This window comes from Pinus tabuliformis, chromosome 8 (genome assembly GCF_031772625.1).
Source record: "Pinus tabuliformis cultivar Carrire ecotype Pingquan chromosome 8, CPIR1, whole genome shotgun sequence".
NCBI lineage: Eukaryota > Viridiplantae > Streptophyta > Pinopsida > Pinales > Pinaceae > Pinus > Pinus tabuliformis.
In genome coordinates, this window is record NC_142294.1 from 955,489,081 (window position 1) to 955,777,438 (window position 288,358).

The following is a 288,358-nucleotide window of genomic DNA, read 5'->3' on the forward strand; positions in this document are numbered from 1 at the left end:
GCAGATTGAGCTCATAGCAAAAGCACAGAGGGAAATCCAGAGATCAAGGGCATCTCTAGGCAATATGCCTGAGGTTGCCAATAGAATGATCAATGTGCTTAACAACAGAACAAGTGCTCAGTTAGCTACTATGGGAATCTCCAACAGAACTGAGACCATCCAGCTAATAAAGAGGGTCCTAACACTGAGAAGCCTAGTGCAGACACTAGAGAGAAGGACCCAGGATATGCAGACCGAGGTCAATAGATTCATGGAAAAATTTGTGGCATTGCAAAACAGAGGTCTTCCAAGCTTACTGAATAGCGCAGGAAGACTACTTTCCCATGAAAACTATGCCAAGAGGGTGAACACCTTTGCCACAAATCAGATCACAGAGAAGGCCAGCACCTCAGAGGAAACAGGGCCAGCAACAGGACAAAGTCTCTACAACAGAGTAGAGAACTTATTTTTTATCATGGATGAGATCAAACATCTGTTTGAAGTGCCTCCCAATTTCTATAAATACACAGAGGCAGATGAGACTTTGGATGCAATTCTCAGACATCAATTGCCCACACAGGAATGGTGGACTAAGGCAATACAGATGATATTATAAACCAGAGCCTGTAAATCAAGTTTTGTTATTTATTATTCAAATTTACAAATGATCATGCACAGGAAAACTTGAAAAGATCAGCATGCATGAAAAGGGAAGGGCTGAGCCAACTCAGCAGAACTATTCGGCCAACAAAGCACAATTGACAGCTAACAGGTAGCAGGGCCGAAAGTTACAGCACGACAGGCCATAAAGACGCATTTTTCAGAGTTAAAGCAGAACGGTCAGACCGACTCAGTGGCCTCTAAAGGCCAAAATATCTTCTGACAGACATAAAGAGCATTTATGTTGTATTAAAAGCAGTCATAACTTCTTATCTACTGTTCTGTACAAAGTTGGTGAAAACATTCATTTCTCAGATGACTCAACGCCTTAGATATTTTGTATAAACGTTTGTATATATTTCCCCCTCGCATAAGCTTGCAGGGGTTGTTGTTGATTTCTCTTCAAGAGTTCTTTGCTGTAAATTTTCAGAGTTTAATACAAAGGCCGATGGAATTTCCAAAGTCTGTGTTGTCTGAGGGATTGTAATGCGATTGCTGAGTGCTACAGGATTCCTGCATGTTGTCATGGCTCAATAAGTTTCCTTTAAACTTTCGTTATGTTTCTTTTGTTATTTTCTCATAACTCATCCATGTTCTAGATTTCACAATTAATGGCAGAGAAAAAGACTAATTCCAGGATTTATTCATAGAATACCCTGAATTCAATCTATGCTATTACAAATGTTTTCTTCAGTTATGGTTATCAAGGTGTGATTCTTAATTGCTGCACCTCTACACTGTATCTTTCACAGGAATTATTGTTTAGGAATTCAAGTCTGCTCCTTTACAATACATCTCTTTCTCACAACCCAGCTTAGTGGAAAATTCTTAATTGCTTTTCACTGGTTACACACATTTCATCATTATAACATCAAGTTTGTTTCATGAGATATTCAAAAGGCCCTGCAGTTTCAGCAATCCTAATCTACCTCTCAAACAACCAGTAACCAAAGACTCCATTGCCCAATGGACTAAAATTATCTGAAGGTTTGCACCTTAGGTACAGAAGACATCCCTCAACCAAAACATAAAACCAAAACCTGAACATCACAGCTAGCCTAAAATACTATCAAAACAGAGACAAATCATAAAGAGAGAGCCCTCTCTGATTACAGTTTGGCTAGAAACTGTAATCCAAAGATTGGTTAGTGGTTACCCCGGCCGTATTCCCTTGGGAGTCATAGGGAACAACCTGGGTGTTAACATAATTGGCGACTCCACTGGGGACTCCTTAAAATTTTCTAATTACTGTATATCTCCTAAATCTACAGATGAAGTCTGAATACCAGCCAGGAAGCCTTCAGGACTGTTTCTGTTTCACATTAACAGGTTCAGATAAATGCTGCTTCAGTCAATCTTCATGTTAGCTTTGAGAAATATACAGCCATTCCAAAATCTTGCCTAGTCCTTACAGATATAAAAATATTCCAAAAAACATACTCAAAAAGAAGTTCAGAAGCTGGCTCCTAAAAGGGAAACCAGACACACTAGGTCAAACCCTGACCCAAATCCACCAGCAGTTTTTGAAAATCCTAATACAATCCCCAAAATAATTAGGAAACAGCAAAGGCAGGAAAATCCTAGTGATTTGAGTCCTGAGACAGCTCACCCTGAACCAGTTCCAACTCCTATCAAGGTTCTATTTCGGTCTACTCCTGTTTCCCCCAGTTCCCCATCTACATCTCAAAGCCCTCCTTTCACATCTTCACCCACTGCACATATCCCCTTGACCAACACTCTAGGTGCCGCTGCACCTGTTACCCCTGTGGTACACAGTGTTCCTATTATCCCAGTTGCTCCTGTAAATCCCCCAACCTTGTGAATATGGCTAACAGATATGCACCCTTGCAGTTACCTGCTAATGCTGCAGCTCTACCCCAAGACTACCAAACTAAGATCTCATATTTTGACTCTACTGGCCCTTTCACAGCTATTCAGCATGCCAAAAGGATGCAAGATCATTTTGAGACCTATGAAATAGATGATGACAGTGTGAGAATGAGGATGTTTGTTCAAAGTCTGACTTGGGATGTAAGAACTTGGTTTAGATCCCTGAATGCAAATTCCATAACAACCCCTGATGAGCTTTATCAAGCCTTCACTAACAGATGGGAGAAAAAGAAAGATCCTCTGCACATACTCGTGAATATGACACTATCAAAAGAGGTCCCCAAGAGACTGTTTTGGAGTATTGTGCAAGATTTAACAATGTATATAACGCAATCCCACAAAATTTAAGACCTCCTCCTGATTTGGCCTTGTACAAATTTCCTGATGGTTTTGACCCTGATATGGCCTATCAGTTGAAGGAGAGAGCTCCTGAAACCCTTGCAGATGCCCAAAAGGTTGCTGTCACAGTGGAAGCTAACCTGATTGCCAAAAGAAACAGAGCAAGGTTGGAAAAGAGAACCACCTTCAAAGAAGAACCCTCAGCCTTTGATCAAAAACTGGATGCAATACTCACTGGTATGAAGAGATTGGGAGATAGAGTGGAATCAGTTGAGAGAAAGTCATCATGGGAAGCACCACAAAACAACCCTCCTAGGAATCCAAATTTTAGGAGAACTCAAAATCCAAACGTTGGCAAGGCCAGTTCTGACCCAGACATAAGACCCCCTTTCCAAGAGAATTATGCTGAGACTTCCACATCAAGTGAACCCAATGAAGATCCCCACATTAATTTAATGGGTTTGGATGGTGAAAGTCAAGTCTTTTTAACACAAGAAGATCATGAGAATGATGAAATCAAGTTGTTCCAAACCAAATCAGGTGAGTCATTTGACTTTAAGCAAGGCTATGACACAGCTGTTTATGAAGTCCATAAACAATACAAGCTAAGGAGTAGAACTGTAAATATAACACAGCCTGAAAAGATAAAGGATAGCCAGCAGCCCAAAAGAGCCATAGTCACAGAGCCAAATGACACAATGGAATCACTTGCAAAGGAAGTAACCATTGAAGAAGTCACTGAACCATTTTCTTCAAAACAGCAGCCCATGGCTGCATCATCCTTGCACCCTAACCCAAGTGTCATTCCTCAAGAGATGAGCAAGAAGGGCAAGCCTCAAGATCAAGATAAGAATCAAGAAGAAGAGTTAGTGAACAAGGAAAGAACTGCCATCCACAACCAAAAGACCCAATCTGAAAAACCCTTTGACCTAGAAACTGAAATTGGTAAATTGAAGGTAGCTATTCCTCTTTCAGAACTAGCCAAGCATGACATTTATAAACAACAAATCAAGAAGTCCCTTCAACTTACTAACAACAAAGATGATGTCAATGTGCTGGATGATACCCCAGAATTGCTGTTCGGTCCAGAAGTTGATGGAAAAGCAGTATTCACAGGGATCTTACCTTTTTATGTCAGTTTACATGTTCATGATAAGATATTACACAATGCAATGTTTGACTCAGGTGCCTCTCACAACCTCATGCCAAAAGCAGTCATGGAAAGACTTAATCTAGATATTACAAGACCATATAAGGACCTATTCTCCTTTGACTCCAGCCAAGTCAAGTGCTTAGGTCTAATAAAAGATCTATGTGTGTCCCTTGTTCAGTACCCAAATAAGACAATTCTAATGGATGTTGTAGTTGCTGATATCCCACCCAAGTATGGGATGCTGTTATCAAGGTCATGGGGGGCTAAACTTCAAGGTTCCCTACAACTGGACATGTCATACGCCACCATCTCTGTTTTTGGGCAACCAAAGAGACTATACAGAGAAACACTAATGAAATACATGGTCAGCAGTGAAGAAAAGCCCCAAAACTTTCCCATATATGCTGTCCATTCAGACATAGACTCATACATTCTCTTCAATAATACTACAACTCCCTCAAACAATGATGTTGAAACCAATACACTTATACAAGAGGAGGACACTGATGAAAAAATTGCTACCCAAGAAATAATGGTTAAACCATCACTAAGCAAAGATGTTGTTCTAGAAATCGAGCTAATTCAATCAAGTGATCAGACTGTCATAGAAGACAAACCAGGTGAAAAACCAGAACTTCAACTTATGATCCCAGATCACAGAGAAGTTATTAAATCTCCCCTAGAAAAAGAGAACCTATGGTTTCTTGAATTTGATGGGTCAGTCAACAAATTAGGGGCAGGAGCTGGAGTTTGGATACACAATAAACAAAACAGTCATGCAGAAGGCCGAGCCTACAGACTAAATTTCAGATGCACCAATAACATGGCAGAATATGAAGCTCTTTTACTAGGCCTCAAACTAGTAAAGTCCCTACAAGCCATAAAAGTGTCAATTCTAGGGGACTCAGACCTAGTTATCCAACAAGTAAAGGGAAATTTTGTCACCAATGACAAAAGACTGAGATCTTATAGATCTGCTGCTACTGAACTACTACAGTCCTTCACTGAATTTCAAATTACCAAGATTCCCAGAACCCATAACTTGCATGCCCACAATTTAGCTACATTTGCAAGTACCTGCAAGCTACCTTTTGAACCCCACCACTGTTTTACAGCTGAGGTAAAACACAGACCTTCTGTCCCAAACAATGTCAAGGACTGGCAAGTATTTGAAGATGATTCACAGATAAACAATTTTTTGACTTTACAGCAAGAATTTGCAGGATTAAATATTGACACTGAAAGAGCAAGTCAATCACAAATCCCTGAAAGAGCAAGTCAATCACAAATACAGTTTGAACAGAATAACCACCCAATATCACCCAGAACAGCAAAACAAATGCTACATCCAACCATTTTCAACAAAGAAAACATAAAACAAATTCAACAAAACAGTTATGAAGAAGTGCCTATTACAGAAGCTGAGATCATAGAGCTGAAAGACAATTTTCTCCCAACAGGCCTAACTCCATTAGAGGACATCTTTGACTCAAATGACATCCCTAGAAAACCAAAGATGCATCCCCTTAACGCTGTCGTTGAGGAATGCAACATTGGAACCACTGAGAGACCCAAGATAATAAAATTGTCTGTATCCTTGCCTCCTGATCAAAAGCCCAAATACATTGACCTTTTCAAAGAATTTCAGGACGTGTTTGCGTGGGGCTATGAGGATCTAAAATCCTATGATACCTCTGTTATCCAGCACACTATCCCTCTCAAGCCTAATCAAAAGCCATTCAAACAGAAATTGAGAAGAATTAATCCCATGCTTCTCCCCTCAATTGAAAAGGAGCTACAAAAAATGTTTAAAGCTGGTATTATAGCACCAATCAGGTTTTCTGATTGGATTTCAAATTTGGTGCCCACAAGAAAGAAGACTGGTGAAATAAGGCTAAGTGTCCCTTAAAGATAATTATCCCTTACCCAAGATGGATCACATTCTCCAAAGAGTGGTAGGGGCCTCAAGGATTTCATTACTTGATGGATTCTCAGGCTTTAATCAGATCCTGGTACACCCTGATGATCAAGACAAAACTGCATTCACAACCCCATGGGGAACTTTCAAATATGTAAAAATGCCTTCTGGATTGAAGAATGCAGGGGCAACATTTCAAAGAGCAATGGATATTGCTTTTGCCAAAGAGATTCATGACTTCCTTGTCATTTATTTGGATGATCTCACACCTTTCTCAAAATCAGACCAAGAACATTTGAAACATCTGAGACAGATCTTCCTAACATGTAGGAGATATGGAATCTCCTTGAATCCCAAGAAATCCTTATTTGGTTTGGAAGAAGGTAAGCTATTGGGACATATCATCTCAAAGGATGGAATTAGAATTGACCTAGATAGGATACAAGCTATCTTACAAATGCCCCACCAAAGAAATATCAAAGAATTGCAAGCATTCTTGGGAAAAATCAATTTCTTGAGAAGGTTTATCCCAAACTTAGCAAAACTAATCAGATTACTAAATAACATGCTAAAGAAGGATTCAAAAGTGAAATGGACCGTTGAAACAAATCAAGCCTTTGAAGGTATAAAATTGGCCCTTACCCAAACTCCAGTCCTAACAAATCCTCAATTTGATAAAGAATTCATCATTTTCTCTTTTGCCTCCCAACATACTATTGCTGCTGTCTTATTACAGAAAGATGACCAGGGAAATGAAAAGCCCATTGCTTTCTTTAGGAGAGCTCTTAGAGATGCACCTCTGAAATACCAAATCATGGAAAAACAAGCTTATGCTTTGGTCAAGGCCATTAAGGACTTTAGGATTTACATCCTTTATTCCCATGTTATAGCTTATGTGCCAAGTCCTATTGTAAAAGACATACTCACTCAAGAAAACTTAGAGGGTAGAAGAGGAAAATGGATTGCCAACATCTTAGAATTTGACATTGAAATAAAACCTACAAAGCTGATAAAAGGGCAAGGCTTGGCCAAATTAATGACAGAATCAAACTTCCAAGCCTTAGACATAAACCAACTGGACAATGAACCGGAGCTGGCGACTCCAAAGATCAACGTAGCCTTTGAACAATCCCCTTGGTACTCTGATATATGTTATGTGTTACAAAACCTGTGTGCTCCCCCAGGATTGTCCAGAACTAAATGTAGGTTCTTAAAAATGAAAGCCTCAAGATTTTGTGTTATGGATGGTAATTTTCTTTGGAAAAACCATGAAGGGATATTGTTAAACTGCTTAATTGAGAATGAGACTAACAATATCATGAAAGAATTTCATGCAGGGGACTGTGGTGGACACTTATACTGGAAGTCCACTGTGGACAAAATACTAAGGGCTGGTTACTATTGGCCCACTATTTTCTCTGATGTTAAAAAGTTTACCACATCATGTCATAAATGTCAGGTGTTTGAGGGAAAGAGAAAGTTACTACCACTTCCCTTGAGGCCTATTGCCACAGAGAGACCTTTTCAACAATGGGGCTTGGATTTCATTGGGGAAATTCATCCCTCATCTTCAGGCCAACATAGATGGATTCTAACAGCTACAAACTACTTCACTAAGTGGATTGAAGTTGTTCCATGCAGACAAGCAAATGATTCAACAATCATTCAGTTTTTGGAGAATAACATATTGGCTAGATTTGGTTGTCCTGACAAAATAATAACAGGCAATGCTGCTACTTTCAGATCTAAGAAGATGGTGAATTTCTGCCACAAATTTCACATTACCTTGGGCCATTCTACTGCATACTATCCCCAAGCAAATGGCCTTGCTGAATCATCAAATAAAAGCCTGGTAAACATCATAAAGAAGGTGCTGGAAGAAAATAAAAAGAATTGGCATAAGAAACTTGTGAATGCCTTATGGGCAGATAGACTAACAACCAAGAGATCAATTGGGATCAGCCCATATGAGTTAGTCTATGGATTAGAAGCTAAATTCCCTTCATCACTAGGGATTCCTGTCATGAAACTTCTTCAAGAAAGTCAAGCTGAACCAAATGATATGCAGAGAAGGATAAATCAAATAATATGTCTGCAGCAAACTAGAGATCAAGTTTATAGCAGAGTTCAAGTTTTACAAGAAAAATTAAAGAAAGCTTTTGACAGAAGTACTAAGGCAGAAGATTTCAATATTGGAGACAAAGTCCTCAAGTGGGATTCAAGAAGGGAAGATAAAGGAAAACATGGAAAATTTGATTCCCTTTGGACAGGACCATTTGCTGTTCAAGCAGTGCAAGGAAACAGTACTTATTTCCTCAAAAGTCTTGATGAAGCTGATTTGAATGAAGGTCCTGTGAATGGCAGGATGCTGAAGCACTATTTTTACTACTACCCATGAGTGCAGTCGTGTTTCCATTGTACATATCCAGGTGTATATATTGCTTTCTTTAAAAAATATGTAAAAAGGCAGTTTCTCAAGTTGTATAAGGTATCAGCAAAAGGCAAATAAGGGTAGCATTAGATAGAAAATCAAAAGGGAAAAGCCAAGGAAAAGAAAAAGGCATATAAGGGTCTGCAAGTCTAAGTGCACCCTCCATGAAGAAATAAAAAATGCTAGGCAAATAGATGGGTAGGAAGATGGGGTTGCAGAAGTGTCATTCCTTACAATTGAATGTGGGCTAACCTATTCACAAAGGAAAATCAATGGTTTGAGAAGATCCTCTTCTCCATTATGTTGCAGCAAAGTAAAGGAGCATGTCTAACTTCCCAGTTTCCCCTTTCACTCCCATTCCTAACATCCCCTCATCAGTTGAGATTTATGGAAGAATTGGTGGTTTTATGGTGGTTCTTATTCCTTTGAAAGCCACATTTCTTGTCTAAAATTCTTTTCATTTTGATCTACTCCCTAAGCTAAGTGATTTTCCAATAAACTTAGTGATTTCGCTCCTCATTCACCTTTTCCATCCATATTAACCCCTAACTCCTATTATCTAAAATCCCCTATGTTACCCTTCCCTACTATTATAACACTATGGTGTATAAACCCCAAGCATTGTATAAATATCCCTCCCCTTGGCATTATAGCCATATGTTCACAGTCAGGGATTAAATTGGCACCAGGCCAGTTTGAGAACCCTAAGCCCTACCCTTTCCCCCTTCAAGAAGTCATTTGACCCATTTAACCCCTTTATATGCTAAAACCTTATAAAAACCCCATTACTGTACCCCTAACCCGCTTCGTTTGCACAATAACCACCAAAAACCCACTTTTTCATTTTATCCAAAGTTCTGGCGCTATGCGCATTTTTGCAAAAAACATTGGAAAAACCATAAAAATCCGCCATATTCCAAAGTTTTCCGCCGGGCGCAAATCCCAAAAGAAATATTATTTTATTCGGCCCTCCGCCCGTATTGTTCGGCCATCTCAGCATCCCATCGACTGTCGGATCGGGCCCCTTTGATCCGACGGCCCTCATGCATATTAGACCGGCCCCGATGTACGAGAGTTACCTTCCGATATCTGTCAGAGGGTGACGTCAGGCCTCTGCCACACGCCACCCCCACAGCGTATCGAAGGTACCTCTGACATTTCTGCCTCCGTATCAAAAGCGGTGCGATATGAAACCGCTAACCACTTCCGGTTTCGGTTGATCCGCCCTGCCAGCGTCACCGCCGTGTCAGCGCCCCGTCCCCGATTTGACCAACCTGTCTGCCACTTCACCATCCCCGTGGACCCTTGGTATGCCGCCACGTCACCCTATGACGTCATGCTGACGTCATCCGACCTTGACCCCACCTGATGACATCATGCTGACGTCATCCAAAAAAGGCGCCAAAGTCCTAAAAAACTATATTTTGGCCGAAATGTCGCGTTGTTTGCACTTTTTGCAAAAAACGTTGTTGTATCCTATGCATGAATTTCACGTTCGAGCCTTCGCCAACCTGCTGAATTCAACCTCCAGACTGCTGGCGCGCCATTTCACCTGCATCCTTGACCATTGCCGACTGTATATCAGGTATTTATCCGTGCAAATCCTTTCTGCGCCCGGTTTTGTCTATAAATTGCCAAATTAACTTAAAGCAGTGAAAAAACAGATAATTCACCAGCAAAATCCCCTCTGCCTGGTTCCCAGTTGCACCTAGAACGTCGAAACTCACCAGCTAAGCCTCGTTCACCTGAAATTTGATTAAAACTGCATTCTGTTCGCGCATTCATGAACTAGTAACCCAAACCATACCAATTTGCTGTAAAAGAGGGAGTAAGGCCAGACATTTGCCTTAGTTGTGTTCAAAGCAGTATTTCAATTGCTGCAACTCACCTTTTGTCCTCTGTACCCAAGTAATTCACCTTCCTGTTCAAAGAAAACTCTTTAGTGTTGTTTAGCACAGTAACACTAGTCCATAAACCATAGAAATCCTTAAAGCATCCATGGATCCACCAGTAGCCCCGGTGGCATTGAATGTTGCTCCATTGAATGCCCCTTAGAGACAATTGGAGTGGTAGCCTCTACCAGACTTGGATTATCAGATATCCGAAGAAATGTTGATGCACAACAAGTACCACATTCATCTATTGAATGAGTTGAGGATTAAACATGAAGCTGGAACAGATGTATTAGGTATTTGGGACTCTTTTCTCCCTATCTTCAAGCTCCCACAGGTCAACCAGTTTCCTGAGCTAATTCATCTATGTGCTGAATGCTATGACCCTACTCAGAGGGCAGTGCTTGACCCTTTAGGCTCAGCTGTTTTCTATATCACTCCTGAAGCCATCAGAGAGATGCTGCAATTCAAAACTCAGAAGAAATTGGTTCCTTTGTCACTGAGTGATCTGATTAAGCAAGGAGCCAGGTTGACAGATGCTCAGGTCACCAAATTAAATCAGCTCTACATTGACTCTGACTCTGTGAAGTATCCTCCTATCAACCATGTATACCTCAATCAACTGGGCAGAGATCTAGTAGATATGATCAGTCCCATCCTGGGCTACAATTCAATTGAGTTTGTTGATGAAACTGTGCTGGTAATGATGCTTATGTTTACCCCTGGCAAATCTCCAGTCTGCTATGACTATGCCACTTACATATCAGATAAAATACATGAGCAATTGATGAACCTGGCAAGAGAAAGGGTGTTCAAATACACCTCCTACATCTACCACTTAATGTTGTACCATCAACATGAGAAATTTCATTTTGCTATGAAAAGAGTGGATGCACAAGGAAACCCAAGGTCAGTAGTCTATTGGTCTTCTGCCTTCCACTGCAGATCTGAATCTCCATACACTTACTATGAATTCATAGATCTCTTCATCCACCCAGCCATGTCTATGCTGATGAGCTCACCTCCTCCAAGACTTACTGATGAGATGCAAAGGGTCCTTCAGTTATCCAAAACATACAGCATTGGGGACTGGTACTTTTACCAACACCACACAGTCATCAGAATATATGGGTGTGAATTGCCTCCCTACAGATTGCCCAGGTATGTACCCATGAGATTGTTTGCCCTGGAATACTTTAGGCAATTTGGAAATGCCGATGTGCTGCACTTTTCAGGTAGAGGCAAGAAAGCACAACTAAAGGTCAGGAACCAACTTGGCCACTTTATCTATAACAAGAGGGAGGAAGGTTGGTGAGAAGCAGACAGAATGCTTGAGTCCCTTGGCCTTCAGACCAGCTTTCTTTGGAAACCCTATGACCCCAATCACTTCATAACTCTAAGAAGGGTCAAGTATAGGCTGTCAGGTTATGATCATGTAAGGATTCCTCACATAGAAAAACATGCAAATCAAGTAAAATGGAGGAGAGGAACCTTAGAGGAGGCTGTCACACAAGAAGAGTTAAATGAAAGAGCAATAAGAAATCTGAGGAAGATAGCTGACCTTGAGCTTTGTTCACAGGTGTTTACTCCTCCAAGCACACAAGTGGGAGCAGTTTCCTCCTCCTCAACTGCAAATCTGCAAGCAGCCAAAGCTAGGGAGAAAACCTCTAGCAAAGGCAAGGAAAAAGAGATGGAAACAGAACAGTCGCCTCATGAGGAGGTGTAGCAACAACAGCAGCAGGTAGAGCGGCCACAGCAGCAGGAACAACAGCAAGAAGAGGGGCAGCATGACAAAGAGCACCCATTACAGCAAGAAAGGGCAACTGAGGCCCCAATTGTCACTGAGCAGGAGGCTCAAAATACTGTGCCTCCTAGGCAAGAGACTACAACTGAAGCTTCAGTCCTCCAAACTCCACAAAACGAGGATATAAGTAGGAAAAGGGATAGAGAGACTCCCCTCACATCATCCATAAATCAGGGAGGAAAAAGGCATAGAATGAATCCCTTCTCTGAGGAGGAAATGCCAATTGGGCAGTCTCTGGGCATGGGCCCACCAAGTAGAGAAGCATCTGCTAGCTCCTTCTAGCAGGGACAAGACAGAACAATGGGAGGAGAAGTTAGACCCTCAAGCCACCAAAGAGAAGCCGAAGGAGGAATCAAACAGCAATTTATTGATATTAAAAGGAAAAATGAGCCACTTAAAATACAGCTCTATGATAATCTGCTGAAAATGGCTCCTACCAACCAGCAAAGACTGATGTCTACCTATGATGTTCAGGAGGGCAAGATGATCATGAGTCATTTTATGCCAGCTGTACTACAGCCACAGTCCCCTACAGATTATATAAGGACCAATCTTGAGGTCCTTGCCAAGGACATCCACCCAATGGACAAAATTGAATTGCACAAACAAACGGGTGAGATGGTGTATGCCTCCTTGGCAGACAAAACACTGGATAACTACAGGCTAGAAAATAGCCTAAATAATACAACTGCCCAGCTTGAGTTGGAAAGGGCATCCTCTCAAGCGAAGGATAACAGAATTAAAGCCTTAGAAGATATAATTATAGAACTTGGGCATGATCCCAAGGATATTAAGGCCGTGCAGGCATTGTTGAAATTGAGGGACGCAGACATGACAACCCTTAGAAAGATGGTCAAAGTCCCAGCAACGATTCACCCACAAACTGAAGAAGTTCCTCAGCTGAGACATGATCAAGATGCCACTGCTTTGCTGGTATCCCTATACAAACAGCTAATCCAGACCCAAGAGAAGTTGGGAGAGTCAGAGGCTGCCCAGGCAGCATTACAGGCAGCATTGCAGCAGAAGGAAGGAGGTCAAACCTCTCAGCCTCCTCCGGAAATAATCAACCTTGAGGAAGATCCTCAAACTATTGCTCCCCCTACTCAACAAACAGAACAAGCAGCACCATCCACCTCAGCACCAGCACCAACAACAGACCAGGCTTCAAGCCTGGACATGCAGAAACTAAGGAATGAAATCCAAGCCCTGGAAGCCCAAATGTCAGAGTTAAAAGAGGCCAGGGAAAATTTGGTCAAGTTGAATGAGAGATATGACAAATCTAAGCAGACTGTAGCAGAAAAGGGCAGGGAAATAAAGGCCCTTAAAGACAGGATTAAGGAGCTGGAAAAGGAGCTCACATTGGATAAAGTGACAGCTGAGCTCAAGACAGTGCTATGGGCCAACATTGGCCAATCCATCACTGACCAATGGCAGTATATTGAGACAATCCATGAGCAGATTCAGCTCATAGCAAAAGCACAGAGGGAAATCCAGAGATCAAGGGCATCTCTAGGCAATATGCCTGAGGTTGCCAATAGAATGATCAATGTGCTTAACAACAGAACAAGTGCTCAGTTAGCTACTATGGGAATCTCCAACAGAACTGAGACTATCCAGCTAATAAAGAGGGTCCTAACACTGAGAAGCCTAGTGCAGACACTAGAAAGAAGGACCCAGGATATGCAGATCGAGGTCAATAGATTCATGGAAAAATTTGTGGCTTTGCAAAACAGAGGTCTTCCAAGCTTACTAAATAGCGCAGGAAGACTACTTTCCCATGAAAACTATGCCAAGAGGGTGAACACCTTTGCCACAAATCAGATCACAGAGAAGGCCAGCACCTCAGAGGAAACAGGGCCAGCAACAGGACAAAGTCTCTACAACAGAGTAGAGAACTTATTTTTTATCATGGATGAGATCAAACATCTGTTTGAAGTGCCTCCCAATTTCTATAAATATACAGAGGCAGATGAGACTTTGGATGCAATTCTCAGACATCAATTGCCCACACAGGAATGGTGGACTAAGGCAATACAGATGATATTATAAACCAGAGCCTGTAAATCAAGTTTTGTTATTTATTATTCAAATTTACAAATCATCATGCACAGGAAAACTTGAAAAGATCAGCATGCATGAAAAGGGAAGGGCTGAGCCAACTCAACAGAACTATTCGGCCAACAAAACACAATTGATAGCTAATAGGTAGCAGGGCCGAAAGTTACAGCACGACAGGCCATAAAGACGCATTTTTCAGAGTTAAAGCAGAACGGTTAGACCGACTCAGTGGCCTCTAAAGGCCAAAATATCTTCTGACAGACATAAAGAGCATTTATGTTGTATTAAAAGCAGTCATAACTTCTTATCTACTGTTCTGTACAAAGTTGTTGAAAACATTCATTTCTCAGATGACTCAACGCCTTAGATATTTTGTATAAACGTTTGTATATATTTCCCCCTCGCATAAGCTTGCAGGGGTTGTTGTTGATTTCTCTTCAAGAGTTCTTTGCTGTAAATTTTCAGAGGTTAATACAAAGGCCGATGGAATTTCCAAAGTCTGTGTTGTCTGAGGGATTGTAATGCGATTGCTGAGTGCTACAGGATTCCTGCATGTTGTCATGGCTCAATAAGTTTCCTTTAAACTCTCGTTATGTTTCTTTCTGTTACTTTCTCATAACTCATCCATGTTCTAGATTTTACAATTAATGGCAGAGAAAAAGACTAATTCCAGGATTTATTCATAGAATAATCTGAATTCAATCTATGCTATTACAAATGTTTTCTTCAGTTATGGTTATCAAGGTGTGATTCTTAATTGCTGCACCTCTACACTGCATCTTTCACAGGAATTATTGTTTAGGAATTCAAGTCTGCTCCTTTACAATACATCTCTTTCTCACAACCCAGCTTAGTGGAAAATTCTTAATTGCTTTTCACTAGTTACACACATTTCATCATTATAACATCAAGTTTGTTTCATGAGATATTCAAAAGGCCCTGCAGTTTCAGCAACCCTAATCTACCTCTCAAACAACCAATAACCAAAGACTCCATTGCCCAATGGACTAAAATTATCTGAAGGGTTGCACCTTAGGTACAGAAGACATCCCTCAACCAAAACATAAAACCAAAACCTGAACATCATAGCTAGCATAAAATACTATCAAAACAGAGACAAATCATAAAGAGAGAGCCCTCTCTGATTACCGTTTGGCTAGAAACTGTAATCCAAAGATTGGTTAGTGGTTACCTCGGCCGTATTCCCTTGGGATTCATAGGGAGCAACCTGGGAGTTAACAGCAAGGATGTGATAGGGTGGCATATCTTGGAGAATTTATTGATAAATCTCCTATAATACCATGCCAATCCCATGAATGATCTGGACTCATTCACATTCTTCAGTACTGGCCACTCTATTATGGCCTTGATCTTTTCTAGATTGTTATGAAACCAGCTCACAAAAATATAGAAAAGAAATATCAATGCCTTAGAAATTAGCCTCTTCAAAGGGGAAGACTCCTTTACATTACATAAATGAATAGTTCTTGGATGATACAAATGACCAAACATACTTTCTATATATACAATTCTAAGGGGTCACATTATAATCAAAGCCGACATAACAATAATAATATAAGGGCACAACAATAACAATAGTGGGTTTTTATTGGGCACAATAATAACAATATGGGGAAAATAGGGACACAACAATAATAATAAGGGCTACAATGACAATAGTAATGGGGGAATAGCTAGTATTATAGGAACCTAACATGCCCCTCTCCTTCAAAAAAGTCTTGTCCTCAACGCTTGGGTAGTTCTGGATGCTTCTGTATAAAATTCTCATCCTCCAATGTGGAATCTTTAGCAGGTAAGTTCTTCCACTTGACAAGATACTCTAAAATTTATTGATTTCGTAGCTATCGAGTTCTTTTTTCTGTGACTGCTTCAGGTTCCAATATGATTTTTCCTTCCTCGTCAAGTTATGGCAATATTGTTTGAACTAGGAGCTTGTCACTAATAACCTTCTTTAAGCATGAAACATGGAAAAGTGGGTGCACTCGGGAAGCTGCAGGAAGATCCAATTCGTATGCCATAGTACCAATCTTTTGAAACACCTTGTACGGACCATAATACTTTGGTGATAATTTATTATCCTTCTTAGCTTTCTTGAGGGACATTCGTTTATATAGCCGTAGAAATACCCAGTCACCTATATCAAAACTTCTTTCACTATAATGTTCATCTGCTTGTTATTTCATTCTATTCTATGCCAAAGTTAGGTTATCCCTTAACAGTTGGAGAACTTATTGTTGATGCTAGATGTGATCTTCCACTTCTTGAACCTTAGAATTTTCTCTTAAATATGATGTGATGGATGGTGGGCGATATCCATAAAGTACCATAAATGGGGTCATTTTTGTTGCAGTATGGAAGGAAGTGTTATACCACCGTTCAACCAAAGGCAACCATTTAACCCATTGTGTTTGTTTATCAAATACAAAGCAACGAAGATATCCTTCCAAACATTTGTTTACTATCTCATATTTCCCATCAGATTGAAGATGATAAGATGAGCTATGAGCTAACTGAGTACCAAGACAAGAAAATAATTTTGTCCAAAAATTTCCAGTGAAAATGGGATCTCTGTCGCTTACAAAAATCTTTGGGTTTCCATGTAGCTTTTGAATTGTTTCCATAAATGCATTAGAAAATGTACTAGCTTTAAATGGATGAGATAATGCACAAAAGTGTGCATACTTGGTAATTTTGTCAACTACCACCATGATGACGCTCTTTCCTTCAGACTTGGGTAAACCTGTGATAAAATCCATTGAAACATCCTTCCAACGTTGACTTGGAATGGATAAAGGTTGTAATAGACCTGGGGTCTTAATTTTTTCAACTTTATTTTGTTAGCAAACCAAACATTCTGCCACAAACTTTTGAATATCAGATTTAAGGACATCCCAAAAAATTTCCTTCTTAACCCTATGGTAAGTTTTTAAAAATCTCGAGTGCCCTCCTAATGGATAGGAGTGCAATTCCATAATAATATATTGTTTGAGTTGGGAATTCTAACATAGGTATAAATGATATTTGTACCATAACGAAGCATTTTTCTAGCTAAATGTATCAGATGTACTAGGATCTTGTTGTAAATTTTGAATGAGTGCCCACACTTCTTCGTCATTCTTCCATGCATCCATTGCTTCATTTATCCAATCTGGTTGGATAATATAAATGGCATAAAGCAATGCTTCCACATCCTCATCCTTTCTTGAGAGTGCATCTACCACAACATTTTGCTTCCCTTTTTGGTATATGATTTCAAAGTCATAACCCAACATCTTTGTGATCCATTTTTGCTACTTTTCTAAAGATAATCTTTGTTCTAAAAAGTATCTAAGACAATCATGATCCATTTTTACCTTGAAATTTCTTCCCATTAGGTAGGGTCTCCATTTCTTAAATGCATGTAGTATAGCCAACATTTCCTTCTCATAAATAACTTTGTGTAAATACTTTCCTTTTATTTCACGACTTTCGAAAGAAATGGGTCTTTCTTCTTGAATTAAAACAACACCAATTCCATTTCCTAAGGCATCGCATTCCACAATAAAGGTTTTTGTGAAGTCTGGTGTAGCTAAGACCAGTGCTTGGCACATTGCCTCTTTAAGATGTTCAAAGGCCTTTGTTGCTTTTGAAGTCCATAAAAATGCATTTTTCTTCAATAATTTTGTTAGAGGTGCTGCTATTCTCCCATAATTCTTAACAAACTTGCAATAATACCCTGTCAACCCAATAAATCCTCACAGATGCTTTATGGATGTGGGTATTTTCCATTCCTTAATAGATTTAATTTTTCTAGGGTCTACCTTAACACCTTCATGAGATACAGTATGACCCAGATATTCCACCTCTTGTACTCCAAAGAAACATTTGGATATTTTTTCATATAATTATTTCTCCTCCAATAGTTTGAGCACCCTGTCAACATGTTGAACATGATCATTCCAAGACTTGCTATAGAGTACTATATCATCAAAAAATACTAACACAATTTTTCTAAGGAATGGTTTGAAAATGGAATTCATCAAACCGTGAAATGTAGAAGGTGCATTGGTAAGGCCAAAAGGCATGACCAAAAATTCATAATGACCCTCATGAGTTCTAAATGTTTTTTTTCAGAATGTCTTCAGTCTTCATTCTGTTTTGATGATATCCTGAACGAAGATCCAACTTGGTGAAGTAAATGGATCCACGTAATTCATCCAATAATTCATCAATGACAGGAATGGGAAATTTATCTTTAATAGTGAGCTTGTTGAGTTCCCTATAATCTGGACACATGTGCCATGATCCATCTTTCGTGTGCACCAATACTACTAGATCAGAGAAATAACTTTGACTAGGTTGGATTATACGAGCCTCTAGCATTTCTACAACCATACATTCAATTTCACTCTTTTGGGCATAGGGATATCTGTAAGGCCCGATGTTTGGAGGAACACTTCCTAGAATCAAAAGAAGAGCATGATCATGATCACGAATAGGTGGGAGACCTTTGGGAGTCTCAAATATCTTGGAATGATTGTCCAAGACTTTTTGGATATCTGGAGAAATAGATGATTTCGATGTGGGAACCTCTAGCGAACATAATTGTACAATTACACCTCGTTGTTATTTCTTTAGAATCTTTGTAATTCCATTAGAGTTGATTATCTTTCCTGATTTCCCTGCAATACCCCTTAATTCAACTTCCTTTCCTTCCAAAGAAAATTTCATGAAATGTTCTTGAAAATTAAAAGCTATTGTACCCAAGGGTTGTAGCCATTAGACTCCTAGTACAACATCAGCACCACCCATTGGAATGGAAAGCATTGGGCTATTCAATACATATTATCCCATGGATAACTTGATATTATGGAACTTTCTAGAGCAATTTATGGTTCCTCCACTTGCAACCATCACTTGACACTCTGGTGCTAGATATATGAAGCAATTCAATTCCTTGGCTATCTTACAATGAATAAAATTATGGGTACTGCCCGAATCAATCAACACTATTACCTTTTCTTCTTGATATGTCCTTCTATCTTGATAGTTTGAGGAGTGGTAATTCTGGCCAATGAATTACAAGATATGGTTGGATTCATTTCTTCTTTATCTAGGGTTTGTTCTTGGTGTATATCCTCTTCTTTTGACATTTCTTTTTCCTTTTCTTCCTCCTCTTCACAATCTATGTAAAATAATTTCTTCTCAGCACACTTATGACCTTTAGTGTATTTTCTATCACAACTATAACAAATCCCTTTTGCTCTTTTTTCTTCCAATTGTTGGGGTGTCAACCTTGTAGTTTGTGGAAGGCTAGGGGAAACAAAACTTCCATCCTTATAGTTGTGAGTGGTAGGCTTCCTTGTTGCCATAATTTTGTTTTGCATTTTTCTTAGCAACCTAAATGCCTTCTCCAATGAATCAGGTTCCCAAAGGTGAACCTCATGTTGGATGTTATCCTTTAAAGTCCCTATGAACACATCAATGCTATGCTCCTCTGGAATATCTTTTACCCTTATATTCAATTTTTTTAATTCCTCAATCTGCTCCATCATTGAACCCTTTTGTTTAAGGTTTATCAATTGGCTAAAAAAGGTGTTGCTTTTTGTATCCTCATAATGTGCTATCATTTATTCCGTAAAAATTTCCCAAGTGACAATTTTTTAGGAGAGCAAATCCATCGATACCATACAAACTAATTTGGTTCCAAATATAAATTTGAAATTTGTACCTTTTGTGTGTTTTGCACATTATGGAGATCGAAATTTTGCTCCATCTATAGTATCCATGTTACGGGATCCTTACCATGAAACTTCCTCATATCAATATTTGGAACATGGTGGGTCTTCAATCCAACATTAGAGTCTATGAAATCATGATTAACATTTCTTTTGTTCTCAATGAGTTTCCTTTACTACCCTTTCGCCATTAGTAAGAATTTCTTGTAGAAACGTAGTCAAATCTATCTTCAAATCTTCCATCTTAGCATCCATGCCATTGATCTTAGCTTCCATGACATCCATCTTAGCTTCCATGCCATCCATCTTAACTTGCAAGTTAATGATATTAGCTTCCACTCAATTCATCTTAGCTTTGATGCCTTTCTTTAAACCATAAATCTTAGCTTACATTACCTTTGATGAGAGTGAAATTTGTTGCACTTGGTCTCGTAATTTTGATATATCATGTTGCATTTCTTCCTATTCTTCATGAGTCATGCTAGAGCTTTCAGGTTGCGTACTAAGTGTTTCCATTTTATTTCTTAGGGGCATCAATTAATGATAATTATGCTTCACTATGCCCTTCGAACTACAAACTAATTTTTCAACCCAAACTTATGCAAAATTTTAAAAAGACTACACACCTTTTTTTCACTTTGTAGAATCTTGTTATTGAATCTATTGTATCTCTGTAATTGTGGATCTCCAAGGTTTGAAATTTCTTCCTGTGGTAACCCTCTGAGTCCCCTTTTCAATGCCACCAATCATATCAAACTTGGATTCTCCAAGAAATCGTTTTGACCTTTAGATCTGAAAAATATAAATAGAAAACTATAGTCTATCTTCTTTCTGTAACTTCTTACGACATTTCAATCTGATGCTTAGAGATAAAGTTATGATGATTTTCCCAAGGTCACCTATTTGGAATGTAATTCAGGATTCTGTAAAAACCCTAACATCCTCAGATCATATATCCGAAAATATATCGAGACAAGATCTGAAATTCGGACCCGAGGTTCAGAACGATTTTGGCTCAAATGGGTTTTTTCATCTTCTAAGATGTCACAGAAAACAATTTACAGCGAAAATGCCACGATGACATGTTTGGAGCAGTGAAACCTAGAATCCAAAGCTATGATACCAAATGTTATGAAACTAACTCACAAAAAGATAGAAAAGAAAGATCAATGCCTTATAAATCAGCCTCTTCAAGGGGGAACCTCCTTTACATTACATAAATGATTAATTCTTGGATGATGCAAATGAAAAAACCTCCTTTCTATATATAGGAGTCTAAGGGGTCACAATATAATAAAAGCTGACATAACAATAATAATATAAGGGCACAAAAATAACAATAGTGGGCTTGTATGGGGCACAATAATAACAATATGGGGACAATAGGGACACACCAACAATAACAAGGGCTACAATGAAAATAGTAATGGGGGAATCACTAGTATTATAGGGACATAACATAGATCAACTAATATCCCTTCCTTGCAGACAATGTGCCACAAGTATTGTATCTATGATTGGAAGAATTCACATTTGATAAGCTTCACATAAAGCTTGTGTTTCCTTAGCAATTTTAACACTAGAGCTAGGTGATTTTCACGCTCTTCTTCAGTTCTTGAGTATACCAATATGTCATCAACAAAGACAATGACAAACTTGTCCAAGTAAGGATGCAACACACTATTCATTAAACACAGGAAAGTGGCACGGGAATTGGTAAGCCCAAAGGGTTCCACTACAAACTCATAGTGCCCATATCTTTTCTGAGAAGTTTTTTTATGAATATCTTCTGCTTTTATGCACACTTGATGATACTCGAACCATAAATTGATCTTAGAGAAGAATGTTGCTCCTCTCAATTAACTGAATAAATCATAAATCTATGGAAACAAATACTAAATCTTGATTTATACCTTATTCAATTTTCTCTAGTCAATACAGAGACAGAGTGTCCTATCCTTTTTATTCATGAATAATACTAGAGTGCCCCACGATGACACACTCAAACAAATATAGAATTTATCAAGCATGTCTTTAAGCTGCAATTTTAACTCAACCAACTCAGGCGTACTCACCCAATATGGTGCCTTGGACCTTGGTGCTACTCTAGGCACCAATTATATAGAGAAATTGACTTCCCTATGAGGGGTAGACCCAAGATGTCAGTCAGAAATACATCCTCATATTGCTACAACATTGGATACTTTTTCAACACTTTGATTTATTCTTGCATAACATTGTCACTAGATTCCTTATCACTAGAAATTTGCACAACAAATACTTTACAACCCTTCTGGAAACTAAATTTAGCCTACATTGTTGTGATCAGTGTCATATAGATCAGATTTCACTTGCGCTGTAAGATTTTTCTTTCTCCAAGGACCAACATCATCCATGAACTCAATTGTTTTTTCAAAACAATCAACCTTAGTTCTGTGAGTGTATAACCAGTTCATGCCCAATACCATATTGTACGCACCCAATAGTAAAAAATTTAAATATGTTGTTGAGGGCATGCCTCTGAGCTCAAATTCACACAATTTCACCCAATGAATATTTTTTTCTTTGTTCATATTGTCAATTGAACTAAGAATGGGTCTATGTGAAATTTGTTAGTCAATTTGCATTTTTCCACAAGATTTTGACAAACATAACTATAATTAGAACTGGGATTAATTAAAATATAAATAAATTGATTACACAACTTACCTTCCATCTGAATGATAGGTTCTTGGTGGCATTCCTAGCGATTGTCCATGATTGCATAAATTACGGGCAAGCTTTGTGCTACAACACCCACTATATGAACTTCCTAGGAATTGTAAATCTTTAGCCCTGTGTTTTTCTAGTGCGGGAAATATATTTCTAGTGGTTTTCACCCCAATTCCAACATTTTAATTTCTGTTTCATCTCAGCTTTATGGTAGCCTATTTCTGGCTTATGCACATATATTTTAGCAACTAGGTCAAATTTCTACTGAAATTGACTCACTTTGGCTGGGTGTGTACCTTCCTTCTTTTCCATGATTTTCTTGGGCCATGTCTTCTTATTTCTAACACTACCCTTTTCTTTTCAATAACCTTTAATTTATGGCCTACACTTTCTCTACTCATAACAATGTTTCAATTTCTTAATCATTGGAAAATTAAGAGACTTAGATGTTATATATATATTTTCTTAACTTGATAGTTAATTGTGATGTGTATTGGCCTTTTATTATTTTATTAGATCTTTTTAATCAAGCAATTACCAAAACAATGAAGATGACAACAAGACAAAGTACACAAGATATAGGCTCCAAGCTAGGACAAAATCATTCCAAGGGGAAACCCATAAAAATTCTTCCCTTCTTATAGAATTTGTTCACAAAGAGAATTCCAAGACGCAAAGGCCAAAGCCCCAAATTCTCCCAAGAGCTAAGCCATCCCCTCTACAAATTCTTCTTCAAGGAAGCTTCCAAACTCCGACTTACTGCAAATTCATCCCATAATTTTGGCCCCACAACTGCTCCTTAGAATTTGGCCCTACAATTTTGGCCTCTTGCAACTATAGCTTCAAATAAACCCTAACTTTGCACATGTTGACAAAGATATATATATATATATATCCCAAGAAACTTCAATTCTTCCTTCTTTTCCTCGTCCTTCTATCTCTTCTTATCCTTCGCCATTGCAGATAAAACTTGTCTTGAATGAGTGTCTCAAATGACGTCGAACTCCTTATATTTGTAGCCTCCTTAAGGGGTCGAATAACCCTCCTTTTAGGCCAATTTGTCCTTAACTTGGGGTTGTCTTGGTATTGGAGAAATACATGGATTTTTCTTGACAAAATAAATATTTTTATTTATTACAATGAGTCTAAATGGTACTATGACACATGACCAATATTATTCTTTGTCCTAGAAATACCTAGAAATACCTAGAAAACCTAAAAACACGAAGAACATGCTTTTTGACTCAAACTTGATTATGAAATCCATAATCCAAAATATGAATATAATTTATTTTTATTTCTTTATAAGGAATATAAAATGTCATGATCGCAATTAGGTCATTATGAAGACCGAATCTAGTTGCAATTTTCAACACACCCTCTTAACTAGGTATGTATTCATAATATCATTACATGGTACAAGGAATCTCAATATTGAAGCACTTTCATAATAAGATTCAAATTGATAAGCCATCTTTGTCAAGCATCTTTATCATAACCAACAGTACCCTTGAAGGCCTTAACTAGACAATCACATCCTTATTCAAGAGCATTATGCTGGGAGGCCTTACATGAGCTGCCACACTACCTCTAAGGAACATACCCCATTCATATGTTCACCAGGTATGTCCTTCTAGGACCATGCTTATCTTGGATTTCCAATCTTGAATTCTCAAGGAATATCGGTCCTCTTCGACTACCCTTATCTTGGATGCCCTACCTCAAGCTTAAAGAGTATCAGTCAACAAACTTCTTTTCCTAGATTCTAGAATCCATAAGAAGTTCCAATATTAGATGCTTATCCAATCCTCAAAAGTCCATTCCTTATTTATGGTCTTCACTAAGACTTACTACTGTTAGTCATACTATAGTTACTGACCCATAAAGACAAGAACTATCCACATCACTCCCTCTCAATTAGGGAAGATATATCTACCAAACCAAGATTGTCTCTCAAATACTCAAGCTTCTTGTTTGGTAACACTTTTGTTAGAATATATGATACTTGTTCATCAATATGTATATAGTGAAACTCCACAACCTCATCTCATACCAGGCTTCTAATGTAGTGGTACTTATTATTTATATGTTTCTTCCTAGCATGGAACATGGGGTTCTTTTTCAATCTTATACAACTTTCATTTTCATAATGTATACATGTAGGGCTAAGCAGTCCTTCAAAAAAATTTGATAATAACTTCCTAAGCCAAACATCTTCTTGACATACTTCACTTGCAACAACATACTCAACTTCAACACTACCCAAAGAAACTGTATCTTGCTTTTTACTCATCTAGGAGACCATGGAAGACCCTAGGATGAAGCATCCACTTATTGTGCTTCTACCATCTTTCTCACTACCACCCTAATCTAAATTTGTATATCCCATGATTTGGATTTCATTACCTGTATACCATAGGTAGTGATGTATTGTCCCACACAGATATATTAGGATATGATTGGATGCAATCCAATGATCATGTTTTGGCTCCATCTGAAACTGATTGAGGACATTTACTACAAAACAAATGTTTGGTATTGCATTTACAATATACATCAAGGACCCAATCAACTATCTATAGCAAGTAGGATCCATTGGAATAGACTCTAAAGTCCTCAACTTATTTAAATTAGTAATAATAATAGTCATCATAGGCTTGCTATCCATCATGCCAATTTTTTGAAGAATTATGATTATATAGTTACCTTGAAGAAGATATATATGACCTGGCTTCTACCAAAATTCTAGTCCCAAGTAGTAATGTATAATCCCAAGATCCTTCATATGAAACTTGACTGCTAACTACTTCTTACATTCCTAAATTCGATGTTCTACTCTTGTAATGAGTAGATCATTCACATACAAGAGTATGATGACTAGTTCACCATGTACTATCCCGATGTATAGGTTAGGATCTACATAACCCTTGGTAAAACCAAGTCTCAATAGGTATGCATCCATTCTTGCATACCAAGCTCTAGGTGCTTACTTTAATCCATATAGAACCTTGTTCAACCTGCAAACATGAGTCTCCCTCTGATTTATTTCAAATCCTTGAGGATGATCAATGTAAATGTCTTCATCAATAGTTCCATTCAGAAAATATATCTTAACATCCATTTGATGTATTTTCCAACCCATGGTAGCAACTGACGAAACAAACAATCTTATAGTTGTATATCTAGTTGTAGGAGAAAAGGTTTCTTGATAATAAATACCTTCTTTATGCGGAAATCCTCTTGCTACAAACCTTGCCTTGTAGTTATCAATGCTCCCATCTCCAACATGCTTTATCTTGTATGTCCATTTTGAAGTGACTATATATTTGTCACTTAGCATAGGGACAATTTCCCAGACATTGTTCTTCATGATCGACAGGTATTCCTCTTGCATTTCATTCCTCCACTTTTCAATGTTTAGTCACATCTTCATAGGAGGATGGTTCTTATTCAATGATATTTGTCATTTATGAAACATACCTAGAATAACTCTTTAGTATTTTTCTTTCCCTGAAGGTCCTTGACGTTGTATGCCCTTTTTCTTCTTGTAGATTGGCTCTCAACCAAGCAGGTCTTTTTCGATTTTCTAGAATAATTACTTGAATAGGATCCCTAGGACCTTCAACATCTTATTGAGTATATGTCTGATCTTGAGCATCTTTGTCACTTGAGATATCCTCAAAGATAGGCATCTATTCTTCATCAGATTCGATTGGAACATCCTTCAACTTCTTGCAAGTCATGCTTTCATCAAATATGACATCCCTACTTACTTCAATTCGATGATCCTCCTTAATATAGATTGTGTACACCTTAGATGAAGCTTTACACCCAACAAAATTTCCCTTTAGATTGGTAGGATCCAACCTCTTTCTCTCATCCTTGGGTATATGTATATACACAAGACACCCAAATTTTAGAAGATGATCCAAACTTGACTTCTTTCATGTAAATGCTTCTTTTGGAGTCATGTTGTTGAGAATCTTGTGAGGACTTCAGTTCTACAAGTAAAAAATTGTCACACATGCCTCTCTCGATAGGAATTGAGGGATATCTTGATCATGTAGCATGGCCCTAACACATTCTTTAATAGTTCTATTTTTCCTCTTGGCCACACCATTTTGTTCAGGATTATAAGGAACATTGAGCTCCCTCTTAATCATTACTTCCTTGTAGAAATCTGTTAGTTCTTTGGAGGTGTATTCTCCACCGTTGTCTTACCTCAGAATCTTGATACATTCTATTGGTTAGGTTCTCCACTTCATTCTTGAATTCCTGAAACTTCTCGAATACCTAATCTTTGTTCTTGAGGAGGTATATCCAATTTTTCCTTGACAAGTCATCAATGAAGCTGACATAATATTGATGTCCAATAAGAGATTTAAATTCCAAGGTACACATACATATGAGTGTATGAGATCTAAAACTTCCTTAGATCTAGTATCACTTCTTGCAAATGGCTTCTTCATGATATTTCCTAAAGCACATCCATTACATGTTCCTTCATGTTCTTCCTTCAATTTGGGGATGCCATTGACTATTTCACCTAGAGATGGAAAAATCTTATAATCAAGGTGTCCATACCTTCTATGCCATATTTCAAAAGGACTCACATCCAAGTGGGCTAGGGCATGAAATAGAGGTGTGAAAAGTCTATATCTGTCCCCTCACGAAATCCAATCACCTTAGCATCATCAATACTATATCCCTTACCCCAAACCAAAAACTCACCATCAACAAAATAAACTGTATCACTCTTATCCTCTAGAGAAGAAATAGAAAGTAAGTTTTTCTTCAAACTTGGAACATATAGAATGTTTTTGAGGTGAATACTTCTACCAGAATCAAGCTCCAATTAAGTAGAGCCAATCCCTTTCACTAGATAACTCTTTTTTTCTCCAAGTTGGATTGCATGAGAGGAGTTTCCTTTTAACAAGATCTAAAGTTGACTACATTCACCTGTCATATGTTTGGAGGCACCATTGTCAATAGCCCATACATTCTCGTCTTTGAAAGTGTTGGATAAAGTGGACAACAAGCTTCCATATATTAATTTCTTTGCTATCTTGCAGATGAAATTCAATATGAAACCCTTGATGGATGTAATGAGATCCCCAAGAACCATGAAACCCTTCTTCAAAACCATTTTCATAGTTCCAACTATGATGTCATCTGCAGTCTCTTTCTTGCACCTTAGCTCTGATACCATGTTGGAAAATTAGAAGACTTAGATGTTATATAGATTTTCCTTAACTTGATAATTACTTGTGATGTGTGTTGGCCTTATATTATTTTATTAGATCTTTTTCATCATGAAATTAAAAAAACAATGAACATCACACCAAGACAAAGTACACAAGGTATATGCTCCAGGTTGGGGGAAATCCCCTCTAAGGGGAAAACCCTAAAAAATTCTTCTCTTCTTATAGAATATATTCACAAAGAGGCTTCCAAGATCCAAAGACAAAGGCCCAAAGTCTCCCAAACACCAAGTCATCCGCTCTACAAAGTCTTCTTCAAGGTAACTTCCAAAGTTCAACTTACTACAACTTCATCCCAGAAACTGCTCCTTATAATTTTGGCCCTGCAATTTCGGCCTCTTGCAACTGAAGCTTCATAGAAACCCTAACTTCTCCCATGTAGACAAGGAGAGAGAATTTTAGCCAGGAAATTTTGATTATTCCTTCCTTTCCTCATCCTTCTAACTCTTCTTCTCCTTTGCTACTACAAATCAAATTTTTCTTGGATGAGTGTCTCAAATGAGCTCAAGCTCCTTGTATTTATAACTGCCTTAAGGGGTCGAATAACCCTCCCTTTAGGAAAACTTGTCCTTAACTTGAGGCTGACTTGGTCATGGATAAATACATGTCTTTTTCTTGAAAAAATAGATATTTTTCTTTATTACAATGGGTCCAAATGGAACTATGAGACATGACCAATATTATTCTTTATCCTAGAAAGACCTTAAAAACCTAAAAGAATGAAGAAAATTATTTTTGACTCAAACTTGAGTATGAAACCCATACTCCAAAATACAATATAATTTCTTTTTATTTCTTTATAAAGTATATAAAACGTCATGATTACAATTAGGTCATTACTAAGACTGGACCTAGTTACAATTTTCAACATTAATGGCATCATTCAATGTTTGAGGTTCCAAAAATTCAATTTTATCTTTGAATGTCATAGGCATCCCACTAATAAATCTTTGGATCTTGGCCTTGTCATCCTTAATATATGCACAAATATTAACAATTCTAAGAACTTGGTGACATACTCATCATCCATCATTTTTCCCATCTTAACCTCATAAAATTCTTTTGCTTTTCTATCATAGTATCGATCTAATAAATAATGGTTTCTAAAGAGCCTTTCAAATTCCCACAAAGGCAACTCAGAGGGTTATATCAATTGGTCAAGTTCTAAAGTACCTCCTAATGGGATTTCACATGGTCAACTCTCCTCGACACCCTTTGGGTTTGGCTTTGCTAATAAGCTGGTGGTAAGTTGTGATCCCTTTGGGTAGATCTATATGGATATATTTCCTCTGAAAAAAATTACTATTATTTAAGTCCTGAGGGTGAGCTTAATTGGTAATTTGAGATATGTGAAATCATTGAAACTCAAGAGACCTAGGTTTAAATCCCCATGTTTGTGACCTAGTTTATAGAGACGAGGACAGGTTGTAGATACCCATAAGTTTACTAATAGTTACATGCCAAGTAGGTTGTTGGGATCCTTTGGGTCACAAAAAAAAAAATCACACCAGGTCAACTCCTCTTCAGTGATTCCATTGACATTATTTAAATATTCTGACAATATGTCTTCTTTTCTCTTCAAACTATAGATGGAAATCTTTCCTTTCATGATTTTAGAATAATCCTAGATCCTAAGAATTTCTTCATACCAAGCAACCTGCCTTTTGCATCTTCATATTTTTTCTTGTTTCCATCAAATGTGGGAGGCCTGTCTTTCTTAAATTCCTTGGGAATATAGTCCTTTTCTCTTCTTCTCTAATGATGATGATGATGATGAGAGTGATGGCAGTGCCTCCTAGTAGTAGAGCTGGAATATCTACCAAAATGATGCAAATAAGTGATAGTACTTCCTCTGGGGGTACTCAACAATGCATTTCCCCTCACAATTTCTTCACTCTCCCGCCTATGCCTCTTCCTAGACTTTCTATTATCTTCCCCTTCTCTTCTAACTCCCAAATTCTTCTCTTGTCTCTACGAATAGCTCGAAAAGCATGTTGCCTCTACCTCTGTAAGTCTGAGAGGTTTACAATATGACTGCACTTATTCCATCTTTCATCTCCTGATCTCTTACCAATATTTCATCATCTTCCTTAAAGCTCCAAACCTCAGCCCTTAGGCTTCTCAATGTATCCATTGAATCAGGAGAGTTTTCCCCTACCCCTTGGCCAAATGATCTTTCTTCTTCATTTGTTCTGGCCTCCTCATTTTCAAGTTATGACTGATCAGAGCTATATTGCACTATTCTGATCCTCATTCTTTTGTCTTTTACCGTCCTTTGCTGCTTGTGATGTGTTTTCATTCACACACCTTTTTTAGGGACATTATATCATAAATAAATGATAATAAATCATGACCATGATATTTCTCTCTTACACAGTTGTTATGGCAAGCTACCTAAAAAAACAATCCATATCAACACACTAATGGAAATCAATCAACGATTATTAGCATTAATATGCAGGCCAACGTAGTCAACAATATCAATATATATATATCTATATATATATATATATATATATATATATATATATATATATATATATATATATATATATATATATATATATATATATATATATATATATATATATAGAGAGAGAGAGAGAGAGAGAGAGAGATAGATATGGAAATGAAACATCAAAATCGTTAGCCCATGTTTCATAAGTAAATCATCGAGTGATCACATCAATTATGCATGTAAGCAAACAATTCAAATCAACTCTTAACACCTAAATGTTTGCCCTGTTAATTTTCTAAAAATCAACATGAGAGAGCCCATCTAGTCCATGTGTTGCACCTAAATGCTCTGATACCACCTGTAAACACCCCTCCTTACCTTAGGTGAAGTGTTCACTTGTTAATTAAAGCTCTCTTGTACAAAGAAATGGGATAAAAAAAAATTTGTCTTTCTTTGGATTTATTCAAAACTCAAAGTAGATGTCACCATTACATCTGTCTCACTAAGACATTTCCGATTATATAATTTTTTTCCCTAATCCAACCTTTGGATAGAGTATTATGGCTCTTCAAAGTTTTTCACTGCCTCGTCATCCATCTGCCATGCAACATCCACATGGTAGTCTAGTCAACCTCTCACGGCCACTTGGTATGGGCGTATTAGCTGTCGACCCAATCATGGCTTGGGTCTCACCTTTATATATATATATATATATATATATATATATATATATATATATATATATATATATATATATATATATAGAGAGAGAGAGAGAGAGAGAGAGAGATATCTATATTTGTAATGGGACGAGAACTTCTCCTTCCTAAAAACTGATCATCCTCTGATGTCTTTCAAGTAAAAATGGGCCTGACAAAAACACAAGTTCTTAAGGTCTCTTCAAGGTTAATGAGTTAGTTTTATATGTGAAATTTAAACAAGTACCATATCATCATCTAACTCATAAAGGAATTCAAGAAGAGAGATAAAAAAAAATGTGGTGATGGAGTTCACCCATCCTAGGCTACATCTACCAGCCTGCTAACACAACTATACTGCTCCATATATTTCAATGATGAAGAGTACATAAAGTTTTATGACAATATGAGTGGCTAGTTTCCCCTTCAAGGAAACATTCTCTTACAAAGAAATCTCACTCTAAAAATCATGACAAACTACAACCAGTCATGAAACAATCAACAAGAAAAGGGCTCTCACATCAAGACCCTATACTCCATCTGAAAATGAGCAAACAAGTACAACAATTTCACATTGAAGTACAAAAAGAGAGATTTCCTCAACAAAACATAGTGAAAAAGACAAACATGAGTTGTACCAAATAATTCAAGCTACTGCAATTAACCTCTAAAGGCTAGAAAACCCATACAAGGTCCTCTCCCTGCTCAAAAGCCTTCAATAACTACCAAAAAACACTAAATGATCCTAGCACCCATGGAGTCAAACCTGCAGAAATTATCTTCATATGTGATCCAATCAGTGAACAGAGGCTTCCATTGGATCCAAAATGTCCAAAAACCCCTATTTAGACTCTTCTTGATCTCCAAAAGGCCAAAAAATCATCAAGTTATGACTCTCCCAAGTTTTTTTGTTGTTATCCATCCTACAAACTAGATAAAACTGCAAACGTAGCAGCAATTATGCCCTGAAATCCACTCGAGGGGTGACAATTTCACCCACCAAAGGTGCAAATTGTCGGATATTTAGTTTTTACAATAACTCCCGTGAGCACTAAAATGTGGCCACATGGCCCATATTGCCAATGGATGGGCGAATGACCCGCCCCCGCTAGCTTAGGCCCCTTTCCCATCAGAATGTTGGTCACATGGAAGTTAATGTATCCAGGGGTTGGGGCTAACCGCCTGCCCCCACTGTCGGACCTCCTATTGGTGGTCACATTAAGCATCGAGAACTGAGGGCCAGTGCTACCCGCCCGGACCCTCCAGTGTAACTCCTCCAATTTCGTCGCATGAGTGGTAATGGGACTCGGGGCAAGGGCCTACAGTTTGACCCCTCTACTAAGTGCCTCAATGCCTTCTCGATCGTTTCTATGGGAGGTCTCATGACCAAGGGTTGGGGCTGGTCCCCAAGCCCTCCTCCAACTACGATTGTCGATGGTCCTGCGAGAGTAAACATGACCAAGGGCTGGGGCTTAATGCTTAGCTGTCTTGTCCAAGTGCCCTTTCCACTTGTCAATGGTCCCCACTCTTCCTATCCAATCCCAAGCGCTATGGTCATATGGCCAGTGGAATGACTAAAGGGTCGAGGCTCACTGCCCAACCCCTCCTCCCAACGCAGAAAACCATATTACCTCAAATATAACCCAAGGTGTATAGGGGTTAAGAAAAAAATCATGGGCACAACAGTAAAGCTTGGAGTTTCTATGTGGCAGGTCATGTGATCAATTCCCACTGAGGCCTTTGATCCTTCAAAGAAAATTTCGACCAATGTGGAGGCGCCACGTGGAAACCTCCTATTAGGCCACCAAATCAACCATGAACCAATCAAATTGTTCCAATGCACACCTGTACGGATTCGAAAATTGGTGAGCTACACTTGGTCCAATGTACGCACAGTTGGTATGATGATATCAACAGTACAGATTGTCCAATCAGCAGCCCAGTCATCCAACCCTACAAATCTTTTAGATGTTGAGCCAAAAGATCAAAACATCATAACTTTTTCATACGACATTAGATTTAGGCAAAAAATATGTCATTGGAATCAGAGCGATTCAAATACTACCACTTGACACTAGTTTCGAAAGATTCTGGGAACATTCATTTTTTAGAAAAAAAATGATCTCTGGATCATACCTCCCCACTAGGAACTTTTGACCTCCAAAATCTAGCTTCTCCTAGTAAACAAACTAAAGAAAAAACTCAAAACTTTCCCAAATTCAATCCTTAATGTTCTCTTTTCAATTGGTGCTTTCAAGCTCCAATAAAGGTACTCCACCTATCCTCTACGTGAAAACCTTACTATCCTATCAAGAATCAATCCACAATTATTATCATTGTTGGCTTAGTGGGTCTTGATCCAGGTTCAAAGTTAAGTTTCCCAAACAAATCCCTACACTACTAGCCCTTTCAGCAACAACCCGCGGAGCGCGGGCTGAAGTCTCACTCGAAGCAGTATGGGGGGATGCTGGAACCAAGTTTCCGCACCCAGAGATGATTGTGATGTCGTTTGTGCCCTAAACCTGCCTTCGTGCAAGTCGATAAGCCTTTAAGGCTTATCGATATAACTTCCTTTGATCAACCTCTAGACCTTCACGAAGGTCTACGACTGTCTTTCATGGACCCTAAACATGTGAATCAACCACTTACACACCTTTGTAATTACCCTTAGTTCTGTATTTATCCAAATCAGCTTAATTATTTGATGATATCAACATGCAACCAGATATTCTTCGTGTAAATAGTTATTATTACTTGCGCTCATATGACAATGTAAATCCTATAAAATCATGCATCAGTACAGTATTAATTCATAAACCTATCATTCATCACAACATAATAGTGCATTCATTCATAATAGAAGGAAATAGACAAAACACAGGAAATGTTGTAATAACTTCTTTATTAATGCCTCAATTCTTCTAACAGACTCAAGACCTCCTTGCGCACTCAACTGTAGGGGTCTGCGCACTCAGCTGCGGACTCTACTCTAGGCCTCTGCGCACATAGCTGGAGAGCCTCTCTTCTACTCTAAGACTTCTTCACTCTTACTACTAATGACCCATTACATCTTCATTCTTCGTTAGTTACTTTCTATGCCTTAGACTCTCTAAGACTCTCTGTTTTATAAAATCTCGTGGTCTGCGGACCATGGGTAGGTCTATACAAGCCAACACAACTTACATAAGAGAAGGGTAAAACCCTTTATGACACTTTACCATGTACGCACTCCACAACAACATTTTGCAGAGACTTTACATTCTTTACAATAAAAATTGGTCTTTTTGCCCCAAAACTTGGTCTTTTGCCCCAGAATTGACACTAGGGGACCCTGTCCCAATAGGCCCCCAACAAAAATATCGTGACTCACCCCCGAGTCACTCTGCTAGTGCAGAGATCATACTGCGGAGACCTCCCAACTCGACTTGTGCCACTGCTACCTCAGATGCACTCTACATGGTTGCTTGCTTGATCTGCTCCACCAGCTACTCTATTGTTGGTCCTGCACTATCTTCCTTTATCACCTGTTGTGTCCTCTGTAGGCTCGCCAGCTTCTCTTCAATGGTGGAAGAGATAACATAGGCCTTATCTAGCAAAGGCCCCAATCTGGCCTTGAGGACCGCCTCTTTCCTTTCCGTTGCCTCCACCTGCTCAAGCAGTTGCTTTGCCTCATGCAGCTTGGCCAGTCACTGTGATATAGAGATGGTGTGCGACGTTGCTCTTGCTTCATCATACTATTGATGAAATTCATGAGTTTCCGTATTTAACCTCTGCAAGTTAGGATCTTCCTGGAGCACAGTGACTACCTCCATGGACTGCTCAAAGAGCGCAGTGCCATCCGCCATCGCGACATCTACTGTCGCGACTCCATCCTTTACAACTACCACTCACTGTTCTCTAACCTTTGGTGGAGTTGAAGGTAGTGACTTCAACTTGAGCTCTATAATCTTCAACGTCAGTTCAAACTGAACCTTGGCCACTTCTGTTTTTGCTTCATGCATGCCGGCAACCAATTTTCTGATCTTGGCGTCCATTGCGCTTCCTTCGGGATATGCAGTCCAAAGACTTTCCTACATGCCTTGGCCACCACAGCTACAGTCTGCTCATTCTGCACCTGCCTCCAGCATGGTTGTCTTCTCATGAACATTTGTTCATTTTTAACCTTATATTCGTTGATCATGCTTAGTGCATGATTCTTTCGGGCCTTAAGTTCAGCAATCACACCACTTGCAAGGTGTGAAGGAACTCACTAGGGAGCACGACCAAGTTCAGGTCAACATTATTCAAATGGCTGACACTTGCCTTGCCCACAACTGCCTCTACGTTCAAAGCTCCATCAGGCAGTGCGACTACCCGAAGATCCATTGTCCAAACCAACTCTGCTACTTGAGTGGTCCCCGGTGCCAAACTGGTGGATGTTACATTGCTTTGTCCTACACCGACCTGAAGTCTAGCTATTTGGATCTATATCTCGCTCAAACCCAACTGTATCGTGACCAAAGATTTCTTTGTTTCTGCAGCAATTCTGTTGTTGTGTTCCACACCTTATCGCCAATATTGTCCAAGTCGCCCTCGGTCAGGGTAATGGGATCTAGCGACGACTTGGAGGCCTTCGTCTTCTTGTGCGGTCCTTCCTTCTCCTGTTCCCTATAATGCCTCACCCAGAAGGGAGTACTATCCTGCTGATCTTCTCCACCCTGATTTGACCACTCTTCTTCCTCTATTTGGGGTGAAGGAGATTTCTGGCTTCTGTTGGAGCCGTGCTCTTCTTGCTCTGCGTTTTCTTTTGCAGTGCGCTTCGCTTCTACTCAGGCCTTCTGCTCGACCTCTTTCTTCCTCTTTTCAGCCAACAGTTGTACCTTTTATCTGCTTGCTTCCTTTTTCTTTTTCTCCACAGACTTGCTAGCCCCGACAGCCTCATCAGATGGAACATGCCAATCTGCTGGCCAATGCTTGATGACTTTTGCAATTGCATCATCCATGGCCAGGTAGGGTAAGTCAAGCCATTTCTGGTCGAGGTCCTTATGCGGCCGGATGTAGACATGGTGGAAGTCCACCTTGAACTCTACGTACCCCGACAACTGCTCAAACAAAGTTGGTGACAACCATTGTTTCTGGTTGATGGCCATGCGAATACTCACCTCCATGAGCACCTAGAAGAATTTGCTTTCTATCACCTGTGCAACATCTTTCGTGGACCAAAGAGACACGAAATTTGTTGCTTCTGGTAAATCTTTCTCCATAAGAGGAAATTGGTTATCCTCTAACAAGTCCCACGCGACCAACACTATTGAGAGCAACAACGATGAATAGTGCAAATTTTTACTCTTGTTCTGTGCCTCTCCACAGTTCGTGAGGAACTTGCTACATAGGTAACGTGCCCAGTTGAACTATACGCCTTTCGCACACTAAGCCACCAAAGAAACTATTGGTTTCAGTACCTCGTCTGTGCGGCACTTTCTTATCACCGTTCCAGCCAAAATTTGCATGGCAATCTTGACCGTGGGGGTTAGTAATGCTAGTAATTGAATACCCACGCAGCTTTTTGACAAGCTTAAAGTTGTCCTTCATCTTCTTAGTGAGGTCGCACTCGCTTGTGTTTTTTCAAACGCCTTGGCTGAATTCAGCACAGAGTGTGGTAATAATGTGATCCTGTGGATCAACATGTTAGCTATGGGGATCGACTCATTCAGCCATAGGCACCCATCGTGTACCAGGCACAACAACTGTCTGATGACTATTAGGTTTATGTTTGACCGATGGTAGTGCGGCACCCATAACAAGTTCAGAAGCCCTGATTTGTTGACACAACGAATCCATTCCACTAGCTCCAACGCGGTGACTCCAAACTCCTTGTAGAAAACCCTCTACATGAAGGTGTCAGTAGTAAGGTGGGGGAATCGCTCAACGTCTATCAAATCCCAGTCTTCAAACTTCAAATGTGAGACCCACACCAAGCGCAGACCTTCAAAGGTAATATTCTCTCGCAACAAGGGAGTGTTGAAGGAGAATTGTCCGACATCTGGTTCCTTCAGGACCTTCACCTTGCTCTTTCCCTGAGGGATATACTCTGGAAGTCTTGAATTACGGTCCACCCCCTCAATGTCAATATCCCCTATGCCCTCCTCTAACTCCAGATCAACCACCTTCCCATTCTCCTTCACACTCAGCTTTTCTTTCCACTATGCCTGTGTAGTTGCATTTTTCCTCAGTGACTCACGCACTAGCATCGACTTCTTTTGATTATCCTTCTTCGGCTTAGGGACCTCTCTCGTTGGCATAGGCTTCTGCCTAGGTGACCTCGGCACTGTAGGCACTGCTGCTGTAACCTCCATACTCACAACCTCAGGGGCAGCTCCCTCAGATGCAATAGTCTCTCCAGTGCTTTCAGTTTATGTGGGACCTGGTCCTAACATGATTTCGTGAATACGCTTGCGGTCAGACTCGGGATACATGGGTCTTGCAAGCAAATCCTCAAAGAACTCATGGTTCATGCATAATAGACAACATAACTCAGAAGTTCTCAAAATGCAAAGTGCTTCTCGTTGGATGGCCACCTATAATTTATAGGTGAATTCAAATACAAATTCGACCGCTCCCCCAAAAATCCATCCATAAATACGAGATTGGCGGCAGATTGCCAAATATTTCACACTTGATTTCAGACTTAAATGCCTTAGATGTTGGATGCCCGCACCTCTTAACTGTCTTCTGGCAATCAAATCATGAACAACGACGGTAACAGTCACTTTTTGATGCCTTGCATGATCTCCACCCTATAGCGCAACTCCCTTCGCTCTTCTTCTGGTATTGTGACATCCTCCTATTTCATGCAGAGCCCCTGTCGCGCAACTCTACAACCCAAGTAGTGTGGTTTATAGTCTCGCACATCCTTGCAGCTGCATGGAGTGCTAAGACTGTGCTACCATCATGTAGTCATTGGGTCGGATCCCCGGTGTATGGCTTCAATCAGCTGCCATTTACTATCCCAGAAATGGGTCCCCATTCAATTTCACAAGATGAACTGCTCCACCATCGGTAATCTCCTTGATCACATATGGCCCCAGCCAATGCGTCTGAAATTTTCCTGGAAATTTATCAAACTTGTTGTCATATAGTAAAACTAAATCATTTACCTTGAAGGTGCGTAATTTGATGTGCCGATCGTGCCATGCCTTTTTGCATTCCTTCTATACCTGCTGATGGAATCCAACCAAAAGTCTATCTTCCTCGAGCTCTATCACCTGTGCGAGCCACTCTTCTAAGGCTTTGCGATCTGCCATCCCTGTGAATGCTGTTATGCGTAGACTAGGAACGATATACTCAATAGGCATCACAGCCTCCATGCCATAGACCAACCTAAATGGTGTCTGACCCATAAGCTTATTACAAGTAGTTCTATAGGCCCATAACACAGCAAGTAGGCGCATGTCCCAATCATTCCTTTGCGCATTGCAAAACTTTGTCAACACGTTCTCCAATATCTTATTAAATGCTTCAACTGTCCCATTAGCCTGAGGATGATATGGCATGCTCTTCTGATGATAAACTTGGAACTCCTCTTTCAACGCATTGATCGTTTCATTAACGAAATGCGTACCACGATTTCTCATTAAAATATTTGGGAAAACAAACTTGGTCAACACATATTCAAACTGAAATTTCACTGTGGTTGCCCCTGTACAATCCTTCACAAGCTACGCCTCCACCCATCTGGTCAAATACTCGGTCATGATGATGATGTACTGTGCACATGTCTTCTTTCCTGGTGGCTAAATCGGTCCTACAAAATCAATTGCCCATTTTTTGAATGGTTGCAATGATACCTGCGGATTCAAAGGCAGTTCATCCCTCTGCGATGGCCTGCTAGTTCTTTGACATGCATCGCATGCCCTACAATATGCCTTGTAATCCTTATGCAATGTTGGCCACCACAACCCAGCGCGTAAAATCTTCTATGTTGTTGCTTTTCCTGCATAATGGCCGCCCACAACTCCTCCATGAGCTTCAGCTAGGATACTGTTTTGTTCAAAATAAACCACATAGCGTCGCAATATCTTGTCCAAGCCCATCTTATACAAGTGACCTGCAATAACAAAAAAATCTATCATGCGCACCACCAATTCCTCCCCTATTTCAATGCGCGATAAATGATCTGGTCGTTCATTCAATCTCCATAGCTTCACAATTACTTCAAGGTCATACTCCTAAAACAATAGCATCCATTTGCATATTCCCCCCTCCGACACAGGCTTGTTGACTAGGTACTTTAATGTAGAATGGTCTATATACATCTTAAAGTGTCCGCCTATCAAGTAATTCCTGAACTTCTGGAGCACGTACACCATAGCAAACCCTTCGCGCTCTGTTGTTGAATAATTCTTTTTAGTCTTTGACAGCTTCCTTCTCATGAATGCTATTAGGTGATCCAATTCTCCTTCACCAGCCTTCGTCAGTATTTCTCCCAATGCGATACATGACACATACACATGCACATGAAATTCCTTCTTCCAATTCGGGAAGACTAGGATCGACGTGGTGACCATTTTCTCCATTAACACATCTAGGCTCTGCTGAAATTCTTCATTCCAATAGAATGTAGCATCCTTCTTCAACATTTTCTCCATTGGCGTGGTAATCTGGGCATAGCTCTTGATGAACTTTCAATAGTATCCGGTATGACCCAGTGTTGCATGCAACTGTTTAACACTTCTTGGCGCTTCCAAATTAATTATGACCATGATATTAGTGAGGTCCACCATTAATCCTTGTCTGCACACTACATGGCATAGCAAGATTCTGAAAGGGATACAAAATAAGCACTTCTTCAAGTTTAGCGCAATCTAATACCTTTGGCATGTATCTAGCATCAAGCACAAACTAGCTACATGGCATTTAACCAGTCCAAACATCGCCCAATTTTCAAAATATACCTCCAAAAACTTGTCAATGGACTCTTTGAACGCCACAATTACCACGCGTGAGAATATTGCTAGCGCATTCTTAAGTCCAAAAGGCATTACCGTATACTGGAAGCATCCCCACTCAGTAACGAAGGTAGTCTTACTCGTGTCTTCCGCCGCAAAGGTTATTTGATGGTATCCATAGAACCCATCAGTGAATGAATAGGCCTCCTGCTTGCCAAAATTATCCAACACTTCATTTTTGAACGAAGATGGGAGAGGATCATGAGCGCAAGCATCATTCAACTTCCTGAGATCTATGCAAATCCTTATCTCATCCTTTTGCTTCTTTTCCTGAACTACCATAGGACTTACCCAATCAGACTCCTCCACTGGTTCAATAATACCTACTGCCAACATCTTGTCCAACTCCAAGCGGACCTTTTCCTTGTACTTAGGATTAAGGCGATATGGCCTCTACTTAAAAGGCTCCGCATTTGGTTTCAACGTTATTTTCATCACTCCTAAATCGCCTATTATCCTCTTCAATTCTGAAAACTTTGTAGGGAACAAATCCTATTACTCGTGGAGGACCTTAGCAACCGTATCCACCGTAGCAGCATCCAAATAGTCCCCTATCTTCACAAACTTCAGCTTTGCCTCTATTCCAATGTTCACTTGTCTAGATTTCAGCCTCGCGGTGATATCTGGATTCTCTATCTGCGGCCCCTCAACTTCGCAGTGAACTTTGGCCTCTGGGATATTAATTTTCCTTGGATCCTCCTCTTCTTCTTTAGTAGTCACATTATAGCACTCCAACGCATGGTGCAGTTGGGTGGTCCAATCTGGTTGAATCAAATCCAAGGAATCGTGCGATATTCTGAAGATCATTGCCTTGACCTCCTGTAATGCTTCATCAATGTATTCAAATCCATCTCCAAAGATGAATGTCATGAATAATCCCTATCTCAAAATATCCCATTCATCAGTGCCATGGCAAAGCTCTGTTTCCAGGTACCAATTCATTGGTATTACATCCAAAGTGTGATAGAACAAACGCACCCACTCTGGTTCTGGCTCTGCTCCATAAGCATCAGTCCATTTTTCTGAGTGATCATGCAGATCACTCCTCCCATCATATTTCTATATCAATCACACTTTCGAGTGACCAAACCGCACCCTCATCATCCTGCGGTATTCGCGCCATCCATTGAGATTGTCTTTATGCGTACCCCAGCATCTTGCGGTCATAGTGCGGAATGCTAAAGCCAGTGCTTAGAAGCGATGCTTCTTAGGCACTTCCCTTTCAAATGCATCCAAAAATTTATCTACGTCAGTTAGACCATCATAATAAGGTAGACTCCTTACCTCCGATGATACATAGTGCAACGATTTAGTCATCATGTTACAACGCAGCATAGATACTTCATGCAACCTATTCTACTAGTGTTCCAATTCCTCATCTAAATCTGACGTGCACGAACTTTTGCGGTCCCATGCAATGTGTCCATCTGTTGTTAGATTCATCTAATCTTGTTATCGCAATGTTATTTTGTAGATCTGGTCCAAATCATCGTCACTTTCATAATTGTGGACCGGTTCAGTATAGCGCGGTCCTTCTGCAGGGTCCAAAGGTACTACTAGGCGAAGCAATTTCCTCTCAAATTACATTGTCCGCCTCTTCAAATTGATCACCCCATTCATGTCAATAGACCAGTCAATCCCAAGGAGCGCAGGGTAGGGATTGCTGTCATCAACAATCTCTATTACTTCGAAATCAGCCAACGTGCTTGCGTCTTCAATATCTATTGTCACTCCCTGAAATCTTCCCTTGGGGATAATCTTTTGCTGATTCACCATCCTCAATTGAATTGGAGACCACTACAGCATAGGTCTCCCCATTCTCTCCCATGTTTGTTTAGGCAGAACATTCGCATCTGACCCAAGATCCAAAATAACTTGGTCCATTTCATATTTTCCTATTTACGCGATGAGCCTCATCTCATGCCCTATTCTTGCCTTATGCTTACAAATTTTGCCTGACCACGTGTGGGCCCTTAGGAGCATTTTATTTATCAACACATTTATTTATCAACTCCTGTAATCCTTTTATGGCCTTGCTATTATGTAGCAGCTTCATACAAGTCTCCAAAAAGGTAGTAAGCATGGATGGGTCCATTTCTTCGAACTGCTTATCCTAAATTCCTGAGGTAGGAGCCTTAGCGAAGCATTCCTTTACTTCCATGAATTTTTATTTCGCGCACTGTAAATAGAGCCCCACTTCTTTTTCTAGAGCCTTGTGGACACATTCTCTTACTTCAAGCTGATTTTCCTTATCTTCATCAATCGTCATTCCACTACGTAGCACAATATTCACATTAGGATCCTCTTCGTAGGGTCCAACCCTCATCATCTCCAAGTTCTGGGTAGGCTGTTGAGGCTGCATCCCCTTTTCCCACATCTTAGCTATTAATACAAGGCGGCCTTCTGTCGCATGGTCAAACTGAGTACAGTATCGGCATGATAGGCGCATCGGGTTTGTACATTCTTGTGCATAGTGTCCTATCCCTCCACAATTGTAGCAAATAACTTGCACCCGACCTCTTGCAGGTCCTCCTCTGCCTCAGCCTCGTTTTCACCCTTGATATCCTCCTCACACTCCCCCAGCGCCTTGATCTGGAGGTCAAGTTCCTATCTGCATCCGATACGTGGGCGTTCTCTCCATCATTAGCTCATAGCTATGGCAATTGCGCTCATCGTGACCCAATGAATTACAAAAGTTTCAGAAGAGTTGTTGCGTTGTCTGTACGAATTTCTGCAGCAAGTGACAATTGTCTGTCACATGTTTTCCAACTACCTGATAGATATCACACCACAACGTGGACCCTATACTTGGCCCTGCTTGATCTTCTGGCCTTAGAGTCATCATCCCTCCTCCTGGAACGTAATTCAAAAAGACAGGGCAGTGATATTTATCATGCCGTTGACTCTTACATTTCAAACACCAAACTTCTTCGTGCACCTCTAGCCGAGCCTCTCTATCCTTTTTCAGACTTTGGAACTCTAGGAAAAGATTCTGCAACTCAACATGAATCTACTGAACTCCCAAAGCAAAATCTTGAATCAGTGTGTCATGCAGTCTCATCACAATCTCCAGGGCTTTCGCCTGGGTCCCAATCTTTTGTTGTGATAAAGAAACCCTTAAATGAGGCAAGAGACAAGCCACAAACCATTCATGGTGCTGCCCATCCGTAATATTCATGTTAGCTTCGTAGAACTTTCATTTCAATCTCTGATTCAACTCCCAAGGTCTCTCGCCTGGCTTCATCATGATTTCCTTGAATCCAATGATTGATTGCACTTCAGACTTGCACTTTAGTCTAAATATCTACCAATGCATCCATCGGGTTATCAGTGCAATACTCAATGTACCATGTTAGCGCATGATCATGTAAAGCAGTAACCAATGTTTCTTTCTTCACCTGATCATCTGTAATGTTCTGGGTTGTCCATACGGCCTTCACAATGAAGCAAAAATAGTACGGGTCCTCCTTTCCCAAGCCTTTGAAAACGAGAAACTTCAATACATTCACCCTATTGAACAGTGGTGGAGGTGGTGGCAGTGTGGGCAAAGGTGTATGCTATGGAGGTGAAGATGGAGGTGGTGTGGGTGGATGGGGTATTCGCCGAAACCTTTTCGTTATTATCTACACAACGCTCTATGGAGAAGCTTGCGTTGCTCCTTCATCGTCACTCAGAGGAGGCTCAATCAGCGGGCTATATTTAGGACCTATTCTCCTTCTATCCTTGAATAAATTTCCACTTCGCGTAGCTCCAAACATAAAGGTAATTGCATAAACCACTTTTCACACAAGATCTTTTTAATCCAAGTATTCAAAGATCTTAAATACTTACCTCACGGTCCCTTGAAGAAGTGTCGCTCTACTTTGTTGTAGCTAACCGAGGTACTGACCGCGAACTCTTTCAAAAACCCTCTTATGACACGATCAAGCCAGTGATCGACAACATGTGTGATCTTATCTTCAGAGGCTTCCAATCGCCGCACTAGCTTTGGGTTCCACATTATTGGACCGTTGAGCCTCCAACTTCCTTGGTCGTTTGCCAATTTAGCGATCCACTCATATAGCTTGATCGAGAAGGAACATAAGAAAATTTTGTGTATCTCTATGTACAGGTACCTATCCAACCACAATTCTTTCGTCAATCATGGATTCCTGTTTTCTTGCGCCGCAAATTCGTGGATCTTTCTATCCAACCACTCCTTGATTTCTTTCTTTATTGGATTTGAGTGATGCGACATCACACATCTCTTTATGCAGATCCCGGTCCTGGAAACAGAACCATTTGTTGACTTAGTGGGTCCTGACCCAGGTTCAGAGTTAACTTTTCCAAACAAATCCCTACACTATTGGCCCTTTCGGCAACAACCCATGGAGCGCGGACTGAAGTCTCACCCGAAGCAGTATGGGGGGACGCTGGAAACAAGTTTCCAAACCCAGAGATGATTGTCATGTCGTTTGTGCCGTAAACCTACCTTCGCGTAGGTTGATAAGCCTTTAAGGATTATCGATATAACTTCCATTTATCAACCTGCAAACCTTCGCGAAGGTCTACGACTGTCTTTCGTGGACCCTAAACATGTGAATCAACCACTTAAGTACCTCTGTAATTACCCTTAGTTCTGTATTTACCTAGATCGACTTAATTATTCGATAATATCAACATGCAACCAAATATTCTCCACCTAAACAGTTATTATTACTTGCGTTCATATGATAATGCAAATCATGTAAAATCATGCATTAATACAATATTAATTCATAACCTATCATTCATCACAACATAATAGCGCATTCATTCATAACAGAAGGAAATAAACAAGACACAGGAAATGTTGTAATAACTTATTTATTAATGCTTCATTTCTTCTTACAGACTTAAGACTTCCCTACGCACTTAGCTGCAAGGGTCCACGCACTCAGCTGCAAACTCTACTCCAGGCCTTTGCTTACACAGCTGCAGAGCCTCTCTTCTACTCTAAGACTTCTTCACTCTTACCACTAATGACCCATTACATCTTCATTCTTCATTAGTTACTTTCTATGCCTTAGACTCTTTAAGACTCTCCTTTTTATACAATCCCATAGTCCGCAGACCATGGGTAGGTCTATACAAGTCAACACAACTTACATAAGAGAAGGGTAAAACCCTTTATGACACTTTACCATCTACGCGCTCTGCAACCACATTTTACGAGGACTTTACATTCTTTACACTAAAACTTGGGATTTTTTCCCCAAAACTTGGGCTTTTGCCACAAAATTGACCCTAGGGGACCCTGTCCGACCAATAATCATGCAAGAAAAAAAACATCTATGGATGGAATTTGAACATTATCTCCCAAACCATATTTAAAAGCTCAAACAACTTCATCTTGAAGTTCCCTTGTTGAAGACAAACTTGACTTTCCATCTTGGAAATCAGAAGCGACTCAATGCTTGCCATGCATTGATTCAAATTTTGCTTTACTATCCTAAAACTGAGCTTGTACACAAATGTACTGTGGTTGCAATAATTCAATGACACATTTTGCATTGTCCACAAAAACATAGTCATTTCTTGTACAATATTTATCAAATATTTCATTCACAACAAGTTTCATCTTGGTCAATTATATCATTGAGTACATGACGCAACTGTAGACAAACTGGGCAACAAGCACTGTTCATCCCAAAAGTCCTCAAACATTTGGACTTATAAACAAGACAACAATATAGCATGTCAAAGAAAGACATACTTGTTGCAAATAGTGATTTTTCTTGTTCACTTTACAAAGTACCCAAAACAGGTAGTGACAACAACAAGCATTTACAATTTAGAAAGCAACAAACTATACAAACAGTCTACCCAATATTTTCCCCTCCTAGGCTTATGGGTTTTCTTTATGCATCTATTATGCTTTGAAGTTTTCCTTAGGAACTATGCCAGTCACATATTTTCCACCTATTGTGATCCTTGCATTGTTTTCCATAACCTCTTTATCCTTCTTGGGATGAAGTTTTGGATGTAGTTTCCAGCATATTTCATTCCCATGCCCATGCATGTTGCAATGGGTACAAAAGTGTTGTCACTTTCCCACTGACAAGGAAGTCTTAAAGTGTGAAGGAGGTTCTTCATTCTTGATGCCAAGAATTTGTTCCATTCTTTCGACCATCACCTTGCGTTTCTCACAATCAGTCAAACAATGGTCAAATGCATCACAAAAATTGCAAGGATACATGTCCCACAAATAATCAAAATTACCAACATTTGAAAATTTCCCATGACATTTATACATTTCCCTTGGGCTGTAACTTTGAAAATGTGGACTAGACAATGACAGGAAAAGTTCTTTGAAGTATTCATCTCTCTTGGGGAAAAAATTGACATTATCGCTACCATCTAGGTGTGAAATATCATCCTCTGATGATTGCTTTGCCTCAAATAGTTTAAAACACTCTCCAAACTCTCTATGACCATATCCCAATCCTTGATATCTTGGTCTCTCTTTCACCATGATAGTATTTTTTATCCCTTGGCCATTTTTTCTGAGGCCTCCTCCTTCATAACCCATCCGAGCTAGCATATTCATACCAATGCATTTTGTATGTTGTTCAAATATTGCAAAAGATGTGTTATTAACATAAATTGAAGGATTTGAACATGATATGTTGATTACCTCCTTGGAATTTCCACCCATCTTTTCTACCTCGGATGCTGGTAACAAATTAGAATATGACTCAAGCCACCCACATTTACCAACAGGCATATAATGAGAATATTTGAGATGCTGGCAAAATGAACATGTATCATTCTCCACATTGGGTCCATAACCAGTGTTTGGACCATGCCCACATATTGGCTTCACTTCATAGGTACCCTTTGTTTTCAAGAGTGGAACTATCACCAAATTGTTCCTCAAGGACATGCTACAACTGAAGGCACATATCCTTGTTGGCTTAAGGGGACCTGACCCAGGTTCAAAGTTGTTCGCGCCAACCAACAAAACTTCCCAATGTGCGATCAATCTATTGATCCATGGCCAATGTGATATTTCTTTCTGATGCCTCCATATGTCGCGCCAGTTTAGGATTCCAAACTATAGGACCATCAAGCCTCCCCGTCCCTTGAATATCGACCAATTTAGACAACCAATCATGTAGTTCATCAGGGAAGAAACAAAGAACACGTCAGTCTCATCTGTGTACAAAACGTTCTACAACCACTGCTCCTTGGATAATTTAGGGCTCCCATTCTCTTGAGCCGTGAAAGTGTACACATTTTGATCAATCCACTTGTCAATCTCTTTCTCCGTAGGAAACCATTTATCACACATTTATTAGATAGATCCTGGTCCCGGCAACGAAACCATTCGTTGGCTTAAGGATGCCTAACCTAGGTTCAGAGTTGTTTGCACAACCAACAAAACCCTAACTGTTGGCCCTTTCGGCAAGCGTAGGCTGATGTCTCACCCGAAGTAGTATTGGGGAATGCTAGAACCAGGTTTCTGCATCTAGAGACAGTGTGTTAAGTGGTCTTAAGCCTTTATAGCTTATATCTTCCTTCACGCAGATCTATATCCTTCTATGACCCGCCACTGCAACTCTAAGGAAATGGTTTCTAGACCTTCGCGAAGGTCTGTGATCAGAATTTATAGACCTAAAGGAAGCAATCTATCCACTTTCATGCACCAAACAGTAACCTTAGATCTCCCTTCATGCGAATCTACCCAATTCAACAAAAATCATAATAGATTCAACATTTATCTTTGCAAAAATAGACAGTTACATAGATCATGCATAAACATTAAAGATTTAGTAGGTTCGCGCAACATTCACATATTATTTCAGATAAAAGTTATCATAGAGCGATAAAGCATAACATGAACATAAATATGAATAATACTCATAAGCCAAATAATTGTCCCAGAAACAGTCTTTATTAAGCTCAACGTTCAATTTACAGACTTATTCCACCCTGTGCACTCAGCTGCAGGGGTCAACGCATTAGTCGTGGACTTACCAAGGCCTCCTGCACACTCATTTGCAAGAGCCTTCCCCTTTCACCTAAGTACATGAAATAGAGCTTTATTGATTTAGAACTTGCCCAAAACAATCTCTAACTTGACTTCATTACCACTTAGACTCGCTATGACTCAACTATATATATATATATATATATATATATATATATATATATATATATATATATATATAGATATATATATATATATATATATATTTCCCATAAAATACCCTGGCCCGTGGGCCATGGGTGAGTCTCAAAAACTGACTTATCACTTACCCAAACAAGGGGCTAAAGCCCCTTTGACTCCTAAACAACACGCTCTGCATCCACATTTCGGAGATACTTTACATTCTTTACAAAAATTGGTTAAAATAACCCCAAAACTGACCCTAGGGAGCCTATCCCAATAGGACCCCAACAAAAATGGTGACTCTCCCTCGAGTCACTCGACTGGCACCTTGATCTTGCTACAGAGACCACCTAACTCAACCTGTAATGTTGTGATATCAGCAAATCTCTGCACCACGACCTGATGCACTTCTTCTACTAGCTTCTCTATTGTCAGCCCTTCTACTACTAAGTGCACCATTCTCTACATATTTTGCAGTGTTTTTAACTTTTCCCTGAAGCGATAGAGTAATCTAAAAGGCCTCCTCTATCCATAGCTCTAATCTGGCCTTAAGAAGGGCATCTTTCCTCTATAGCATTTCCGTCTGTGATTGCAACTGCTTGCCTTCCTGCAATAGCATGAGGCATTGAGCTGGTGCCACAGTGCGTGTAGTCGCTCGGACTACATCATACTTGTGTTGTGTCTCCTTGATATCTATGTTAAGCCTCTACAAGTTCGGTTCCTCTTGCAAGTTTGTCCATATCTCCATGGATTGATCAAACATCATCGTGTAGTCTGTGGCTGCTATATCCAGTGTACCCATGTTTTCCCTTATAGCTACTCTACATTGCTCTCGGACCTCTGGCGGAGTGTTTGGATGCAACTTTAACTAAAGCTCTAAGATATTCATTTGAAAATCAAATGTAACTTTACCTATCTCATCCTTTGATGCCCAGACCGAAACAACGAATTTTATGATTTTTTATGTAGTTGCAGCATCCTCCGGGATGTTCAACTCTGGAACTGACCTACATGCCATCTCTATTGTTGTCTCCAGGCTCTCACTTCATGCTTGCAACTCCTTTTATTTCATCACATGAGCTTTCTCCGCGAAAATATTCTCATTGTTGACTTTGAACTCAATGATGAGTGCAAGGGCATGCTTCTTTCTAATTCTCATCTCGTCTGAAACTACCTGATGCAGTGCATGGAGGGTTTGAAGTAGCAATGCGGCCAAGTTCACCCCTATATCTTTAACAGTGCTTAATACAGTGGGTCTTCCACTAATTCTGCGTGAACAGACCCTTCTGGTAAAGGTATGACTCTAATATCCAGAGTTCGTTCCAGCTCTACTACTGTACCACTCCCTTCGCGAGGTTTGCTTGCACCCCTCTCACTTGCCCAACACTTGCCTGAATCCTACCAGTCTGGATCTACAGCTCGTGCAGATCCTTGTGGACGCTTGCTAGCATTTGCATATATTGTTGTTCAAACTACTACCACAACTTTGTTGTGGTATCTCTGACCTTATATTCGATCTCATCGAGATCCCCTTCTATGAGGACCATCGGTTCGATGTGCATCTACTTGTCTAATTTATGTTTCTTTCATGGCCCAATGGTTGTCTCCTTTCTGCACTTCTTCAATGTGAAGGGAGTGCTCTTCTCCTCTCCACTGACTCCGCCCTATCCTGATTGTTCCTTCTCATCTGTATGCTGGGAATCCAATTCTTTGACTTCCTCTGTACCAGTATGTTCTACCTCAACACGCTCCTTAGCAGCGTGCTCTTTTTCCATAGCTGCCTTGTTAGCAATTTATTTCTTCTTTTGCTTAGCCATAACTTGTGTTTCCTTCTATGCTACCTCTTTACGCTTATATGCAGCAATCGACTGTGCAACAGAGATCTTGATACCCTTACTGGTACCAGAACCAAGGTTTTTGGGTTTGGGCCACTCCACTAGTCAACTCCCCATGATCTCCTGCATGTATGTCTCTGATACTAAGTATGGCAGCTTGTTCCATGTAAGCTTACGGTCCTTGCACGCTCGGATTGATACATTGTGGAAATCCACCATGAACTCTGTGAAGGCCCTTAATTTCTCGTACAAGGTTGGGGAAAACCTTGGCCGCTGACTCATAACTATCCTAAGGTCCATCTCCATTAATAACCAAAAAATCTTCGACTCCTTGATCCTCTCTGGATCCTTTGTCGAACACAGTGACGCAAACTTTGCGATCTCTGGTAAATCTTCTAGCTGTGGGGGAAACTGACTATCCTTCGTCAATCTCCATGCTACTAAGACAATTGATAGCAGAAGCGATGCATAATGAAATGGTTCATTGTCCTCCTGGGCTTCACAGTAGTTCATGAGGAGCTCCTTGCACAAATACTTTGCCCAGTTATATTGCACTCCATTCGCGCACTAGGCAGCCAAGGATACTACAGGCGCCAAAACTTCATCCGCACGACATTTCCTTGTGATTTTTCCTACAATTATTTGTGCAGAAAATTGCACCACCTGGTCCTGAATGGAGCGGATAGAGTATTCATGTGACTTCTTTACGAGACCATATTATGCCTTCATCTTGTCTGCCAACTCCTTTTCTCCACTTTTCCCTCCAAAATTCTTGGCAGGGTCAACCCCTTTGTAGGGCAGCTTTCTTGTCCGATGAATGAGCATATCAGTGATCGAGATGGGTTCCCCTAGCCATAGGTGCCCATCATGCACCAGTCCAAGCAGCTGGTGCACGCACACTCTATTGATGATTGATCTATGAAAATGTGGTACACAGAGCATGTGTAGCAACCCAGCCTGCTCAAGACCTCTGACCCACTTCATGGGTTCCAACCGTGTAACCCCGATTTCTTCGTAATAAATTGTTGGCATGTACTTGTGGGTAGCCAAATGAGGGAATCTCTCATGGTCTGCAAGATCCCAATCCTCCATCTTTAGTATTGGAATGTGCACTAAGTTTCTGCCTTCAAATTCCACCTATTCTAGTAATAGGGGTGTCGAGACTGTAAACTTCTCAGAATTAGGATCTTTGGTGACTTAGTCTTTCCCTTCAGTGGAGGGATACACTCCAGGAGACTTGTGATAGGTTTTCCCTCCTCAGCATCCAATTCATCCATGCCTTGTAATTCTTCTTCCTCCAGATCCACAACTTTCTTCGGCTCCTTATCCTTCTTCTCCTTCTGCTGAACCTCCATATTCTTCCTCGGTGAATGTCTCACCAGCATATGTTTCTTCTTCTTCTCCTTTGTAGTGGATTGCTTCGACCTAGGTGATCTTGTCGCCATAGGAACAATGGGCGTAACTTCCATGCTCGATATTTTAGGTGTCGTCGCGTCGGAGATGACAGCTTCAGAAGTCACAAATTTTGCGGGATTTGTGGCATCCATTCATTCTAAGAATAGTTCACAGGCTGCTATAGACAAATTTACGAATGAGGGTCATGACACAACTTCTTCCTAGTCTTCGTGTGTCATCAACTGACAACAACAAGGTTCATAGATAATTCTCATAATGCCAAGTGTTCTTCAACGGACCAACATGCCCAATCTATAGGGAGTTTTGAATTCAAATTCAACCGTTCCCTCCAATTTCAGATCATAAATGCATCTTTGGAAACAGATCTTCAAAGCTTTTTTCCATAAATGGCGCCTCCCCACTCCCGTTAACGGAATTTCTGCCATCAAATAATGAATATTAACTCCAAAGGCTACTTTTGGACCCATTTGCATGACATTGTCCTCCATGGCGTAGCTCATCCAGCGCAGCTTCACCTATCGCAGTCTTATCTTCCATCATGTAGCCTCCCTACTACATTTTTCTCCTCGTCGGGCAGTGTAGTTTATAGTCCCACAATCCCTTGCAACTTCCTAGATTACTAAGACTGTCCTGCTACGATATAGCCATTGTGTAGGGGCAAGATCCCCTGTGTACAAATTTAACCTACTTCCATTCACTTTTCGAGGGAATGCTTCCCCATTCAGTTTCTTGAGCTGAATTGCACCATCATTTATGATATAATTAACAACATAAGGCCCCAACCAGTGCATTTGAAATTTCCCTAGAAATTTTGCAAACTTGCTATCATATAAGAACACTAAATCATCGATCTTAAAAGTGCACAACTTAATATGCCTATCATTCCATGCTTTCTCACGTTCCTTTTGCACTTTCTAGTGAAATTTTGCAAGAAAGAAATCTTATTCTAACTCCATGATCTGCACGAGCCGTTCCTATAAGGTCTCGTGATCTGCCATCTTTGTCAAAGCTACAATACATAAGCTTGGCACAATATACTCCATTGGCATCACTACTTCAATTCCATAGACCAACCTAAACGGTGTTTGGCCTGTCAACTTCTTGCAGGTCATCCTATATGCCCATAGCACTACTGGCATGTGCATATCCCAGTCATTCCTCTATGCATTGTAGACCTTCTTCAACACATTCTCCAATTTTTTCTTAAATGCTTCCACTGTTCCATTCACCTATGGGTGATAGGGCGTGGTCTTTTGATGATATACCTAGAATTATTCAAGCATCCCTCTGATCGTTTCATTCAAGCAATGTGTACACCTATCACTCATTAATATCTTAGGGCATCCAAAACCGTTAAGACATACTCAAATAAAAACTTCATAGCAGTGGTAACTGTACAATCCTTCACTAGTTGCACTTCTGCCCATCTGGTTAAATACTCAGTTGCAGTAATGATATACCGCATGCCCGTCTTCTTACATGGTGGTTTTATTGGACCTATGAAGTCAATGGCCCATTTATCAAATACTTGCAATGAAACGTGAGGATTTAAAGGAAACTCATCCCTTCATGAAGGCTTCTTCATCCTTTGGCAAACATTACATGCCTTGCAATATGCCTTAGAATCCCGGTGTAATGTCGGCCACCATAACCCAACGCGCAAAATATTCTGCACGATTACTTTTCCTGCGTAGTGAGCTCCTACCACTCCTCCATGTGCTTCAATGAGGATACTTGTGCAGTCAATCTCTGGAACATACCGTCACAATATTTCATCAGTTCCCATCTTATATAAGTGATCCGCAATCACCAAAACATCCATAGCGCAGACAACTAACTCCTTCTTTTGCTGAGTATAATAGCCTTCCCGAGCTGTTCCCATTGTTAAAAACTAAATGATATCAATGAAATGGTCATCCGTGACACGCACCACAAAGAGTTTAACATCGATAGTCCTTCCTCCAAACTACTTGGTTATTTGCTTGTTTCAATCCTTGACAGATGGCCTAGTCCTGCATTTAGCCTTCCAGGCTTCACAATTACTTCAAAGTCATATTCTTGGATCAACAGTAACCATCGACATGTCTTCCCCCCCAACACAGGCTTATTGACCAGGTACTTCAGCGCAGAGTGATCTTTACACATTTTAAAGTGTCCATCCAACAAATAATGTATAAACAATTACAGCACATAGACCATCACCATCCCTTCGCGCTCAGTAGTCGAGTAATTCTTCTCAGCCTTGGATAACTTTTTCTTCATGAAGGCTATTGGATGATCAATCTCTCCTTCACCTGCCTGTGTTAATACTTCTCCTAGCACAATGCAATAGGAATCTACATGCACATGTAATTCCTTCTTCTAGTCCAGAAACACCAAAATAGGCACAATCACCATCTTTTCCTTCAACGCATCCAAACTGTGCTAATAGTCTTCATCCAAGAAAAACATCGAATCTTTATTCAATAATTTCTCCATCGGCGTAGTTATCTGAGCATAGTCCTTGATAAACTTCCTGTAATACCCAGTGTGCGCCAATGTCACGCGCAATTGTTTCACATTCCTAGGAGCTTCCAAATTCACAGTTACAGTGATCTTCATAGCGTCCACCATCAATCCCTACTTACATACAACATGGTCACAAAAAATCCCAAAGGGCACATAGAATATGCACTTCTTCAAGTTCAACGCGATCTGATACCTTCGGCATGTATCCAGCATGAGGCACAGACTCGCAGCATGGTGCTTCACCAATCTAAACACAGTCCAATCATCCAAATACACCTCTAGGAATTTATGAATAAATTCCTTGAACGTCACGATTACTACTCAGGACAAAATTGCAGGTGCGTTCTACAATCCGAATGGCATTACTGTATATTGAAAGCAACCCCATTCAGTCATGAAGGTTTTTTTTTCTTCGATCTTCCAACGCGATCTTTATTTGATGATATCCTGCAAAACTATCAGTAAATGAATGCACCTTCTGTATGCCAACATTTTCTAACACTTCATCAGTAAATGGTGTTGGAAAAATATCATGCACGCCTGCATCATTTAGCTTTCTCAGATCCACGCATATACGGATTTCACCTTTATGTTTCTTTTCTTAGACCACCATTGGGCTTACCCAATATGATTCCTCTACTGGTTCAATAATACTGGCATCCAACATCTTATCCATTTCTTGGCACACATTTTCCTTATGCTTTGGATTTAGTTGATAATGCCTCTGCTTAACAGGCTTCGCATATGTCTTCAACGTAATCTTCATAACACCTAAGTCTCTGACGATCCCTTTCAAATATGAAAACTTCGTTGGGAATAAATCCTGGTACTCATGCAGTAGCTCAACTACCTTATCAACTGTATCTTCATCCCAATAGTTACCTATCTTCATGAACTTAGGCTCTACTTCAGATCCAATGTTTACTTGTCGAGTTTTCAAAGGTTCTGATATATCCAGGTTCGCCACCTTCGGTCCTTCGACTTCGCGTTGTCCTTATATCTCTAGAATGGTAATATTCCGTGGGTCTTCTTCTTCTTCTTCAACAGTCACATTGTAACACTCCAGCGCATGGCACAACTATGTACTCCAATCCGACTGAGCCCATTCTATCGGTTCCTTCGGTGTTCTGAATATAGCTACTTTTATCTCTTGGAGCACTTCATCAATGCTCTCAAACCCATCCTCAAAGCTAAAATTTAATAGAAAACTCTCCCTTAAAATGTCCCATTCAGTTGTCCCATGGCGAAGCTCCGTCTCCAGATACCAGTTCATTGGAATTGTATCTAAGGTATGACAGAAAATGTGCACCCATTTTGGTTGTGGTTATGTTCCCCAGGCCTTAGTCCATCATGCCAAATGATCATGCAGATCATCCTTCCCATTGTATTTTTTTGTCATCCGGGTATTAGCATATCCAAACCTTAATTTCATCATCCTTTTGTATTCCTTCCATCCAACAAAGTTCTCCTTGTGTGTACCCCACCAATGGGCAGGCGTAGCACGTAGCGCCAATTCTAATGCCTTGAAGTGATGTTCTTTCGGTACTTCCTTTTCAAATTCATCTAGAAACAGCTCCACATCAGTCAAACCATCATAATGCGGAAGATTCCTTACCTCAGTAGAGACACACAGCAGTGATTTGATCATCATATTTTAATGGAGTGTAGATACTTCATGCAGCCGATTCTACCAGTGTTCAAGCTCTTCATCTGAATCTGAGGTGCAAGAGTTATCCCTGTCCCACACAATTCGTCCATCAGTTGTGGGATTGATCCAATCTTCATCTTGCGTTGTTATCTTGTATATCTGATCCAGATCATTGTCACTTTCTACATAGTCACGAACAGGTTCATTATAACGTGCTCCTTATACAGGGTCTAGTGGTACGACAACCCTGAGCGACTTCTTTTCAAATGTCATCTTCTGCTTATTCAAGCTGATTACCCCATTCATATCAATATCCTAGTCAATTCCTAGTAGCATGGGGTATGGGTTACTATCATCCACTATTTCAATGACCTCAAAGTCAGCCAGCGCGCTCGTACCCTCAATGTCCATGTTACACCATATAAGCACCCCATAGGGATAATCTTCTCTTAATTTTCCATGCGCAACTGAATAAGAGACCACTATAGCGAAAGTCTCCCCATCCTCTCCCATTTTGGCTTAGGTAGGACATTTGCATCAGACCCAAGATCCAATATTACCTGGTCCATTTCATATTTGCCTATCTGTGTATTCAGCCTCATCTCGTGCCCTGTTCACTTCTTATGCTTACCAAGTTTCCTCACAGTGTGTCGTTCAGTAGGAGTCTTTTCTTTATTTGTGCACTTGTTGATTGACTCTTGCAACCCCTATACTTCTTTTTGATCGTCTAGTAACTTCATACATGTCTTCAGAAAAGTAGCTAATACTTAAGGATCTACCCCTTGCATGACACTAGTCTCTGGAATTTTCTCCTGACTTCTTGAGGTAGAGGCCTTAGCGAAGTTATTCTTTGTTGCCATGAAGGCTTCTTTAGCGCGATTAAGATCAAAGTCTACTTCCTTCTCATCAGCCTTGCACATCGACCCTTCATCATCAGGTTGCTTACCTTTAGCTGCGCCAGTCACCATACCACTTCTTGTCATTATATTTATGCTATGATCTTCTTTGCGGGGCTCAATCTTCATCATCTGAATGTTCTACATAGGCTATTGGGGCTATGCCTTCTTTTCGTACATCCTTTCCAAAAGGACTAGAAATTCCTCTATCACATGGTCAAATTGTCAATAATACTAACATGACAGATGAGTGGGATTTGTACAATCTCGCGTGAAGTGCCCTACTTCGCTACAGTTATAGCAGATTACCTACCCATGCCCTCGACCTAGTCCACCACCTCTTCCTCGTCCTTGGCCTTGGAATCCTCCATGCACTACTTCCGTGCCCTAATACTGAGGTCGGTTTTCTTTCTGCATTCGGTAGGTAGGGGTTCTATCCATCATCATCTCATAAATCCTACAATGGCGTTCATCATGTCCCAGAAATTTAAAAAAATTGTAAAACAACTACGGAGGGGTCTGTACAAACTTCTACAGTAGATGGCAGTTATCAGTAGCATGTTGTCTTGTAACTTGATAGATAGCGCACCATAGTGCAGCTCCCATGCTCATCTCAATGTTATTCTTTGGTTTCAATGGAAAAGGCGCTCCCCCAATAATATAGATCTTATAGAGTGGGAAATGGTCATTATCATGTCCATGGCTCTTACACTTCAAACACTAGACCTCAACGCACACCTCCGGCCGGGTCTCCTTTCCTTTCTTCAGGCTCTGTAATAAGAAGTACAAGCTCTCCAGCTGTGAGTGAATCTGTTGCACTCCAAGGTTTGTATCTTGTATGGGACAGAGGTGCTCTCAATTGTGGAAAAAGTGATGCTATATACGAGTCGTCATGCTGGGAATCCGTGATTATCATATTGGCCTGTGTTACACAGTAATTTGTCATTGTCTCCCTGTCAGTCTTTCTACTGTGTCATGAGTCCAATTCATCCATGCTCATGCTCTCTAATGTTGCCAAATGACCCACTTTGCCAAAGTTTTACTATCATCGCGACTGTTGTTAAAATAAACGCGATGATTGGCGCTCCATAACAGACGGAATGCGCTGCCAGCGCGGAAGTACACATGTTTCCCGTGCTGGTCGAATTTCATCAGAAAGCGCGTCTGTTATTCATATCTGATCGTGTTGACATGACCTTCTTTGTTATTCGGCTGCGATGTCAGCACTCCAGTGCAGTTATGGACCCGCGCTGATCCAGTTTGGGCGAGTTTGTTCTAACAACTGGCCTTCCAGATGACTTTAGACCTGGTTGTTGGCCTTGTAAATGTCGCCCTCCTTTCTCTGGCATGTCTGTTTCGTCATTTGAGCCACCTTCCTTGGAGATAAGCTCATCCTCCAACCATTCATGGAGACTCCTTCTCCTATTTAAGCCTCTACCATTGCCATGAGCAGCTAGTTTGGAATTGATAGTGCTTGGAGCGTTGCTGCTAGTGTGTGATCTTGATAGGTAGTTGGTGTGACAAGTGTGGGATTGCTAGAGAGCTTAAGGAAGGTTGTGAAGTGTTTCTTTCTTGTGTAAACTTGTGTGCGAGAGAGTTTTTGTCTTGGGAGATCTACTTCCAAGGGTGAATGCTTAAGAGACTTACTGGCTGGACCCTCTTGAGAAGGATTTGACGTCAGAACTTTGGTTGTATTCTTCTCTGTTATTTATTAATAATAGATGACTATCATTATGGTTCCACTCTCATTTTTTTATGTTTGACGTTGAGTTATATCTTTTCTGACTGATATATAATTGCATCTACTAGATTTTATGTTTGTTTTCGTGTTGTTCTTTGCATGTGCAGGTGTCCAATCACGGAGATTGTGGGGATCGTGACCGGCCAAGGCAAAGGAACGAGGGCGACATCTCTTCGACGAACACTAGCGTTGGAATCCAAGTAGGTTCTCACCATCTACTTTTTATTTGCAATTAGGAACTTGCGTGATAGCATTGTGTGATTGTTGCTAGACCCGGTCTGGGCTAGTAGGGATCATCTCTGTCCGCAGAGAGGATTTACCTCTACAACAGCCTGCCTAATCAGGAATTCCAACCTTTGATTGAAATCCCAAGGTGTTTCATCTACCTTCTGTCGGATTTCCTTAAACTCAATTACTGACTGCGCCTCTGACTTAGGCTTAATTAACTCCTTATTCAAAGTTTGATGGGTCTTTTCCAACATCGCGTTGGGGAAATCAGTGCAATACTTGATATACCATGTTAATGTGCAGTCCTGTAAGCTTGTGACCAGCTGCACTTTCTTGATGTTATCATCCGTAATCTGTTGTGCCTTCCATACAGCACTTGCGACACACCAAAATTATTTGGGATCTTCACTCCCTACTCTTTTAAAAATCAGCATCTCCATCGTGTTCGCCATGTTGAATGGTGGAAGTGGAGGTGGAGGAGGTGAAGATACAGGTGTATGAGGTGGAGGTGGAGGTGGAGGTGGAGTGGATGGATGAGGTATCCTAGGGATACCATGTGTAATTAACAAAACTATACTTCACGTCCTGGTTAGCACCATCCCTTCATCATTGCTTGAAGGGGGTTCAATGAGCAAACTATATTCTGGGCTTGATCCTCCGTTTGTTCTAAAGAATCTCCCACTTCGCGTAACCCTAAACATCAAGGTAACTGCATAACCCTCTTTTCACATAACAACATTTTAATCCCAGTCTTTAATGATTTCAAATACTTACCTTGTGGTACCTTAAAGAGCCTTCATTCCACTCCGCTATAGCTGATATTTTTTGTCGATCGTGAAATAAGTCACAAAACTTCCCAATGTGCGATAAATCTAGTGATCCATAGCCCGCGCAATATTTCTTTTTGATGCCTCCAGACATCACACCAGTTCAGGAGTACACACTATAAGAATGTCAAGCCTCCACGTCCCTTGCCTATCGGCCAATTTAGACAACCACTCGTGTAGTTCATCAAGGAAGAAACAGAAGAACGTGTTGGTCTCATCTGTGTAAAAAAATTCTACAACCACTGCTCCTTGGATAATTTAGGGCTCCTGTTTTCTTGAGCCGTGAACACGTGCATGTTTCGATCAATCCACTTGTCAATCTCTTTCTTCGTAGGAAACCATTTATCACACATCTCTTAGATAAATCCTAGTCCCGACAACAGAACCATTTGGTGGCTTAAAGGGACCTGATCCAGGTTTAGAGTTGTTCGCGCTAACCAACAAAACCCTAACTATTGGCCCTTTCAGCAACAACCTGCATAGTGCATGCTGCAGTATCACCTGAAGCAGTATTGGGAGATACTAGAACTAGGTTTCTGCATCAAGAGACAGTGTGATAAGTAATCTTAAGCTTTTGTATCTCAGATCTACCTTCGCGCAAATCTGTATCCTTCTATGACCCACCACTGCAACTCTAAAGAAATGGCTTCTAGACCTTCGCGAAGGTCTGCGATCAAACTTTATAGACCTAAAGGAAGCAATCTATCCACTTTTGCGCACCAAACAGTAACCCTAGATGTGCCTTTGTAAGAATCTACCCAATTCAACAAAAATCATAATAGATTCAACATTTATCTTCGTGAAAATAGATAGTTACTTAGTTCATGCATAAACATCAAATAACTATTAGGTTCGCACAACATTCACAAATTATTTCAAAGAAAATATACCATAGAGCGATAAAACATAACATGAACAGAAATAAGAATAACACTCATAAGCCAGATAATTGTCCCAAAAACAATCTTTATTAAGCTCAGCATTCAATTTACATACTTCTTCTACCCTGCACACTCAGCTGTAGGGGTTCATGCACTCAGTTGCGTACTTACCTAGGCCTCCTGCGGACTGAGATACGAGATCATTCCCCTTTCACCTAAGTACATGAAATAGAGCTTTTATGGCTTAGCACTTACTTAAAACAATCTCTATCTTGAATTTGTTGCCACTTAGACTCGCTATGACTCAACTATATATAAATTTTTCCCATACAATACCATGTTCCGTGGACCATGGGTGAGTCTCAAAAACTGGCCTATCACTTACCCAAACGAGGGTTAAAGTCCCTTTGTCTCCTACTTAACTACGTGTTCTGCATCCATAGTTCGTGGAGACTTTACATTCTTTACCAAACTTTTACAAAATTTGGTTAAACTAACCCCAAAACTGACCTTGGGGACCCTATCCCAACAATGCCTCTTCTCCTCTTCAACAACTTCGTCAGAACCAACTTTGATACCAACTGATCTGTAATTAGATAACTTCTCCTTCCTAAAAACTGATCGTCCTCTGATGCTTTGCAAGTAAAAATGGTTCTTACTAATGAGTTTGTTTTACATGTGAACTTTAAACAAGTAACATATCATCATCTAACTCATAAATTCATTCAAGAAGAGAGACAACACAAAAATTGGTGACGAAGTTCACCTCTCCTACGCTACATCTCTGAGCCTGCTAACACAACTAGACCGCTCCATATATTTTAGTGATGAAGAGTACATAAAGTTTGCTGACAATATGAGTGGCTAGTTTCCCCTTCAAGGAAACATTCTCATGCAAATAAATCTCACTCTAAAAAGCATGAAAACCTACAGTCAGTCATGAAACAATCAACAAGAAAAGGACTCTCACATCAAGATCCTATACCCCATCTGAAAATGAGAAAAAAAGTACAACAATTCCACATTGAAGTACAAAAAGAGACTTTTCGTCAATAAGACATTAGTGAGAAAAGAAAAACATGAGCTATAAAAAATAATTCATAGTTGCTGCAATTAACATCTCAAGGCTAGAAAACCCCTACAAGGTCCTCTCCATGCTCAAATGCCTTCAATGATTGCTCCAAAACACTGATTGATCCTAGCACCCATGAACTGAAACCTAAAAAAAGTATCTTCAAATGTGATCCAATTAGTGAACAAAGAAAGGCTTCCATTGGATCCAAAATGTCCAAAAAAACCCTATCTAGACTCTTCTTGGGCTCCAAAAGGCGAAAAACACATCAAGTTATGGCTCTCCCAATTTTTTTTGTTATTTGTCCTACAAATTGGATAAACCTACAAACGGAGTGACAGTTCTGCCCCTGAAATCTGCTCAGGAGGTGACAATTTCGCCTACCGAAGGTGAAAATTATTGAATAGTTAGTTTTTCCAATAACTCTCGTGAGTGCTAAAATGTGGCCACATGGACCATATGGGTGAGGGTTGGGCCAATAGACTGCCCCCGCTGGCTTAGGCCCCTTCCCGTCAGGCAGTTGGTTGCATGGAAGTTAATGTGGCCAGGGGTTGGGGCTAACTACCCACCCCCGCCATCGGAGCTCCTGGTGGTGGTCACATTGAGCATAGAGAACCAAGGGTCGATACTACCTGCCCGCACCCTTTGTTGTAACTCCTCCACTTTGGTCGCATGAGTGGAAATGGGACCTAGGGCTAAGGCCTACTATTCGCCCCCTTCGCTAAGTGTCTCAATTCTTTTGCGGGAGGTCCTATGGGAGGTCCCGCGACCAAGGGATGGGGCTTGTCCCCAAGCCCTCCTACAATTGTGCTCGCCAATAGTCCCATGGGAGTAAACATGACCAAGGGTTGGGTCTTAATGCCTACCCCTCTCTGTCGAGTGCCCTTTCCACTTGTTAATGGTCCTATGGACATACATTGTGACCATGGGCTAGTCCCCACTCTTCTTCTATAATGCCACACACTATTTTCATATGGTTGGTGTCATAACAAGGGGTTCGGGTTCACCTCCCTACCCCTCCTCCCAATGTGTAAAACTATATTACTTCAAATATAACCTGAGGTGTATAAGGGTTAAGAAACAAAGCATGGGTGAGACGGTAAAGTTTGGAGTTTATATGTGGCAAGTCATGTGATCGATCCCTGTCGAGGCCTTCGGGCCTTCAAACAAAATTTTGACCAATGTGGAGGCACCACTTAGCAGCCTCCAGTTCGGTGACATGGAAGCCTCCTATTGGGCCACAAAATCAACCACGAACCAATAAAATTGTGCCAACACACAACTGTACAGAGTCAACACTTGGCGAGTTGTGGTTGGTCCACAGTACACCCAGTTGGCATGTTGATGTCATCATGACATCAATAGTACTGACTGCCTAGTTAGCAAGTCAGTCAACCAACCCTATAAATGTTTTAGTTGTTGAGCTAAACGATCAAAACATCATAACTTTTTGATACGACATTGGATTGAGGTGAAACAAGTGTCGTTGGAATCAAAACGACGAACACTACAACTTGACGGTGGATTTGAAAGATTCTTGGTACTTTCATTTTTGAGAAAAATTTTGACCTCGGGATCACTTATATATATGTATATATTTAATTTATATGACGGGCCATCCGTTGTTAGTAAAATTCCCATTCTCCAGGTTATGTTACTCGACCCCTTCCACTTAGGGAATTCACTAATTCTCTAGGGTTTACCTATATTGTGGGCCTTCCCTACACCAATCCAATGATGGGAGGGATCATGTGGAAGGCACTTTATCTCGGGTAGTATCACCACACGATCCTCGGCATATATTCCCCCTCACACTTATAGGAATGAGAACCTAGAGGTTTATAGGTACTATGGGTCCATATCTCATGGTCAATGCTTCAGGTTGGTCCATTGCTCTTGTTCCTACGTAGCAATCCTTGATGGCCTTGTTCCCACCACAACAGCTTAGTGCTGAGTCACTGACAGTCCCATGAGATCTGTGCACATTAGGGGAATTTTGAGGTCTAAAATGGGCCTCCTATGGAAATTATAAAATAATAGTGGAAATAATAAAATAAGATTACATCATCAAATTTTAGAGGGAAAAAAGAAAAAATGTTTTTTCAACTCGTATTTTCAACTTATATCCCAAAGGGTTTATTCAAATTTTGAGCAGCAATGTTTCTTGGATGAAAAAATTGATTCCTCATCTAAAGAGTGCCCATGTTTCATAATTTCGATGGACCCTATTACACGAAAAATGAGAAATACATGAAAAACGTGATTGCAATCACATTTTTTCATGTATTTCTCATTTTTTGTGTAGCAGGGTCCATCGAAAGTTTGCAATATGGGTACTCCTTGGATGAGGAATTAAATTTTTCATCCAACAAGTACTCCCACTCGAAATTTCAGTAAAATCTTAGGGAGATAAGTTGAAAATACGAGTTTAAAAGTAGTTTAATTATTTTATTATTTTTTAATCTTTTTACTTTTTCACTCCAAAAATGGTGAATCATCCCCCATGCTTGACATCATCATCTTGATTCCTATTGGTACTTATAAAGTTTATTTTCGTTGTATATTTTTCTGAGGAGGCCCATTTTAGACCTCAAAATTCCCCTAATAAGTTATTACCTTGTTGGCTTAGTGGGCCCTGACCCAGGTTCAATGTTAATTAGCCAAGCAAATACTTACACTACTGGCCCTTTCAGCATCAATCCACAGAGCGCAGACTGAAGTCTCACCCGAAGCCATATGGGAGGATGCATGAACGAAGTTTCCGCACCCAGAGATGGTAGTGATGTCGTTTTATACCCCAAACCTATATTCACGCAGATCGATAAGACTTTTAGGGCTTATCGATATACTTCTCTTATCTGGCTTCTAGACCTTCGCGAAGGTCTATGATCGTCCTTCACGGACCCTAAATAGGTGATTTATATACTTACACACTCCTGTAAGTTTTCTTACCTTTGTAATTACCCCAATCGGCTTAAGTATTTGATAACTTCAACATGCATTAATATATTCTACGCGTAAACATATATTATTACTTACATTCATATAACAGAGTGAAACATATAGATTCGCACATCAATACAACATTAAATCATAAACCCAATATTCTTCATAACATAATCACATGCATATATAACAGAAGTAAATAGATCAACACATGTAATTCGAGAATAATCCTCTTTATTAATGCTTCAAATATTATTTACAGACTCTAACTATCCTGCACACACAGCTACAGGAGTCTGCGCACTCAGCTGTGGATGTCTACCCTAGGCCTCTGTGCACACAGCTGCAGAGCCTCTTTCCTACGCTAAGACTCTTCGCTCTTAGCTCTTACTGATCCATTACCAAATCTAATTTCCCTTCAAAAACTGCCTTAGACTCTTCTAAGACTTCCCTTTTTATACAATCCCATGGTCCATGGACCATGGGTAGATCTCCTAAAGCCGACATGACTTACATAAATGAAGGGCGGAAACCCTTTATGACACTTTACATCTTCTCACTCCACGACCACAAAATGCAAAGAATTTACACTTTTTTATACAAAATATGCGCTTTTTGCCCCAAAACGTGGGCTTTTAACCCCAAAATTGACTCTAGGGGACCCGTTCCCAACATACCTCTAGGAGATGGACTCTGGGAGAGGAAAGTTCTCATCAGGTATCACAATGTTGCCCATCTAGATAGGTGTCGCCTTAACTTCCTCGCATTGCAATAAGTTTTTCTGTAGGGAAATTTTCTCTTATGTTGGACAATGAACATCCTCCAAGTCATCTAGCCTACTCCATGTTGTTGGCCTTGACACACTAGCCCGGTCCTTGTTAGCTTGGGTGCTCGTCTTGTGTGATATTTCGTCAACTTCTGGGGATATGACCTCCAGGACATGTCATCTCGACCTTCCCCTCAACCATTGATCATGCTAAATTCCGCTCTAGAGCATAAATCACATTTTTATACTTGGTCATAGGGACTAGAGCGAATGTTCTTATTAACGATTAAGCTCCATTTATAGACTACACCCGCACATTTATTTTTGTGGTAATGTAATGTGCTGGGTTATGAATAGGATAAGGGCTACCCTTTTGTGCACATAGATGGGTATGTTTGGTCAAGGTCACGATGGTTCTTCCATCGTAGAAGCCACTTAGAGACAACCGCGAAAAGTTTGACCATGGCTTAGCCATTGTGGTTATACAGTAGCTTAGACCTATGTTAGAGATCGATTATTGCCAATAAAAAAATTTTCAGCATGCACTGGTGTTCTCCCTCCTGAGCTTACAACTAAATGACCTCCTTTGGGTTCTCGATGGTTGTGTTATCCCCTACAATTTCCTAGGCTAACGAGGAGATTGAAAGAGGTAACCTCAAACCACTTTTAGTTCAGTAGCTAGCCCTACTGAATGAGAGAGGAACCTCTCTAAGGATTTTTCAATGAATAACTGGAAAGAAATATGTTTTAGGCTAGATATACAAGTCTTGTTTGAGTATTTGTGAATTTAGGGTTTTTTGTTTGCTAGACTAGGGATTAGAGCAGAGAATTAGGTTAAGGCTTCAAGTATGTTGTGACAAGTATAAAAAGGAGCTATATATCATTGTTTTATGATGAACTTAAAGTGTTTTCAATGTAGTATAGGTCTGAGAGCTTAAGAGAACATAATGAGCATGTAAAAGCACGAATTCATTAGTCTTAGGAGAAAAGAAACACAAGCATGATTTCCATATAAACAGAGTTTAAATCTAATAATTTTGTCTATATAACTGCAAGTAAAATCATATGAAGAATATAAAGCATGAAAAGAGATATGATTTCATCAATTAGAAGTTGATCTGAAAGAAAAAAGACACCATAGACTCACTGAACAAGTATTCCTGAAATATAGCTGCAACTGCTCCTGTATTAGCTGTAAGAGAACATAAGGTACCAAGCCTCTCCACAAAATTCCAACCCCTCTCTCTGAATGATAAATGATACATATAGACTCAATCGAATAGCTACCCGACCTTTAGGAGTCAAATTCCTAGTTGGGGAACTATTTCCAAGATTCTCTCAACCAATAGACGAGAGTGAGAAGGTCAAATACAAACTCTTCTCTTAGACTTTGTTTTGAATTTTGCTTCTTTTATGAGGCCTAATTAACCATAAAAACAACCTATCATGTCTATTTATTTATTATTACATCATATAAACTCGAACTACTGCAATTACATCATGATTTTTGAGTTTTACCAAGTCAAACCAAAAACTAGGAAATTACACACTGAAATTTTTAAATAAAAACTCAGAAATTTCCAAAACCGCAACGCCAACTTTGAGCCCACTTTTAGGTGCCTTCCTGAAGTCCAAATTGAGATATGAGATAACGGTTAACTAGCCTTGCTTGTCTAGCTTCCATAACACATTGAATTTTTGAAAATTCCCAAGGAAAGGCCTTCAAAAACTCATTCTCCGAAGGTGTCTCCACAAGTGCAGCGCCTATCAAAAAGAATGGCAGAATGATGCTTTTTGACCCATTTTTCTCCTTTTCCTCAAAATATGAGCCCTGTCTAAGAAATCTGATGAAATGGCTTTTGAGAGGAGGTAATCATATTTCTAAAAAGGTAATACACTTGTCCTTTGGAGCCCTGAGGAAAAAGCGCATCGCCTTACTAGCCCAATTTTTTAATTTGGCACCAAAATTCTCAAAAAACCAAAAATGCTCAGAAAACCTTCAAAATTGGTCATGAAGTGTAAAATGAGGTATTTTATGCTCTCATGGATGCTTCAAAAAGCATATCCAAGTTATCCCTCTCATTTTTATCCTTTAGGGTTTCCTTTAGCTTGTTTTTCAACTGCTTGAATTTAATGTTGCAAATCATGTTTCTAGTCTGATAATGATGGGCCATGTGACTCAATAGTTGATTATCCCTATTGGATTTGTCAAGAATCTTTTATAAGTGTTCATAGACCTTACTTAGCAATATTCCCTATCTTCATTGATCTCCAAGGCAATTCTTTCTTCCATGTCTAGGTCTTCATCTAGCAGATTATGTTCTTTTTCTTCCTTCAAGGCCCTTTTGAGTCCCTTGGTCCTTGGTTTATTTTTCCCAAATTTATTTTCATGTTCCTCATGTTCACCAGGTTCCAACACTACTTTACCTTTCTCTCCTTGTTGCAACACCTTGGATTGCTCTTTCTCCATGATGACATGTTTAGCCTTAGCTGACTATTTTCCTACTCAAGGAAGGAGATGATGATCTTGCTCTTGTCATATTGTCCATGAGATCTTTGATTTGAGAATCCTTCTCTTTGATAAACTATTGCATGTTTGAAGGTTCATCTACTACTTCCAATTCCACCATTTCAAAATCATGTTCAATTAGGTCTTCATCCTGCACATGTGATCCCTATTTTTCTGATATAGAAGGCTTGACCCTTTTCTCAACTTGAGAAGTAAGAACAAGCCTTTTTCCTGTCTGATACATTTTTTTCACCTCAGGTTTATGTGCCTTGGGAACATCCTCTAATTTTCTTGATGACAAACATTCAGGAATGAGTGAAATGATGAAATGAGGGAGTTAGGGAAGGGAAATTATGGTAGGGGAATTTTGGAAGGTGGATAGGGGTTATAAGAAACTTAGGAAGTTTAAATGGAGTGAAATGAGAGAGAGAGATGAGTAGGAGAATTTGAAAAATAGTTCTCCTAGGAAATTGCCCAAAATGATAGGTATGAGCTAGGGTTTGTGTAAAGGTGAGGTAATATGAGGGTAGATGAGTTGATTAGTGAATGATATGGTGATTTATACATGTGCAGAGGCATGAGATGACAAATGAACAAGTTTTCAATGTCATAACTAACAAAACCATCATTTACACTAGACTTGCAACATGAAATTTCTCATAAAACCTAGATGAATAAAACTCACATTTTCATTTACTTTGCCAAAGGAAAAAGGTGAGCTAGATAATGATACTTACTTGTGAATAAGCTTAGAAGAACAAAAAGTAGGAATGCAAGCTCAAATTTGAAATTTGGGTGAGTTTGGGAAAGTTTTGGGCTACTATATCCCAAGTGCAGCACCATTGGCAGAAGTGCAAAACAGCTCACAAAAGTGCAACGCCACCTCCAGAAGCGCAGCGTACTTCACAGAAGGGCAACATCGTCTTCCAACCAGCTTTTGGAGGCCTTAAACTGCTCCAAATTGCAAACTTGATAGCTCGTTGGAAATCTCTTGAAGTCTTCCACAAGATTGACACATCAATAATGTAATTTGGACACTCCAGTAGGGAAAAAGTTTAACTTTCCCAAGGTCACTCCAAAAACCCAGGTGTCTCTCACAAAAGCGTAGCGCCAACTTGCATAACACTTTTGGATACCTTCCACTAATCCAAATCACTATCTGAACGTACCATTGGAAACATTAGGATGTCTACTACACAATAGAGTCCTTAAGCACTGCCAACACCTACTCCAAATACCTGAAAATCTATCTTGAAGTCAAACTTTCCAGAAGTGTAACAACTCTCCCATTGCAAGTGTAGTTTGGGAATTTCTCTCAAATCATAATACCTATTCATAAAATGAAGGAGGTTGGTGTTTCTTGGACTATCATTGACAAAAACATCTTTCACTTTTGTAAACTTCTTCTCCATTTGGTCATAAACATATTTTAAAGAAAAAATGGCCCTATGAGAAATGATGAGACGAGGTAGTGTACTGCAGCATTGTCTTATTTGAAATAAAACATTACATTTACCTTTATTTTGCTTTCCCTAAGCTGGTAACTCCCTTTACCAAATGAATTACATGATGTACATGTTTTTTTTGACATATGGTATCATGTTGAAACATGGAGTGAAAACCCTAGACTATGACCTAAAATGAGGAATTTAACCATTTCATGACCCAAGACATTTAAATGAAGATATGATACCTCGAAGAATACAATGACCATGATGATTAATGAAGACCATGAGTAAGTGAAGGGAGGAGCAGTGACCTAGACACAATAACTAGTGACCAAATTTTTATTTGAAGACTCATTGAAATGACAAAAGTTTGACTTGACACCCTAACAACACCTTGTAAGAGCATATTTTATCACTGGTGACAGGCTGAACTAACTGACACTAATAAGCTGAAATACAAGATATAGAACATGGAGTTTTCCATCCAAACTAGGGACTTTTCCATTCCGAATTTCAGAGGTCTATGGTCTCCCTTGATGATCAAATCAACATACCAAAACCTATACACGTAACCAGAACCACACAAAGGAGTACATGTCCATAAGGGATAGGTTCGCATCATTCTTATGGCATAGAGATAGTGCCATTCCAAACCAAGAAGCATAAACCAAAGCCATGAAATATATTTTGAAGAAATATCCTCCATAACAAAGAGAATAAGGCCATCTGAGCCCTAAGCATGGAGAAAGTAAAAATATCGACCCAAAAACCTAGCTCTACATTATTATAATACGTAGAGAAACATGCATATAAAATAGATAGTCCAACAGGTAAAATGAGGAGAGAGGAAGCTCTAATATGCCATCCCTAGGCATATCTAGTGCTAAAGGGAGCTTGTAAACACAAAAATTTCATGTTACTTCCATTTATGAAGGAACTTCCATATAGGTTACCATCAGAGAATAGCCTATATATATACTCACACTATAGAAGTACAATTCAAGTTGAGTTTCAATACTGTAACCAACAATTCAAGCAGCGATTTACCACATCATTTACGCACCAAAACAACATATGGAATATGACACCCAACATTAAGGAACTTGACATCACCATGTGCATAACAAAGATGCAACATTTTTTGAAGTACATGAAACATAAAACCAAGTCATTCAAGCTCATGAGGTAGAACCATCCACAACACCGAAATATAAATTTTATTTGGGCTTGAATTCTTGATAAAATGGAAGACCCAAGGCCAAGGTACACATTACTGAAGACTTGTAGAAGGCCACCATATAAAATAACAAGTCAATAATGATAAGATGCGAGGAAAACCTTAATATTACCACATAGCAACATAAATAATGTTAGTGGGAGATGCGACCGAAATAATCACAATGTTGCAATAGAAAGGAATTTCCCATACTAGTACCTATTTCGAAATAACCAATACCCTCATATGTTATCCCAATGTGATTAAAAGAATAAGACAACATATTAGTCCATCCTGTAAATAATAATAACACAACCTTGTCTCTTGCATTAATAACACCATTTCAAACAAAAAATGTAGCACACTATCATCATCATGGAAAGATATATGATGAAAACTTATCTTGTAAGTTTTTGGGCAACGAAGTCTGGGACTATGACTCTCTACCCAAGAATAGACAATTGTAGCCAGTCCTCACTTGCAGCTATTACCCTTGAGCTAGATTCCAAAGATAGAGAAGTATTTTACCTAGGGATATAGAAACAACTACCAGTTGCATCAATGATTCTAGAGATTCTTCCACCTCCACCCACCAAATGAGTTGCAAATAACAATTGCACAAGGAGTCTAGATACATGTTGCCTCCACCCTTTAAAATTCAACATTGTGGTCCCACCTAACTTGGGGACTCCATAACCATAACACAATCAAGCATACAACAAGGAAGCCTCCAGAAATCTTCTAGGATTTTCCTGAGGAATAATTCCTCCACCCCGTCTGTTAGGGATTTCTAAGAATCACCATTTCCACCCTTTGTTAAATGGGGGTTGGAGAGGAAATTACTAGGTTTGGAGGGGCTTGGAGCCTAATTTCTGGTGTCTCTTGTCTCTTGTGCATTATGTTCTATATATTTTTCTAATGTTAAATTGATGAATGACATAATTAACTAAGTAAATAATAAGAAAAAAATTCATATCGGTCACAAGTAATTACCATGATAAGAAATTATATAATCTATCTGAATTTTAACACCTACTCTTTATTGTGGCTCGATTCAAGTCCTTTAATCTACGCAAAATCTTAAGGATCCATATTTCTTCTTAACAAAAATAACTTGCGCACCCCAAGGTGGAACATTGAGTCTAATAAGTTCCAAATATAACAACTATTTTAGCTACATATGCAAATGACAAAGTTTTGGATCTCTCATCCTATAGGGTGCCTTGGATATTTTCTTTTCACTAGGTTTTAGGTATATTTTGAAATAGGTCTCCCTCTCAAGGGATAATCCTAGAAACTCTTAGGGGAAAACATCCTCAAATTTTGACAGAACTAGGTTTTGATCTAGGGAGGGTCCCTTCTTGTCACTTATGGCCTTGATCATAAATAATTTACAACCTTGCTTGAGTTAGTGTTTTACCTTCATTGTTGAGATAAATTGCAAGGATTCTCATCTCTTGATGCCATAAATTTCAATTTATTTACCTTCATAATCTAAACATGTCACTTTCGTTTTGAAACAATCTACCAAATCTCGATGAGATTCTATCCAATCCATTATGATGATTACATATTATGTCCCCAATGAAGTCTCATATACCTTCAACTTATTTGTACACACCTTGAGGTTTACATAGAATTGGTCAACACTAGGTCCTACGACTTGTATTACCCTAGAAGCCATCTCAACATGTATAAATTCATCATGTTCATAGGGTTCCAACCCACATTTTCCTAATGAAAATGGTGAAATGAGACTATTTGTAGCACCTGAATCAAATATAATTTTAACTTTTACATGATTTATCATAAATGACATTTCTACCATGGTGGATTGGTGTTTATCAACTATTTCATAAATATAATGGTTTCTTCCTACTCCTACCACAGGTGCCTTCCCTTCTCTACAGGTGGTTTCAGGTTTTGATCTAGGGAAATCACAATGGTGACAAGGTCCCCCACATCCTCAACAAGTGATCTATGGTAGACTCTGAATACAATGTTGTGGGGACCTTTGGAATGATATCCTTTCCTTAGAACCCCTGCCTCTTCTTGCAACTCCACACATCTATCCTCGACATGCACAAGTCCCCGAAGTTCCTAGTGAAGCTACATTGACATCTATTCAAATCCATGTTGCTGTATTTGGTAAAACCTTGTTTCCATATGGAGGTGGCCTTGAAATTTTTCCCTTAGAGAAGGTTTAAGGGTCCTTCCCCAAAAACCTTGGCTATTGTGGAAAAATGGTTCTATTTCCCCCTTTCAATTCAAACAGTATTCTACATAGAAAGAATTTTAAAAAATTTCCACAGTTGAGGATGGTTTCCACATCAGGAAATTTTCCCAATCTTAGGGTTTAATCCATAGATGAAATGATATAGCTTGGCCTGAATTAAGGTCTATGTAGGAGACATACTTAACCAGTTACATGAATATGCTATCATATTATTTTGTTGTACGATTATCTTACACTAAAGCATGGAAGGATCCCACTCGATATTATTCATAATATGATGGCAAATACTTCTTCTTGAGTCTATCCTTAAATAAATCCCAAGTGATCTGATTTTGAATATTAGATTGTTGTGCTAAGATCCTCCTCATATTAGAAACAAAATGCTTTCATTGTGTTTAAGAATTCATGAATTTTTGCAAGTGAAATGATGGGTTTTTATGTTAATTTTATGAGAAATTTAACATGAATAAGAGACTAAACAACATCATAAACATGTATAGAACATCATCAAAAAAACATTACAGCAGGAACATGATAATGGCGTTCAACCCTCCTAGGCTACGTCTCCCTGGTCCAGCTTCCAATGCCTTCTGCCTCTCTATTATGCTTAAAAGTATAAAAATATGTGTTTACAATGCTCAAATGATTTTGAAACCTACTCCAATGAGTCTATAATGTCCAAAAATGGCTAGCTAGCCTCTTTTTGCATCCAATTTAGTGGAAAACTGAAGAAGTTATGACCTCTCCTAGTTTTACCACTATTAGCTCCACAAATTGCTCCAAATCCAGTATGATCTTACAAATTAGCCTCAAAAAGTGCTAACTGAGCAAAAATTTCACCGTGCAGCTATCCATAATCTGTCAGCACCAACTATCCCATCACAAATCGCAATCGGTGAGAACCAGCGGGCTTCTAGTTTGGAAACGCGGCGGGCAATGTGCGATTGTGATATGGCGGACCCGATGAAACTATTAACCGAAACTCATAGTCTTATCACATCTGGGATCCTTTTGCAATTCACAATCGGCAGAGTACCAATGGTCTTATATATGTGGGACTTTGTTTTTCTACAGTGTGCGATTGTGATTATTGCATCGCAACCCTTCCCTGCTCGGGGCTAATTCTTTAATGCCTTTATGTCTACCCTGTTGCGATGCGCGATTGCAGTTATCGCATTGCACCTTGGCTTGTTCCGGGGCTGATTTTTAATGTCGACCCACCTGCGACATGCGATTTACGAAATGTGGGGGCCAATAGAAGCCTGCCACTTGGTGCTTCCCCATTCACTGAAGATCCTTGCCACATCATATTTTCCTGCCATCTGTCCAAGTCAAACCTAAAATTCGACTTGCTCTAAATTATTCATACGATCTTGGATTCGAGTTTCATTCACACCGTTGGAATTAGGATGACAAGATCTTCGATCTGAATTTGAATTTATAAAGATTCTGACACTTTGTGTTTTGAGCCTAATTTTAAGCACCTAATCACTCCTCCCCATTGGAAGCCGTTTGGACCCCAAAATGATCACTTTCAATTTTCCAGTAGGTGACGGTATAGTTAACTCACCTTTCCAACCTCTATCCATTTGGCTTTTAAAGGATTTGTATCCTTGAGCCCCACTCAAAGATAATTGATACTTCCCCTTTTTTATGTCCTTGTTCTTCTGTCAAGTATAGTGTCTTGTTGAAGCTCATCAAGGAATTATGGAGAAAAGTCTTCAATAGATGGAATTTGAATATTCTCTCCTTGATATTCAATCAAAGGAGGCTCATACAACCTTAAATTCTCAACATTAACAACAACATAAATTTGCATATATGAAGGCAAATCCAACCTGAAGGCATTGTTACCAATCCTTTCCAAAATTTTGAATGGACCATATCTAATTGGTTTTAGATTTTTACCTTCTCCTTGGAGCCTCTCTTTGTTAATGTGAAGCCAAACTTCATCACCAACTTGGAATTTTTGATCTTGATGATGCTTATCATTCCTTGCTTTGTACTTTCCTTGGCTTTTATCAAGTTGTTCTTGAACCTTTTGGTGTACTAATTGGATTTGTTCAATGAAATTTCTTGCTTTGTCTATGTCGCTATGACCTTCAATAGAAACATATTTTCCAAAAATAAAATCCAAAGGAGATTTAGGAAAGTATCCCAAGCATGCCTCAAATGGTTAATTTTGAGTTGAAGAGTGCTTGGTGAGGTTGTAATCATGCTGAATATAGTGCAAAGTTCATCCCACAACTAAGGACTCTTGTTGCAATACCCACGAAGAACATGTATCATTGTTCTGTTCACCACTTCTGTTTGACCATCTGTTTGTGCATGAAAAGTTGTAATCTTTTTCAATTCGGTGTCCATGAATCCCCACAAGCTTGACCAAAAATTTCCAACAAAGTGAGAATATCTATCACTAACAATGGATGTGGGAAATCCAAAATGCACACAAACATTCTGAAAGAATAACTGAGCAGTTTGTTCAGCTGTAACATGCTTTTTACATGGCATAAAAATACACATTTTTTTGAAGCTATCCACAACTACATACAAATAATCATGACCTCTTTTTGAAAATGGAAGACCTCCTACAAAATCCATAGAAACACTCTCCCATGGTAGTGAAGGAACCAGAAGTGGTGTTTACAATCCTAACTTCCTATTGCTAGACTTACTGATTACACATAATGAACATCCTTTAATAAACGAGACACATTTCAAGCATACGAGGGCAATAACAATACCTCTGTAGATGTGCCATCGTCTTACTTACACCAAAATGACCAGCAATAAGTGAAGTATGTGACTCTCTTATGATGTTAACTCTCTCTTCGTGTGGAATACAAAGCTTGCCAAGATGGTACAGAAAGTTATCATGAAAATGACAATCCAATTCCTCTACTTGGTTACCTTGACTCAAGCTTGCATAAACATCTTGAAAGTCATTATCTGATGCATATTGCTCAATATAACTTTCATGTAAAACATAATTATGCTTGAGTAAAGTAGTTGCACTAACAATAGGCCTAGAAAGCATATCAACAACTTTATTGTAGATACCTTTCTTATACCTGATTACTAAGTGGAATTGTTGAAGAAAACCCATCCATCGGAAGTGCCTTGATTGCTACAACTTTGATTGTGATTGCAAGTATTGTAATGGTTGATGATCAATGTGAATGACTATTTCCTAACCCATCAAGTAGTGTTTCCATTTTTTCACACTTTTCACCAATGCATACAATTACTTGTCATATGTAGGATAGTTAATCACTACACCATTAAAAATTTTTGAATGAAAACATATAGGCTTACCATGTTGCATGATGACTGCACCCATAGCGTAGTCACTAGCATCAATCTGAATCTCAAACAACTGTCTCAAGTTTGGAAGTGCAAGTACTAGAGTTGTATTGATCTTTTCCTTTAATTCATCAAAGGCCTTTTGGTCTTTGCCTCCCCACTGAAAAACCTTTTTCACACTTTTCAACGCATGCAAATAAAAAATAGAAATGAATTTCCTCCAATATTGGGTTGCTCCCAGAAAACTTCTTACCTCCGTAACTGTCTTGGGCCTTGGCCAATTCACAATGACATCGAAATTGGAGGGATCTATTTTCAACTAAGATCCACCAACAATATGACCTAAGTAAATTAAAGAAGTTTTTCCAAACTCACACTTTGACATCTTAAGATACAATGTTCTTTTTTCAAGACATCAAGTAATTTTCTTACATGCATGACATATTCATCACGATATTTACTGAAAATTAAGATGTCATCCAAGTAGACTATGAAAAATTCATCAAGCAATGGCCAAAATACATCATTCATCACACGCATGAATGTAGAGGGAGCATTACATAAAGAAAACGACATAACTAGTCGTTTAAACAAACCTTGTTTTGTTTTGAATGTTGTCTTCCAAATGTCTCCTTTGGCTATTCTAATTTAATGGTAGCCACTTCTTAATTCAAACTTAATAAAATACTTTTCATCTTTCAATTGATAAATTAAATCATCTATTCTGGGCAGTGGGTAACGGTTCTTTACCGTAATTTTGTTCAATGCACGAAATTTCACACACATGCACCATGTTCCATCCTTCTTTGGCACCAACACAATAGGCGAACCACACAGTGAGGAAGATGGTCTGATGATTCCTTTTTTCAACAACTCTTGAATTTTCTTCTTAAATTTTGTGCTTTCCATCACTAACATCCTGTACATGCCAATGTTATGAAGAGGACAATCTTGCTGCAACTGTATCTCATGTTGGATTCCTCTCTTGGGAGGTAATCCCTTTGGTTCCTAAAACATCTGGTCACTTTGGTTAACTACGTCAACCAATTTAGATTTCAAATTCAAATCACAACCTTTTAAAGCTTCATTATCAACATCATCATTGGGTTTGATCATTAGAAGCACAAAATTCTTGCTCGAATTCACTAGTCTTTTCATCTGCCCTGCATTTACAAGTGAAAGATTTATTGTCTTTCTATGAGATCTCACAATACATTCTACTCCACCTTTGAATAAATGATATTTGTTTTCATGTCTATGGAAGATATATTTTCTGTCATAAAGGTACAGGCTACCCAAAACTATGCCACAGATATCTAATGACACAACATCAAGCTCCACTTCATCTATGAAATTTGCAGTAATGGAAAATTTTAGTTTACACTTTCTCGTAACCTGCAATTGCACATTTTCACACACCCATCCAAGTGGATATGGTTTATGATGTGGAATGGTTTCCAAATTTAAACTTTTGACAATGTTTTCAGAGATAAGATTGGATTGAGAGCCGCTATCAAACAACATATCAATATTGTTTTTTTTTGATATCACCCTTATGTGAAAAATTTCTATTCTCCTCTTTTTGTTTGGAGTTTCATTTCGTGAGTTTGAAGAACTAGTGCTAGCAATGGATTCTTTTCCTTTTAACACCATGGCTATGATTTTAGTTTGATCACACGAATAAGATCCCAAATCCTGTTGAGTGGTTGCAGTTGTTTTTTGTTTTCCCTTGTTGTCTTTTTTCTTTGGTCTCATTTCAGGATGAAGATTCCAATAATGATCTTCATCATGACCCTCTATGGAACAATGTTTTCATGTAATTTTCTCTCCTTTTTTAATAGATGCATTTTTCTTTGCCTTCCCTTTGGAAACGTTTTCCTTTCCTTTACTCTTAAATGGATTTTTACTACCTTATTTTCAGGTGTTTTTCCCTCTTGCCTCAAGATTAGTGACTTGCACACACACACCATCTAGATTATTGGGATTAAACATTAAGATAGTATGCCTAAGGTAACTGTGTAAACCCCCTATGTACTTCAGCAATGTGTCTTGTGATTGCACATGTACACCTAACATCAAAGTCCTTTTTCTGAATTCTTGGGTGTAATATTGCACATTTTTACCTTTAAGTTGTCTAAAGTTCTGCCAATTCATGATGGCTTTTTGCATATAAGCTAGAGAGAAGAATTGTATTTTAATTGCAGCAATGAAATGATTCCAAGAAATTGAGATATTACCATGTTTTTTAATCTCCTCTTAGGTCTTTTATTCCCACCATACTAGTGTTGCACCCTCCATTCTCAAGGAAACTCAATGAATCTTTATGTTATCCTCTTGAAGTTTTTGAATCCTGCAATAGACATCTAACCGATGAATCCAATTATCAAGCTTCTCTACATTCACTTCACCATTATACATGGGAAGCTCAAATTTAACATCAAGTTTTAAAAAAGGTGATTTTCCAGTTCCTTTTGAAGTATGATGATGAGTATAAGGGTTGTGTTAGTGGAAGAGGGTGATGATGCTTGTGAAGAATAAGATGAAGAATATCGTGGAGAGGGTGGAGGTTTGTCTCCATTTCCATTACCTCCTCCTGAAGAGCCTTCTCCTCTGGGAGGTTTGGAACTTTCCCCTGGCAACCTGGTATTCCTCTCTTCATAGAGGACCTTCACCATCTCTGTCATATCAAAGAAAGCCTTTCTAAAGGTCTTCTCATATTCTGCCATGTTTCTGGTTTCTCCTTCATGAGTCATGATCTCTGGAGTCCCAACTGTAACTGGAGGCTAAACTGGTGTTGGAGATTGTGGCAACCTTGCTCTCCTTCCCCTTGACCCAACTTCAGGGATTCCAACTAGCTTCCCTTCTCCTCTTTTGAGTTTTAACCTTGTAAGCATGACATAAAATTGCAAACAGTTAAATCCTTCTTTCACAAAGAAAACCTAGTGCTCTAATACCAAACTGATCTGATTTTGGATATTACACTAGTAGAAAATGATGAAATTAGTGACCAAGTGACTAAAAAAGTTAGTCACTAGAACTTTTCCAAGTGAAATACTACCAAAAATGAGAAATATTAAGTGAACCAACTAAAAACGAATAACATAAACGACTAATTTAGTCTCGAGTTAAAATATATGACTAAATAATAAGTAATTCACTAAAAATGACTAACGTGAATGACTAATTTAGTTTAGGACCAAAAATACGACTATTTAAAAAGTACTACAATAATAAAAATTAGTCATTTATGTTAGTAATTTTAATTGTGTCACTTCAACAATCTGACTTACAAGTGATAAGGGATTCAAAGACTATAATTTTGTCTTCGTGGGTTTTGTCCCACTTCAAGAATAAGTCATCCACACCGAACCTAATCTTCCCTGCAGAGTTTCTATCGAACCATCTCTTGATATGGTTCTGATGGAGTGAAAATTTTTCTTTTGCTTTCAGCCTTTCTTCCTTTAACTTGTGTAAAGTGTCCATCCTACACTAAACTAAGAGACATGGCTTGCCCTAAGATTCTTAGGACAACTGGAGAGAAGGAAAGTAGACATTCGGTCAGAGGATGGATTCCTTTCCATACACCAGGTGTTAGAGTCAGTATTTGCATACTACCATCAGTGATCAAAACTCCTCTTTTATATCATATTAGGGTCCCATTCTGAAACTTTTGTCATTCCACCTAGGTCCTCATGCAAAAATTTACTCATTGATGGTAGCCCTAGTCAAAAACCTCACTCTCCCTTAGAAATAAATAGTTTTTGGCCCACCTTCTTGTGTCTTAACTGAGCATACATTGATCATAAAAGCTCGTTTCATCATGTTTTGTGTCAGTGAAGTCCACATGGATTTTGGTCATTCAAGGTCCCATTAGGTCACTAGGTTTCATTCATTCAAGGTCCAATAATACTCCATTTCACTGCGTAAAGCCAGCAAAAAGTATGAGAGTGAGAAAAACAATATCCTTTTTTCATTCAAAGAGGATTGGAAAACATGTAACTATGCTTGCCCAAGTTCTAATTTTCATTCCAAGTATCAGTTCTATTTCAGATTGTAATTTTATTCTAAAAAATAGAGATGTAATATTTTTTCTAATTTATGTAATTTTATGTTCATTATATGTAATAAGTTACTATTCCTAAGCTGTCAACTCAAAGAACTATGTGCCAACTTCATCCAAGCAAATTCAAATGTGAAGAGTGCCAAAACTCCATGCATCATCAACCTGCAAAGAAGAAAATCAGAGTGTAAAGGGAAACTAGAAAGCATTTCAAAAAGGAGAAGTGAAACATTAGAAAGTGGGTTTTAAAGCTAAAGATCAAATTCACTCAAGTATAAAGGCCATCCTAGCATCTAACTCACCTCCATTTTCCTCTTATCATTTCTTGAGAAAACCCCAAGAGACCATTTTTCACAATTCTAGGCAAAATCACCAAAATAGAGCAAGCACTGCATGTTCTCTTCAGGCGCTTCACATTTACCAGGCGCTGCTCACTTGCCACGGGCGTTGCACGTTCCCTTCAGGCACTGCGTGCTTGCCAGAGGCGCTACACACTTACCATAGGCGTTGCGCGTTTGTCTAGGAAATCTAGAATCACCTCCTCAGCTCCACCAAAGTTGTATTCAACCTCCCAAAAGTAAGTAATAATTGAATATTACATGTTTCTTCCTCCTAAAATCATTCTCATGGTGTTTTGAAAGTTTGTTGAAGATTTGGTGTTATTTTCACATCTAAACCCTAGTATCTCCCTAAAAACTACCCTTGCACTCTCAATTCCTAAATTTTAACTCCCCTACACTTTCATACACCCCCTACAACTTTATTACCTTTCCCTAAACCCTTTTATCCCAATACTCTCTAAACCTTTGTCCCAAAACCCTAATTCCTAGGTGCTACAACTACCTAGGCTCCCGAACTCCCTTCATTGCAAACAATTTCCCCATCCCAAAAAAATCTATCATATTAATACCCCATATCCTCCTCCATTACATACATCCCTTCACCCATCTCCTTCATATTTCCCTTCCCCATTCCCTACTCCCATAAAACCACATTCCAACAACGTTATACCTCCTTAGGGTTTGATATTAAAACACCATGGCAGAAGAGAAATATAAACCATACAGTGAGGAAGAAGAAACAAAGGGAGAAGAAATAGGGGTCAAGAAAACACACAAAGGAGGTAGAATACTCATATTTGAGCCAACGGATCTCAGGGAAGTCTTGGCATCTCCTATGGCTGTGACATCCTTCAAATATCTAGGTTGTTATGATTTCTGTGAGCAAATTCAGGCAGTCCAACACCATCCTATCTTGACTGGACTCTTCATATCCAAACTCCCAGACAACCAAGTCACTTTAGCAGGTGTCACTTTTACTTTATCTACTGCCATTATATCAGCTGCCACTGGAATCCCATATGTTGGGGAGAAATGGTTAAACAAGGTGAGTTGGAAAGGCAATATTATGAGCCTTTCATAAAGCCAAGGTACCGAAATGAAATAAAGGGCTATTTTCCTTTTTCTCACCTACTAGATAGATATGCTCCAATGATGAAAAGTATCATGAAATACTTTTCACGTGAAGGTAGATTTTCTAGGATTTTCTATGCTTTATTCCTATCACATATGGCTTTTAATGTATTTCACTAGGGTAAAAATTCTCAATATACCCTACTATCTTTTCCAAAGAATTAATAAGATGGCCTATATTGTCCAGAAAAGAGAGTATGAATATCAAACGAAGAGTCTCTTTCATCATTCCCTCATTAAAATCATAGTCCTTTATCATCTCAAATAGCTAAACATTGCATGAAGTACCTTCATAGCCAATCCCATATTCACTGATTCATCTATTCAAAATGTTCAAAGTATCCCTTCACCATCTCATCCTTCCACCTCCATACTTCCACCTCAGCCCATAGATGATTCATCACCATCTAATTAGTGACCCTCACGATCACCTCCATCATCACCATTTCATGAGCATATTCATTCACCTAACAGAGATGAAATCAGAGAGCAGGAGCAGATTGAACAGGTTGAGGTCATCAAGCCTAAAGGGGTTGATTTGGGCACTTTGACACACACTTATCAGAGAGGCCATAGGTAGGTGTTTTCCCCACAGATTGTGGGAGGGGCCTTGCCTTCTTCATCAGCAAACCAGGTACAGAAGGGCAAGGAAAAGATGACAGAGACAGATATTTAGCATGAGGAGGACGACCTCCGTGAGACAGAGTAGGATTTTGACTTGGTTGACCTAGGTGAGCATGATGACAGTGAGAGCACAAGCATTGTCATCAAAGAAAAAGATGCACTCATCAGGGAGCTCCAGATCAACCTAGAGAGGTCAAAATACATCAACTCATATTATGAGAAGGAGAATAAGTAGCTTTAAGCCAAACATGATGTCATGGAGATTCAACTCATCAAGGCAAAGAGGGAAGAAATGAAAGATAAGGCATTTCCTGATGAGGCCTATGACAGGTATGGTGAACCTAAAAAAGATCAAGAACCTAGAAAAAGACCTAGAACTAGAGGGATGAAAAGAGCTCTAGAACTAGAGAAACAAAAGGAGGTTGAGCTTGCTAATGAGCTCACATGGAATGAGAAATTTTCCATCTTGATCAATGAGAACTAGGAGCATTTGCTTGATAAGGTCAATCAACATTTAGAGAATCTCCTAGACAAATCTAATCATCCAAATGAAATTCAAAAAAGGATGGCAAAACACTATGCCAACAGAGAAAGGAATGCAAGGGAAAAACTCAAGGCTGCAAAGGCAAAAATTGAAGCCCCAACTCACCAAAAAGAGAAGGAGAAGCTTGACATACTTGCAGAGGCTTCACTGCAAGCCTAGCTATGCCAAGCATCAGCTCCTTGACCAATTTCGAAGGTTCTTGGCACATTTTAGCAAATATATATTTTATGTGTTTTTTAGGCAATTTAAATATCTGCTGCATGGTCAAAAGTGCAACGCCCTAGGTGCTACGTAATTTTTTGGGACACGTTTTGGAGAAATGGAGACCACCAATGGATTCATAATGACACATAATCTATTAAAACCATGTTTCCAACCCTAGTTTGCAAAACTGGTAGGTGAAAAGGGAAAAAAAAACTAGCAAAAAATCATGTTTCTGCCCTCTTTTTCAGCTAGGCACTGCGCACTTGAGTAGTCTTGGGAGAATGAAGCTTTGGAGAGTCAAATTAGGTCCATTTTGAAAACTAAATTTCGATTTGGAAACTAGATAGGATAATATTTCTAATGAGATATCCTGGGTTCAATTTTGGCACCGGGAAGGCAGTCAAACGTTGGTCTGAAGATGGCACTGCGCAATTGACACTGTGAGGGAGCACTTGACAAAAAGATGGTGCACTTGACAGTTTGCCTGATTTTTCACTGTTCTTCTCCAGATTTGATTTTCACCTATGGGAATAAACGTTTTATTGATGTAGTTGATATGGTAAATTTAATTATGGTCTTTTACTATTACCTAGGGGTAAATACACTTCATCAAGTTAGATGAATCAGTTTCAATGTAATTAGGGATGAGTCACTTTGACTACCCTACACTCTAGCTATCAGTTCATATTTTGGTGGAATTACTCCTCCTCTCATGGATTCGACCCCTGAGGTTGGGAGGAGTTTTTTTTTATGGCTATATCTTCCCTTTCTTCACTCTTTTCAAAGGTTGGACTCAGTTGGATGTTGTACTAGTGATCAGAGACACTATTGTATCAGATTTTGGCCAGTATTAATAGATGAGTTGCAGCTATTTCTTTGGGATACATGTGGTATGGATGTTTAGCATTGTTTCTTGTTTTTGATCATTTGTATGAATGTTTTGTATGCTCATAAACCATTTCATGTCTGTTATATGGTAATTTTCAAGTTGATAAGCAGAATACATGTTTGCTCATGCTCTGTTTTGGGAAATTTATCATAATTTGTCCATATTTCTTCAGTTTAGGAAAAATACATCTCCTATGCTCTTCCTAAATCCTCATCAATCTTAAACCATCTCACCAAATCACCTTTTAATTCTTAAGCCTACTGCCTACCTTGCCCCTTTGAATGTCTGCAATCATATCTAATTTTCCCTAACCTAGCCTCTTTGACCTAATACCCTCATCCAGCAATAACCCCACCAAATCAAATAAAAAAACCTTTGCACATCATACCTAGCCTAAAACCCTAATCCATCCAGCCCTCTTCGCTGTGATTCTTTGGAGAGAACCCTCTCCAGCTTGGTAGGGCTAGCTACCAAGTCAAAAGGTTGGTTTGTGGTTACCTTAGCTGGACTCTTCCTCAACCTTGAAGATTTGGAGGAGTGATAACACCAAGAAGGGGAAGTATTTATGGAAGTTTTAGGTGTGACTCAGTAAACCCATAAAGCATTCACCAAAGAAGAGTGCTTATTTTTCTACTCATAGAAAATGGTATTTTTGATGATACAAATGAGGTTCTTATTTGTGGATTTGGCAAGACCATTCCCTTATGGATAATAGTTAGAAGAATGATTCATGACAATTCCATTTGCTAATGCAAAATCATAAATATTTAACGAAGAAAAGTAAGTTGCATTGTCAAAACAAGTGACGTAGGAACACCAAACCTGAAAATGATATTCTGTTGTAGAAAGCTGACGATTTCCTGATCATTCATGTTTTTCAGTGGAACTTCCTCCATCCACTGCATAAAATAATATGTAGAAGTCAAAATGTAGCGGTGCTACTTCGATGAATGAGGGAAAATTTCCCCAATGATATCCAAGCCCCACTGTTGGAATGGTTCTTCCACTGCAATAGGTTATAGAAGGGTTGTTGACTTCTGATTTCTACTGGTGCACCTTTGACAGACCAAACACTTGCGTGCATAGGCATGAGCATCCTTGAATAATGTAGGCCAGTAGAAACTGGCCCGCATGACCTTGTGTGTTGTAGTGTTACCCAAGAAGTGTCCCCCATCTAGTCCGTCAAGGAGATCACATAAAACCTTATATGAATCTTGTGCCTCCAGACACCTGAGCAATATCCCATTATGGTGCTTTCTATATAGCACCCCATGCACTAGCTGGTATGATAATTCTTTGAATCGAGGTGCCCTCTTCTACCACATAGAAAAATACGAGCGCACCGTGCCATACTCAAGGTACCGATGCACATTTGTGTACCAAGAGTTTCCATCTAAAGTGGGAGAGGCTTGCTTAACATTGTACATTTGTATTTCTTTCTCCTAGTCTGTGAGCTCTTCTTCTTCCTTTTGTGGATTGACCGCTTTCGCTGCTAACTTACAAAGACCATGACCCTTGATGGTGTGAACCGGTTTGATGTTAAGATCATATTCTTGTAATCCAATCATCTAGTTCACCCTTCTTTCACCCAACGCTTGCTAAACAAGTAGTGATATGACTGTTCAGTGTGGAACAAAGATAATACAGTGGTTTTTCAACAAGTAGGGTCTGAAATGTTTCACCACCTTGTATACTGCATAAGCTTGTTTTTCCACGGTGGGATAGTCGAGCTCTGGTCTTTTGCAACTATCAATTTTCACTTCTATCCCATCGGGGAAGTAGCTTCCGTTGATGAATGGCTACACAACAGGGACCCTAGGAGCCAATCGTTCATGTTGTTGACGTATTTCCCACATGACACAAACATTTGATGGTTTATTGTAGCCAGATACTCTATGATGGTTTTCATAGATGTCCAACCTATAACAATGAGTTACATTCTATTGCCAAACCCTTTAAGAAATGAAAGGATTATATTCAAGCCCACTGTGGCATGCTGCACTAACATGCTTTTCTCAGTGTTGAGAATCATACTTTCTTCACACTTTGTTTGATCCTCTCCTTATATTATCACCTCAAAGGAATGCTTCAATTATAGCTGTGAGGTGTGAGATTGATATCCTTCTATCAATTACCAAATACATCTTTTATATCCTAGTTAGATTTATATTTTCCCTCATTTTTTTCATTTCCTTTTGTTATATGCATGTGTGGACATGTGAATACCTATGTTATATTTTATACGAGGATCACGAAATTGTAGGTGAGTAAAGAGGCCTAACCTTTTGATTTGTTTGTATATTATTTGATCTCTTTTGGCATATTCTAAGAACATTGTTCATCATTGATGTCACATAATCATGGTCTCTCGCGCTCCTAGGAGGTTAATCATTCTTCATTATATTACATTAACTTGAACACTAAACACAATTGGCAATATCCTTCAAATGCATGAACATTAAACAATATTTGCGATATACTCCATCCAAGGGCCACTTTGATTTTCTTCATAAATATTAAAAATACTTTTAATTTGAAAACATAAACTAATTATAATATCATATTTCGGTAAAAATCACATAAGAGATAATCTCGTCGACGCGTTTCAAACCAGCCAATGTGGTTCATCTTCAGGATAAGATGAGGAACCAGATCCGGGCAATGGAATAAATAGATGTAGAGAGCAACTAACTAGCCGTTTGAGAGTAACAACTAGTTTGACTAAAGGCAGAAATTAGTAGTTAAGATTTGCCGTTTGAGAGTAACAACTAGTTTGACTAAAGGCAGAAATTAGTAGTTAAGATTTGACCAAGAAGGGGAAGGGAATCTAACTAAAGAATTTTAATTTATAAAAATATTATTAAATTAAATTCTTATTAATATTATAAATAAATTCAAAATTTTTATAATTACTATTTTAATAAAATAATATTATAAACCATGTAGTTATAATATGTTAACATTTTTCTTATTAATAAAATAATTATTTTTATTTTAAAAAAATAGCCCCTTATAACCCTATTATTATATATGATTATATATAATATTCTAATAACCATAATTATTAATAAGTTTAAACCTATTCTTAACCCCACTTATTAACTAATAATATATAACTATTCCGGAAAATAAAAAGCTAATAATATATAACTAATTTTAGAATATTATAAACAATATAGTTAGGTAGTTAACAAATATTATTCTACAAATACTAAGTAATACTATTAAATAGTAATAAAATTAAAAATATTATAAACAATATTGTTAAATTAAATAAAATTAAATAAAAAAAAATGAAAGTTAAATTAAACTCCGGCCAAGCAAGGCTTAACTAAATCCAACCCAAAACAAATAAAAAATAAATATTTTTAATTTTATAATATAAAAAATGTATTAATTATTTAAAATCCAAATATTTTAAAAGGGAAAAAAAAAAAAAAAAAATTAGTGTTTGCCCTAAAATGTTAACTATATTTTGGCGCACTTAACAGAGGTTAAAACCTGCAAGAGGGGTTTATAAAAACCCTGTTTCTATGTTTATCTCTTTTGATGTTTAGCTTTTTTGGGACAGGTTGGAGGAGGACCAACTTTGCCTCAGGCACCACAGTGGACACAATCTGCTCGGTATCGGCAAGAATTTGAAGGTCACCCCGAAGATCTTGAGAAATTTGTTTGAGAAAGTGTTCTGGTTTTTAGTTTACTCTGAAGTCCAACGTCAAAGAAAATACCATCGGACCCAGATATATTAAGAAGCAAGGCTATTCAGACCAAGCTTGGAGGCGGAGTTTACAGATATATAAATTTCCGAAATGCCATAACTGAGGAGTTTTCTTGGCAGAGGTAAAAAAGACTGCGAAAGAATATTCCATATTTTGCTGGAATGCCGAAAATGATAATGAATGTATGGCCTAGCACCCCAGAAAAAGAAGCTTCCGAGACATATATTTCTCTCTTTAAGTTTTGGGACTTGAAACTTGCATTGGAGCTCCGCTGAAACATAAAGGTATTTTGTGTTTTCTATGTCTTTAAATCTCTCTGCATTTTCCGAAGATTAAATAGCAAAAATATAATTCAACTCATAATTCTTCAATGCGACTCTCAAAAATGATATAGGCAAACTCGTGGCCCACATATTTCTTCACGAAAATGGCATCTAGAATGTCACAATAATTGAAATTGTAAATGCCAAAGCCTCCATTCAAAGTTGGATTACCTAAAATAAGTGCAGATGAAGTAACTTTCTGAATGCTCTGAAAATCTTATACAGATGCTTCCATTCATTCAAATTTTTTTCCGTCCTGCAAAAGTGCATCAATCTACTGCGCACTGCCGGCTAAGTCATGTATGATTCTCTTCACAAAATTGATTTTTTTAAAGAATGATCGAACTCCATTTTTGTTCACTGGTGACCAGAACTCCTTAACCACCCTTTCTCACTTTGGATCAATGCACATACCATCCTTGAAGAGATACATCTGAGCAACCTGCATTCCATGACCCAAAGTTGATTTTCCTTAGCTTCAACGAAATACCAAACTATCCACATCTATTAAATATCTATCTGAAATGCTTAAAGTGATTACCTCTATTATTTAAAAAAAAATCCAATCATCAGGTTAATGTATAATTTGCTAGGGTAATTCTGTAATAGGGTTTTCTGTAGCGATTAACTTTTTTTCTCCAGTACAACAGCTAAATTTAATACAATCATTAATCTGTCTTTTCCTCTTTCAATGACACAGAAAATAAGGTGTCATTCAGAAGTTCTACTCCCTTGCAAAAATAACAATACTATAATCTTGATAGAACAATATATTGTTCAACATACAAACCCAACAATGTAGTGTTATCAAGATGTAATCCAATTCAACAACTATAGTTCCACAACAAATAAAAACCACGAACCCACTAATAGCTACAAGTCTGAATTCCACAAAATCAACTGTCCTAACAAGAGATCACAAACTTTAAGTGAGTTTTGTTCACTACAAGTTTTTGGACCTTATTCTACTTATGGTATCAGTTTTGAGCCTGCTATAGTCTCGACCTCCTTTCTAATGTCGGACCTGAGCCACCACTTTACCTTCTCCTTGTATCAAACTTTGAATCTTCTGTTGTACAGTTTGAATAGTAGGACAAACACTAAGCCACAAAAGGGTACCCTCGCTAGCATGTTCAAGTGCATTTTCTCCGCAGACTGAGTTTGGATAGCCTCATGGGTTTTCATTCAGCCACATATATGTGTTTCAAGCTTCAAAACTCGAGCCCTCAAGCCACAAAATTCAGACTTCAAGCTCTAGCTCCATGCGATTAATCCACACAATTCCAATTTCAAGACACAGATCAATGAGTCTAAGAGACAAAACCCAATTTCAAGAAACAGATCACGAGTTTAAGCCACGGAACTTGACTTCAGGCACGAGTTTAAGCCGTAGCCTTTTTCATTCTCCAGCCGAGGAATGCAAGCACGAGTTTAGGCACAAGTTTAAGCACGATTTGAACCATGAAATCAGAACCATGAAGCACAAGTTGTTTTTTCAAGAACGAGTTTGAGAACGAGTTTTAGTGTTCTTGAAGTCTTGCCCAGAATATTCGTGAGAATGTCACAGATGGTTCTCATCTCCTTCCTTGCTGATTTAACAGATTTAGAATTCAATTCCAAACTTGCCTTCTTCTTAGCCATCTATACCAGAACGCTCATTTTAAAAGAATCCTTAAGGCTTATTATGCTTAATCTGTGTGATCAAAGTCGTCTGACTAGATGATGTTTTCAGAATGTAGCTAGGAAGCTGTCACATTGGCCACTCTGAGACCTAAAAGTAGAGATAGTATGCTTAATTTATGCGCTCAAAGTCGGATGCAGGTTTCAGAATGTAACTAGCCAAGGGCCACAACGACCACTTTGAGGACTAAATGTAGAGATAGTATACGTAATTTATGCGATCGAAGTCGTCTGACTACATAAAGTTTTGAGAATATAACTAGCGAAGGGTCACACTGGCCACTATGAGGATTGAAAGTTTATATAGTCCACTTTATAAACTGATTAAAATTCAAATGTCATATAATAAAAAGAATATATTGTTGCAACATATATCCATTTTACTTAATAGATTGACTAAACGTTATATAATAAAAGAATAGATAGTTGATGCCAATTGAATTTAGGTGAATGGTTGTTACCGTGCCCATTGAGGTTTAAGTATTTTAAGTTGACATGTTTACCCTCATGCCTACCTAAGTTTAAGTCTTCTAAGTTGACATGTTGACCCGTGGAATAGAGTAACTTTGTTGAGCTCTTAAGTGAGTCTATATAAAGGGTTGACCTAGTACCAGCAACTAGCCTCGAAGGTCAACCAATTGGTCAATTTCTCATCCTTAAAAGTACATGATCAATTCTCCTCGACAGTATATGGTTTAGGCTCGTGCTAATCCGAGGTCACAGTATCAATTCTCCTAAACGCTATATGGGTTAGGCTCTACCAGAAATGAGGGATAGAAAATTAGTAGATGTTAGATATCTTCACCTTCCTCTTAGTTTTCCTCCTTGATCTTAGGATTTTATTGAGTCCCTTGATTTCTCCTTGATTTTGGTTTTGGTTTCCCTTGGGTGTTCTCATTCCTCTTTGTTTCCCTTTTCTTTTTCTATTTCTTTTTTATTTTTATTTTTTGTGGATCTTAATTTAAGTTTTTCTATTTATTTTTTATTTTTTGTGGACCTTAATTTAATTTTTATTCTTCCTTTGTCTTTAGTATTTATATTTGATTTGGTTCTCTTATCTATTAAGTTTTTAATAAGTTTCCCTTTATTTTAATAATAATAATAATAATCCCTAGCCTTATTTCATGGAATTTGTTATGATTTTTCTTCTCACACATACACACACACACACATATATATATATATATTTAATTATTTAAATTATAAGTTGGTTTGTAATCTAGGTTTTTTTATTTATTTTTAATATGTATACATTTTTAATGGTTTAAAAGATTAAATTTCTCAGTTTAGTCAAAAATATTTTATAATTTATGTTAAAATAATATAATATATATTTATATTCCTTTGACTTAATTATTTAAATATTGATTTGATTTTTTTTCCTTATTTTTTGATCGAATCCATAGTAGTCATTTCTTTATAGTCGTAGGAAGGATCTATCCATCTATTTAACCTGTTGCCTTGCTCCGATTCTTCATCTTGTCCTGATGATGAACCACACTAGTTGTTTCGAAACATGTTGACAAATTTTACTTGATGTGGTTATTACAAAAAAAAAAAATTCTTATAATGCAATATGGATCACAGAAGCCTAAACTCGATAATGATGCTCTTTGTTGTGCCACAACAAAAATAAAGAGAGATAGGATTTATGAACTAGGGTGGAATCTTTCATCACTAAAATTGATAAGAGGAAAGGGGTCTTAAATCCCTCAAAGTTAAGTTCAAGAAAACAAATGAAATAATCAATAATTGATGATGTCTCAAACACATTTCTAAATAGTTACAAGATTTATCTACCTAGTAATTTCTTGTGATATAATTTTACTTCTTAGCTTACTTGTCTTTTCTTCGTTAGGTTATTATTATGTTCCTTATCATCAAGAAAATTACCAATATGCACAATAAAAGACAAGTGACACAATATGTAGGCTACTAAGACAGGGCCAAAACCTCTCACCTCTTAAGCGGAAAACCCGATCAAAATTATTCTTCTAGATCTTCAATTGATGAGTACCGAGACAAAGACCCTTGACTCTAGTATCCTCCCAAGAACCTTGTCACCAACCCTTGATGCTCTCCCTCTTCCCTTTCTCGACTCTCTTCTTGATCTGGAACTTCTCTTCTCGGCTTCTTCTAGAGAAACTTGGTCTCTATCATTCACACTACTTCTTCTCAACTTTCCTAGAGGAACTCGGCCTCTATGATCGCACTGGCTTCCTCTAGAGAATCTCATTCTTTATCTCATTTCCCCATAATAAGTATCTAGAAGAATCCTTCCTTCGTTGATTCTACAATAAATCTTCTTCGTTGCCTCAAAATAAACCTTCTTCACTGCCCCATAAGAGTCCTTCTTCGCTACTCCAGAAGAAACCTCTCCTTCACTATCTTACAGATCATGTATGTATCAAAGGAGATTAGAAAGTAAATATAAAGTTACACATGATTTGTTGACGTTAAAAACCCAACATTCTGATCAATCTCTCATTAAATTCATTTTTTATTCTGATTCAAAGAGGGTATTTCCTATAGGCCTGCTAGTTCTTAAAGGATATTAAAAACTAAATGTAAACATAGCTTTCTTATAGAATTGTTTCTTTCTTTGAAATCGACGTGAGATCCCGTGTTTTTATATTTTTTTCAATAATTAACATCGCAAGATATAGTTCTGTGATATGGAAATCTTGATATTTTTTGTTACATGGCATGGTCATGTTGTGAATTGAAGCAATATTGTATTTGTAGTACTTAATACTGGCTTTGGCAATATGAACGTCACCGTTACATCTACGCAATAGTTCCAGACGTTTTAGAATGTAGAGTATGGGAAGAGAGTTGAATTTATATACTGGAAAGCGGGTTTCAGATGCCAGAGTTATACAAAAAATATTTCTTCTTAAAGGTTTTGTAATTGTAGAGTCGAGTCTACCAACTTGCCTCTACAATCATATATAGGTAAAACCCAAAATGAATTAAAAGGTGATTAAAAGACAAGTCATTTTCACCGTTTTTTGAATAGGTTTTTGCTTTAACCTTTTAGCAGATGAAGTTCATTTGACAAATATAAGCAGAGAACACCAACACCATGCCAACATCAGTTATCACTAGGGGACTTTTCACCATTTTTCTATTAACTTTGACTGATAGAAAGACATTAGAGTCAAGATATAGTGTTGCAAAACTTGGCATTGGCACAAAATTAGCATAGGCCATCAACTTGGAAAACCATCTAAATTGAGAAAAAATAGGGAAAGTCCATCAAGCATCAGTTCATTCCTAAAAAACTTGGAAATCTTAGAAAAGTAAACATGTACCTAAAAACCATGTAAAACTTGGAAGAAATCAGAAAAAATGAGAGAATCAGAGAACATCACTACAAGGATGCCATATTTCCATAATGTTTCAAATGCATTTTCTTGTATAGTTGTTCTCGAATCAAATGCCAAGTCCAGTCTAAATCAACCCTTGACTTTTGAACCACATGCAGTCAGATGCCAAGGCGAATCTTAAAATTTGACTTTATTGTCTTACAATTAAAAAACATGAGATCAATGAATTTTTTCTTCTCCAAGTTAAGAAAGCTTTGGATGGTGTAAGGCCCTATCCTAGGGTCTTCTAACAAATCTACATTCTCTGGGAATTTAATTTCAATAAGGGGAAAAAATTTACTTTCTTACAAGACATTTAAACAATGATAATTTCACCATTTATTACAAGACATTTAAACAATGATAATTTACCATTTACACTCTAATCCCTACAACTTTATAGTGAACATTTCATTTCTATAACTTACATGAGTAATCGATGCATATAGGAATACCTGTACGGGTGGCCGGTGGAGATTCCCTTGAGCTGCTGCTCCTGCTGAAACGCTCCTCTCGACTACTGACTAGAATTACATCCCAGCCAACTAAGAAATAATTCCTAGCCCAGGAAACCTCCACAGGTTCCTTAGCCCTCCAAGCCCAAGTCCAACCAGATGTAGTATGTCCAACATGAATAATACAGACCAAGATAAACAATACTTCCCTCCTCTCAACTAACCCAAGAAACCTCCATAGGTTCCCTAGGTCTCCAAAATCACAGCCAACCTAAAATCACAGCCAACCCAAAATCAAAAGCAAGACCCAACCTCCCCCTTTCTCTCTTCCTCCTCCCCCGTTCAATTGTCCACCATGGAAAATAGCATTTGAACCCGAATATGCTATAAGGTGGTACCAAAACCAAAATATTGGCAAGCAACAGATTAGTGCACTGTCAATTCCACTAGAAGGTGCTAATATAAGTTTTATGCATATCATTTCTTTAATACCTTAGTGAATATAAAAGTCCCACTCTTCCAATTTGTTGGCTTTTCATCTTCCAAACCAATTAGTTAACTTGAAAATAAAAGACTCAAAACTTTAGAAACTGCTTCCAGCATGATTTTCATACTTTATTTTTTTTGTGAATTGGGAGAAATGTCAAAGGTTCAAATTTATTATATATTTAATCATTGTTTGCTAGTACTAAAACAATTTCATGATATATATTGTAGCTCACAATATGACTAGACAAATGAGAAATGATTAAACGGATGGAATAATTGCCTTTGCCCTGCTGCTATTAGTATTTCCCTTCTAAATGGCACCGCATCTCTAATGATGCCTACTCCTTTCACAAGTGGCCAGTGACTGCAAAATTTGCGAAGAAAGTTGAGGGACCTTTTATCCAAAACTAGAGACATATTATTTTTCACAGCATTTTTATTCAACATTAGAATAAGGGTAAAAGTGTATTCTAATATTTTCACTGGTCTTTTATTGACTAAATAAGCTTCCATTCTAAAATCCCAAACTCTCTACGATTTGATCTTCTCATTTAATTTAAGATAATTAAAACAACTATCACAGTAAGCCTTGCACAAGTCCATGGTATTCAATCTATGTTGTCACTAGAAAATTCCACCACCCATAGAATAATCATTAACGTGACATATAGGATATTTCATCACATCCTAATCTGAATTCCTATGCTTCATAGTCATTTACTTCTCAAACTTGAGATTTGTTATTATGACTTCCTCCATGAAGAATGACAAATATACTATCTGAAAGATAATCCTACTATCCGAATGGAAAATCTACTATATCTTAAATAAGAATAATGATAATCTACTATCAACAGAATTAAAAGCCACCTTCGTATGTAAAATAGAACTGACTACATTCTTTAGATTGGGACACATTTTGGGTATAAATTACTGGCTCAAAAACTGCAATTTTCAGTGCAAATATTGTTCACACCATCCATATATTTAATAGACACTGAGGTTGGCATCAAAACAAAGACCTCAGGTACAGATTAGTGGGAACAAAACTGCAATTTTCAATGTAAAATATAGTTCACATCATTCTTAAATCAGAATTCTGAGACCATTACAAAGTTTGTTCAAAACGTTCAAGTGACACATCCTTCAGCCAAATTTAATCATTGTGATGTGGCAGACTTAACTATACAATTAATGAACTTGGGCTGCAGGTTGAAATAGAATAGCTACATCTTCACAAACCAATCATTATAGCTTGACCATAGATCCCTCTGAATGTCGGGAAAGTGACCTTGCCCATAACCTGCTAACTTTCCTATCATTAGTTCTTTGGTTCATGTGCCAAAGTCATCCAATCATAATCATATAGTTTCCATGCATCTTCTCAAAGATATAATGAATCATCAGAGTCATTGGATCAACATCCTTCATCATGGGCTTCCTTCATGTAATAATTATTAGACAAGACGAGTCATCAAGTGTTATGCCAGTGATTCTGTAGCCCCCTCTGAATTATTACTTCAATTATTCATCTAGCCTTCATCAATCTGCTCATTTTAAGATGAGAAAATATTACGCTACAGTTGTATCAACAAACTTCCAATTACCAAATTCCAACAATACACATGCATGAGAAATCTCTCTCACATGCTCTTTAACTGACAAACATTAATAACAGTATCATACCTACATCAATAACACATTTATATTATTGATATCACAAGTACTTCTGAGTGTTTGAAGATACTAAGAGACTTGATCTGAATTTTTCCTTGGAATGATCTACTCTGTTCCTTTTGAATTATTTGCTTCGAGTCTGATTATGCTGTGTCTTATGCAACACTGGTTCAAAGTCCTAGCCCTTATTAGCACTACTCCTAACATTTTCTACCACACTCTAGATAGTCCCAAGAGAACCCAAGCAATAGGTCAATTCAAGTTATTCCAAGTTACTTCTTAGCCACAAATTTAACTTTAGAACATGTTATCATAGGCTAGATCACTGGTTAAAAACACTGTTGGTGCTCTGTTTAAGTGTTCTGTGCATTTTACCTACCTACCAACACCTCATTTCTGTTTTTTGGGTTAGTGTTTGCCATGTAAACTACTACAACTAAATTTCTCCCTGAACGCACAGCTGGTCAACCTACAACAGTAATTATTCATTTATGGCTTTGCAAGTCCACTATATGGGTTTGAATGCAGTGCAATAGCATGGTACAGGCTACAGCCATATATTCTCAAGCCAGTGCACTTTGGCATTCATCATAGCCACCACATGCTGATGTAAATATTTTATAACGGTCTTGTAATTGGGAAACATTGACTGGAAGGAAAGCGACTTCATACAACCATTTAAAATTCTGTTTATAAATGCATACAAGTTGTTCTTTTGTGCTTTGTTGATTAACTACAACATGTGTACATTGATCAATTAACTACAACCCTCACTCTCCAAACACGTGGAGACAATTAGCTAACATGATAGATTTATAATTAACTAATTGCACCCTGATTACAGTGATATCAATGAGAAGCGGTATCAGTAATTGTTATTTTTCTTAAAAATATGCATATATGATTTTGATGAGAAAATAAATGGTTGAATGAAGTACTATGATTGCACATTCAAACACAAAGAGGGCATTGTTTACTTTTAACACAACAGAATTTGACTTACATCTTTGGTTGAGCATTTGCCTTAGCACCATAAGCAGGTAAAACAGACAGTCAAGCTATTGAAACCAGATTTGCAGAGAGCCATTCACCCCATGTCATGAATTCACAATGTAAAGTTTCATCTCAGATTGTGATTGTGATATGCAGAGACAAAAAATTTTATTTCTGCAAAAGGCCTGTGTTGGCAAGATGGAATAGTCATATTAAAATGCACATGACCAGGATTAAAATATTGGAAGGAATCAATAGTCATATTAAAATGCACATGACCAGGATCAAATATTGGGAGGAACAAATGCTTGAGACTTAGGGGCAAAAGGAAACTAAAATGTAAGTACCTCTAACTCTTTCATTCTCCTTTTTTTTTCAAGGGAGAATTTCTTCCATGACCATGACAATTCCAACCTGCTTGGCAATGGTGCTTGCAGTATGTCAATTGTCTCTTATGACTGTAATACTTTTAACTCATCGATTTTGAAAATGGACATCACATCTTGTGAGTTTGGCTTAACTGAATTTGACTTTGCAAATATTCCTGCAATCTCTCTGGTGATAGACACCAAAAATCTAGTTTGAGCCATCCCTTTAATCTCCTTCAAAATGTCATAAGCATCTTCAGAAATAGTGATTTCAGAACCTAACATCAGCTTGACATTGCCTATGAGAATATTTTTATTTACTCTAGCCCTTAGACCGTGGCCAGTTATTGACACAAAATCTTGTGCTTCGGTCATCTTACTTGCCTTGAACTTTCTTCTCTCAAACTTTTGGTATACTTAGCCACAACTTCAAATGATGGCAGTCAGAAGTTAGAACTCAATACACTTGAAACTGGAGACACCCTACACGTGTGTGAAAATCTGGAGGATGCCCGCAAAGTGTTTGACGAAATTCCCGAATGAAATGTTGTCTCGTGGACTGCCATGATTTCAGTTTATGCGAGCCATGGATTTGTTAAGGAAGCATTGAAATTGTTTTTCCGAATGAGACAACCAGGTGTTCAACCCAATCAGTTTAGTTATTCAAGCATTCTCCCCGCTTGTGCGAACTTGGCAACTCTGGAACAAGGGGAAGGAGGAATGAGTCGTTTACATTTGCACGACTTAATGTTGGATTAAATGGATAAAGTATGGATCTCCACTATTCATTGTAACAGATCTGAATTTCCATGATGAGCAACTCAAAGGAAAGAAAAGGAAAAAAAGAGGGAAAAGACTAGAGTCGAGAATTGGAATGATAGGGCTAAATTATTCCCAATTTATAGAATTCTTAACCTAAACAAGGATTTATAGAAGTCGAGTTTCTACTGGATTTCTGGGCTTAGTATTCATGAAATCATAGAGCAAAATCTTGGTTAGTGTTTTCAACATTGGCTGGACTAGTAAAACATCCAACAAATGATTGAGGAAATTGATAGCATTTTAATGGTGGAGGCTCAACACTAGAGTTGCGGGCTTTCTGCCTTCCAATGACTTCAATGGCCTTTTTAATTTGTTGGATCGATTTGGTATTTTCCATGCTATATTGCTACTAATTTTTATAAAAAATCTTTCTCGAGAAGTATAAATTTTTGAGGCCCTTAATTTTTACCATAGTTATATGCCTATTTCTTCCATTAAGCATATTTACATAGTCTTCCCTCTTTCAGATTCAGTATAGGTAGCATCCATCATAATCAGCAGGTAGGTGAAAGGATTCAACCCGAAGAGAGGGTTTCCATTAAAACACCTTGGATGCACAAAACTGAGAAATATGCAATCCATATCAAAATTCCTCAACTTTGTTGCTATGAAAAATATGAATGAGAAGAATTAATTTATGTACGCAATTAGTATTCATGGAAATGAGATGATTCCATATGGTAGCAGGTCTGCTTTAGTGGGAGAAGCATAGAGTGAGAGTAGATAAAATTACTCTATTTCATTCAAATATTATGTACAACAATTGGATTCATCAAATTGGGATCTGCTACTGTAAGATGTATTTTGTAAAAGAGTATCCATGTGTAAAGACCATCACCAAGTGTAAGTATGAAAGACTCTAATGAGGGATGCTTTTTGCCAAGTGTTATAAGATGAGAAGGTCCACTGAATGACATATATCAAGGTGCCTTGGAAACTTGGAAGGATATTTGGAATGCTCCATACCATAAATAATAAAAACAAACAAACAGGTGACTCAATAGAAAAGCAATGAAAGAACAAAGGCAAGAGGAGATATGTATGAAAACCAAAATATCATTTTGGGTGGAAGCTTCTAGTTATGTTGGGTTTCCCGCAATTTCTGTGAAGATTTGAGATGCAGCATAACTGAACAATTATGACCATTACAATTTGGAAGATGCTCTCTCTCCATTTAGTTCCAATAGGGAATGGATTTGGATACCCTTGAATGTTTGAGAAATTCAATGGTGCAAATAGGCTTACAGGCCTATTTCCCAAAGAGAACACCATGGTTGAAATTAAGCTTTGAATTCTTCTATAAAACATCTCTGCTATATACAGTGTCCATCAATCTTCTCCTCTCAAAAGAAAAGGGCTTTTAACATAGTTGCATTGACATGTGGGACACCTAAATGCATTGACACTTGAATGCATTGAACTGTAAATATGGAAAAATAATGGCATTTTATAGAAGAAAAGTAACCAAATAATACTACAACAGACAGTTATGCGAAAAAAGCAAAAAAAAATGAAACAACCAAAATGAACAAGTAACTAAAATAGGAAGGGAAATGTTGAGGTTAGGGATTTGTATGATCATAAAAGCCTTGGACGTACTTGAAATTAGGCAATAATCTTTTACTTGTCTCTACACAAGCAATCGTTTGTAAGATCCCAACTAGGAGATGCCCCACTATGGCCACTCATTTTTCTAAATCTTAAATGCTTTTTCAGTGCAAGATCAAACACTTCGTTAATGTACTGCTATAGGTGTATTTTGGTTTATTTGTTTATGTATCAATGCTCAATCGCACATTTACATTACCATACCTCAAGCCCACCAATTTCATAACAAGTAACGTTCAGAAAATAGTTTGTTTTGTTGATATAAATTATATTTCAACAAACTGAAAGGTACATTTTCATATTACTAAACTCCTATAATAAAAATACGTCATAATGGGCACATTAGAGTACCCAGTTGGAACAGTGTTATCTCCTCCATATGTTGCCCAACCTTTAATACACTGTTGTAATAAAGACCCCAAGGGAATCGACCTCTTATCTCTCTATCTTTTTGCCTTTGTTACAGGTACATTAAAGTCACATGGATCCACTAAACTGAGAAAACACATGTACAACCAACCAAATAACTGTGTCCTCTGAAATTTGAATCTTTGCTACGAGAAAAGCTCACATGATCATCAAGGAAGAAGAGCTCTCAGTTTTGTGCAAACTATGGTCTAGTCTCTCCTCAAAACGTACCCAAAAAACATAATGGAGGCTAGTGGCCTCAACCAACAAGGGAATACAGCTCCCACCAGTCCAATCCATCCTTCAAACAATGGCATTCGCATAACCCACCGCAATAAATACAGACTCGTGGGATTATCTTTGCCATATGGCCTATCCCTCAATTTAGTGTTATTCTAGGTAGTCTGGATCTCTTGCCTAGTGGAGAAGTTTGGCTTAATGGTGGCGTGCTATGTTGGGTGGACGGAGGTTACAAGGTCGAATCCCCTGCCCTTCCGTTGCAGAGGTTTTATCCTTCGAAAAATTTCTGGAGCTTAGTTTCTCCAACCATGCTGTAGCAAGTAGAGTGGCCAGTTGTGGCCATTCCTTACATAGAGACTGCCTTCGCTTTTATGGGCTTGGAAAAATGGTATCATGCTTCCGTTATGCTTCTATACACGTCCATTCTGTGCATTTGCCACCTCCAAAATTAGAGTTTAATGATCCAAACCAACAAGTTTGGCTCAGAAACTAGGCAGCAGTGGTTGGGAGAAAAAAAGAAAAAGAAAAAAAAAAGAGTAAACAAGATTGGCTCAGAAACAGGGAATGGAACACTCATGCGGCCTTTGATAGGCCTTAGACTCAATCTGTGGGAGAAATATATATATGGCAAGGCATTCTTATGTCGAAGAGGAAGAGTTCCCATTTTCACAGGATATTAGTTTTTCAAAGGTAGGATCAAGCATCTAGCATTTGCTATCCATATGTAAATCAACTTATTCAGCCTGTTTTAATGCCTTGGAAACTGATCTCTCATCTTCCTGAGAGAAGCTGGTTCAGTGACTTTTTTTTTTTTTTTTTTTCTATCTGTTCGGACTTGTAAGCTGAGTATTTTCCAACTATTCTCAGTTCCATACTTTTTGAGATTACATAGTTTCCCTTTCAGTGATACAGCCATTTTCAGAGATTTTGTTTTAGACGCTGTATTTCTGTCTTTGACTATTGGAAGAGTACCTGGTCTTTTGCCATGTGCAGACCCTATTTTGAAGCTTTGCTTGCCCATAAATGATGTTGTATGTAATACCTTTTTTTTTTGATAGAAAAGGTATGATATTTCTCATTGAACCAAAAAACAATATATGTTCATTCGTGAGCTCTGCCCTTTTCTACCAAGATTATCTATACTCCTAAAACAAAGGGAGAGGAAGGGGACAAAGCACACATACATCTAGAGAGCATCACATTCTTCGCGGGGTATTGGTTGAGCAAGCACATTTGCAAATCTTCCCATCTTATTGCCTTCGAAGGTGAGATATAAGAAGACATATTTCAACACAAGTGACAGATTAAAACAGAGAGATGATGAAATGGCCAAGACTAGAATGTCTTTAATTGGACAAGAACGACAACCTATTTTGAATGTCGAAATTGTACTGCTCCGGCTCCGTTGGCTGGGTGGGTATATATATATATATATATATATATATATATATATATATATATATATATATATATATATATATATATATATATATATATATATCAGGATTACACGTCCTTATGAGGGTTACAAGTCCTTATAGCGAAATTTGGGTTTAGTGGGTTTTGGGTCCAGATTTTGAACTTGGCTCTGATACCATGTGTAAGGCCCTATCCTAGGGTCTTCTAACAGATCTACATTCTCTGGTAATTTAACTTCAATAAGAGGCAAAAATTTACTTTCTTACAAGACATTTAAACAATGATAATTTCACCATTTATTGCAAGACATTTAAACAATGATAATTTACCATTTACACTCTAAGCCCTACAACTTTATAGTGAACATTTCATTTCTATAACTTACATGAGTAATCGATGCATATAGGAATACCTATACTAGTGGCCGGTGGAGATGTCCTCGAGCTACTACTCCTGCTAAAACGCTCCTCTCGACTACCAATTGGAATTACCTACCAGCCAACTAGGAAATAATTCCTAGCCCAGGAAACCTGCACAGCTTCCCTAGCCCTCTGAGCCCAAGTCCAACCAGATGTAGTGTGTCCAAGATGAATAATCCAGACCAAGATAAACAATACTTCTCTCCTCTCACTAACCCAAGAAACCTCCACAGATTCCCTAGGTCTCCAAAATCACAGCCAACATAAAATCACAGCCAACCCAAAATCAAAAGCAAGACCTAACCTCCCCCTTTCTCTCTTCCTCCTCCCCCTTTTATGCCTCTCCTCTCTTTTCCCCCTCAACCACCTCTCATTAATGTCATTAACTTCTCCTTCATCCTTACAGTTGACTTCTGTTCTCCCAAGTAAATCTGAGAGTACATTTGGAAAAGTGATATGAATATAAAAGTGGGAAATTAATGGGAGAGGACCATGTCTTCTCCCAAGTAAATGTGAGAGTACATTTGGGAGTGTGAGATGAATATTTAAATTGGAATAATGGTAGGACACTATATCCTATCCAAGATTAATTTTGATAAGACAAGTTGGAAATTTGATTAACAACAATAATAAATTTTACCTCTGTAAATAAAATTTACAGTTTTCTCAAATGAAGGTATTCTCCAATATTTCTCAATATTTTCAGGTAATGTAAACATTAATAAAATTTGCATGATAAGGTTAAGTGGGGCATTACAGATGGCTAAATAGGAGGTTGAGACTTCTCTTTCCTTTGGGATGAAACAAGTTAGGATGAATATCTTTTAAAATTTGAGGACTGTTATCATTTTGAGTTTTGAGGTTTTAGCAATGGATAAAAAATATACCTTGAAAATCCATGAAATGTAGATGCTTTGTAGCTAATGTATCTTCAATTAAAATGTTGAATTTTTTACAGTTTGGTAAAAGTAACTATTCATCATGTTGTGAGCCATATTTTTTCATGACATCGAGCATTTTCTTAGAAACATATATTCTATTAGGTTTCTAAAATATGTTTGACTTATTTCGAAAGCCTTTGAGCACTGCAATTTTGGTTGTTGAGTTTAAGGCCCATCTACAGCAATAATATATTTTATATCTAATGGAAACACATCATTGTTTTGATTGGATCAGGCTTGAGTTACTCTTTAGTTTATTTTTTCTCTTCTCAAAAGCAATGGGATGCTCTTCTTGCATGACAATAGTCTTAATACTAGTTAGCATGCTTGACAAATTTCCATTTTTTTCTACAAAAATATAAATCTTTCGTTTGAATGTTTGCAGACTTTGGTGTGGGTAGATTACAAGAAATGGTACTGGAAAAAGGATGGGAAGACAATGCAGAGAATCTCTTGGATATGATTCATTTCTTGTTGGAGATCCTTCAGGTACCTGATCCATCGTCTTTGGAAATGTTTCTAGGAAGGATTCATATGTTTTTTAATTTTGTGATTATTTCACCTTGTGGTTATTTTGTGAAAGAAATTTTAGGAATTCCAGGCACTAGTAGATAGGTAAGAAAACTTTTTATAGTTGCAACGCCCATTCCATGATATCTTCTATTTATTGTTTGATTGTATTTTCAACTTTTACTTTGATTTTTTTTTCTCTTTTAACTATAAAATTGAACATACTTGGTATCATATCCCTTTAAACAACATCCAAAACTTGAAGATAATGTTAGTATTATAGTTGTTTTGTGTTAAAATATTTTTAGATTCAAACGTTATATATATATATATATGTCAATGCCTTCGTTTGATTGTTTTTTGACTCTGGTGTGGGCAGGTTATAGGAAATGTGATTGGAAAAAAGATGGGGAGATAATGCAAAGCATGACTTGGATATGATTAATTTTTTGTTGGAGATCTTTCAAGAACTTGAGCCATTGACGTTGGAAATTTTTCTAGTAGGGATTCCTATGGTTTTTAATGTTGTGATTTTTTCACCTCATTGGTTATTTTGGGCATGCAAATGTTTGAGGAATGCCAGAAAATACATCAGTGGACAGATAAACACTTTTTTTATAATTGCAATATCCATTCCATGGTATCTTATTTTTATTGTTTGATTATATTTTGAACATTTCTTTTGATTTTTTTGTATTTTAACTATAAAATTGAAAATACTTGGTATCATGTACATTTAAACAACAACTAAAGCTTGAATATGAAATTAATATTACATGTTATTGATTGAAATCCTTTTAGTTGTTTTGTGTTAAAATATTTTCATGACTAAAAGTTTACTTTTATGTTGTTATTTGAGCACATGTTGTTTATATACTTGACCAAGTTCATGTGTTAGAGAATGAAATGTTGTTGCGAATAAAATGACAAGGATTAACCATCATGTCTCAGATTATTCATTCTCACAAGTTATCTACAAATTGACCTTTTTAGCATGTAACTTGGTTGGCATGATTATGCCTAAGATTTCCATAAGGGTTGAATACTAAGTTACTAAGGTGTTCGTTTCTATGGTGACAATTTATTTACTTTGTTTATACAGGTCATCTAGCCACATAGTGGCCACTATCGCCAAACTGAAGAAAACGTGTTCAAGTTTCTTGCTTTCATGGGGAAGATGGCTTTGACATTGTTGATGTTGAGGTATATTTCATATAAATTCTTTATATTCTATTTTAGTTTATATTCTAGTGTTCATCGCCTTGCATGGCTTACACTCTGCACTTCATCTTTTTTTGTTTTCAGGAAAGGAACTCAAAATTGATGGTAAGAAGAAATAATTGAAGAAAGAGGAGAACAATAACACTAGAGCGACAAACAAAAAAAGAGAGAAGAGAAGAGAATCGGTCTAGTGATACCCTTAGAGCCAATATCCCGCATAAAACACACACATAGAGATTGATGGTAAAATCTCCAGAGTTGGTGAATTCACCTGCAATGCCTTGGAAACACAATGATAATGTTTTGAAGTAATGAAACAACATTTCATGTGTAAATTTTAGTCCAACCAATATTAAGTTGGAAACTCATATTGTAATACTTGACATTTCATATAATATAATTTATGTGGTTGAAATTATTTATAGTTTCACTTGATATTGTTTAATATTGTAATTAACATATGTAACTTTGTGTTTTTATATTAAATAAACATGCACATTGTATGAATCTTTTTTAATTTAGTCGTGAAATCATACTAATTAACTTGTGTTGATTAATAATGAACACATAAACTCAATCTAAAACTACTAAATAAGTAGTTTATATTGATTAATGATGAACACAAATAAAATGAATACGACTAAATTAGTTGTTTATAATGATTATCATTGAAAGTAAATGAAATAAATATAAAGTACTAAATTAGTCATTTATATAATAAATATGAAACCACCAAAAAAAACATAAATGACTACTGCAAATGATAAATTTGTCATTACAAATGATGACTAAATTTTGCATATATATGACTATTAGTAGCTAATTTATAGTATCTTATAACACGACCAAAATTTAGTCATATTTTTTTAGTCATTAATTGGTTTCAAACGATGACTAAAATTTGCATATATATGACTATTGGTAGCTAATTTACAGTATCTTATAACGCAACCAATTTTTCTGTCATATTTCTTTGGTCTTTAATTAGTTTTCTCGGGTGATCATGTAGTAATACATTTTGTTGTATATCTGGTCATTAATTGTGGCAATTAATGACTAAATCGATGACTAAATTAATGGCCAAATTAATGACTAAATATACTACTAGATAATGAAATTGAGACAACAAATTAATGACTAAGATAAAAATGACTAAGAGTTAGTCGTGTTATAAGATACTGTAAATTAGCTACTATTGGTCACTAACTGAAAATTAGTTGTTTATATGCAAATTTTAGTCACTTTTTTAGTAATTAATTAGTGATTTTGTACTAGTGTTAAATTTTTGTCTTAAGATCCTCCTCAGATTAGAAACAAAATGCTTTCATTGCGCTTAAGGATTCATGAATTTTTGTCATTGAAATGATGTGTTTTTATGTTAATTTTATGAGAAATTTAACATAAATAAGAGATTGAACAGCAGCATAAACATGTACATAGCATCATCAAAAACACATTACAACAGGAACATGATAAATGAGTTCACCCCTGCTAGGCTACATCTCCTTGGTCCAGCTTCCAATGGCTTGGGCCTCTCTATTATTCTCAAAAGTGTAAAAAGATGTGTTTACAATGCCCAAATTCTTCTAAAACCTACTCCAACGAATCCAGAATGTCAAAAAATGGTTATCTAGCCTCTTTTTACATCAAATTTGGTGGAAAACTAAAGAAATTATGACCTCTCCTAGTTTTCCCACTATTCGCTCTACAAATTGCTCCAAATCCGACATGATCCTACAAATTAGCTCCAAAACGTGCTAACTGAGCAAAAATTTCACAATGCGATGGTCTGTAATTTTTCGACACCGACTGTCCCATCACAAATCACAATCGGGGAGAACCGGCGGGCTTATGGTTTGTGAACATGGCGGGCAATGTGCAATTGCGATATGCCGGACTCGACAAAAATATTAACCGGAACTCATAGTTTTATAGCATTTAGTATCCTTTCGCAATTCGCATTCGGTGGAGTACCGACAATCTTATATATGCAAGACTCAGTTTTTATGCGGTGTGTGATTTCGATCTGCGATTTTGATTATCGCATCGCAATCCTTCCTTGCTCAGGGCCGATTCTTTAATGCTTTCCTCCTGCCCTATTGCGATGTGCGATTACGATTATCACATCGCACCCTCGCTTGTTCCGGGGATGATTTTTAACGCTGACCCACCTATGACATGTGATTTATGAAATGTTGGGGCCAATGGTGGCATGCCACTTGGCACTTCATCATTTGCTAAAGAGCCCTATCACATCATCTTTTCTTGCCATTTGTGCAAGTCAAACCTGAACTTTGACTTGCTCTAACTTCTTCATACAAGCTCGGATTCAAGTTTTGTTCTTACCATTGGAATCAGGATGATGAGTTCTTTAATCTGAAGCTAAGTTTATAAAGATTCTGACACTTTCAGTTTTGAGACTAATTTTGAGCACATCACATTTTCAGGAGGTGAGGTGTAGTTGTTGATCCGGGTTACCCCAACAATTCAAGGTATTGTATCTGAGATAAATTATCACTCTCTTAATGTTTGAATTGGAAGTATACCCTCTTGGTGCAAAACACCTTGTCATTCCTTCTAGCTAAGCCTCTACACATTCGCTTGCATGGCCTCCAACAAACTCTTAGAGCCTTAATATTTTGGAGCACCCTATTAATTTCCTTGGTTGGAGGTCCTCTATCATAATCCCTTGATGCTTCAAGGTTTCCTGCCATTGACAGAGGGTACTCTACATCCACCTTAGCAGTTCGGTACTCTCTTCAAGTTTCATTAACTTCCTCTAGGGAGCACAATATGAGAACCAATTATGGAAATTGAAGTGGTGGTTCTGGTGGAGGTGTTCCTTGTGATGACCCTCCTTAGCCTCAATTCCCTTGCATCCTCACCATTATGATCTAGTCAAATATTTTCATGACACACAAGTTTCACTAGTGCAACTTAGGACATTATCAACTACTACTTGGCTCACACACATATATAAATGATAACCATAAGTTTCCGTTTTACTATGCTCATTAATGAGCATTACCGATACTAGGCATATACTCATGGATCCACTAAGCCTCTCCCATCACTAAGTAATAAAGCGCTATGACTCCCTACCAATCACTTTCAAATGTCTGTCTAGCATCAAATATATTATATTTTGTTTTCAATGGCCCTAATTAATATCATAAGTGGTATGTCAATGTTAATTAGGTTAAATGTTAACTTGTAATAAACCAGCCTAGGTCCATCTTAACTCCAGATCTACAGAGCGCTGAGAGGGATCAAATCTATTTTCACTTTAAAAGAGGTTTGCATCTCAATAAATTTGATCCCTCTCAATGCTTAGTAGATCCGGAGTTAAGATGGATCTAGGCTTGTTTATATAGTTATTCATTCATTTGATATATATTTATTCATTCACTTGTAATTGGTTCATTCTCTTCAATTATAATTGGTTTCTTAATTAACAATAATATTTTTTTGCAATCTTTTGTATATATTCCTTTCTTACACTCTTTTCAAATATTAAAATTTCATTTTACCATTTCAAAATTTTTACATAATTGACTCCAATAAATTCAAACAACATTTTATTTTATTTTTACGTCATAAGGCGTTCCCTTTGAGAAAAACTTCCCTCCAACCCACTTGTCATCACTCTATGCCTTTGGATTATATGTTAGACGATTGGAGGGTATTCAACCATTTGATCATCTCGGACTAAGGTAGTTGGAGGGAACGGTCTCGAGATGTAGGCATACAGTTTGTTAAAACATTCCTTTTCATTTTGGTTATTTGTTGGACAAATGGAGAGTCAAGGTTCTTGAATTGAAAGTAGAGATTCTTGAAGCATAATTTTTCTTGGAATTTTGCTTGTAAATTTAATGTATTGTTGGTTGTTTTCATTGAACAATAAACCCATCAGAGGCACCAACAAAGTTTTTCTCTTCTCTCTCTGCTGGAAATTTCTTTCTTAAAATTCAAATTCAAATTGGATTTGAGAGAGTTCAGACTCCACATCCGATGAAAATGTTGGTCCCTTCCATGTAGCTTCACATAGTCATTCGGGTTCAAGCTATTGTCCCATATGGTTCCACAAAAAAGAAATCTCTTTGAAGCCAACGAAAATGCCCGTTTTGCATGTTGTTTTTCTGCGTATTTACACAAAATTTCCAACACTATAACCCATCTCAAATTATTTTGGTTTTTGGTTTTGATGTGGTGTGTTGAAAAAATAAAAGAAAGGCATCTTACGCAGAATTATAATTTCAATGTCACGTTGAGAATTTATCGTTGGTTTAGAATGAAGTTAAGAAAATGAGGTAGCTGGTTACTTTTTGTCACTGGTGGTCATATTGGTTAGTTAAGTGCATTATCCAGTGCATAATGTGAAGTTACTTTGATAATTTATAATGTGTTATATTAAGTGAATTTATTTTGATAATGTATTGTGTTATAATTTATAGTGTGTTATCACATGTGAATTTCTACAGAAGATTAACCTAGTTTTTTATAATTATTTATTATTTTATCTATTTTATATTTTAATATTTAAAATCTAAAGTTAACTTGATTATTGCGATTATTTTATAATTTATTTTATATTATGAAGAAAATTATATGATACGTTACTCTCATTTTGATTAGTTTATTATTTAAAAGAAACATGTTATTTTTTTTGTTAATAATATTGAACAAACACTAATTCAACAGGAAAAAAAATATTAATCGCATACACTTTTATTATGGCAATCTTTATAGTTTTGAATGCTTGGAGAGGAATCAATCATGGGTATATGAATTAGGGTTTTCTATATTATTCATCATCAACTTTGATGGCTCCTCCATGTGGGGGGGGCCCTCTTTCAAAAATATTGTGGCAAGTGGACCGTAGAGGTAAACCTAAAACTTTTTGTACATCAAGAAATTTTGATTAACATAGAAGTTTTACTCCTTCCACAACAAAGCAATTTGATCTGAATAAGAAATATCAATAGGAGAAGGAAGTCACAAAATTAAGTTGATGCCTCTTGCAAAATACAATATTTCCAATATTTGAAATTATCTCACATAAAATAGGAGAGAAGATTGAGTACATGAAGTATTATGTGTTAAATTACAAATTAATTGGCACTTCACCATAAGAAATATTGTGTCATCTTCAGTCTCTTTCTTGCACCTTAGCTCTGATACCATGTTGGAAAATTAGGAGACTTAGATGTTATAGAGATTTTCCTTAACTTGATAATTACTTGTGATGTGTGTTGTCCTTATATTATTTTATTAAATATTTTTCATCATGAAATTACAAAAATAATGAAGATCACACCAAGACAAAGTACACAAGATATAGGCTCCAGGCTAGGGAAAAACCCCTCTAAGGGGAAAACCCCAAAAAATGCTTCTCTTCTTATAGAATCTATTCACAAAGAGGCTTCCAAGACCCAAAGACCAAATTTCCAAATTGTTCCAAACACCAAGTCAATCGCTCTACAAATTCTTCTTCAAGGAAACTTCCAAACTTCGACTTACTACAACTTCATCCCAGTAACAGCTCCTTAGAATTTTGGCCTTGCAATTTCAGCCTCTTGCAACTGTAGCTTCAAAGAAACCCTAACTTCGGCCATGTGGATAGGGAGAGAGAAATTTAGCCTAGGAAATTTCGATTATTCCTTCCTTTCCTCATCCTTCTAACTCTTTTTCTACTTTGCTACTACAAATCGAATTTTTCTTGGATGAGTGTCTCAAATGAGGTCGAGCTCCTTGTATTTATAACTGCCTGAAGGGGTCGAATAACCCTCCCTTTAGGAAAACGTGTCCTTAACTTGAGGCTGACTTTGTCTTATATAAATACATATCTTTTTCTTGACAAAATAAATATTTTTCTTTATTACAATGAGTCCAAATGGAACTATGAGACATGAGCAATATTATTCTTTATCATAGAAAGACCCAAAAAACGTAAAAGAATGAAGAACATGATTTTTGACTCAAACTTGAGTATGAAACCCATACTCCAAAAAAAATATAATTTATTTTTCTTTCTTTATAAAGAATTTACAATGTCATGATTACAATTAGGTCATTATGAAGACTGAACCTAGTTACGATTTTCAACATTAATGGCATGATTCAATGTTTGAGGTTCTAGAAATTCAATTCGATCTTTGAATGTCATAGGCACCCCACTGATAAATATTTGGATCTTGGCCTTATCATCCTTAATATATGCAAAAATCTTAACAATTCTAGGAACTTGGTGACATACTCGTCATCCATCATTTTTCCCATCTTGAGCTCATAAAATTCTCTTGCTTTGCTATCATAGTATCGATTTGATAAATAATGATTTCTAAAGAGCCTTTCAAATTCACACCAAGTCATATCAGAGGGTTAGATCAATTGGTTGAGTTCTAAAGTACCTCCTAATGGGAGGTCACATGGCCAATTCTCCTCGACACCCTTTGGGTTAGGATTTGCTAATAAGCTGGTGGTAAGTTCTGATACCTTTAGGTGGAGCTGTATGGATATATTTCCTCTGAAAAAAATTACTATTATTTAAATCTTGGGGGGTAGCTTAATTGGTAATTTGAAATATGTGAAATCATTGAAAATCAAGAGACCTGGGTTTAAATCCCCTTGTTTCCGACCTGATTTATAGAGAGGACGATATGTGGTAAATCCCCAAAAGTTTACTAGTAGTTACATGTCAACTCCTCTTCAGTGATGCCATTCACTACCTCATCATCCATCTGCCTTGCAACATCCATCATGGATGATATGTGTGTGTGTGTGCGTGCACGTGTGTGTATATATCAAACATGTAAATAATTAGTCCATGTTTCATAAGTAAATCATAGAGTGATCACATCAATTATGCATGGAAGCAAACAATTCAGATCGACATTTAACACCTAAATGTTTGTCTTGTTAATATTCTAAAAATCAACATGAGACCCCTTTGTATGAGTTTATTGCTATTTTCCCATTATAGAGCCCATCTAGTCCAAGTGTTGCACCTATATTCTCTGATACCACCTGTAAACACCCTCCTTACCTTAGGTGAAGTGTTCACTTGTTAATTCAAACTCTCTTGTACAAAGAAATGGGATAATTTTTTTTGTCTTTCTTTCGAGTTATTCAAAACTCAAAGTAGATGCCACCATTGCATTTTTCTCACTAAGACATTTCCAATTATATAATTTTTTTCCCTAATCTGACCTTTGGATCGAGAGTTATGGCTCTTCAAATTTTTTCACTACCTTGTCATCCATCTGCCTTGCAACATCTACATGGTAGTCCAGTCAACCTCTCACTGCCACTTAACACAGGCATATTAGGTGCCAACCCATTTATGGCTTGGGTATCACCTTTAAATGTTTATATATATCTATGTTTTTTTTTCCCGTAGAAAAAAGTCGTAATTTATATTCATGTTGAAATAAATTACATTTTGTAGATGCTTAGAGCATATGCATATGGCTGTCCATGGTTAGGACAAAACTGTAAAAAAATAAAAAATTTGCAAATACATCAAGCCTATATTTTCCTGCCCTTCTTCTTTTCCACCCTACGCCAACCTTGTGAGTCAGGAGGGGGAACAATGATGGCCTGCGAGTGCTCTTGTGTGTTCACTGGAGATTCTTTGTCGGATTCTGATCCTTCAGATCCGTGAGTTCTTTTGTTGCCACTAAATTCCAGCTGTGGATTTGTCTGTTGCTGTAAATGGTCCTCCATTTGAGGGTCTGGTGCTTTTTCTTCCTGTGTGTCGTTCTGTTCCATATTTGTATCCTGTTCCTCTTGGTTCACTGTATGCTCTGCCCTCTGCATGTCCTCTTTTTCCCTCCAGTCGGTGTGCTGCCATCCATTGGGCTTTTTTGGTTGTTTCTTGTTCACTTTGGGGTCCTTCTTGCCCAGAGGGCAGGTGTTTTGAAGATGCCCTGTTTGCATTCATCTAAGGCATATGAATGCTGTATTTTCATAATCAAGCAGTTGTATCCTCTGCGTATTATTATAGTTCAATGTGATGTGATCAGGTAGCCCCAGACTTAGATCCACTTCTACACATATTCTAGCATAGGTGAATATTCCTTGGTTTATTCTTTCTTCATCTGTTTTAAGGAATTTCCCCAAAGAATTCCCTATGGCTGTTAAAACTGTGTTGTGCCAGAAGTGTAGAGGGAGGTTATGCAGTCTCACCCAAACAGGAACGGTTGTTACTTTCATAGTATTTTCATCAAATTCAGGGAACCAGGGGATGGTGAAGAGGCCAGCCTTTCCCCAAAACCATGGCCCCTGATCGATAATGTTGTCACGTTCCTGTTCTGTTGTGAAGCGAACTATGAAGAAACCCTTTGAGCATAGATGAACTTCACAGTCAGGTGACCATGTTGAGAGGATCCAGTGATGCAGGGCATCTGATTTTGGCCAGAAACCATTAAATCTACATATAACAGCATGAGTGGCTAGATCAGTGTGTAGACTAATTACCCCTGGTGAAGTTACTTGGATCGTTGGAGATTCCAGTGTTTGTTCCACAATGTAGGGACCTGGTAGCTCTGGTGTTGGTGCTGGTTTGGGTTGAATGTTTTCCCCTTTACCGTTCACCGCGTCCTTGAAGGAGCCTGTATTCTTTGAGCTGGATCCATTGACTGCATCACGAAAAGAGCCTGGAATCTGTGATCCGCTGGCTGCTGCGCCTCCCCGAAGCCTCATGTTGACTATAATGTTAGATCCTGGCTTAATGTTGTAGTGGCCTATTGTCCAGTGATCTTGTATCGATCTGCCTTCTGAGAGCAGATGTTGGTATCGTTCCGGAAGGCCACTGTGATTGGCAATGATTTTCTTCAGTTTTGAGACCTTGTCTGAAGCTTGAACCCAGATTGGGGTTGATTTCCCCGAGGGGGGCTTTATAAAGATTTGGAACCATAGATCTGTTGAGGATGCCTTCAGATCCACTGAGTCTGCCTTTTCCAGGTCCGATTTTATGGGTTTGGTTTTTAGATCTGGCTGGTTCCCACCTATCTTCTGCCTGGATCTATACAGATCAGATAGATCCCTCCCAGATCTGCCATATTTGGCCCGATCTAATATGGGAGAGGATAGATCTGCTGCATGCAGGTCCCTTTCTTTGTTTGCCGCTTCCGGGTCGATGTAATCCCTACCGGATTTTTCCTGTTCTGTTGTGTATGAGGGCAGATCTGCTGCTTTCGGGCTCTTTTCCTGTGAAATGAATTCCTGGGGATGACCAAAATCCTTGATGGCGGAGCCGTTGCTGACTACGTCTGAGTTGTCCTCGTATCTGAGTACCTGTCCAGAGTACTCCTCTTTGCTGGGGTTCCATTTTGACGGGATTTGTAGGGTGAAACCCTCGCTTCTGTAGGTGATGAAATCGGTGTTCTTCTTCGCAGCTCCGAACACGTTCGCAGCTTCGCCGTAGGCTGCCTCTGCGGGAGAGATCTTGTTGGTGAGGGCTGCTGCTCCAGCGAGCAGCGAGAGAGCGGGCTGCCTGCGCGTTGCGAGAGTCCTTGAGATTTCTGCGTCGGCCGGCTTGTGAGCACGGCAAGAGACTGTATTCTTGGATGGAATGAAGGACGAAGACTTGAGGTATGCGGCGGGTAGCGCTGTCCCGTTGAAAGAACTCCCGCGGGAGGAGAAAGAGGGAGTGCGGATCACGATCGCTGGTGTTGCAGAAGCCATTTCCTCTCTCCGGATCTGCTGTTTGCTATCCTGTAAGCAAGTACTATAGATCTATATATATATATATATATATATATATATATATATATATATATGTATATATATATATATATATATATATATATATATATATATATATATGTATGTATATATATGTATATATATATGTATATATATATATATATATATATATATATATATATATATATATATATATATATATGTATATATATATATATATATATATATATATATATATATATATATATATATATATATATATATATGACCCATGAACCTTTCATGCCAATCACTTATTGATCTGTAATTGGAGGAGAACTTATCCTTCCTAAGAATTGATCGTCCTCAGACACCTTGCAAGTAAAAGTGAGCCTTACACAAACACAAGTTTTTAAGGTCTCTTCAAGGTTAATGAGTTAGTTTTATATGTGAACTTTAAACAAGTAACATATCATTATATAACTCATAAAGGCATTCAAGAAGAGAGACAACACAAAATTTGGTGATGGATTTCACCCATCCTAGGCTACATCTATGGGCCTACTAACACAGCTAGATCCCTCCATATATTACAATGATGAATAGTACATAAAGTTTGCTGACAATATGAGTGGCTAGTTTCCCCTTCAAGGAAACATTCTCCTGCAAAGAACTCTCACTCTAAAAATCATGACAAACTATAGCTAGTCATGAAACAATAAACAAGAAAAGGGCTCTCACATCAAGACCATGTACTCCATTTGAAAATGAGAAAACAAGTACAACAATTCCACATTGAAGTACAAAAAGAGAGCTTTCCTCAGCAAGACATATTGAGAAAATACAAACATGAGCTATACCAAATAATTCAAGCTACTGTAATTAACATATGAAGGCTAGAAAACCCCTACAAGGTCCCCTCCATGCTCAAAGGCCTTCAATAACTGCTAAAAAACACTAATTGGTCCTAGAACCCATGGACTCAAACCTGAAAAAAGTATCTTTATATGTGATCCAATCAATGAACAGAGGCTTCCATTGGATCTAGAATATCCAAAAACCCCTATTTAGACTCTTCTTGAGCTCCAAAAGGCCAAAAACTCATCAATTTATGACTCTCCCAAGTTTTTTGTTGTTACCCATCCTACAAACTAGATAAGCCATCAAACATAGCGACAATTATGCCCTGATATCTGCTTGGGAGGCAACAATTTTGCCCACCAAAGGTGCAAATTGTCGAATAGTTAGTTTTTCCAATAAATCCCATGAGCACTAAAATGTGGCCACATGGCCCATATGGCCGAGGAATGGGCCAATGACATGCCCCCTCTAGCTTAGGCCCCTTTCCTGACAAGTTGTTGGTTGCATGGAAGTTAATGTGGCCAGGGGTTGGGGCTAATCCCCAACTCCCACCGCTGGACCTCCTAGTGGTGGTCGAATTGAGCACCGAGAACTAAGGGCCAGTGCTACCCACTTGGACCCTCCAACATAACTCCTCCGCTTTGGTCGCATGAGTGGTAATGGGACCCGGAGCAAGGGCCTATAGTCTACCCCTTCCACTAAGCGCCTCAACTCCTTCGCGATCGTTTCTGTGGGAGGTATCCTAACCAAGGGTTGGGGTTGTTCCCCAAGCCCTCCCCCAACTGCGCTCGTTGATGGTCCCGTGGGAGTAAATATGACCAAGGGCTGGGGCTTAATGATTAGCCCTCTCTGCCAAGTGCCCTTTCTACCTACCGATGGTCATATGGACATACCCTATGACCAGGGGCTAGTCCCCACTTTTTTGCTCTGACACCAGGCCCTGTGGTCATATGGTCGGTGGCATGACTGGGGGTCGAGGCTCACCGCCCGACCCCTCCTCCCAACGCATAAAACCATTTTACTTTAAATATAAACCAAGTTGTATAGGAGTTAAGAAAAAAAGCGTGGGCACCACAATAAAGCTTGGAGTTTCTATGTGGTAGGTCATGCGATAAATTCTCACTGAGGTCTTCGAGCCTTCAAACAAAATTTTGACCAATGTGGAGGTGCCATGTGGAAGCCTCCTATTGGTCCACCGAATCAACCATGAACCAATCAAATTTTGCTAACACACACCTGTACGGAGTCGACACTTAGTGAGCTACAATTGGTCCACCGTATGCCCAGTTGGAATGCTGACATCATCATGACATTAGCAGTATGGACTACCCAATCAGCCGCCCAGTCAGCCAACCCTACAAATATTTTAGATGTTGAGACAAAATATCAGAACATCATAACTTTGTCATATGACATCAGATTTAGGCGAAAAAAATGTCATTGGAATCAAAGTGATTCAAATACTACGACTTGACACCAGTTTTGAAAGATTCTAGGAACTTTCATTTTTGAGAAAAAATTGATCTCCAGATCATACCTCCACACTAGGAAATTTTGGCCTCCAAAAGTTAGCTTCTTCTAGTAAACAAACTGAGGCAAAAAACTCAAAAATTTCCCAAATTCAATCGTTAATGTTCTATTTTCAATTGGTTCTTTCAAGTTCCAACAAAGGTACTCCACCTATCTGGTGTGTGAAGACCTTACCATCCTGTCAGGAATCGAGCCACAATTATTATCCTCATGCAGGAAAAAAAACGTCGACGGATGGAATCTGAACATTCTCTCCCAAACCATCTTTCAAGGCTCAAACAACTTCATATTAAGTTCCCTTCTTAAAGGAAAACTTAACTCTCCATCTTGGAAATCAGAAGCAACTCAATGATTTCCATGCACTGATTCAAACTTTGCTTTACTGTCCTCAAACTGAGCTTGTACACAAATATACTATGGTTTCAATAATTCAATGACACATTTGGCTTTGTCCACAAAAACATAGGCATTTCATGTACAATATTTATCAAAGATTTCATTCACAACAAGTTTCATCTTGAACACTTGTGTCGATGAGTATATCACACAAATGTAGACAAACTAGATGACAAACATTGTTCATCCCAAAAGTCCTCAAACATTTGGACTTATAAACAAGACAACAACATAACATGTCAAAGAAAAACATACTTGTTGCAAATAGTGATTATTATTTTTCACTTTACAAAGTACCCAAAACAGGCAATGACAATAACAAGCATTTACAATTTACAAAGCAACAAACTATAAAAATTGTCTACCCAATCTTTGCCCCTCCTAGGCTTATGGGTTCTCTTCTTGAATCTATTATGCTTTTAAGGTTGCCTTAGGAACTATGTCAGTCTCATCTTTTTCACCCGTTTTTATCCTTGCATTGGTTTGCATAACTTCTTTATCCTTCTTTGGATGAAGTTATGGATGTATTTTCCAAAACCTTTCATTCCCATGCCCATTCATGTTGCAATGGGTACAAAAGTATTGTTGCTTGCCCATCGACAAGGAATTCTTCAAATGTGAAGGAGGTTATTCATGCTTAATGCCAAGAATTTGTTCCATTATTTTGACCATCACCTTGCATTTCTCACAATCACCCACACAATGGTCAACTGCATCATAAAAAGTGCAAGGACACATGTCCCACAAAAAAACAAAATTACCAACATTTGAAAAATTTCCATGACATTTATGCATGTCCCTTGGGTTGTAACTTTGACGATGTGGACTAGACGGTGACAGGAAAAGTTCTTTGAAGCATTCATCTCTCTTGGGGGACAAATTGACATTATCACTACCATCTAGGTGTGACATATCACCCCTTGATGATTTATTTGCCTCAAATATTTAAAACACTCTCCAAACTCTCTATGACCATATCCCAATCCTTGATATCTTTGTCTCTCTTTCACCATGATAGGATTAGTGATCCCTTGGCCATTGATTATAAGGCCTCCTCCTTCATAACCCATCCAAGCTAGCAACTTCATATGAATGCCTTTAGTATGTTGTTCAAATGCTGCAAAAGATGTGTTATTAACATAAATTGAAGGATTTGAACTTGAGATGTTGATTACCTCCTTGGACTTTCCACCCATATTTTCTACTTCAGATGTTGATGACGAATTTGAAGATGACTCAAGCCACCCACTTTTACCAACAGGAATATAATGAGAATCTTTGAGATGCTGACAAAATGCACATGCATCATTCTCCACATAGGGTCCATAACCAGTGTTTGGACCATGCCCACATATTGGCTTCACTTCAAAGGTATCCTTTGTTGTCACTGGAGTGGAACTCTCACCAACTTGTTCCTCAAGCACATGCTACAATTGAAGGTGCATATGCCTCTTCTCCTCTTCAACAACTTTGTCATAACCAAATTTGATACCAATTGATCTATAATTGGAGGAGAACTTCTCCTTCCTAAAAATTGATCGTCCTTTGATCTTTTGCAAGTAAAAATGGGTCTTACACAAACATAATTTTTTAAGGTCTCTTCAAGGTTAATGAGTTAGTTTTACATGTGAATATTAAACAAGTAACATATCATCATCTGACTCATAAAGTCATTCAAGAAGAGATACAACACAAAATTTTGTGATCTAGTTCACCCCTCCCGGGCTACATCTCTGGGTTTGCTAACACAACTACACCACTCCATATATTTTGTTGATGAAGAGTACATAAAGTTGTTGACAATATGAGTGGCTAGTTTCCCCTTCATCGAAACATTCTCCTGCAAATAAATCTTACTATAAAAAGCATGACAACTTACAGCCCGTCATGAAACAGTCAGCAAGAAAAGGGCTCTCACATCAAGACCATTTACTCCATCTCAAAATGAGAAAAAGTACAACAATTCCACATTGAAGTACAGAAAGAGAGTTTTCCTCAATAAGACATAGTGAGAAAAGACAAACATGAGTTGTACCAAATAATTCATGGTTGCTACAGTTAACATCTCAAGGCTATAAAACCCCTACAAGGTCCTCTCCATGCTCAAAAGCCTTCAATAACTACTCTAAAACATTGATTGATCCTGGCACCCATGCACTCAAACCTAAAAAAAGTCTCTTCATATATGCTCCAATCAATGAACAGAGGCTTCCATTGGATACATAATGTCCAAAAACCCCTATCTAGACTCTTATTGAGCTCCAAAAGGCCAAAAAATCATCAAGTTATGGCTCTCCCAAAATTTTATATTATTTGTCCTACAAATTGGATAAACCTACAAACCAAGTGACAGTTCTGCCCCTGAAATCCACTCGGGAGGTGACAATTTCTCCTACCAAAGGTGTAATTTTTTGGATATTTAGTTTTGCAAATAAATCCTGTGAGCACTAAAATGTGGCCACATGGCCCATATGGCGAAGGGTTGGGCCAATAGACCACCCCCGTTGGCTTAGGCCCCTTCTCGTCAAGTTGTTGGTCGCATGGAAGTTAATGTGGCCTAGGGTGGGACTAACTGCCCACCCCCACTATCATATCTCCTGGTGGTGGTCACATTGAGCATCGAGAACCAAGGGCAGATGCTACCGCCCGCACCCTTCGGTGTAACTCCTCTGCTTTTCTCGCATGAGTGGAAATGGGACCTGGGGCTAGGGTCTACAGTTCGCCCCCTCCTCTAAGCATCTCAACTCTTTTGCGCTCAGTCCTATGGGACTTTTCCCAAGCCCTCCTGCAATTGCACTCACCGACGGTCCCATGGGAGTAAACATGACCAAGGGCAAGGGATCAATGCCTAACCCTCTTTTTTGAGTGCCCTTTCCACTTGTCGATGGTCCTATAGACATAACTTCTGAGTAGGGGCTAGTCCCCACTCTTCTGCTCTGATGTCATGCACTATTGTCATATGGCCAATGGCATGACGAGGGGTCGGGGCTCACCGCCATGCCCCTCCTCCCAATGTGTAAAACCATATTACTTCAAATATAACCTAAGGTGTATAGGTGTTAAGAAACAAAGCGTGGGTGTGATGGTAAAGCTTGGAGTTTGTATGTGGCAGGTCATGAGATTGATCCCTGCTGAGCCCTTTGGGCCTTCAAACAAAATTTTGACCAATGTGGAGCTGCCACATGGCAGCCTCCAGTTCGGCCACATGGAAGCCTCCTATTGGGCCACCAAATAGACCACGAACCAATAAAATTATGCCAAGACACAACCATACGAAGTCGACACTTGGTGAACTACAGTTGGTCCATCGTATGCCTAGTTGGCATGCTGACATCATCATGACATCAACAGTACTAACTACCTAATCAGCAAGCTAGTCAGCGAACCCTGCAAATTTTTTAGTTGTTGAGTCAAACAATCAGAACATCATAAGTTTTTCATACGACATCGGATTGAGGAAAAAAAAGTGTTGTTAGAATCAAAATGATGAACACTACGACTTGACATTGGATTCGAAAGATTTTTTTCACTTTCATTTTTTATCAAAATTTTGATCTTCGAATCACTTGTATATATGTATATATTTAATTTATCTGATGACCCATCCATTGTCGTAAAATTCCCATTCTCTAGGTTATGTTACTCGGCCCCTTCCACTTAGGGCATTCACAAATTTTCTAGGATTGACCTATATTGTGGCCATCCCTATGCCAATCCAATGATGGGAGGGATCATGTGGAAGGCACTGTGTCTCGGGTAGTATCACCCCATGCTCCTCAGCATATATGCCCCCTCACACTTCTAGGAATGAGAACCTCAAGATTTACAGGTACTATGGGTCCATAACTCTGCATGGTCAATGCTTTAGGTTGGTTCACTGCTCTTGCTCGTACATAACAATCCTTGATGGCCTTGTTCCTGCCACAACTACCTAGTGCTTAGTCATCTGACTCTCCCATGAGATCTATGCACATTAGGGGAATTTTGAGGTCTAAAATGGGCATCCTAAGGAAATTATAAAATAATAGTGGAAATAATAAAATAAGATTAGATTACATCATCAAATCTTAGAGGGAAAAAAGAAAAAGTTATTTTTCAAATGGTATTTTCAACTTATATCCCTATGGGTTTACTCAAATTTGGAGAAAAAACACTTTTTGGATGCAAAATTTGATTCCTCATCCAAGGAGTACCCATGTTGCGTACTTTCGATGGACCCTACTACACGAAAAATGAGAAATACATGAAAAACGTGTTTTCAATCACGTTTTTTCATGTATTTCTCATTTTTCATGTAGTAGGGTCCATCTAAATTGTGAAACATGGGTACTCCTTGGATGAGGAATTAAATTTTGCATCCAATGAGTACTCCTGCTCAAAATTTGAGTAAAATCTTAGGGAGATAAGTTGAAAATACGAGTTGAAAAAATAGTTTTATTATTATATTATTTGTTAATCCTTTTACTTTTATACTGCAAAAATAGTGAATCATCCCCCATGGTTGACATGATCATCTTGAATCCTATTGGTTCTTATAAAGTTTATTTTGGTTGTACATTTTTCTTAGGAGGCCCATTTTAGACCTCAAAATTCCCCTAATAAGTTACTACCTCTAAGAGACAGATTCCGGGACAGGAAATCTCTCATCAGGTACCGCAATGTTGCCCATCTAGATAGGTGTCGCCTTAACTTCCTTGCATTGTAATAAGTTTTTTCCATAGGGGATGTTTCTCTTATGTTGAACAATGCACATCCTCCAAGTCATCTGGCCTACTCCATGTTGGCCTTGACACACTAGCCCGGTCCTTGTTATCTTGGGTGCTCCTCTTGTGTGATATTTCGTCAGCTTCTGGGGACGTGACCTCTAGGACATGTCATCCCAAGCCTTCTCTCAACCATTGATCACGCTAACTTCCACTCTAGATCATAAATCACGGTTTTATACTTGGTCATAGGGACTAGAGCGAAGGATCTTATTAACGATTAAGCTCCATTTATAGACTACAACAACACATTTATTTTCGTGGTAATATGTTGTGTTGGGCTACAAATAGGATAAGGTCTACCCTTTTATGCACATGTATGTTTGGTCAAGGTCATGGTGGTTCTTCCCAAAGATTGGGTCATACAAGCCACTTAGAGACATCTACGAAACGTTTGACCATGGCTTAGCCATTGTGGTTATACAATAGCTTAGACCTATGTTAGAGCTCGATTATTGCCAATAAGGATTTTTAAGCATGCACTGGTGCTATCCCTCATAAGCTTACAACTAAATGACCTCCTTTGGGTTCTCGATGGCTGAAATACAATACATAGAACATGGAGTTGTCCATCCAAATGAGGAACATTTCCATTCGGACTTTCAGAGGTTTATGGTCTCCCTTGATGATCAAATCAACATATCAGAGCCTATACACATAACCAGAATCACACAAAGGAGTACATGTCGATAAGGGATAGAGTCCCATCATGCTTATGGCTTAGAGATAGTACCATTCTAAACCAAGAAGCATCAACCCAAGTCATGAAATATATTTTGAAGAAATCTCCAACATAACAAGGAGAATAAGGCCTTCTCAACCCTAAGCATGGAGAAAGTAAAAATACTGACCCAAAATCCTAGGTATGTGTTAGTGGAAGACGCAGAGAAACATGCATATAAAATAGATAGGTCAACAGGGCAAATGAGGAGAGAGGAAGCTCCAATATGCCATCCCTGGGCATATGTATTGCTAAAGTGGGCTTGTAAACACCACAAGTTCATGTTACTTCCATTTATGAAGGAACTTCCATATAGGTTACCATCAGAGAATATCCCATATATATATATATATATATCTATATATATATATATCTACTCACACTAAAGGAGTGCAATTTAAGTTGAGTTTCAAGACTGTAACTAGCCATTCAAGAACGGAATTACCACATCATATGCGCACCAAAACAACATATGGAATGTGATGCCCAACATTAAGGCATTTTACATCACCGTGTGCATAATGAAGATGCAACATTGTTTGAAGTACATGAAACATAAAACCAAGTCATTCAAGCTCATGAGGCAGAGCCTTCCACAACATTGAAATATAAAGTTTATTTGGGCTTGAATTCTTGATAAAATGGAAGACCCAAGTCCAAGGTACACATTACTGAAGACTTGGAGAAGGCCACCATATAAAATAACAAGTCGATAAGGATAAGAGGCAAGGAAAACCTCAATATTACCACATAGGAACATAAACAATGTTAGTGGGAGCTTGCGACCGACATAATCACCACATTGCAATAGAAAGGAAGTTCCCATACTAGTTACTATTTTGAAATAACAAATACCCTCATATGTTGTCCTAATGTGGTTAAAACAATAAGACAACATATTAGTCCATCTTGTAAATAATAATAACACAACCTTGTCTCTTACATTAATAACACCATTTCAAACCAAAAATGTAACACACTATCATCAGAATGGAAAGATACATGATGAAAACTTATCTTATAAGTTTTTGGGCAAAAGAAGTCTGGGACTATGACTCTCCACCCAAGAATAGACAATTGTAGCTAGTCCTCACTTGCAGCTATTACCCCTGAGCTAGATTCCAAAGACTAAGAAGTATTTTACCTTGGGATTTAGACACAACTACTAGTTGCATCAACGATTCTAGAGATTCTTCGACCTCCACCCACCAACTGAGTTGCAAATAACAATTGCACAAGGAGTCTAAATAATTGTTACCTCCACCCTTTAAAATTCAACATTGTGGTCCCACCTAAATTGGGGACTCCATAACCATAACAAAATCAAGCATACAATAAGGAAGCCTTCAGAAATCTTCCAGGATTTTTCGGAGCAATAATTCCTCCACCCCATCCGTTAGGGATTTTTAAGAATCATCATCTCCACCCTCTGGTCAATGGGGGTTGGAGAGGCAATTAATAGGATTGGAGGGTCTTGGAGCCTAATTTATCATGTCTCTTGTCTCTTGTGCATTATGTTCTATATACTTTTCTATTCTTAAATTGATGGATGACATAATTAAACAAGTAAATACTAATAAAATAATGCATATCGGTCACAAGTAATTACCATGATGAGAATTCTATAATCTATCTAAATTTCAACACCTACTATTTATTGTGGCTCGATTCAAGTCCCTATAATATATGCAAAATATTAAGGATCCATCTTTCTTCTTAACAAAAATAACTGGCACACCCCAAGGTGAAACACTGAGTCTAATAAGTTCCAAATCTAAAAACTATTTTAGCTACCTCTGCAAATGAAAAAGTTTTGGAGTTGTCATCCTATAGGGTGCCTTGGATATTTTCTTGGCACTAGGTTTTAGGTATATTTTGAAATAGGTCTCCCTCTCAAGGGATAATCCTAGAAAATCTTAGGGGAAAACATCCTCAAATTTTGACAAAACGAGGTTTTGATCTTGGGAGGGTCCCTTCTTGTCACTTATGGCCTTGACCATATATAATTTACAACCTTGCTTGAGTTAGTGTTTTACCTTCTTTGTTGAGATAAATTGCAAGGATGATCATCTCTTGATGCCATAAATTTCAATTGGTTTACCTTCATCATCTAAACATATCACTTTATTTTTTAAACAGTCTACCAAAGCTCGATGAGCTTCTATCCAATCCATTCTGATGATTACATCATATGTCCCCAATGCAGTCTCATATGCCTTCAAATTATTTGTACACACCTTGAGGTTTACATAACATTAGTCAACCCTTGGTCCTACGACTTGTATTACCCCAGAAGCCATCTCGACATGTTTAAATTCATCATGTTCATAGGGTTCCAACCCATATTTGTCTAATGGAAATGGTGAAATGAAACTATTTGTAGCACCCGAATAAAACATAATTTTAACTTTTACATGATTTATCATAGATGACATTTCTACCATGGTGGATTGGTGTTCATTTTGGTTGCTATCAACTGTTGCATAAATATAATGGCTTCTTCCAACTCCTCCCATGGGTGCCTTCCCTTCTCTACTAGTGGTTTCAGGTTTTGATTCAAGGAAATCACAATGGTAATAAGGTCCACCACATCCCCAACAAGTAATGTGTGGTAGACTGTGAATATAATGTTGAGGGGACCTTTGGAATGATATGCTTCCCTTATAACCCCTACCTCTTCTTGCAACTCCACACAACTATACTCGACTTGCACAAGTCCTCGGAGTTCCTGGTGAAGCTACACCGACATCTATTGAAATCCCTGCTGCCACTATATTGGGTAAAACTTTGTTTCCACATGGAGGTGACCTTGAAACTTCTCCCTTGGAGAATTTTTAAGGGTCCTTCCCCAAAAACCTTGTCTATTGTGGAAAAATGGCTCTATTTCCCCCTTTCAATTCAAAAAGTCTTCTACATGGAAAGAATTTAAAAAAAAATCCACAGTTAAGGATGATTTCCACATCTGGAACATTTTCCTAATCTTAGTGTTTGATCCATATATGAAATGATATAACTTGGCCTGAATCGATGATGCAGAAGCATCCAGCACCCTTAGTCAAAGGGAGGAATCCAAAGCGAAAAAGGAGGAAGACGTGGACCAAGGAGCAAAACAGGGACTTTTCTGTTTTAAAACAGAGAAAAATATGGAAGTGATAAGTCTCTAGAAGACTTTATCTACCACATATGCATGCATGTAGAGAGCTTTCGAGCTTTTGGTTAGAGGATTGATCGGATCCTTCCGTGATCCGATCCAGCAATGCTTCCATATATATGTGTGTGTGTGTGTGTGTCATGAACCTGTGTGTTCAAGAAGAGGAGAGACAGAGTGATATAGATAGAGTTTGTGAATTAGAGTGTTTACAATGTAGTCAGAGGAGAACCCGTTCTAAGGCTCTGATGCCTTAGTTCTATAACCTTATGCATATAATGAATAGATTGTTTATTCTGTGGGTTTTCGCATATCTGTGTAATATGTCTCTTTTTAACTTTGGTTCATGTATGTGTGCCGAGGATTTAATCCCAAATTGTGAGTGCATTGATCGACCATCGATCACAGTAGGATCGATGGCAATCCAATAGAATATTATTATATGTGAAATCATGGTGTGAACTGGTGTATGGTAGAGGATCTGGCTTTAAAGTGTAGATTCCATCAAACTGGCGAGATCGAGTCTAAGAGGAAATGAAGAATTGATGCTTAGGGACCGTTGGATCTGGAAGATCAATGGTCCAGATCCTTTATCGCATCAGCGACAGATCCTTTATCGCATCGGTGGAACCTTTATAAGTTATTGGAACCGACCAACGAGAAATGGCGATTGCGATATTGCGATTAAGCAACAACCGTCGGATCTGGCATCAGATCGACAGTCGCGATCTGATCGCTAATTGCGTATCGGATAGGTCAAAGGGCTAGTGGCGATGGAACGCCGATGGGCGATGAGCGATGTGGCGATGTTACCGATAGACCAATCAGCGATCGGGTGGATCGGAGGTCTGAAGGAATAGCGCTTAAGGAGAGCGAACCTGCCGATTTATAGACACGGATTTATAACTTTTGAAATCCACCTATATGTTCAAAGCGGGTTTTCTCGTGTTTCCTTTGTATTGGGTTAAATGGTGGAGACCTCGATTATAAAGGAAAATCCGATATATGTGTTGCTCGGGGCCTTTAAGGCTTAAAAGCATATATGTATGTTTCTGATGCATTTGAAGACGATAGTGGAATGGTTGGAAGGGTCTAATGTAAGTCCACGGTTAAAGGCTGAAGGCCTAAGGAAACGCTTCCGATAAGGCTAGTGGGCCATAAACAATAGGCCTTAGGACCAATGATTTTAAGGGAAAGGGATTTTGGTTAACCCCCAATTTCTCATTCCCATCAATCAATGTCTATGTAGGAGACATACTTAACCAATTACATGAATATGATATCATATTATTTTGTTGTGTGATTATCTTACACTAAAGCATGGAAGGATCCTACTTGATATTATTCATAATATGATGGCAAATACTTCTTCTTGAGTCTGTCCATAAATAAATCCCAAGTGACATTCTCGGGAGTGAGGTGCAGTTCTTGATCTGGGTTACCCCACCAGTTCAAGGCATTGTCTCTGAGCTAAATTATCACTCTCTTAATGTTTGAATTGGAAATATACTCTCATGGTGCAAAACAACTTGTCATTCCTTCTAGCTAAGCGTCTACACATTCACTTGCATGACCTCCAATGAACTCTTGGAGCCTTAATATTTTGGAGCACCCTATTAATGTCCTTGGTTGTATTTCCTCTATCATAATCCCTTGATGACCCTCCTTAGCCTCAATTCCCTTGCATCCTGACCATTATGATCTAGTCAAATATTTGCATGACACACAAGGTTCACTAGTGCAACTTAGGAAATTATCAACTACTACTTGGCTCGCACACATATATAAATTGATAGTCATAAGTTTTCATTTTACTATGCTCATAAATAATCATTACCGATACTAGGCATATCCTCATGAATCTACCAAGCCTCTCCGATCACTAAGTAATAAAGCATTATGATTCCCTTCCAATCACTTTTAGATGTCTTTCTAGCATCAAATATATTATATTTTGTTTTCAATGGCCCTAATTAATATCATAAGTTGTATTTAATATTGTTGTGCCCATATCATCCCCATATTGTTATTACAGTGCCCCATAGAATTCCTCTATTGTTATTTTTGTGGCTTTATATTATTATTGTTAGGTCAACTGGGTTATATTATGACTCCTTAGAATCCTATATATAGAAAGGAGGTTTTGTCATTTGAATCATCCAAGAATTGTTCATCTATGTAATGTAAAGGAGGTTGCCCCCCCGAAGAGGCTGAATTCTAAGGCGTTGATCTATCTTTTCTATCTTTTCTTGAGTTGGTTTCATAACATTGTATGTCAATGTTTATTAGGTTAAATGTTAACTTGTAATAAACGAGGCGAGGTCCATCTTAACTCCAGATCTACAAAGAACTGAGAGGGATCAAATCTATTTTAATTATAAAATAGGTTTGCATATCAAGAAATTTGATCCCTCTTGATGCTTAGCAAATCTAGAGTTAAAATGGATCTAGGTTTGTTTAGATAGTCATTCATTCATTTGATATATATTTATTCATTCACTTGTCATTGGTTCATTCTCTTCAATTATAATTGGTTTCTTAATTAATAATAATATTTTTTTCCAATCTTTTGTATATATTCCTTTCTTACACTCTCTTCAAATATTAAAATTCCATTTTACCATTTCAAAAGTTTTACATAATTGACTCCAATAAATTCAAACAAAATTTTATTTTATTTTTACATCGTAAGGCATTCCCTTTGAGAAAAACTTCAAACTTCCCTCCAACCCATCTATCATCACTCTATGACTTTGGATTATATGCTAGACGATTGGAGGATATTCAGTCATTTGATCATCTTAGACTAAGGTAGTTGAAAGGAATGGTCTCGAGATGTAGGCATATGGTTTACTAAAACATTCCTTTTCGTTCATGTTATTTTTTAGACGAATGGAGAGTCAATGTTCTTGAATTGAGAATCGAGATTTTGGAAGCATAAGTTTTCTTAGCATTTTGCTTGTAGTTTTAATGTATTGTTGGTTGTTTTCATTGAACAATAAACTTGTCAAAAGAAAAAACAAAGTTTCTTTCTTGAAATTCAAATTCAGAAGGGATTTCAAGGAGTTCGGACTCCATATCCGGCAAAAATGTTGGTCCCTACCATGTAGCTTCACATAGTCATTCGGATTCAAGCTATTGTCCCATATGTTGCCACAAAAAAGAAAGCTCTTTGAAGCCATCAAAAATGCGCGTTTTGTAAGTTGTTTTTCCGCGTATTTACCCAAAATTCCCAACACTATAACCTATCTCAAATGATTTTGGTTTTTGTTTTTGATGTGGTGTGTTGAAAAAATAAAAGAAATGCATCTTATGCAGAATTATAATTTCAATGTCAGGTTGAGATTTTATTGTTGGTTTAGAATGAAGTTTAGAAAATGAGGTAGTTGGTTACATTGGGTTGTTGGTGGTCATATTGGTTAGTTAAGTGCATTATCAAGTGCATAATGTGAAGTTACTTTGATAATTTATAATGTGTTATCACATGTGAAGTTTAAAAAAAAAATTAATCTAGTTGTTTATAAGTATTTATCATTTTATCTATTTTATCTATTTTATATTTTAATAGTTAGAATCTAAAAATTAACTTGATTATTGTGATTTGTGGGAATAAAATTTTTTCCAATATGTATTTAGGTTTATTTGAAAGTATTATAGCAATTTTCATATCATCATTTCAACATTATTACATATATTTGGATCAACTATATTGTTCATAAAAATTAGTAAATTAATTATGTTTTTTAATTTTTTAATTTTTTGTAATTTCAAAAAAAAATTTCTCAATGAGCAATTATTTCACATATGTCACAAATAAAACAACAACAATATATCTTTAAAAACTTAAACCCACATAATTGAGAAAACCAAACCACTAAAATAAATATTCCTTAACAAAAAAAATATTTGAATTAACTAATTTGAATATATATATATATATATATATATATATATATATATATATATATATATATATATATTGTTAACATATTAATAACTAAACTAATTTATTATATTTAGGTCACACCAAATCTAACTTTGAATATGGTTAAAATTAGTTTTCCTTATTTTTGAAATTTGATTCTTATATAAGAGATAATTATATTAATATGTTTTATTTTTAAACTATAATTTGGATTATAACTTTTTAAAATTTATATTTTAGATTATCATTTACTTTAAATTACGAAGAAAATTATATTGTACGTTATTTTAATTTTGGTTTTGATTATTTATTATTTAAAAAAACAATGTTATTTTTGTTGTTAATAATATTGAGAATGCATGGTATTGAGAATACATGGTATTGAGCCATGGTATTCATGTGGAATACAACCTATTTAAAAGGGGAGATTAAACCAGCATAGATCCATGTTAACTCCGGAAATTTGCATAAATAATTATAAGTTGCATTGGTCAAATCTAAATCCTATAGTCTTGCTTTGGTAGTAACTAATAAATTGAAATGTGAAGTGGATAAGTAAATTTCTTGCTAAGCACAATAATTTGCATAAATTTTGGTGGGTAGTAACCACTAGTAAGTCTACACATTTACAATTTTACTCATACATAAGTTTTAAGTATAGCATAGATCCATGTTAACTCCGGAAATTTGCATAAACAATTATAAGTTGCATTGATCAAATCTAAATCCTATAGTCTTGCTTTGGTAGTAACTAATAAATTGAAATGTGAAGTGGATAAGTAAATTTCTTGCTAAGCACAATAATTTGCATAAATTTTGGTGGGTAGTAACCACTAGTAAGTCTACACATTTACAGTTTTACTCATACATAAGTTTTATATACTTAAGTATAATTTATTTTCGAGTATTTTATTTTTGGATGGTTTTTTTGCAAAGCTTAACATAAAAAACTACACACATATCTAAAAATCATCAATGAATATTGCAACTATATACATAAATCATGACATAAAATATGTAAGGAAGTTGTCCACATGGCATTATATTGTGTAACGACGACCTTCAAGTTATATTCCTATCAAATGTTTGATTTTTTTTCTAATAATATTTAAAAATAAGTATTTAGTTTTCAAAGTTAAGCATTATAATTTGCGTTGGTCAATGTTAAAGTAATAGTGATCAACTAATAATGATTATATAACCATATTTAAATCAAACTAATAAGAAGATAAAAACTTAATACTTACAATAAACTTATAATATAGCAAATTTCTTAACCAAGGATATTCACACCCACTTTACCATGGATATTATTAAATTGTAATTAGGTTCTGTTACAATAACCTGGTCCAATACAATGGCTTATCAATACCACATGTCGAAAAACCTTAACTCATTTCATAATAAAAAAATAAAATGTAAAATATTTTAGACATTGCATATAACATTGACTACATAGAGTAACGGGGAGGAGAGAGAGAGGAAGGTGTAAGAGAGAGGGAGAGAGGAATGAAGAGAGAGAGGATGGGAGAGAGAGGGAGAGACAAGGGAGACATGGAGAGAGAGGGAAAGAGGATAGGAGGGAAGACAAAGAGGGGAGAGAGAGGGAGAGAAAGGGAAGAGAGAGAGGGAGGCATAGAGATGGAAGGGGAGAGAGAGAAGGAGAGAGGGAGAGAGATGGTAACAAAGTTGGAGGGTGGAGAGAGAAATGGGCGGAGACAAAGGGAGAAAGAGGAAGAGAGAAAGGACTTGAGAGAGAAAGGAGAGAGGGAGGGAGGGAGAGATGGAGTTGGAGGGGGGGGGAGCGAATAACAAAAACAAAGAGAGATAAAGGTGGAGAGAGGGAGGGAGTGGCAAAGGATATATGGAGAGAGTGAGTGAGAGAAGAGAGAAGGGAAGAGAGAGAGAGAGAGAGAGAGAGAGAGAGAGAGAGAGAGAGAGGAGATAGGGAGGGAGATAGTGACATACTTAGATGACAAAGAGAGATAGAGAGGGAGGTGGGAGAGAAAGGGAGAGAGAAGAAGGAAAATGGAGATCACTTGAGAGAGAGAAGTAGAGATGGAGCGAGAGAGATGAAATTGGAGGGCAAGAGAGAGGGAGGGAAGAAGAAATACATAAAGAGAGAAAGGTGGAGAGAGAGTGTGAGGGAGAGAGCAGAGCATGAGGGAAGAGAGAGAGGGAAAGATAGATCCAGCCTAGATATGGTATGTGTGTACATTAAAACCAACCTAGATTCATCTTAACCCCAGATCTATCATGCACTGAGAATGATCAAATCTCATTTTAGTTTAAAAGAAGTTTGTGTATCAAGATATTTGATCCCTCTCGACGCTTGATAGATTTGGGGTTAAGATGTATTGAGGTTTTTTGTAATTTATATGGTAAAATGGATATCAATTTAAAACTATTGTTTATATATTATATATTTTAAAAAGTTTTTAGCCAAATTCCTGCAAGAAATCCGTAGGAAACTCTAAAGTCACACTTAAATACTACTCCGTAGATATATCTCAAAAGTAATCACCCTTAGCTTTCATCACTTTGTGCCTTTGGATTATATGTTAGACAATTGGAGGATGTTCAGTCGTTGATCATCCCAAGCGAATGTACTTGGAAGGAATGGTCTCGAGATGTAGGCATATGGTTTATTAAAACTTTCCTTTTCATTTTCGTTATTTGTTAGATGAATGGAGAGTCGAGGTTCTTGAAGTAGAGGTTTTCTTGACATTTTTATCATAGTTTTAATGTATTATTGGTTGTCGTAATTGAACAATAAACATGACGAAGGCACAAGTAGAGTTTTTCTCTTCTTTTCTGCAAATTTCTTCCTTGAAATTCAAATGTGTTATCTTTTCGTTGCTGAAAATGACATACTTATACTATTTTTTAAAAACAAGGCAAAATGTGTAGTCAATTTTGTTGAATGTAGCATATTGTGGTCCATCTTGGACAAATGGAAAGCCGAGGTTCTTGAAACAAAAATTTTCTTTCAAAAATTTAGGCCTGTATAGGCATTTTGCTCATAGTTTTAATGAATTCTTGGTTGTCTTCATTGAACAATAAACCTGTCGGAGGAACAAGAAGAGTTTTTCTCTTCTCTGCTGCAAATTTGTTTCTTGAAATTCAAATGTGGTGTTATTTTTCCACTAAAAATGACATACTAATACTATTTTTTAAAAAGAAGGTAAAATGTGCAGTAAATTTTTTTGAATTTGGCATATTGTGGTCCATTTGCAACAAAAATAACATATAATTTTATTTATAATCGTTTGTTGATTCTTCTAGTGCCTCAAAATTTTGGAGCAAAAATTACAATAGATTTTCATGGAAAATGACCTCAATTCTGCCATTTTTTATACGAATGGAAAGTCGAGGTTCTTGAAGAAGAATTTTTATTTCAGAAAATTAGGCATAGGCATTTTTCTCGTAGTTTTAATGTATTGTTGGATGTATTTATGCAACAATAAATTTGTTAGAGGCACAAGAAAATTTTTTCTTTTCTCTTTTGCGATTTTGTTTCTTGAAATTCAAATGTGTTGTCTTTTTATCGTTGAAAATGACATACTCATACTATTCTTTAAAAATATATGGACAACCCTGCAGCTAAGATATGTATGGATTTTCAACATATTTTGGCATTGAACTTCCAAATTCAAGATTTTCCATTACATTTTTGAGTTGAACAACTTTCCTCAAGGATTTTCTTGAACAAGTTGATCTTCTCAATAGAAATTGGTTTAAGATTTGGGCTAAAATGGCTTATGTGTGCGCTTCTTTCAAATAATTAGACAATTTAGCAAAAATTTCCCTTTAACTAAACTTCAACACAATAGCTTCTCACACACTCTAAAATCAAATTTAATTGTGGTATTGATTGAAATAAAATAAGAAGTACATATTGAAATTTTGTTGATAAATGAAGTAGATATTTGAGTTATCATACTAGGATTGGAGTAATATTGTCAAAATCGGAGTTTATGTTTATTGATAAATATCTGATTCAATCACAACTTCTATTTCCAAAACTCTTGAGGACTGTATCGTGTAACCATGTCTTTATGCACATTGCCAGTGGATCAACCTTTTAATTCTCTTCATGATTGTGGACATGTCTTGGTATATTTTGGCTTTAGGAGGAAGTCTTTTCGACTAGCTATGGGCCCGTGTCAGTCTTTGTATGCAGAGTGTTAGGATATTCCGACACACAGGAAACGGTTAAGTATAACTTGGTCTAGTGTAGAGTTAAGTAAAGTGTGTTTCTTTACTATGTACATTTGTAGCTTACCATCCAATGGTCATGATATGTTTTAGACATGAAGTGATCTGACGGTTCATTCTCTCCTTGGTATTACCGACACTTGATCTGTGGCTTAACACCCAATTAGTCCATGATCTCTATTTAAAGAGCATGGAGGGTCATTTGTAGTGTGACCGTTCATGAGAGAAGCTTATGTAAATTTTCTTTCTTTTATTAATAAATTGTCTAGAGTGGTCGCGTTGACTCGGGTTGTGGATTGTTTCCCTCTTTGAGGATTTTAACCACGTCAAGAATACTGGTGTATTGATCTGTGATCTATTTATGAGCGGTGTCCTTTGGTGTTCTATCTGAGGAACTTACCCTGTAAATTCCTACATGGTATCGGGGCTATTTGAAGGCCACATCTGTTGGTGATCCAAATCGGAAGCCGGTATAGTTGCATTGGACTCTTGTTTCCTAGATCTATTGTTTCTAACTGCTTTCGGGCTAAGAGGACTCCTCTATTGTATTAGGAGCATCTATTCCAGTGAGGAACCCCTTTTGTTTGATGCAAAAAGGTTTCTGGTAGCCCTAGCTATGTCATTTTTAAGATCTGGAGGTATACAATCTTTATTTGCAGTTTTTAGTTATTTATCTCTTTGTTTATTTCGTTTTATTTATCTCTCAGTTTTTTATTACCAGATCTATACCTTTCATTTCTGCGTATGCTCTTTGCCCCACGACTCTGTGTGATCTGGGAAAATTGGAAACAGAGAGGAAAGATTTTTCTCATGCGTATTCTCTTTTCCATTGCACCTTAGTGTGATCTCGGAAAATAAGAAACATTGAGGAAAATATTTAGTTTCCAGCAAAAGCTAACTTCAAGCCACAAGGTTTGGTTTTTTTTTTGTATGTCCGTGTTGGGTTGTGTAGTTTTTTTATTTGTACGCAAAAATAGATTTTTCAAGTAAGCACACACTCGAAAGCTTTAGTGACTATAAAAAATAAAATAAAAAACCCTTTCCTCTTTTCCAAAAATTACTAACCTTTTAAACTAGCTCACTTTGTCCAAAGTTACTTAATGAGAATAGAGGTCTTAAGTTTTTCTTTTTGTTGAGTTATTTTTTCGAAAAACACATGTAACTTATGTTTTAAAGTTAATTTATGTAAAAGTGTTCTCACCCATTATAAAAAGTGAGTCGCTTATAATTCTAAAGTCTCTTTATCTTTTATTTAAGTTACAATTTAGTGGGTAGCTCATAAAGTACCATTGTAAAAGTGACTTTCACTTATTTATAAAAGTGGATCACATAATTTTTTTAAAAGTGAGCTAATTAGATTATCTTTGGAAAGGGGATGATTTTTTTAAAAATATAACATTATCATTCACTTCCGCACATTCACGCACTTCGTCAGCATTTTCAACACCTTTTCTTCAAAAAGCCATAACTTCTTCATCCAAAAGTCATTTTCAGAGCCATTTTTTTTAATATGCCTAATTTTTCGAGATCTTTCCATTGGAACACTTAGTTTCAGCATCTACAGCTTCAATTTCTGTTAAAACGGAAAGTCCATGCCAAGTTATTCTTGACAGCACCAACTACTTCCAATGGTGGTCCTACATTGTGAATTTACTTAGAAGTAAAGGTCTTTACAGAATAGCCTTACGTCGAGAAACTAAACCTAAAGATGAAGATAAGGTAGCCAAATGGGAAAATAGGCAAGATCAAGCACGTGGGTTGATAGGGATGTCTATTTCTCTAGACCTTAGATTCCATATCGCTGAGCTTGATACCCCTAATGAAGCAATGAAATGGCTCACGAAAGTTTTTGGAATTAAAAATGAAATTAGAGCCCATGAACTCGAAAATGAGTTGCTTACGTTGGATCCCAATAATTTTTCTTCCATTGAAGATTTTTTGTCCAAGTTCAAGACCCTTAGACTTCTCTTGGAAGGTGTTAAGGTTAAGAAAGAAGATGATAGCCTTATCTATTCCATTCTTACTATGTTGGGACCAACCTACTCTGTGTTTGTTTCCACCTTCCATTCTACTAGAGAAGCATTTATTTCTCAAGGACAAGACTACAAGTCCCCCTCTTTTGATTCCTTTTGTGATTCTTTAATAAGAGAACAAGAAAAACTCTTACATCTTGGTCTTCTTAATCTTGGAAACTCTTCTAAGAAAGCCTTAGCCACCCAGGAGTAACGAAATTCAAAGAATCCTAAGAAGCAGTATCCTAAAAAGAATGGTCCTAAACCAAACAAAGTTCCTAAGCAGTTTCAGTCTCAAAATGAAAAATCATTTCAACAAAATTATAAGGCAAATAAAAACAAAGGGAAGAAGACTGATAGACATTGCCACTTGTGTAATCGAGATGGCCACTTAGAATCCAAATGCTTTAAGAAGATGGAAGCCTTGGAAGCAGAAATGAAGAAGCATAACATCCATTTGGAGCACTCTTCAACTTCAACTTCATCTTCAGGAATAAAACTTTTTGCATGTGGTTGTCAAGCATCTCAGTCTAGTTATGCACTAAATGTGTCTTGTTCTTCTCATTCTCATGAGTGGCTCATTGATTCTGGAGCTTTTGATCACATGGCCAAAAACAAAGTCGTGTTTTATTCTTTAAATGATTGTAACAACAAAAATATATATGCTGGTGATGATAGATCTCTTAGTGTTGTAGGGACTGGAATTGTTCATCTAGACAATGGTCAATTTAATGATGTATTATGTGTTTCAACCTTATCCTACAACCTTCTATTTGTATATCAGATAACTCATTTAGGTGAAGGTAAAACCATTGAATTTTCACCTCACGATGTTGTAATTAATGACCTAAGAGATTGCTGATGATTCTACAAGGTTGTATAAGTTTAACAACATTGGGTCATCAACTCTTCCCTCGGTATTTGTTGCTCATAATGATGAAGTGAGCAAACTTTGGCATGAGCGATTTGGTCACTTAAACTATCGCTCCCTTCAAAATCTATGTAAAGAAAATATGGTGACAGATCTTCTTATGGTATCTTGCAGAGATGGTATTTGTTCCGGATGTGTACTTGGAAAACATCATCGGGATAGTTTTGAAAAACGTGCCTCTTGGCATGCCTCAGGCCCTTTATAGCTTGTGCATAGTGATTTATGTGGTCAACTTCCAGTTGTTTCATTCTCTGGCTACAAGTATTTTTTAACTTTCATTGATGATTTCTCCACACACACTTGGGTATACTTCTTAAAACTCAAGAGTGAAGTATTTAACATGTTCTTGGCCTTTAAGGCTTTTGTTGAAAAACAATCTGGATATCAAATTCTTAAGCTAAGATTTGATAATGGCAGTGAATATGTTGACAACAAATTCATCAACTTTTGCACTGAGAATGGAATTCAAATGCAACATATTGTTCCATATACTCCACAAAAAAATGGTGTATCTTAAAGGAAGAATCGCACCTTAAAGGAAACGGCTAATTGTATGCTTCAATCTAAAAGACTTGGTCTTAATTTTTGGGCAGAAGCAATTAACTGTGCAAATTACATAGTAAATCACACTCCTACTAAGTTTTTAAAGAATATCACTCCAAAAGAAGCATGGAGCTCAATTAAACCAGATGTAAGTCACTTTCGTGTTTTTGGAAGTGAAGCATGGGCCCATATTCCAGATGAGAAACATAAAGCTTTAGAACCTAAGAGTGAAAAATGTATTTTTGTTGGATATTCTAAAGATGTCAAAGGATATAGACTTATTCCACTTAAGTCCAAAAATTTTATCATTAGAAGAGATGTAAAGTTTGCTGAAAATATATCGGCCTACGAGCCTAGTTCGACAGATGTGCCACCTCTCTTTGTCCCTTCTACTTCTGAAAATATTTCTTCTTCAGATGATGACAGCAAGGATGAAAATCCTCCTCCACCTTCTCAGGATCCTCCTTCAGCTCCTCAGCTTCCAAAATGGGTTCGTGCTACTCGAGATGTAGCACGTGCTCTTGCAGGTGATCCTACGGATCAGTGACGTACACATTCTCATTTCGATAGAACCTCTTCTTTATTGGCTCAAGCTTCAGGGAATTATGATCCTGACACCTTGCAGAAGCTTCAGGCCATCCAGATTGGGATGCAGCTATGAATGAAGAATATCATTCATTATTGGCAAATGATACATGGGATCTTGTTCCTCTTCCAAAGGGACGAAAACTAGTAAGATTGAAATGGGTTTATAGAACCAAGTATGGACCAGATGGAAAAGTTGATAAACATAAAGCTTGTCTTGTTGCTAAGGGTTTTTCACAAGTTCAAGGCATTGACTATACTGAAACCTTCTCCCCTGTTGCCAAAATAAACACTATCCGCCTTGTTCTTTCCCTTATTGCCTCTTTCAAATGGGAAGTCCATCAGATGGATGTTAAATCTGCCTTCTTGCATGGGGACTTGCATGAAGAAATCTATATGGAACAACCTATTGGCTTTATACAAACAAACTCCCGCCTTGTATGCTAGCTTAATAAATCCCTTTATGGTCTCAAGCAAGCCCCTCTAGCTTGGTATGCCAAAATGGATAGCTTTCTTTTAGATATTGGCTTTTCTAGGTGTCATTCTGACAATAATGTCTACACCAAGAAATTGGGTAAATCTCTTATCATTCTTGTTATTTATGTTGATGATCTTATCCTTACTGGTAGTGATCCCAACCTTATAAACCATGTGAAGTCCAGCCTTAAAAAGAAGTTTGAAATGATAGACTTAGGACACTTGCATTATTTTCTTGGTCTTCAAGTCTTGCAATCCAACGAAGGTATTTCTCTTTCCTATTCCAAGTATGCCTGTGATCTTCTACACCACTTTCACATGGAAGACTGTAAGCCAACCCCTTCTCCTTTTCAGTCTAGAGCCAAACTTTCAGTCACTTTTACTGCCCCTGTAGTTGATGATACCTTATGCTGTCAGCTTTTAGGAAAACTTTTGTATCTGACCAATACCTGTCCTAACTTTTCCTTTGTTGTTGGCCTTATTGCTTGGTTTATGCAAAACCCATGTGAAAGTCATTATAAAGAAGCTAAAAGAATACTTCGTTATGTTCAAGGTATATTCAACTTGGGATTCATTACAGTGCATAAGCATCTCCTCTATTGGTTGGTTTCACTGATTCCGATTGGGCTGGTGACCCTGATGATTGGAAGTCTACTGCAAGTTATGTCTTCACTCTTGGTTCTGGACCTATTACATGGGCTTGCAAGAAACAAAGTGCCATTTCTCTTTCTTCAGTAGAAGCAGAGTATCATGGCACCGTAGAAGCTAGTAAGGAAGCCTTGTGGCTTCGTCAGTTCTTGTCAGAGTTTGGTTTTTAGTAGCAACATCCGACTACACTTTGGTGTGATAGTCAAAGTTCCATTCAACTATGCAAAGATCCAGTCCAACATCAGCGTAGCAAACACATTGAACTACACATGCACTTCATCAGAAATCTCATTCATGACCATGTTCTTGAAGTGCAATATTGTTCAACCAATGAACAAGTTGCAAACATCTTTACAAAGGCTCTCACAGAGGCGAAGTTTACTAAACTTCGATTTATGGTTGGAGTTCAAGAACTTGTCATTAAGGGGGGATAAGCTCTAATTCCTCCTTCCTTCTCCTATTGTATCATATTTGTACATCCTTCAATCCTATCCCAAGTTGTTCTTAAGGGGGGATGTTAGGATATTCCGACACATAGGAAATAGTTAAGTATAACTTGGTCTAGTGTAGAGTTAGGTAAAGTGTGTTTCTTTACTATGTACATTTATAACTTACAATCTGATGGTCACGATATATTCTAGACATGAAGTGATCTGACGGTTCATTCTCTTCTCGGTATTACCGATACTTGATCCATGGCTTAACACCTGATTGGTCCATGATCTCTATTTAAAGAGCATGGAGGGTCATTTTTAGTGTGACCGTTCATGAGAGAAGCTTATGTAAATTTTCTTTATTTTGTTAATAAATTTCCTAAAGTGGTCGTGTTGGCTTAGGCTGTGGACTGTTTCCCTCTTTGAGTTTTTTAACCATGTCAAGAATACTGGTTTATTGATTTGTGATCTGTTTGTGAGCAGTGTCCTTTGGTGTTCTGTCTAAGGAACTTACCCTATAAATTCCTACACAGAGATCAAGGGAAACCAACTATCATCACTTATCCATACATGGCCTTGAATTGTAAGTGATATTTTCTTAGTTTTTGATGTCTGTCAATTGAACATATTTGTTTTCCTCTTTTCACTAACTAATATATTCATTTACTGATAATCTTGTGACATTGGAACATATATGTCATGCTTTCTAGGGTTATTCTTTTTCCCGGAAGACTCTTCATTACTATTCCATAACTTTTGTGTCTATCACATAGATGCACCTCAACATGAGGTTTGTATTGGCCCTTTCTTGTGATTAGAATTCATAGTTATTTATATATGCACTCCAATTCATATTTTTTGTATATATCTTAGGTAAGTTGATGATTTAGATTTCTTGGTTGCTCATTAACAAAATGGAGTTCCACCTATTGTACTTTTTCATTAGGCCTTGAAACACATGTTATCATCGAGATCCTGGTTGCAACTTTCTACTTGAGTAGTGTATTTTGTGAGTGATATATTTGAATTCAAATAATCTATGTTGAAGCAACCCTTCTTGTCAAAAAGTTATGAGACTGCAGTTACCAGTTGAAGATATGTAATTATAGGCTTGCCATTTTTTCAATGTTTTCATTAGTTGTTGTCACTTGATTTACATGTTGTTTATGCTTGGATTTTATATGGAACTACTATATTTAGGGTTACATTTAATCTAGATTATTTTACTTATAGGCATTTGGTTGGGCAGATGTCAATAATCGACACATTACATGGGAGAAATTGTATGTCTATTGGATTACTCCCTTCATTGGATCCATTTTAGCAGCTTGGACTTTAAGACTCATTTCTCCACCCAGTTCATCAAAAAAGGAGAAGAATCATAAGCATGTCTACCCACAAATTATCTCATTTTTCTCTCTTTAGAACTAAAATAGAATTAGAATATATCTGCGGAGAATTCAACTAAATTGTCACATTTGGTTTTTGATAGACTAAATTGGAATTTCCATAACACCATCATTGTGAAGGTGAGCAGCAGTTATTTGTAATCAAAATTTTAATTTTTTCCTTCTATTATTTATTTCATCTTAACTCCCAAAAATATTTGTCTAAATGGAAAAGGGAAAAGTGAATCTACATATCTTACGAGATTGAAATTTTGAAAACAAGGTCATTCTCTGAGTCCACCATGCTTGCTTAAAATGACACTCTATTTGACATTGCAACAAAAGACTATCGTTGTATATTTTGAAAATTCTCTTTATCATTGTTAGAAAGCATTTTCATGGGTACTTATATTTCCTAGGGAATCCTTGTATCCACCAGATTGGGCATCCTAATGGTCTTCTATACCAAGGTAAATTGATGTACCCTTATGCCCATGTTTCAAACAGTTTCATCCTTTTTGCACTGACACCTGCACCCACACCTACCTATGCACACATACGTGAAAGATAGTGACTTCATCTTCTTTTATCACCTTGACTAGGTCATCTCTTAGATTATATGAGCATCGATTTATCTGTATTACGTTTATAAGTGCATCTCTTTATAAATTTAATATCATAGCCAACCTTGCATTGTATGGGGCCTGAGAGTAGGAAGGACACAATTTCATTTATTGATCAATTTAAACATAGTAAAAACCACACTGGAAAAAGATATGAAATAAATATATAATTCTAGTAATGTACAAAGCATTCATATTTGGTATATCAAAATTTACTGGAATAATATTAGTGATGCCAAAGCTGAAAAATCCTGAGCAAATCTCTTCAAAAATCTCAAGAAGAGGCCTTCAACACTTTGTTCATGAAGAAGTAGAGCAACAGAGAGCTAACAACGATTTGTTGCACCATTCAAGTTGGGTCCAAGTAATCAATCTACAAGGTAACTAATTATCTATACCTAATATCATAGTTTATAGTTTAATACCAATCACACATCTTAAGTAGATCGATGGAATTAGTACTATTAGCTTCCACTAAATATGTGATTACTGATACCAAGTTAAAGATATAGGTCCCTGAAGCCAAGTTAATGTTGTAGTTACAATGTTGCTGAATATAACCCAACCATGGCGACCGAACCAATATTGTCCAAAGCGTGCGAATCACTTGGGCATCCACTCGGTTTGTGGACTACAATTGTTTATCTCTCAAAAACCTTGCCTAGGGAAAAAGGCTTCCTCGTCCAACAAAAGCAAGAGGGCTAACATTTATGTTGAATCTGCCTAAAATGATTTTCGTTTTCACATTGATGTTCTTATTTTTTTCAAAATTCATATTGTAGGTTCTTAATGGCTGCGTATCATGAATGGGCTATTCGTTGCAATCCTTTTTCCTGATGGGTTTTTGTGGCCAATTTTTTTGGCTTGCTTTCATGGGGATGCTTTCTTATTTGATGTTATTCATTGTGCCTCTTGAATATATTACAGGTTAGAAAATGCACCGATGTTTTTACTCAATAATCCTTATTCAAATGAAAGTTGTCTTTTATGATATGAAGAGATTTGTCATGATTCACCAAGGCCATCAAGCTATTTATCTCCCTCTCTCACACACGCACGTGCATATGCATTTAAGCACTATTTGTTGTTTAAACCTAATTAAATCAACATTTTCAGTGTGATGAGACGGGTAATTGATACATTCTAGTGAAGTTTTAGAATATACATCATATGTATGATTTCAGATTTAGTGCATTTTTCCATGTCATTTGCATTAGCTTAATAATGTTTCAAAATATTTTGTATTTATTTGGATAAAAAATGGACTTTATGTTTGAATTTATCTATTTATTACTCATGAATGACATAAAATATGGAGTAGTTTGCTTCAATAGATTCCTTCACCTAGTAAATATTGGTCCATTACATCATTCCTAGTGGTCATTATAACATAACTTTAATGTGGTTGTTTTCGTATTAGGAACTCGTAAGTTTGTATCGGAACGAGAGTTGTCTAGACTCTTTGAGGATGATGAAATGCAGTTTTTAGTCACCAGGTGGTGCTTCTTCTTCTCATAGGATATACAAGTTACAAGTAACCCCTTACAGGAGCACATGTGGACCATAAGCTCATAAGCTCAAGTTCTAGTTGTTATTGTGTTGCTTAAAGAAACCCACTTGCATTACTTCTTGTTTTCTAGACTTTTTTCAAGAGAGACATGATCAATGAAAAGTGCAACAACCTAGTCTTTTGTCTACTGTAGAAAACCTTTGAAATGTTCCTTACTTAGGAAAAACAAATCTTGAAAATGAAACCCCATACATAGTGTTGGGCCTCACATGTATTTTAGTGCCACCCTAAAAATTTTATACTCTTAATCACAAAAACAAAATTGTGACAACACGAACAGTGACATAAAAAATACTCAAAATGCACATACATTATTTTGAATGGCTTCTAACAAAAACTATTATCAATTGCATTGTTAATCAAAGGTAATATGAGATTATTTGTGCTACGGAATGTTTGATTTAAATCATTTACTTATGATGTGCATGACCTTCATTTCGAACATATTCTCGAATATTTGATTGGTTAGAATCTCCCTAAAACATGCATATGATAAAAAAGAAATGCCATTGAAGAAACAAAATTGCATAATATTTTTACTTCTTTCTTCTATGCTATTGTTTCCATGTGGTGCAATTGCTAGTATATTTTAATTTGATTTTAAATATTTCTTTAAATTTTTAATAGACACAAATAATATTACATGATTATTTCTCTTGAACGGCTCATTTTTATTTAATTATTCGCAAAATAATATAATATATTAACTTAATTAATCCTTTTAATTTATATTCTTTAATAATAAATATGTAACAATAAATAATTCAGTTTATTTTAGATAATGGTAAGGAATAATTGTTTATCCTCCTCAAGTTTGATTGATAAAAATTATCGAGTAAGCTTTATTTTAATGACTCCTAGACTAATTAATTAATATGTCTGTATGAATAACACTGAAGTCTTTGTATCAAATATAAAAAATATTTGTTATAAAAATAAAAAACCAATCACTATATAACATGGTGTTAATTTTACAAAATTGTATGACACCCTTTTAATTTATTTTTCCTCAACAATAAACACAATACACAACATGGTGTTCATTGTGCAAACACTGATCACCCCATAATTTTTAGTTTTGAACTTTTGTAGTTAAAAATCCGATTATTGAACAAACCCATGGATAATATGGATCTCTCTTCTTCTAAATGTATGTGATCTAAAGTGTTCTTATACATTATGTTGGATAGTTGCATCTAATTATATCAACTTTCATATCATTAACATGTTTAAAGAAATACACAATTCCTTATATAAAATATAAAAAATAACTTATTAAAAAAATAAAAACCAATCACTACACAACATAGTGTTCATTCTGCAAAATTAGTATGACACCCTTTTATTTTATTTTCCCTCAACCAGAAATTAGTTATATGTGGGATGTCTCTTTACCTAGTAATTTCTGGTTTTTGACTCATGTTGTTGTTTTAACTATTTCTTATAGGAATAGAACTATATGTACATTTCTTCAGTGATTTTCCCAAAGTAAACATTCCCTACAAATAGTTACCAAATAAATAAATTAATTAATTATATATATACATATATATATATATATATATAAAAGGGTAAAACTAAGGGTTGTTAAAATGAGAGTCCAACCCAAAGTAAACATTCCCTACAAATAGTTACCAAATAAATAAATTAATTAATTATATATATACATATATATATAAGGGTAAAACTAAGGGTTGTTAAAATCAGAGTCCAAAAAGTCAATGGTAACTTGAATATTTTACCTCAGTTTTATTTTAATTACTAATTTTATTTTATTTTCATTATTTGACCAAGCCAAAATGTTAAATTAATTAATATGATAATCTATTTAATTAATTTTCAAAATTAATTAGTTTATCCTTAATCTAAAATTAATATAAAACTAAATTTATTGAATTAAATTATTTAACTTTTAATAAAATAAACCAAATAAAATATACGATTAAAAATGATATATAATAAACAAACTGAAAAAAAATGGAAAAGGAACTAAAACCCAACGAGCGCTCGTCAATATTGCAATTGTCTGCTTCAAAGCTTGGGTTGGCAATACCTTTAATGTGATATCAATATTTCTCCTTTTAATAATCGACGTTATTGTTTTTGTTTTATGCCTTCATGGGAACTGCTTTAGTTTAAGTTTAACGGGAGAAGTTTGGGGTTGGCTAGTCTTGGCATGTGTGGGACCTTTTACAAATGACAATGGCATTGATTTCAATTATGGTGATCTTCATCATCAAAAATATTGATCAGTGCACTGGAACTTCTTTCTTTCCTATTCTAACATTCGGTATTGCCAACATTGCTTACTAGAGGTTTTTTTTAATGATCTTCGCCCATATGCAGTTATAAAATTTATTACTTTTGTAGCAATTCCAACCATTGCCATTCTATTGCCCCCAAAATACACTCATTTTGTATACTAGGTATGGTCACTAGGCATTTTTCATTGGGATATATCCTCAAAATGATTTCTCTTGATAAATTTTGGTTTTGGGTTGTAAAATCTTGATATCGATTGGAGGATGCCATTGTGAAAGGGGTGTATTACCATATTGTTGGTTTGTTTTAGATGTGATTAATTTTAGCAAGCCCAATAAATACAAATGGGTTGTTAAAATAAGGAGCAGCAACAGTTCCACTGCCGTAACTCAGCCTTGTGAGCTTGTCATTTGCTCCACTGCCGTAACTCAGCCTTGTGAGCTTGCCATTCCATGTTTGACGCATGTAAGGAGAATCCTTTGTGCCATCATTTCATTACTCAGTGCTTTGATTTCTTCCCATTATCATAATCAGCATTTTTTTTAAGCCAACGTACAACAAGCCCAATGATTTCAAGCTTCAATTGCATTGTCTTCTTGCTACTGCCTTTGAATTGACATTCTTCAATATTAGCAATATTCAATCAAGTATGATCATCATTGGTTAATTGACACTCTTCAATATTAACAACATTCGATACATTCGATAAGATATGATCATCATTGGTTATTATGAAAAAAAATGGAGTGCTTGTTGGCCACAATTCTCTTTAATTCTCTTCAGAATGCACAAATATGAGTAGGATATTCTCTTCAATTCTCTTCACAATGCACAAATATGAGTGGGATGTTCTCTTCAATTCTCTTCACAATGCACAAATATGAGTGGGATGTTCTCCTCAATTCTCTTCATAATGCACAAATATGAGTAGAATTTTTGTAGTGGCTTATAGATCAATGTTTCTTTCACATTTATGAATACTATATAGAAGCCTCATTGGGATTTTTCCAAGTAAAAGCCGAGTTTTTCATAGTAAGATCGTGTATAGACAACATCCAGGGAGAAAGCGGGTAAATTGACAAGAATTTCTAAATGCACTCATAATTGTATTCACATGAAAATAATAATACAATATAAATACATCAGGTTATGTTTCGAGATAGCTAATCTATCTTGGACATACCATCTCTTGGTTGAGTGAATATATCAACCACACACCAATCTAGGAGGCTAATGAGTTGGAGATAATCTCTCATCCAACTAGACCTCAACAAATGCCTAACTAGTAGGAACAAACTCATTCTAGAATTGATGAGCACACTAAAGACGAGTATGAATTATATTTTCAAAGTCGCCCCCTTAATGACTACTTGTCTCGATCTCAATCAACAAGATCTACATCTGGTCAAATCTAGCAATTACACCTTGTACCTTGTTCATGCAGACACCATCAAATTGTCAATCTCCATATAAAGGAACAAAAATCAACCAAAATGCATGGGTACCTAACCGTTGCAACTGCTGGTCTAATAGGAAGTCCTTCACATGGTCCTTCACACTATGAGTTTATTCAATCTCACAATTCCACTCCTTAATCGAAGACTCAATTCTCCAATTGCATATCAAGTTTAGATACGAGTACACCTGCCACCCTCGTACATACCGAGTGGTTAATTCCACAACTTGATGTCACTAGGGAACACATAACAAAGGGGTATGCATGCCTCTCTGAGTATTACAACCATATGCCCTTTTAATATACTCCAAACTTAAGAAGATACTAGGTACATAAAACATTTCGAGGACCACAACATACCACTACGAAATAATATATGACATGTAGATTTTCTATAATTACAATGTGTGACCCATACTTTGTCATGGTCATGAGTCTATTCTTCAAACTCAAACAAACTTGGTTGTTCGTCATCCTTTAATATTTGATGGTGCTACAACCTCTATTCTCTAATGCCATCTTTGTTTTTCTGCCCTTCTCATGCAAATAAACATGTCTATTATTGAAATGACCAATTCCAACACAGACTCATGACAATAGTTGGTCAGACTAATGTCACTTCAATGAAAAAGACTTACCCTAATATGACATCCTTATACACACACCAATGCACAACTTACAAATACAAACTGATGGATGAAACTTTGTCTTTGCACAGTTCATTAAATTTGGTGGCTCGAATTGGTGGCTCCATCAAATTGCCATGGTATCTCATGTTGTCTTATCTAGTGCCACAATAACGTGAAACCCCATGACGTGGTTAAAACTCCTCTCCATCCACGACTGGAAATGGCTCTCAGAATAAGAGCTCCTTTGCGAAGAGTAAAAATAAAAAAAAAAAATTCCTTCTCTGGTTATAGTAGATGTTCTATTGGAGGACACATCCGGGATCGATCCTTGCAGCGTTCATCAAATGCTAGCCTAACTGGATACAGTCACGTCGGGGAAGCCCACAATTTAGGTTCACTAGTCCCTTGGCTGCACTTCACGGGTTGGATAGGTCCACAACGCTAGACTCATTCAACAATCCACACACTAGGAAAGCACTCACCAGTTCACGGTCACAAGGTCTCTCCATGCAACGACTTTCTCTCGGCTTCTCACTTTCTCCATGCAAGGTCTCTCCATGTGGTACATGTATGTGCAAGATCTTTAACTGAATGCACCTCAAACAATTCTTCATCACTCCTTTTCACGCAGAACCCGTCGACTTCGACCACAACTTCAATGGGCAACAGACTTCTCTGTAGCCTGTTCTTTCATGATAAATTCACTCTCGTTTTACACACCACTCAACGAATTAGGGCTCGCTATCACATAATCTAGCAAATGACTCCATACTCATAGGCACTCACAGGTTTCACTCGCTGCACTAGGCTCGCTCTTGGCCTCGTCTAACACCAGAGGTCCAACCTTTCTCTCGGCCTCATCTAGCACTAGGCCCTGTCTGCACCATGCTCGTTCAGTTTCTACAATATGGGCAATTTGATCCCCATTTTTCTTGTTTCATTGTGCACTTCCAAACACCCCAATCGGTATTCATTAATCTCAATTCATTAATGGGAAATGGTTGGGGACTCAAACTCCTCGGCCCAATACAAATCTCGCAGCCGACATATGATAACCACTTGTCCTTGTCAACAATCAATCTCTTTTGCTGGGGTGCTCAATTGGTCTGAAAAATGTAACACTCTCCATGATTTTCTCTTCACAACAGTAAATACTACCAATGTATCCATATTTCACAGTGCTTTTTCCTCTTCAGTGAGATTTAGAACAACAACACCACTCACTCACGAACTCTCTACAATTGTTGCTAGAATCCCTACAGCCACACCACAATACCCTACAATCCACCGTGCATCACTTAAAACTTCTTCAAGTCTTGTCAAGTTCACGTTCACACAATGATCGTAATGATGATGGACAAGCAAAAATTAGCACATTGTATTCTCTCTCTTAAAACAAATGCTTATACTGCCTATTTTCCTTGGCCCATGCCCATATGGGCTTTGATACCAACAAAGACTTTCTAAATGCACTCAAAATTGTATTCAATGAAAATACTAATAAAATATAAATACACCAGGTTATGTCTCGAGATAACTAATCTATATTGGACATAAAATCTCTTGGCTGAGTGAATATCTCAACCACACACCAATCTAGGCTGAGTCAATATCTCAAGCACACACCAATCTAGGAGGCTAACTAGTTGGAGAGAACCTCTCAACCAAATAGACCTCAATAAACTCCTAACTAATAGGAACAAACTCATTATAGAATTGATGAGCACACCAAAGACAAGTAGAAATTATATTTTCCAAGTAATTGAGGAGATAGTGAATGGGAGGAATGAAATTTCACTTGGATTTAACGCTCCAACTACATTCATGAGAGTTATGAATGATGTTTTAATATCCTTTCTTGATGATTTTGTAATTGTCTATTTAGATGATATTTTGATATTCAACAAATCACGAGAAGAGCATGTCAAGCATGTGAGGAAAGTGTTGGGTGTCTTGAAAAGAGAACATTTATTTCTGAAGATGTCTAAATTTTGAATTCGGGAAAACTTCCTTAGTGTATTTGGGCCACATAGTTGGAGGAGGTGAGTCGAATATTGACCCCTCTGAAGTTTCGATCATTGTGAATTTACCAATACCCAAATCAATCACAGAAGTAAGGAGTTTTCTGGGAGAAATGCAATATTGGAGTAAGTTCATTGCCAATTTCTTTTCCATAGCAGCTCCACTACATGCTTTGACCAACGCGAAGGTTGTATTCTAGTGGGGAGGCAAACAACAAAAAGCATTTGATGTTTTAAAACAAAATATCAGTTCAGCCCCAGTTTTAGCATTTCCAGACTTGAAACAACCCTTTGAAATACAAACAGATGGAAGTGACTACGCCACGGGTGCAGTTCGTTTATAGCACGGTAAGCCCATTTCATTTCATTCAGAAATTTTTAATGGTGCCGTTATTAATTATCCTACGTATGATTAAGAGATCTACGCATTGGTGCAAAGTGTGAAGAAATGGAAACATTACTTTATGGAAAAAGAAACCATTATTCACACCAATCATCAACCTTTTCAATATCTACAATCTCAAACAAAATTGCAGCAATCAAGGCACTTTCATTGGATGGGATTCTTACAGTAATTCCACTTGGTAATCAGGTACAAGAAAGGTAACAAAGTTGTTGATATGCTTTCTAGACTGATTGTTAATGCAACCATTTTACTCAATAATCATTTTTTTTTGCATGAAAGTTATGTTGAGCAATATGCACATGATGCAGACTTTCAAGGGGTATATTTAAACTTGAGTCAACGCCACCAAGTTGATGAATTAGACTACTATGTTCAAGATAATCTATTGTATCATTTGGGAAAACTTTGTGTTCCACAGGGAGAGAGAGTAAATGTCACAAGGGAAGAACACACTTCTCTTATTGCTGGACATTTCGGTATAGGTAAAACAATGGCAAATCTTCAGAGGTATTTTTACTGGCCTCGTATGCTTGAAAGTGTGTCACATTTTTCAGAGGTTGTTCATTGTGTGCAGTCATTAAACCTAGTAGTATGAAGCTAGGATTGTACATACCACTTCCAGTACATTCACGTCCACGGGAGAGTGTTCCTATGGATTTTGTAGAAGGTATTCCTTTATCAAGGAAAGGTCATTATTATTTGTATGTAGTTGTGGATATGTTCAAAAAGATGTGCATACTAATGCCTTGTAAAAAGAAAATTACAGTTGAACAAACAACTCAACTTTTCTTTCAAAATGTATGGGTTCATTTTGGATTACCTACTTCTATTGTAAGTGATCATGATTCCTGATTTGTTTGGAATTTTTGGTCAAGTTTATGGAACTTGATCGACACCAAGTTGAAGAAAAGTACAACCTTCCATCCACAGATAAATGGTGAAACTAAAGTGGTTAACATGACAATTATTCATTTGCTAAGAGGATATTGCAGCAAACATCCTAAGTTGTGGGATGAACAATTGCATTATATTCAACATGCTTACAATCAAGCAAAACACTCTGCTACTCTAACTTCGCCTTTTGAGGCATGTCTTGGTTATTTTCCTAAATCGCCTTTGGATTTAATCTTTCAGAAATATGTATTTGTATATGGAAATAGAGACATAGACAGAGCAAAGAAATTCTTTAAGCAAATTTAGTTGATTCACCAAACATTTCAAGAACAACAAGAAAAGAGTCAAGGCAAGTATAAGGCAAGGCATGATAAGCATTGTGTGGATCATCAGTTTCAAGTAGGTGATGAAGTTTGGCTATACATTAGCAAGGAAAGTATTCAAGGTGAAGGTAAAAAACCGAAACCAATCTGTTATGTTCAATTTAAAATTCTGGAAATGATTGGTTATAATGCTTCCAAGCTAGATTTTCCTTCATATATCCAAATTTATTCCATTGTTAATGTTGAAAATTTTAGATTGTATGAGCCTCCTTTGATTGAATATCAAGGAGAAAGTGTATAGATTCCACCAATTGAAGTTTTTTCTCCAGAATTTATTGATGAGCTTCAACAAGACACCATACTTGACAGAAGAATGAGGTCATCAAAGAGGGGAATGTTTTATTATCTTCGAGTGGTTCTAAAAAGTACAAATCCATCAAAGGCCAAATGGATTGAAGAGGGGAAGGTGAGGGAACAATACCCTCATATGTTCAATCACTGAATATAATCTTTTGGGGTCCAAAAGGCTTCCAGTGGGTAGGAGTGATCAGGTGCTCAAGTTTATGCCCAAAAATCAAAGTGTTATAATTTTGTTAAACTCAGCTTCATATCAACGATCTCGTCATTCTAAATTCAACGGTGTGAACGACACTCAAATCTGAGCTCATATGCAGAAGTTAGAGCAAGTCAAAGTTCAGGTTTGACTTGGACACGTGGAAGGATTGCATGACATGTCAAAGGTCCCAATGAATGGGGAAGCACCAAGTGGCAAGTTGCCACTAGGTCCCACATATCGCATATCGGGGAAAAACAGAGCACACAGGTTAGGAATCGGCCCCCGGCAGGTTGGGTTGCGATTTGCGATATCCACAATCGCATATTGCACCAAAACCCCGCTGATATTTTTGTTACATCGATAAAGTTCTGATTGTGATAAACTGCCCGGACGCGATACTTTTACATGTTGCAACTTAATGTCCTAATGGGTCAGATCTATCGTCGATTATGTTCCCGTGCCGATTTTCGATTGCGATGACCAATAAGACCATGGACGTGATATTTATATGTTGCAGTTTAATGTCCTGGCGGGTCCATGATATTGCTATTGCAACATTCCGCTTTGTTTACAAGGCCATCCACCGGGATTTTACTCTGATTGCGAAATGCGATAGTCCCTGGATGCGATGCCACTATAGGTTGTGATTTCATATCTTGTCGGGTCCACAATATCGCAATCGTAAATTGCTTGTTTTATATTCACATACCATAAGAGCCCACAACACTTGACAATTGCGATTTGCAATATGGCCGACATCTTATGGCCCATGATGCAGCCAAATTATCGCTTAGTTAGCGGATTTTGGAGCGAATTTGTGGGATTATGTCGATTTTGGAGCAATTTTTGGAACAAATAGTAGGAGAACTAGAAGAAGTCATAACTTCTTCAGTTCTTATCCAAATGGCATGCAAAAAGAAGCTAAATAGCCATTTTTGAGTATTATTAACTCATTGAGATAGGTTTCAGAGGCATTTCAGCATTGTAAACACACTTTTTTTGTAATTTGAGCATAATAGAGAGGCTCAAACATTGGAAGCTATACCAAGGAGACGTAACCCAAGAGGGGTGAACTCCTCATCAAATCTTTGTGTTGTGTGTTGCATTTTGATGTTCTTTGCGGAGATTTTGCTCTTGTTCGACATATTTTTTTAAGTTAAATTGTTTCCAACATTTACATAAGAAACTCTCAAGGGAATCAGTTAATTAAGAAAAAAAATATTGAATCCTTAAGCACTTGATAAGCAAATGATAAGTATCTTGGGTTTTATTATGAATGGGGAATTAGCACATCATTACTAATCTACTCCATTTTAGATTAAGATGTCACGCCTTTTTATGTCATCTTGAATCAGCATGATTTGATTCTACACAATGCAATGTTAGACTCAGGTGCATCACATAATTTAATGCCAAAGGTTATGATGGACAAGATTTCTTTGGAGAGCACAAGGACATATAAAGATCTCTTTTCCTTTGATTCAAGTAAGGTGAAATATTTTAGTTTAATCAAGGATTTGGTTATCTCTCTCACTCAAATTCCATTAAAAATTATACTGATGGATATAGTTGTTGTTGATATTCCTCCAAAGTTTGGTATACTTTTATCAAGATCATGGCCTACAAAATTGAAAGTTACTTTACAGATGGACATGTCATAAGCACAATTCCTATTTTGGACAACCAAGGAGGTTGCATAGAGAAAACTGGATGAAGTACATGGTAAGTGGCAAGGAAATGCCTAGTAACCATCTTATTTATTCAGTTGATATGGACTCTTTCAGATTATATAATGATTTGTGTTTTGAGGAAGACAGTTAAAGCAGGGGCAACATATCAGAGGGGAAAGATGGAGAATTACAGTGAACAAAATCAAAACATAAAGAAGATGATGATGGCCTTTGGAATATAGATTTTGATGGAGCAGTCAGTAAAGAAGAGGTTGGATCTGGTGTGTGGATAATGAGCCCAAATGTGAACAAGTCAAGGTTATGTTCTTATAATCTAGCCTTTGACTATAAAAACAATGTGGTCGAGTATGAAGGCTAATTTTGGGATTGCACACTTTGAAATACTTGGGGGAAAATATGATTGTAGTTCATGGAGATTCAGAGCTGATTATCAATCAAATTAAAGGTGTGTATCAAGCTAAACACCCTGGGAAGAGGGTTTATAGGAATGTTGTCCTAGAAACACTACAATTATTTTCATAATATGATTTATCTATGATTCTTAGAGAGCGTAATATGATAGTTGATGCATTGGCCACCTCAGCTAGTGTTTTTAAGATTCTTATCCATTCCAATAGCAAGTATGAAATAGAAGTCAAACATAGGCTACCAGTCCCAGAAAATGTAAAATATTGGCAAGTCTTCAAAAATGACAAAGAACTTGATTTTTGTTTGGAAATGACTGAGGAATTTTCATGTTTGCGTATAGATGAGGAAAATTGTTTTGATGAGGATGAACAACAGGTCTTGGGTTCACATTTAGATGATTTTGAAAATCAAATGACAGATATGGAGGTTATACAATGGAAGAATAATACAATTCCGAAAAGGGTTGGTTCCTCTTGAGAAGTTATTTGACCAGAATGATGTAGCAAAGAATCTTAAAGTAGTCCCCATTGAAACTGAAGTAGAAGTCTGCAATATAGGGACAGAACAACAACCTAATATTTTCAAGCTTTCAAGATATTTAACTAATGAAGAAAGAAAGTAATTCCTTGATCTCATGAAGGAATATTCATATATTTTTTGTTGGCGATATGAGGACCTCAAAGTGTATGATAAGAGCATCATTCAAGATACTGTTCCAATCAAACAATATCAAAAACATTTTAAACAAAAATTGAGAAGAACCAATCCCTTGTTGTTGCCTCTTATTGAAAAAGAAGTGAGAAAATTGTTTGAAGCAAAAATCAATGTTCCTTTAAGGTTTTCCAAATGGATTTCTAATTTGGTGCTCATGCGAAAGAAGATTGTTGAGATAAGGCTTTGTGTTGATTTTAGAAACCTCAAAAAGGTATCTCTAACGATTAATTATCCTTTACTGAAGATGGACCATTTACTACAAAATGTATTTGGCTCAAAGAGGATGTTTATGCTTGATGGTTTCTCAGGATACAATCAGATCTTGGTGCATCTTGATGACCAGGAAAAGACAACTTGCATCACTCCATGGGGTACCTTTATGTATGCCAAAATTCCCTTTGGGCAGATGAATGTAGGGGCCAACTTTCAGAGGGCCATGGATATTGCATTTGTCAATGAGAAGGATAAGCTCATTATGGTTTATCTTGATGATATCGCTGTATTTTCAAAATCTGATTTTGATCATTTGTAGCATTTATGATAGGTTTCTAAGAGGTGAAAAAGGTTTGGCATATCCCTAAATCCAAAGAAGTCACATTTTGCAATGGACAAGGGAAAATTGTTGGGGCACATAATCTCGAAGGATGGCATAAAAATTGATCCAAACAGGGTGGTTGCAATTCAAACAATTGACATCCTAAGGAATAAGAAGGATGTTCAGTCATGTTTGGGCAGAGTCAATTTTTGAGAAGATTCATTCCTAACATAGCAGAAATTATAAGGCTTTTGACTAACATGCTTAGGAAGGAAATTGAAATCACATGGACTATTGAAACAAAGAAGTCATTTGATGAGGTAAAACAGGCCTTGGGTAGTGCTCCTATTTTAGCTAGTCCAGATTATACTAAAGATTTTATTATTCTCTCTTTCGCATCTGAACACATAATTGCAACAGTCCTTATGCAAAAAAATTAGCAAAGTAATGAACAACCAATAACCTTATTTAGGAGAGGTTTGATAGATTCTTCCCTTAAATACAATATTATGGAGAAGTAGGCATATGCATTGGTTAAATTTTGAAATGTTTTAGAGTTTATGTGCTTCATTCACATGTGATTACCTATGTCCAAAATGTTGTTGCGAAAGGCATTCTTACCCAACTTGATGCTGAAGGTAGAAGAGGCAGAGGGATAGCATCTATTCTCAAGTATGATGTAGATATAAAGCCTACTAAGCTAATAAAGGGTCAAGGATTGGCAAAATTAATGGTAGATTAAATCTACATGTATTAGACATAAATTTCATAGTTGGTTTATCTGATGATAACATTTCAGAACCTTCTCAATAGGTATCTAAAAGGTTCATTTCCTCTCCATGGTATGATGACATAGTTTATGTTTTACAACATTTACAGGCTCCTTCGGAGATGACAAAAACAAAGGAAAGGTTTTTGAAATTGAAGGCTATAAAATTATGCATTAGGAATCAATTTTTGTATTGGAAAGATTGAGGAGGTGTCTTGTTGAATTGTTTATTGGAGGATGAGACTCAGAAGGTTATGGAATAATTTCATAAAGGAGACTATGGAGGCCACCATTTTTGGAAAGCCACAACTAACAAGATTTTGAGGGTTGGTTTTTACTAGCCAACATTGTTTTTTAATGTCTATAAAAGGGTCTCAAGATGCCATGAATGCCAAATTTTTGAAGGAAGGAGGAATATTTTTCCCTTACCCCTGAAACCAATTGCATTTGAAGCACCTTTCCAAAAATGGGGTCTGGACTTCATTGGGGAAATCAATCCATCATCTTCAGGACAAAACAAATGGATTCTAACAACAACAAATTATTTTACAAAGTGGATAGAAGCAATACCAACTAGGCAGGCTACACACACAGTCATCATTTAGTTTCTAGAAGGTAATAAATATCCTCTCAAGATTCGGTTGTCCTTGTAGAATAATCACTCACAATGTTGTTTCTTTCAAGTCCAAGAAAATGATTGAATTCTATCACAAATATCATATTGTACTCAGTCACACTACTACATATTACCTACAAGGTAATGGTTTAGCTAAATCTTCTAACAAAAGCCTGGTAAATATTATAAAGAAATTGCTGCAAGAAAATAAGAAAACATGGTACAAGAAGTTGATCTATGCACAGTGGTTTGATAGAGTGAACACTAAGAAGCTAATTGGTATGTCACTTTTTCAACTGGTGTATGGAACAAATGTTTTTTTCCTTCTTCCCTGGGAATTCCAGTAATGAATTTGTTGTAGGAAGTAGATGTAGAACCAAATGACTTGAAAAGGAGAATAAATTAGATGATTCAATTACAATAAACAAGAGAGGAAGTGTATAACCATACTCAAGCAATCTTGGATAAGATTAAGAATATTTTTTATCAGAGGACAAAGGATTAAGGCTTTGAGGAATGTGATTTGGTTCTAAAGTGGTATGCTAGGAATGAAGACAGAGGTAAACATGGAAATTTTGAAAATCTTTGAAAAATAACATTCAAGGTTGCAACATTCCATGGGAGTAATGCATATTTGTTGTAGGATTTGATAGGAGAGTTTCTTGCTGAAGGGTTTGTAAATGGAAGGTTTCTCTAGCATTATTTTACTTAAAATTAATTGGTCTTCATCACTTCATTGTATATAGCCTTCCAATTTTTAGTATTGCAGGTGTGGGCAGTTGTCACTAGAATTTGGAGCTCGAAGAGAAGGCCCTAATATTTTGATGTATTGCTGCCAGTTTTCAAAATGTAATAAGTCATGAGTAGGTTTTTTGCCAATTTAAGAGTCAATATATCCCAATGGTTAGCCACATGTTCTATGGTGTTCTTGGCACCTCACAGGGAGGATTCCATCCCCATTGGAGCCAATGTTAGTGTCTTATATTATACTAGTAAAAAAACAAGTTTTGACTTTTCAAATTATTTTGAAAATGTGTAAAGGTTTTGCTATGATCTTGTAAAGATCAAGCTATTGGTCTTAGTGTAGAATAAAGATTTCATTATTGATGTAATTATGTCAAATTGTGTGAAAGATAATGTAAATTGTCATTAATTCCTTAAGAAGTTGAGTTAGGTGAGTCTAGGGTCATGTCTCATAAAAAAATCATGAGTGAGGACATAATGTCTTATCTTATTATCATTGGCACATATTTTGAGGGTCAGTATGGTCAGTTAGGGTGTCAAATCACATTGTACCATGACATATCACTGGTACAACGATTATGAGATCTGCACTGCGCTTCTAATAGTTGTTGCGCTTTCATGATTAAGGTTCAAAATTACAATTATTGCCTTTGAAATGTGGATTTAGTAACCTTGGGACTTCAAAGGCTTGTTTAACATCCAAAAATACCATAGAGTCATTTATTCTTCCATCTAGAGCTTGTTGGGCATCGCTATGCAAAATCTGCAGGGGAGGTGATGCGCTCATAGACAATTCTTGTGCTCTTTCAAACCAGTGGTTAATCACTATCTCCCTGTGCCAATTCCTTATTTCCTTGAATCATTTGTCTTGCATGTTATTAAAATTACCCTGATTTACTGAGAAAAATTCATTAAATAACTTTCAAACCTAGAATATATAAGCTCATTGTGTTTCTTGTCTGAACATGGAGAATATGGTAGCACTTTACCTCAATCGTAGTGCTTTACCTCAATCGTTGTGCTTGTGTTTTTAATTTTCTCACTATGAGCAAAGAAAAATTCAGTTGTTTTTTTGGGTTTGAGAAGTGATTTTCTTGTCCAAGTCTGCTATATAGGGTTTTCCATCCTAAATTTTCATAAAACCCTAATCTAAAGCTCAATTTCACTACTGCTACCCCACTACTATGCTTAATTGGAAAACACTGAAAATTGCATTAAGAAACCCTAGAGTTCATTTTTGCTATGAAAATCATGACAACTCCATATAGAAAGAAACACAAGGGAGGAGACATAGTTAGGTTTGAGCCCCAATACCTCACCTTAATCAACTCAGAACCAACAATTAGAGTTACATTTGAACAAGCTGGTTGCATTAGATTTTGTGAGAAGATCCATGGATAAAGTGTACAACTCACCAAGGAGTTTGATTTGAATTTCACTGGGTTGGATGTTAAGATTGGAGAGCCCACTTTCCCGGTGTCAGATGTCACCATTTTAGCTGCAAAAAAGATTCCTCTATAAGAAGAACAATGGTTCAAGGGCATGCCTCTTAACATAGACAACTACAAAGATTTCTTGAAACCAAAGTATAAAAACAAGGGGTATGGAGCTATTGTACCAAGAGAATACCTTCTTGAAGTTGTTATGGGCCACAACCCCCCATAGATTTTTTGAAAATATATGGGAACCCTTTTATTGATTTTGATTGATGTTGCTTACATTAGGTTTTTTATTGATCACTTTCGATTACCCCACATTTTTCTTTATTAGTGTTTGGATTCTATGGTCTTTATTGCTTGACTTTGGGAATTTTTAAGGGGACGAGCATATATTGGTTGTTGTGATTATCGCCTTGGTCACTGAATTATTGACATCTCCTTGTTATATTTTGTGTCAAGACGACACTCTCTTAGCAGCTTAAGGCCTTTCATGGTTGATTGTCACTTGATCATCCTCTACCATTTGTGCTTGACACCTACATTGATAATTGGGAAAATCATTAATTAACCATAGTGTAAATACATTTTAACATTATATATATATATATATATATATATATATATATATATATATATATATAGTCCTTTGCATCGGACCTGACTCGGGAATGAATTAGGATACTCGGAACGATGAATATCGCTCCACTACTCCGTCACGACCTGTACCACCGATGACATGGGTAAAGTAAATCAAATAGGTCAAGACAGAAAATTTTAGTAGTATTAAAGATCATTCGGGATGATCTAGATACAATGGAGTGACTGGCTGGAATGTGTACGAAATACCATAAGGGCCCAATGTCTCAATATCACCTTTGTCTGAAGCTTTGAATGAGACTTCATATCCGAAACGAACGATCTGATATGCTATAAATTCATTAAAAAACTGGTTCCACAATCTATTTGAAGTAATGTCATTAACTAGAGAGAGAATTGTGTTTCCTAGAAAGCAATAATGGGAATCGAATCAATCTCCCTCACGCAGACCTTAGAGTTGGGGCCCTAGTTTGAGCATGCATTATTTAGCTCCTTTTCTGTGATAAGCTTTAATGGAGTTAAGAATCCACAGAGTCGAGGTTAGTCCTTAATGGAATTTCCAAAGGGCCTGGTGGAATGGGTCCTATAGCTCTTACCATACCCTATGAAATGGGTTGGGCATGAACAACCTGGTGGGAGACCTTGCTATCATACTTAGTACAACAATCGAATATATAAGACCAAGGTTGGTTATTGAAGCAAGCAAGCTAGCGAGATCCATATTAAGTTCCAATTGAAGTTCGTGCAGATTTTGGCTTTCTACAAGGCACTTTGCCAGCCAATACATTCTCGTTAGGCCCCTATACAGAGAGAGCAAGTAAAGCGACCTCAAATATTGTACTAGCTCACCATTCAACTCCTAACTAACCACATTCACTCACTTGTTATTATGGAGTAACCTTGTAGCTTACAGAATATTCGAGCTTATACGGTGATTACAATGGTGATAGTACATATTACACTAGTATTGAACATGCCAAGTCTGTATAAAGGATCCTGTGTGAGATCCCCTCCAAGGCTAGGGGGAGAGCAAGCACGTATCATTCATTCTTTTGTGCAAGATTCCTCTCCCCGTGGAGTGAACATTGTCTTAAGCTGTACATAACTACTATTATACAAGTATCGGAGAGGAAGATCCTCCCCTATCGCAGTTTTTGTCTCATCCCCTACCTATTCATTTTGTTTGCCCTTAAATGCAATAGAGAACCTCACCCATATGATGAATGAGCAAGAAATCCCTCTCCTTTTAGTCGAGTGTGCATTAGCAACTTGCATTTCATGTAGCGGAAAGAGGGATTGCAAACTGGCACAGGACCTCTAATAGCAAGCCAAGCCATCGAACTATCTCACCTGCCAAGAAGGCAGTCGGTCGTTGATTTCCAGCCATTGAAGTGGGCTCCGATCAATACCCCCAATTCACCCTAATCTCCCACTTCCCACCCCCAAACCTTCTATCTTCCCAGCCCTCACAGATACGCCAGAGTGGGAACACAAGTCATAAGGATGGGAACTAAAGGAGCATATATATATATATATATATATATAACCAACATAGATACATCTTATATACGGATCTAACATGAGCCTAGAGGGATCCATTCTCTTCACTTGCAAAGTTTCACTTGCAAATTTTTTTATATGAGCAGATATTACTTAAATGTTTTATATAGTCTTTTATTTTTTTTAGATTTAAAAAAATATATATTTTGGGCGACATGAGCCTCTCGCCTCAATAATCATTTTATCTTTAGATAATATAGTATGTATATATTAAAACTAATTGAACACAATGATTAACATTCTAATATATAAAATTATAAATATAACATGAAACAAATAAAACATTTTACATATTTATATAATTTGAATATAACCAACATAGATACATCTTTACTCTGGATATACCAACCCAATATTTTCTCACTCTGTGCTAGTTTACATATCGGGATATTTGATCCCTCTCGAGGCTTAGTAGATCCAGAGTAAAGATGGATCTATGTTGGTTTAATTCCCCCTTTAAATAGGCTACATTCCACGTGAATACCATGGGTCAATACCATTGATTCTCAATACCATGTGCCATCTTTATTTTTATTAATATTAATATTAGGGTTAATAATGTTTTTTTGCATGGTATTAATAATAATTTGGCCCATGGTATTTGGCCCATAGGCTTCACCTAAATAAAACCTCTTTTTGAGTCTTCGTAAATAGAAAGAAGTTTATGGATTAAATATAAAAAAAGGTTTTATTTATTTACCATACCTCCACATTATTTGTATTTATTTACCATACTTATTTTTTGAGTGTTCATAAACCTCTTTATATTTTAAATTTATATTTTGTTTATATATAATAATAATTATATTGATTTCCAAGTACCTTCACTTTATTTATATTTTTATTTATTTATCATACTTATGTTTTGAGTGTTCATAAACCTCTTTATATTTTAAATTTATATTATATTTATATATAATAATAATTAGATTAAATAAAACTAACATTAAATTAAAAATGTTAAATATTAAACATTACATGTTAAATACTTACATTTACATTTACGTTTATCTTTACATATTTATGTGAGATCTACCGCATACTAAAACGCCTCTCCCCAGAATTAAAATTAACTTCATTGTAAGTACTATATTAAAATTTTAAAATTTATGTCCATTTAGCTCAAGCACAAACTATATCACGTACTATTTACCCAAACGACTATGTTCTACTTTTGTTCGTTGACACATGCTCCACCACCTGCAAACATACATCGAATTTGTTCTATTTTCTTGGCAGCGCCATAATTCAAGCAAATACAAAATGAAATTTGATTGCGCATTTCAAGTCTCACTTCATTAAAATTCCAGGTTGTTTAACTCTCTAATCAATGCAAAACTTGATCTTCGCCTTTGACTTAACGAATGTAATTCAAGCAAATACAAAATGAAATTTTAGTGCGCATTTCAAGTCTCACTTCATTAAAATTCCAGGGTGTTTAACTCTCTAATCAATGCAAAACTCGATCTTCGCCTTTGACTTAACGAACTCAATCGGGACCCTACTTGTAAGGACCTGCGGTCCGAATTCCTACCACCATGCGAAGTACGAGCGAGCAGCTTGTGAAAAATGCGAAGTGAACGAGCCGAGGTCGAGTTTATACGGTGTTGGGCGAACTGAGGGGGCAGTGCCACGAGTTGCGCGAGCCGACCCACCTCTTGGACAAAGGCAACACGGTTGAACGAGTCGGCTTGGGTGTTTTGTGTGGGTCGACCGGGGGACACAACCCACCACCCGCACGTATATATTGGAGGGCGTTTGAAGGCAAACGATCATTAATCGATCAACCATCATTCGAGCTACACGAAGTGCGAAGGGAGGCACAGAAAGCCGTAGCAAGTGCGAAGGTGGATGTGCCCGGGCCGCAGGCAAGTCGTGCAGGAATTCAGGTGGATGAACTCGGGTGAGTTGTGCGAAGGCAACTTGGGTGAGTCGTGCAAAAGCAACTCGGGTGAATCGTGTGAAGACGCGGGTGAACAAACTCGGGTGAGTCATGTGAAAGGCGAGTCGTGTGAGGTCGTGCGAAGGCGCACCCATCGACGAGCTGGGTGAACGAAACGAACCAACCGTAGGGCGGCGAGTGACCCGGGTGAGGGCGCCCATGCACGCCGAGTTGGGGAGTTTGGTGAACGGTGAACGGTGGATCGTGCGGAGGGCGACCTAGGTAGGGCGCGCTGTGCATGGTGAAACAAAGAAGTGTCGGTTGGAAAAAACGAAGGTGTGACTCGTGCGAAGGGCGCCTGGTGCGACGACTTGGTTATGACAAGGCGCGCCCAAGTTGGGCCAAGGACACGACGAAGTTGAAAATTGGCTAAGTGTAAATTTGGGGTTTCCCAAGATATAACTGATGTTTTGAAAAAGTTGAAAATTATATATATTGATATTGGGTAGACTCATATTGCAGGGAGTTGCCCCTCCCTTTATACTATTGTGAAATTGTGTATTTATGTGTAATTGCTGATGATGATGAATGTGTATGGGTGTTCATCAGTATAAAGGCTAATTATAATACTTGGTAATGAAAAAATAAACTTAAGTATGGAATGTTAAGGCGTAGTCCATGAACATAAGTATTGGTGAAAAGAAAGTGTTCGGTGGTGCCACACCTCGCTATAAGTGGTTGGAAGATGACCGTTAGTGTAGGAACGTGACAGGTGGTATCAAAGAAGATAATCGGGAAACTGGTATCATGCAGGTGGTATCAGGTGCTCTCGGTTGAGTTGGGTCAAGTTTTGCAAAAACTTGGTGAATTGACAGTGGTGTCAGGTGAAGTGCAAGTGAAGGAAGCTGATCTCACTAACAGGTGAAATCAAGAGCTGGTTCAATTGTGCAGGAACCTAGTGGATGATTGAAGAAGGCTAAATGGCAAGAATGGTAGAAGAACCTATGGCAGGTGAATCTAGCCATAATGCGGTTGAAGCTTTCTAGTACAAAGTGTTGGAACAAGTGAGTAGATGGAGTTCTAAATGGGTTTCCATGAAGGCCGATAATATGAAGATTCGGGAACGCTGTTCAAAGATCAAAGAAGAACTTGAAGAACTCAAGAACCAATGTGGGAGTACGATGGATGGTGAAATCAGGGAACTTGATGAGGAGATCTAGCGGAATGGTCTTAGTCTTTAAGAACTCTTGGATGAGAGAGTTCGACTAAGGAAGAAAAGTACCATGGCAGAGGTCAAAGTCAAGCAGCTTGAGGAAAAGATGAAGAAGGGCTTTCTTGATAAGAAGGTCGTGGTTATTGAGCAAGATGAGCTCGACTACATTGACAGGTTAAGGGACTACTACCGTAACAATCTAAGGGATGCTTAGAAGCTTAGTTCCATGGAAGCAGTCAATGGGCACTTAATTGGTGCACTTGAGCAGAATGCGATGGAGGACAAGCTTGAGCCAAGATCGATTTGCTTAGAAGAGCCAAGCAAGGAAGTAAAGTACCTTAGGAGAAATATCAAATTGGAACATAAGCCAATGGACACTTTTGAGGCCGAATTCTTGAAGAAGGTTGCTGATGTGAGACGCAAGATAAAGCTGACAGAAGGAGGTGGTGCCTTGAAGCTGAGTTTTGTGCAGGTGACCGTGAAAGGCAAGAGATTTTCAGTTTTGGTAGATACGGGAGCTACTCATAGCTTCTTAAGCAGGAAAGTAGCAAAGTCTTTTGGGAAGAAAGCTGAGATGGAGAGGGAGTGGAGTGCTTTCAAAGTAGTCAACTCTACCATGAAAGTTGTTACTGGTGTAATGGGGAACACTCAGGTGAGAGTGGGCTCTTGGTTTGGAAAGTTGGACTTGAGGATCGTAGACATGGATGATCATTCTATGGTGCTGGGTCAAGATTTCTTGAAGCTTGAACAAGCCATACCCATGGTGGACCGGGACATTCTCTTGATCACAGCTGAAGGAAGAACTATGTTGGTTCCGATGAATAGAAGGAGTTGCTTGGGATGTAGACCGAGGATGAATTCTATGACTTTATATCCCAAAGATCTGAATGTAAAGCATGAGGATGTGGAGCAAAGAGGACTTGGAAGTATGAATCAAACAATGAAGGAAGGGAAGTTGATTGACTTCATTGCAAGATCGAGAAAGAAGGAAGTAAGTGGGAGATCAATCTCATGAATCTTGAAGCACTTGGCAAAGACATCCTCTACTAAAGGTCTTCCCAATGGAGTTGCGAATGAAGGGAGTCCGAGCACTACCTCAGAGGTAGTGGTTGGAGAGTATTATGCAAGTAGAGATCCAGCTGGCATAGTGGATTTTTGTAGGTATGCTATGGGCATATATGACTTTCAGTTGACGAAAGACAACCTTGGTGAGCTTGGGTGTACATGTGAGGAGGTTGAGGCTGTGCACAGATATTTGAGGACACGGTGCCAATTTGATACATGGGTGGATGAGAATCAGGGAGGAAACTTCCTAGCCCTCCTTTCTCGATAGACAACCTTGGAGATAAGTTGGTGCAGGGACCTTGGATGGAAGGGGTTGCACCACCTTGACAAAGGCATCTTTATGACAGATTTGCAGACTTGGATGCAGATGACCAAATGTTGGGATGAGGTCTACTTGGTTGGATATCATGGACAACTAGAGTCATGGACATCAGGCTGGAGACATGGAGCATGGCAGTGTTATGCAGGGACATGATGTGAGAGCACCTGTAGAGGTGACATATGGGTATCTTATGAGGAGTGTCGATGTAGTGATGTTGTGCAGATGGATTTTCTGGTGACATGGAGATGTTTCATGAGCCGATGGAGAGGTTGTGCACTCTTGTACAACAAAGCCATGGACTGTATGGACATGTTGCAGATGGGATGGAGTTTCCATGGACTTGAGCATGGGATAGATTCTTGATGAGTCCGAGATGTTGCAGAAGTCAGAGAAAGACTAATGATGGCATAAGGATGTGCATTCTTATGATGAGAACGCAATAGTTGGATTAGCTACCCGGCTAGTTCGAGTCATGGGGGTTGACCGTGTGCAGAGAGACGTTGGCATTATGTTGGAGTATCTTGACAACAGTTCACAGGATGGGACAACACATGGTGGAGACGGTCATTTTGAATATGTTGCAGGGATGTTTGCAGTATATGGACTGGTTGATATTATGGATGAAGGATGTGATGATTATCTTGGTGGCAGACAGTTACCAAGGTGAGATATTGTCGAGGACGACAATGACTCAAGGTGGAGAAGGATGTAAGGACCTGTGGTCCAAGTTCCTACCACCATGCAAAGGACGAGTGAGCAGCTTGTGAAAATTGCAAAGTGAACGAGCCAAGGTCAATTTTATAAGGTGTTGGGCGAGCCGAGGGGGCGGTCCCACGAGTTGGGCAAGCCGACCCACCTCTTGGGCGAAGGCAACACGGTTGAACGAGTCGGCTTGGGTGTTTTGTGTGGGTCGGCTAGGTGACACAACCCGCCACCCACACGTATAAATCGGAGGGCGTTTGAAGGCAAACAATCATCAATCGATCAACCATCATTCGAGCTACATGAAGTGTGAAGGGAGGCGTAGAAAGTCGTAGCAAGTGCGAAGGTGGATGCGCTCGGGCCGCGGGCAAGTCATGCAGGAATTCGGGTGGACGAACTTGGGTGAGTCGTGAGAAGGCAACTCGGGTAAGTCATGCGAAGGCGCAGGAGAACGAACTCGGGTGAGTCGTGCAAACTCGGGTGAGTTGTGCGGAAGTTGAGTCATGTGAGGTCGTGCGGAGGCGTGCCCATCGACGAGCTGGGTGAATGAAACGAACCAACCGTAGGGCGGTGGGTGACCCGGGTGAGGGCACCCGTGCACGCCCAGTTGGGGAGTTTGGTGAACGGTGAATGGTGGATCGTGCGGAGGGCGACCTTGGTAGGGCGCGTCGTGCACGGTGAAATGGAGAAGTGCCGGTTGGACAAAACAAAGGTGTGACTTGTGCGGAGGGCGCCCGGTGCGACGACTTGGTTACAACAAGGCGCACCCAAGTTGGGCCAACAACACAATGAAGGTGAAAATTGGCTAAGTGTAAATTTGGGGTTTCCCAAGATTTAACTAATGTTTTGAAAAAGTTGAAAATTATATATATTGATATTGGGTAGACTCATATTGTAGGGAGTTTCCCCTCCCTTTATACTGTTGTGCAATTGTGTATTTATGTGTAATTGTTGTTGATGATGAATGTGTATGGGTGGTCATCTGTATAAAAGCTAATTATAATACTTGGTAACAAAAAAATAAACTAAGTATGGAATGTTAAGGCATAGTCCCTGAACATAAGTGTTGGTGAAAAGAAAGTGTTCGGTGGTGCCGCACCTCACTATAAGTGGTTGGAATATTACCACTAGTGTAGGGGCATGACACTACTATTCGTGTGACTCGACAGTCGTTAAAATTCACCACAACTGCTCCATTCACATTGTACGTGTGGAATAACACACATAAAAATCTTACCACAACTATAAATAGGTCAATCAAAACATAACATAGCCACACATTACGAAGGCAAAGTTAAAATTCACCACAACCGCTCCATTCACATTGTATGTGTGGAATAACACACATACAAATCTTACCACAACTATAAATAGGTCAATCAAAACATAACATAGCCACACATTATGAAGGAAAATTATCAACTCCCTGCATTATTGTATTCATCCAGCCACTCAAAAACCAAGCCGAGTCATATGAATGGAAGATTCCCAAACAGGTTCGATGGACAATGGATTTCTCCTCGCATAGATTCCAAATTTAACTTAGTCTCCAGAAAGCGCACAAGGAAAATTCAAATTTGCTCAGATCACAACAGCAAAATAATGAGTAACTTGTGAAACCCTTTGCTATGTGCCCGACTAATGTGGGATATATGCTCAGCGATATGGGAAAAATGTTTCTCTACCCATAGTCCTGGATTTAAAATGATTATTCTCCATGTCATATTCACTCATTTTATCCCTTATATTTATAACCTCCGACTTTACTAATCTTATTTATTTCACAGGTTGATGACGTTCAAATGGATTATCCTCTTTTAGCTTAACAGGCTTCAAATTGGATAGAGATATCATTACTCGAAAGGCAATGATGACATATTCAATGAGAAGATCTTACTAGAGAAAATAAAACGCAATTGCATACTGTTAGACTAAACAATGCGCAGCGGAAATAAACTAAACAAACATACACAACACATGAACAAATCACAAAACCATGACACAAAGATTTAACGTGGTTCACCCAACCAATCTGGGCTACGTCCACCAGAACAAAGGTATCGACAATCTTATTATTCAAAGGAGATTACAACAATTCTAATTCTTCACACATACTCTCAGCTCACCCTATTTTCGCTACATTCTCTACACACACTCTTACAATCCTCTACGGGATTACATTTCTATATAGCTGGAGCATAAAACTGAATCATAAATTCCCTCACAACAAATATAGGATGCATTAACTCCTCCTCAAAAAATACTGGAGCTAATATAGCAACTAATCCTATTGTTGTCACATACATGAGATTTTTCCCAAATTTAATAAAACAGAAAATCTCAACAATCTCCACCTTGACAACAATTAGCCTGATGCCCTGTTCATTTATTATTTTTATCTTTTCTGCAAGCCAAGAGAAGCCAGACATCAACGCAGCTTCTCTAACAAAACTAGTTTTGTGAACATGTCTGCATAGTTTTCCTTCGTATGCACCTTTTCAAGAGAAACACCCCTTTCAGTGATAATCTGTCTTACAAAATGGTACTTGATTGGTATATGCTTTTATTTACTATGATAGGCTGGATTCTTAGCCAAATGAATTGCACTTTGACTATCACAAAATAACTTGATGTTGTCCTGTAACCTATCAAACTCACCAATCAAACCTTTCAACCAAACTGCTTCTTTGCAAGCATGCAAAGAAGCGATGTATTCTGCTTTAGTAGTGGATAAAGCAACAATATTCTGTAGCTTTGACATCCAGCTAATAGCTCCACCTACAAGAGTAAAGACATACCCTGAAGTTGAACTTCTCTTATCCAAATAACCTGCAAAATCGGAATCAACATATCCGCAAACAAATTCACTACGTTTGTTATAAGTGATACAATAATCACTTGTGCCTCTCAAATACCGAAGCACCCATTTCACTGCTAACCAGTGTTCTTTTCCTGGATTTTCCATATACATGCTGAAAACCCCAACTGCATGTGAAATATCTGGTCGAGTACAAACCATCGCATACATTAAACAACCTACTACATTGGCATATGGAATTCGAGACATATATTCCTTTCCTTCATTTGTACTAGGACATAAACTTGAAGAAAGCTTAAAATGGGAAGCTAAAGGGACTGAAACTGGCTTCACATTGTTAATACCAAACTTAAAGAGTATTTTCTCAATATACTTCTGTTGTGATAGCCACAGCTTACCATTGCTTCTGTCTCTGAAAATCTCCATGCCCAAAATTTGTCTTGCTGCTCCTAGATCTTTCATATCAAATGTCCTAGCCATCTGAGCCTTTAACCTGTTGATCTCAGTTATGCTTTTTCTTGCTAAAAGCATATCGTCAACATACAACACTAAGATAATGAACATGCCATTACTTAATTTCTTAAGGTAAACACAATGATCATATTCACTTCTTATATAATTTTGACTCAGAATGAAAGAATCAAACTTCTTGTACCATTGTCGAGGCAACTGCTTTAGACCATACAATGATTTCTTGAGCCTGCAGACAAATTTCTTGTTGCGATCTTGAACAAACCCTTCCAGTTGTTCCATGTAAATTTCCTCATCTAAATCTCCATGTAAAAATGCAGTTTTAACATCTAGTTGTTGTAATTCTAAATCAAGTAAGGAAACTAATGCTAATACAATTCGAATTGAAACAATTTTTACAACTGGTGAAAATATCTCATGAAAATCTATGCCTGCTTTCTAAGAAAAAACTTTCGCGACCAGCCTTGCTTTGTACCTGTCCTTTGAACCATCAACACCCCTTTTCAATTTGTACACCCATTTACATCCCACAGTTTTTCTATATTTAGGAAGTTCTACCAGATCCCATGTGTCATTCTTGTGTAATGCCATCATCTCGTCCTTCATAGCTTCTTTCCACTTCTCACTTTTAGAACCTCCTACAGCTTGCTGATAACACAAAGGTTCATCATCATTAGCGATTAAAGCAACTGAAGTAACATAATCATCATACCTTCTAGGAGGACGTTTAATTCTTGTTGACCTCCTTAAATATGTTTCTGGTACTTCCACAATTTGCTGATTATCATGTGTAGGAACTTCTTCATGATCAGCATCTGAATCATGTTCATGATCTACATCTGAAACTTGTTCATGACCTGCATCTGAAACTTGTTCATGACTTACATCTGAACCATGTTCATCTTGATCATCATCAATATTTGGACTAGTTTCAAATTGAATGTGTTGAAGCTTAGATACATTATCATGTTTCACTTTACCATCTACATCTGAACTTTCAAGTGAGGATTCATTAAATTTAACATCTCTGTTAATGATGATCTTGTGAGTAGTAGGATCCCACAATCTGTATCCCTTAGTCCCATCACCATATCCAACAAAGATATATCGTTTTGATTTAGGATCTAATTTAGAACGCTGATGTTTTGGAACTAGAGCATATGCATCACAACCAAAAACTTTCAGTGTAGAATAATCACAAGGATGACCTTTCCATACCTCTTGAGGAATTTTGCATCCTATTGCAATTGATGGTGATCGATTTACCAGATAGAAAGCTGTAGCAACCACTTCTGTCCACAATTCCTTCTGCAAATTGGCGTTACTCAGCATACTTCTTGCTCTCTCTAAAAGAGTCCTATTCATGCGTTCAGCAACTCCATTTTGCTGAGGAGTATACACAGTGGTTTTATTTCTTTCGATCCTTGCTTCCTTGCAATAATTATCAAATTCCTTTGAAGTAAACTCACCACCATTGTCAGTTCTTAAACATTTAATAGTTCTTCCAGTGATGTTTTCAACCAATGCTCTAAACTGTTTGAAAACTGTAAACACATCAGACTTCTTCTTTAACATGTAGACCCACACTTTTCTAGAGAAATCATCAATAAAAGATACAAAATATGACGAACCTCCATATGAGGTTGTAGGAGATGGACCCCAAACATCAGAATGGATATAATCAAGGATTCCCTTACTAGTATGTTTTCCAGTTTCAAACTTCTGCTTGCTTTGTTTCCCAAACAGACAATGTTTGCAGAAATCTAACTTAACAGACTTTAGACTAGGAAGTAACTTGCGATCAAATAAAATCTTTAAACCTCTTTCGCTCATATGGCCCAACCTTTGATGCCATAAACGAATAGAATTATTGTCATTTTCAGACACTATAGAAACATAATTAGACTTTGTTCTTCCCTCTAACTGAAAAAGATTTCCAACCTTCTTTGCTTTCATTACTAGTAAAATTCCTTTATAAATTTTCATTACTCCACTTGAATAAAGGTTTTATATCCATTTGTGTCCAGTACTCCTAATGAAATGAGATTTTTCCTTAGTTCAGGTACATGTCGCACATCAGTTAAAATTTTATTTGTCCCATCAAACATTTTAAGCTAAACAGTTCCAATTCCCACAATGTTGCATGTGACATCATTTCCCATGTAAACTACTCCATCATTGATTGGTTTATAAGTTTTAAACCATTCCCTATGAATACACATGTGATTTGATGCACCAGAATCTAACAGCCAATGTTCATCATGACTAGACAAATCAACTGATAACACTTCATCACTCATGCCTGTCTTGGATGCCGAACTTGTATTTGTCGTGTTTGCTTCTTGCTTCACTGTTGAAGAGTCTTCTTTGGATGCTTGTTGTCTCTTCCAATAGTCCTTCTTCAAATGTCCCGATTCGCCACAAAACCAGCACTTTACCTTACTCTTCTTCCCTTTCGATTTTGAACATGAGTCGCTGTGCTTACTGGAGCATCTTTCTCTAGAAAGACCTCTAGCCATCATTGCTTCTGATGTAGAGGTTTCTGAATTTGACCTCTTCCTTGTCTCTTCGGACAACAAAGCTCCAACAACATCATCAAATTCAAGGGTTTCTAATATACTTAGACTTATAGAAGTAACAAAATGATCCCATGACTTGGGCAACGAGCACAATAATGTTATAGCTTTATCTTCTGATTCAAATTTTACTTCTATACTTTATAATTGCACCATGAGAGTATTAAAGACATTCAAATGATCAGTAATAGTTGTACCTTCCTTCATGCACAGATTGTACAATTGTCGCTTCATAAGAATCCTATTGGTCAAGGATTTTGTCATGTACATCTTCTCAAGCTTTGTCCACAAATCAGCAACCGTTTTCTCTGATACGGTGTTAAACAAAACATCATCCGCCAACACAGTCGAATAACGCTCAGATCTCTTCCATCCAATTCATTCCATTCATCATCTGTCATGGGGTAAGGCTGTTTGGATCTTCCCAACAGTGCCTTCGCCACGCCTTGTTGCACAAGCAGATCATGCATCTTCACTTTCCAGATCTCGAAGTTATTTTTTTCATTGAACTTCTCGATCTCAAAACGAACACTTTGAGTTTTTTCCATGATGTATCAAACAAAATCTCCAATTCCAAATTAAAAATGCCTCTGTCGTACCATGTAAACGCAATTTGAAAAGAAAAAACAAAAAATTGCAGCTTTACCAAAGAGAAAAATTGTCAGGTGCTCCTTGACAGTGGAAAACCCACGCCTAAAACACAATCCACTGCCTGGCGCTCCTTTGACAGCAAATCATCCACGCCAGAGCAAAATCCATGTAAGTGACAAAATATTAGCGCGCTTAAACCCGTCGATTCTGCGCCAATCGGGATACTGGCTCTCTAGTACGATTATTAAACTCGGATCCGTGCCAATTGACGCGTCTATTCCAAAATAAAACGCGCCAACCAGTTCACTGCCAGAAATTGGCGCGACTGTCTCTGCCGAAACCGCGCCAATCACCAAAACTCCACCTTCAGCAGCTCTGTCACACGCACCAGCTCCACAACCAGAGACCTGTAAGTTATGGGCCCTCCATGCTTCCGCTACGCCGCTCTGATACCACTTGTTAGACTAAACAATGCGCAACGGAAATAAACTAAACAAACATACACAGCACATGAACAAATCACAAAACCATAACACAAAGATTTAACGTGGTTCACCCAACCAATCTGGGCTACGTCCACCAGAACAGAGGCATCGACAATCTTATTATTCAAAGGAGATTGCAACAATTCTAATTCTTCACACATACTCTCAGCTCACCCTATTTTTGCTACATTCTCTACACACACTCTTACAATCCTCTATGGGATTACATTTCTATATAGCTGGAGCATAAAACTGAATCATAAATTCCCTCACAACAAGTATAGGATGCATTAACTCCTCCTCAAAAAATACTGGAGCTAATATAGCAACTAATCCTATTGTTGTCACATACATGAGATTTTCCCCAAATTTAATAAAACAGAAAATCTCAACACATACAAGAAGTTTCGTTGATCTATTGCATGGGATTGCACCGCGGGAAGGAGATCAACCCAGTCACAGAAACAAAGAACAATTGCTTCTGAAATGAATGGAATCGTACAATTCATGATAATTCGAGATTGATTCCCATGGGTAGAAACCAAGTCTTCACCAAAGAAAACGGACTGTTGGGGATTACACCAACCTAATTTTACTGTAGAAGATAAAGATAAGGCTGCAATCTCCATTTGGTCAGCGACAATTAAATCGCTCCTTATCTCTGAATTATAATGACAATTTCTGGAGCATTTGTTGGTACTCAGTCCAACAGATCTCGCCTTTGAGATATCATTTTTTCCAAGAAAATCGAGATCGTGGTATGCCCTTCAAAGTATAAAAGGAGAGTTCCATTTATCCACCAGGGGAAAGGAGGAGGTTGTGATCACACACAGGGGGACCTCGATAATATTTTAATGTGTTATTGCACTACCATATGGCGCAGAGGGGTCGATTATAGAGAGAACAGAGGTGTTTTTTGGCTCGGCACAATTGTAGGTAGTGAGATTATGAGTCTGAGCTACTCCGGGACTAAGTATTTTGCGTATTTTGTAATAAGTTCTGGCATTGTCTAATAAATTTCCATTTTTGTGTACTATAATTGGAAATTCTTGTGTACTATTACTAGAAGGATGAATTTTTATATTTTTGTTAAAGTTTATAATTGAAAGTTTTGGCCGTGTCTGATAAATTTCCATTCTTGTGTACTATTATTAAAAGGATGAATTTTTATATTTTTGTCAAAGTTTTAGAATTGATTTTGATTTTTATTCTAAATTTCCATTCTTTTTGACACCTAACATTAAATTTCCATTCTTGTGTACTATTACTGGAAGGATGAATTTTTATCTTTTTGTCAAAAATTTATAATTGATTTTGATCCTTATTCTAAATAGTATTTCTTTTCAACACCTAACTCTACTGTCTGTTCATTTTTCATATGTTGTTGAAGCCTTATCAGAGCTATCTCCAAGACGTAGAATGAAATCGAATCTATAGTTAATCCATTGAAGTATATATGAGATAAATGATAACTATTTATCAATTTTTTCCCCTTGGAAAAATTGTAATTTTATTCATAAGACAATTGCATTTTGTAGATGCTGAAAAGCATATGCATATGGTCTGTCTCTGTTTTCACATGATGCAAGATAGACAAAAATTAAAAAAAAATAAAAATTGACTACTGTTCTTTTCTCCCTTTCTTTTTTTCCACCTTTCACCAACCTCCAGCATTGGGAGTGGTAGTTACAATGGAAAGATGATTTTCAATGAGAGTGTCTTTGTCAGAATCAGATCCTTATGATCCATGAGTTCACTTGATGCCCGTTATTTCCATTCCTATTAGTTGAGATGCTTTTTCTGCATTTGGTTGCTGGGGTCTTCCTCGTCCTTTAATGTTCTTTTCTGGTCTTTTTGATCTACTTTTTCTGCTTTGTATGTTGTTGTTTTTGCTTTTTTTATTTCTTCCTCCAAGGGGCCTGTACATTGCCATCCTTTTGGCTATTTCTGTTGCTTCTTGTTCCATTTGGGAGTTTGTTTTTCTTTAGGACAGGCACTATGGAGGTGTCATGTTTGTAGACATCCACGGCATTGGAAAGCTATGTTTTCATAGTCTAGTGGTTGTGTCCACTATGTATTATTGAAATTCAAGTTTATGCTTTCTGGTAGTCCCTCACTGAGGTCTACTTCAACGCATATCCTGGCAAATGTGAGTATCCCCCTTGAGATTCTGTCCTCATCAGTCTTTAGGAATTTTCCCAATACATTCCCTATGGCGATTAATACATTGTGATGCCAGAAATGTAACGGGAGGTTGTGCAACCTGACCCACATTGGCATCTTTGATACCACCATTGTGTTGGTGTCGAATTCCAGAAACCAAGGGGTTATAAATAGTCCTGCATTGCCCCAGAACCATGGCCCCTTGTTGAGGATATATTCTCTTTCTTGTACTGTTCTGAATCTGACTATAAAAAAGCCTTTGGGGCATAAGTATATCTCACAGTCTGGAGACCAGGCCTCATAAATCCATTGGTGCAAAACATCAGATTTAGGCCAAAACCCATTGAATCTGCATATAACTGATTTGGAATATAGATCTGTGTGCAGGTCTTTTACCTTAGGGATAACAATGGTAAGTGTAGGATTCTCAGATTTTTGTTCTACAATGTAGGGTCTTGGAAGCTCAAATGGTGTTGCGGTTTGGTCTTGCGCTTTTTCCTTGCCTTTGACCGCTTCCTTAAAGGATCCTATGATTTTTGAGCTGGTTCTAGCACTTCCACCCTTGAGACGCAGGTTAATGATTATGGTTGATTCTGCGGTGATGCCATAATCCTGGAGTGTGATATTGTCCTGTAAATTGTGGCCTGAGCAGATCAAATTTTGCCGGCATGCTAGTACACCTAGTTGGTTTTGGATTTTGTTTTTTAGCTCCTGTATCTTCCTCCCTTCTCAAATCCTCTAGCAAAAATTCTTGCCTTCGAGTGCTTTAATGAAAATTTATATCAGATCCTCCCCTTCTGGGTGTGTGTCCACCTGCAATGTTGCTGGATCTGTTACCCATGTGCCCGAATTTGTCAGATCTAAGTGTCCCGTTGCTTCCACGCGGAGCTTCATCATGATCCAGCCTACAAGATCACCACCGATTTGCTTGCCTAACAAGTCCTTTTGGTATCTAAGTTCAATTTTTTTTAGTTCTGGGGCATATTCCAGTATTTCTATGATGATATACCGATCCAACTCTGCAGGGTCCAGTAAGACCTGGAGCGAGGTTGTTTGTGTTTCATCTGGTAGGGTCAGAAAATGGATTAGGGATTTCCAGGCTCCTGTCAGCGCTGCCCATGTATTACCCTTCTCTGTGATTTGGGACTGTGATCCGGAGTAGAACGATGTTGTGGTGTGTACAGACCTCCAGATCTGGTCGTGGTGTGGGCCGCTCGGTCTTCTAGATGCTTGATCTGCTAGAGGGAAGGATCAACCCAGATCCAAACAATGACCATGCAAGTGCAGTGTTGTCGTACTCTGGTTCATGGAAAAGATGTGCGTAGGGCAATCTGTTCGGGACCTCAAAGCCGATGGCGTGCAGGGAGACAGATCCAGCGCTGTGATCGTTAATGTTTCCTTGGTCGTGGGATTGGACAATCGCATAAGAGGTACCTGCAAAAACCCTCTCTGTTGCCATCGTATTCGCTCCTTCTTTGCAAATCTCCACTCCCTTCTCGAATCGTACTTAAGTCGTATTATCCACAAGGGTTGATTACTATTTATAATTTATTACCAAAAGTATTTTGTTTTTATTTCATTAATTAATATGAACTATTTCTTTTAGTTAATGGAAATGATATTGTGGATTCATTCATTAACTAGTTCTTACCCATGTTTTACTTAATTTGCTCTCAGATTAGGAGTTCTAGTTCAAGATATGATTTTCATTTTAAATTAATTTTGCATTTGTAGATTAATTATGCATTAAGTTCTCTTTTAAAGAGGCAAACTCATTAAGGTGTCAAATTGATCAAACATTTATATTGATCTAGTTCTTTAATTTTTATCATTAATAGATCAATAAAAAGGAACTATAATCTATTGTATATGTTTTATATATCACTTAGGTCCTTTTTAAGATTGTTTAACTTTTTTTTATTTACAAAATTTAACTATAGAATTAACTTTGATAAGTTAGTGAGAATTAGCAATTTCTTTTGTCAAATAATGTTAATAGAGATATAAAAGCTATATTTAACTAGATATGGACAAATAGATGATATAATCTTTAACTAGATTCAATTTTAATTAAAATATTAATGTTTCCTAGGATCAATCTTATAACATTTAAATAATGACATTGTTAGATTTAATTAATAGTTAGTTTACATTTTAGTTAAATATATACATATTAGTTAATTTTGAGATAAGTTTGATAAAGTAACATAGGCATATTGTAGTTTTACAATATATTAGATTAAATATTAGTATATAGTAGTATTAAAATTAAAATCAATTGTAATATTAAATACATTTATGGTAAATCATTTAGAATGGAGGGTAGTTATATTTAATTTATAGAATTAAAGTAGATATTGTGTCATTAAATTATATCTTAGATAATAAAGTAGTTTAGTGATAGAATAATTTAGTATTACATTTTATTCTTTCTTAAATTTAATATAGAATTTATATAGCATAATAACATAGACCTAATATAGCTAATATGATATTATAGATTACGTTAGATTTATAAATTAACATAACTTTATTTAGGTAATATTAACATAATGGCATAGATATAATTTATGTTGACTTAGATTAATGACTAATATAACTTTAGTATTAGGATAACATTAACATAGTTTCACTTTAGGATAACAACTAATATTAACCTAACATTATATAGGGCTTATATTAACATTAGTGTTAGAAGAAGTATTAACACCTAATTATCATAGTAATATATAGAATTAATGATCAATATTAACTTAATATCATATAGTTAGTTAGGTTAGTTTAAGCTAGGTTAAGTTTAGGGCATAACTTAGTGGTGGTTTGGCTGAGCCCTAAATCAGCTTAAGGATCACTCACTTGCAAGAGCTCTGTAGGAAAGGTAGATATGATATTTTGCTTCATGTTGGTAAGAAATAGAAACATTACAACTTGGCAGGAAGGGAAAGGGGCTAACTGGACCCAATTGAACTAGTTTGAACTACCATGCTAAACATAAAGGGATTTGATTTAACGACCTTACCGGGTGGTCTCCCTTATAATGTTGAGGTAGACATTTCGAGCCTACAACAGAACCCTACAACAAAATACTAAAGGTAATCCAGAGATACTTTACTTTTGAAGGCAGATTTGAGAGAATCTATCATTATCATTTCAAGCTTTTGATGAGCTTCAGAGGAAAAATCCCTTTTAATTTTCCTTTCTATTTTTTAAGAAGGCTTAGTAAGATGGAAGACAAGGTGCAAGTTAAGCAAAGCCAAGTGGAACACAATCTTTTCTATTTCTCTCTGACTAAGTTTTTGGTGGTAGAAGAATTGAACAAGAGAAATGAGACATGGCAAACATTCATAGATTCATCAAAGTTGGTAGCAGAGTTACTAGAGATCCTTTGGAGTAATAAGAACACATCATCATTTGTTGCAAGAGATATATAGTCACTAGTTGAAATTTGAAAAACCCATCAGTTTCAGTTGATCCATCAAAAAACAAGAAAGATAGAAAGTTGCAATTTTCTCCTAAGGTAGTGGAGGTTCCAAAGAAGCCACTCACTAGATCCACTGCAAAGAAATTTCCTGTGGAACAAACATTTGAGAAGCCAATGAAGCATTAGATACCATACCAGGGGATAATGTTCTTGATGATAAAGAGAAGAAGACTTCATAACTATAAGGGAAGTTGAAGAAGGCACACTTGGTTATTTCTCAACTACAACATGACAACAGGGAATTGAAGAAGATTGTTTTAGAAAGGGTACCTAAGATTGGTGACACAAAACAAGTAATAAAAGAAACTCCATATGTCACCAAGTCTAAAGGTAAAGAGAAGGTAGTAACAAAACATATTCAAGAATTAAAAGCTCGATCATACAGAGTCACCAAGTCTTCAAAAAGAAAGTTACAGTTGCAGGAGGAAAATGCAACGCAAGAAGGGAAGAAAGTTGAGGTAGATGAAGGGAAACATACTTTCAATAGGTTTTGGATGCAGTTGAAGAAATACCAAAAATGAGATTGTTAGAATTAAAAAAAAAAAGATTAAAGGGCTAAGAAAAAGATATATGACCATTGGAATATGTGTGATGCAATGATGTCAAATGCTAACTATATGCTGAAAAGGACTCTTCCTTTACATAGTCAGCTCAAAAACATCTGCAGACAAAACCTCACCTTGGGGAAGGAGCTAAGGGTTGCGAAGCAACAGTTGCAGGGAATACAAGAGGACAAACGTAACCTTGATTTGTTGGTTTAAGCAACCAAAGTTTGAGTTTTGGAACAAGTAAATTAAAGCAGTTTTGGTTTTTGTTTTTTGCCAAAGTATGCTAGTTGAATGGGGTTCAACGAGGAGGTTGAGAGTTTCATGATTTGCTTGAAGTTTTTTAAGATAAAAAACAATCAGTTTTTGGAAGCTTATGAAACTTTTTCAAAAAAAAGTAACTCACACAACAATTTCTCACTTTTTGACAATGCATTAGGGTTTGATGGAAATGAGAAATTTTGTCATATTTTTTTTGAGTGGGGACTTGAAAAGGGATTTCAAGATTGTGAGAATCATTATCAAGTTGTTTATCTTGTTCCTATACCTCAGCACTGATCAAAACCATGAAGAACATGTTTCATTGCGCTTTTGTTGTAGGTGGAGTTTTCAGAAATGGAAGCTCTGCAGAATGAAAGGATGTTTCTCAAGGTGAAGTTGATGATGTCGAAGCTATTTCACACGTGCATTATTCATTAAGAAGTTCATAAAGTGATTAAAGCTATATGAACCATCAATTCGTTGCGTTTATGTGCTATGTTTTCACTGGACTAGGAGGTTGTGCAGCGTCGGCGTTGCATTTCCGAACAATTAGCCTTTTGACTGTGGAGTCCATTTCTAAAATTTATGTAATTAGTTTTTATGGTCATGATTAATTTTTTGAGGCATCTAAGAACTTTGAAACTCAATTTAGACTTTCTATTTAATGTAAATTTTCATGAAAAATCCTTGGTCAAGTAGTTCCTAGTTTTTAGAAAAGCAATTTTATATTCATTGCATTAGGTAGAAACATAAATCATTTTAGGAAATTTTGTTCCTATAGGTGGGAACTGATTTTATTTGATCTATTTATGATTTTTCGTTGATGAAGCAAAGGGTTTTTCAGGGTTTAGAAGAAGAAACATTGTGTGCATTGTGTTTTTCTGATATTTCCAGTGAATGAAAAAGATAAAGGTGTGACTTTACAAAGATTCTTGTGTCAGCTCCTGATGGTGATGTGATTTTGTATGTTGTAAGTTTGTCTCTTATCATTTCCATGCTTTGAAAGCATGTATTCATGTTTGGTTAAACAAGTATTTATCTCAGAACTCACTGTCAAAGGGCTCTGAAATAGTTTGCTAAACAATTTATATTTTCTTTTTAAGTGGCATTTAGAATTCATATTTTAGTTAGATGATCTATATGTCATTTCCACCTTTCCTCTCATCACCCTTATACATCAAATTAAATTGAAAACACTAGCAAGACTTCATACCTTTCCCTTATCAAAATATCCCTCCTCCCTTATTCTCACTAGAAAATAAATCAACTTTATATGATCATATGTCCAATGGATCTTTCTTCTCCCCTTCCAACAAAATGTTAAAATCTATATCCCTCTAAGAACCATACCTAACCTAATATTTAAGTGACTGAAGGTTTGGACAAAGAGAGCCCTATCTAAAGCTGGAAGGGCTAGATTCCTACCTCAAAGTGGTTTTTGGTTACCTTTGGGTTCCTCTCCTCATCCTAGAGGAATTATAAAGTGCTAACAGGTGGGATTGTGGTAAAGCCAGATTTTGTGTGCCTCGGGGTGGCCAGGAATCCTTGACCGGTGAAATATAGGATATACTGTAAAGCTTATACGTGTGTGCCCTCGATGAGACCTAAGACTCCTTGACCGGTGAATGACGAGATATACGGTAAATCCTAGAGGGTGTAGTCTTAATTAGGCCTAGGAATCCTCGACCGTTGTATGGCAGGATATACGGTAAAGCCAAGAGACTAGGAGACAGGAAAATTCCTCATGGTGCAGGTGGAGAAATTTGGTGGCATCCATGCTTGTTTAGGGCCTAGTGATCCTGTGGGGATTGTTGTAAAGCCTAAGGAACCTAGTTTGTTTTGGTTTTGAGTCTGACATTCATGCTTGGAATATGGCACGGGGGTGATTGCGTGAAAGAAAGATTTGGTGGAGCCAATCTAAAGTTGGGTGGTTCGTGGAAGTCTCAAACTTGGTTGGATTTTTCATTCATTAATAAGATCTCTTTCTCCTTGGTATTTCATTTGTAAATATAATGGTTCATATGTGATTATTATGGTTGTTATATCCTTGGTATTTCTATTGGTTATATGCTGGTTATGAGTATGATTTATGAAAGACTTGATGTATGGCTCTCATCATGTTTTGATTTGCAAATTAATGTACAATGAATATATGACCTAATAGATGATAATGTAGCTATTTTGATAAGACAACACTTCTTCTTTACGAATATGAGATAAGTATGAGACCCCTACTTTCAGATGTGTTGTTATGACTTGTAGATTACATATTTGTGACATGTTTTACGAAATGTCTATCATGGCTAGCAGGGGTAAGATCAAGTACTTGTACCAACGATTGCATTATTAGCCTTATTCCATTTTTATTTATCATTTCCGAAAGTTTCATGAATTTCTGGGCAGTGACCTAAGTCCTAGCCCTTAAAAAGTGGCACAGAATATGGGGTCACTAGCTCAAAACTGGCTGAAAAAGTCTACAATCACTAGCAAGCCTTTTTGTGGCAGTGACTGGAAGGCATTAGTTGCATGCATGGCTTGTCATGGGAGCGGTTGAGGGTCCATATTAGTGAAATTTCAAGTTGTCTCTGGGTTTGGTCACCTGGAAAGGTTGGTTGGATACGGAAGGTTGTGTAGCATGTGTGGAAGGTCAGAATGGTTTGTTTTGTCAGTTTCACTTCCTTAACTATACATGGGGAGTTGAATCACATCATAGTAGCCTCTCATCACATGTTTACCTCGACAGGGAGGTTAACTTGGGTAAATGTGGGAGGAGGGTGTTACACCAGATCTGATCACTACTACAGGTATATTATTTAGCTTCATTATATAGAGTGGCTAAATTAATTTCCAACCATGGAAGGATATATTTATACTAATTTTTCCATCATCAAATTGTACCAAATCAACATATTAATTGTACTCCATTATTCATTATGATCATATCAAATCAAACTTGATCAAAATATCACCATTCACACCAAATACCATGGGAAAATTCCCTATGAATGCCCGTGATTTTTCCTTTCCAAACCTACCAGCAGTGTCATGGGCACATAACAACAAGACATGGAAAATTGCTACAAACACATAATAATAAGACAGGGCACATTGCAATGGGTAAGATGAAGCATGCTTATGTAGTTATGTTAGTGCCCTAAGCATGAAGAAGAAAGCCCATGTAGTTTTTGTCAATATTGAGTTTGTCAAGCTTTCTACACCCAAATATGCAACATGACTTTAGTACAACATGATCACACTAGGAATCATCCTTCTAACCTTCTACAACATCAGTTAACTACCTGTAACCATGATTCTCCATAAATCAAGCCAAACGCATTTGCTACACACCTCCATCGTGTAACTTTCAACAAAGCACATTAATCCTTCAAAACCTACAATAAACAATCCAAAGCATGATATTTGAATGTTTACATCAATGCCAACCAAAAATACTATTGCCAACAAATGAGATGAAGAAATAGTTGTGTCCATTGTTGGAGCAAGGTGTCATTCGACCAAGTATCTCACCATGTGGGTCACCCATCATAATTGTTCCAATGAAGGATGGGAATTGGCATATGTGTATTGATTATAGGGTGTTAAACAATATTACATGTAAGAATTGGTACCCCTTGCCGAGGATAAATAAGTTTTTGGACTAGTTGTAGAAATAAAAGTACTTCACCAAGATGGAATTCAAGTTAGGGTATCACCATGTTCATGTTAGAGAAGAAGATACATGGAAGAACACCTTCAAAACTTGATAATGTTTATATGAGTGGTAAGTTATGTCATTTTTCCTATGTAGTGCACCAAGTATGTTCATGATACTAATGTATGATATACTACACCCTTTTATAGATTCATCTATTATTGTTTATTTGGATTATGTACTAGTATATATTATACTTGGGAGGAGCACAACTCACATTTAATGCATCATCTATATATATATATATATATATATATATATATATATATATCTATGTGTGTGTGTGTATTAAAGAAGCACTAGTTGCTAGAAAACCTCAATAAATGTGAGTCTACGCCATACTCTTTCATGTATTTTGGATATGTGATAGGTGGAGAAGAGTCAAAGATAGATTTTTCCCAGGTGGAGGTGATCATGAAGTGTCAAGTTCCTACTAATGTTTCTAAGGTCAAGAGTTTCACTAGGGAAACACAATACCTATGGAAATTCATAGCTTCATTTTCAACAATAGTAGCACAACTCCACACCATAAAATTGAACAACAAAAGTTACTAGTGAGGAAAGAGTTAACAAAGGGAATTTGAGGAGTTAAAGTAGAAAATCAGTCATGCACTAATTCTTGCATTATCAAACTTGTAACAACCCTTTGAAGTGGAGATAGATGTAAATGGGTATGTTATGGAAGTGGTGTTGATGTAGGGAGGAAGGCCTATATGTTACCATGCTAAATCATTTCATGGGGAAGCTCTTAACTACCCGACCTATGCCATGAAGCTCTATGATCTAGTACAAGCTGTGAAAAGGTGGAAACACTAGCTAATGGGAAAGGAGACAATAATCTAGACAGATCACCAACCATTATAGCACCTATAAGCCTAGAGTAAATTCCAACAAATAAAGCATTACAAATATATCAGGTTTTCATAGAGGTTTCATTTAGTGATCAAGTACAAGAAGGGAAGCATAAACAAGTTGGTCAACATGCTTTCAAAACCACCAACATAAAATATCACTACTTTGGGATCATTGATGCACATGGAACATTTCACCCATGATGCATAGAGAGAGGCATACATAGAGGATGAGGCTTCAAGTAGGTGTTTCAATAGTTGTAGAGCTAAATACATGTGCATAATGGTGACATTACAATTAACTATAATCTCCATAATTTATTACTCCATAGGCTACCCAAGTTATGTGTTCCTATAGTTGAGTGACTACAACTAATAAGATAGGATCACACCTCTAAGGTTGCAAGACATTTTGGTGTATGAAATACAGTAGCCACCTTAAAAACTTATGTGTACTGCCCTAGGATGCAAGAATATGTGCCTAGGTTCATAAAGGGATGTATGTTTTGTTGCATTTTCAAACCTAGTAACATGAAACAAGGTTTATACCATCCAATATCTATACCCATTCCTTCTTGGGAAAGCATTTCCATAGCCTTTGTGGGAGGTTTACTAACAACTAGGAAGGGAAATGACCACCTATTCATGGTAGTTGATAGGTTTAGTAAGATGTGCATTCTCATGCCCCATAAAAAGACCATCAACAAGCAACAATCATAAAACTTATTCTTTGGACAGGTTCGGGTGGACTTTGGAGTCTAAAGGAGCATATTCTTAGATAGGGACACAATATTTCTTAGTGCATTTTGGACTACAATGTGGGAGAAGATGGGGATGAAGTTGAAGAGATCTACAACATTCCATCGATAGACAGAAGGGAAAATAGAAGTAGTCAACATGACTTTGGTGCAACTTTTGAGATGTTACAATCAGAAGCATTCAAAGACACGGAATGAAGATATGGTATATATATAAAACTTTTATAATAGATAAATCCACACTTCTACTGGTAAGTCCCAATTTGAAACTTTTTTTGGGTATTTTCCACCTTCACTTTTAGATATTTCATATAGATAACATAGGAAAATGAGGGAGGATCTTATAGGTAATTCCTTAAGGGAAGAAAATTTTGTTGAGAAGATCAGATAGATTAATCTACAGGTATAGGAAACAATATAAAGGTCAGAAGAGAAATATGAGGCCAAGCATAATGAACAAAAAATAGAGAATTCATTTGGAGTCATAGACATAATATGCTTATAGTTGAACAAGGAGACACTACAGGGTCAGGGTAAGAAAATCAAGGTTGTGAGATATGGTCCCTTTAAGATACTAGAAAATGTGGGAGATAATCCCTATAGACTTAGTATACCCCCTTACATGCGCATTTACTCAGTAATGGATGTTTAAAATCTAAAACTCTATGAGCCTTCCATGTTGGATGGGGAAGAGGAGTAGGTACTAACTTCTATAGAGGGTTTAACACCAAATTTCTCAAGCACGATTAACATAGGATACAATTTTGCAGAAGATTTCTAGAACTACAAGAAATAGGTAGCATGACTTGTGGTAAATTGGGTTGAAATGAAAATTTCCATGCAAGGCTAAATGGTACTCCAAGGAGAAGATAAAGGAAAATTTTCCTCGCCTAATTTAGTAAAATGTTTTTGGGACTAAAATCATCCTAAAATGAGGATGTATGATCTAGATTGGATCGATATATTATTTCTCATCTATCTTGATTCTTTTAGAGCAAACTTTTTGGAGGAATCAACTTGCAGGGTCATTTTCATCGGTGTTCCTAGTTTTGAAAATCTTGGATGAAAAACTTTACGAAAAATTCTGAGTCTCTAAATGATCACGTTTTGCGGTCCCAACCTTATTATCATCCTATATTCTATAATCTACACATCAATACCTTTCCAATGATGCAATAATTGCCTTAGTTGGAGCTCGTATCAGAAACTTATGTCTCCCAAAAGTTGACCTATTAGAATTGGCCACCATAATTCGAGAGGATGCCACATCAACCCTCATTACTCATGGAAAAGAAGTTATCCATGTTGGAACTATGAAAAATACTTTAGAAGGGTTGAGTTGTAACTCATAGTGAGGGTTGAGTGGATTAAATTTAACCCCTAGTTGGTGATCAGGCTATGTTATAGCGGAGCCACTAAGAGGAAAAGGGGTTCAATTTTATTCAAGCGCATTTTGTTTAATAGATGGGCAAAACAAGTGAGAGTAGATATAGACAAAGAGCAAACAAAGAGGGCTTGTGGTCTTTGGAAACCCACAAACAATAGGTTTTGCTCCATTTCACTTTCATCCATTTCCATTTAGAGAAAGAGAGAGTATAACAACCTCACTTTCCACCTGAAATTTCTCCTGAAAAAGTTTCTCATGTCACATCTTTTATTATTGTAATTTTATGAGTAATTATTTTGTTTGTTCTCTATTTACTGTATATTTGTATTTTGCATTCAAAAGACTTAACCATTCCAAAAATTTAAGAAAAAATTAACTCTCATATTATCGATTTCGAAATTCAATAATTTTTCTTTATCATAATTGTCCTAACGAATTGTTAGATAAAATATCCTAAAAAATTTCAAATGACTACAAAACCAATATAGATATTAACTATTGATTATGTTTCCTTGATAATTTAACTTACAAAACAAATATAGACATTAACTATTGATTATGTTTCCTTGATAATTTAACTTTTATTATGATGTTTTCGTTATGAAAATGGACTTTACAGGTTATTCATCCACAATTATTTATTGTAGGTCTAACTACCAGTGAAAAAGTAATGTGAACAATGACATCTGGGTATGAAAAGGACCCTATCAATATTTTTTCCGAGTATTTTTCAAGAATTAAAATATGATAAGTTTTAAGTTTAATGATTATTTGGAACATCTAATCTCACAAAATATAGAACTTGGAATCATAGACTAATGCTTGAAATCTTGTTAGTCATAACTCATGCTAAAAATATGATGTTTCGAGTATCATAATGCTCGTTGTTGTTGTCCTCTTTTAAATTTCAAGCAGATTGTGGATAACTACCATAGCATTATGATTCAAGGTTATAATAATCACGTTGTAAATGGGATATGTCGATGGTTTGAATAATAAATCTTCTATATATAGCTTGTCATGCTAAACAGTAATAAACCCTTTAAAACAAAATTTAGTTAGGTTCAAAATTAGTTACGTTCAAATAAAGGGTTTGATAGCATACAGTTTGTCATACTAAACCGTGATAAAAAAAATTAAAATTTTGTTATTTTAAAATTAGTTACGTTAAAATATATAGTTTGATATCACTAATGATTCAAGTTATACATATGATCATTGATGTAAATGTTGATTATTAAAATCATTTATATAATATAGGTTTGCACTATGGAAACTTATGAATTACTTTTTGTGATTTTTATATATAGATATTTTATAATGTCTTAATATAAGTTTTAGATTCAACGTTTTCTTAGGATTTGGATTAAAATTAATTTATTTTAGTAAAAAAAATTAGTGTTATTTTGAGATATTTTATATTTATTTTTTATAATCTCTAATGGGGTGGTATTGAGGTTCTTAAGCGAGACAGGTAATATGATTGACATGCTCGCAAATAGAATGGTGAAGGGGATGGCGGGCCTGGGTATGAGAGCCATGCTCTCCTCCTATCCCAATCCCATCTAAGAGTGGTGTCCTCTCCGCCTTCAACCTCACACTCACCTACCCTCATCATATCGCTTTAAATGTAGGGAATTTGTAGTAGCAGGGTTTCAATATGTCATTCCATTTGTTTACAACTTTCGCCCATCACAAACTGTTATGGCTTCTTTCTCTCAGGGAGGATTGGTTACAGAACACAATGACCATGACATATACAAGGCACATTTTATCTATGCACAAATAACTTGGGATTTTAATGACTTTGTTAAAATTTGTGCCATGATATACACTTTCCCTTTTGTGGTTTTTTCACAATTTGCTTTTCTCTCCCATTTGTTCGATCCTCTCACATATTTGCCCCTTTATAAATATATGGGCTTAGTCTCAGGGTGGTGGATTCTAAGTCTTTCTCATTTGAATGTGGAAGGGCTCCAATTGTCGCACTGCTCCGGGATGTCTAGGTGGGAGTCTATAGCCTAGAAAGAAGGTTTGTCTTTGTATTGCCTTGTACCACAATTTGGTCCTTATCTATCATCCACTAGTTTATCTGCCTCATATCTCCTTTATATTCCTTATAGTTGTTGTAGGTGTCAATGTTCTTTGTGTTGTTTCTCCACAACACAATGACGAATCCCTCTTTTGAGTTGGTCATTGTGCTGCCCACCTTGTCATCCCAAATCTCTGATTCTATGGGTATTTCTTTCAACTTTCCTATATTAGTCTATGGTGTCTGGTACCCTGGTACATTTTCTATTTGGTTCTCATATAGTCAAGGGTCGAGTTCTTGTTAAAACTACCCCAGGTTATTGGGGCTTAATTTGTTTCTATCCTCCGTAAAATCTATTCCTTTGGGAGGTAGGGTGTGTAAGTCAATTTGAGCCATTTTTTGTCATACCCTCTACTGGAAAATAATTCTTTGGTCCTTTTCATGGTTGATGACACCTTTATTATCCTCAGTTTCGTCGCTCTAGTACCACTATCTGTCCATCACTGTCTCTTCTTTGTCTCTCCTTTGTTCGTCCATAGTCCTAGTTTATGTTTATACATGCCCCCCATGTAGTGTCTCCCCAACTATCGTAGTGGCACTTTAGTCTCATCCTCATCTCGTTGTTAGTGTCTATTTGGTTGGGATTTAGTGGCTTACCACATTTATTTGGTTCCCTCTGAAGCGAGGAGTGAAATTCTTCACTTATAGGTAAAGGAGTTTGGGGACCAGTTATATTTTTATGACTCTAAGATTAGTGTTAGCTACCTCAGATGGATTCCTGACCCAGACAATTTCAAAAAGAGGAGGCTCCACTTCCTTCAATAATTGTCTATGCACCATTACTTAGAAACCTTGCTTCATATGGTAATTTGAGACAAACAAGTCGACAATTATCAATTATTTGCAGGTCAAGAGGAAATCAAGAGAATTCTCTAGGACATTCGATACAATTTGGATGATATTGTGGCCAGGTTAACAAGGATAAAGTGTTTTGTGGTGTCTGACTTGGATATTGAGTTTGATACACAACATGAAGCACCAATAGTCATCAATGCTCTAACTTCTCATGGTTTTTGCACTTATTTTTTTCAAATTGGTTGCTACTAGTTTTTATGGTCTAGTTCATCATCACGGGTTGGCATGTCATTCTCAAACACTGGTTTTTTGTATATTTTACTCATAGTACAATGCATGCAATGTAACTGTACATGGGTAATAGACACAGCAATGCTTAGTATGCCTTTAAACAAGCCCTTCCTTTCTAGTATTGTCCTCTTTAAGTTTTTGAACAAGCCTTTGGGAAGCAAATTTCTGGTACCTAAGGTCTTTATAGATAATAATGGTTGTCTTCAATATTGGAAATACGGGATCTCAGGGTCCTTTTTGATGAAAAGGAGCTATCAATGTAATATCATTATCAGTAATGGAATTATATCTACGAAGATTATTTTTTTTATTGATTCTATCTATTGGTAATAACATTGGAAAATGGTGTAATATTCACATTTTCTTTTGGGGATTAATCTAACAACTCATTACACTTATTTTATTGTAAGTCTTACATATTTAAATAGTGAATCAATATAGTTGGGTTAAACGTAAGAGTAATCCATTTAAACTAACACCTACCATCTCTTCCACAATGAATATTTCTTGTTGAATTTTTAGGGATAACCCCCTAAGCCAAGAATCTCCCTTTCCTTAAGTCAAAGTGTGGGACAAGACTATCCAAGTGATAGTGAGTTCTTTTTTTGATAGTGCCTCTAGGCTCTCATAATGTGTGGTTACAAATTTCTTCACCTAGTAAGAGTTTGAGTGGGGACACTTCCCAAGACAATTTTGTAGTGTGGAAGTTTGAAAATTTCTTTCTTGAGGTTAATAATAATGTTATTATTTGTGATGATGTATTATGTATTCCAAATGAGCATTGTATCTCTATCTAATTATGGATAAAGGAAGGTTGTATGGATGAATGCCATTTTGAGAATGAGAATGATATGTTTTGGCTCTCTGTAATGGTTCTTAATTTTCCAACTTCATGCTCATGAAGATTCCACCCTCTTCTATGCAATAATGGATGTATATTTTTTTATTCATAACCAAACACAAAATAAGAATCTTCAGTGTAAACAAACAACTAAGTTGACTTCATTGGTTGTACAGTAGGAGTATGAAGAATAAGCTCCTAAAAAGAATTAAGATGAATGAATTCTACCTAATTGGAAGTTGGAACCTCAAATAAACAAGGTAACATTGCTTCTAGTGATAAGGTATAATATTTTTTCTATTCTAGTTCTTCAATTATCTATTGTGGTTGCAATTTGTTCTATCTAAAATAAATTTAGGTAATGCCTGTTATTGTTCCTCCATATCCTTACATTTTCTAATAAAGAACATCATAAGTCATATCAAAGCACTTTCCTAAGAACATTTTAATTAATAAAATTAGTCTAGACATGTTTTAGTGTTTATAAGTAACACAATGACCTATCATTTAGTGGGTAAAATATGTTATGGGAAGAATACATTAGGTTATACAACTAGTTTCTTATCATCAGTTCTTTATCAAAATATCTAAATGATCCTTTGGCGTGTTTGAGGTAGATTATATAGGTCATATTGTGAATAAGTATTTTTTATGGGTGGACATAAGGAAAATTGAAGAACTATAGGATTGGCCATATCATAAGATTCTTAAAAGTTTATGAGGTTTTCTTGGTCTAATAGGGTACTACAAAAAGTTTGTCAAGAACTATGGAAAGATTATTGCTCCGCTCACTACCCTAATATGAAAACTACTTTCATTTTGAACAAATCCATATGTCAAGACTTCTAGGATTTGAAGAATGTTATGTGTAAAACCCCAATACTTACTATACCATACTTCATCAAGAATTTATTTTGGAAAGTGAAACCTTGGGAAAAAGGCGTTGAAGTAGTTCTCATGTAAGAAGGAAGACCATTGACCTTTACTGGAAAACAAATTTATGAGTGGCACTTGGGAAAACTCACCTATATAAATGAAATCATGGTTATCTTGTATGTTATGGATATTTGACATCCCTACTTGCTTGAGCAATATTTTGAGAATAGAATTGATTGTTGTAGCCTCAAATATTTTCTAGAGAAAAGGGTTTTTTTCCTAAGGCAACAGAAATGGATATTGAAAATGTTAGTTCTTGATTATAAGAAAATTTATAATAAGGGGACTGATAATGTGGTAGCTTATGATATCTCTAGAAAATATGAATAGGAATGGTTTTCACTCTCCTTCATCATAACAGATTGATTGAATGAGGTCCACAAGGAATGGTTCATATATGCCAATAATTTCAATCACGATCCAACAAATTCAATAAGAAAACCATGCATATCAAGGCTTACATATGGCACAATGAAGAGATTCACTATAAATAGTATTTGTATTTGTTAAAATAATTGGAGAGAAGATTAAATTGACTAAGAGAACAATTAAAAAGACTAGCAACAAGTCATAAAACATAAACACATTTTTTATTCTATTAGTGTCCTTGGCCAAGACCTGGCCAAGTTGACCAGTGAGCCTTCATTTTTTACCTCCCTTGGCCCATTACAATGATTTTTTTCCAAATCCTTCTGAACGCTTCATTACATGCATTCCACTGGCACAAAACCATGGGTAAGCAAAACCATGTGCCCAAAACCACCACTATAGATCGAGAGTAACTTTGATTCTTTCATTAAGTCAATGTTTACCTAATAATCCCCCATTAAAAGTTGACTTGGGGTTTCCCTTGAACAAATCCAATCAAACCAGCCAAGTGAACCAACTTGCTCACCTCGAGGCCTTACCCCCTCAAAGTTTATATCCAAGGCATATTTCGACATGCACCTTATCAGGTATGTCTAACTCCAGAATTTTAGATAATTTCCTATGGGTACACATTCTTTACCATGTCTTATAGTAGTATGCCCATTTACATGTAATAAAATTTTTAACTTCATTGGAAAATAATAATAATATTTTGTCATTGTTTCCATCCCCATCCTCTCACCTAGTTCTTTCCTCTTCAAATCTAACTTTCCTACTTATTCAACATGTGAACTTGTGCACACCAATCTTTGGATTTATCGTCCAATTTCATGTTTTTGTGCTTCATGATCATCACCCTAGCCTCCTCTACATGCAACCTAGATGACATGTCCTTCAATATGGCACACATAAATGCAAACCACACCATAAACCTGATTTATACTCCACACACTCTATGTTTCCATTTCTTAGGAATTTGTTCTCCTTTGATTCTTCCATTGAATTTTCTTTCTTCTTATTTTCATACTCACGCCTCTATTACACTCACCAAGCCAAATAAACCATTGGAAACCAAGGTGTCCCTTTGAAGTTAACACTTGGATCTGAATATTCCATCAAATTCAAGGAGAAAAGCCATAAATAAACCTTTGTCTTTAATACCGTGTTAAAATTAAGGGAGAGAAAATGAAATTTACTAAGAGAAACATTAAAACAACTAGCAACAAATCACAAAACATAAAGACAATGTTTATTCTATTAGTGTCCTTGGCCAAAACCCAGCCAAGTGAGCCTTCATTGCTCATCTCCCTTGGCCCATTGCAATGAAGCTTTCCCAATCCTTTTAAAGGCTTCATTACATTCATTCCATGGGAAAAGAATGACGGGAAACTAAAACCATGTGCCCAAAACCACCACTATAGACCGAGTAACTTCTATTATTTCACTGAGTCAAGCTTCACCTAACAATATTTGAGAAAATAGTCGACCTTTAAATGAACTTTGTTATCTAATATTCATGCATCTCCAACAATAGGTTATTCTAACTTTTATATAACATATTAATGCATAAAATGTTTATGTTTTTGGGAAGGCATGAAAAAGGAAATTTTCACTTTTGTGGCCAAATGTGACCTTGTCTAATGACACAAAGGAGAAACAATAAACCCTTAAGGTGAACTAAAATATTTACTTACGTCACTTACTATATGGATTAACCTTTCTAATAACTTCATTATGGAAATACATTTTTCATCATAGTTGTGGTTGATCACCTTTCCAATATGCTCATTTTTTTCCCTACAACACCCCTTTAAAGATTCCATGGTTAGTCAAGTATCGACGAATAACATCTTTAAACTACATGGTGTGGCCTAATATATTCTAATAGATCATGATCCCAGTGTTAGTAGCAAATTTTGGTAAACACTTTTTAGGCTCTAAGACCCTAAATTGTTATCACCCTTAGATTAATGATCAAAATAAATATGCAACAAGTGTTTGGAAATATATTTGACGTGATTTACTTATGAATGATGATCAAAATGGGTTTAGTAGTTACCCCTTATAGGATGGTTATATAATACAATTATCATGGAAACACTCAAATGACACCTTTGAGCTTGTCTATAGCCAAAAACCCCATCATTTCTATCTTATTTACTAGGTGATCCAATGTGCAGAAGGTCGATAGAACCCATATAGCTTGGGTTGATATTCTTCATACTCTCAAAGATAATTTGGTGATGGCTTGGAATTGAATGAAGAAATAAGTTGAAAAAAATCACTTTAAATGCCATTTTGAAGAAAGTGATGATACATAAACTATTGTGGATATTCCACTAGACAATTTGTCACAACAAATATGATAAAATTATGCTTAAAATATAAAATATACATTATGACGGTCTATTTATAATTACATTTCTATACCTGTAAATTACTATTTATTGTGTATTCATGCCAATTGTAATTATGCAGAGAATAGAGAATAATAAAATAAAACTCACACACCAAAATGCCACAAGATATAACCTAGGAAACCCTTTCATGGGATAACCAAACTAGAAGGTGAGGCTTTTTTGCTCTCTTTCTCTGAATGTAAAAATGGGTGCAAGTACAAAGACGTGAGGCTTGTGGCCCATGGGATATTACAGTGCACAAATTACCTTTCTTTGCTATCTCCCTATCCACTCTTGTCTACTCTGCTAATCTATGGAATAAAATGCACTAGAATAGAATGGAACTCCTTATCCTCTTAGTGGCCTCGTTATAGCACAACCTGATAACCTACTAGTAGTTAAGTTTGACTCCAGCTCTTAACTAGAGTTACAATATAGACTCTTCTAGAGTCTTCTTCATCATGATCACGAGGATATCCCTCTTTCCATGAATAATGGGTTGACTTGGCATTCTCTCCAATTTTGGTGATCAAAACAAGAAGGTCAACTTCTAAGTGGCATAAATTCTACATACATTCTTTGATTGAGATGATTAATGTGTCATTGGAAGAGCCTATATGTGTCCAATAGTATAAAAATGTGCTACACTTAATTGGTAACATTTACCCCATAAAAAATGTCATTTGATGCCTCCAACTACTCACAGAAGGTTTCAAACCCCAATTTACCAAATTGGGTCCTGCTAGTAAAAATGGTCTTCTGAGTTGATTCATCCACTTTTTCCACTTCGAAAGCATTAAGATGGATGAAAAAAATATAATGATCCAATATGGATCACACTTCCTCATTTTACGAGGGTTTGGTCCCCAGTATCATCTATTAAATAAGGTGAGGAAAATTTTCCTCCACCTTCTCTTGGGTGTACCTTCTAGCCTTTCTTGGAAGTTATCCTTTCAACTGATTTTTCCAATGGTCATGTTTCCCCTATTATGTAGTTCTATAACTTTTTTGCAAAACTATACCCTCTGTGAACTCTACCTGAGCATCTAATGCCAAATCCTCTCTAGAAGGAAAAACATATTCCTCTTCCCAATCAACCATGGAAGGATCATAGAGTTTTATATTATATACATTCACCACTGAGTAAATGTGCATGCATATGTGTAGATTGAGTCGATATGTTTTATTTCTCACCTTTTCTAGTATCTCAATGGGACCATATCAGTGATCCTTGATTTTCATATTAGGACCCTGTAGGATCTCCTATTCAATTGCAACCATACTTTATCTCCCTTCTTGTATGACCTCTCTATTTTGTGTTGATCATGCCTCACCTTATATTTTTCTTGTGAATTCTACATTATCTCTTATACTTGCATATGGATTTTCCTGATATTCTAAACAAAATTTTCTACCCTTAAGGCATCCCTTGTAAGATCCTCCTTGTACTCCTCCTTACTGCCCATATGTGATATCCAAAGGTGAAGGTGAAAAATATCCAAAACAAGTATCAAATGGGTACTTACTTTGAGTAGTGTGGACTTCTCTATTATAAGAGTGTTGTATATATACCATTTTTGCATCCCAATTATTTAGATGCTTTTTATTATAACCCTGAAAAGATACACCAGATTCCTATTGACTACTTTTGTCTACTCATCTATTTGTGGATGGAATGTTGTATACATATTCAACTTTGTATCCTTCTTCTCCCACAATGTAGTCTAAAATGCATTGGAAAATCTTGTATCCTTTTATGAAATGATGCCCCTCATTCTCCCAAAGTGTGCCTAGACCTGTACAAAGAAAAAGTTTTTTGCTTCTTTCCCATTGATGGTATTTGCATAGGGAATCATAATGCACATTTTTCTAAGCCTGTCAACTACTATAAATTGGTATTCATGTCCCTTCCTGGTATTTTGTAAACCTCCCACAAAGTCCATGGAAATGTTTTCCCACAGATGAGTGGGTACAAGTAAGGGATGATATATATCCTATTTCCTATTACTAGGTTCGTTGGTACAACAAAGCATGCATCCTCTTATGAACCTAGCTACCTATTCATGCATATTGGGAAAATACACATACCTATGCAAGTTGGATACTTTCTTCCGTACACCACTTATCAGGTCCTCAAAATTAGGCTCAAAACTCAAAGTGGCAGAATCTCAATAAACTTAGATTCAAATCGAAGTACTCGTTATCCTAATTCTAATGGTGTGAACAACACTCGAATTCATGCTCATATGAAGAAGCTAGAGAAATTCAAAGTTTAGGATTGACTTGGAAAGATGGAAGGAGAAGATGACGTGCAAGACTCTTCAGTGAATGGGGAAGCACCAAGTAGCAGGCCACCATTGGCCCCACATTTCACAAATTTCATATTACAGGTGGATCGACATTAAGGAATCGGCCCTAGAACAATCTAGGGTGTGATGCGATAATCACAATTGCACATTGTAGAAGGGAAGTACTACAAAAATAGGCCCCTAGTGTACCGGGTTGCGATGGGATAATCACAATCACAGATCACACAGTGCATAGTCCCGTATATATGTTACCTCTTGACTCCACCGATTATGATTTACGATAGATCCTAGATGCGATAATATTATGGGTTTCAGTTGATAGTTCTGTCGGGTCTGCCGTTTATCACAATTGCATATCAGCCATGCCACATTCACAAACCATAAGACCCACCAATTCTCACCGATTGAAATTTGTGATGGCTCCTAGATGCGATAAGATTATGCATTTCAGTTGATAGTTCTGTCGGGTCCATCATTTATTGCAATCACATATCACCCACGCCGCATTCACAAATCATAAGACCCGCCTGTTCTCGCTGATTACGATTTGCGATGGAGCTGTCGATGTCGATAACTTATTGGCACCACGCGGCGAAATTTTCATCTAGTTAGCACTTTTTGGAGTGAAATTGTAGGATCATGCCCGAATGGTGCAATTTGTGGAGCGAATATTGGGAAAACTATGAGAGGTCATAACTTCTTCAGTTTTCCACCAAATTGGAGGCAAAAAGAGGCTAGATAGACATTTTTGGATATTCTAGACCCATGGGAGTAGGTTTCAGAAGCATTTGGTCATTGTAAACACATATTTTTACACTTTTGAGCATAATAGGGAGGCCCAAGTCATTAGAAGTTAGACCAAGGAGATGTAGCCTAGCAAGGGTGAACTCCTTTATCATGTTCCTATTCTAATTTGTTTTTGATGATGTTCTGTACATGTTTATGTTGCTGTTCAGACTCTTATTTATGTTAAATTGCTCATAAAATTAACATAAAAAATCATTATTTCACTTGCAAAAATTCATGAATCCTTAAGCATAATGAAATCATTTTGTTTCTAATCTGAGGAGGATGTTAGCACAACAATCTAATATTCTAAATCAGATAAACCAGAATGCCCTACAACCTTAAAAGGGTGGGCCTCTCTAATTATTTGTAGTCACTCACCTTTAGGAGCACGTAACTTATCTAGCCTATATTGTAACTCATCCTAGAGATGGTGGTCAACTATGTTGTCACCATTGTGCTCATGAATATATCTTTACAACTATTGAAATACCTCCTTTAATTCCTCATCCTATGAATATGCCACTCTATATGCATCAAGGGTGAATGGCTCCATGTGCATTAGAGTTCTTAAAGTTATGATATTTGATGTGGGTAGCCTTGAAAGCATGTGTTTTTTTCCCTTCTTATACTTGATCACTAAATGAAACTACTATAAAACCCCATCTACTTCTAATGTCTAGCCTTTTGTAGGTTGCTCTAGACTTGCAAGTACTGTAGTCGCTGGTGATATGTGTGGATTACTATCTCCTTTCCCATAAGATAGTGTTTCCACTTCTTCACAACTTTCACATGTCATAGAGCTCTTTGTCGTAGGTAGGGTAGCTAAGAAATACCTCATGAAATACTTTAGAATAGTAGCATACAAGCCTTCCTCCCTACATTAAGAACTCTTCCATATCATACCACTCACATCTGTCTCCATATAGAAGGGACGCTAAAAGTTCAGTAATGCCAAAATATGTGCTTGAATAATATTCTTCTTTAACTCCTGAAAGTCCCTCTATTGACCCTTTTCCCAATGGAAACTCTTTCCACTCATTTTTATGGAATGGAGTGGTGCTGCTACTATTAAAAATAAGGCTATGAATTTCCTCAGGTGTTGTGTTTCCCTAATGAAACTCCTGACCTTAGAAACATTAGTAGGCACCAACAACTACATGATGGCCTACATATTGACAGGATCTATATTAAGCTATTCTCAACCTATCACATACCCCAAATACATCACATACTATTGTGCAAACTCACACTTCTTGAGATTTTCTAGTATTTGGTGCTACTTTAATGTCTCTAGGACTTGCATAAAATGTGATATGTTCTCCTCCTAAGTAGAACTATATAACTACTATATCATCCAAATATACAATAACAAATGAATCTATAAAAGGGTGCGGTATATTATTCATTAACATCATAAACATAACTAGTGCATTGCATAAGCCAAAGACATTACTAACCATTCATACAATCCTTGCCTAGTTTTGAAAGCAGTCTTCCAAGTATCTTCTTCTTTGAATTGAACATGGTGATATTCAAAATTTAATTCTAGCTTGGTGAAGTATTTGGCTTACTGCAATTGATCCGGTAAATCATCTATTCTAGTTACGGGGTACCTATTCTTGAGTGTAATTTTTTTTAAAGCCCTATAATCATTACACATTTGCCAAGTCCCATCCTTTTTCGACACAACTATGATGGGTGACCCACATGGTGAGCTACTTGGTCAAGTGAAACATTGTTCGAGTAGTTTATGCAATTACTTCTTCACTTCACTTACTTATACAATAAATTTCCTATATAGCACAACCTTTGGTAATGGGGAGTATGGCAATAGCTAGATCTCATGCTTCACTTCCCTCTTTGGTGGTAGTTGTTTAGGCTTCTCGAAGACATCCATGTCTTCATGTAGAAACTCTTCTAATGGTTGTTTATTTTTCTTAGTACACCCTTGTAGGGATGAATTTTCTCTCACAAAATCTTCTATAGAATTATTCTATTAAAAATAGTAACACATACTTCTTGGTAGAACTCATTAGTTTCTTGGATTGGTTGGCACTTACCAACAATTTTTTTGACTTTCTCTTGTACGTGTTAATGGTGAAGTATTTTCCATCCTTTATGAGGTGGTACATGTTGGGTCTTTGCACAAAGATTGCATCTTTCATGTACATATAGGGACTTCCAAACACCACTCCACATACATGAAGGAGAACTAAATCTAGTTCTACTTCATCAATAAAATTAGCACTTATAACAAATCTAATTTTTCACTGATTTGGTTACCTTTATTTCCATTTACTTATTTGCCCATCCCAATGGATATGGGCTTGGACATTCACGAACTTCCAATCCCAAATTTTCGACTAGTTTTTCTACAAAGAGATTTTCCTGTAATCCCGAGTTAAACATAGAATCAATATTTGTGTTCTTGAACTACCTCTTTATATGGAAGAGTCTGGTATTTCATTTTCTTATTTTTGTTGAAGGATACTCATATTTACCTCTTTCTGCATTGATTTACATATTATCTTCTCATCCACATCCAAGCTTGTTTCAACATGGTTTCTTGAATCAATGACCATGGGTTTCTTCTTCTTAGCATATTTCTTTCTATGATTTGGGTAATATTTGAATGGAACTTCCAACACTTATCTTTTGTATGATTTTCAATGTTACAGTGGTTGTAGTGGTTGTTGGGATATTTGAACTGGTATGTTGTGGCAGCCATCTCTTTATCTTTCCCCCTTTCCACTGCCTCTTCCCATCCTTAGAATCATCCCAATTCTCTTTCTTCTTGTACCCACTAGATTTTTGTTTCTTTTGGCCAATGTTCTCTAGGTTTTATGCTTGTTCACAAGCCTCATCCACCAGTTTTGGCTTGAAAAACATCACTCTCTTCCAAATATGGTTGTGTAGACCCCCTAGATACTTGAGGGGTACATCCAGGTTCTTTGGCGAGATACCTAGCCTTATGGCCATCTTTCTAAACTATGTGGTGTACTCATGTACACTTTACCCCTTTTTCTTCCTAAATTAATGCCACTATATCATCTAGTTATTTACATAATTGATACAGTAAAATTGTGACTTTATGGGGGTTCTGAAATCCTCCCACTTAGTAATTGGAGGATATCCCTCTAGCCTCAAGGTCTTCGTATGGATTTTCCTCTAGGTTAGGGCATGACCCTGTAATTTCGACTGAGGAAACATATTTTTTTTTTTCTTCCTCTATATGATGAACACTAAAATAAATGTCTAATTTCTACAACCAATGATTTATCTTCAAAACATCAATCTCACCTTGATATGGCTTGATTCCAACCTTTGATTCCATTTTGAGCAAGGACTATGAATGGTTCATGACACTCGAACTGGGTTGATCCTTTTTGGGTTCTTTATTAGGTTCCTTCTTTGTTTCTTCTCGATCTCCTAATATCCCCTCTGATTGGACCTCTACATTAGAACCACCATTTTCTCTGAATAGCCAAACCTTATTAGTTAGGGACGCCACAAGGAGACTCACATTATAGTTTATATTTATAACTTATGCTTCTAGTTGCACAAACCTCTCCTTTGTGAGATCAATAGGGTTATTCAAAAATTCAAGGGCCATGACTGGGTTTTCTTTCTTTTCTTTTGGCTTAACCAATCTAGATCCCATGCAACTCTCCACAATATGTCCAAATAAACCTACTATGGTACCAACATAATTTGTAAACTAACATGGATATTCCACTAGATAGTTCAACACAATAGATTTGATAAAATTATGCTTAAAATTTGAAATCTACATTATGAGTGTTTATTTCTCCTTAGATTTCTAGACCTGTAACTTATTGTTTATTGTGTATGCATGCAAATTATAATTATGTAGAAAATAGAATAGAAAAATAAAACTAAAAAACCACAAATCAACACAAGATATAACCTAAGAAACCTATTTGAGAGAAAACCTAACTGGAATGTGAGAATTGTATGCTCTCTTTCTCTGAATGGAAAAATGGATGCAAGTACAAATAAGTGAGGCATGACCCATTGGTTTCTAAAATTCACAAATCTTGATTTTCTCTCTCCCTCTTCACTCTCAACTACTATACTCATCTATGGAAAAAATTTCACTTGAATAGAATGGAACCCCTTTTCCTCCTAGTAACCTAGTCATAACACATCTTGATAGCCCACTAGTGGTTAAATTTGACTCCTTCAACTCTTAAATGGAGTTACAATATGGAATAATATAGAGTCTTCTTCACCATGACCATGTGGCTAGCCCCTTTTACATTAATAACGGAGTTGATGTGGCATCCTTTGGAATTATGGTGGTCAAAATAGGAAGGTGAAATTCCAAGTGGCCTAACCTTTGCATATAGACTTTGATTGAGGTAATTGATGTGTTGTTGGAAGGGTATATACATGTAGAATAAAAAAAATGAGTGGCATTTAAGCAACAATGTTTTAACCCCCAAAAAATGTTGTTGATGCCTTAAATGACTCCCAAAAGGTTTCAGACCCCAATTTTGCAAATTGTTTCTTACTTGTAAAAAGGGTCGTATGAGTTGATTCCTCCACATTTTCCACTCTGAAGGCATCAAGATGGAAGAAAAAAAATATCATGATCCAATTTAGATCAGGGGATAATGTATTCCTTTGTCTACAACCTCATAATAATACCTCCTTTAAAGAAAAACACCATTAAAATCTTTCTCCAATTTTTTATCCCTCCACAAGACATTCAAACATATTAGGACAATGGTTTACAAATAAGAACTTGCAAGCCTATCTAAAATCCATCCAATCTTTCATGTCTCTTACTCAAGGAAAGTGGTTGGATCTAATTTCCACATTCAAACTAGCCTTCTAGCTTTGGATGAATAGGTCCCATTTGGTTATAGCCCGAGATTATCCTTGACAAAAGAAAGTGTCGACATCATCAGTTCACTATGTAGAATGTTTTGATACAATGGAATGACACCTATGTAGAGGATGTTGCATGGGAACTAATAATGATTCTTCAAAAATTCCCTCATCCCCAATGTTGGGGACAATGTTAATTCTTAAGGGGGAGGGGATATTAGGGTCCTGTTGAAGCCTCGAAAATCGTTGCAACAACATGGGGGAAAACCACTAGGTCTGGACCTTGGTTAGCAACTCCTTTTCTGTTTGGTGTAGTGGCTCCGACTGGGGATAATGGGACCAGTTTCCTAGAAACGATTTTGATAGTGTTGGTGGGTTGATATATGATGTAACGAGGGAATGGTTGAGCTAAGTTTAATCTAATCTAACTAATTAAAACATGCATATATCCTAGTTTAACACTATTTAGCTATAAATATACCCAGGAATTAAATAAAATATGCAAATCTACAATGATGTCCTACAACAATTGATAATACAAATCATTCAAATGTAATAAGAAATGAAATTGTCTAACAGTAAACATTTTGGATAAATAGTTAGACAAAACGATTGTGAAAGATATATCGCATATAAAATCGTTCATGTATTCAGAATAATTAAAGTCAAAGACAACATCATACAAAAGTGCAATAATGCTAAACTGTAATTCAGACTTTCACACATAAAACAATTTAAAGAAGAAGTATTGCCTGATACATAAATAAAACAAGATCATAAGATAAAAGTACCATATATGACGAGTCATGCTCATGTGTTTTAGCAATATTAATCCAATCTCAATCAATCCTACACATTGTAAAAGTACAAAAGTGCATTTCAGTAGAGCATGCTAGATATTTGAAAGAAAATAGACCATGTTCCATTCATTCCATCAGAACCTCCTCAAAAGTAAAAAAGTGCAATGTTTCGAAGAATGTTTCTGATAAATTTCTGGACCCTTCTCTAAATGCATGAGATGGGTTTAAATAATAAACTATAGGTCCTAAAATAGATTATTACAAAAAATAGCTGAGGAGGTTTAAACGACCTTCCTCAGATTATGCGAAGATAAAACTAAAATTAAAAAAAACTAAATGAATAACTCCATTTCAGTTGGTCTCTAAGATCGCAAATATCTGTCATAGGCTTGAGCTAAATCGGTTGGCCGATTGCAGATTTTAGCTGCGCATCAAATATTGCGTCTGTTAGTGCTGGAACCATATTTTGTGTTGAGATTGTTAAGCACCTCAAAGTCATCCATTGACTATCTGGTTTCACTAAAAACAACCAGTAGGCTTCCCAATTCAGCGTACTTAGCTGTCTGATCACCTCCTCCTTTCCCTGTGCTACCTATCGCCACTGTTGCTCTAACTATTTGACATTTGGAAGAAATCCTGGTACACATTCTTTAACCAAGTTGGTGCCATGCAGATTTTTGTTGATGGCTTCAATTATGTTGTTTGTTGCTGCCATTGTTATCGTTGTTTCCCTATCTGCTTGCTTCAACCGAGAATCCCAATCTGTGAAAATGATGTCTTTGTGAGATTCCTCCAACTTCGGCAGATTAACCTTTCTCCCATCCTCTAATTCTTTTGAGGTGATAAAGTCAGAAATCGTTTTATTCATTTCATCATACTCAAGTCTCATGTCAACAACTTGGTTTGTTAGGTTATCACTCATTTTGCAGTAAGGAATTATCTGTGAAATCTTCTGGAAAAGTACTTCCTTCTGCTGCATTAGTTGGGAGTTAAGACTGAGTGCTTCCTTTATGAACTCATCGATTTGTGAATTATCCTTAAACTTATCTGTTATAGCTTGTATCTATGCATTTCTTTCTACTAGGCTAGCCTGATGTTGTATTCTCATTTGTTCAAATTCCTGTTGGCGTTGGGCTACTTGTAATTTTGCTTGTTGATTGGATTTTTCCTAAGCTAATTGTTGTTCTAATAGCAGAATTCTTTGTTCTTTTTCCTTAAGAAGCATTTGGATCTCTGTCACTTTGTCAATAGTTGTTGTGGCATAGGCTCCTGTGTATTGCGATAATTTTGTGAGATTTTCATATGGGTCCATGGGCGAGTCCTTCCAAACAATGTCCATTGGCTCATTTTCGGAAGTTGTAACAGTTACAACGTCTAGCTTTCCTTTCGTCCTTTGTCTCTTGACTACAACTTTGTGGGTGGGACTATAAAATACATCTACTGGAGGTATTTCTTCAACTCTCAAAACAAATTCTGAAGTGTGCATATTGTTAGGATATTCCGACACATAGGATATAGTTAAGTTCAACTTGGTCTAGTGTAGAGTTAGGTATAGAGTTAGGTAAAGTGTGTTTCTTTACCGTTGTACATTTTGTAACTTACAATCCGACGGTCACGATATGTAGTGATCCGACGGTTCATTCTCTCCTCGGTATTACCGACACTTGATCCGTGGCTTGACACCCGATTGGTCCATGAATTCTATTTAAAGCGCATGGAGGGTCATTTGTAGGGTAATCCGTGCATGAGAGAAGCTTATGTAAATTTTCATTCTTTGATTAATAAATTGCCTAAAGTGGCCGCGTTGGCTCAGGCCGTGGACTGTTTCCCTCTTTGAGGGTTTTAACCACGTCAAAAATATTGGTGTATTGATCTGTGATCTGGTTGTGAGCGGTGTCCTTTTGGTGTTCTTTCTGAGGAACTTACCCTGTAAATTCCTACACATATCAGGAATGATTTCAACATTCTGAGTGTCCTTAACTCCTTCCTCTGTCATTTCCAAATTTGACTTGTGTTGGGTTTGATTAGGAGTCTATATCTCAGATGTTTGATCAAGGTTTGAATCTATGTGAAGCTTCTTGTTGAACTATTCCCATTCCTATTCCAAGTCAATAATTGGTCTCTTTCCTGACAAAGCTAATGCAGAGACAATTTATGTTTGTTTCTTTCCTGAGGTTTGCTCAGTTGTTTCCTCTGTAGTTCTAACTGTGTCCTTTTCGGACCCATTATTTCTATGTCCTCCTCCATTTTGAGATTGTTGCTCTGAGTGCTCTGACTCATGTGTATATCTCTCTTGGGTTTCTTCTTCAGAGTGTTCTTTGGAGCTATCATCCAAGCTTACACTGGGAGTTGGCTCCCTTATTGGTTCTATCTGTAATAGGTCTAATGGGACCTTCAATAATCTTTTCTCCCTATACACATGGAAAGCTCTAAGATCATTTGGTGTAAAAAGTGTCGATGCCAAATGCAACACTTGTGAGTATGTTTTTGCCTGTAGGAAGAGGTCATCAAAGGGGTCCCCTTCATGGGTGAATGGTTTTACTTTCACCATAGTAGTAAAATTCTTAACAGTGTCGTCCGAGTCATACTGCCTTCCCGAAAATGTAGCTAATTTCATAGATTTAATAATCTCTACTTATTTTCATGCATGTCCAAAATCATGTAGTGCAAATGCACCACATTGTAATGGAAATGTAGGCCAAATGGCCTTCTTCTGCTCTTTTATTCCTCTGCTTAATCCACCTTCCCCTGCTATTTGGTAGGCTATTTCTCTGGCCAATAATTTGTTGGGAACATAATATGGGAGAACATGCGGTGAAGCAATGCTCCCAAATACTCTGATATAGGTAAATGTTTCCTCCCCAAACCATCTAACTACTGACAAGATATCCACTTCAGCCTCTTTAGAAAACCTAGGGGTAGTTCTATTGTATATTTCTTTATGGATGGGTAGCATGACTCCTTGACAAATTTTGTAAAAATGGGGGTGAAACTGAGATTCCCACAAAGTCTTATGGTACACATGGATAGGAAGCGGGTCTTGAAAAATCCACTTCCATCCCATAATGGGAAATTTAGAACTAAAATAGATTGAATCCATTACAAAAGTAGTCATAAAAAATGGGGGATAAAGCATTAAAGAGGGACTTCTTTTTCTCCTATATTCCATAATGGCATTTACTAAATTATCTGAAAAAAATTTAGCCCATTTTATTATCGTTTCATTCATTGCTGCATCTTTAATGGGAACCATTCTAGGGAAAACTTGGTGATATCAGATTTACCTAACAATCTACATAGCATTGTTGCTGTGAAACTAGAAGGGGGGAGAAATGGATGTCGTAGAGTACATACCCATTTTATCCTGTTTGAGCTTGCCTTCTTTTACTGTCCAGGTTTGGGTGATGTTTGCTGAGTCTTCATCCTCCTTGGCAAATTGCTCAAGGAACTATTTATTGTAGAGCTTTTGCAGCTCTAGTAACTAGTACATGATTCATAGGCTGTCTACTGAAAAATAACCCATGACCTCTTGCCTGTGATTCCTGAAAGTTCAGTTTGCAATGTCTGCCTCGTCAATTACCCACTTGCCCATGTTAGTATATGGGATTATATTTCGTCGTGCAACTATGCAATGCAGGAAAGAGCATGCCATCTCAAAATAGGAGGCATCAAATGACTCCTCGGAATCTGTCGTGGCCTTTGTTTCCAGTCACCTTGGGTGCTCTCCTTCTAACAAGTTGTACATAGCCTCCTAGGTTGTAGTTCCTCTGTCTCTGCTACAAGTAGTATCGGAGAAAAGAGGAACCATTTCTTAGATCTCTGATGCAACTGCCTTTCCCTTCTTTCCCATTATTTCCAACAATTCTCCCTGTAGATTTTTCCTGTAATCGAGCAAAGTAGAAGTTATTAGATAAACAAAAGCAAGAATGAAAATGAGAATGAATGATACAAATAAGCTGAAAAGGTGACAAGAAAAGAGTTTTAATCAAAAGCAAATGAAAAGATATTGTATCACGTCGAGCCGCTTTTTTTTCATAAATGCCATTAACCTATATTAAATAGCCACTAATAGTTCGTTATCGATGCTTTTATTTCTCGTTAATGTATCGCATCGTAAAACGGGAAGGATGGCTTTGAAGGTGGCAAACTTAAGTTGTGAGAATTTTGATTTTGTGATTGCGATGCAATGTCGCAAATCACATTTTGCATGTTTGATTGTGCACTTTCTTAAAGTTCCTGTGGGATGCGAGATGCGGGATAAGTAGTGTGTTCTTTATTATTTAAAGCTATTTACCTTATAAAGCGCATTTCATCACGTGGCGGACTTAATCATCATTTTATGATATTGGGTTCTATCGGGTCCGGGCTTTTCTCACATTTCGGAACATCGCGCAGTCCGTAAGATTTCAGACCTTTCTTAAGTTTTCTGACATGATTCGATAAGATTGACCATCTCATCGCAATATCGCATTTCACACATTTCAGCATGCTTCGAGAGAGTTCACCCTTTGTGAATGTGATATGCGACACGAGATTTATTTTAATGGGAAATACCTTAGGTCTTATTTTTGAATGGAAAGCCTAATGATATCTAAGTTAAGCATGGTGATTATTTTGATCGCTTTTCACGAGTTTTGCTTGTTAATAAGGCTTTTAACACACTTGGTCCAGCAGTATGTGAAAAGGTGAGGATTGCTAGCTTTCAAAGGGTTTTGACTTGATATCTTGCTTTATTTCCAAAAAGCTTAAAAGCAAGTGTCTAAGTGCTAAATTTCTTTTCTAAAGGATTTTATCATTTGTCCCCATTTATTAATAGAATATTTTTTATTATACCAATAAATGGGGGGGTTGTTGAATAACACAAAAATTGGCGATTCGCTGGAAGAGCCAGTTATTTCTAACAGTTTTTTAAAATTTCTAAAAACTTCCAAAATAAAGGTAGTTCAGAAAAAATAAAAATGCATGAAACACAAGATAAGTAACATTTCTCTGAATATATAAAAAAATAAAAAATCTACTTAATTACCATCCATTTGATTATCCTCTTCAATATGAAAATTTCTGTCTACATCAATCATTACTTGGTTTTAAAGATAAAAACAGGGGACTCTCGCAAATTAGCTTTTAGATGTACTCAGTTGTCATAGGTATAGCCTCTGCTACCAGCAGGCGTCCATAGCCTCGACAAGGTTACCTTTTAACCAACAATGATTCAGTGTCCCATCTAGGTAAGAGTGAATTTTTTAAAGATAAATTTAGATTCGTATACTTACTTTCTTTCTCATTCTTTTCTTAAAATTTTCATTTTCTTCTTAAAGGTCATTGTCTTGGTTTGGTGGCCAAAATTGACAATTTCATTCACTCGTTGTAACTTTAACTCAACAAGTTGGCTCGTGATGAGACCCCTTGTCTTTTGATTAACATAATCTAAAGGAATTACCCTGTTTTGGTATGCAGTATTGGTAATGTCAGCTTGTTACTTCCTTATGATCATGGTAAGTCGTCTCTTGATGATACCTCTTATCCTTTAAGTTTAAGCATATTTTAGAATTACACTCTAAAAAGTGAAAGCTCACTAGATGGGGAGAATCATTGACTCAAGAGTTTTCTCAATGACAATTATAGAGTTAAAGATGCTTCTCTGTAGAGAGTCCTTGCTTTGTTATATATACTTTTCTTAACTGATGGTAGAACAAAGGTTCTTTTACAAAGTTGAGTTTTACCAAAGGACAACTAATTTTGGTAGAGGACAAGCAATTTTAGAGAGATAGAACTTAGCTTATGTTTCAAATGTAAAAATCATCTTCTTAACAATCTCTACTTATACAAGCGAAAAGTCAAAATATAAAAGAGACTATTTACAAAGGCCAAAAGTAAATGCTACTTCAACTTTTATTTTCCTAAAAAGTAAAGGAAATAATATACAATGAATAGAAGAGATTATCTTCTATGAAAAATATTTTTTTAGAATCTGCCCATTAATAGGTAGAGAATCTCTCTTGCCTGATAAATATTCCAATAAAAAGGTTGATGGACCTATTTGTTCAACAATCTGAAATAGGCCAAGCTACATTCTTTGGAATTTGGTATGCTTACCTTTTTCCTCGTTTGCTTTATCCCATTTCAATACCAGGTCTCCGAGTTGAAAGTATTTTGAGCTTACAGAATTTGCATCAAATGAAGATTTGACTAACTGTTGATGATGTGCATGTGTAATTTTGGCCTTTTCACTTTCTTCTTCGAGCTTAAGGATTAGTGATTGTCTTACTTTCATAGAAGAGGAAGGGGTTTCTTCAATAAATTGGACCAGGGCTAGTGAGGGAATAGCTACATTTGTAGGGAGGACAATTTCTTTACCATAGACCAAATTAAAAGGAAAAGTTCCTATTGAGGTCTTCTATGTTATTCGATTTGCCCATAGAGGAAATATTAAATATTTGTGACAGTTTTTCTGAACTTGATAAATGGTTCATTTGATGATTCTTATGAGATTTTTGTTTATAGATTCGGCCAAGCCATTTCCTTGAGGATAATAGTTAGTAGAGTATTTAATTTTAAAACCTCTTTTAAGAGAAAATTTTGTCATAGCATTTCCTATAAAATAAGATGCAATATCAAACATGAGGGAAGATGGTAGACCAAATCTGGTAATAATAAACTGATCAATAAATTCAATGATGCTTTCAGAATTGGCTACCTTAAGTGGAATTGCTTCCACCCACTTTGTGAAGTAATCAGTTGTTGTAAGGATATATTTATGCTAATTTGAAGAGTGAGGAATGATCTCACCTATTATGTCCAGTCCCCATTGTTCAAATGGTTGTTTAATGTTTACTGGCTGCAATGGTAATGCGAATTTCCTCTATCTCCCAACAACTGTTTGACAAACTTTACATTTCCTTACATAATCGTGTGCATATTTAAATAAGGTTGGCCAATAATAGCTAGCATGCAGGATTTTATGTGCGGTTGTGTCCCCTCCAAAATGTCCACCAGCTGGTCCATCATGGAGTTCCGGCAAAACCTTTTCTGCCTCAGATTTTTCAAGACATCTAAGCAGAACATAATCATAATTTATTCTAAACAACACATTATTGATGATTTGATAGTGTCTATATTTTATCCTCAAAAACCTTTTTATTTTGTAATTAGTTGCGTAGGGGCATATCCATTTTTCAAACAAAATATTATATCAAAATATTTGGATTCAGTGTCATTGAGGCTTACCTCATATACTTGTATATCATCACCTGAATCTTGTAGTGCTGGTAAGTTGGATGCTCCTGATAACATTCTACAAAAACCCTAAACTTTTACAATTTTGGTTGGTCTGATATCAATGTCATATTCTTGCAGTGTTGTTACCCAATTTTCCCTTTTCTCACCTACATCTCTTTGTATTAATGAATTTTTCACTGTTGAGAACGAGACTACTACCTTGGCGTGAGTTTTGAGGAGAAAGGGTCTGAAATGATTTATTTATTTGAAAACAACAATAGCTTATTTTTCAACATCTGAATAGTTTAATTTAGCCCCCTACAAATTTGAGCTAAAGAAAGAAATGGGTGCTTCGGCTTTGTCATCATTGACCTGTGTTAATATAGATGCATATGATTTCTCGGAAGCAAAGGTATATAAAATGAAATGATTAGAAAAATTCAAGGTTGCTAGTGAGGGAGCATTTATGATTGCTTGTTTAATCAGATCAAAGGCTTCATGCTCAATATGTCCCCATTTAAAAAGAGATTTTTTCTTAATCATAGATTAGAGAGGTAAAACAATTCATGAAAAGTCAGGGATAAATCTTTTGACAAAATTAATCTGACCTAGGAAAGATTGCGTGGATTTATTGTATGATGTAAAGGGATTCTAGAAATTTCTCTTATCCTATCAGGATCAATGTGAATTCCTTCTTTAGATACAATAAATCCAAGGAGCTTTCCTTCACTTAAAGCAAAGAAAGACCTCCTGGGATTGAGGGAAATTCCATACCTCTAACAATGCTCAAAGATTTGTTTTAAACCCTTTAAATGATTACTGTGCTTTTTTTAGTACACAATTATATCATATAAATAGATTACCACTGATTTATTAACCAAGCCTTTGAAAGCTATGTCCATGGCTCTCTGAAATGTCGCACCAGCATTGATTAACCCAAATGGCATCTTTTGATAGGCATAGGTGACCCATTTGGTTTGAAAAGTAGTCTTTAGCCAGTCCTCTGGATCTACTAGAATCTAATTATAACCTGAGAATCCATCCAAAAAAGACATTAGTTCTGAGACTGCAACTGATTACAGTATCTGTTCCATAGGAGGTAATGGGAAATTGTCCTTCTGACAAGCTTTGTTGAGACTGTGAAAGTCTATACATATTCTAATATCACCATTCTTTTTTCTGACAGGAACAAGGTTGGAAACCCATCTTGAGTGCCTGACAGGAAAGATATTTTTTTCTTTGAGGAACTTATTCAATTCGGATTTGATCTATTTTTCTAAATTCAGATGGATCTTTATTAGCTTTTGCTGCACGGGTTTTTCATTAGATATCATGGGGATGGTACGTTGAATTATGGAAGTGTCATATGTCTTAAGGTCTTCATAGTTCCATGCAAAGACATTCTTGTATTTCTTCAACAAATGAATGAAGGTTGATTTTTTATTTGGTGTAAGACCAAGTCCTGGATTGATATTCTGCGGCTTAAGGTCAGTTCCAAGATTAACTAATTCAAACCTCAAAGTTGGACTTTGGAGTTTTGAGTTAGTGGGTTTTTTGAATTTGTCCTTGGGATCATATAAGTCCTCCAGATAACCACAAATTTAGGTATGGAATTCATAGTTGTTTCTTGCTTAAGATGGGATTCATGTCAATATTCATATATTATCTAGTCATCATAAGAGCCTTCAGATGTTATAAAAATTATGATATACAGATCACTATCAAAGACTCACCAATTGGTGATATTGTCAGGAATAGAAGGCCTAAAAATCAATACAATAGAAAAGCGATCGGGGCTATAATCTCCTCGTGGAATGAGCTTGGATGCAACATTAGCCAAAAGATCGGCACTTTCATTTTGGAGTCTCGGGATAGGGGAAATATTAAACGTTGTAAAGTGAGAAGTGAGGTTCTAGACTAATGATTGATAATGTTTCAAATGTCCAGACAAACAATGTATAGTATTTCTTACCTGTTTTATCACAATTTCTGAATCTCCAAACACTTGAAGATGTTTGATATTAAGGCAATGTTTCATATTCGACAATGTTGTTTGTGCATTCGAATTCAAGCCTGCATGCTAACATAGTTTTTCCCCTTCTGGGCTAACTAATATGCATCCTGATCCGGCTCCATCGCTAGATTTAGATCCATTAAAAAATAATTTCCAAAATAAAGAGCTAACTACAGGTTTATCTACAAAATTTATACACTTAGAAGCATCTATTTGAGAATAATTTTCAACTTGTGATATATCAAAATTTTCCAAGAAGGGTGAAGTATTTGCATGAAAATTTCTTATAAATTTTTCAACTGAGTAGTTTCTAATGATATTGATGCTATATGTGACTCGCTCATTCTCTCCCTCTCATTCTGTAACGATATACTTTTTATGTTTTTCGTGATCAACCCTTATTTGATTTGGCTTGCCATTATAGGGAAGCCACATGTGGGACCAGTTAGTTGCAAAATAGCCATAAATCTTTTCTAACCAGTCTTTGCTAAGGATTAAGTCATAGAAATCGGGGATATTAGCCACAAGAATGTCAATGACTTGACATACTTTTGGGTTTGATGAGAGTCTAATAGTGACTTGATTGAGTTCTCTTATAACTTCAACTTGGGATCGATCTAACTACACAATGCGAACAACAGATTTTTTGGGCTCCACATTTAATTTTGCAAAGACTGTTCTTGATAGGATGTTAGATGAAGCTCCAGAATCGACTAAAAAATTGTGTAGATTCTTGTGAAAACTTCAAAAGTCAAAAGAAATGGAGTATGGGATTTGGATATTCCTCCTATTAGAGCAATATCGGTAGGATGAATTATGTCTAATGAGGTATTAGGAGGCCTTCCCATTTCTTGGGTAGCTTGCGAGATTACAGCAGTGGGAAGGGGAGAAGTAGAGACTGCTTTTAGATCTTTGAGCAATAGATTTTGTTGATGTTTTAACTTGCTAAGCTCATGGAATGTGATGTTCGCCCTAGTCTTTTTCAAATATTCTACTATGTTGTATTCCATTTCATCAAAGACTAGTAGGGTTTTAGCTGAAGGTGAAGAATTTATTTGAGGAGGAGCACTTTGAGTGGATTTAGATGAAGATTTATTACCTATTGCTTTTTCTTTGAGATCTGAATTTGATACCTTCTACTTTGGATTTATTTGTGGCAAATCAATAGGGCTTCTACTCTGGGTTGCAACAGGTAGTGCTTCTTGTGCTTCTTCATTGGGAAGGATAAAATCCCACATTCCTTGTAACTCGACTACTTCTTCATCATCTGTTTGTTCTTTAGCTATTGAGACTTCTTCTTCCTCCACATCTGATTCAACATTTGATATGGTGCTTGGAGGCTTAGTATCAGAGGAGGGATTTCTTTTGTATGGTCTAAAAGATTTATTTGAGGAAGCCTCTACTACCTGTTTCTTGATATCAACCATTTCCTTGGACATTGTTTTAAGGACTTTTTTTAGACCTTCATGATCAAAAGGATCTTTAGGTGGTTTTTTCTTGGATTCATCCCTAAAAGTTACTTTCTTGGATTTTCGTTCTTTTAATGCATTCTTCTTATCGAAGGCTAAAATATGTTTCTCTACAATGATGGCTTCTTTCATGTTTTTTGCCAAAGTTGGTTTGGCAACTCTATCGACAAAAATAGTTGTGCTTAAGGGAAGGGTAGAAGTGTACCATTCATTTTGGACTTCATTGTTGGGATTAGGTGTCACTGGGATTTTATTCAATAACTTGTTAAAACATGAATTGAAGTCCTTAATCAGTTCTCTGGGTTCAGCTTTCAAGTTGGAGAGATCATTGATAAGAGTAGTTGTTGATTTGTCATCTCCAAACTTGGTTAGGAACTGCTCTTGAAAGGCATCCCAACTATTAATGGAACCCGATGGTAATGAAAAGTACCATGATCTTGCTGATCCTTGTAAGGTATAAGGGAATAATCTTACAACTGCATCTTCTTCCACTACTTCGTTGAGGTTTATGGACAACATAAAATTGTTTATGTGTTCTTCGGCTGGTAAGCCATCATCAAGATTGAACTTTGGTAACCACTTTTCTGGATGGGTGGGAAATAGATGTAAGGGTCCCGCCATCCAAACAACTCCTGGATTTGTCCATGGCCTTTGTGGGTTTTGAGCCATCATAGGTATCTGTGTAGAGGAAGATGGTCTTGTATTTGAAGGTGATTGGGTAGAGGAGGCCTGTGCTCTAGCACTAGCGTAAACCACGATCTGGAGCTGTGAAGTGGATGGTTGGTTTTGTGATGAAGTGGATGGAATGAATGAGGATGTTTGAGGTGATGATGCGAGAACCTCACTATGGGATTCAGATTGTGTCTTCTTAGCTCTCTTACAGTTTGGTAGAGGGAATTCAAATGGGGGGATCCAAAATTTTTCACTTTGTGCTCTAGTTGACCTTTGAGATGAGGGAAACTGAGAAGAAACACTAGCATGGGATAACTTAGATTCTTCTTGAGATATTGAAATCCCTTGTAGCTTATGGATCAAAGATTGGACTTCAGGGGTTTCTATAGAATAATATTGATCTGACTTCTTTGAGATCACAGTAGTGGATTCTAAAGGTTTCTTTACAATTTCTCACTTAGAATTTGGAGATTTGGAATGCGATCATGAAGTTGGAGGAGATGGTGAGGGAGTTTTAATCTTAGAATGGTTTATTGATTTGAATTTACTTGCCATTCATAGTTAGGCCCTCCTTCTAGTGCCAAAATTTTGAAGCCTCGAAAATCGTTGCAACAACATGGGGTAAAACCACCCAGTCTGGACCTTGGTTAGCAACTCCTTTTCCATTTGGTGTATTGGCTTCGACTGGGGATTATGGGACCAGATTCCCAGAAAATATTTTGATATTGTTGGTGGGGTGATATATGATGTAATGGGGGAATGGATGAGCTAAGTGTAATCTAATCTAACTAATAAACACATGCATATATCCTAGTTTAACACTATTTAGTTATAAATATACTCAGGAATTAAATACAATATGTGATCTACAATGATGTCCTACAACAATTGGTAATACAGATCATTCAACTGTAATAAGAATTGAAATCGTTTAACAGTAATTGTTTTGGATAAATACTTACACAAAACGATTGTGAAAGATATATCGCATATAAAATCGTTCATGTATTCAGAATAAAGTCAAAGGCAACATCATACAAAAGTGCAATAATGCTAAATTGTAATTCAGAATTTCACACATAAATTTTTTTAAAGAAGTATTGCATGATACATAAATAAAACAAGATCATAAGATAAAAGTACCATATATCACGAGTCCTGCTCATGTGTTTTAGCAATATTAATCTAGTCTCAATCAATCCACCACATTGTAAGAGTATAAAAGTGCATTTCAGTAGAGCATGCTAGATATTTGAAAGAAAATAGATCATGTTCCATTCATTCGATCAGAACCTCCTCAAAATTACAGAAGTGGAATGTTTCAAAGAATGTTTCTGATAAAATTTCTGGACCCCTCTCTAAATGCATGAGATGGGTTTAAATACTAAACTATAGGTCCTAAAATAGATTATTACAAAAAATAGCTAAGGAGGTTTAAACGACCTTCCTTAGATTATGTGAAAATAAAACTAAAATAAAAATAAACTAAATGACTAACTCCTTTGCACTTGATTTCTGAGATCACAAATATCTGTCATAGGCTTGAGCTGAGTCGGTTGGCCGATCGTAGATTTTAACTACACATCAAATATAACGTATGTTAGTGTTGGAACCATATTTTGTGTTGAGGTTGTTAAGAACCTCAAAGTCATCCACTAACTGTATGGTTTCACTAAAAACTGCCAGTATGCTTCCCAATTCAGCCTGCTTAGTTGTCTGATCACCTCCTCCTTTTCCTGCACTGCCTGCCTCCACTGCTGCTCTAACTGTTTGACATTTGGAAGAAATCCTAGTACACATTCTGTAACCAGGTTGGCGCCATGCATATTTTCGTTGATGGATTCAATTATGTTGTTTCTTGCTACCGTTGCTATCATTGTTGCCCTTTCTGCTTGCTTCAACCGAGAATCCCAATGTGTGAAAAGGATGTCTTTGTGAGATTCCTCCAACTTCGGCAGATCAACCTTTCTCCCATCCTCTGATTCTTTCCAGGTGATAAAGTCAGAAATCCTTTTATGGATTTCATCATACTCAAGTCTCATGTCAGCAAATTGGTTTTTTAGCTTATCACTGGTTTCACAGTAAGGACTTATTTGCAAAATCTTCTGCCAAAATACTTCCTTCTGCTGCATTAGTTGGGAGTTAAGACTAAGCGCTTCCTTTATGAACTCATCGATTTGTGAATTATCCTTAAACTTATCTGTTATAGCTTGTATCCATGTATCTCTTTCTACTAGGCTGGCCTCATGTTATATTCTCATTTGTTCAAATTCCTGCTAGAGCTAGGCTACTTGTAATTCTACTTGTTGATTGGATTTTTCCTGAGCTAATTGTTGTTCTAACAGCATAATTCTTTGTTCTTTTTCCTTAAGCAGCATTTGGACCTCTTTCACTTTGTCAATAGTTGTTGTGGCATAGGCTCTTGCGTATTGCGACAATTTTGTGAGATTTTCATATGGGTCCATGGGCGAGTCCTTCCAAATGATGTCCATTCGTTCATTTTTAGAAGTTGTAATAGTCACAACGTCCAAATTTCTTTTCTTCCTCTGTCTCTTGACTACAGCTTTGTGGGTGGGACTATAAAATACATCTAGTGGAGGTATTTTTTCAACTCTCAAAACAATTACTGAAGTGGGCATAATAGGAATGATTTCAACATTCTGAGTGTCCTTAACTCCTTCCTCTGTCGTTTCCAGATTTGACTTGTGCTGGGTTTTCTTAGGAGTCTGTATCTCAGATGTTTGCTTAGGGTTTGAATCTATGTGAAGCTTCTTATTGAACTATTCCCATTCCTATTCCAAGTCAATAATTGGGCTATTTCATGACTGAGTTGATGCAGAGACAATTTCTGTTTGTTTCTTTCCTGAAATTTTCTCGGTTGTTTCCTCTGTAGTTCCAGTTGTATCCTTTTCAAACCCATTATTTTTGTGTCCTCCTCCATTTCGAGATTGTTGCTCTGAGTGCTCCAACTCATGCATAGATCTCTCTTGGGTTTCTTCTTCAGAGTGTTCTTTGGAGCTGTCATCTAAGCTTACGCTGGAGTTGGCTCCCTTATTGGTTCTATCTGCAATAGGTCCAATGGGACCTTCAGTAATCTTTTCTCTCTATACACATGGAAAGCTCTAAGATCATCTGGTGTAAAATGTGTCGATGCGAAATGCAACACTTGTGAGTATGTTTCTGCCTGTAGGAAGAGGTCATCAAAGGGGTCCCCTTCGTGGGTGAATGTTTTTACTTTCACCATAGCAGTAAAATTCTTAACAATGTCGTCCGGGTCATACTGCCTTCCCGGGAATGTAACTAATTTCAGAGATTTAATAATCTTTTCTTATTTTCATGCATGTCCAAAATCATGTAGCAAAAAGGCACCACATTGTAATGGAAATGTAGGCCAAATGGTCTTCTTATGCTCTTTTAGTCCTCTGCTTAATCCACCTTCCCCTGCTATTTGGTAGGCTATTTCTTTGGCCAATAATTTGTCGGGAACATAATATGGGAGAACATGCGGTGAAGCAATGCTCCCAAATACTCTGATATAGGTAAATGTCTCCTCCCCAAACCATCTGGATATTGGCAAGATATCCACTTCGCCCTCTTTAGAAAACATAGGGGTTGTTCTATTGTATATTTCTTTATGGATGGGTAGCATGACTCCTTGAAATTTTTTGTAAAAATGGGGGTGAAACTGAGATTCCCACAAAATATTATGGTACACATGGATAGGAAGATGGTCTTGAACAATCCACTTCCATCCCATAATGGGAAGTTTAGAACTAAAACAAACTAAATCCATTACAAAAGCACTCATAAAAAATGGGGGATAAACCCTTAAAGAGAGAATTATTTTTCTCCTATATTCCATAAGGGACTTTGCTAAATTATCTGACAAAATTTGAGCCTAGTTCACTATTGTTGCATTCACTGATACATCTATTAATGGGAACCATTCCAGGGAAAACTTGGTTGTTTCGGGTTTACCGAACAATCTACATAACATTGTTGTTGTGAAACTAGAAGGGGGGAAATGGATGTCATAGCATACATACCCATTTTATCCCATTTGAGCTTGCCTTCGTTTGTTGTCTAGTTTTGGGTGACATCTGCTCGGTCTTCATTCTCCTTGAAAATTTCTCAAGGAACGGTTTATTGTAGAGCTTTTGTGGCTTTGGTAACTGGTACATGATTTGTAGGTTGTCTGCTGAAAAAGATCCCATGACCTCTTGCCTGTGATTCTTGAATGTTTGGTCTGCTATGTTTGCCTTGTCAATTACCCACTTGACCATGATAGTATATGGGATTATCTTTGGTTGTACAACTATGCAGTGCAGGAAAGAGCATGTCATCTCGAAATAGGAGGCATCGGATGACTCCTGGGAATCTGTCATGGCCTTTGTTTCTAGTGGCCTTGGGATCTCTCCTTTTAACAAGATGTACATAGCCTCCCAAGTTGTAGTTCCTCTGCCTCTGCTACATGTAGTATTGGAGAAAAGAGGAATCATTTCTGATTTCTCGGACGCCGCTGCCTTTCCCTTCTTTCCTATTGTTCCAACAATGCTCTCTGTAGATTTTTCCTGAAAAGGAGCAAAGTGGAATTTATTGGATAAACACAAGTAAGAATGATAATGAGAATGAATGATACAGATAAGTTGAAAAGGTGACAAGAAAGGAGTTATAATTAAACGCAAATGAAAATATATCGTATTATGTCGAGCCACTTTTTTTTCATAAATGCCATTAACCTATATTAAATAACCACTAATAGTTCCTTATCATTGCTTTTATTGCTCATTAATGTATCGCATCGAAAAGCAGGAAGGATGGATTTGAAGGTGGTAGACTTAAGTTGCGAGAATGTCGATTTTGTGATTGCAATGCAATGTCGCAAATCACATTTCGCATGTTTGATTGTGCGCTTTCTTAAATTTCCTTAAGTTCCTGCAGGATGTGAGATGCGGTATAAGCGGTGTGTTCTTTATTATTTAAAGCTACTTAACTTATAAAGCGCTTTTCATCACACGACGAATTTAATCATCATTTTATGATATTGGGTTCTATCAGGTTCGGGCTTTTATCGCATTTCGCAACATCACACAGTCCATAAGATTTCAGACCTTTCTTAAGTGTTTTGACGCAATGCGATAAGATTGACCATCTCATCGCAATATCACATTTCGCACATTTCAACATGCTTCGTGAGAGTGCACCCTTTGTGAATGATGATATGCGATACGGGCTTTATTTTAATAGGAAATGCCTTAGGTCTTATTTTTAAATGAAAAGCCTAATGATATCTAAGTTAAGCGCAGTGATTCTTTTGATCACTTTTCGCAAGTTTTGCTTGTTAATAAGGCTTTTGACACACTTGGTCCAGCGGTATGCGAAAAGGCAAGGATTGCTAGCTTTCAAAGGGTTTCACTTGATATCTTTCTTTATTCCAAAAATCTTAAAATAAAGTGTCTAAGTGCTAAATTTCTTTTTTGAAGGATTTTATCATGGGTCCCATTTATTAATAGAATATTATCTATTATACCAATAAACGGTGGGTTTGTTGAATAACACAACAAGTCCTAACCTCCCTAACCCCCTACGGAGATAGATATGTTACTATATATTGCTACGAATGGAAGCTATGTCTAGTGAATAAAGCCCACGTTGGGGTATGAAAGAAATGAATGTAAGAAAGCTTACTAGAAGGTTCTTCTTACTAAATAGTTCATCATGTAGAATGTTTCTAAGAGATAGAAATTACTATATAATGATGCAAGAACAATGTAAAATGTATCTTCTAAAGTTATTTATAATTGAAACTTTACTCAATTGGAGGTTTCCCCCTTGAAGCTTGGCAAGTGAACATTACTTCTAGTAATAATAATATTAATAATCTAATTTGAAGATTATAGCTACTACTTTAATGTATTAGACCCGTTATTTGAAGTATAACATTTTAGTGTTATTTTAGTTCTTCATTTCTCTATTGTTATTGTAATTTGTTGGGTCCCTATAATACTAGTGATTACCCCATTACTATTGTAGTTATACCCCTTATTTATATTGTTGTGCCCCCATTACCCCCATATTGTTATTAATGTGCCCATAGAATCCCTCTATTGTTATTTTTGTGGCTTTATATTATTATTGTTAGGTCGGCTAGATTATATTGTGACTCCATAGACTCCTATATATAGAAAGGAGGTTTTGTCATTTGTATCATCCAAGAATTGTTCATTTATGTAATGTAAAGGAGGTTGCCCCCTCGAAGAGGCTGAATTCTAAGGCGTGGATCTCTCTTTTCTATCTTTTTGTGAGCTGGTTTCATAACATTTGGTATCAGAGCTTTGGATTCTACGGTTTCGCTGCTCCAAACAGGTCATCGTTGAATTTTCGCTATAACTTTTTTTCTGTGACGTTTCAGAAGTCGCAAAAAAAACCCATTTGAGAAGAAATCGTGCTGAACCTTGGGTCCAAATTTCAGAGCTTTTCGCGCGATATGTTCGGAGTTATGATCTCAGGAAGTTGGTCTTTTTGTAGACTCCTGAATTACACTCAAAACAGGTGACCTGGGGAAAATCGTCATAACTTTCTTTCTGAGCATCGGATTGAAATTTCGTAAGAAGATACAGAAAGAGGACGGGCTGTAGTTTTCTTTTATATATTTTGCAGAGTCAAAGGTTGAAACAGTGACACGTGGCACTTCATACAAGTTCGCTCTACTGAACTAGTCTATAATCAGGTCACTGCGGGAGATTGGGCATAACTCTTTCTTGGAGAATCCAATTTGGTTCAGACTAGTGGCATTGGAAAGAGGACATAGAAGGCTACTACAGGTCACAATTTCAGAACTGGATGATTTGAAATTACAGAGATACATCAGATTCAATATCACGCTTCTACAAAATAAAAAAAGGTGTGTAGTTTTTATTTTTTATTTTTGCATAAGCTTGGTTTGAAGGAATTCAAAGGGCATAGTAAAGCATTATTATCGGTAACTGATGCCCCGAGGAAAGAAAATGCAAACACCTAGTAAGGAACCTGAAAGCTCTAGCATGACTCATGAAGAAGAGGAAGAAATGCAACATGATATATCAAAATTACAAGACCAAGTGCAACAACTGTCCCTTGCACAAAAGGGAACAGAATCTAAGATGGATGGTTTAAAGAAAGATGTAGAAGCTAAGATGGATGGTTTAAAGAAAGGTGTAGAAGCTAAGATGGACTGTTTAAAGAAAGGCGTAGAAGCTAAGATGATTGACGTGGAAGCTAAGATGGATGATTTGAAGATAGATTTGAAGACAGACATGGACGAATTGAAGATAAATATGAATAAGTTGCTACAAGAAATCGTCCCTAAGGGTGAAAGGGTACTAAAGGAAACTCATGATGAGAACAAAAGAAATGTTAATCATGATTCCATAGACGCTAATGTTGGATTGAAGAATCACCATATTCCAAAAATCGATATGAGGAAGTTTGATGGCAAGGATCCCGCCACATGGATATTACAGATGGAGCAGTTCTTCGATCTCAATAATGTGCAAAACACACAAAAGGTACGTATGGCAACTTTATATTTGGAACCAAATCAATTTGTATGGTATCAATGGCTTTGCTCTCGTAAACAATTTATCACTTGGGCAATTTTTACGGAAGAATTGATAGCACATTATGAGGATACAAAAAGCAACACTTTTTTTAGCCAATTGATAAGTCTGAAACAAAAGGGTTCAAATAATGGAGCACATTGAGGAGTTCCAAAAACTAAACATAAGGGTAAAAGATATTCCAGAGCAGCATAGGATTGATGTGTTCATAGGGTCTTTAAAGGATAATATCCAACATGATGTTCGACTTTGGGAACCTGATTCATTAGAGAAGGCATTCAGGTTAGCAAGAAAAATGGAAAGCAAAATTATGGCAACAAGGAAGCATACCACTCAAAACTATAAAGACGGAAGTGCAGTTGCCCCTAGTCTTCCACAACCTATAAAGTTGACACCACAACAATTGGAAGAAAAAAGAGCAAAAGGGCTTTGTTATAGTTGTGATAGCAAATACACTAAAGGTCATAAGTGTGCTGAGAAGAAATTATTCTACATAGATTGTGAAGAGGAAGAAGAAAAGGAGCAAGAAAGGTCAAAAGAACATGATATGTTCCAGGAACAAAGCCTAGATGAAGAACAAATAAATCCGACCATATCTTGTAATGAATTGGCAGGAATTACCACTCCTCAAACCATCAAGATAGAAGGACAAATCAAGAAGAAAAAGGTGATAGTATTGATTGATTCAGGAAGCACCCACAATTTTATTCATTGTAGGGTAGCAAAAGAATTGAATTGCTTCCTATATCCAGCACCAGAGTGTCAAGTGATGATTGCAAATGGAGGAACAATAAATTGCTCTGGAAAGTGCCATAATATCAAGCTATCCATGGGAGAATATGTATTGACTAGCCCAATACTTTCCATTCCAATGTGAGGTGCTGATGTTGTATTAGGAGTCCAATGGCTACAATCCTTGGGTACAATAGCTTTTAATTTTCAAGAACTTTTCATCAAATTTTCTGTGGAAGGAAAGGAAGTTGAATTAAGGGGTATTGCAGGGAAACCAGGAAAGATAATCAGCTCTAATGGTATGACAAAGCTTCTAAAAAAGGAGCAAAGGGGTGTAATTGCACAATTATGTTCGCTAGATGTTTCCACATTAGAATCATCTATTTCTCCAGATCTCCAAAAAGTCCTGGACAATCATTCCAAGGTATTTGAGACTCCCAAAGGTCTCCCACCTATGTGTGATCATGATCATGCTATTCATCTGATTCCAGGAAGTGTTCCTCCAAACATCAGGCCGTACAGATATCCCTATGTCCAAAAAAGTGAAATTGAACGTATGGTTGCAGAAATGCTAGAGGCTGGTATAATTCAACCGAGTCAAAGTTCTTTCTCTGCTCCAGTAGTATTGGTGCACAAGAAGGATGGATCATGGCGCATGTGTCCGGATTATAGGGAGCTCAACAAGCTCACTATTAAAGATAAGTTCCCCATTCCTGTCATTGATGAATTACTGGATGAATTGCATGGATCAATTTACTTCACCAAGTTGGATCTTCGTTCAGGATATCATCAAATCAGAATGAAGATTGAAGACATTCCGAAAACGGCATTTAGAACTCATGAGGGTCATTATGAATTTTTGGTCATGCCTTTTGGCCTTACCAATGCACCTTCAACATTTCAAGGTTTGATGAATTCAATTTTCAAACCATTCCTTAGAAAATTTGTGTTAGTATTTTTTGATGATATACTTATCTACAGCAAGTCTTGGAAGGATCATGTTGAACATGTTGACAGGGTGCTACAACTATTGGAAGAGAAACAATTATATGCCAAAAGATCCAAATGTTTCTTTGGAGTCCAGGAGGTGGAATATTTGGGTCATATTGTATCTCATGAAGGAGTTAAGGTAGACCCTACCAAAATTAAAGCCATTAAGGAATGGAAAATCCCCACATCCATAAAGCATTTGCGTGGATTTCTTGGGTTGACAGGGTATTATAGCAAGTTTGTTAAGAATTATGGGAGAATAGCAACACCTCTAATGACATTATTGAAGAAAGATGCATTTTCATGGACTCCGGAAGCAACAAAGGCCTTTGAACATCTTAAAGAGGCAATGTGCCAAGCACCGGTCTTAGCTACACCGGACTTCACAAAAACCTTTATTGTGGAATGTGATGCTTCAGGAAATGGAATTGGTGCTGTTCTAATGCAAGATGAAAGACCCATTGCTTTTGAAAGTCGTCCAATCAAGGGAAAGTTTCTAAGCAAAGCTATTTATGAGAAGGAAATGTTGGCAATACTCCATGCACTTAAGAAATGGCGACCCTACCTAATGGGAAGACACTTCAAGGTAAAAACGGATCATGATAGCCTTAAATACTTTTTAGAACAAAGATTATCCTCTGAAGAGCAACAAAAGTGGGTCACAAAGATGTTGGGTTATGACTTTGAAATCATCTACAAAAAAGGGAAGCAAAATGTGGTGGCAGATGCACTCTCAAGGAAGGATGAGGATGTGGAAGCATTTTTGTGCGCTATTTCTATCATCCAACCAGATTGGATAAATGAAGCAAGGGAGGAATGGAAGAATGACGAAGAAGTGTGGGCACTTATTCGAAAGCTACAACAAGATTCCAGTACGTCTGATACATTTAGCTGGAAAAATGTTTCGTTATGGTACAAAGATCGCTTATACCTCTGTAAGAATTCCCAGCTAAAACAAAAGATTCTTATGGAATTGCACACTTCTCCCTTAGGAGGGCACTCAGGATTTTTAAAAACTTACCACAGGGTTAAGAAGGAAATTTTTTGGGATGGCCTTAAATCAGATATTCAAAAGTTTGTGGCAGAATGTTTGGTTTGCCAACAAAATAAAGTTGAAACAATTAAGACACCGGGTCTATTACAACCTTTATCCATTCCAAGCCAACGTTGGGAGGAGGTATCAATGGATTTTATCACAGGTTTACCCAAGTCTGAGGGAAAGAGTGTCATCATGGTGGTAGTTGACAGACTTACCAAGTATGCACACTTTTGTGCATTATCACATCCATTTAAAGCTAGTACAGTTTCTACTGCATTTATGGAAACAATTCAAAAGCTACATGGAAACCCAAAGATTATTGTAAGTGACAGAGATCCCATTTTCACTGGAAATTTTTGGACAGAATTATTTTCTTGTCTTGGTGCTCAGTTAGCTCATAGCTCATCTTATCATCCTCAATCTGATGGGCAAACTGAGATAGTAAACAAATGTTTGGAAGGATATCTTCGTTGCTTTGTATCTGATAAACAGACACAATGGGTCAAATGGTTGCCTCTGGCTAAATGGTGGTATAACACTTCCTTTCATACAACAACAAAAATTACCCCATTTATGGCACTTTATGGGTATCAACCACCATCCATCACATCATATTTAAGAGAAAATTCTAAGGTTCAGGCAGTGGAACATCACATCGAACATCAACAACAAGTCCTCCAACTCTTAAAGGATAACCTCGTGTTGGCACAGAATAGAATGAAACAACAGGCAGATCAACATCGCAGTGAAAGAAGTTTTGATGTAGGTGATTGGGTATTCCTACGGCTACAACCATATAAGCAAATGTCCCTCAAGCAAGCTAAGAAGGATAATAAATTATCACCAAAGTATTATGGTCCGTACAAGGTGTTGCAAACGATTGGTACTATGGCATACAAATTGGAGCTTCCTGCAGCTTCTCGATTGCACCCAGTTTTCCATGTTTCATGCTTAAAGAAGGTTATAGGCGACAAGCTCCCAGTTCAAACAATATTGCCAGAACTTGACGAGGAAGGAAAAATTATATTGGAACCGGAAGCAGTTATAGAAACAAGAACTCGACAACTACGAAATCGATCAATTTCAGAGTACCTTATCAAGTGGAAGAACTTATCCGCTGAAGATTCCACATGGGAGGATGAGAATTTTATGCAGAAGTATCCAGAACTACTCAAGCGTTGAGGACAACACTTTTTTGAAGGAGAGGGGCATGTTGGGTCCCTATAATACTAGTGATTACCCCATTACTATTGTAGTTATACCCCTTATTTATATTTTTGTGCCCCCATTACCCCCATATTGTTATTAATGTGCCCATAGAATCCCTCTATTGTTATTTTTGTGGCTTTATATTATTATTGTTAGGTCGGCTAGATTATATTGTGACTCCATAGACTCCTATATATAGAAAGGAGGTTTTGTCATTTGTATCATCCAAGAATTGTTCATTTATGTAATGTAAAGGAGGTTGCCCCCTCGAAGAGGCTGAATTCTAAGGCGTGGATCTCTCTTTTCTATCTTTTTGTGAGCTGGTTTCATAACATAATTTGTCTATTTTATCTTATTATTTATGCTCTATATCTTTACATTTGCAATAAAAAACTACAAAAACTAACTCTTAGATAATTAAATAAATAATAAAAAAAAAATCAAACCAAATTTCTCATATAGGAAAAAAAAGTGAAATTTAATTAAAAATCTCAAATAATTAAGTAACTTTCCCTTAATAGTATTTCTATCTCTCACAGCTATATCTTTAATAGTATTTCTATCTCACACCTATTTCTTCATATATCAATAATGCTTTTATATCAAATCACCTTGTTGGAGAAAAAATACAATGGAAATAAATAAATAGAGGAACATAAATAGTTAATAACAATAAGTATAACCAATATTACTTTTTCTTTAAAAGTAATCCATAGTAGCATGTCTAATTCATGTAAGAAAATTTTTAATATAAAATTTTATTAATATCAATTACATAAAAATATGTAATAATTTTTTAACCAATTACGAATTTAAATTCATAAAAAGTTAAAATAGGTATATCTCCCTATAATTATTATGTAGATAAATATTTTATTTTAAATAAAAATGTGTATGAGAAAATTTAATTTTTAATTTAAATATTTTTAAAACATTATAAATTAAAATTTATAAAAGTAAATCAGATATATTTTTATATTTTTAGAAGTAAATATATTTTTATATAATTATATAAATATTTTTTGTTTTTAATTAGTGCTATATAGTAGTTAGTATTTGTCACTTAATTTAAATGTAGTTATTTATCGCTTAGTTTAAATATTGTTGACAGGGTGTGGGCTTATTAATTAAAAACTATGAAAAAATAGATATGAAAGTGAAAATGTTGTGTTAAATGGTGCTTTTTGGTGAGCACCCAATCTCATTGGTTGTAATGAAGATCTACACCTTTATTTCTTTGGTAGCCTTTTGTTCAAATTGATATGGAAAAACTTAGTTTCAACTAAATAAAACTAACATTATAAATTAAATTTTAGTAATAGTTTAGCATTACATATTAATTTTATTAATTTTAATATTATTTTAATTTATTTATAGCTAATATTTATTATATTAGCTAACTTCCTATTATTATAATTTTTATTTTCTAAAAGATATAAGTAATAGCAATTTTAAGAGTGGTGTTGTTTCAATATTATGTGTCAAAAAACCTATTATCCATTTATGTTGAGGATCATGTGTAAACATTTGCTTCTAAATGTAAAAAATAATATTTTACAATTTTAAAAAATAAAAATAAAATCTAAAATTTAATATATATTTAAATTTTAAATATTAATATTTATATGAAATAAAAATAAATAATATTTTAAAATTATTTTAAAAGTAATATTTTTATTATTTTATATAAAATACGAAATTTTTTATAATCAGAAACCAAATTTAGAAAATTTATTGTGAAATATTTCACAATTAATGCAAAAGCGAAAACAATTTTATTAATCAATAATACTATTAATTAATATAAAACTTAAAAATCTGTTATAATGTGTTATAAATAATATAAAAGTAAAAATAATAATTTATTTAATATAAAAGTAAAAATAATAATAAATAAATAAACTAGACAATAATGCTAAATTCTTAAAATATATAATATATAAATAATTTTCTAACATGTTTAAAAGTGCGTATGCAGTTAGATTTAAAATATAAAATGTGTCATTTTTTGACATTTTGTAAAAAATATTTTTAAAAAATCACTATAAGATTTAAAATACAAAACTCAATACTTCACTCATTTGTCAAAAATATTAAAACAATACTTTCTAAGAAATCATAAATCTCACTATTTTGAGAAAATGTAGCAAACCAAAAACAAGTTAAACAATAATACTAATGAAAAACAAATTTATAAAATATATATTTTTCCATTATTATAACATTTATCTTTTTAAAATTTTATTTAAAAAATTAAAGTAATACGATTTTTGAAGCTTGTATTGTTTCAATATTATTATGATAAAACGCTAATCAATAGTTGTGAACAAAAACTGATGATCCATTTATGTTGAGGAAATTACACAAACATGCATTTCTAAATATGTAAAAAATAAATATTTTACAACTCTAAAAAATTATAAAAACATGTTTAACCAAATGTGTCTATTCACTCTTTGGCATTTTGTAAAAAATATTTTAAAAACACTTTCCCATTGTAAGATTTAAAATACAAGGAGAACTTTCTCTAATATGCTCTGGCTGAAATTTTCTACAATCACAATACTCACAGGTTCCACAACACACATAATTACCACCATCAAGCATAACCATACATTAGGCAGAACCATACAATAGGGAGTTTCCTAGGAGAAATTGTTGTTGTTAGAGCTGCCACTGAGGATTTTGTCACAACTGTAAAAGGTTTTAGCCTATGTTCTAGTCTCAAAATCTGCAAATAATAGAAAAACAATGATTAATTGAAATATAAAAATAAGCAACTATTGAAATTAAAAAGAAGAGTTTCCTAAAGGCAATTGTTGTTGTTAGAGCTGCAAGTGTGGATTTTGTCACAAGTGTAAAAGGTTTTAGCTTATATTATGGTCCCAAAATCTGCAAATAATAGGAAAACAGTGATTAATTGAAATATAAAAATAAGCGATTTTTGAAATTAAAATGAAGATTACAAAGCACTCAAAGAAATGGTTGTACCATATGATAGCAAGATCAAAAAAACATAATATAACAATTATGTTGAATAAAATTAACACAACAATCACATTTTCCAAATCTCTGATATTTGAGTGTAGACAATAATGACAAGAGGTCTTTAAGATCAAGTAGAATGAAGAATGAGATGTGTATAAATAAGAGGAAAAGAGAAAATTACACTCAAATTTTGTTTTAATTTTATTAATTTCTTATTTTTAAAATTGTTTTTTACTAATTAATTATATTCATTGAAATAACAATTTTATTGAAATGTTGTTGCTTCCACAAAAAGAAAAATAAAGTCAAATTAAAAATTAATAAGAAAAAAAATTATGATTAATGGAATTGGAATTGAAAAAAAAAAATTATATATATATAAAGAGACAAAAAGAAAAAAGTATAAGTCAACTTAAAAAGTAATTAAGCTAAAAAAAACAAATTATTGAAAATAGTTTTTTTAATTATATTTTCCTCTTTAAAATTTGTCACTTCAAATTGAAAACATGGATAAAAAACTATAATTCATCAAAATGAAAATAATAATAAAATAAATAAATAAAAATTAAATAAAAAAGAAATAAAACAAAAAACAAAAAATTAGCAACTAATAAAAATAGGCCGCATTTTTTTTTTATAAAAAAAAATAATATACAATAAAAAAATATATATCAACTAATACAATAAAAACTAAATGCATAATATCATACCTAATCAAATATAATAAAAAATTATATATATCAATTTAATATCTTACTTAAATATAATCTTAATATCTTACTTAAATATAATCTTAAAATTATACTAAATTTACCGCCTTTTACAAAGGTTATCGTCGTTCCAGGGATTAATAAATGCTCTGGCATAAACTGTGAATATTTTCTCTCTCATGTTGGCATTCACATATACATATATGTACGGAGACCTAACAAGGTAAGGCTTTATTTTTAATGGTGAGTTGTATACATAAAACATCAAACTTACTTCCGTTGACATTAGTTGCACCGAGACCTTTAAGATATTTATGACTATCCCCGTGGCCATAAACAATTCCAGGCCCTGTCTCTATTTAACAAGGCTTATGCTTCAACTAATTTGTATTAAAATGCTTTTTAAATCCATAACACACGGTACTTACAATGATAAACCATTCTCTAGGTCTAATGATAAACCATTTAACTTCCTATATCAAACAAAGCAATTTCAATTAAAAAAATAAACTAATGAAAAACATTATCCTCACTCACATCCTTTTTCATTTTATCCCAACCCTCCATGGACAGGTTCCTCCCATCGACCCACGTCATCTTCGCCATTTCTTCTCATTCCCGCGGACTGTAACATCTCTAACACTTGTTTCATGGAAGGCCGACGATTTGGCACCCTGTTGGTGCAGCGCAAACCAACTGCTAACATACCCAACACTTGCTCTCTATAATCACTGGTTCTGTCGTCTTCACCTTCTATAATTCGCCGGTCCACTACTCCCAACAGCACCTGCTCCTCTCTCTGACGACTTAATTTGCCGAGGATCCACCCGACGATGTCAAGGCTTTCTCCATATTCTGTCTCTCCCGTGGCTCTCTTTCCACTTACAAGCTCCAGCAGCACCACCCCAAAGCTGTATACGTCGCTCTTCTCACTCACCTTCATCCTCCCATATACATACTCTGCACATATATTGAAAAAGAAAATCTATGAGCTAATCAATCCATATATATAAGGTACAAATTAGTTTGACATATATAATACCTGGGGCAATGTAGCCATGAGACCCGGTGAATCCAGATATTGTTAGACCGTACTCTTCTCCCGACCCCGGCTGATGACGAGATAATAGTTTCTTGGATACACCAAAATCGGCAATCTTGGCTTCAAACTCTGAGTCCACCAAGATATTGCTCGATTTCACGTCTCTATGCAATATTGGAGGCCTACAATCATGATGCAAATAGCAGAGCCCACGAGCTACACCAACTGCAATGTTGTGCCGGACTGGCCACCCCAGCGCCTGCATTGATTCTGATCCTCCATGAAGGCACTCAAACAGGCTTCCATTTTCTATGTATTCAAATACCAGTAACTTGAAATCCGATTCTGCACTCGAGATGCAGCACAAAAGCTTTAGGATGTTGGAATGCCTAATCACGCCCAGGGTCTCCACTTCTGCTTCAAATTCATTTCCCCTGTTCGAAATCTTCTTAACAGCCACCTCCTGCCCATTCCGGAGACAGGCCTTGTACACTTTTCCAGCGCCTCCTGATCCAATCACATTGCCCTCTGTCAACTGCTTGAGGATGTATGACTCGTCCACTTCCAAGCCTGAGTGAAAGGGTGTTACTTCCCATGACGTTGAGCTGCTTGGTTTTCCCACAAACAAATTTCTCACTATGCCGTTATTGATATTGAAGCAACCAACACAAATCAAACACCAAAATAACAAAATTGCCATTGCTAGCCCCAGAATTGGGACTAGAATTATGGGCAAATAATGATGTGAGAATGAGTCTCTTTTCTTTGAAGAACATAATCTAACCCTAAACCCGAAATCTCTATCCTCGCATAGGTTGGGATTGCCAAGAAAACTATCTTTATAAGCCAAAACCTTGAAAATGACCGGAATCGATCCAGACAACTGATTCCCAGAAACGTTGAAAATGTCTAACCTGAGATACCCTAATTCAGGAGGAATTTCCCCTGTAAGCATATTGTTTGACAGGTCCAGAAAGTTTAAAGTTAACATGAAGCCTAACCTTGGAGAGATTTTACCGGTTAACTGGTTGCTGCCAAGATTGAGATGAGAGAGATGTGCTAATGACATTATTCCATTTGGAATTCCCCCAGACAATGAATTGTGATCAAGCTGCAGGTAATTGATTGAACTCAAGCCTGCAAGCTCCTCAGGAAGAGGCCCGAACAGCCGGTTATTGCTTGCACTCAATTTCACGAGATTCCTCAGCTGTCCGATCTGTGGAGGAATGATTCCGCTAAACAGATTGTTGTCTAACTGTAACCATTTCAACTTTTTTGCTCCGCCAATCTCTACGGGAACATGGCCTTCAAACAGATTATTATAGAGCTTCAATTCTACAAGTGTTTGACAACTCCATAAAGTCGAAGGAACCTCATCACTTAACTGGTTATTATAGAGTTGTGCGTATTGCAGACTACCGCAAGAGTCGATGGGCGGCAAACTCCCACTAAAATTGTTCGAAAATATAACCAAGGCATAAAGAATTCCTCCTTTGCATAGATTTCGAGGCAGAGGGCCCTCGAAATGGTTCTCTGAAACATCGATCAGCCAAATATTAGAATGTGTACCCAAATTCTGTGGCAACCACCCACTCAGCTTGTTACTGTAAAGACTCACGCTTGTGAGATTAACAAGTGTTCCTAGCTGTGCAGGGACAGATCCGGTAAGGTTGTTCTCTGACAATGACAAGTTTTCCAGGTGGACCAGATTAACAATTGTTTCAGGAATCGTTCCATTCAGCTGATTCGTTGAAAAATCGAGAGCACGGATGCTCCTCAGCTCGTCAATATTGGGCGGGATTTGTCCAGAGAGCCGGTTTTTCCAGAGAAAGAGTTCTATCATCCTGGACAACGTCATCAAACGGGTAGGAATGTTACCCGAGAGACGATTGACAGAGAGATCCAAGCTCTTCAGCTCAGTCAAACTACCCAAGAGAGAAGGGATTTCTCCTTCCAGACTGCAGTTCATCAGCCATAGCTGCTGCAGGTGAGTCAAATTGCCGAGAAAAGCAGGAATCGATCCGCTCAACTTATTATAATTGAGAGACAGGGTCTCCAATTTGGGTAACGTGCCAAAGCCTAGAGGAATATCTCCAGAGAAACTGTTATGCTCCAAGTTCAGATGGCGCAACTCAGCCAATTCATGGATGCGATGTGGCAAACTTCGGACGAACAGGTTCTTTGACAAATCCAGCGTCTGCAACCGCTTGCATGCCAACAATCCGTAGGGGAACGGGCCTCCGAATTGGTTGCCAAGCAGTATCAATTCCTTGAGATATTGAAGGCGGCATATAGTAGAACTCAGGCTTCCTGAAATGTTAGCGTTGGAGAGATTAAGTTTAGTAACTACCTTCAATTGTGTATCACAAAACACTCCATTCCAATTACACGGACTCTCATCGGATGCGTTCCAGTTGGTCAAAGCATAATTGGTGTCTATCCACTCCATCTTTTTTATCCGCGCAAGAAGTCTTCCTTCCTCTGAGATACTCATGGCAGTGCACTGAACTACAACTTGCAACAAACTCGCGACGAAGAAGCAGGATAATTTGGATTGGGATAATCGAAGCTGTAAGCACAAGTGACCCATGGTCAATTGGTTGCTTGATATTTTGGTTTGCTTTGTTGGATATAAATATAACGTTTTTTGCTACTGCGTTTTTGGAAGGCCCAACTTTGAGATTTTGCGGTGACCCCAGAGCTGCGTTTCCAACTCCAATCTGTGGAAAATAGAAATAATAATGCATAGACAGACTCCGTAACTTTTGGAAGTCTGTAAAATATCAAAGAAAGTTCCGGTGCGTGAAGGTTGCCGTGGGAATGCGGGTCTCCAGTTTCTACAAAATAAAATAGATTTTCGACGAAGCATCACACACCTTGACTAAACATGAATACTTATTGGCGTATCTGAGCTTTCATTGTAATGTTTACAAAGAATAAAACAATAATTCGGATGGAATGCTTGACTGAATGAAGCTCTTCTTGATAAAGATACCCATTTATGAGGAAACTTCAAATATTTTTCTTTTCTTTTTAAATTAACTTTCGAATTTACTTATCTAATTTAATTTTTTTCCTGAATTCTCACATACATTTTAACGGAGTAAATATACCTATCTTAAGTCACAAATGTTTCCTCAAATATTTTTCTTTTCTTTTTAAATTAACTTTCGAATTTACTTATCTAATTTAATTTTTCTCCTGAATTCTCACATACAATTTAACGGAGTAAATATACCCATCTTAAGTCACAATTACATTTGTGGAAAATCAAATGGCATTATGCAGACTTCCACTAGTCTCCTAGTATGACTCCCCTCGTGGTGGAAAACCTTCATCACCGTCCTTTGGGCCAAGTACAATGTTCACAACAGTTGTGCAAAACTTTTGAAACATTCATTCAATAGACCACAGAAGTCTTGGAAAATTAATCCCAACCACCGTGCTAAATAGACTCGCAGCAAATTCATTCAATAAACCATTGAAAATTAATCCCAACCACGTTGTGCGTTAAAGAGACTGATAGCAACAATATTTTCCAAGTAGATTTTGTTTGCAACCATAATTTCCAAAGTAGATTTTGTTTTGGGGTTGCTTATTTTGTTTGCAGGGTTAAGGACAAATTAAATAAAGATTTGAGCCTAGTACAAATTCCTCATTCCTTAACATATGGACATTTAATGAAGGGTTGGTGAAATAAGTATGGTCAAACATTTAGCAGAATATGTACTCTGCAAAATCGTGTGATTTGATCTCCCCAACTCATTTGTTGATGGAGACTCCTTTGCACTAATTCCTTCCATGTGGTATGAGAGGTAAAATTTTGGAGGGCAACATCGAGCACAATCTTGACTAATCCTCAAATACCTCAGTCTAATGGAAAAAATTATGATTACCGGGCAATAAGAATGAAGGCTTTGTTTTCTTCTCAAGACATTTGGGATTTGGTGGAGAATGGTTTTCAAGGACCAGTAGACGTAGCAACATATAATACTTTGACACAAGCATAAAAGGATTTGTTGAGGGACAACATGAAGAAGGATTCAAAAGCCCTGTTCTGCATTTTTCAAGCAGTTCATGAAATTATTTCCGAGGGATTGTAGCAGCAACAAAGTCCAAGAAAGCATGGGACACCCTCGAGACAACCTACCAAGGCATGTCAAAAGTGAAGACAACAAAACTACAAATGCTGAGGAGAAATATTGAGACTGAATATGTATGAAAGAGTCTGAGAATGTAGACTCATTTTTTACACATGTAATTGGACTTGCTACTCAAATCAGGTATCATGGTGAGACACTTGAGGAAAGGAGAATAGTTGAGAAAATTTGAGAAGTCTGCGAGCAAGGTTTGATGCCATTGTTGTGGCCATAGAAGAGACAAAATATCTCTCACAATTTTCAGTGGATGAGCTTCATGCATCATTGATATATCATGAACATAGATTGAACAAAGAAACAAACTCATCATTGGAGCATGTCTTCAAGACACAAGTTTCATTTGGTCAAGGTAGAGACAGAGGAAGGTCAAATGCTAGACGAAGAGGAAGAAGCCCACACAGAGGTGGAAGAGGCAGCCCTTCAAACTCAGGTGGAAGGACAACAATCAAAATTCAAGTCTAGGTCCAAGCTAGAATCAAGCACAAAGTTAGAGGTATGATAAATCTCAAGTTCAATGTCATTATTGTAAGAAGTATGGTCATTATGCAAATGAATGTAGAAAGAAGCAACATGACATAAGTAACAAACTATTAAAAATTTCACAAGAGAAAATTAGAACCAAGACAACATGTTTTTTGCTTATAATGTAGCACAAGAAAAATAAAGTGATGTATGGTTTCTAGATTCAAGGTGCAACAACCACATGATAAGGAATATAGAAAAGTTTTCCAATCTAGATGAAAGTGTGAAATCTGAAGTGACATTAGGGACTAATAGAAAATTCTTTGTCATGGGCAAAGGAAGAGTCAATAGTCTAATAAAGAAGGGGAAGAAGAAGCACATTTTAAATGTTTATTTTGTCCCTGGTTTGAAAAATAATCTCATAAGCATTGGACAACTCATGCAAAAGGGCTATGATATCTTTTTCAAAAAAGATGAGTGCATAATTTTGGATAAGTCTCCTAATAGACCACTGATTGCAAAAATTTAGATGACAAGCAATAGGATCTTTCACCTAAAGATAAAATCAGATTTGAAGGAAGAAGGTGCACAAGCACAATTATCAATGAATTCACAAGAGGATGAAAGAAAAGTTGTAGCTGTCACACAAGTAAACTTTCATGCAGATGTCAAAGATGGAAATTGGTTATGGCATTCAAGATTTGGTCACCTCAATTTTGGAGGTTTGAATTTACTGCATAGGAAAGGCATGGTGAAGGGATTGTCAGTCATAGAAAAACTAGACAACCTATGTGAAGGCTGCATCTTGGGAAGACAACATAGAGAGACATTTCCAGCAGGAAATTCAGTAAGGGAAAAGGCACCCTTGAAGATTGTCCATTCAAATTTATGTGGACCACTGCAGACACCATCAATTGAAGACAACTACTATTTTTGACTTTTATAGATGATTATACAAGGAAGACATGGGTCTACTTCCTAAAACAGAAAAGTGAAGTGTTTGTACGCTTTTGCTAATACAAATCTCTTGTTGAAAAGCAAAGTGGACACTATATCAAAGTCTTGAAGACTAATAGAGGTGGTGAATACATCTCAAGTGACTTCCTTCATTTTTGCAATGAGCATTGGGTTCACGAGCAATTTACAACAAGGTATACACCTCAGCAAAATTGTGGCGTGGAAAGAAAAGATAGGACCATTATGGAAATGGCCAGGAGTATGTTGAAGGAAAAGAATTTGCCAAAGAATATTGGGTTTAAGTTGTCACTTGTCCAACGTATATCATTAATAGGTGTCTAACCAAAAGTGTCAAGAATGTGGTTCTTGAAGAGGCATGGAGTGGAAGAAAGCATACTATCACTCACATGAGATTGTTTGGATGTATGACATATGCACTTCCCAGATGAGTTAAGGAAGAAGTTGGTCAACGAGGGGGAGAAATGCATATTTGTTGGATATAGTGATGAATCCAAGGCATAAAAGATCTACAATCCATCAACCAAGAAGGTCATAATCAACAAAGATGTGCAGTTCATAGAAGAGGAAGCATCGGATGGAATTTTAGAGAAGACAATCAATGTGAAAACATGTATACCACATGAAGACAAAGAGGAATTGACCGCATCAAGTAATTCCTCAATAGTGACTCCTTCTACTCCTATTCAAGCTGAAAAAAGAAGTCAACAAGCGACACTGTCAACAAATAATAGGGCAACATCACACAGTCAAGCAAGTACTACTCCATGTAGAAATTTTGAATAATATGACACATATTCACAGAGATTATCCTGATTATACACTTATAAGCGGAACATGCATAATACATAACCTCCTCTACGTTGATCATCAATTTACAGAAGCAGAAACATTCACAGGCGCACATAGAAGCATCAATCAAACATATCAACACAGTATGTATCCCGAGGAAAGAATCTTGCTAAAAACCCCAACTATCTGTATATTATATTGATTGAATCATGTAACAATACATAGTACAATACTCATCCCAAGTACTCAGTACCATCTCCTCATGCTACACACAATACAGCTCAGATTTGATCTCCAAATCTCCCCCGCTGCTTGCCTGCATCTCCAGCTCAATACCTGCTCAAGAACTGATGAGAATGGATTACCAAACTCGTATTTGACCTGCAAATAATCACTCACACTCTGTTGGACGTGAGCACAGGCTACAATTCTTGATATTGGCCAATTCATTGGCATACTCAATCCCTCTGATTGTGCAAATCATCATGCACAACTATAGTCACAACTGATAGCAATCTGATCCTCTAACACCTGTCCCTGCTGAACTGAACATGCACTGACATGCAACTGAGTTAAATGATGTATTCTATAGTTGCATTATGAGTTAATAACTTGTGAATTAATTAATAACTAATTCACCCAACTCATCTCTAGTCTATTGATCAGTTAGACTAAATACAACTAGTTTAACAAGGCTAAACTGAATACAACTCCATCAACTGCACCTCTAGTCCACTAAACTCAACTCACTTGAGTTCTAACTGAAGTCCTGTATGCAAATATTAGTCATCCCATAGGTAACCACGTATTTCCATCTGGGATCTGCATGTACCACATCCATAGCTCATCCTGAAGTGCTCCAAGAGAATAAGATCAAGTTTATAGTCCAAATATTATTATGAGACAATAATATTTGACTTTTCTATTTTTGACGACCAGTCTAAAAATAGACTTTGATCACTCACACTGTGATCACTCACGCTGTGGTCACCCACACTGTGGTCACCCACACTGTGGTCACCCACACTGTGATCACTGATACTGTGATCACCCACACTGTGATCATCCACACTGTGATCACTCATACTGTGGTCACCCACACTGTGATCACTCATACCATGATCACCCACACTCTGATCATCCATACTGTGATCAAAAATAGAACTTGCGCCATAATTTTCTTGCGGGCCCACTTAGTGAAGGCGACTCTTTTCACTAAGCTCCATCATCTTGTTGCATTCTCAACAAGCATTTCTTGTTGCACACTTTTCAACACTCCAAGCACACCGCGAAGAGCCGTAACCTCATCTACTTAAAGCGCAACATCAAGTGACATGTCAAGCACATTTTTGCAAGCATAAGAAGACAAAGATTTAGAAATTTAAGTGAAATTTATGAGCAAGATGAAGTTGATAGAAGCATTGGTCTAAATTCCTTATTTGCATTGTTTTTTCATGTAGATGACCCAATCCATTTTGAAGATGCAGTTAAAGAAGAAAAATGGGTTGAGGCAATGGCTGAAAAAATAGAAGCAATAGAAAAGAATGACACATGGGAGTTAGTGGACCTTCCACATGAAAAATAAGTCATTAGAGTGAAGTGGGTCTATAAGACCAAAAGAAACGTTGAAGGAAAGATAAAAATGTAGAAATTCTCACTGTAGATTAATCTAATTATGCAATGTACTAAAGAAAAATACTTTATCTACTTCTACAATCAAACTTGCAGAAGCTTTATCGATTTTGAGCAGGATCAAACAGAACACATATCACAGAGAAGAAGAATCAAACACACATGAAACACATATGAATACTCTGGGGAAAGCCTCAGCTAAAAACCCCGTTATCTGTATTATCATACAAGTGGAAATATCTCAAGGTTACACAAAGCTTTAGCTCTCAAGCTATCTAGCCCTCAGTATAATCCCTAACTACTGCTCATAGACAGAATAGAAAACACATATGCCTTCTCCTCTATCCTTCAAGCCTCCTATTTCCTTGCACAGTTTTTCCTGGTGCTCCAGCTATTGCCTAGTGTGGTAATGATCACACACACTACTCTTGCCTCTGTAGAAATTGCACAATTCTCAAGGAATGAATTCCTTCTGCATGCAAGAGATTTTCTCATAGGAATATTCTTGCAACTGATAGTACACTGTCCCTGCCTTTAATCTCAATTGGGTCTTTGTTTGAACTGACATGCATGAGTTATTTGTGAGAGAATATTCAGTTATTTGGAGTACACTAGTTGCATGCATGCATGCATTAACTAACTTAACTTACAATCATTTCCACAAACTGTTTAGAACTAATTTAACTTGACTTAACGCAGTTAACTGAGCTAACTAATTACAGCTCAAATACAACTCATCCTTATCTCCTTAGTTAAGGGATAACTTCCTCAATCAAAGGGATAATTGTTGCATGACTTCACAAAGACTTCATGTTTGAATTTCTCCAACTAATTAACTCAAGATGAATTAATTGATTATTTTTCAAATAGCTAGTGAGACTAAATTCAAATTTTAATTCAAGGAAAAATTAAAATTGGAATATATCCTGAAATGCTATCTATAGCAATGCTATTTATAGCATTTCTACTTTTAGCATTTCTTGTTGATATTTTCAACACTCCCTCTCAACAAGAAAGGGATTATCTGCCACCCCGATCCTGTCTCTATGGAACTCAAATTTATACTTTGACAATGCCTTAGTTAAAATGTCAGCATCTTGCTCCTTGGTTGAAATATACTGCAACAACATGATCCTCCTCGCCACATAGTCTCTGAGATGATGATACCAAATGTCGATATGCTTGGACCTGTCATGAAATACTAGATTCTCAGAGAGTTTGATACAACTCTGATTATCATAATTGATCATAGTTGGATCCATCCTCTGATTAAACAAACCAACTAGAATTTTCCGCATCCAAATGGCCTCACATGCTGCCTGACTTGCAGCCATGTATTCAACCTCTGCTGAGTTGAGTGCAACTGACCTCTATTTCCTACTGTACTAAGAAACTACAACTGAACCAAGGTTTAAAATTCCTCCTGATGTGCTCTTCCGATTTGATGGACTCCTTGCCCAATCTGCATCTGTGAAGCCCTATAGCTTCACTCCCTCTGATCGTTTGTACCATAATCCATACTGAGATGTTCCTCTGAGGTATCTCAAAACATGCTTAGCCGCCTTCCAAAATAGCTTGGTAGGCTGAACCATAGGTTGACTCAACTGGTTCACCGCATAACACAAATCTGGTCGTGTGTTCACTAAGTACATCAGTGAACCCACAAGCTGTCGATACACAGTAGCTTCTACTACTTCTTCTGAAGTAACATCCTCCTTCTGCCAGTTACCTACTAGAGGAGTCTGCATGGGCTTGCACTTCTCCATGTGGAATCTCCTGAGTATCTCATTGGCATACTTGCCTTGAGACACAAACACTTCCCCATCCTTCTGCCACACTTCCATGCCTAGAAAGTAGTGCATGAGACCCATGTATTTCATCTCGAACTCTCTTGCAAGGTCCTCCTTGCAAGACATGATCAACTGATCATCACCTGTCAATATCAGATCATCAACATAAAGAACAATGATCAACTTCTTACCTTCCACCATGATGTGGTACAAGTTCGCATCCGCTTCACTCTTTGTGAAGCCCAACCTAGTGAAGTAGTTGTTGATCCTGGTGTACCAAGCACGAGGTGCTTGCTTCAGCCTGTACAAAGCTCTTTTGAGTCGGCACACATGCGACTCATGATCGAAGGTCTCAAAACCTTCTGGCTGCTCTATGTACACCTCTTCCTCAATCTTGCCATTGAGGAATCCAGTCTTCACATCCATTTGATGGATCTTCCAACCCATCTGTGCTGATAGTGCCAACATTGATCTGATAGACGAGTACCTTGTTACAGGAGCAAAAGTCTCATCATAGTCGATCCCCTCGATTTGTGAGAAACCACGGGCAACAAACCTTGCCTTATGTTTCTCCACACTACCATCATCAGCTTGCTTTGCCTTGTAAAGCCAACGGGAACTCACAACTGACTTGTTCTCTGGTCTTGGAACCACATCCCAAACACTGTTCCAAACTATGGAGTCATACTCCTCCACCATAGCATCAACCCAAATCGGCTGCTGCACTGCTTCCTCAAAGGAAGATGGCTCAATCTCAACACATTCCCCAACAAGGGCCATGTATCCAGTGTACCTATTAGGTGACCTCCTCTGTTTGCGCTGAGAAGATGGTTCTCCCACATTCTCTCTCACATCCGACAACAATCTGTCAGCTTCTCTCGTGTGCTTCCGCCCATCTCTGGAAGACTCTGCTTGAGTAGATGTCTCCACTCTTGGAACCTCTACATGCAGCTGCTCAACATCAGTTTGAGGATCATCCTCCTTAGGAACCAAGAGTTCCTCTATAGTTGGAGCTCCCTCTCAAGGGAAACTCACATGACCTTCTGCTCATCAAACTTAAGATCTCTGCAAACCATTGTCCTCCGACTGATAGGAAAATACACTCGATAGTTATGGGGTGTATCAGTGTACCCCACAAGTATCCCCAACTCTAATGTTGGCTCAAGTTTCTTTTGGGCATCCTTGGTCACATGGCAATATACCGATGAGCCAAAGATCCTGAAGTGACCCACATCTGGTCTCTTCCTGGAGAAAGCTTCCTCTGGTGTCTTCATCCCAAGTATGTAATGCGGGCTTCTATTCTGCTAATAGACTGCTATGTTACATGCCTCAGCCCACAAATGAAGTGGTAGGCCTTGGTCATGCAGCATCACCCGAGCTACCCCCACAATTGTTCTGTTCTTCCTCTCAGCCACCCCATTCTACTGTGGGTTATGAGGTTCCGTCAACTCTCGTTTAATTCCTTCCGTTGCACAAAAGTCCTTAAACTCTTGAGAGACATACTCTCCACCATTGTAGCTTCTCAAGGCCCTGATCTTCTTCCCTGATTCTTTCTCAATCAAAGCTTTGAAGTCACAAAACTTTGAGAAGGTTTGATACTTCTTCAGCATGAAATAGATCCAAAATTTATGAGAAAAATCATCAATGAAAATCACATAATACCTTTGTTTCGCAGTGGAAGCTATCGAGAGTGGTCCACACACATCTGTACGAACTCGCTCCAATATTGCTTCAGCTCGACTATCTCGATCATGAAAGGAATATTTTGCATACTTACCCAAGGTACAACCTTTTCATGTGTCCACTTGCTCAAGTTTACCTTTGGGAAGTCCAGTAGAAATATGTTGCATTATCTTCAAGGCCCCATGATGCAAGTGGCCCAACCTTCTATGTCATAACTCGCCAATATCTTGGCTTTGCACCAATTCTGCTTTGGAACTCAATGCAGCACAGTCATCTACCTCCAGCATGTAGAGATTCTTCACTCGAATCCCAATCCTCTTGGTCTAACCCGTGGCTATGTGTCTCAGGAACACCTTTCCTTTACTGAATACTACATCATAGCCTTTGTCTTCCAACATCGCGACTGATACCAAGTTCTTCTCCAGTTCAGGCACATACTTTACATCAGTTAGGGTGAGAGGAGATCCATGCTCCCTCTGAAAAACAACCGTCCCTTCACATGAAACATGGTACTTTACATCATCGCCCATCTCTATGCGCATCTTGAGGTATATCTACTCCAAGGTACTGAATAAACTCTTATCATCGGTCATGTGGAATGAGGCTCCACTGTCCAAGTACCAAACACAACCCACCATCGATGAAACCATGCATGTGATGAGGGTAAAATCCAATTCGAACTGAGAGGCTAGTGCCTCACCTTCTGATCCTTTCGAGGATCCCTTCTTGGATTTCTTCAATGGACAATTAGTTGCATAATGGCCCACATCATGACAATTAAAGCATCTCACTTTAGATTTGTCAATCTTCTTCCCACCATGGGAAGAACTCGATTTGGAATGGGAAGCCTTCCCTTTCCTTTTCCTTGCCTTACTTGCTAAGGCTATATTTTCTTTATCATCATGCTTAGATGAAGAACCATCTCTGGTGCTCCTCCTGCATTAGATCTAACCACAGTCGTTCCCAATCCAGTAGTTTCTCTCTTCCATTCACTGAGTTTGGTAGATATGCGAGCTCTTAGGAAGACTGAGGAGAGAAAGAATCATCATATCATCATCGATTGTCGTTATTCCTACACTTCCAATCTCATCTCTACAAGTGGTGAGCTTGTTTAGATATGTAGAAATCGTGTCGCCCTTTTCACACTTAATTTTCCAAAGCTTGTCCTTGAGCGCTAGCTACCACTGGTCACTATTGTTCTAATTTAGGTCCTTCAATGTCTTCCACATTGAAAAAGAAGTCTCCTTCCCATGGAGACTCGAGACAATATGGTCTTGAACTCCCTCCAGAAGAATCCTCCTCGCTCTCACCACATACTTCTTCCATTCCACCAATTCTTGGGCATTAGCTACTGCTAGCTTGGGGAATTATTGATCAATGAAATCCTTCAACCCATTGTCTTCTAATACTGCTTCCATGTTGTCCTTCCAATGTAATTCGAGTTGCCATCTAGGGCATACTTGAGTCTCAATCCATTGAATTCCATTGGTGAACTTTGAGATGTGATAAGAAATCGATTTTGTACCTGCAATCAAGAACTTCAAACTTTGAACTTTTTCACTTCTCAGTTATGTTGTTCATAGCTCTGATCACCTTTGCTCTGATACCATGTAGAAATTCTCACTGTAGATTAAACTTATTATGCAATGTACTAAAGCAAAATACTTAATCTACTTCTACAATCAAACTTGCGGAAGCTTAATCGATTTTGAGAAATATCAAACATAACACATATAATAGAGAAGAAGATTCAATCACACATGAAACGCAGAAGAATACTCTGGGGAAAGCCTCAACTAAAAACCCCGCTATCTGTATTATCATACAAGTGGAAATATCTCAGGATTACACAAAGCTTTATCTCTCAAGCTATCCAGCACTTAGTACAATCCCTCATTGCTGCTCATAGATAGAATAGACAACACATATGCCTTCTCCTCTGTCCTCCAATCCTCCTATTTCCTTGCGTAGTTTTTCCTGGTGCTCCAGCTGTTACATAGTGTGATAATGGTCACACAGACTGCTCTTGCCTCTATAGAAACTGCACAATCCTCAAGGAATGAATCCTTCTACATTCAAGAGATTTTCTCATAGGAATATTCTTGTAACTAATAGTACACTATCCCTACCTTTAATCTCAATTGGGTCTTTGTATGAACTAACATGCATGAGTTATTTATGAGAGAATATATAGTTATCTGGAGTTCACTAGTTGCACGCATGCATGCATTAACTGACTGAACTCACAATCATTTCCACAAACTGTTTGGAACTAATTTAACTGGACTTAACTCAGTTAATTGAGCTAACTAATTACAACTCAAATACAACTCATCCTTATCTCCTTAGTTAAGGGATAACTTCCTCAATCAAAGGGATAATTGTTGCATGAATTCACAAAGACTTCATGTTTGAATTTCTCCAACTAATTAACTCAAGATGAATTAATTAATTATTTTTCAAACAACTGGTGAGACTAAATTCAAATTTTAATTCAAGGACAAATTAAAATTGGAATATATCCTGAAATGCTATCTATAGCAATGCTATTTATAGCATTTCTATTTTTAGAATTTCTTGTCGCTGTTTTCAACATAAAAGGCATAAAGTAAGGCTAGTTGTCAAAGGATACAAGCAGTAGCATGGAAGAGATTATGCGGAGACATTTGTGCGAGTCATGAGGATGGAGACAATGCATACAGTGTTGTCGATTTCCACACAACATAAATTGAAAGTGTATCAAATGGACTTAAAATCAACATTCTTGAATGGAGTGATGAAAGAGGAAGTATGCGTTGCACAACCACCTGGTTATGAGGTAGAAGGCCATGAAGACAAGGTGTATAGGTTGAGGAAAGATCTTTATGGGCTGAAGCAAGCACCAGGTGCATGGTATAGTAGGATAGATGCTTACTTGATAGAAAGTGGCTTCGACAAATGTGACCATGAGCATACTCTCTACATCAAAGAGAATGATAGTAAGCTTCTTATTGTTGTTTTATACGTAGATGATTTGATTTTTACAGACAGTGATGATTTCCTCATCACTGATTTCAAATAAGTCATGAAAAGTGAGTTTAAAATGACTGACTTGGGGTTTTTGAGGTATTTTTTGGGCATAGAAGTGAAGCAAACACAAAATGGTACTTTTATTTCCCAAGCAAAGTATGTAGCGTACATTTTGGAAAGGTTTAATATGAATAACAACAAGCCTGCACCAACTCCAACTATCATGGGGTTGAAGTTGAGCAAAGAACATTGTAGTAGTGATATCAATCTGACATTATACAAAAGTAAGGGAATTTTGATGTATTTGACAACAACTAGGCTTGATATAATGTATAGAGTAAACCTGTTGTCGAGGTTCATGGAGACACATTGGAAAGCATCCAAAAGTATTTTAAATTATGTCAATGGGACAAAATCGTATGGTATTTTGTACACCGAAACAAATGATTTTAGGTTGGTTGGTTACACTAACAATGACTGGGCAGGAAGTGTCGATGATAGAAAGAGCACGTCAGGATAAGTTTTTTGTTTGGGTTCGGGAGTCATTTCATGGGCCTCTAAGAAGCAAGAAATAGTGTCATTGTCAACAACATAAGCTGAATATGTTGTCGCAATAGTAGCAACGTGTCAAACAGTTTGGATGAGAAGAATGTTCAGGGATTTATGCCACGGCGAAGAGGGAACAACTACTATTTTATGCAACAACAATTCCACAATTGCATTATCAAATAATTATGTTTTTCACAAGAGAACCAGTCACATTGATGCTAAATACCATTTTATTAGAGAATTGATTAACAATGGTGAAATTGTGTGCAGCACTACAGGTCATACGAACAATTTGCTCACATTTTCACAAAGCCATTGGCACATGAAAATTTTGTTTACCTCAGAGACTATTTGGGAATTGTCAATGGTGAAAATTATGATTAAGGGGGGTTGTTGGAAAATTAATCCCAACCACCACATTAAATAGACTAACAACAACCATACTTTCCAAGTTACAGATTTTGTTTGCAGGTTGCGTATTTTGTTTGTAGGCTGAAGGAAAAATTAAATGAAGTCTTGAGCAGGAGTACAAATTCCCCATTCCACAACACACATCAAGCATTTAAGAACAAATGGACATTTAATGAAGGGTTGGTGAAATAATTATCGTCAAACATTTATTCTGCCAGTGAAATATGTACTCTGCAAAATAGAAAAATCCATCATGTACATTAATGTTTTGTTCTATCATGAATTAATGTGTTGATATGTATGTTTTAATATACATGTCAAGAAGTTTTTAATATAGTTGAGAGGAGAAAATCGTGGAGCAAATATTGGTGGGTGCGTGGAAACAATTTGTTACAGGTTTTACAGTGAGTTACTCTGCTAGTGAATGTAAATCTCAGTAAGAATGTTTGTTTTACTTGGTGAAGGAGCAATCTCCTTATGAATGTATTTCAAGCATTAGAATTATAATCCAAAGTTTTATTTCTGTGTTTTGAAGCTCTGTCTAGTTGCGATTTGATCTCTGCAACTGAAGATTTGATCTCTGCTCATCTATGTTCATTCCAAGATGACTATGTAGAAAAGCGCATCATATATTAAAATTCAATTTAAAAAAAATATTTGATGAGAATAAACCATTATATAAAACATTAATTTATTATCATTGTTAAATTTAAATGTTTTTTTATTTGATTCAAGCTCTATTTTGCAGTAAGAAAATTATTTAATTCACACACTTTATAAACTTAGAGATAATTACACCAAAAGCGTTCTCTCTATGAACTTCAGTGTGCAAACATTGTTCATTGCAACCAATTGGAATCCTTTATTTTCATCGTTGCAACCAATCAGAATCCTTCATTTTCTTCGTCCTTTGTCTAGTAAGAAACTTACCCGTGGAAAGAGTTTTGAGTCATGTCTCTTGACCACAGATGGCTGACGCAACACCGTTGCTTGATCGTCGATGGCTGGCACAACGCCTTGACACATATCAGTGTACAAGAAATTGGTTGTAGCCTTGATTCCTCACATTGATTCCTTCCTTCAACCGTTCCACACTCTTTTTGTTCGATTCCTCCCGTCTAATTCGACAACAAATCTTTGCTTGTTAGAAAGAAGTGGGATCAAGAACTACTAGAATATCCATGCAAAGAAGCACTTGTTGCAGATGGGAATTGACCCTGTGATGCACAAGCCCAAGTCCAAATCAATTATTGCACCTGGTGCTCCATTGTCGAGTGGGTTGCCAAATCTAAGCCATATGGTGTAATGGGAGAGCATGTGTCTGGAAGTTGAATCGAGGTTAGCACGTAAGTCAAAGCTTAGGGCCAGGGGCCTCTAGTCTTCCCACTTGAGAAATTTTAATGCGAGCTCAGATTTATTCAGTTGATTATGGAGAACCAGTCCATGGTTTGAATATGATAGGGAAGAATCAAAGATTCCTAGGTTGATCTCTGATGGGGGCTTTGATTGTATGAAAATAACACAGAAATGGGACAAGTTTCAGGATTTGAGGTTGGGAACTAAGTTAGACCAGTGAAATTTGTCTGCTTTGGGGGGTTCATTGGGTTGTTTTAATGCATTGGAGAATGAGAACTGAGCTAGTAAGACAAGTTATCTTGGCCTTCTGCAACAAGCTATGTTCCCTTCTACTCAGGGAAACAAAATTCTATTTAATGAGGCTAAGAAGTTGGTGGAGAGCCAGAAGAATAGGCAGGCCACCCTTCATTGGAATATTTATCACATAGAGCAGTCTGAGAATTGTGATGAAACGAAACCCACTATAGTTTCTGAGAAAGCTCACAGTGATGTCTAGAGTTGCAACCATGAAGAAAATGTTGAGCAAAATGATAGCCATCACGAGATTCTGTTGTCCTTTGTTATGTTAAATGACGGGGATTTCTCCAATGCGAGGTTGGATGTTTTTGAGCTTACCAAAACTGAACAGGGCACTAGTGCCAGTTATGATAAAGTGGGGAATTCTAACAATATTCTTATCAAGTTTCAACACATTCATTCTGATGAAATTAGTAGCAGTGGTGTGTTCAAGTCTGGTTCGAGCTATGATGGTTTTAACGATGATATGCTCTTAGATTTCGTAGTGACTCCCATGTAATGGCTATGCTAACTCTGGCTATGGCGAGAATCGAGCCCTAAGTGAGCTATCTGTTGATGATAATAAATAATACTAGAGCCATATGTTCAGTGTGTTTAATTCTCTTCCTAATGGAAACAATAATAGAGTTCAGAGTATCTTCTAGGGTAATTTTATTGTCTAAAATTAGGCTGAGATCGAATGAAGGTGTGCTCAGTTTTGTACACGAGGATTTATATATTTTGTAATGCACTTGTGTGGTGAACTATGAATGGTATATCCATATCTTCATTCTCAGAATTGTGCATTGCACGCTATGTGTTGTGTGTGTTTTTGGCACACTGTTTGTAATTGCAAACTGTGTTCAACATAGGAGCAAACATGAAGTGTTTCTAACGGAAAGGGTGGAATTTAATCCCTTATAAGTTAAATCTTGAATCCATATATTTGTTGGGAATAATTAAATTATATTCGCATATTATGGGATGTATTTAGAGTTGAATGTATGTTAGTTCTCAAATCTTTAAATTGTTGGATTTCATAAAAACCATATAAATGGTTTTGTAATTATATGGAATAGTTTGAAATTTACTGATTAATTTGGTTTTGTAATTATATGAAATAGCTTGAAATTTACTAATTGGTGAATGATTGTCCAAAGAAAACCTATTATTTTCCCTGTTAAAAAAATGTCTTCGTGGTCATGCAGAAGCTTCTTTACTTTCTCTCTTGGCACAAAGACACATTATTATGGCTAGCCATTACTTCATAGTGGAGAAAAATATGGAGTTGGGCATAGTTTTGTTTCCGTTGATGCCAAGTTTGTGGATAATTACCACTTTTACTCACTCAGTCACTTTGTCAAAGGACTTGAGTTGATGTTTCTATTGATTGTGTACAATTTCTATGGCCAATCGTGTCATAATACTCTCACCTACTCTCGCTTATCTCTTTATCACTTTTTCCATGTGGTTTATGGTCGAGACATGGCTATTTGCAAGTTTCCTATTTAATCCTTCTGGATTTGAGTGGCAAAAAATTGTAGATGACTAGACAGATTGGAACAAGGGGATCAACAGTCGTGGAGGTACTGGTGTGCCACATGAAAAGAGTTGGGAATCCTGGTGGGATGACAAACATGAGAATTTCAAGTATTCAGGCTTGCGGGGACAAATTTGGGAAATCTTGTTATCACTTAGATTTTTCCTTTACCAATATGGAATTGTTTATCACTTAAACATTGCACATTGTAACAAAAGTGTTCTAGTATATGGACTATCCTGGTTTGTCATTGCAATTGTTTTAGGGGTATTGAAGACTGTAGCGAGGGGAGGCAAAGGTTCAGTGTAGATTATTAACTCATTTTCCGGCTTCTGAAGGGGCTCTATTTATTGGTTTCGTTTATGTTTTCATTATTTTCATATTTGTGGCTTACTTGTAGCTGACTTGTTTGCATGTTTCCTGGCGTTCATTCTTATTGGACAGACTTTGTTGTGGATTGCACAAGCCTTTAGGCCTCTTTTACTTGATTATTACTTTCCACATTCTGCACTCCTCCTTTCATCGTTCCTTTGCACTTCTTGGTGCAATTGCTAGTTTATCCATTATTAGTTCTTGCCTCTGCCACTACCATATCTTTCATGGTCAACAAGGGCCGACGTCCTGTTATTTTTTACCTTTTTCATAGTTTTTCCATAAAAAAATATTTATTCTTTTCTTTAAATTATTAAAATAATTTTATACATTTTGAAAAAATAATTTATCTTTTTCTTAATGGCCTACAATAATTTGATTGGAATTAATAGCCTTAGTAGTGTGCAATTTTATTTTCCTATTTATAAGTGCTTGACAAATGATTTTAAAATGAAAAAAGGTTAATTTTATAAATGACCATTTCCTTAGTGAGTACTTTGACACTGATAATGACAATGTTATGCTTCAAGTTGCTATTTATATGCTCAAGGACCTCCTCGTCACTAGTGCTAATCACACCATTTGGCTTGCCTTCTCCTTGCCACTCACTGCCTTCTTAGCTCAACACTTGTCTATAACAAGATTAGGCATTCCTCTACCTGATTATATACTCCTTCCCTTTTACATTCCACCATCAACATGAAGAACTGAGCTTGAGTTCAATGAATGGTTCTATTGTAGTCAAATAGGGCTCATTAACATGAAGAATTGAGCTTGAATTCAATGCATGGTTATGTTCTAGTCAAATAGGGTTTGCTACATAAGTTTCACACCTTGGATCTTTCTTCTAATGTTTTCACTAAAATCATTATGCCAGAGTTTGGCCTGCTGAATAAGCCGATTAGAAGAATTAGAATAATTCCTGTTGAGTTTGGCCAGCGTAAAGAAATAGAAACCTTGACTTCAATAAGATGTGTGGTAGGCCTCAGCTAGAATAAGCTCCATGGTCCTATTCCAGTGGTGTTGGGCATGCTATAGAAACTATAGTTCCTAAATCTAGAATGCAACAACTTGTCAGGCATAATACCATGTGAATTGGGTAATTTGACACAACTTGGGGAGAACAAGCAGCTAAAGAGGGTATTTCGATGGACGAGTCCAAATGGAGGAATACTTGATGTTGGAATTATGATACAGGTGTTTTCCTTGATGGCAACTCACTCAGATGAAAGATCACATTATAACAGGTTAACAACAAATAATTACAGATTAGACTACACAGAATGAAGAAAGAGAGGTATACGCAGGTTCACCTTGACCAAGCTGCGTATACACACAGGTTCACTGACCACAAGTAGCATATACGTACACACACACTTTCACAGAAGGAAAAGAACGTATACCTTGGAAAAATAAGTTTTGGTCCGAGGTATTTGGTCCATGGTATTTTGATCCATGGTATTGGTCCAAGGTATCTGGTTCGAGGTATTGACCCTAGGTATTTGGTCCAAGGTATTGGTCCTAAGTGGTTTTGGTCCATGGTATTGAGAAAGGCCTAAAACTATAAAAGGAGGAGAAGATCATTAGGCCAGGTGGGCAAGTATCAAATATCTGATGAAGTGTGAGATCTAGTATGCAGGTTATTGGCTTATGGTGTTGTGCTTGATCTGAACTAAGGATGAACCTTAGCGGTTGATGAAGGATAAGATCTAATGATGGATCAGGATCTTAAGGCTTGAAATGAATTATCATTATGTGGTTTGATCATGTATAGTCTAGATCTGAATACTGACACATGTGTTATTCTGTAAATATTATGATCTGGGTATAACTGAAGTCTGGAATAGCTGTAGAATTATGAATTAATATTTGCAGATGTATACGTTGGTTGGTTTTGAGAAAAGCATGTATACACGCAGGTTCGACACATGGAAGTAGCGTATACCTTATAAAGTATGTTTCAGTTATTTCTGTTTGTTGTTGCAGAGTTCTGGGTTCTAGTTATTGTATTCTGGTGACAGTATTCTGAATGATCAGATTGATTGTGATTTAACAATGGGTTATCAAAGTGATTGATTGATTCACTTGGGGTTGATTCAAAAAGTGATTATTTAGTCTCAGTGATTGGTTGATGCAGATCTATCTGATGATTGAATTGCAACTATGATGTTGTTGATGGATCCAATCTAAAAATTTATGAAACGTGGTCCTTAGAGGAAGAAAGAAGGTCGTAGCCTTATGTAGGTTGTCGCCTACATACTAGTAAACATATCGGCTAGTACAAGAGTTAGGGGGTTGTAGCTCCCTTCTAGTAGAAGCTAGAGAACTAGAGAAGGTTGTAACCTTCTGTAGGTAGAAGCTTGCGTACTGGTATAAGTCTGCACTAGTGCAAGATTGCAAACATATTGTCTTATTATTAAAAGAAGACATAGACGACATCAACAGGTAGTTTTCACCCACATTGGGTTTCCACCTTATATCTTGGTGTTCATGTGTGTTGCTTATGTGTGATGCTTTATTTTTCTTTTACTGCACTGTCTAATAAATCTCTGATATAATGGTTAAAGTTCAATGCATGATAAATTGGGTAAATAAAAAGTTCTCTGCATATACGCTGGTTGCTTTAAGTACAGGCGCGTATACGCGCTAGTTTACTTAGTTGAAGTAGCATATACAATTCTATTTGGGAAATTAAATTATTGATCTGATAATACTGATTCACCCCCCCTCTCAGTATTATTTCCATAATTGGTATCATAGTAGGTCCTTTAGAAGAAGCTTGATCACTTGAAGGGAGATCCATCATCTTGAGTAATCAAGAAAGCATGGGATCCATCAGATCGCCAATCTTTGATGGGAGCAAATTTATTTATTGGAAGATAAGAACCACAACCTATCTACAATCACTTGGAACGGATGTCTGGGAAATTGTGGAAGGAGGATATACATTTCCATCAGTAATTCCTACAGATATGGTAGGTAAACAACAATATGAAACCAATGCCAGGGCTGTCAATACATTATTGGGAAGTCTGTCACAATGAGAGTCTGTCAAAGTTATGCAGCTCAAATTAGCCAAAGAAATATGGGACAAAATCGTTCTAAGCTACGAAGGAGACTCTCAGGTAAAACGTGCTAAACTGCAAACTCTGAAAATTCAATATGAAACTCTTAAGGTGCACAATGATGAAAGTATAGCTAGTTACTTCTTACATATAGATGAGGTTACTAATTGTATGAAGAATTTGGGTGAAGAGATAAAGGAAGCTACCTTAGTTGAGAAAGTTTTAAGATCCTTGTCTGCTAAATTTGAATCAAAAGTATCTGTGATAGAAGAAAAACAGGATCTAAAGACTACCACTATGACACAACTTCACGGAATCTTAACTCCCTTTGAAATGAGAAAAGGAGGCCCATTAGATATGAGAGAAACCACATTTAAAGCTTCAACAAAAGGAAAGGAAGAACTCAATGATTCAAGACATATTTTAGAAGAAGAAGATGAAGTAAACTTTGTCAAGAAGCTTCAACGGGGTTCTGGAAGATTGAGAGGTAAACTACCCTTCAAATGTTTTTCCTGTGGTAGAGTCGGTCATTATGCTACCAAATGTCCTCATAAAGATAAATATGATAAAGTGAAGGAATCTGCAAAATGGAATAGAAAACAAAGTGTAAGTAAAACGAGTTAATATACTCATGAATATAGTGATCGTTTATCAAATTGTGATGAAGATGAAAATAGTAATGACTACAGACTTCTAATGGCTTATGACGATGATAATTTTTGGGATGCTTTAGAAGAAGATGACCTTCATGGAGAAATCTCTAAACTCAAAATCTGTTTAGAAGAAAAGAATATGATTATAGATACCTTGACATATTAACTTGTTGAAAGAGAAAAACACAATGAAAAACTAGAATGTGAAATTGTGGGTCTAAGAAAGTATCTTGAGAAAACAAAATCTCTCAATCTTAGATTTTATAAAGGATTAGAAACCTTAAATGAAATTATCAAAGTGAGTGTTCTCCTCTGATAAAGACAGGTCTTAGATATATTGAAGAAGCATCTTAATCACAGAAGCCGTCAACCTCCACTAAAAGCTATCTTGATGCAGTAAATAACAATGAACAATATGACAATCATCAACAAAGGCATAAAGTAGATCACCAGGTAAATCAGGCTCAATTTGCTTCAAGGATGAACAAAAGCCACAAGAAACCTCAGGTAAATCATACTTAATTTTCTTCAAATATGAATATCAATAGAAACTACAATCACCAGGTCAATAGATTCGATAATCACTGGAACTTCTTTAATGGTCAATGTTTCTCATGTCATAATTTTGGACACAAAGCTGTTCAATGTGTTGCTTACAAAACCATCATGACTAGAGAAGCACGAAATCAAAGGAATGTGACAGGGATCAAGAAAAGTTCCTATAATAACTTTTCTCTTCTTGAAAATGAAATAGAATGCTCAATCTGTAACAACTTTGGCTATGAAGAATCTGAATGCAAGAGAAAACTTTGACAAACATCTCAAAAGGAGAAAACTCCATTAAATCCCAAGATATGGAGAAGGAAAGAACAACAAATAGAAAGATGTGGTATAGCCTTGTATGCAGAAGGACAAGAAAATCAGTGGTACATCGACAGTGGATGCTCAAAACACATGACAGGTGAAAAAGAAAAACTTCACTCATATAATGCCTTAGAAAAAGAAAATAATGTCTCATTTGGAACGACAATCCTGCTGTCATAAAAGGTAAAGGCACTGTTTTCTTGAAAGAAAAGGTTAAAGCTGGGAATGTTATGTATGTAGGCGGTCTAAAGCATAACCTGTTGAGTGTCATTCAAATGTGTGATCAAGGTGTTAGCGCTCAAATCTGCCTCAGGCTGAGGAAGGAAAAACTTGAGGCAACATCATACCACGCTCAACTTCGTAGCTAGCCCTACGAGGACAGGAGAGGGCTCTCTCCGGGTCTATCTCGGCAAAAGGTTTTCAAAGGGGCTGAGATGACCAATAAGGAATAATGATCTTAGGCTAGGTATTAAGTACAGAGGTTTAAGGGTGATTTTTTGGGGTTTTTGTCAAATCAAAGGAAAAGGTAATTTTGGGTGCGGGGATGAGACACAGTTTCTGCAGAGGTCTGATTGGAGCAAGGTAGGCAGTTGTTTTGATGCTTTTAAAGTGATGAGGTGAATAGATCAGATAGGTGAGGAGCTAAGGAGAGCAAGGAAGTCTCAAGGATTCTCCTTAAACTGAAGAAAACATGGAAAATTAAACAAATTTAAAGGCAGAGCATAGCAAATTTATGGATTCTACCTTAACACTTCATTTGTTCAATTGTAGAAGATGAGAGAGGGAAAATGATACACATAACAAACTTACAAGTACTGAAAGAAGCACACCATCAAGACATAAAGCCACAAGAATTCCAAATAGTGCTGCAAATCCCTGGTCTTCCCTTTGCCAAAATGTTGAAGTAAAATGTACAATAAAGTCTCAAAGCCTCTTCCCAAAGAGTCCAACCATTCCAACCCCTGAAAATGATTAAGAAAATACATAATATAGGCAATCTAACACATTCCCTTGCCTCTAGGGGTCAAGCTCATCATCCTAGGAGTTTTTTTAACCAATTCTAAACAAAGCACTACAATCTAGGCAGTCAAAACAACTTGCCTCTATAAGCTAGGAAACCAATTCATTCATTAAATTTTTGCTATTTTATGAATGAATCATCTAGAATAGGTAAATAAGTATCAATTCAACATAAAGTTCCATTAACTACATCAAGAAGGGTGAAAAATCCCATCACAAGTCAAAACTGGTCAAAACTGGCCGAATTCCTGAGCTGGAAGGTGAAAACTATACAAAAAATCCTGATGCGTAGCGCGCCTTTCAACCTACTTTTGGGGCACTTCCTGGCATCCAAATTGAGCTCAGGTTGGCTTTTTGGAAAGTTCTTTGAGTCTACTTTCCAACCCAAGTGGAATTTTCCAATGTGGTGTCCATTTTCCCCTCTAAAAGTTCATTCTCCCAAGACTGCTTCCTGTGTGTCCAAAAAGGGGCAGTGAGGTCATTTTTTGCATGTTTTTTGACCTTTTGGGCACCCAAACCTTGATGAAATGCCTTGGCAGTGGCTGAGCAGGTGTATTTCATCATGAAAAATCCAAAAATGCAAACCTTTTGTGATTTGGACCTCCCAATTTTAAGGGTAGCGCGCGGCGCGCTACGTGTTGAGCCAAAAAACAAATTGTGCCAGAAAACCCTGATGCGTAGCGTGCTTGAGCCCTATGCGTAGTGCACCTTGCCACCTTTGTGATACCTCCTTGCCACACTTACCTCTGGTGTAGAATCACTATCATAATCCTGCTCATAAGCTGACTCAGTCTCTGACATGTTCTCTAAAAACAAGGTGGCTCGAATATATATATGCTGATATACAACTGTGTACAAAATTGACTGTAGACTTTTTCTTTTTCTCAAAATGCTGTGACCAAGGGGACACAAATATACAAGGGAACTGTTAGGAAAGGGGAAACCTTAGGGAAATGGGGACAATGGAAATAAAACAAGGAATTTAGGGAAGGGAAGGGATATGAAAATCTTTAAGTTTTAGGGTTTGGGATGAGGGAGGGTAGGAAAAATATGTTTGTAGTAGAAGGGGGGGTTAGGATTGGAGGGAGAATAATATAGGGTTTTATGAGGAATTATTGGGGAAAATATTGGTGAATATAGGGGGTGGGAAACACAAGAAATGGGAAAACCTTGGCAACATTTATGTTTGAAAACCCTACAACAATTTTGGAATTTGAATCCTCACAGCAAACTAATGGAAAATGAGGGTTTATACACTTGGTTTTTCATGGCAAATATAGCATAATTTCTCTACATAAATCTTTAAAAACCAAGAACGAGCCGTGGATAAAAGCCTACCTGTGATTTGATGCATGAGAAGAGGTGTTTGAGTGTGTTTCAGGCAAAGTTCTGGGCATAAACTCCAATGCGTAGCGCACCTCACCCAATGCGCCACGCACTCTTGACGCACCTCACTCGTGTAAAATTGCACTAGAAATTTTCGCCTGATGCGTAGCACGCCACTGGTGCGTCGCGCACCCAACCTGATGCGTAGCGCGCACCCAACTACATAGTGCATTTTGCAGGAGGCTTTTGGAGGCCTTCCTAGTGTCGAAATTGGGCACAGGCTAGCGCGTTGGAAAGGTATTTGAGTATACCTTCTAGCCCAACCAGATTTTTTCAATTTTGAGTTCATTTTCCTTGTCAAAAATCAAATCTCCCAAGACTGGTCAAAATGTGCCAAATGAGGCTGCCTCAAGGCAGAGTGCTGTTGCGGTCAACTTTTGAATGCCTTCCTCAACTCCAAATTGAACTCATGATAGCTCATTGGAAATATATTTTTGTCTAGTTATCCTTTGACTCACCAAGAAATTTATTTGGCCAACCAAGCTAGGAGAAAACCTGATTTTCCCAAGGTCACTTCAGAGGTGCACCAATTCTCCCGAGGCGATTGTATTTTTGACATTTCTCTAAAACCATGACACCTGTGTAAAAATTGACGGAGGTTTTTCTTCCTTGGCATGTTGTGGACAAAAACCTCTCTTAGTTTTCCCAAATTCATTTTTTATTGTTCAGAAACAACATTTTAGTGAAACCTATCCCGATGTGTAGAACAGGGGATTTTGTCGAAATAAAGCAAAATGAAGGGGATATGGGGCTTCTAAATTCTTGAGGAAATTTTGGGCAGTAGGGAGGGATTTTAGGAAGTAGGGGAAAGTTGAATCAAGGAGATTGAGTGAGGGGAAGGGGTCCAAAAGGGCGAAACACAGGCTCAACCTAGAAAATTGCCAGGTTGTAGCAAGAAACTAGGGTTTGTGCGAAAATGAGGAATTTGGAGGATATAAGGGATGGGAAGTGTTTAATAAGGTACATGAAGGATAGGGGAAGGTGTATGAACATCTGGATACAAGTTTTGCTAATGATTTGACCATCCAAGAGAAATTACCTCCAAAACCCTAAGAGAGGGAAATAGACCTTACCAAGGCACAACTGAAGCATGAATAAGTTGTAAAATGACCCAATGGAACTTGAAATGATGATAAAAACCATATGAATGATGATAGAATCAGCTGAATGATGACATGGACCGACATTTGGACAACTTTAGAAGGAGTGAAAGCAAACCCTAGACCTAATGCCTAGTGACCAAATGTTGCTTGAAGACTCACTGAAATGAAAAAATTTGACCTTAACACTCTGAGACCACTTTGTAAGAGCATATTTGATCACTGGAGGAAGGCTGGAAAGACTGAAACTAACATTGGCTCCAATGGGGATGGTAGCTCCTTGGAGGTGCCAAGAACGACAGATCTTTGGGAGAGCAGACCAGCGCCTTCGTCCATTGGGCAATGGAGTCAAAAACTCAAACTAAAATGCATGACTGAGAACTGATGACTCGGATGACACAAATTGACTCTCACTCAACTAAAAACTGACTCAATACTTAAACACAACTGACAAACTGGAAACAAGGATAATTTTAGGGGCGAATGTTCGCCCTTTGGCGAAATTAAGGGGTTTTAAATTTTTAGTGGGCGAATATTTTGTATCATAGTACATTTTTACAAATCACCTCAAATAGCCCACCTTATTTTAAGGGAGAGGGTAAAAAAGGTAAATTTAGCCCTTGAAATTAGGACTTACAACCTTCCATTCGCCCATTTTGAAGAATAGGTTTTATTTAAGTGAATCCATTAGCCCATTTTCAAGAATAGGTTTTATTTAAGTGAATCCTATGGGCCAAATACCATATTTATAAAAGAGGTATGGTAAATTAATAAAAATATAAATAAATGAGAGGTATGGTAAATAAATAAAACATTTTTTATATTTACTCCATAAGTCACCTTATATACATGTAAGGGTGTAAACAAATAAAAATATAAGTAAAGTGGAGGTATGGTAAATAAATAAAACGTCTTTTTATACTTACTCAAAAGGTATGGTAAATAAATAAAAATATAAATAAACTAGACGTAACGTAAATAAATAAAACCTCTTTTTATATTTAGTCCATAACCCTCGTTCTATTTATGAAGGCTCAAGAAAGAGGTTTTATTTAAGTGAATCCTATGGGCCAAATACCATATTTGTAAAAGAGGTATGGTAAATTAATAAAAATATAAATAAACGAGAGGTATGGTAAACAAATAAAACATTTTTTTATATTTACTCCATAAGTCACCTTATATTTACGAACACTCAAAAAATGGGTTATATTTAGGTGAAACCTATGGCCAAAATACTATGGGACAAATACCATGGACTAGATTGTTATTAATACCATGCAAAAAACCATTATTAACCCTAATATTAGAATTAATAAAAATAAAAATGGCACATGGTATTGACCCATGGTATTCACCAAAATGGCACATGGTATTGACCCATGGTATTCACCTGGAATGTAGCCTATTTAAATGGGGGAATTAAACCAGCATGTAGCCTATGCTAAGATTCACTAGGATTTTACAAAGTTTTATTATTTAGTGAAAGACTCGCCAAGATATTACAAGATTTTATAATTGAGTAAAATATTCGCCTTGCCTGGTGAGAGATTCGCCAAAAAATTATATATACATATTATATTATTGATAAAATCGCCTTCCATTTTTCCTATATACCATGGAGATTCGCCCATTTATTATATTTATAAATTTGGGGGGGTTCTTAAAATTTTCCCTGACTGGAAATGATGCTCAAAGTGGAGCTTATTCATCAAAACCTACTCTAACAGTTTCATTCGTCACCTGATCAAGTGAAATGAAACAACCAATGCAACCAAGTAAGTATCCCATCTGCTGGTTGAATTCTCCACAAGTTCTCGCTTATGAATAACAATAGAGAACTACTGAAAGGAAACTCCCATGACAACTTGGAAACAGATCCGTAGAATGATATGAATTCTCTATCCGCCTCCAAAAACACTGCATAAGGATCTTGAAGTTCATGCACACTGGGACTTAGCTCATCCAATGGATTACTTCTCTTCTCTTCATACCATGAATGCAAACTTTGATCTGAGCCTTGTGACGAGACCTCTGCTGAAAATGACAAAGAAACCGGCTGCCAGATCAAGTTCATGTCAGCACATGTTTCAAGCTCACATGTAGTCAATGGAGAAAGACTTTGACTGCAAACCTCATCCAAAACATCAGCTATTGGATCATGAAAAACTTGAAAAGACTACTGTAATGTATCCATTGAAAATGTATGACATCCTTCTAGCTGTTCATATTTTTCTTGAGAGATTTTACGAAGATTCTGCCTTATAAACTCAAATGCTTCGAAACAAAAGGGTATAGAATCTTCCTGCATCATCAAATCATGTATTTCATCTTCCACAACTTCATCTGTAATCTGCCCTTCAATTTCATTTGGTGGCTGCAAATCTGATGCTACAGGCTGCTCAAGAATTTTGTTATCTGTCTCATCCTCAACATTAACACTGAGAGATTGCTGATTTGTTATAGGCTATTCATTTGAAGATTTACTATGCAATCTACCCTTCAAAAACTAAAATGATTCAAAACAGAATGGTACGGAGTCACCTTGAATCATTAAATCATGTGTGTCCACTTCCAAGTCTTCACCTGCAACTTGACAATCAATGGCTTTCGGGGGTTGCAAATCTGAATATGAGAAGTCTTGAACAAAATTTTCATTGCTCTCAAGATGATTCAAATCAAGACTTGTTGGCATTTGATTTCTAATTGCATGGAAGTTGTCTATGATGAACTGACATGAATAAAAACAAAAAGGCAAAGATCCTTCACTTACTTCAAAATTTGCTGCACTTTCCTCATCAATGTCATAGCTGATATGCATCATTTGATCATTGTACTCGAGTTGCTGTAAGTGAACCTCCTCCGCCCACAAACTAGCTGCTGATTTGTCTGCAAGATTAGCTTCTGTTTGGAGAACATAATCATCATCATACTGATCAAACTGAGGCAAATCATCAGTATAAAAGACATCATCAAGCATCCAGGTCATATCAACAGTTCTTTCTTCGCCAAGGTGATCTACAAAACAATCATTATCAGATCTATGACAACTAGGATAAGAAACAAAATGTTTTGGATCAGCAACTTGTTCTTCTTCAATCAACGAGCCATGAGCTTGAACATCATAATCATTCCTTGTGGTGATCCTGTCCATCATCTTTTCCACTGCACTTACCAAAATGTCAAGCTTCACCTCTAGAGATGTTGATTCGGCCGGATCTATGTTTTTCATCTCTTCTTCTTTCAACCTTGCCCGTCGGATCAGCAGATGCGACTCTACATTTATTGCACTGTTTTGCATCTCGTGAAGTGTTGCAATATCCCTTTCTCTCAGCTGAAACTCCATCTCCGGATCAAAGGCACCCAGATAGTGTAAGAGAGCAGATCTAGGAGAAGGTCTTATATCAACTGGCATCAAATAATAAACTTGGTTAAATCTGGCAGAAAATTGTTGTACTGTCTCCCCTGGTAGTCTTTTCAGCTGATTATACTCTTCTATAATAAGGAAAAGGTTCTGCCCGATCATCCACCTGTCGAGAAAAACTTTGACGAACTGCTGGAAATCTGAGATGCTCGTATGAGGCAGGGCTTTGAACCAACTCTTCACTTTAGCTTGAAAAGAAAGAGCAAAAAGCCTAATACTGACATCTTCTTCATCAATTTCAAAAAGGTCAAGAAAGGACTCAAAATTCTGCACATGTTGCTCAACGTTGACATTCTTACTTTCACCATCGAACCTCGGCAAGTATAGATCATAGGCTTTTGGGAAAGCATGGAGAACAGAAGGTAAAACAAGAGGTTTATACCGATCTGGAATTTTACAAGGTGTATGGGTATGTACAATAGGTATATAATCGGTCTTGGTCTTTTGAGGTTCATCAATCTGAAGATGGTCATCACAAAATTTAGAAGAAAGGTCTTGATCAAGCTCAAAGGTATGCAAATCTTTGGTATTCACAATCTTCAAAGGGAAATAATCAACTGCAGGCCGAGGATCTCTTCTCAAATACAATATACTTTGCAAAGCCTTCTTGACATTCTTGGGAAAAGAGAAGAAATAATTTATGACAAAGAACAAAATGTCTTGGATGAAATTCCAACTTGAGTACCTGATATGTCCATGTTGTCCTTTCATGTTTTTGCCGGTCGGGATCATCCTCCAGTGGAGTCTTTGGATCTGATCTCGAAACTGATTTAGAGTCTCCAGGTGAATGATTTCAGCCTTGCCAGTGTTTGATCGTTGTTCACCATCAACCATCAGATCTGAACTTAATACATGTACTGGGGTAATTAAGAAGTTAGATGTCACGTTTACAAGCTAGACCGAAGAAGCAGCGTTTATCTACTTCCGCTAATGCAAAGCAAAAGCATTTCAAAGGCTACCTAGCATAACTTCAGGCTCCGTCTGTAGCTATAAAACAAATGACATCAACAAGCAAACCATGTTTTTCCCCAGTATGGTCGCCACTATGTTAGCGCTCAAATCTGCCTCAGGCTGAGGAAGGCAAAACTTGAGGCAACATCATACCACGCTCAGCCTCGTAGCTAGCCCTACGAGGACAGGAGAGGGCTCTCTCCGGGTCTATCTCGGCAAAAGGTTTTCAAAGGGGCTGAGATGACCAATAAGGAATACTGATCTTAGGCTAGGTATTAAGTACAGAGGTTTAAGGGTGATTTTTTGGAGTTTTTGTCGAATCAAAGGAAAAGGCAATTTTGGGTGCGGGGATGAGACACAGTTTCTGCAGAGGTCTGATTGGAGCAAGGTAGGCAGTTGTTTTGACTGCCTAGATTGTAGTGCTTTGTTTAGAATTTGTTGAAAAAACTCCTAGGATGATGAGCTCGACCCCTAGAGGCAAGGGAATGTGTTATCTTTCCTATATTATGTATTTTCTTAATCATTTTCAGGGGTTGGAATGGTTGGACTCTTTGGGAAGAGGCTTTGAGACTTTATTGTACATTTTACTTCAGCATTTTGGCAAAGGGAAGACCAGGGATTTGCAGCACTATTTGGAATTCTTGTGGCTTTATGTCTTGATGGTGTGCTTCTTTCAGTACTTGTAAGTTTGTTATGCGTATCATTTTCCCTCTCTCATCTTCTGCAATTGAACAACTGAAGTGTTAAGGTAGAATCCATAAATTTGCTATGCTCTGCCTTTAAATTTGTTTAATTTTCCATGTTTTCTTCAGTTTAAGGAGAATCCTTGAGACTTCCTTGCTCTCCTTAGCTCCTCACCTGTCTGATCTATTCACCTCATCACTTTAAAAGCATTAAAACAACTGCCTACCTTGCTCCAATCAGACCTCTGCAGAAACTGTGTCTCATCCCCGCACCCAAAATTGCCTTTTCCTTTAATTCGACAAAAACCCCAAAAAATCACCCTTAAACCTCTGTACTTAATACCTAGCCTAAGATCAGTATTCCTTATTGGTCATCTCAGCCCCTTTGAAAACCTTTTGCCGAGATAGACCCGGAGAGAGCCCTCTCCTGTCCTCGTAGGGCTAGCTACGAGGCTGAGCGTGGTATGATGTTGCCTCGAGTTTTTCCTTCCTCAGCCTGAGGCAGATTTGAGAGCTAACACAAGGAAATGAAGTGGTGTTTCGATCAAATAGATGTGTTGCTCGTGAGCTTGATACATGAGAAACTGTGATCAAAGGTACAAGAACTCCAAACAACTTATATATACTCAAGGGAGGACAACAACAGTGCTATCTAAGCAAAAATGATGAAAACTGGCTGTGGCATAGAATATTGGGACATCTAAGATTTTCTTAAGTAAGAAAAGCATGCGATTCCAAGCTGTTCATGATCTTCCAGATATCAACATCCCTAAAAATACAATATGCAAACCATGTCAATTCGGTAAGCGAACCGGAGCTCACTTCATTGAAAAGGAAGGGTCAGCTAGTAAGCCTCTTGAACTTGTCCATACTGATTTATGTGGACCATCAAGAAAAAAGTCACCCCGTGGAGAAGAATACTTTATTTTGTTCATTGATGATTTTTCTAGAATGTGTTGGATAGGTCTTCTGAAGCATAAAGATGAAGCATTTGAAAAGTTCAAAGCCTTCAAAGCTTTGGTTGAAAATGAATCAGATTGTCAAATCAAATGCCTCAGATCTGATTGAGGAGGGGAATTTACCTCAGATGAATTCTTTGACTTTTGTGAACAACATGGAATAAAAAGGCAGTTCTCCACCGCAAGGACTCCTAAGCAAAATGGAGTGGTAGAAATAATGAACAAAATTGTTCAACAAATGGCTCAAGCTATGCTATAGGAATTTGGAACTCCTGCAACCTTCTGGGGTGAAGCTGCATTCGCCACCATAACTATTCTCAACCAAGCAAATGTTCGAGTAAACAACACTCAAACTCCACATGAAATTTGGTATGGTAAGACTCCTACTATAAAATACTTTAAAGTTTTTAGAAGAAAATGTTATATCAAAAAGACTGATGAAAAACTTGGTAATTTTGAGCCCAGAGCAGATGAAGGTATTCTTCTTGGTTACTCTTCCCGAAGTAAGGATATAAATGTTATAATAAAAGACTTGGGAGAATTGTTGAAAGTATTGATGTTGTAGTTGATGAAGCATGCAAAAATCCAAAACAGATAAAAACTGAACATTATGACAATGAATAAGATGGGGATTACTTTCCCACATCAAATAACAATGATTCTGAAGAAGAAACCAATGAAGCACCAAAAGAAGAGATAACGGTAGAAGAAAAGACTCCGTCTAGGTATGTTCAGAAAAATCATCTAGAAACTCAAATTTTAGGGGAAAAAGAGGCAGGTGTATAGACAAGAAGAACTATTACAAAAACCTCAAGCTATCTAGCATTACTATCCTCCATCGAACCTCAAAATGTAAATGAAGCATGCAAAGATGAATGTTGGGTCAAGGCCATGACTGAAGAGCTTGAGCAAATTGAAAAGAATAATACTTGGGAATTAGTTCCTAGACCTCATGATAAAAATATCATAGGAACTAAATGGATATTCAAAAACAAGCTGAATGAAAATGGAGAAGTTATTAGAAACAAGGCTAGACTTGTTTTTAAAGTGTATGCTCAACAAGAAGGTATATATTTTGAAGAAACTTTTGCACCTGTTGCTAGACTTGGAGCCATAAGGATGTTTCTTTCTCTTTCTAGCTTTCAAAAATTCAAAGTATACCAAATGGATGTAAAATCTACTTTCCTTAATGGAGACATAGAAGAAGAAGTCTATATTGAACAACCAGAAGGATTAATTCTTGGAAATGATGTAAAACTTGTATGTAGATTCAGAAAGGCTCTCTATGGTCTAAAATAGGCTCCAAGGACCTGGTATTATCGCCTTGAAAAATATCTACACCAATAGGGTTCTTCAAAAGGGTCAGCAGATAATAATCTATATACAAAGATTGACACTGATAAATTGCTAATAATTGTCGTTTATGTTGATGATATCATTTTTGGTAGCAATGAAGAATCCATGAGTCAGAATTTTGCTTCAGTAATGTAGCAAGAATTTGAAATGTCCTTGATTGGTGAACTTACCTATTTTCTTGGTCTACAAGTTCAACAAAATAAAGATGATATTTTTCTTTCACAAACCAAATATCTCAAACAGATCTTGGAAAAGTACGACATGGAAGATTCTAAACCTGTATGTACCCCAATGGTAATAGGATGCAGTCTCAGCTCAAATGATGAATCAACAGCAGTACATCAACCAACTTACAGATCCATGATTGGCAGTGTGCTTTATCGAACAGGTACCCGACCTAACATCATGCATGTAGGAATAGTTGGAAGATTCCAAGCAAATCCAAAGAAATCACACCTTCAGGCGGTCAAAAGGATTTTCAAATATCTTCAAGGAACATAGAACTTTGGTTTATGGTATCCTAGAGATACCGATCTTACTCTTCATGCATATACAAATGTAGATTGGGCAGGAAGTGTTGATGACAAAAAAAGCACTAGTGGTGGTGCATTCTATATGGGTTCCAGGTTAGTGTCTTGGTTCAGCAAGAAACAAAGTTCAATTCTGTTATCTACAGCTGAAGCAGAATATGTGGCTACTTCATCGTGTTGCACACAACTACTTTGGATGATGCAAACATTGCAAGACATTCAGATCACATGCACTCCACCCATCTCCATTCTATGTGATAATACAAGTGCCATCAGTATTTCAAAGAATCCAGTCATGCACTCAAGACCAAACACATAACCATCAGATACCATTTTCTACGTGAACATGTGCTTGAACAAAAGGTCAAATTGGAATATGTTCCCTCCAAAGAATAGGTTGCTGATATATTCAATAAACCATTGCCCAGAGAGACATTTGAATATCTTAGACAAAAGCTGGGAGTAGTTGCTGCATCATCCTACTGTTAACTCAAACTTTTCAGAGAAAAGTGATTATACGTGAGTTTCCTAAAGTGAAGTCACGTACACACGTGGGTTTCTGTGAGTCAAGGAGTGTACACGTTTTTCAAGCAAGAAAAATAGTGGGGCAGGCTCTGATATGGGTACTCTAATTGATATTGATGATATGCTCTGTTCATTAATTTTATCTGACTAACAAAGATGCCTTGATCTTTGACCTGTTAACAATGCACAGGTAGCACCAGTTCAGGGGGAGCATTAGCCTTCATGTACATTCAACATTGTTGGCATTATGGTTGCTGAGTCCAGCTATGGCTTTATATATTTATACACTTGGCTGCTCAAGTCATGTAAAAGTCTAGGGTGTGATATGTCTTCTCATACATTTGAATGGGTCCTCTTGGAAAAATGATGTAATTTATATCCCCACTTTACATGGGATGGATGATGTAATATTTCTTGTTTTTTTCGTGTATAAACATTTGGTATATCCCCACTTGGTTGGGTGGATGAGTCAAAATTTGGTATATCCCCACTTGGTTGGGAGATGGATGTATGTATGAGTCGTTGGTGATAGGAAGGTCATTGGTGATGTATGAATAGAGTCATGTTATTCTTGTAGAAGATCTTTTTGCAGACTTTTCTTGTGCTCATGGGGAGCATGGACTCAATCATGGGATCTCAATCAATACATTTCAACATATCAGAGAATTCAACATGTACTCAGGGGGAGCATGACTAGCATAATGTATGTCAAAGGGGCAGCATGACCCTTTGCCCTTGATGTCAAAGGAGGAGAGTGACTTGGCATTGTTGTTGCCATCAAGTCCAAAGGGGGAGATTGTTGGCATTATGATACAGGTGTTGTCCTTGATGGAAACTCACTCAGATGAAAGATCACAATACAGAAGGTTAACAACAAAGAATTACAAATCATACTACACAGAATGAAGAAAGAGAGGTATACGCAGGTTCACCTTGACCAAGCTGCGTATTCATGCAGGTTCACTGACCACAAGCAGCGTATACGTACACATGCACTTTCGCAGAAGGAAAAGCGTGTATACCTTGGAAAACTAATTTTTTTGGTCCGAGGTATTTGGTCCATGGTATTGGTCCAAGGTATTTGGTCTGAGGTATTGAGAAAGGCCTAAAACTATAAAAGGAGGAGAAGATCATTAGGCCAGGTGGGCAAGTATCGAATATCTAATGAAGTGTGAGATCTAGTATGCAAGTTATTGGCTTATGGTGTTGTGCTTGATCTGAACCAAGGATGAACCTTAGCGGTTGATGAAGGATAAGATCTAATGATGGATTGGGATCTTAAGGCTTGATGCATGTGTTATTCTGTAAATATTATGATCTAGGTATAACTAATGTCTAGAATAGATGCAGAATTATGAATTAATATTTGCAGATGTATATGCTGGTTGGTTTTGAGAAAAGCGTGTATACACGCAGGTTCGACACATGGAAGTAGTGTATACCTTATAAAGCATGTTTCAGTTATTTCTGTTTGCTGTTGTAGAGTTTTGGGTTCAGGTTTGGGTTCTGGTTACTGTATTCTGGTGACACTATTCTAAATGATCAGATTGATTGTGATTTAACAATGGGTTGTCAAAGTGATTGATTGATTCAATTGTGGTTGATTCAGAAAGTGATGATTTAGTCTCAGTGATTGGTTGATGCAGATGTATCTGATGATTGAATTGCAGTTATGATGTTGTTGATGGATCTAGTCTGAAAACTTGTGAAACGTGGTCCTTGGAGGAAGAAAGAAGATCGTAAACTTCTGTAGGTCGCCGCCTACGTACTAGTAAACATATCGGCTAGTACAAGAGTTAGGGGGGTTGTAGCTACCTTCCAGTAGAAGCTGGAGAAAAAGAGAAGGTTGTAACCTTCTGCAGGTAGAAGCCTGTGTACTGGTATAAGTCTACACTAGTACAAGATTGTAAACAGATTTTCTTATTATTAAAAGAAGACAGAGACGATAGCAGCAGGTGGTTTTCACCCACATTGGGTTTCCACCTTATATCTTCGTGTTCATGTGTGTTTCTTATGTGTGATGCTTTATTCTGCTTTTACTGCACTGTCTAATAAATCTCTGATACACTGGTTAAAGTTCAATGCATGATAAATTGGGTAAATCAAAAGTTCTCTGCATATACGTTGGTTGCTTTAAGTACAGTTGCGTATACACACTAGTTCACTTACCTAAAGTAGCGTATACAAATCTGTTTGGGAAATTAAATTATTGATCTGATAATACTGATTCACCCCACCTCTCAGTATTATTTCCAACACTTGATTCCTGATAGTTTCCCAATGTATTTATGTGCAGATGTATATTATATATATGCATATACTCTCTGCTTTTTTTCTTCTTTCTTTGTATACTACAATGTAATTGTTTATGTTTTAACGTCTGCCATCATGTTGATTGTAATGCAATTATCATTCCCTTTGTGGGGTCTCTCTATATTTATCGAAGTTTGCTGAATTTGCTGCAATCTCAATAGTAATACTTAATTATAAAGTCATTTTTTAAATAATGAAGAACTGATAGACTCCAAATAATAATAAAGAAAATTGAAATAGTCTCATACTCGTTAAAATCAATGATGTTTGTGCCATTATGAAGATCCATAGGTCTCATAACAATATCACATATAATTAGACAACTTTCCATTTGTTTTGAGCCTATAATTTTACATTTAAAATAGAAAATAGAAAATGTAAATTTAAATCATGACATTGTATTACAGAACAATGTTTACCTTTAAATGCATAAAAGTGATAATTCTAAATATTCATAGCATTTTGATTTAAAAAATCAATCTTCTGTTTTGAGTCATAACAATATAGCTAAATATTTTCATAAATATGATTTTAATGCTCCCAATTATTTAACTAAAACCTCTGAGATCTTATAATGGTTTAACATGGCTTAAAACAATCCTTAGCTACCTTACATTTTATTTTAAATAATTTCATCCATTGTTTTCTTCATAGGTAAATTTTCCCACTTGCGACACATTTCATACCAATATATTTCACCATAGAAACTTCGGATCAAATAAATATATAGAGATGAAATTCATGTCCCAAAGGAGAGAAAAAGGAATTCCAGAATTTAGGGGCAACACGATATTTTGAAGAAATATATTTTTTTATGTGTTCAGTTTAATAGACTCTGTATTTTAGAATATTTTGACAATTTGATAAAGAGAAACAAATTCAAATAATTAATTGTGCTTAATTAATATTCTAAATGTACAGTCTAAACAAATTTGATTTTCTTTTATTCAGAGAACATACACTGAACACAAATTGACCATTTGATTACCAAAGAAGATATTTTATACACAGTGAAGAAGATTCTCGATCAACTAGAGTGTCGGTGGTGATGACTTCTTCAAGAAGCTAAGGAAATCTCCAGAAAATTTGAGACAGTTGAGCATTTAATGAGTTAGGTGTTGAAATTATTGTTTATCTAGCACTCCCCCTTAATTCCAACCATATGACAAACACACAAAATACACTATAGCACAATACATAAGACACAAACATACTCTTAATTGACATGCCTGTTGGTCTAAGTCTCAGCTAAGCTTACAACATAGTTTGTGTTTTCTATAACATATAATTTACTTCTACAAAACTCAAATTTTGCCTTCACAAGAGGCTTAGTGAATATGTTAGATACATTCTCATTTGTATTACAATATATTAAGTCACTTTCCTTTGATTGGACCTTTTTTCTTACAAAATTATATTGTGTGTATATGCTTTGACCTTGAATGACATACATGATTGTTCACCAATTTGATGGTGCTTTGATTATCACATCTTATTACTGTAGGTTCTTGCTGTCCTTCACCAACATCTTCAAGTATTCTTGCTGTCCTTCACCAACAGGTGGCACTGCATAATGCTTTATACTTTTCTTCAGTTGATGACAATGAAACTGTTAGTTGTTTCTTATTGCTCCATGATATAGCTCATGGTCCTATATTGAACACATATCTAGTGGTGGATTTCTTGTCATCTTGATTTCCTGCCCAATCAGAATCAAAATGACCTGTCAATTCTGTTATCGCTTAGATTTTCCTTTGAAGTTATTGGAACAAGGAAAGGATCCGAGGTAACCACAAACCAATCTTTTAAGTACAGAAACTAGCCAATCTGTACTCAGAGAGGGCTCTCTCTTTATGATTTAACTTTATTTGAGAAGGTTTTATACTAGTTATAAATGTTCAAGGTTGTTTTGTTTGAGAATGGTGGAGTTCTGAAACAAATGGGAAAACTAGGTTTTTAGGCCGTTGGGCTATGGAGTCAAACAGGGATAGTTTACTGGAATAGGTCAAATCGCTGAGGTAGGATTTCAACAGGCAAGATAACAGAATAAAAATAAACTTTGGGGCTTGAATGGATGATTTTTTTGCTCAAAACTAGAGGGCAATCAAGAATCCTCAAGTTAGGATTAGAAAGAGGAAAGGAAGATAGGTCAACTAGCATAAGGCAATTAAGAATCCGATACCAGGGACTTATTAGAAAACTACAGGGATAGAGGAGAAATTAAGAATTCCTTTATCTAAATAGTTCAGAAGAAAACATGTAAATGGTATATTGTTGATAACAGAGAGCAATAATGCTAATTCTGATATACTTTGACTCTTTTACCATTTAGATTTCAGATGCATGAAATGAAACATATAGAAAACACATAAAATCACAAGGATAGAATACTTATTTACAGTTAGACTGCACGAGAATCTGATGAAATGTCCTCAACTTTCATTCCTTTTCTAGAAAAAATCCAAATTTGATTACAACAGCTTTCTTAACTTTACAGCATAGACTTACAGAGATGTTATAGAATCCACCCTCAATACTTCGAATGGAGAAGTATTTATACAAAAATTACATCAAAATATCTCATAACTACATGAGATTTATTCTAGGGAATACAAAATATCTTTTACAAAATTATAGAGACAGATGTAAAACTAATTGCTGCTGTCCCTTTTTCCATGGAAATGCTGGAGTTTGAAGCTCGAATTTGTCTCTTGTTGTTGCTCTAGTAATCGTGTACTGGATTTTGGTTGATTTTTTCCTACTAATACTCTTTACCTGTTTACTGATACTCTTTACCTATTTTATTAGATTTTACCTTAGTAAATATTTCTATTTACCTCAATGTTACTGTGGTAAATTATAGAGTGTCTATCATATTAGTCCACCATTCTTCATTGGGTTTCTTCATCCTAATAAGATTCCTGTATATTTCATCAGCCTCAGTGTGCTTTGAAAAATTGGGCTTGGTTGTGAACAAGTGTTTTACTTCATGCTCAATGTAGAAAAGGTTTCCAAACCATCATACAACACTTTTCCAGTAGGTAGTGCTTTCGCTGAGGATGAGTTGGCTTGAATTTCAGTTTGCTGGTGTAATTTGTCAATGTAGTCTATCTGAGTCGTCAATTTGTCATTTATGACCAGAGGGATTTGGAGTCATTTACTTCTTAAGACGTCAAATTTCATCATGAACTCCTCTATGTCCTCTTGTATGCTTTGACATCTTATTTCTAAGTTAAGCATCAAGTTCTTTTTGGTAAGAACTTTCTTCACTTTGAGGATAGTACTAGTTCTATCCTCGATGTCCCATTGTTCCAGTTGTTGTCTGCTCTGGCTATTCAAAAAGTTTATTAACCGAGTTGCTTCTTCAGGCTTTGCTCCTAATTCTTCTTTAGTCTTTTGTATGGCCTCAGTAGCAAGCTTGACCAACTCTATCTGTTCAAAGATAATCTGAATAGAAGACCAAATATCATTGATGGAATCAATGATATTGGTCCATAAAATTTTCCTGATATCTTTTAAGGGCTTTTCAAATGTCAAGTCCTTTTCTAATGCTTTTATCTAATCATTCATCCCTCTGTTCTTCCTTTTCTCTTCAGTATAGTTGATCTTATTTATCTCACAATCATGCTCCAAACTAGTAACTTTTTTTTTCAACTTTTGTATTTCAGTTGCTTGAATTTTCATTTCCTCCATGGACTTGATTAAGTCCTATGTTTGTTGTGTTTAAGTGGCTGTTGTTGTTGATGTACCTGTTGTTGCTGTTACTGAAGAGCAGTTGCTAGGGGAACGTTGGGTGTCAACGCTGATGCTATAGTTGATGGCACTGCTGTAGAAATGATTGGTACCACAGTCTGAGGCAGGGTGGTCGAATCACTCTGTTTAGACTGCAAAGCTTTTTCTAATTCTTGCTCAGTCTCTTTCAGTTGTTCATATAACTTAAGGACTAAGTCCATAAATTCTTCCTCATTTCGTTTCTCAATGACTTTAGTAGTTTGTGGATGTATGAGGGGAAGGGGTTTGAGCTGTTTTCTAAGTGCTATAATGTCTTCATTTTTCTTCTTTATCAAACTCTCAGCTGCTTTTACATCTTTGGGATTATGTCCCAACTCAATCACCAGATCTTCTAATAATTTGACCCTAGTGTCTTTAGCCTGAGAAGAGGCTTTCTCCAAATGCAACTGTGTTGTGGTATTGCTCAAGGAATTCCGCAACTGATGTTCCATCATGGCTTTACAGGTCAAAGTAGAATAGACCATCTCACCCGTTTGCTTATGGAGTTAATCTGATCAATAGGGTGGATGACTTTGGCAAGAAATTCAAAATTAGTTTTGAAAAAATTAGCCATGGACTTTGGTTGCTGTACTGTTGGCTTTAAAAATATTATTTGCATTTTTCCCTCTTTGATGTCAAATGCTGACATCAATCTTCTCTAGTTTGTGGGGGAAATTCTCAAGTAATGAGCATAAGTTTGTGCTTTCAATTGCTCATTTCTTGTTTTTATTTCTTTGTATTTTCCCTTGATATCTATTTTCTGCTTAGATGAAGCCCCAAAAGAAGATACCTCTGTACTTTTCTACCTCTCCAATATATTCTTTCGTGAATAGGATGGTGTCCCACCTGTAGGGATAGTCTGTTGACTCTCTACCCTCTCTGTTATTATGTTTCTTGTGGTTTCTTCAATGAATTCTTCTTCTGAGTAAGGATTCAACCTATGCCTTTTAGCAAAAGGTTGGTCTAATGGCCTTGAGGGAGTGGCCTCTTCCCTTTCTCTTTTCAAATTTCTTTCCTCATTAAGAGGAGTTTGTATAACTGGGGAATTGCTCATATTTGGATATGATGGATTTGGGTGAGGTGGAGCAAATTCTTCTAATATTTCTAGCTACATTGACTCTCCTAGTTGTGTTGAGGTCTTAGGCTGTTTTGAAGTATCTGGTTGCCCTGATGTCTATGCACTATGTTCCTGTGGTGGCCTTTGTGAAGATTCTTTAGGCACTTGTACAAAGGAATCTAGATCAAGCCACTTTTCTAAATCTTTCATGACATTTTCTACTTCGACCTTTTCACTATCTTGTTCTATGAGTGTTCCCTCCCCCCATTCATTTTGATTAGCATACTACTCTATCTCTAGAATTCTATGATTAATGTAAGGGGACAAATTATGTTTTAGTCTTTTGTCACAGATAAAGCTGTGAGGATCATAAGGCCAAATATTTTTTTTTTTCAAATGCATCCTCTCTAGGATCTCCTCTACTTCTTGCCCTGCTTTTCTATTGTTGCACAGAAATGGGCCTAGGTGATCTTTGATCCTCAGCTGGGCTTTCTTTTTTGCTTTCATGAAGTGGATTTCACTAGATTTTATCATTTGCCTGTAGTACTCCAGGGAAAACAATCTCATGGGGACATATTTGGGCAATTTGTAGGGAGGCAATTCACACTTGTAAACTCTGATCTTGGTATGGTTTTGGTATAAATACCAGTCACCAATCCTGTATTGCTTGGACAATTGAAGGATTCTTTTGATATCATCACTGATTCTAGGAGGGGGAATTCCTATCAACATGGTAGTTACAGGATGGACAAATGTGATTGATAAAATCTGTATAAGAATAAGGAGAAGGAGATGAATAGTGGAAAATTGAAGTCCAAAAGAGAATAGACCTGGGATTCCCTCTGGTATCAAGTTTTTGGACAAAGAAAGGGAATTTATCAGACTGGTATTAAAGAAAAAGATGATACAAGACTGTGGAATATTTAAAGAATCTCTCATTCTCCAATCTCATGAATTGGTTATGTATATTGTCTGCAATGAATGTGGCATAGTCAAATTTAGCTACAGAAGGTTGACCAGGGGTAAAAATAGTCATGAAGGCTAAGGTCAACTCATCTACATACTCACTAGTAGTAAAACCCAAAATGCAAGCAATCATGGTGATGATATCCTGGCCCAGATTGGTAAAGAAGCTTGACATATAAGGAGGGGGTTCTTTGGGCCTGTGTTTTTCCTCCATTAAAGTTTGACAGATTTGGTTGATTTCAAAATTGGATAGCTTGGTAGATTTCTAAAGTAATGCTACAATGGATAGAGGAGTGAGGTTCTGGCCAGGCTATAATTGAAACATTTCATTTATGGAGTCAGCTGTAATGGTGAAAAGAACTTCTTGGTTAGGGGACATTATAGCTCTCAGATTGGGGTTGTAATTTGCATGGCATTGGTGAACAATGTTTGGGAAGATATGGACATTGGGGAACTAATATTTGGGGAGGTTGGACTCCCAAAGACCTATTTTATCAGAGTGGTTCAAGTAATTGTCTCGGTACCTGCAGTAGAATTTCAAGGGGCTATCATAAAAAGTAAGGTCTTTAATTTGAAAATCTTTATCGGCCAAGGGGAGATAGTCCAAATCCCAGTGGGGAGCATTGACTGGAGCGATGTTTAGGGCAACTAGGGTTCCCATCCCTGGTTCTTGTGTATTCAAGGAAGGAAGATGGGATTTTCAAGGTTTTTCAGATGAAACAGGTACTTGAGGTAGCCTTAGGGTCAAGGAACAGTTCAATTGCACCAAATTATTTAAATTAAGAGCAATTTGATGGAGGCTTTAGCTTAAAATAGGGATTTTGAGATTGAAATGTGGTAAATACCTGTTTTCGGATGGTCGAAGGGGCATTTGACTATGGTGACGGCTCTACAGAGTGCGCATAGTAGACTGGAGTAGCTTGAAGTTTAGTAGCTGATGGTGGTTGATGGTTGGGAGCAAGCTGCTGGTCTGGACGTACTTTGTGCATGCATGGGAGGCAGAACTTTCCTTTCTCAGTAAAAAGACAAACAATGGATGTTTTTGTTTTATATACAAAGTCAATGTCTTTTGGTGGGTTAACGAAAATGATAGTTGGCTTTAACTGACTGATGGGACAACTTTGTCATTTAGTGGAGGCGGTAAGCGGGAGCGGTAATGGTTTTCATCACACAACTTTTGGGAGGCTGGTGGTTTTGGAGGAGGGTCACATGATGACACAGACTAGCTAACACGTAGCATCGGGGAAAAGTCAAAAACCACTTACATCACGCGTTTAGAGTTTGACCAAAAGGCCCGCGCGATGTATGCGATAGTCGTCAGATCTAGGAAGGCTGATCAGACGGTAGTCGGCATCGGTAAGTGGTGGAGGTTTAATGGAGGGGCCCAATTGTAATTAAATGGTATTTAATTATATCGGGGCGATGTGATTGACGAAGTGGTTATTAATTAATCCAGGTGATTAATTAATTCCCTTTTTAATACGACAGGGTTTTAGTTCTTAATTAATCACAGTTCGATTAATTAATCCAACTTAATTAATTTTATTTTGGTTTATTTTTCAAACCATGGGGAGGGGATATTTACTTATTTTGGGATTTTAACTAATTAATATGGGAAAGGATTATTGTTTTTGGGAGTTGAATAATAATAAAAATTCAAAAATTAATATGAATATGGCAAAGAAAAAGCGCTAAGTAAATGTTTCCGAAAATTTATATCATCACCTAACATTATAACTTTGGCTAAAATGTGTTTGGGGGTTTTTTATAAAGAACCTTTATTTTTCCTAAGTAAAATAATGATTTTACTTAGGAAAAGCATTTGAAGGAGATGAGTGATTTATGGAAGGAGTGAATTTTGATGAAGGGGATTTCGCACTTAGGCTTTCCAAGTTATTGGGCCAAGGGTCCGGTCCCTCCAGAAGTCAGAGAAATGCTTTGAGGCCCTTTAACTTTCAGGGTTGCTGGTTCCTTTAGTACATATGGGAAATTAGTAAAATTTAGGGAAAAAATGAGTGAGGAAGTTAATTAGTTTGACTTTTGTCCATGATGTAAATGTCTTCATTGTCATCCATACTTTGTTAAAATGATGAAAGCAAAAGATTTGAGCTTTTAACTTAACCATTCATCACACATAATTCGGCAACCAATCATCTACTTATCCTATCTACACATCCTACCATTTTTACTCCTTTATTTGGGTGCACTTAAGCTGGGAAACCCTTTGTTTGGTCAATTTAGTGATGTCTAAATTGCAACTTTTAAATGTCAACTCGGGGCTCGTAAGCTGATGAAGTGAGGTGTACTATATGTACTTAGGTAACTGTTTTCTTAATATTTTGTCGTTTTTATCTTTTTAGTTTGTTTTTGATTGTATCTTTCCTAATGTGATGTGATGGAGATGTAATAAAGCGAGTGAATGTGGGTGATTGTGATGATTTCTAAGTGATTTCTTGAAACTTAAAGAGTATTCTAAAAGGAAACTTGAACAATAACTGAAATAAAATCAAAGCTTAAAATAAAATAAAGGACTAATGGCATCGGCCCAGTATCTCTGTTGCTGATGAAAATGAAAATGAAATCTATATTAACTCAATGAAAAGCAAGAACAACTACTTTATACTACTTTACACTATTTTAACTCTTCATTAAAATCTAATCAATGTGAAATCTAAGTGAGACAAATCACACCATGTTAACCTTTTCTTAATCATGTGAGAACAATTATGAACAGGTCAGCAATGTGAGTCTTAAAGCAAAATAAACCAAGCTGCACTAAGTGATATTTTGGCTCTCAATAAAGATATTGGATTATGGAAAAAGAACCATCAATAGATGAACAACTTGATAACTACTGAGCAGAAAGTAAAGTGCAAGTTAAAGAAATGATACTAATGAAAATCAAACTGCAGAAAAATAAAGGTCAGCAGCCTAGACAAGATGATCACACATGCCACTAGTTGTACAAAGAAAAGAAAGAAAACTGTCCCGGGCTCGCCTAAGAAACCTGCATAACACACTGATCAGTCATGAACAAAAGTGCAGAAATGTAAATCAGCAGAATTCAAAGTTTATGTACAACTATTATACATGTTGAAAACGCAGCAATTAAAAGACATCTGTACAGCTATTATACATGAAACAAGAAAAAGAAATGCTGGAAATTAAAAGTAAAACTATTGTACAGTGGCTGCCGCAAACAGGGGCCCTCTGCCTACTTCAGCCAATCCAAAGAGCAGTTACACGCTTAGAAACAGAACAGTCTTCTCATGTATTAATCATCAAAATGTCAAGTACAGTGGGGAGCTCAAAATTACAAAATGATTACAACAACGACTAACTATCCACCGTTCAAAGACACTTTATTTATAACAGATGAAAGCAAACTAACTTAACGAAAACTAAGCTATTCAAGCAGCTGTGTAAAAACATGTAATCTGGCTGCGTCCTCGGATTTAGGCAACGGTCGTTGTGGGCATTCAATCTGCTGTTGGATTCATGTTTCCCACTATCTTCGTGGCTGAGGAAGATGCCACCTGTTCTTCACGTGCTCCAAAACAGAACACGCAGAGCCGTGCCACCGCTAATGACTTCTGTTGACCGTATTTGCCTCCTTGTTGACCACGGGTTTTTATGACCGGTTTGGGTGAGCTGGAAGGATACACACCATGTCCTTGGTTCCACGAACTTGCCCATGTGGCTCTTCTTCCCGGAGGACACCTGGAACATATCATTTAATAAAACAGCTGCGGAATCCGGGGTTGGCTACGGAAACCGGGATCAGCTGCGGAAACCCTGTGTGAGCTGCGGAAACGCAGCACTTTGAACCAAAATTCTAAACCAACAACAGTCATTAGCATAATTAGCAAACCATGTAAAAAGTCCTAAAATACAATGTTTTGAGCAATTTGATGGAGGGAATGAGTGGCAAAAGAAGGAAATGAATAGGAAAAGGAGGCTGAGAGGATGTGTGAAGAAGTGCAGGTTTGAGGCTCAACATACCCCCACTGTGAAGGTGTTGCATGTCCTCATGCAACCAAAACTTTGTCATTGTTTTTCAATCCATGTGCTCAGATGCTTCTGCCAAAACATCTAGCCTTCTTCTCTTTCTCCTTGCTGCCAAAATTGTCCTTGGTTTTCTGACTAAACACCTGAATTTCAAATTGATCAATGCCCTGCTCAGCTTCTTACATTTTCTCTTCAATTTTCTGTTCTTCTTCTGCCAGAGTCCTAAGTGAAGCATGGTATTGTCATGGACAATTTTTTCCACCTTGCTTTGTTCTTTCAATGCTTCGTTTTCTTGTTTAATATGTCGGTTTAGGACTTCTAGCTCAAACACCTCATGTTTTAAAGATTGGACCTGTTCATCAAGAGGCAATATAGTGCTTGGACCTACAACTGATTGCTCCAAGGTCTCCAAATAATTGTATACCTCCTGCTGGTCAGGGTCAATTTCAGGTGTTCTTCTTGGGCTATGTTCAAAATCAAATTCTGTTTGAGGTTCTAGATGAAAGGGGCTCTCTTCACGTGGAGGAGTGGACTCAACACGTGGAGGACTCGACTCAAGGTCAAGCTGAGTTGGAGCCTTTTCAGGTGTACCTTCTCCCAAATCAATGAAATGTGATTGTTTTCCTTTAGTCACACTCATTTTTTCTTTAAGTCTACTGCTTCTTCTCACTTGTGCACTAATGCTCTTTTGCTGGGCACCCTGTTTTTCTTTCTGTTTCTTCTTTGAGAGGGCAGCAGCTTGAAGTTGTGCTAGTCTATTAGCCAAGGTTTGAGAGTCTTCTTCTACTGAAGGTTCAGGTGATGGATATGATTCTTGAACAATTGTTTTCCCTTTATCCTTTTTCTGTTTCTTGGTTTTATCTCCCTCTTCCTCTTCTTCTTGAGCAATTTCTTGAGTTTCTACTGTAGGAGGATCTTGGGCTGCAACATTTCTTTCTCTTCTCCTACTTCTTTTTGGGATTCTAGGGGAACTGTTAGAGGCTTCAGTCACCTCTTGGAAATGGTTTCTGATTAGAAACTTTTCCCATGTATCCTTGTTATTCTTCAATTGCTCTTCTATGAGAATTCTAATGAACCCGTGATGATACAAGTGGGGTTCAATATGGCCTACATTCTTTTGGACAGTGGAACTCATTTTCTTTAGGCTTGCTAACAGAAAGTGGGGTAAATTGAGGGCATGGCCTTCCATGAAATTCATCATAATCCTTGCATGGTACATATACATAATGCCAAAGCGGCCCTCACATGTGATAAACTTTTGAACAAGTAATAACAATGCAGTCCATTCTTCCTTAATTACATGCACAGGAATCCCTTTAGTGAATATTGAAGTGTCCATACCTAGGTTCTTAAGCATGTATTTCCATCCCTGATCTTCCAGCCCTCTGTTCTTAAACCATCTGTCTCCCTCTTGTGGTAAACTGGTTGCTGCTGCTATGGTGTTCTCTGTTATTGTGAATTTCAGGTCCCCTACTTCCACGGTGTGTCCATTGAAGGATCGAGCAAATGCTTTCATTACCTCCTTATTATACCCTCTGAATTTTTGAATAAACTTCAACCACTTTGCTTTGTTTAATTCTTCCTTCGTCTGTGGATACCCTTCTAAATACTTCGGACCCTCAGGTTCAGCTCTAAGCAGCTTCCCCATCTTCGGCTCTCAACTTCGGCTGAAGCTTTGACTGTGTGTGGATGCTCAAGGAGGATGCTCACGGGAAAAACAGGTGGATTACGATTGTAAGTGGAGTAGCCGTAACGTAATGCAAGGCGTATTGCAGAACTGTAATCGGGGTTTGAAACAGAGCTGTGGAGTTTGCGGCGGAAATGAGAGTGGAAATAGTGTGAGTACGAGGGAGTAGAAGACAAACACGAGAAATGAGTTCAACGCATGCGGAAATGGAGTGATAAGTGGACGGAATAACGGCCGAATCCTTTAGAGTTGGGTGGCTTACGCACACGTCTCAGCGTTGGCTGCGGAAATGATGGTAAGGAGAGCCGTGGTACATTGGGTTACGTCACAGAGGTACGACCAATAAATGGAAGCGCAGCCCCATTTCGAGTTTGAATTAAGAGTGATTATGGAACCGTTAGAAAGGTATGAGGTGGATTATCGTGGAGGAGGAATGGGATGATCTTGCCGAATCGTTGCATTTAGTGGCTCTTTCCACGATTTAATAACTATGCATAAAATGACATTAAATTGTTGTTTGGAAAAGATTTTGACATACCTTCATAAGTTCGCCATTTTTTGATTAAGGTTGCTGACCCATTATTGCTTTTTGATCTTGCAGATGCCTCATATCCTTGATATTCTTGGTGATGATGATACCTCTGACTGTGACTTTTGAAAACAGAGTGCTGCTGTAGAGACAGAGTGTGCTGGCTGCAGAATCATTTCGAGCTGCGGAAACTGGTGCGAGCTGCGGAAATGGTTCCCAGCTGCGGAAACTAAGACAACTCCCCTTTAGCTGCACAAATTTAGTTAGAAAAACAACTAACTGAATGAAATAGTCCTGAGAGGGACTTTTATTAATGGAATGGAATGAAATGAATGGAATGAGATGGAAGTGAAGTGGAATGGAGATGAAGATGAGATGGAGGTGAAGATGGAAATGAAAAGTGGAGTGAAGATGGAGAGAAAGAGATTTTTTTTTGGAAAATATAGAGTGTCAGGTGTCCCTGATTTTCACTCCATATTTTCTGTATAAGACCGCCAATCTGGGATTGGTTTTCAGGCTTATACACATTTTATTTTTATTTTTATTTTTATTTATTTTTTATTTTTTAATTCAGAAAGAAATAGAGATTAGGCTGATGGAGGAGAAGAATTCTTCTCCACCAGTCTCATTACAGAATTCTCTTGAAAATTTTTGACAAAGTTCTCTTTTGAGAGTGGCTTATGATAAATTTTCAATCGGTGGCCATTCACAATGAGAGGAGTTTGAAACTCATCAATAGTCTTGGCTCGAACTGCTCCATTGCTAAAGACTTCATCAATCTCATATGGTCCAAGCCAATGAGTTTGAAATTTTCCTTTGAAGTCTTTAAATTTTGAATCAAACAGTAACGCCCAATCTCCCTTTTGAAACTTCTTCTCTTTGATATACCTGTCATGCCACTTAGTTCTTTGGTGCTGAACTAGATCAGTCCTTAAAATTGCATCTTGTCTTATTTCATATAGCTCATTTAGCTGCTCCATTCTGTGCTTTTGGGCTTCTGATAGACTCATCCCCAACTGAACTGCCATCTTGAAGGTCTTGACTTGGAACTCAATGGGGAGCAAGACTTCTTTCCCATAAACAAGTTCATAGGGAGAATGTCCTGTTGTGTTCCTCCATGTAGTTCTACAGGCCCATAAGGCTTCAGGAAGCCTTTCTGCCCAATCTCTTCTGTGGAGATGAACAGTTTTGGTGATGATGCTCTCAAGAACTTTGTTTGTGGATTCCACTTGACCATTTTCTTACGGATGGTATGGAGTAGATTTTCTATGCTTGATTTTGTATTCTTCCATCAGCTTCTCCATCAAGTTAGATGTAAATTGACTTCCCTGATCTATCACAATTTCTCTTGGGACACCAAAACGAGTAAAAATATCCTCAAAAAGAAATTGAACAACTGAATTTTCAGTGGCAGAAGGCAATGCCTTGGCTTCTACCCATTTAGTAACATAATCAGTGCAAACCAATATATACTTCTTTTGCTTAGATGGTGGATTAATAGGTCCAACAAAATCTAAAGCCCATTTCTCAAAGGGTTTGATGAGTACCTATGGCTGTAATGGCATTTCATTTGAAAGAGTTGGTCTCCCAACTCTTTGGCAGCTGTCACACCTTCTAACATATTGTTTTGCATCTTTGAAGAGAGAAGGCCAATAATATCCTAAAGAAAGGATTTTATAGGCCATCCTCTTGTCAGCAAAGTGTCCACCGCACGGTTCATCATGACATGCCTTAAGGATGTCAGGCATTTCATCTTCCCGAACACATCTTCTGATTACACAATCTAATCCTGTTTTGAACAATTCATTAGAAATCCATGAATACTTTGAACTCTCCTAAATGATTTTCCTTTTCTCATTAGGAAATAAGTGTGGAGGTAGCTTCCCTATAACCAAATAGTTAGCAATATCTGCATACCAAGGAGTTTTAGTAGTTACTGCAAACAGATATTCATCTAGAAACTTATCCTCTACGGGAGAATCTTCGTTAGTATTTTGGATTCTAGACAAGAAATCAGTTACTGTATTTTGTTTTCTTGGTCTATCTAACACAGTAATATTGAATTCTTGTAAAAGTAAAAGCCATCTTGTGACTCTGCCATTAGTAACATGTTTGTTCATGAGATATCTAATTGCAGAATGATCAGTATGGACAAAAGTTTCATAGCCAGTTATGTAATGTCTAAACTTGTTAATTGCATGAACAACAGCTAAGAAATCTTTTTCAGTCACAGTATAATTTAACTCAGTGGGAGTCAAATTTTTACTGGTGTAATAAATGGCATAAGGAACTAAATCCTTTTGACCCAACACAGCTCCTAGAGTTGTATCTGAAGCATCTGTAGAAATATGGAAAGGAAGTTTCCAATTTGGCCCTCTCAGAATGGGTGCTTCAGATATTATTGTTTTTAGAGTTTCAAATGCAGATTGACAGTCAGGATCCCACTTGAATTCATAGTCTTTTGTAAGTAATTTGAAGAGCGGAGATGCTATCTTGGTGAAGTTTTCAATAAATCTTCTATAATATCCAGTAAACCCAAGAAAACTTCTAACATCTTTTCGACAATTTGGAATAGGTAACTTGGAGATGACTTCAACTTTTAATCTATCAACTTTAATTCCACCTCCTGAAATATGATGTCCTAAAACAATCCCTTCAGTAAACATCATAAAGCATTTTTCATGACTTAATGAAAGATTTGTTTCCTTACATCTTATAAGGACTTTTTCCAAATTTTCTAATGCCTCTTCAAATGAATTACCATAAACTGTAAAATCATCCATATAGACCTCTACACAATCATGAATTAGATCAGAAAAGATTCCTAATACTGACCTTTGAAATGTTGCAGGTGCATTACATAATCCAAAAGGAAGTACTCGGTAAGCAAAAGTTCCCCATGGACAGGTAAATGTGGTCTTGTCCTGATCTTCAGGTGCTACCTGAATTTGATTGTAACCACTAAAACCATCCAAAAATGAGAAGTACTTTTTTCCTGCTAAAGTATCTAATACTTGATCAATAAAGGGTAAAGGAAAGTGATCCTTCAAAGTTGCTTTGTTTAATTCCCTGTAATCAATGCAAACCCTCCATTTACCATTCTTTTTAGGTACTATAACCAAAGGGGAAACCCACTGGCTATCTGAAATGGGGTAAATGAAGTTTACATTAAGTAACTTTTGGAGCTCTTCTTTCACTATCTCCCTAAGGTTTGGATTCATCCTTCTTTGAGGTTGTCTGATTGGTTTACTGTTTTCCTCAATGTAGATGTGATGAATGCAAGTCTTAGGGTCAATACCTTTCATATCGGTATACTCCCATGCAAATGCAGTAGAATGTTTTTGCAAGATTTTGGTTAGCTCCCCTTGTTGTGATTTTTCCAAGTTTCTGTTGATATTCAATGTTTTTCCTGGAAAAATCTCAATGGAAGAACTACCAAACTCTTCCATAGAGAAAAGAGACATTTGTCTAGATGATAGACACTCAATGTCAGAATCCAACTGAAATTGTGTGGAGTCATATTCTGAAGATGGTTCAAAATTTTCTAATGTGTTCAGAATTTGACTATCTTCACTAACCTCAGAAATGGTAAAGACAGGTTGTATAGTATCTTCATCATCAATCCACTCATTATCCCCTATTTCTGTAATTGCTTTTGCTGGAGGATACAGATTGAACTTCTTTGTCGAATTACCATCAAAAATATACATATCCCCAGACCTACAACTTATGAAAGCATCAGCTGTGGCTAGCCAAGGTTTTCCTAAAATAAGAGGATGTCCTCCTAGATTACTCTTGGGAGTTAAAATCATGAAATCCACTGGATATTCCTAAGAGTCTAGGGAGACTGGAATGTCTTCTAATACACCATCTGGTTTAATAATTGATCGATCTTCCAATTGCAATAAAGTAGGTGTAAAAATAAGATTAGGAAGTTTTAGCTGTTCCATAGTCTGTCTACTCATAATGTTAATAGCAGCCCCTAAATCAATCAAAGTATTTGGTATTTCTACCCCATTGATATGTGTTTTGACAATTGGACTACCAGGGTCTACATATTTTTGCATAGTAATTTTTCCCATCATGATATCTGCAATTTTTCCTACCAGGTGGATCCTTCTGGTATCTCTTGGTTTCCTTCCTGGTCTTTTAAGGCTCAACTCCTTTATTGTTTTTGCTAGAATAGGAATTTCCTTAATGGCTTGTAACAAGGGAATCTTGATATAGACATTCTTCAATTCATCTAGAAAATTATAGTCAGGCAACCAAATTTGTTTTTCCACTCCTTTGTAAATTTGTAATCTTTCAGGAAAAGGAGGTGTGGATAAAGATGCAGGTTGCTCAACTATGGGAGTTGTGGGGGTTAATTCTTTTTCTTTTTCTTTTTGAGTGTTTGGGTTTTGAAGAGATGCTTCAGAACCCTTATTGGCTTCAAGAGATTCTTCCTCAAAAATGCTTTGCTTTTGATCATTTATAGAAGGCTTATCTAAGACTCTACCTGATCTAAGTTGTACTTCATTGAGAGGAACAATCATATAGGTAGGAAATGGTTGACCTTCCAACATGTAAGCATTCTGAGGATTTTTATTATTGGGGTTTGGCAATGGCTGAGAAGGAAGTTGATTTGACTTCTGTTGGAATGGAAGCAAGAGTTGAGAATTTGGATTCTGTTGAGAAGGTTGTTGTTGTTGAAATGGCAATGATAGTTGTGGATTTTGATTTGGAAGTTGTGGAGCTTGTTGGTTTTGAAAAGATGGAGGATATTGGTAAAATTGAGCAAATCTCCCATAAGGATTTTGCATACCTTGTACCCATGATTGAAAAGGATTTTGAGGTTGGGACCAAGGTTGTTGCCAAGGATTCCAATTTGGTGGGGGTTGAAAATTCATAGAGTTGTTAAACCCTTGATTTTGTTGCCCCTGCCAAGGTCTCCTTGCAACAAATCAGAGAGATTCGAGTGTATTTGGATCTTCTTGAAAGATAGCTTTGAGCCCAGGGATTGAAGGACAATCCTTGGTCTCATGATTCTCTGAACAAATTACACATGTCTCTACAACTTTTGCATCCAAGGGACATTCCCTTAGAGCATGTTTCTTTCTACACTTTGGGCAAAAGATGGCCAAAGCCTCATCTTCTACTTTCTGCTTATTGTGAATCTTAAGGGTGTCTAGTTGTTCACTAAGACTTCCTAAGATATCAGTTTTAAATTCATCAAGCATATTGCCAATCTCAGCCCTATTTACTGATCCAGTTGCAGATTTGTTTGCTCTGATGAGAGAAGGATCTCTAGGCCCTTTTTGAGTTTTAGACTTCCCCCTTGAGAGATGGACACATAGTTCTGCTATATCATTGAGTGAAAGTTGAGATATATCTCCCTTTCCCATCATGTTCAAAATATCTATCCATTCATCTCTAATGGCTTTCAATAGAAGGGCTTTTAAGGTCTCCTCATCTAAGTTGTTCATTTTTGCTCTTTTCAAGTTGTATTGAAATCTTTCAAGCAAATCCTCCAAATTTTCATCTTCTTTTTGCATCATTTTGAATACCTCATCCTTGTGATTGGTGGGCATACAATAGTCCAGGTACCTATCCAAAAATGTTTGTTTCATATCATTCCAAGACCTAATGGACTGAGTGAGTAATCCCATGAACCACTTCAAGGCTGCTCCTTTCAATGTTGAAGGGAACAATTTGAGTTTTTGAGAGTCTTCCAGATAGTCATAAGTTCGACAAACAACTTCAAAATCAAATAGAAATGTTTCAGGGTCTTCATTCCTCATCCCATGGAAGTTTGGGAGGACAGATGGTGAGATGTTTTTCATGGTGGCTCGGGAGTCCTCATCAACTATAGGAAATCTGAATGAGTTACCTCCATCCCTATTTCCCCCAATGTTACCTCGACCTCCTCCATTGTTTCCTCCTCCTCCTCCTCTTCTACCTCTACCTCTACCAACTCTAGGTGCTCCTTCTTCTGTCATGGTAGTCTCCCCGAAGACTTCAGAGTTTTCCGGTTCCTCTACTAAGGGTGAACGAGAAGGAATTTCTCCCTCTTCTTCAGATGATTCTACTTCTTCAATTACAATTTGTCCTCCTATGGAAGGAAGAAAAGGGTCCCTTTCTGATTCAGATTCGATAGATGGTGTGGGAGAGTCAACTATTGCCTCTTGAATTCCAGGAATCCTAGGGCTAGGAGTGTAAGTTGGAGATGATGGAGGTGTCTCTTGTCTATTCCTTGAAGTAGATGGACTTGTAAAAATCGAACTCTTGGCTCTAGATAAAAACCTTCCCCTAGAATCTCTTGCTCTATGCATGTCATTTTTTATTTTCCTTCAAGTCGGGGTAATAATTATCTTTCTGATCTTCCAGATCACTCTAGGTGCAAGAAGAGAGCATACTCAAGAAACTATTAAACCAATAACTTTTTCTTTTCTGATCCTCCAGATCACTCTAGGTGCAAGAGGAGAGCATACTTTGAGAGGTTATTAATTTTCCTTCCTTGAAATTTTCTTGTTTTTTTTCTTTAAGAATTAGCTACCTAATTTTACTTCCCCGGCAATGGCGCCAAAATGTTTGGTCAATTTAGTGATGTCTAAATTGCAACTTTTAAATGTCAACCCGGGGCTCGTAAGCTGATGAAGTGAGGTGTACTATATGTACTTAGGTAACTGTTTTCTTAATCTTTTGTCGTTTTTAGCTTTTTAGTTTGTTTTTGATTGTATCTTTCCTAATGTGATGTGATGGAGATGTAATAAAGCGAGTGAATGTGGGTGATTGTGATGATTTCTAAGTGATTTCTTGAAACTTAAAGAGTATTCTAAAAGGAAACTTGAACAATAACTGAAATAAAATCAAAGCTTAAAATCAAATAAAGGACTAATGGCATCGGCCCAGTATCTCTGCTGCTGATGAAAATGAAAATGAAATCTATATTAACTCAATGAAAAGCAAGAACAACTACTTTATACTACTTTACACTATTTTAACTCTTCATTAAAATCTAATCAATGTGAAATCTTAGTGAGACAAATCACACCATGTTAACCTTTTCTTAATCATGTGAGAACAATTATGAACAGGTCAGCAATGTGAGTCTTAAAGCAAAATAAACCAAGCTGCACTAAGTGATATTTTGGCTCTCAATAAAGATATTGGATTATGGAAAAAGAACCATCAATAGATGAACAACTTGATAACTACTGAGCAGAAAGTAAAGTGCAAGTTAAAGAAATGATACTAATGAAAATCAAACTGCAGAAAAATAAAGGTCAGCAGCCTAGACAAGATGATCACACATGCCACTAGTTGTACAAAGAAAAGAAAGAAAACTGTCCCGGGCTCGCCTAAGAAATTTGCATAACACACTGATCAGTTATGAACAAAAGTGCAGAAATGTAAATCAGCAGAATTCAAAGTTTATGTACAGCTATTATACATGTTGAAAACACAGCAATTAAAAGACATCTGTACAGCTATTATACATGAAACAAGAAAAATAAATGCTGGAAATTAAAAGTAAAACTACTGTACAGTGGCTGCTGCAAATAGGGGCCCTCTGCCTACTTCAGCCAATCCAAAGAGCAGTTACACGCTTAGAAACAGAACAGTCTTCTCATGTATTAATCATCAAAATGTCAAGTACAGTGGGGAGCTCAAAATTACAAAATGATTACAACAACGACTAACTATCCAACGTTCAAAGACGCTTTATTTATAACAGAGGAAAGCAAACTAACTTAACGAAAACTAAGCTATTCAAGCAGCTGTGTAAAAACATGTAATCTGGCTGCATCCTCGGATTTAGGCAACGGTCGTTGTGGGCATTCAATCTGCTGTTGGATTCGTGTTTCCCACTATCTTCGTGGCTGAGGAAGATGCCACCTGTTCTTCACGTGCTCCAAAACAGAACACGCAGAGCCGTGCCACCGCTAATGACTTCTGTTGACCGTATTTGCCTCCTCGTTGACCACGGGTTTTTATGACCGGTTTGGGTGAGCTGGAAGGATACACACCATGTCCTTGGTTCCACGAACTTGCCCATGTGGCTCTTCTTCCCGGAGGACACCTGGAACGTATCATTTAATAAAACAGCTGCGGAATCTGGGGTTGGCTGCGGAAACCGGGATCAGCTGCGGAAACCCTGTGTGAGCTGCGGAAACGCAGCACTTTGAACCAAAATTCTAAACCAACAACAGTCATTAGCATAATTAGAAAACCATGTAAAAAGTCCTAAAATACAATGATTTGAGCAATTTGATGGAGGGAATGAGTGGCAAAAGAAGGAAATGAATAGGAAAAGGAGGCTGAGAGGATGTGTGAAGAAGTGCAGGTTTGAGGCTCAACACCCTCATCAAACTTTTCTTTTCTTTTACAATGGAAATATATCTAAATATATCCTTATTACATCCAAGGGCTTAGATTAAACTGTTGAGCTCGTTTTATTCACTCTACCTATCTACTTATCTGCCAAGATTAAACAGTTTGTTCATATTTGATTCTCTATATCTATAAACATGAAATTCAAAACATGGAATAACCAAGTTTAAACTATTTGGTTACCATGGATTGTGGCATAAGAAACAAGTTGCACACAATCTTTATTCAAAAAGTGAAATAGTAGTGGCATTTGGGCTTGCACACTTTCATGGTATTTTTCTTTTCCTTGGGGTTCATTTTCTTTCATTTTTTGACCTTTTCTTTATTCTTTTTACCCTTTGATTTTTATTTTAGGGTATACCTCATTACATTTTTTAAATTTTTTGATTTTTTACAAATATGGAAAACATTTGCAACAAGCAAAGGTATGTACATATTTTAGAGCCAAACCAAGTCAATCATGATATATGACACCTATTGGTATAGGAACATAACAATGGCTCCACTTGGGGATGGCTTTCCCTGGTGGAAAGTTAAGAACAGTAGATCAATGGTCTTCTGAAAGATTGTG

At 37.2% G+C, this 288,358-nt stretch overlaps 1 protein-coding gene and 1 pseudogene across 1 annotated transcript; one reads left to right on the plus strand and one right to left on the minus strand.

Moving 5' to 3' along the window:
* Positions 1-228,876: 228,876 nt before the first annotated feature.
* LOC149238638 (uncharacterized) lies at positions 228,877-232,150 on the minus strand. Its single transcript, XM_089369628.1, has 2 exons — positions 229,561-232,150; positions 228,877-229,478 (listed from the first exon to the last, which is right to left on the minus strand). The coding sequence occupies exons 1-2, from the start codon at positions 232,148-232,150 to the stop codon at positions 229,069-229,071; spliced, it is 3,000 nt and encodes a 999-aa protein (XP_089225754.1). The 3' UTR covers positions 228,877-229,068.
* Positions 232,151-245,974: 13,824 nt separating this feature from the next.
* Positions 245,975-247,320, plus strand: LOC149238639 (uncharacterized; annotated as a pseudogene).
* Positions 247,321-288,358: the final 41,038 nt, after the last annotated feature.

What these genes read in the sequence shown, in the direction of transcription:
- LOC149238638 (XM_089369628.1), bottom strand. Translation starts at nt 232,150, where the DNA reads ATGGGTCACTTGTGCTTACAGCTTCGATTATCCCAATCCAAATTATCC. An exon ending in TCATGGCTACATTGCCCCAG is followed by an intron (nt 229,479 to 229,560) that starts GTATTATATATG and finishes ATATATGTGCAG; the next exon opens with AGTATGTATATGGGAGGATG.